This window comes from Peromyscus leucopus, chromosome 7 (genome assembly GCF_004664715.2).
Source record: "Peromyscus leucopus breed LL Stock chromosome 7, UCI_PerLeu_2.1, whole genome shotgun sequence".
Lineage (NCBI taxonomy): Eukaryota > Metazoa > Chordata > Mammalia > Rodentia > Cricetidae > Peromyscus > Peromyscus leucopus.
Genome location: NC_051069.1, coordinates 108,827,813 through 109,100,545, shown reverse-complemented (window position 1 = coordinate 109,100,545; position 272,733 = coordinate 108,827,813). Strand labels below are relative to the sequence as shown.

Genomic DNA, 272,733 nt, shown 5'->3' with positions numbered 1-272,733 from the left:
CTAAGAGCTTCTCATGGATGGTAGTGACCTCGTGCACTGAAGTGTAGTGCACTACTGAAGGGCACACTTATTACTGTGAAGTTTATTACCTATATCTAACTGCTTCAGGGAAGGCCTTCTGTAGCCTCCCACTAGGCCTCTCCACCCTTCCCAGCCTACACCCAGAAGTAGATAGCTGGATTGTATGGCCATTGCAGTTTTCATCAATAGGAACCTGGGTGCTGTTCTCGGAGCTCATCAACAGTTTGGGAGAGTTCCCTTTCTCCAGGGCCTTGCAGCACAGGCAATTCCAATTTTTCCACAGTTAATTTTTTTTCTAAAGAAAAGAGTATTTATGTGTGTGTGAGTGTGTGTGTGTGTGTGTGCCTGTGTGCCTGTGTGTGTGAGTGTGTGTGTGTATGTGTGTGTGTGAGTGTGTGTGTGTGCGCGTGCGTGTGTGCGTGTGTGTGTGTGTGTGTGTGTGTGTGTGTGTGTTTATGTGCACCACATGCATGCAGTACCTTATGAGGTTAGAAGGCATCAGATCTCCTGGAACTGGAGTACAGATAGTTGAGAGCCATCATGAGGGTGCTGGGAATTGAATCCCGGTTCTCTGCAAGAGCAGCCAGTGTTCGTAACCACAGAGCCATCCTCCAGTCCCTTCTCATTTATTTTTATGACAAACACAGAATGACATGACCACATTCAAATGAGGATGGTACAGTTTTTTTTTCATATCACATCTGTTTTTTTTTTAAGAAATCAAAATATAATTATTAAATGTATTTATTTGGTGTGTGTGTTTGTGTCATAGCATCTGCATGGGAATCAGAGGAAAACACGCAGGAGTCAGTATGTAGATCCTAGGAGGGAGCTCAGGTCATCAGTGCATTTACCTGCTGACCCCCTTTGTTATATCTTACTGACCACTTGCTATTACTGTTTGTCTTGATTAACATGGAATGTTCATCATTTAGCTATGTTTCTATTAGTTTTTTAATCTTATAAATACATTTTTGAAAAGATTGAAAATAAGTTGTATGTCCAGAGACTGTCCACCTACAGAGGTGTCCTTAGTAACTGTTCCAAGACGCCTGGCCCAGACCACACAGCTGTCACTCCATTTGGTCTTGGTGACTTTGGTGGGACTTTGTAGGGCTGCTGGATGCTCCCTGGGGGAGGCACACTGGGTTGATGATTTTGTACACTACCTGAATAGAACTTCTGTCACTGTGGAGAGTTGGAATGAAGTAGATCAAGGATCAAGATTATCTCCACTGTCTTTAGTTTCCCACCCCTGTGTCTGACTTAACATCCTGCTGACAATCAAATAAAGACGTTGGGATGCATGAACTTAGCAGACCACTAACTCTTGCACACAAAGACTACAGTGTCACTGGTTAGCATCAGAACCTGTAGCGGAGGCATCTCCACTTTACTGTAGCACACCTACCTAACGCTCCGACCCATGCATTTGATACATGCCTTGATTTATAACTTGCTTTTACTCGGTGACTATAAAAATATCAATCCAACTACTCCCCCAATGGATGTGCCATGCAGGACATCCTGAACCCATGTCCCAGGCCATGGTCATTACGTTTGGTTCAAAATCAATGACCACTTGTTCCCTTTGGAGCAAGAGTTTCGCTGTTGTTGTTGTTTTGGTTTTCATCAATGCAGGCCAGCAGGACCCCCGAGTGTCTGCCTGGGCTCAAGCACTGTGCTAGTTCCTAGAATGAGTGGCTCTCACCTGCAAGAAAACTCACAGGACATGATATCCCTTCACTAGGGCCCCCTTCAAGTGTCCCTTTACCCAAGATATCTGCCCTGGCAAGTGCTCCCTCAGGGGGACGAGGAAGAGGTTTGATCCAGCAGATGGACACAGCAGATGTGAGTGTAGACCTGCTTCTGTCCTAGCTCACCAGCAGGAGCAGCTCTGCTCCAGGGGCCGAAAGTGCACGCTAGAATATGACGGTTCGGCCGGAACCTCCAGCTCGTTCCTGCGAATGTCCCATTTCTCTCTCTCCAAACCCCGCCCTCTCAGAGAATCTCCAAAGGAGAAGAGCCTCCACTATGAAAAGCCCAGTTCCAAATTCTTAGCAACTGTGGAGGCTCCTCTCCTGAAGTTTCTAGCAGCCCAATCCTCACCTAAAGCATTATAATTGGGCACAATTATAATTGTCCTCCAGCTTATGGAGGACACATCATCACCCCTCACCTACAGAATATTCAAGCTCCCTCCTTTAGTTAGACCATGTTGATTTTTCTCTTGCCCCTTCTCCCACCTGGATCCTTCTGGGTTGGAGGACTCACCCAGGAGTGGCTTTGCCCAAATAAACCTGGTCTTTTACTTTTTTAATTTGGCTTTTTAATTTTTACTTTTTAATAAGGCTTCTTCTCCCTTACTGCGTTGGGGGAGAAACCTATTATCGAGGTACAGAAAAGCTATTAATGACCAGTAGTACACAGAGCAAACTGACGTCCTCTCAGTATAGATTCCTTCACACCTGTCACTACCACAGAGTAGGCCACTACTGTGGGGGATTGGTTGCTGCATCCAGATGTGGCCCATCCTGGTCCAGGGCCACCTTAAGGAGGATGGTCTGTCTGGGACACAGGCACCAGAACTGGGCCCTGGGAGCCTAGCCCCTTCCCTCACCCTTGCTCTCTCAGCCGAACTGTTTCTCTCCATTGTTTGGACCGCAGTGTATTCCAGAAGGCCTGACTCCTCGGCTCCCAGGCCCTCCGTGCCTATGCTGGGGCAGGGACTCAAGCAGGCACAAACATGTATGTCTGCCTGTGCACAGCTCTGTGACACCAAATAAGATGAGAAGTGTGTCTTAGACTCATGCTGTGCTTTGTTTAAAAAAAAAAAAACTTGGAAAAATCATGGAGAGCTGGTCAACCACACCTGTCCCCTAAGATGTGAAAAGGCCTTGATTTGGGGTCACCATGAAATAGATGTGATATTTTGCAGATAAAGCTGTGTCTGAAGGCCTGAGTGCATGCATTACAGACATATGCTGTGAAGGTTTCCTAGAAACAGCCTGGGTTCTTTCTGAGTGTCTGGCTTGAACCTCATCTGTTGCCCGGTAGTGACTTAATGACTCTATTCCAGCTGAATGGATTCTTCTTAAACATGAACCAAGAACTGAGGCTGAGAAGAGAAACACCAACATCTGTGGAGAAAATCAAGAGGGCTGGAAATAGAAGAGACGATAAAAAAAACATCAGCAATATCAAAAGTAAACAGAAAACCTTGGAGAGTGAAGAAGACGTGTACACAGGAGGAGGAACGCTCAAGATCGCAACCCCATCACCAGGCTCCTCGGACAGACTTGAAGCCACTGTGCGTGCTAAGTGAGAAGGGGGTGCGAGACAGAACCAATGAGAACACACAAAACACGTGTGCTGCGGCGGATAGTGGACTGCCCAGAGGATAAAGACCGAGTCTGTGGGGATGTGTTATAAAGAGGTACAAATGTGGACATGAGAGAAATGATAAGAAAATTGAGGAATAAACTACAGAAGAATAATGCCCATTAAAACACTCTGGAAATAGAGGTAAGAAAACAGAAGGAAGAAATTTTCAAAGAACACAAAGCAGAAAATTCTCAGAATCAGAGAAAAGGAATTTCAAGATTAAAAGTGATAAATTGAGCCAAGCAGTGGTGGCACATGCCTTTAATCCCAGTGCTCAGGAGGCAGAGGCAGGTGGATTCCTGTGAGTTCGAGGCCAGCCTGGTCTACAAAGTGAGTTCCAGGATAGCCAGAGCAGCACAAAGAAATCCTGTCTCAAAAAACAAAAACAAAACAAAACAAAACAAAAATAAGAAGGAAGGAAGTAATAAACTGGGCGGGAGATGTCTCAGTGGGTAATGCACTTGCTATGCAAGCCTGAGGACCTGAGTTGGGACCCCCAGACCCACACACAAATCTGGGCAGGGCCCCCAGACCCACACACAAATCTGGGCAGGGCCTCCAGACCCACACACAAATCTGGGCTGGGCAGCACACACCTGAAATCCCAGGGCTGGGGAGGTGGAGACAGGAAGATCCACAGAGGCCATTGGCCAGCTGGTCTAGATGAATCAGTAAACTCTGGGTTCAGTGAGAGACCCTGTCTCAAAACATAAGATGAAGGTTGATTAAACACTTTATAGATGTTCGCTGTTGCAACTCAATGCTCTAATAATCTAACGTGAATTTTTAGTAATGATTTATCTTCCAAATCTGCAGAAATCCCAGTTATCTTTTTGGCTCAACGCTTTAAAATGCTTTCCCTCAGTGCAGGACTGCCCTATTCAGTGCTTTTGGAGTCTGTGTATGCTGTTTCCCTGTAATCTCTGAAGACGAGGTTAGGATGCACTTCCTGCCACAGCTCTGGAGTAAGCGATCTTCATCTGTTCATTCAATTCATCTGGGATTGCTCTTGCAATAAGACATGGCAGAGGTCAGTCATGGTGCTACACACCTGTAATCCTAGCACTTCGGAGGTGGAGACAAGAGATCAGGAATTCAGGGTTATCCTTGGCTACATAGTGAGGTTGAGGCAAGCATGGGCTACATGAGACTCTTCTCAAAACAAAAACAAAAAAAAGGAAAAGGAGGAAGACAAAGAGAAGGAGCCATAGAAAACAAAACCAAACCCTGTCTCAGAGTTTACATTCTGACATGACAGAAATGGGCACAATTTAACAAACATGTATCATGTGTTGTACTGAAAAAAGTGAGTGCCAACAAAGGTAGCTCTGGGGCAGCAGTGAGTCACGCTGAGTGATCTAAGCAATTACCTTCGAAAGCCAGGGTCGGACAAAGCTGGAACACACTTGATGTGCTGGTGTGCCTGGAACAATCAGAAATGAAGCTGATGTATTGAGTCATTTGAAAAGGACCTTGGGAAGCTAGGCAAATAAAAGAGAGGAAAAGTACAGGAGGAAGTAAGAAAGCCGCAAGCACTGGGCACACCGGTGAGTAGCGCTCGTCACGGCCATGCAGACAGGAACGTCCAATGCAGTGGTGTTGCCAAGATGAAGACAGGGAGGGATGATGGGAGTCCCTGGGTGTGAAAGAGTGGAACTTCCTGATAGCATCATTGGGAATTAACAGTCTCACCCGGTGGTGGTGGTGGTGGCGGCGGCGCAACGCCTTTGATCACAGCACTTGGGAGGCAGATGCAGGTGGATCTCTGTGAATTCGAGGCTAGTCTGGTTTACAAAGCAAGTTCCAGGACAGCCAGGACAGTTAAACACAGAAACCCTGTCTCAGGGAAAACAAACAAACAAACAACCAAACCAAAAAAAAAAAAAGAAAGAAAGAAAGAAAGAAAAAGAAAGAAAAATAAGAAAAATCAGTTGCTAACGTTCATAACAGAAAGCACTGAATACACTCCCCTGAGAAATGAGAGGCCAAACCAAAGAGGTGGCCGAGAAGATCGAAAGTAGATGCTGCTGGAGATGAGGGGGAAGGGTGGGCAGGTCAGAGACCTGTAAACATGATTGGCTTTTAATCAGCTTCCTGTGCTACCTTATTATTCCAGTTTTTAATCACAGAAAGTCATGTTCTGTTTCCCGCCATCTCCCTCTTGGCTCCTCTCTCTGAAGAGGAGCTGTGCTGTTCTTTTTTTTTTATTATTTCTTTTTTTAAATTTTTTTTATATTTATTTTATTTTACAATACTATTCAGTTCTACATAACAGCCACAGATTCCCTTGTTCACCCCTTCCTGCCCCTCCCCTTCCCCCCAGCCCACCCCCATTTCCCCCACCTCCAGATCAAGGCCACCCCTGAGGACTGAGATCGATCTGATAGACTCAGTCCAGGCAGATCCAGTCCCCTCCTCCCAGATTGAGCCAAGCGTCCCTGTGTAAGTCCCAGGTTTCAAACAGCTATCTCATGCAGCGAGCCCAGGACCTGGTACCACTGCCTAGTTGCCTCCCAAACAGATCAAACCAATCAACTGTCTCACCTATTCAGAGGGCCTGATCCAGTTGGGGGCCCCTCAGCCTTTGGTTCATAGTTCATGTGTTTCCATTCGTTTGGCTATTTGTCCCTGTGTCCAACCTTGGTTTCAACAATTCTTGCTCATACAAACCCTCCTCTTTCTCATTAATTAGACTCCCAGCGCTCCACCCGGGGCCTAGCCGTGGATGTCTGCATCCAGATTCCTCAGTCCTTGGATGGGGTTTCTGGCACAACTATTAGGGTGTTTGGCCATCCCATCACCAGAGTAGGTCAGTCCCGGCTGTCTCTCAGTCATTGCCAGCAGTCTTTTGTGGGGGTATCTTTGTGGATTTCTGTGGGCCTTTCTAGCACTTTGTTTCTTCCTTTTCTCATGTGGTCTTCATTTATGCTCTGTTCTTTTGTGTGCCGTCCCAAGGATGATTTGCTTTGTTGTTTTTAGCAAGATAAATATTAGTTTCAAAGGAGCTGAAGCAGAAAGAACATCTGGGGCACACAGGTCTCCCTGGTCTAAGGTGGCTCTTGTAGAGAGTTTGTAGACTCTCATCATTTCGTGAGACTATACATAGTTTTCCCACAGCTGCTTCTGGAAAAACCTGCTATTCAGTTAAAAATCAAGAAACTTATGCTACCACTGAAGCATGATCCTAATTAGTCTTATCAATAAAAACCAAGAGTCAAAAATCGGGTTAATAACCTGAAAGATCAGAGAAGCAAAGGAGCAGCCACCAGTGACTTCTTACCTCTCCAGATCCTCTGGCCAAATGGGGCTGAGGTTATTCCTGTCTCCACCTGCTGAGTGTGCTAGGATCAAAGGCGTGAGCCTCCCAAGTGCTGGGATTAAAGGCATGACCCACCACCATCTGGGCTCTATGGTTAACTAGTGGCTAGCTCTGTCCTTTGATCTCCAGGCAAGCTTTATTTGTCAAAACACAAACAAAATGTCACACAACACTACTATAACTTCTATTTCTGTTTCAAAGGCATGGGTCCCAGATTGCAATTTGCTTGTATTTTAAAAGGTCAAGATACAGCCAAGTGAAATGTGACCTTAAGCTTGACCAAGGACCCTTGTTGCGCAGCTCGTGGTAACTGGCTGCTATTTACCCAAAGGTTAATTACGGGTAATGGCAAAGAGAAGGTGCAGTGTGGGGGCAGCCCGATCTGTTATTAATCACATGAGCTTGATCCAGTGCTGCTAACTCTCCCTTAGGACTCAGGATCCAAGTACATATGAACCGAGAAGACTGAGGAGGGGAGAAGCCAGTTCTTCAAAGCTGTCCTATTTCACTGCAGATGAGTCAAGAGGAGCCTCGACCTTCAAACTCCACATCCACAGTGAAGCAGTTCCAGGGTCTATTAAAATCTGCCATACACTCAAACACCAAACACCACGCCAGTGCTGGCCTACATCCAACAGCTGGGAAGAGCAAAGGCAGGCAGGATGTGATGGAAAGACACTGTGTCTTAATTCAGGGTTTTACTGTGTATCTTCAGGTGGCCTCAAACTTGAGATGTAGCCCAAGCTGGCCATGAACAAACTCTTCCTGCCTCTACCTCTCCACTGCTTGGGATCACAGGCAAGCACCACCATGCTCCACTTGGCAAGATAATATTTTTTTTGTGTGTGATGTCAGCTAATCTAAGAACTTGACTAAGTCATAAATTGTGGAGCCAGACACTCATTTATAGTTAATCTCTCCTGCTCAGGACTTGAGTTCTGATTCCCCAGAATCCACATACACCAGATGTGGTAATATTAGCATGTCTGTCATCTCTGTGCTCCCACATGAGATGGGAAGTGGAGACTGAGAATCCCTGGAAGCCTACAGGTCAGTGAGACTGACTCATGTAGCAGCGAAGACAAGGATGTCCCACAACCCAACTCCCTCTGCCCCCAGCTCATTTAGTCCAAATGCTGGCATGACCATCCCAACTTCCGTCTGTTGGGTATGGGTAGCCCCATCATAAGGTCTAGAATGCTTCTATCTCAAATGAAGACTCCTCTGTGAAATATGAAATAGTCTTCCTGAGGCTAAGGGCATTTGAGCAAAGCCTTTTTGTTTGTTTGTTTGTTTGTTTGTTTAGGTACTGAAAACTGAACCCACGGCCTTGTGCCTGCCAGCAAAAGTTACAGCATTAGGCCACACACACCTCATCCTTCTTCTTACTTTTTAGTTTGAGAAAGGGCCACACCCCATTTTTCAAGCCAGCCTTGAACTTACTGTGCAACCCACATAGGCCTCAGCCTCCACAGTAATGGTATGAGAGAGAGGTTCTTACTGTCAGGCCCTCCACAAGGCCAATTGTAGATGTAACCAACCGTCTTATTAAATAAGAAACACAGAAACAATGTAAAAGAGAAAGCCAAGAGGTCAGAGCTCAGAGCTAAAATCTCACCCTTCCTCCTCCTGTCCCAGCTTCTGGAAAGAGAGCTATCTCCTGTCTGTTCATTTTTTTTTTTTTATAGTATGTTGTTCTGCCTTCTCATTGGCTGTAAACCCAAACATGTGACTGCCTCGTCACTGTCTGAATGTACAGCCCCCTAGGTCTTAAAGGCATATGTCTCCATCCCTGAACACACAGAAATCTATGGGATTAAAGCGTGTGCACCACGCCACACTCTTGCTATGCTCTAATAGCTCTGACCCCCGGGCAACTTTATCTATTAACATACAATCAAAATCACATTTCAGTACAATTAGAATACCACCACAGCCAATGTTTGACTATAGGATCCCACTTTAACACCTGTGCACAGAACAGCACATTTAAAGGCTACTAACTTTAGTTTTGTCACAGGGAAAGTTTTGAAAGAATTTGCCTCTTAGCATAGCAGTAGCTGGCCAAGTTTATGCTATAGTTTAATAATGGCTTCAGACCAGGAAAACAAGAATGAGAAGGCTTCCTTTCCTATCTCTCTCTGTAGCCCATGCTGGCCTTGAACTCAGGATCCTCTCTCGCCTCCTCCCAGGGGCTGGGATTGCAGTCACACACACCATCCTGCAGGATTCTCTCTAGAGCAGAGCTTTGCTAGGGAACCAGGGTGGATGACCACTGCAGGATAAAACAACCCACATATCCATAAACTTGCTTGGGAATACATGAACTGGCTTAGGAAACATCACCCAGCAGCTCTAATATTGCTGTTTGTCTCTTGAGAGAGCAGCTCTATGGATGGATGGGGGACTAGGAGAAATGATTTTTGCTGATATCCTTTTTGGTTTAAAAAATGCTATTTATTATTTATTTTGACTTTTATATGTATTTTGACAGAGTCTCATGGTGTGGCCCTGAATGGCCTGGAAATAGCTGTGTAGATCAAGCTATCCTTGAACTCACAGAGATCCGCCTGCCTCTGCTTCCTGGAAATAGCTATGTAGATCAAGCTATCCTTGAACTCACAGAGATCCGCCTGCCTCTGTTTCCTGGAAATAGCTATGTAGATCAAGCTATCCTTGAACTCACAGAGATCCGCCTGCCTCTGTTTCCTGGGTGTTGGAAATAAAGGCATGTGCTACCACAGCTGGCTACATTAAAAAGATTTGTTTTTATTTTTATTCATGTGTGTGTAGGTATGTCTGTGTGTCTACCACATGTGTACAGGCACCAGGGAGTGAGAAAAGGACATCAGATCCCCTTGAGCTGGAGTTACAGATGATTGTGTGCAGTGATATTTTATTTGTGCATCCCAATAAAGTTTATCTGGTGATGGACGACAGTAGCACAAGCCTTTAATCCTAGCATTCGGGAGGCAGAGATTCATCCTGATTTCTGTGAGTTCAAGGTCACACTGGGAACAGAGCCAGGTGTGGTGGCACATGCCTTTAATCCCAGCACTAGTTAACCATAGAGGTTCGGAGGTCTGGGCAGACAGACCAGAAGTGATAGAGCTGGGCGCAAAGAGGAAGTGATGTAGCTGGGTGGAGAGAGGAAGCAAGATGGCAGGGCACAGAAAGGATATAGGTGTTGAGTACACAGGAAGTGGCTCTCTCTTGGGCTGAGGGTTTCCTAACGGTAAGAACATGGCTGGCTTCTTTCTGCTTCTCTGATCTTTCAGCTTTCACCCTAATATCTGGCTCCAGGTTTTTTATTAATAAGATCGTTTACAATTTGTGTTACAGTAGTGAGCTGCCTAACATGGGTGCTAGGAATTGAACTTGGGTCCTCTGCAAAAGCAGTACATTCTCAGGCTGGAGAGATAGCTCAGTGGTTAAGAGCACTGGCTGCTCTTCAGAGGTACTGAGTTCAATTCCCAGCACCCACATGGTGGCTCACAACCATCTGTAATGAGATCTGGCTCCCTCTTCTGGCCTGAAGGGATACATGCAAGCAGAACACTGTATACATAATAAATAAATCTTAAAAAAAAAAAAAGCAGTACATTCTCTTGACCACTGAGCCACCTCTCCAGCACCTCCTTTACGATGTTCTGAAATTTCAGTCATGAAACACTATCCACAGAAACATCAATTAAAATTTCAAAACGATGAGGCTGTGCTTCTCTGAGATCTACATCAGGGCTAACTTCTCCTCTTCCTTGAGACAGGCTCTCAATTTGTAGACCAGGCTGGCTTTGAACTCCTCTCAATTTGTAGACCAGGCTGGCTTTGAACTTGGAGACTGCCTGCTTCTGCCTCTGGAGTGCTGGGATCAAAGGCATGTGCCAACACCTGTAGCTCTAGAAGTCATTTATCATGAAGATAAGGGAGATTCCCTTAATTTCTCTTTTGCTAGATGCTTTTAACTTTGGGAAGGTGCTGACTTTTCAGCCCGTGCCTTTCCAGCAGATAGACATATTTCTTCTCTCTTTAATATCTTAATGCACTGAATTAGAGTAACAGATATCTTTATATTGAATTGTCTTCCCATTTCTGGAATAAACTCATAATGTATTATTCTTTTAATCCAGCACTAGATTCAATTTAATCTAGAGTTATGAAGGCATTTTTCCATCTATATCCCTAAGGAGAATCCACCAATCACTTTTTTCTCATTGATCACTTTGGGTATCAGGTTTATGCAGGCTCATAAAGGAGAAAGATGGGGCCCATTGTCTTGAGACCACAGGACAATGCACAGAACACATGGAGTCTCTGAGACCACAGGACAATACACGGAACTCATGGAGTCTCTGGTCCTCTTTAATCATTTATCCCCAAGTGCCTCCAGGAAACCTTGACCTGTCTTTCCTTCTCTGTAGTTTCTTTTGTCTACATTGCCCTCAGAAGTGATACAGTTCCTCCAGATTTTCAGATTTATTGTTACAGTTTCACACGACTGATCTATCTTTTAAAAATATCCCTATATCTGTAATTGTTTCCCCTACATGTCTAATATATAATTATTATTTTATTTTATATGAGGCCAGAAGAGGGTGTTAGATCCTCTGGAGCTGGGTTACAGATAGTTGTGAGCTGCCATGTGGGTGCTGGGAACTGAATGTTGATCCTATCTCCTCTGGAAGAGCAGCCAGCTCTGAACAGCTGAGCCATTGCTCCATTTTGTGGTGCGTGCGTGCGTGCGTGCGTGCGTGCGTGCGTGCGTGTGTGCGTGTGTGTGTGTGTGTGTGTGTGTGTGTGTGTGTGTGTTTCTCCTAACAAACAACTTTTAAGTTTTATTTTTTAATTTTTGGAGAATTGCTATAGTAACTCTCAAATTGGATAATTGATAATTAGACTCTTTTGACAAAGATGTGGGCAAAGGGCCAGGAAAATCCAAAAGGCTAATGAAAGGAGGTTGTACAAGTCACTTTTCTGTTACTATAACAAAATACCTAGGTAATTCATCTTAAAAGAGGAAAGGTTTATTTTGTCCTACATTTCGGAGGTTTCAGTCCATGATCAAGTTAGTCCTGATTGGGTGGGGTGGGAAGCTCATGGAAGGAGCAAACTGCTCACCTCATGTGGCCAGGAAAAGACAGAGAGAGAGAGAGAGAGAGAGAGAGAGAGAGAGAGAGAGAGAGAGAGAGAGAGAGAGCCCGAAGTTCCCTCTTCAAGAGACCTGACACCTCCCATTAGGCTGCACCCCCTGAAGGCCCTGCCACGCCCAATAGTGCCAAGCTGAGGCCCAAGCCGTTAATCCAGGAGCCTCTGGGACATTCCCAGAACGGACTTTACCAGGAGTATTACCACTAACAGGTAAAAACGAGAGAGGAAGAACAGTGGCCAGAATCTGGAAGCAGAGTCAGCAAAGACATCTCTCCACGAAGTCTCCAGTCTGACGAGGAGATGCCAGCAGATGCCAGATGTCCACCGGGAGGAAGCCATATTGCAGCCTGACCCTTCTCTCTTCCTCTGCTGGTTTTACTTTGGCTAAACTCAGCTGCAGGGTTTGGACAGAACTCCAAGAACTCAGTGTCCTGAAACTTTGACTACAATAGGAAAGGGGGAATTGAGTAGAGGCTAGATCCACATTGCCTCAGTCAGTTGAGGGAGCTGCAATTCCCCACAGTAATGCCGTCTTAAATAGAGCGAGCCATGAGATTATGACCAGCACCATTCGAGTACTGCTCAGCTGCCACGAATGTCCAGATAGATGCCAGTCAGATGCTGTTACCGAGAGAGCGGACCTGGACTTCTCAGCCTCTGCTTTATTCAGTTACATGCTTTCAGTTCCCCATGATTAACGGCTGTAATTGTCCTAATTTCATCAGACTGTGCTTCCATTTTTAGGAAGCAGTGATTTCCTGGTAGATGTAGCTCTCTCCAGCGGCCAAGCACCACTATAGTACCCAGGCTCATTCCCTGTATATTCTGATGAACTCTAGGCCCTGGTGAGAAAGTCTCAGCTGATCAAGTGGCTCAGATTTATAGCTAATAATTGGCCTGAAAAGATCTCCAAGGTCCTAAGGAAGACGTAACAGGAGCGCTCAGTGGGTAAGAGAACTTGCTGTACAAACATGAGGACCTGAGTTCAAATCCCTAGGACCCACATAAAAAGCCTGGCATGGTCACATGCTCCTGTAACCCAGCACCGTGGGAGGTGGAGACGAGAATCCACAGGGCCTTCCAGCTAGCAGCCTCACTCTGGGTTCAGTGAGAAACCCTGTCTCATGGGAATAAGGTGAAGAGTGATTGAATTGGACACCCAACGTCCTTCTCTGACCTTCGAATGCACAGGAACATACATGTGCACACCACACACACACACACACACACACACACACACACACACACACACCCTGATGCCTAGGAAATGGGGTTTTGAATTATTCACAGAATGCAATCATACATTGACATCCATTCCAATCGATGTCTCTCATGGAATCCGTGGTCCGGGGTTGATGAGATGACTTGTTCCTTTGTTTAGAGCACCTGGGGTCTCAGCTGGACGACTTCAAAGTTGTAGTTGTATGGAAGCTTGTTCGATCATGCTGGCAGACACTGTTCTTAGGGAAGTGCTGAAGTGGGTCTGTTGTTTAGAACATCTACGTGTGGCTTTCCTGTACAGCATGGACTTTCTCAGGTGATCATTTGGCTCCAAGGATGACGAGAGGAGACCCATGCTTATAAAGGCACAAGAGTTTCAGCATCTTGCAACCCTACCTTTATTTCAAAAGGTTACATGACCCCTGTGACTAACTTGTCATGACCACCCGTTGTGACTACCTTGTTTTGAGCGCCTGTAACCCCAACTATTTCCCTCCATTTGAAACCCCCAACCCTGAGCTCTATAAAAGCCTTGTTTTCTTCACATCCAGTGCTGACCACTTGAATCCTGCTCTAGGGGAAGATAGCTCATGTGCATGAATAAAAAAGCTTGCCTTAATTGATTGCATGCTTTAATTAATTTGGCCATGATGATTTGGGTCGGTGGTCTTCTCCTCCCATCTTTGGTATTAACAGAAACTCTTGCTCTATTCCCAATTCTTCTCTGCATAGGTCCTCCTTGCCACAGTAACTGTGTTAATTTTTTTTTTTTTTTTTTTTGGTTTTTCGAGACAGGGTTTCTCTGTGTAGCTTTGTGCCTTTCCTGGAGCTCACTTGGTAGCCCAGGCTGGCCTCGAACTCACAGCGATCCACCTGGCTCTGCCTCCCCAGTGCTGGGATTAAAGGCGTGCGCCACCAACGCCCGGCCTTCTGTGTTAATTTTGTAATTAGATAATAAAAATACAAAAGAAAATACTGAGTAAATGTAATCTCTTCTCACTCCCTACCCTGTTTGTTTGTTTACAGAGACCAGGTTTGGCTCTGTAAACCCAAGACAAGCTTGAACTCACAATCCTCCTGTCTCACATCCCTAAGCACTGGGTTACAGGCATGCAGCACCATGCCCAGCCTGGAATAAATGTTATCTTTTCACAGAAAAAAGCACATTTACTGAAGGGTGTCAAGTACCTCCCGCCTGTGCCAAAGGTCACCCTTACAGTGAACAGTCTACCCTCTCCTTCACTTGAGAAGCTTTGGGGGTGGGAACTGTGAATGAACGCTGATCAACACATGGGTTTATCTGTCTTCATAGTGTTTTAAATTGATTTCAAAAATAGAAAAGCCAGTTTTAGAGTTGTGGGACTTGAACCTCTCTAAATCGGAAGATCTAGAAACATTGGCCTTATCTTGCATTTAAGAACCTTCCCAGCATAGTGACAGCCGTACCCAGAGGGCACACAGCCTCTCTAGGACCTTTGGGCCCCACTTGGTTCTGACCTACATGTATTCCATATCTATAATGGAGGTTAATTATCCTGCCACTTGTTGGCTTTGGCCTCCAGCTATTTGAGATGACATCCTTGTGTCTAATAAGGTGAACTGTGAATGTCATTATCACTAAGGTTTAGATTAGACATGTCTTCATGTGGGTTCCTCCTAAAGTACATAATGAGTCTAGATTTGGGTGCGAGTAGTCATGGGAAAAGCCGTACCACAATCCTTTTATAGGAAGGGCAAAGTGAGTCAGAGAAGGTTAGTGGGAGACAAAGAGTGAATTACTAAAAGGAAGCAGTGAGCACTGATCTGGGCACCATGTAAGAGACAAAGAAAAACTAGGTGTTGAGGAAGCTAAGCTGTCTGTCCACCAGATGCCTGGAGCATCGTCTCCCTGACATTTCCAGTCACTCCCACCACACGTTCCTACAGTCAGAGGAAGGCCTTAGAGGCGAAGCCGAGTGTCATGCAGCTGCCAGGTCCACAGCAGGAGGGCTCCGGCAGTGTCTGCAGAAAGCTGTGTTCATCCGTCTCCCCCATGGCACCTGGCACAAGTCGACACTTTGTGAAGGGTTGGAAGCAGTCTAGTTTCTCATGCTCATCCTGGTGACTTTCCATGGGAAACGAGATGAGTTAAATGAGTCATTGCATAATCCTAATTTGTTCAAATCTCTCTGTGAATCACCAACGGCATGCATCCTGTGCCTGCAGGCAGGCTGTGGCTTCTCCAGGGAAAGCTTTGTTGCTTTCTGAGCAAAGCTGCAGCTTGAATAGTCAGGACAATCTTCCTCATACTGGTGATGCTCCTGGGTGTTTCCTGCCAGACTCTGTTGGGAAGGGGGCATGGAAGGTGGGAAGGCGGGTTGCTGTGGCACTGATTTCCAGCAGCATGTGGCCACAGGGACAGAGCATCAGTGAAGTAAAGTTTAATTAAAGATGAAGCTCCAGGAGGTGTCTCTGTGTTCTTAGTGTAAACAAGAATCTGGGAGAGCAACCCAAGGACCAGTGCCAAGATCAGACCTTCTTCCTGGGTGTATGTGTGATGGGCCCTTGAGTGGGTGCCTTATTTATTTTGTTTTTGAAACAGGGTCTCAATGTGTAGCTCTGACTGTCCTGGACTCTCTACGTAGACCAGGCTGCTCTCAAACTCACGAAGAGCCACCTGCCTCTTCCTCCCGAGTGCTGGGATTATTTTCCATTTTAAAACAGGGTTTCATGAAGCCCAGGCTGGCCTCCAACTTACCATGTAGTAGAAGATGGCCCTGAGCTTCTGATCCTCTTGTCTACATGCCCCACCACCTGAGTGCTAGGATTACAAGTCACCATGCCCAGTTTCTGTGACACTGGGGACTGAACCTCATGCATGCTAGAGAAGCACTCTACCAGCCCATCTTCACCCTCGACCTTCTTAGGCAGTTTTATGGAACACCTTTCTCTCTTGCAAAAAGAAATTCGATGTTGAGAAATATGATAGCAGGTATAAAAACAGCTGCCATGGGTGGACTAGGGTGGCCGGTATAGACTGGCTTTCTGGTGTCTTCTTAAATAGGATGCTATGATATGCTGGGCCTTTCAAGCAGCACTTTTTGACAGGCCCAGTGGGGAAGATGGCAGCCCTGGTTTTCACAGGTGGCTTCCCCACTGCAGATATGGACATGGAAGAGAGGCCTCAATTCCTTCAGTATCTGATGCTAAATGGAACATAAATCTCAAGATTTGGACCTCTGTGACCAGTTCGTCTAGAGCGGAATCATACTGAAGAGACTGGAAGTCTGGGTGTGGCGAGGAGTGGAAGCCAAAGTCCTCCTGACAAAAGATTTCTCCTCCTCTCCCCACCTCCTTTCCCTGTAAGACCTCAGTGAGAACTCCGTGGGGCTAAGCACGTTAGTTAGTACATGCCTTTAATTCCAGCACTCTGGAGGCAGTGTCATGTGGATCCCTATGAATTCAAGGCCAACCTAGTCTACAAAGTGAGTTCCAGGCCAGCCAGAGCTACAGAGTGAAGCCCTGTCTCAAAATAAAATAAATTCTTTGGAAGGCTATTTGTTCAGGAGAACTATTAGTTACTTTTCTTATCTCTGAGACCAACTACATGGCAAGAAGTAACTCAAGGGAGAGTGGGTTTATAAGAAGACAATTTTTCATGAGCGGGAACACATGGCAGGGAGCAGCTTTGTTGAATCAGGGACATGTGTTAACTGCTTGCCCACATCTCAGAGGACCAGAGAACAGAGATGAGATAGGAAGTAGGCTATAAATCTCAAGGCCCACCTGGCAGCAACCCACTTCTACCAAGGCCCTATCTTCCAGTGGTTCCCCAACCATCCAATACAGCTGAGGAAGAAGTATTTGAATGAGCCTATGGAGGACATTTTACAAAGCAAGGACAATCTCTTCACAGTCACATTGATCCCATAATCAATGAATTTGTACCCCATCCCCACACACCTCACCCCTATTTACTAAAATAATAATAATAATAATAATAATAATAATAATAATAATAATTGAAGCATAGAGGACTACCTAATACTTTTGTTTGTTTCCCTGTGTTTGTGTGGATGGAACTCAGGGCCTTGTGTATACCAGATTAGCATTCTACCACTGAGCTACAGACCCAGTATTATTGACAGAGGCTGATAAGCTGGATTTTTTAAAAAAACAATGCCAAGCTTACTTATTTTCTGTATATAGAGGAGTCACTGGAAGACCAGAAAAGCTACATTGTCTCATTTAAGGCAAATTGTGAGGTTGACCAGTTGTCTTTTTCCCTGTCTCTACACAAGGGGATTGACTAGTGATTCAATTTGGGAGCTCACAATTTTCAGTAGTATTGATAAAGACTGTCTTCCTTTCATTTTTTTTCCTTTTATACAATCTTATTCTCTATGCAGAGTAACCAAAGTAGAACTCACTATGTCGTCCAGGCTGGCCAAAGATTCACAGCAATTCTCCAACTCCAATCTCCTGAGTGTGGTGATTATAGGTGTAAGCCACCACACCTGCTTCTAATGATTTATCATAGCTGTGTGTAGACAGCTCTGTGGCCTGTTTGTTGTTTCTGTTCTCCTTGTGGCCTTGTGTAGATGGCTGCAGTGCATGCTAATTGCTTGATTATTTCCCCATTTCCTGGCCAAAATCTCCGAGAGCAAGAACATTGACCATTGCTGGGGAATTGCCTGATATGTATAATCTAGATCTAAAGACCTTTGGAAAAGGGATGTAAATGAGCCAGGTGGTAGTGGCACATGCCTTTAATCCCAGCACTTGGGAGGCACAGGCAGGCAGATCTCTGAGTTTGAGGCTAGCCTAGTCTACGGAGTGAGTTCCAGGACAGCCAAGGTTACAGAGAGAGAAACCCTGTCAAACAACAACAAAACAATAACAACAGCAACAATAGGGTGTAACTGAAATAAAAGGTGCAAAACTGGGTTCCAAAATTACAGGGACTTGAAAAGGAAAGACCCTGAAGGTTTAACCATGTTTGTGTGAGGGTGAGTCACCCCTTGCTGGACTCGAAGAGTAAGTTTTGCAGCTGTTGTTTGTGGCCCTGGAAATGGAATTGGAGCTTATGCCTTAAGGCAGGAGCTCTACCATTAGCTACAGCCCCACCACTTTAAAAATCATTTCTGAGTATAATTCACTCTAGCCTGGGAAATCTCTGAACTCATGATCTTCTTGCTTCAGCCTCCCAGGTAGCGAAGATTACTACCAAGCCTGGATACTAGTAAGTTCTTGTTTGACTGGTTGGGGTGGAGAGAGAACCTGCTACAGTACAAACCTGGCAGTTAAAGGGTAGTGCATTGGCGTGCCCCTCTCCCTCTCTCATAAAGGCAAACCCAGCCTTCCCATGGTGGAGTCAGACAGCTTAGGAACCCAGTCACCTCGCGCTCAGCTTAGGAACCCAGACAGCTCGCGCTCAGGTGGTCTAGTCCCAGAGCCCCTGCTCAGGAGATGGTGCCTCTCACATCAGGCAGGTCTTCCCACGCAACCCAGCACTCAAGCTAATTCTTTTCTCTAAGACCAATGCAAACAGGAGCAGATCAATAGGAGAAATGTAAGCACTGATCATAAACAGGCCAATAGCGCCACCCGTTAACCACTTGGAAGTATTACATCTTTTTTTAAAACCAAAGTATAAAATAGAACAAACCATGGTTCTGTGGCTCCATCAGGTAAAGTTGTTGTTCCTGACACACTTGAAACCAATATGAGCAGAAAGTAAAAAAGAAACACTATCTTCAGGGTGGTCGGTAAGCGTATGGTGTCTCAAGTACAGTTTTGAATTGAGTTTTTCCACAAGCTATGAAGATTAGATGATGATACAAGCCCTCCTTGAGTTTCCCATTATGGCTTATTCTAGAGCATGTCAAATCAATAATGAGTGCCAACCATTACTGGTGCCATCCTGCCTACCCTCTCTTTCCTTCTAGAGAATTACCCCAACTAAGGAATCCTCTTGGTGAGCTTCGGAAGAACAGTCGTCTGCATCCAGAGAGCAGGCAAATGCTGCTTTGAGGAGTGTCTCTGGAGATGGAGTCTAGGCCTCTTACGGGACAGGAAGCAGGGGCTCCTCCCCCACCCCGGGGTGCTTCTGGAAGAGATGTCCAGGAGGTAGATGTACTCTGGAAATATCAGAATTTCTTCAGAGCAAAGGCTTTAATTTTGTTCTTGAGTACATGGAGCATCTGAGAATGTATCGAGCATTATTATAACCTGTCCACAGCGCTGTCTCCTGGGTCTTCTAAGGCCAATGCAAATGAAAGAATGTTAATGCAGGAGATACAAGGGTCGACCATCAATGGGCCAATAGCATCACCTATTGGTCCCATGAGGTATTACCTCTCTTTCTCTGTCTCTCTCTGTCTCTAGTGGTTCAAACAGGCAAAGGTGTTCCTGATACACTTGACACCAATAGGGACAGAAAAGCGGGAAAGGAATGCTCCCTTCAGGGCAATCAGTAAACAAATGATGTCACAAGCACAATTTTTTAATTGAGATTGTCATAGCTCTGAGGATGAACCCGCCTGGAGAGAGCGTTGGGAAGAGTGCATATGTCCGGTGGAGTTAAGAGTGGACCACAGAGCCCACAGCCAGTGGAGAACACCTTATTTACCAGACGTCAGAAAAGAACACAAAGTGAATGGTAATAGAAGTGTGATGTGTCAAAATTCATGGCAGCTGGGCAGGGTGAGGCACACCTGTAAAGCGAGCACACGGGAAGCTGAGGCAGGAGGATAAGTTCAAGGCCAGCCTTGCTATGGGGCAAGCCCTGTCTTAAAATTAGCTAACAAAGGCCAGGTGTTGGTGGCGCACACCTTTAATCCCAGCACTTGGGAGTCAGAGGCAGGCAGATCTCTGTGAATTCAAGGCCACCCTGGTCAACAGAGTTCCAAGACAACCAAGGCTACACAGAAAAACCCTGTCTGGAAAACCAAAAACAAACAAACACCACAAAAAACAAAGCAAATAAACAATAAAAACAAGCTAACAAAACAAGCTGTGGAGGCTGCACCTGGGACACTGTCTAAATGCTTATGGTATCGGTGAAGGGAAGCTTGAGAAGGTACAAAACCAACAGAGCGAAGAGATGGGGAAAGAGACGATAAGAATATAATAGGGAGGGTTAAAAAAGGCCAAGCTGGGAGTGGTGGCACACGCCTTTGATCCCAGCACTCCAGAGAGGCCAGTGGATCTTCGTGAGTTCAAGACCATGGTCTACATGGTGAGTTCCAGGATAGCCAGGGCACATAATGAGACCTTCTCTCAAAATAATAGATTTTTTAAAAAGACAAAGAAATTGGCTTTTTGAAAAGATTGATAATTGATAGATCTTTGGAAACACTAACCAATAAGAAGAAAAAAACCTGAGCATGGTAGCATGGTGGCTGGTACCTGTAAGCGGCACACAGAAGCCCAAGAGTCAGGATCCAAGGCTAGCCTGGGCTGAGTAGTAAGACTGTCTTCGAAAGCAGCAACAGTGAGAAAACACACAGAAAAGAACAGGGAGGCCCCGAGCCCAAGCTGCCCACTGCCTGTTGCTCGCTGCCCTGCTGCATCTGTGCTGAATGCATCCCAAGGCCTAGTGAAGAGAAACAACTGAATCCCCTCATTGGCTCCAGCTCCCAAGCTTTCCTGTGATTTCCATATGGGTCTCCAGCCCACACTTTCTCCATTGATAACCTCAAAAGCTAATTTGAACCAAATGCTGAAGGTGACCAATCATCGATTGACAAAATCCATAGAAGAGTACATTGAGTCATGTGACGGTATGGAAACATCACCTCCCTCCATCAATACTTGTCACCAGGTGGAAGGTCTCCCTGAGTTCCCATCTCCCTGAGGAATTCAGCATTCAGTCCACTAGAAGTTCATTCTCCAGAGAAAGACTGGAGCAGCTGACCTAGGTTAGCAGCCGTTTGCCTCAGTGTGGTAGTCTTTTTAATTTTTTTTAGATTTATTTTATGTGTGTGTTTTGTCTGCATTTATGTAAGTGCACCACATGCATGCCTGATGCATTCAGAGGCCAGAAGAGGGCATCCAATCCTCTTCTCGGGGCATTTTGATCATGAGCCACCTCTGCCATGATGCAGCTGCAGTTCTCTTGGTTGCCTCATCTAACTCTCATCCTGGGTTCACACTGAGTCTCTCAGGGTGCCATCATCATTGTTTATGGATAAGGAAACGCAGGAGTGGGAGGCGACCTGCTACCCTACATAGCTGGAATCCATGGTACCAGGAATTTAGCAGGACTGAGCTGGGCCGGAAGCCTCTCCTGGCTGGAGAACCAGCTGTGCCACAGAGGAAAGCATCTCGTCATTGACTTTCTGACACAGGCAGTGTTGGTGTCATGAGGATTTTTGGCAAATGGCCTGGACCCTGCCTTGGCTTGCTGCAGGGCCAGTTGCTTAAAAGAGATTATTTTCCTCACTGCAAAGTAATTGCATCAGAAGTCTAAAGAATAGTAGTATTGGTGGCATGTGACAGTGGTGTGAAATTGATTTCTGTCCCATACATGAATTTTTGTTAAAACAGTCCTGCTCTGCTGTCTTTCGAGGCTGAGCTAAGCACACAGCCTTGGAAACTTTGATATTTACTGTTCATAGTTATGGGGGAAGTAGCTACCCAATGCCACCAAATAATTTAAAAATCTTGAGAATTTTTTCAAGAAAAACAGGCAAAAATATTTTCAAATAACTTGTCTGTCTAGTTTTGTCTGTGGTTGATATTGTGTTGCCCAAAATATTGTGCATCCTAATAAACTTATCTGGGGTCAGAGAACAGAACAGCCACAATATTAAACATAGAGGTTAGGCAGTGGTAGCACACGCCTTTAATCCTAGCATTCCAGAGGCAGAGATCCTCCTGGATCTCTGTGAGTTTAAAGCCACACTGGAAACAGCCAGGCATGGCAACAAGAGCCTTTAATCCCAGGAAGTGATGGCAGGAAGCAGAAAGGTATTTAAGGCCTGAGGATGAGGAACTAGAGGCTGGTTAAGCGTTCAGGCTTTCGAGAAGCAGTTCAACTGAAATCCATTTGGATAAGGACTCAGAGGTTTCCAGTCTAAGGAAACAGGATCAGCTGAGGAACTGGCAAAGTGAGGAAGCTGTGGCTTGTTCTGCTTCTCTGATCTTCCAGCACTCACCCCAATTACTGGGTGTTTGGAAGGGTCTACACTTGGCTGTGTGGTGTGCTTTGATCTAGCAAGGGGGAGGTCTTTTGTCCCACCCCTTGGCATTGTTATAAAAAGTCCCCTTGAAGAGGCAGAAGGGGCCATTGGGTATTGACCCAGGTGGTCCCGAAGCTATCCTGTGTTTCTTTATTTCTTCTCTTCACTATCTTTCTATCTAATATTTTCTTGTCCATCTTTCCTCCTCATAGGAACCCTGGGAAAAGTAGGAACTAGCTTCCCACAATGTAGGGAGTGGGAAAGTATTTGGGGAAGCATAAAGGGGAACAATGGGGCTTTCAGAATGATGACGTATAATTAAAGCTGTTCATGTAACCCTGGTGAGGAAAACTGTTTACGTATAAAGACAGCCTGAGCTATTCGGGGCCACCTGATGGTCAGAAGTTTTCCTTGTGCCGATGCCCCTTCCCCATCTCAGGACCTGAACCTGAGCCGAGGCTGGACCCCATAAGCAGGGAGAAGAGCACACACAGCGTCTGGAGTGGATCTGAGTGGGAAAGTGAGGTTCAAGTATCTCAGCAGGATGACTGTCTCTCTCAGGCACAACAGAGGGCAACAGCTGAAGGGAGAAGCCAACAGAGCTTGTCTCCAGTTGCCTTTAGCTCATCCAGACAAGTAGTGAGGTAGAACAGGGTCGACAGGGTCTTGTGTATGCCAGGCTGGCTTTGAACTCACAAAGTAGCAGAGGATAACATTGAACTTCTGGTCTTCCTGCCTTCTCCTGAGTGCTGGGATTACAGGTGTATTCCACCATACCCCGTTTATGTGGTATTGAGAATCAAACCAGGGCTCTGTGCATGCTAGGTACGGATACCGAGGGTGGAATGAGGGTCAGGGGAGAATAAATGTCTGCAAGGGTGTGACTGTGGGTCTCTGCTGGCCATGACATGTGTGAATGGTGGGAGCTGACACTCATGGGCAAGATAGCAGGTGAATGCTGAAATCTAATCAGCTACTTTCCTTCCAGGGCGGGCCAGTGCCTGCTGAAACTGTGTAGACGCCCCAAGGATGTGTTGTTAAGGTCACTACATCATTAAAATAACACTTCCTGGAGATTCTCCAGGGGCATTCCTGAACCAGGGTCACCTAGTGATGTCACTGGCTCCAGTGAAACCAACACCTCGAGTGTCATTTCCAGATGAGGAAGAGCCTGATTTGCACTGGGTTTCCAGATGAGTCTTCCTGTATTCACACACATATACATCCTTAACGTGTGTGTGTGTGTGTGTGTGTGTGCGTGTGCGTGTGTGCGTGTGTGCGTGTGTGTGTGTGTGTGTGTGTGTGTGTGTGTGTGTGTGTGTCATTTACTTATGGGGGCATGTGCAGAGGTCAGAGGACAATTTGGAGGATGATGCTATTGTGGGTTCCAGGGACTGAACTCAGGTTGTCAAGCTCAGCAGCAGGAGCCATCTTTCTGGTCCCTGATTTGTGTTAAATGGAAGGTAACATGTAATCTTGTCACTTTCCCAGACAAATCCTTCAGTAATACCTTAAGTGGGTGTGCTCAGATAGCCAAGACACATTAACCTGTGTTGGCCTGTAGCTAGAGTTTTCCTGCCTGGCCCAGGGTCAGGACAAATCTCTCTCACCCGCCAGTCCTGCAGCCACTCAGACCCAATCGAGTAAGCACACAGAGACTTATATTGCTCACAAACTGTATGGCTGTGGTAGGCTTCTTGCTAACTGTTCTTGTATCTTAAATCAACCCATTTCTATTAGTCTATAAGTTGCCATGTGGCTCGTGGCTTACTGGTATCTTACATCTCACTTGTCATGGCAGCAGCTGGCAGCGTCTCTCTGCCTCCAGCCTTCCACTTCCCAGAATTCTCTCTCCTTGTCCCACCTATACTGCCTGCCTGGCTACTGGCCAATCAGTGTTTTATTTATTAATCAATCAGAGAACACATTTAACATACAGAACATCCCACAGCGTTGGCCCGACAGGTTTAAATGGGGAGCACTGTTCAGGGTGTAAAAACTCAGGCTTAAGTTGAGGAGCCCTGTCAGGTGGAGAATGTCCAGGCTGTATCTACTTACTACCAACAATTCAGAAGCCTCAGTTTTGTTTGTTTTATTTTTCTGGCTTACTCGGTCACTAGAGGACAAAAACAAATGTCTCTGTTGATAAAGAATTAACTTCCTAATAGCATGTGTGGTGGCTATGTACATTCCCAGGGTAAGGCTGTGTAAACATCGTGTCGTTTCTTGAAACCACAGCAAGCTAAAATTGCTTTTTATGGATTGTAAACAAGGCCTGGCTGAGATCAGTGTAACAACCCACATAGCAGACAACAAAGTTCTGGTTTCTTGCATCTGCCAGGAGCCACAAGAGGGTGCTGACGGCTCACCTACTTGGCGTAAGCCGCCTCTTGAAGTACCCAACCTCTCCTTTTTAACACTCTTGGTCTACCAAGTGGGTTGCTAGGGACTCCACCAGCACTGGTTGTTGTAAGCTCCCTGATGTAAGCCCCCCGGTTTCCAACAAGCCAATGGCACGAACTCATTCAGACTGGATGCTGGTGACGGGGGATGGAGGGCCTTTTTCTGACTTTAAGGGATACTGTCTCCTTCCAGGTAAGTTCCCGTAACACTGGTCATAGCTAGCATGGACTAAGAATCTTATCTCCACTCCCCAGACTGCATGTCTTGCCCAGTGGGCTTCAAGGATGGCTTCCAGGTGAGAATGTGTAACAGCAAACTGGAGGTAGAAGCCAGCTTTCTTCTAGGATGCTGAAAACCTGGAGACACTTCGAATTCTCTCTAGGTTAAACCAGGCTGCCCCGAACAAAGTCTGTGATCATTTAGACACTCCGAGAACTTTTGAACTTTAGACCTTTTGCACCTCTCTGTAATTGCTTGCTGTCTGAGACAGGGTCTCCAGTAGCCCAGGTTGGCCTTTAACTCTTGATCCTATTTCTACCTCTCAAGTGCCAGAATTACAGGCATATGCCACCACACCCAGATCTGATTGCTTCTTGCACGAAGTTTGTAGGCTACTCACTATTGAGATGAAGACAGGAGACTCAGGCTCGTGCTGTTGGTGGCCAGGAGCGGAGCTATGAGCCACATCAATCAGCCTGTCAGTCAAACAGGTGAGCCACCGAATCACGCTGAGTGTACTCCACCATTTTTGATCCTCATAGCATGTCATGTAGCACCTGGGATTTAGAGCAGCTCCCCACACTGGTGCCAATCCCACCCCATGATGTTTCCCTAGCGAAATGTGCTGAACCTCTCAGGCGCGGCCTTTGCCCCACCCCATGCGTCCATTACCGTCAATGCTGGACAAGCAGGGCCCACCAGCCAGACCACACTTTCAATGTACTGCCACTGAAGCTGCCCTTCACTTACTAGGATGCCGCGTGGTATCTCGCTCGGTGAACAGATGTGTTGAGGGCGATCTAATGAGCTTCAAGTCTCCTGGGCTGCAAGCACTTACTCATTCCTTCAGCCTGTGGCCAGCTGGTAACACAGACGCTGCACCCCCAGTGTCTCAAATTCTGGGGAACCGCCATCATGGCTGGGATGAGCTGTTCCTTCTCCGTGCTGGACACCTCCCCCTCTCGTGAGAACAGCTTGCCACTAGAGTCCCTTAGTAGGTAGGGCAGGCTGCTCCCTAGGGACCTATCTACTCTAGACCGGGCCTCAACCTAAGCTCTTCTTTCATAATGGTTTTGCTAAGGTCTCTGTCAAGCCTCAAAGTCCAGGACAAATGTATTTGGCCCTTGCTGCTGTTTTGCACCCAGAAGTACGAACCACCAGAGAATGCAGCTCATAGTCTTCCAACTGGACTGGGATGGGGAACCCTCACTTTGTTTCTCATGTACAAGTCTGTCTGTCCTGTTTCTCATGTACTGACTGGGCTGTCTGTCCTGTGTCCTGTCTGTTTCTCATGTACAGGGCTGTCTGTCCTGTCTCTGTTTCTCACGTTCAGGGCTGTCTGTCCCGTCTTTTGAGCTGAGGCACTGAGGCCCAGGCTCTGGCTGTTTGGATGAGGCTGCTCACTACCTCTTCTGTGACTGGTTTCTGTAAACCTGCAGACACTATGCAAAAGACAAGTGAGGAGGGCACACAGCCAGTCCTTGTTCCAGCAGCCCCGTGGCTCTCAGGTGACAGAACAGGTGTCCTTTTCTTCCCACCTCCAAGGCCTGCCGTGTCTTAATACAGCCAGTCTTCTAGGCTCTCACTCAGCAAAAGTACGCACATAGGACTCTGCTGCAAGCTGAGCTTCTGCTTTAGTCCTCAGCCACAGGGAGCCCTGGACAAGTGAGGTAGAGCTGTGGACAGGGTTTCTCTGTGCAGCCCTGGCTGGCCTCAAACTCAGAGATCCACTCTGCCTCCCAAATGCTGGGATTAAAGGTGTGTCCCACCACTGCCTTCGAGACAATTCTTAAAATGGTGGAAAAAGCTGGGCATAGTGGTGCACGCCTTTAACCCCAGCATTTAGGAGGCAGAGGCAGGAGGATCTGAGTTTGGGTCCAGCAGCTCTACATACCAAATTCCAGACATCAAGGTTTCAAAATCAACAAGACAACCAAAAAGGCTGGAAAAGTCTCCCAAACCTCCTGACGTGTCCAAGTGTACTCATTTCAAGGGTGCAGAACTGGTCTTACATACTGGTACAGTCTTTCTAGGGCAAGCCTACGACTTAGCCCTCACAAGATGAGCACAGGGCTGGCCAGGTGCAGGGCACTGACACCGAGACATTGCCACCCCACCACATGAAGCAGGGCACACTACAAATGCTTTTTTTCTGCTTTGGCTCAATGGTTTCCTGGCATATTTTTCTGTCCAGCAAATCACTGTTTGACAAGACACCAGGGATACACGATAGAGTGTAGACACCTCACGATCACTGCCTATTATCACCCTGATACAGTCACCCCAGCTCCAGAGCAGAAGCATGGCTGCCACTCAACTCGGCCACTGTCCAGCACTCTAGGAGTACTAACCCAAAGCCCAATGCCCTCCACCCTGAAGACCGCAGCAGCACCACCCACACCTACAAGGCAGTGCCGGTGACTAACGCATTTTTGAGACAGGTGCTTCCTGGGGATGACAATCACCGTGGCAGCCGCAACAGAACTCTCTACCTGTTGACGTTCCGAAGCTGATCAACTCCTGATGGCCACTAGAGATTTCAGGAAAGAGTGACAGTTCACGTTCCTCCTTCTCAGCAATGAAAACACAAACGTGCATTACTGGCTCAGATCTGGGAGCATGAATGCTCACAAAAGTACTCAGACTCTCTTTTTATTGTTAAGCTGCAACATACACGGTTTAATACAACAACAACAAAAAACATGTAATAATCAAGTGAAAATAAACTGAACAATAAACACTCAAAACGAAATCTTTTCCATTGGAAACATGTTAGGACGAACTGGGGCTTCGTTCCCATCTCACCGCGATTTTCTTATGACTCAGGAGCCTACATACCCCGTGTTTTCTGTAGCCATGCAGGTGTGAGTGGGAGTCTGAATGATTAAATAAATGCAAAGTCCATCGTTTACTGTAGAGAATCATCTCCCCGAGGCAGCCAAACTAGGTTGAGAGAACAAAACCATTTAAGAAACTCGCCACATGTTTGGGTTCATCTTAGAATCCGTGAACCTTCAGCTGCTCTTCCTTGACGATGCCAACCTGTAAAGAAAAACTATGCTCAGCAGAATCACGACAGCAACCGGCAGTTTACACCCACACCACACGCAACCAACAGCTGGCAGCCCCCACCCCCACTTGCACACCTGTGCTGTTTCTACGGCAATCTCCAGGCCACCCAGCCACAGAGTGAGCTCTAGAGAGGCCTTGCCATCTTCAGTCGATACTGACCCTGTTCACCTCCATCACTTCATTTACTTCAGCCGGGTGGTTTTTACTAAGTAGGAAAGGACTCCTGTCTCTTTAAAGATGTTCTTAGAAGCAATCTCAAGGTCGCACAAAGAGCCCAGCCACTCACCTCCAAAAGAAACTGGCAAATGTTCTTTCTTTGGTCACCTTGAAGCTGAATAACCTCTCCGTACTCAGGATGTTCAATCACAGTACCATTACAGGCAAATTTCTACAACAAAGTCAAATGCAGAGGTTTTACTTTAATTACAACAAATTACTCCATCCGGCTTGACTACACTAAGGAGCAGTGTCCTCTAGAACTCCCAGCCCTCCAGACCTAAGTGACTTTGTAAATGAAGGAAATTATATCAGGGGAAGAAACAGCAAAAACTAATGGCTCACATTTCGATTTGAAAGCCAGGTAAACCTCAGTTTTAGCTGGAGAACAAAACAGCTTCCCTGGGCCTGCACACTGGTACCCATCCACCCGCTCCCAACCTCATCACCTTTTTGAAGGCTTTCACAAGTTTCTTTTTGTCATAATCGTCCGCAATGCCCTGCACAGTGGTCAGCGTCTTCCTGCCGTTCCGCTGCTGGATTCTTATATGAATGTAATCCTCAGTCCCTGCCGGGAGTAAGTCGTCACCCTTAGTTGCATCAGCAAAGGGGTCTGCAGAGGGACAGAAAAAAGCCACAGCAGAAGAAAAAAAATTAGGAATGATAGTATTACTGTCTAGGAATGTGGTCCACTACAGGTCTGGAGAGACTGCGGCCATGGTTCCCGGGTTCCTGCTTCATTGCTGCAGGAGAGGATGGGGCTCACTGTGATATCAAGTTTTCCAAAGGAGAAAAAGGCTAAGCAGGCTGTGTGTGCCAATATTCGGCTTAAAAATAGAGAATACCATTGTTGAAGCCACCCTCTAATGAGACAAAAGACATTTCCGAAAACCTGACTTCATATAGCCACAAGAAGGTGCGTCATCTCCAAGGTGACATCCTGACAACAGAAACATTCTATACCACCCACCCCAATCAGTTAATCAGCCTTGCAAAATAAAATAAACATATACATGCGATCTCAAGAGGTGTAATTTACAAATGGCTGCAAGCAGCGATAACAGGACTACTTCCATGCCAAATCAGAGGGGCCTGTATCTATGTGTCTTATCAGATGCCTCTGGGCGCTGCTCAAAACCAGCTGAGGCCAGCTCCGCCCCCAGCTCCTGCCAGTTGTCCGTGCCTCAGGCACCCCACCCCCAACCCCGAGCTCCAGGTCTGGCCCTTACCTTCCTTGCTGACTGAAGTCGCAGCTCCCCTAGACCTTGAGCATCCCTAGTCTTCCAGCAAGGACTGAGCTAACAGCACCGCCCCCCCCCCACTTGTGAGTCCTCTGAGAGTCACGGGTCCCCCAGTCGCCTGAAAGCTGTCAAGTTCCCAGCTTGAGCCCCACCCCTCCAGTCTCCTTGCAAAGCCCTGGCCAGCCCCGAGGCCCTAAGCGAGTCCCTAGAGTCCGAGGCTCCCTGCCCGTGTCAGAATCCGGACAAGCCCCCACCGAGCCCCTGTCTCTGCAACCCTGCGGTCCTCTAGCCCCCCTAAGTCTTCACCTGAAGCCCCGGGCCTCCCTGCCATGTCAGGTCCTCTCTGCAGCCCTAGCATGTCCCCAACCTTCCTGTGAGTCCCCGAGGCCCGCGTCCCCCGGCCCGGCCCCGGCCTCCCGGGGGCAGCAGACCCAGACAAGGCCGGGAGGGAGCGGTCCCCGCGGCCAGGGTCCCTGGGCGCCCCCGTCGCCATCTTCTGGGCGCCGAGACAAAGCCCAGCGGGACGCGGGCGGCGGCCGGTGGCCGGACCTTACCGAAAGATTGGAGGTTCTGGATAGTGGACATGCGACACTAGTGTGAGGCCGGTGAGGGGATAAAATTCCTGCGGGGCCCGCCCGGATCACCGTGTCAGGAGGCTGCAGCGGCGAGAAACGGAAATCAATGAAGCGGCGGAAGCCCGGTGCGCAGGAAGACGCAGAGGCGGCGGCGGCGGCGAGGCGCGAGCAGGGAGGCGGCGCTGCGGATTCTCGCACAAAATGGCCGGCGCCGCGTATTTAGCTACGCGCGCCGCCGCCACGTGACCGCGCGCGCCGCCCGCCCCGGAGCGCGGAGCCCACTGCGGGCAGCCGCGGTCCGTCCCACCCGAGGCGCCGGGTGGAGCGACTTCCGGATGCAACGGCGAGAAACGCTCCCCCGGGGGTCTCGACTTGCTACTCGCGGGGACCGCTCCACCGGTCCTCTGCCAGCCTCCCGTTGCCCTCCGTCACCTCTACCCGCCAGGGTTGACGGAGGGCGCCTCTCACTAGGACCCCCGAGTTTCTCTTGCGGAACATTTGTGGGTGCCACCTGGGAATCTGCAGTTCTAACAAGCCCCAAGTGATTCGGATGCTGCCATCTGGACCAAACTTGATCTCGTTTGTCCCTGGTGTCACGACCTGGCCTCTAGCAGAGTCAGGTGCGCGTGGAATGAACACGCTACAAAACCTGCTTGCCCTCTCCTGAGTGGTGCCTCCTAAGGTCCAAGGCAGGTTCTGAGCAGGGTAGGTGCCTGATATCTGATAGGTGAAGGTGAGTGCAGCAGATAAAGTAACTAAAGAGGAACCATGCACAAACACCAGCGGACCCTAGGGAGCCGGCTCATCTATGCATTACCTAGGCAGGCTTTCTAGACTAAAGAAACAGACTAAAATTTAGGATTATTAATCTTTCTGTGAGCCAGGCCTATCGACTTCGTGTTGGGATAATTTTGGGACCCTGATATAAGACATTAGAAGCCATAAATTGATAACACAGTATGTGACCGTTTAGCAAGCTACTCAATAAGATGTAGCAGTAGGTCCAATCACTAATATAATTCTTTTTTTCTTTTTAATTTTATGTGGCTTAGTGTGTGTAGTGCCCACAGAGGCCAGAAGAGGGCGTCGTATCCCCTGGAACTGGAATTACAGATGGTTATGAATCACCATGTGGGTCGTGGGAACTGAACCTAGGTCCTGTGCAAGAGCAGCAAGTGCTCTTAACTTCTGGGCAGTCTTTCCAGCCCCATTACTATAATTTAAGAAAGGCAATAAATAACTTAAGTTTACTGAGAATATTTGGTGACTTCTACTGGTACAAAGTGGCAGCTTCTAATACTTCAATGCATGGTTGCCTATTTCCACAAGGGAAGGAAGTGCTATATTTTGCTTAAAGGGTAGTAAAAAATACACATATAACCACCCCTACCACCACCACCACCACCACCACCACCACCACCACCACCACCACCACCACACACTAGTCAAATTTTAGGAACACTACTTCAGTTTTATTCTTATACCAGGATCTTAAAAACCCCAGGTTAAGAATTTCTGAATTAATAGTCTTTACCACCGTCTACCTTCTTGTGGGTCCTGGGATTGGAACTCAAAATTTCAGGCATGTCCAGCAAGCCTGAGCCATCTTACCAGCCCTTGAGTAATTTTTAATTATATATATAATGTTTACCCCAATATAGTAACACTCTAATTTCTAAGTAACTTAAAGTAGCCTATTAAGTAGTCCCTATAAGAAGTACAGAATACACAAAATGTATGTTTCCTTTTTTCTTATCAGATATATATTACCACTCTATATTGCATGTTTCTCAGATGGAGCCAAGGGTGGGTGGGCCAGAGAAGAAAAAGTAACACAGAAAAGCTTTTAAAATTCCATGAAATCTGGAGCTGGAGAGATGGTGCAGACTTGCTGTTTTTTCAGCGGACTACAGTTTGGTTTCCAGCACCCACAATGGACAGCTCTCAATTGCCTATAACTCTAGTTTCAGGGGTCTGATGCCCTCTTAGAGACTCTGTGGGCACTTGCACTCACATGCTTACACACACACACACACACACACACACACACACACACACACACACACACACCCCTTCCAGGTTTCACTATCATTATACTTGTTAGTAGAATGTATCCCTCATTTACAAGTAAGGCTTGTATCAGAAGTATCCAGGAGCTTCAAAATTTTTAGCCAAGCAAATATATAAAGACAGGTTAAAGATTCTTCTGACCTTGGCCTTCACGTAGCTTACATGTGTCCTTTGTGTATCTTACATGTAGCTTAAATCCCGTCTCCATGAGACAATGCTGTTTGAGATTCAGAGAATCTCAAGGTTTTATAAAACAAATAAACTGGAGTATTTAAAAATCTGGCTTTAAGTGGTAGCAGCTTAGGTTAAGGTGGTCATTTCTGGCTGTATTTCATAGATGGCTTATAGAGAACAGTAGTGTTGACTATGGATATCAGGAAGATAAAGGGTGATACTTGGAAAAGGAAAGTTCCTGAGGTTAGAGGTAGACTCCAAATCAGGGTCTTAGCATCCATGTAGTAACTATAGGATATCAGCCAGAAAACCCATGTGTCCACAGGGAGAGAACTTACCGGCTGTCCAGAAGAAATAGCTGTGCCTGGCTCTTGGCCACAGGAGCTGTTTCTCCTGGTTCCTCATAAAGGGGACACTGTGATGCAGCCAGCAGCTACCCTGGCAGTTAGCCTGAAACAGAGACAGTGATGGGATTCACTCAGTTATATCTTATGTCTAGTAGTCATGATATCTGGTTAGAGCCTTGGATCCTTGACCATCCAAAGACTTGTCTCCTGTACAGGGTTTGTAACCCCAACACTGGTGACTCAGATGTCTCTCTTCAGTGAGTTCAGTCTACATACATCCCTGGCTTCTGCACTCTGAATTCAACACTGTATCCTGCCAAAGCCAAGCTTTGCACTGGCTGTTCCCGGCCAGGAACTGAGAACACAGAGAAAAGATAAGAATGCAGACTGGTTACCGAGAAAGATGAGAGTTCCTTTCAGGGTCTCAGCACTCCCATTCAGCCTAGCTGAGTCTCCTTAAATTTGTGCAGAAGCCTGTGATTCTTACTCTATCCCTTCCCTTCCTCCTTCACAGGGCCACCACTTCCGGTTTCTTCTCCGCCTCACAGTGTCCCCCAGACCCCCAAATGATGTTGCATATCTTCCTCTGTCATGATATATCTTCTCAAGGTGGCTAACTGATGACCTGGCTCCAGATTGGTTGATAAGAACATAGAAAACTTCACTTTGAAAGAAGTATCTGATGTTTTTTAATTAAAATGATTTTTATTATTAATTAATTTTTTTTCAATACAAGGTCTGACTATGTAGCTCTGGCTGTCCTGGAACTCACTATGTAGACCTGACTGGCCTCAAACTCACAGAGATTCACCTGCCTCTGTTTCCCGAGTGCTGGGATTAAAGGTTTGCGCCACTATGCCTGGCTTATTGTTACTATTTTTAATCGTGTGTGTGTGTGTGTGTGTGTGTGTGTGTGTGTGTGTGTGTGTGTGTTCAGGTACCTGCAGAGACAGGAGGCACTGTCAGTGAAGTGCCAACAGGCCCAAGCATGCAAACGTGGTGGTGCCTGGCGGCGGGTCTTGCCCTCTCCCCTTCCCTTCCCTTCTAAACTGTTAGATTCCATTCCTACAGCAAGCCGCCAAGGTCTATTCCCTTGTTTGGCTGCTTCCTCATGCCTGATTAAGGTCCAGCAATCAAAATTCATTATCTGGCTACACTGACTAACATGTCCAACCAGGACTTACCAACTCACCCTAGCACAGACTCCCCTTTTCTCCTTAAAAACCCACTCCTGCAGAAACATCTGCTCCCGCCTCTGCCTGATCCAGAGGCAGCTTCTCCAGCCTCCCAAGTCTCTCTGGGGGTAATAAATCTCATTTGTGCTGAGTTTGGTGTCTGGGTGTGTTGTGTGCCGACTCCAAGGCTCCCCTTTAACCAGACCCTTCTGGAGTTATGCTTAACATGGCTGCTGGGAACAGTCTCTGGTCTTCTGGAAGAGCAATGCCTGTTCTTAACCACTGAGCCATCTCGCCAGCCCTAAGTCTCTGATTACTACTGCTAGACTTTCCCTTGAAGCCCTAATATCTTCCGTAACTATAATGAACTTGCAAGGGGCCAAGAGAACTTTTGTCTGGAGGCTTAAAGCTGTCTGAAACAAGCTAGGCAGCCTCTTCTTCTGGGCATGCACCCCACAATGAGCCCTTTGTGTATTTCCTTTCTAATGATAAGAAAATATGAAGCACTTAAGGGCAAAAGGAACATTTGCCTAGTAGCTAGGCATCTAGAACAGTCTCTTACCCACTTGAAATTGGAAAGACTCTGGGGTCTTTTTAAACCTGTACCAGGGAAATGGAATCAGCATTCCAAAGAGACAAAGCCATCAGCGCTGGTGCCTTTGGGAGAGCAGACACAGAAGTACACCAAAGGACTAGTGCTGTGCTTCTACTCTGATCATAACTGTAGTTTATGGTGGTATTTTATTTGTACTGAAATGTGATTTTTATTGTATACAATATAGCACCATCCCTGAAGTGGCCTTTGCAATTCGGAAAAGGTACAGTGCCCTTTTCTTCGAAGGCAGCTGAACAGGCAGTGGGCCGATAGCTTCTGTTGTGCAATGGAACGGCAGCTGAAACAGTTATTCTTGAAGAGTAACTAATCTCACGCCTCTCAATAGTAGACTGGCATTTAATAGAGGGATGTGGAGAAGAAGGGGATGCTGAGATGAAGCCATATATACACAGCCAAGAAGAATGGACAGCTGAATTAAAAAACCATTAACAATTTCCAGAATTTAAAATCCTGAATCATGACAGGACACTAGTGGAATTCAGGTACATGGACTGCTCTCACCCAATGTGAGGTTGAACTGTTGACCTTGTGTACATCCTACTTCACAAATGAGTCTGTCAGATACGCTAAGCCTATAGGCTGAAGATGATGCCCCAACATTGCGGAGAAACCTCAGGTAACTGTCCAGGCATCTGGCTGTTTCTGTCAACTCACAAATTTTTTGGAAGTTGCTTGCATGCACTTCCTGTTTTTAATTTTGTTAGCTAATATTATTTCCTTCTTGGGTCTCTGAGGGAGTTGAAGATTAGTTAGTTATAGTTGAAGATTAGTTAGTTATAATTGAAGATTAATTAGGATAGAAAGTGAATTAGATACATTTTGGACTTATCAAAATAGGATAGATAATGGAATTATTTTCTCTGATTTGTCAAATACAAATGGACTAGACATTGTTTAGGTATTTGTTACTTGTATATATTGTATATAGTTATTGTACTTTTGTATATAGTTTTTCTCATGTTATAATCTTTTGCTTTTTTTCTTTTTATTAAAATAGAAAAGGGGAATATGGTGGTATTTTATTTGTACTGAAATGTGATTTTAATTGTATGTTAATAAATAAAGTTGCCTGGGGGTCAGAGCTATTAGAGCCATAGCAAGAGTGTGGCGGTGGTGGCACACGCCTTTAATCCCAGTACTTGGTAGAAGAGCTAGGTAGATCTCTGTGTGTTCAGGGATACAGCCAGCATTGGAGACATACGCCTTTAAGACCTGGAGGGCTGTACATACAGGCAGTGATGAGGCAGTCATGTGTTTGGGTTTACAAGCAATGAGAAGGCAGAACAGAAAGACTATTTAAAGACAGACACACAGGAAGTAGGTCTCTTTTGGAGAGGTAGGAGCACCGCAGGAGGAAGGGTAAGACTTTAGCTCTGAGCTCTGACCTCTTGGCTTTCTCTTTTAAATTGGTTCTGTGTTTCTTATTTAATAAGACGGTTGGTTACATCTACAGTAGTTTCTTTTACATCTTGTTTTCAATGAGACTTAAACAGCTAAAGTTTAGAGTTAGGTTTTATAGGGGGCCTGTTGCCTAGTGGTTGACCACGTGTACTGAACAAATAGGTAACTAAATTGCCATCCATCTGTCCAAAGTACAGGGACCAGTGTTTCTGCAGGATCAGGAGACAGTCAGAACCTAGGTCAGTTTCTTTCAGGTGTTTGATACAGGTCTTGTTGTGTTCCTTGGTTGCCTGGAAACTTCAGGGCTCAAGGGATCCTCTGGCCTCCTTCTCCACAGTGTCTGGGACTGCAGGCGCATGCCTTGGAGTCCCACTCTGGGCCTATTTATTTTTCTTTTTTCTTTGAGATAAGTTCTCATTTAGCCCAGGCTGGCCTAGAACCTAGCTGAGGATGGCCTTGAACTCCCGGTCTTCCTCCATGTCCTCAATGCGGAGATTACAGGTATGCACCACCACACCATTTATGCGGTGCTGGGGGTGGAAGCCAGGGCTTCCTGTGTGCGAGTAAGCACTCCACCAACTGAGACCCCAGCCCATTTCCTCGGCTCGTATGCATTGTATGTGACCACTCTCTGGGGGGAGAGTAGGGAGAGATGAGTAGATGGGCTTTGTGTATGTGGGCATTGAATTTTAAAATACTGATAGTGGTGTACAGAAGACCCGAAACTGAGGAAATGAAGTTCAGCTAGTTGTCCCAGTTCTGTAGATTGGGAAATCCATGGTCATGGTGCTGGCAGTGTTGGCGATTTAGAACGTCAGATAACACCTTGAAGGGCATACATTCTTCAAGCAGGAGGAAATCTTCATCCTCACATGACTTCCTTCTCATGACAGAGTTAGTTCTTCCACAGGTCCCGGTCCACATGACCTGAACATTTCCCACCAGCCTCTACCCCAGCACTCCTGCAGTGGCAATGACGTTTCTGGCAGCTGAATCTTGGGTCTGCACCCTAACAGTGATGAACGTGGTGACTAGCGTATCCTCTGGGGGTATCAGCAGATCTCTGCTCTGTAGAGACAGTGTACTTGTGCTCAAAGAATCAATAAGTTTTCTTATTTTCAGTGACTTGTGTGGTGGTATTCTAATTGTACTGAAATGTGATTTTGATTGTATGTTAATAAATAAAGTTGCCTGGGGGTCAGAGCTATTAGAGCCATAGCAAGAGTGTGGTGATGGTGGTGGTGGTGGTGGCGGCGGCGGCGGCGGGGCGGCGGCGGCGGCGGGGCGGCGGCGCATGCCTTTAATCCCATAGATCTCTGTGTGTTCAGGGATACAGCCAGCATTGGAGACATATGCCTTTAAGACCTGGGGGGCTGTACATACAGACAGTGATGAGGCAGTCACATGTTTGGGTTTACAACCAATGAGAAGGCAGAATGACTATGAAAGGACTTACACACAGGGAAATAGCTCTCTTTCGGAGAGCTAGGATCACTGCAGGAGAAAGGGTGAGATTTTTCTGAGCTCTGACCTCCTGGCTTTCTCTTTTACATTGGTTCTGTGTTTCTTATTTAATAAGACGGTTGATTACATCTACAAGCTTGTGCATCTACAAGGAGAGTTTAAACCAAGACAACATGTAACCATGAAGAGAATTTACAGAATCTGGGAGCTTGAAAACATGATAGAGCTAACTCAAGAAATCTGTCGCAAGACCCCTAGGAAATAGCTCTGCTGAGCCCCATCTCAGTCAAGAGAACATGGATGGTGACCACGACACTCAACTTCCGGTCTTCAGGAAAAGGTGGGGCATAGTTAGGAGTCTTGCTCTTCATTCTACCTTCTGTCAGGAGCTGGGAAGGGTCTGAGATTTTCCCAAGTTGTCTTCCCCCAGGTTGATGAAAGTGTGACACTCCTGGGTTAGGACAAATACTCACGATCTGTGTCAAAAGCAGTAAGCTGTAATTCAGTGTCAACACAGTTTGCCTCTGACCAGCAAGTCCTATATGGAAACACGAGTGGGCCTGTGTAGACGTCTCCACATGCAGTGGGCTGCATCACAGGAGAAGAATGCTGCCTGTAGAATCTGTTGGTTTGGAATGAGCAGTAATGAGCATATCCAGTGGGACATGCACCTCATCTCTCAAGACTGCTCTATGTAAACAGGACCCTGAGAAAAGACCAAGGTCAAAAGAGGCCAGAGCCCAGCACTTTTGGCAAACTCAGCTAGAACCTTGTTTGCTCTCCCTCTCTCTCTCCCTGTCTTTCTTTCTCTCTCTAGGGAAAGTTGCTGATCTGATCTTGGAACACTAGATGGGTCATGTTGACCAGTAGACAAGGCCACTGTATGGTCACAGGTCATGTCAGTAAACATGTCTCACCTTTTACCGTCTGTGGTGGTTTGAATAGGAATGGCCCCCATAGACTCGTGTGTTTGAATGCTTGACCCATAGACAGTAGCACTGTTAGGAGGTGTGGCCTTGTTGGAGGAAGTTTGTCACTGTGGAGGCGGGCTTTGAGGTCATATGTGCTCAAGCTATGCCTAGTGATACAGACTCCTTCTGTTGCCTGCAGATCAAGATATAGAACTCTCAGCTTCTTCTCCAGCACTCTGTCTGCCTGCACACTGCCACGCTTCCCAACATGATGATAATGGGCTAAATGTCTGAAGCTGTAAGCCAGCCCAAATGGAATGTTTTCCTTTATAAGAGTTGCTGTGGTCATGGTGTCTTTTCTCAAACATTGTTCAGGAGGAGGGGGGGTAGACCTGAAGCTTCATTTGGGTCCTCTGCCTTTCTCATCTCCCATGGAGTCACGTGGGCTTGTGAGTTAGGCCAGGGCACAGCTCCAGAGGCCTCTCATCTTTGGTTTCCTGCCGCAGCTCAGTCAGCCTACAGGACTGACACGTTTCTTCTCACTGCCGCTGACCCATGAGAAGTCATCACTTTTATGGACCTTGGGGAAAGAGGTAGCTCAGTGACTATGGCTTGAATATACTTGGCCTTGATGCCTTGCTTGTGGGTAGGATTGTTTGTGACAAAGTCTCACAGTTTAGCCTGAGATTGCAGGCAGGTCCTCACCACTCAGGCTTATGGTGTGGAATTTAAGGTTTTAGGCTTATGAGTTAGACCAGGCTTCATGCCCATGGCCAGCCATTAGCACTGGTAATGACTTTTCCTCTCTACAAGCCTGTTTCCTGTGTAGAGAACACAGTACTTCCCACCACAGAGTGCTGTGACAACTGCGAATAGTGTTGTACCTGGAACAGAATCGTTATTTGTTTGAGTCTTTTCTGGAAACTGTATGAGGAGACTCCCAGGAAGTGATTCTGATTCAAGGCTGAGGAGGTTCATGGGGTACCAATATCTTCTACAGAATGTGTACACCATCTCTCTTTCATTCCTGTGAACCTGTGGCTCTCAGGAAATCTCTCTTTTTTTTTGGGGGGGTGGTAAATACTGAAAGATCAGAGAGACAAAGGAACAAGTCACTGCCAAGTCTCACCTCACCAACTCCAAGAGTCCTCTGAGTCCTCAGTCAAAAAGTGCTGAGTTCTCAGCTGAAAGAGCTTCAGCTGAAAAGCCTTTAGTCAAAAGGGCTTTTGTTTCTGTCTCCTCACACCTTATATACCTTTCTTTGCCCAGCCATATCACTTCCTTCCTAGTGCTGGATTAATGGCATGTGTGCTTCCCAAATACTGGTAGCAGAGGTATGAGAACTCAAGTGCTGGGATTAAAGGTGTGTGCCATCATTGCCTGACTCTGTTTCTCTCCTAGACTGAATCAATCTCATGTAGTCCAGGGTAACTTTGAACTCACAGAGATCCAAGTGCTAGGATTAAAGGCGTGTGCCACCACTGTCAGACCTGTGGTGGTATTGTATTCCCAAAATATTGTGTACCCTAATAAACTTATCTGGGGTCAGAGAACAGAAAAGCCACTAGATACTTAAGATAGGCAGTGGTAGCACACGCTTTTAATCCTAGCATTCCAGAGGCAGAAATCCATGTGTTCAAGGATACAGACAGGCATGGTGACTCATCACGCCTTTAATCCCAGAAAGCCAGCCTTTAATCCCAGGGAGTGGTGGTAGAAAGCAGAAAGGTATATAAGGCGTGAGGATCAGAAACTAGAAGCAACTGGCTGGTTAAGCATTTGGCTGGTTAAGCATCTGGCTGGTTAAGCTTTTAGATTTTGAGCAGCACAGTTCAGCTGAGAGCCATTCGGATATAAGGACACAGAGGCTTCCAGTCTGAGGAAACAAGACCAGCTGAGAAGTTGGCCAGGTGAGGTTAGCTGTGGCTTGTTCTGTCTCTCTGACCATCCAGCATTTCACCCCAATACCTGGCCCGGATTTGTTTTTATTAATAAGAACTTTTAAGATTCCTGTTACACTGGCCTCTATGTTTAATCTAGTGGCTTGCTCTGTCTTCTGATCTTCAGGCAGATTTTATTAGGGTATCACCACAGGCCCATCCATTTTCACTGGTGTTGGGTTCCCTTGTTCTGAAAATACATACACTTTTTAAAATAACATACATGTTTGTATTATTAATACAAGTATAGACTATGTGTTGTATACACATTAGCCAAAGATGATTTTTTTGTTTTATGTTTGAGCGGGTAAAACATATGTTACATGTTTTATAGTTTTTCTAGGTTTATTTCTTTATGTCTGTAGTTAGGATTTTCAGGGTTTTTTCTCTATCAAACCTGATCCATTATAGACAATCACTTTGGTTCATTCTAACAAAATTTTTCTTAGAATCATGACAGCTAATGGTGTACAACATAATTGTGTTGGAGGAATCCAGGAAAAGTAGACACTGATGAATAAGAGAAATAAAACCCCTTCACTGTCAGAAATCTGGAGAGCACAGGAAGCCGGGGTCAGTCGCCTGAGGCCGAGTCTGACCGATTGCCACTCTGACTTTTGCTCACTCAGCCATGTGCTCAGCTGGACACATTTCCCCAAAGGTTAAATCATGTCTGTTCTTCACTGATCTTGAGCCCTCCAGATCCATTTCTAGAAGCTGAAAAACCCCTAAACATCTAAAAATAGATGTTCATGGAATCATACTTCTTTACGTGGAAGTGTTTTAAATCTGTTTATTTTATTTATTTATTTATTTTTTTGAGACAGGCTTTCTCTGTGTAACAGCTCTAGTTGTCCTGGAACTTACTTTGTAGATCAGGCTGGCCTCAAACTCACAGAGATCTACCTGCCTCTGCCTCCCGAGTGTTGGAATTACAGGAGTGTGCCACCACCACCAGGCTTTTTTTTTTTTAAAAAAATCAAAAAATCTGATGAAATGTTACTAACTGTAGAGATTTACTTTGAACAAACCTCAAGACCATTGAGTGTCTTGTCTGTATGGTGTGTGTGTGTGTGTGTGTGTGTGTGTGTGTGTGTGTGTGTGTGTACACCTATGTATACAAGCTTCTGGAGGCCAGAGGTTGATGTGGGTGTCCTCAATCCCTCTTCACTTTATTTTGGAGACAGGGTCTCTCACTGAAGCTTCGGCTGGACTGGCTGGCCACCGAGTCCCAGGGACTCCTTCCTGTGTCCCCCCTAGTGTCAGTAATAAGCAGAAGCCATCACACTCAGGTGCATTCTGGGGATGAACTCAGGTCCTCACGCTTGTGCAGCAAGGCCCCGCCACTGCAGCCAGAAATGTAACCGAAGACCAATTCTGAATGCTGGGATAATCGATGCACGGTTAAGCATATTGTGACTGCAGGGAAAGTAAGATTCAGTGAGTAAGGACTGAGTTATTCTGCAGACACGAAAGGGAGAGATTCTCCTGAGCTCAGGTTGGGTAACCTCCAGACCTGAAGGCTTTAGCACATGAAAGCGACACTCTTCCAAACATGAATCCAGCGCCATCTCCAGGAATCTCCTTTTAGTCATTGAGGTTGGAGGGACTAGGGTCTTTTGGAGACCTGGTGACATCCAAGGAGACACTGAGATCCTACATGGGACCCTTGGTCAGCCAGGCCAGGCAGCTTCTCTAAAGCTCCATTTGCACTCATCTCATGCTCCTGGCAAGTCAGGTGGTCTCATTTTGTTAAGACTAAAGCTTTTCTAATGACAGATGTGAACATGGTCCTATCTGAGGAGACCACCTTGCATTCCCCAGTGGGCTGACCAGTGGTGCCAGCTCCAGTCCTCTAGTTACAGATGTGAACATGGTCTATCTGAGGAGACCACCTTGCATTCCCCAGTGGGCTGACCAGTGGTACCAGCTCCAGTCCTCTAGTTACAGATGTGAACATGGTCTATCTGAGGAGACCACCTTGCATTCCCCAGTGGGCTGACCAGTGGTGCCAGCTCTAGTCCTCTAGTTACAGATGTGAACATGGTCTATCTGAGGAGACCACCTTGCATTCCCCAGTGGGCTGACCAGTGGTACCAGCTCCAGTCCTCTAGTTACAGATGTGAACATGGTCTATCTGAGGAGACCACCTTGCATTCCCCAGTGGGCTGACCAGTGGTGCCAGCTCTAGTCCTCTAGTTACAGATGTGAACATGGTCCTATCTGAGGAGACCACCTTGCATTCCCCAGTGGCTGACCAGTGGTCAGCTCCAGTCCTCTAGTTACAGATGTGAACATGGTCTATCTGAGGAGACCACCTTGCATTCCCCAGTGGGCTGACCAGTGGTACCAGCTCCAGTCCTCTAGTTACAGATGTGAACATGGTCTATCTGAGGAGACCACCTTGCATTCCCCAGTGGGCTGACCAATGGTACCAGCTCCAGTCCTCTTGTCGGATGCAAAGCCATTTGATTCTCATTGGTCACTCAGTTTTAATGCTCCTTCCATTTCTTCTTCAATGAGGAAAGTTCCCGGGTCCCCACACAGTATAAACACTGCATGATATATGGTCTTGTATATGTCTGCAAGGGGGGCTGACCTCTTCCTTCAGGATGAAGCAGTGTGCTGGCTAGTTTTAACTTTCAACTTGCTACAGCATACAATCATTGCAATCATGAGGAAAGAGAGGATACCTAGATCAGCGTGGCCCATGGACATGTCTGTCTGGCACTGTCTTCACTGTTAACTAGTGTAGAAGACACACCCCAGATGTGGGCCACACCACTTTATGGGCTAGACCCTGAACTGTGGAAGAATGAGAAAACTACCTGAGCACAAGTGAGCACAAAGGAGCCATTGTCTCTCTCTGCTCTTGACTGTAGACATCATGTGACCTGCAAGGCCCTGACCTCCCTACAGGAACTGACTGTGACCTGGAATTGTAGGCCAAATACATCCTCTGCTCTCCAAGTTGCTTTTGGTCAGGGTTTCATCACAGCAACAGAAGGAATCTAGGACAAGCGGTGACCTCCCTGAGGCTTACATTTGTGCTGATATTCTCAACACCATAATAGCTTCCCGAATTCTTTTCTTAGCCTGTTTTAACAGAAGCTTTGCTATCGATTCTGAGACTTTTTAAAACCTGAGTCACCAATTAGTTTTTGACAATATACAATATACTCACATCAAGCTCTGTCCATCACAGTATGTATTCCCAGACTAATGGGGCCCTTCTGTCTCAAGAACACAAGACTTTGCCCACAGCCACAGTGAGAGGCAAGCTTGCAACCAGCCTGCGGGGCTGTGCCCTCAGGAACTCTGTTCGTGTAAGATTTTTTTATGTACCGTGGGGCTGTGCCCTCAGGAACCTCTGTTTAACCGACTCCATGTGCTTCTTGCTCTGTCAGTCTTAGGCTGCTGGGCCCACATTCCCACCGATTTTAACATAACCCTACTCACTGTTCAACAGATTCATAATGCTGGTGGGACAGCCTTACCCGAGATTCATGTTTTTCTTTAAAAAAATATTACATTTTTAGTGGAATATTTTTATTAATTCATTGGGAATTTCATATATTTTGATGATATTCTCCTGAACCTAGATGCAGGGATTGTGTTTCTGCTGCATCAGTTGGGGCTGGGCAGGCACCTGGCATCCAGTTGTTCTCTCATTTCCATGAGCTGTGACTTTCTCTAATGCTCTTCTTCAGCTACAAAAAGAAGTGTCTTGGATGAGGGGTGAGAGCTAAACTTCCCTGTGGATATAAGGATAAGTATTTAGAATGAAGTTAGAAATAATATTGGTTTAGGAACGTGCTGTGGGATGTTCTGTATGGCAAATGTGTTGCTCTGATTGGTCAATAAATAAAACACTGATTGGCCACTGGCTAGGCAGGAAGTATAGGCGGGACTAACAGAGAGGAGAAAAGAAAGAACAGGAAGGCAGAAGGAGACACTGCCAGCCGCCTCCAGGACAAGCAGCATGAGAAGATGCCGGTAAGCCACGAGCCACGTGGCAAGGTATAGACTTATGGAAATGGGTTGATTTAAGTTATAAGAACAGTTAGCAAGAAGCCTGCCACGGCCATACAGTTTGTAAGCAATATGAGTCTCTGTGTTTACTTGTTTGGGTCTGAGCGGCTATGGGACTGGCGGGTGACAGAGATTTGTTCTGACTGTGGGCCAGGCAGGAGAACTCTAGCTACAGGAACGTGACAGTAGTAGGTTCTTCTCTAGGTTCCCAGCCTAACTAACCATGGGCAGTTGACTGGGCTTACGGTACCAGGCATAAATTCCATCCCACTGATTGGGCCGTAAGTGAAATTAGACAGCTGCTGTCTGCTGCCACAGCGTGAATGCCACGCTGCACCTCTGAAGACATCTTGCTGTGACGGGCACTGTCATGTTTTGCAGGTGTCACAGCTAGGTAGGACTATTGGTTGCTTTTGTCCCTTGGCAGTTTTCACAGAACCTTCTGATATGATGAGTTTATTTTGGCTTACAGTTCCAGAGAGGGACTTCTTAATGATGAAGAAGGTGTGGTAGCAGGCTGCTGGAGCAGGAAGCAGGCAGACCACGCAACACCTAGGGCAAACTAGAAGTGAGGCAAGACTATACACTCTCAGAGGCCATCCCCCAGTGATGTACTTCCTCCAGCAAGGCTCCATGTCCTAAAGGTTCTACCGCCAGCACCCCCAACCAGTGACTAAGTGTTCAGGGACATGAACCTATGGGGGACATTCTCGTTCTCTGCATTCAGGCTGGACAGTGGTGGTACACACCTTTAATCCCAGCAGAAGCAGAGGCAGGCAGATTTCTGAGTTTGAGGCCAGCCTGGTCTACATAGTGACTTCCAGGACAGCCAGGGTGACACAGAGAAACCCTGTCTTGAAAAACAAACAAACAAAAAAACAAACAAAAGGTGGAGGACAGCTGAGGAAACAATGAAGTTGACACCTGCCCTCCACATACACAACACGCACCTTACACTCAAACATCATTAAGGAAGGGAAGCAAAGGCACCCAAAATGTAAATAAAGCTGCTTATCCTTGAAAAATGGGTAGGTTACAGAGAGTGAGGAAACAGGTTAAATGAAAGAACCCCCCCCCCACTTCAGTTCGGCTCAGACTGATCCCTTAGGACAACAGGCTTTGTAAATAGTAATGCCCCCTGAGCAGCATCAGGAGACTGCACAGAGCTGCCAGGAACAGCAGTGGGCTGCGGCGATGCCATGCTTCCTGGCCTGTGGTGCCAAAGTAAACGAGCCTCCAGGCAGTACTGCAGACATTAGCTTTTGAAGCATTTTTCTTGGTAACCATAGAAAGGGATTTCATCTGGCTTTTTCTTACAGATAATGACGAGTGAAGACCTTTGACTTCTTAGAAATCATGTGCATCTGTCAAAACTACGCAGCCACAAAAGCCAGATCTGGCTTTTCAAAGCAAGCACATTATTTTCTATGTAATTGCTGTAATTCTCTGTGGGAACATCACTGACCCATTCGCAGAAGAAACAGATGGAGGGAGCCTGTCTTCGTTCATGAGCGAGAATGCTGTAAACAAAGAAGTTATTTAGTGTAAGCTCAGTAAGCATTGTAGAGCTGGGTGTTAAGAAGCGAGCAAAGGCTGTAGGAAGTCCGTGGTCTTTAGTTACACAGAAGGACAATTTTAGAAGTCTTCACAGTATGTATTAAGAAGCACAGAGGATCTGGGGAGATGGTTCAGTAGTTAAGAGCACCTGCTGTTTTTCCAGAGGACCTGAGTTTAGTTTCCAGTTCCCATGTTCAGTGGCTTCAGTGGATCCAACATCCTATTCTGGCCTCCATGGGCACCTGTATGCATGTGTACACACACAGATACATACACGTACGCTAAATAAGAATAAAATAAATCTAAAAATAGTATAGAAGAGCTGAGAAGATGGCTCATTGGGTAAAGTACCTCTAAACTCATGCACACAGACATATGCGTACACACACACACACACACACACACACACACCTCCCTCATTCCTATACCCATGCAGTTAAGAACTTAAGATATGACCTACACTATCACAATCAAAGACAGTGCACAAGCTCTCCCACTGGGAAGAGAATCCGCAAACCTCAACTGGAAGGGAACAAAGACCACCATGAAGGAGGCAGGAGAGAACACAGAAGCCAACAGGACAACCCAGAGATGTGACTTTGAGCCATGGGACACAGATCTGTGACCCTTGAGCCTGTCTCTCGGCAATATGGCCACCAAGTGCTGACTGTGAGTCTCTCTCCTCAGAGCATGAAAACATTGCTTACTGGGTGGCTTGTCTCTTTTCCTGAAACTTTCCACATGTCTAGTGCCAGGAGTGTGCTTTGCGGTTCTAATCATATTGAATTCAGAGAATGAGCACCTGTTATAATACGTGGAGAGGTGCACCTCTCAGTCCCAGGATCACTTGCTGTGACCCTCTGTTGGTCTTTCTCCTTCCCTCCATTCCCTTCTCTCTTCCCCCAATGAACTTTCTAATGGATACCATGCCTACATGATAACTTTCCACTGTGTCACAGCCCACCGCCATCTGCATGGCATGTCTCCCTCTCCCACGGGGGTACCTTGGCCCAACCCACCACGGCCTCCCCGAGTGCTGTTCCATGACAACACCTCCCTTTTCTGCTGCCCAGGGCTCTGCGACCTTCCCCTCTTTGATGTCTTTGTGTCATGAAGTGTTGGCCTTTCCTGAGACTGCGGAGAGGAGTGGAAACCACTGCACATCGGTATAAGCCCACAGACTTCTGGGAAGGCCCAGGGCTCCAGAGGAAGCAGAACTTGTATTTCAACCATAGCAGATTTGGGTCTGGATTTTGAGTGGCTTGGCGCACTCATACCCAGTCATTGGCATTACTCATGGAGTCTCCCGAGCTAGGAAGGGTTTGGGGACCATTGCAGAGGAGGTGATATCTGTAAAAGATGAGGAGGAGCTGCCTGCCACCGTGGTGCACACCTTTAATCCCGGCCCTCGGGAAGCAGGGGCAGGCGGATCTCTGTGAGTTCAAGACCAGCCTGGTCTACAGAGCGAGATCCAGGACAGCCAGGGCTACGCAGAGAAACCCTGTCTCAAAAAAAGAAACAAAGAGATGAGTAGGGATTTTCAAGGTTACACCAAGTCATTTCAAGACAGTACCTTGAGAGGATGCAAAGTCGAGAAAGCCCCTCCCTTGGTTTGAGGCCCTCAGTGGGTGAAGGGAGTCCTACCAGAGGAAGTCACTTGAAAATGCTATGGTGCCACAGCCCCGCTTTCCCAGTGTTTGCAGTGCCTGCTCCAACCAAAGTTAGATGTGCATCTTCAGCATTAGCCAAAAAGTCCATTTACCCTGCCATCAAGGTCGGAGTGGAGGCCAGGAGACCAGAAGGGGGACTGACTCCCTCATCTTCAGACCGTTCGATAACGCATGGGCACCAAGCTGATGAATGCCCAGTGACATCGGCAGAAGGGACTATGTCCACACAATCAGCATCTCAACATCCAGGGAGAAGAGGAGAATCGCTATGGATGTGGGACATGCAGTGACAGCATCATTTAAAGAGAAAGAGCCTCTGTTCTTTACTGCTGTGATATCATCAGCCAGGAGGCCCCCACCACAGCCAAGCCATCCCCACCTCGTGAGCGTGTGCACACGGAGGCCAGAGGCTGACGTCTGGTTCTTCTTCAGTTGATCTCTGTCTTGCTTTTAAACACAGCATTTTTCTAAAAATTTAATTTTATGTGTGTGGTGTATATATGTGCACCATGTACATGCAGGTGCCTGTAGAGGTCAGAAGAGGACCAGGGATTCCCTGAAAGTGGAGTTTCATGTAATTGTGAACCTCTGAGGTGGGTGCTGGGAACGGAACCTGGGTCTTCTGCAAGAGCATCAAGTGTTCCTAACCACTGAGCCATCTCTCCAGCTCCTCCACCTTATTTTTTGGGATAGTCTCTTGCTGAACCTGAGCTTGCTGATTAGATAGACTGGCCAACAATCCCAGGGCCCTGCTGGTCTCTGCCTTCCCAGCACTGGGACTCGCCATTGTGTCTTTTGATATGGGTGCTGGGACCTGAACTCAGATCCTCACCCTTGTGTGGAAAGTACTTTACCCAAAGAGCTGTCTTCGTGTCTCAGGTATTTTGTTACAGCAACGGTAAGAGAAAAAGACCAGGAGAGTTGCTTGTCCTTAGTCCCAGAGAGCACACAGAAAGGGGCGATCCCTTGTTTGCCTAGTTGTCAGTCTAGTCACATGGCCAGAAGTAACCCCAGGCTAGAGCCAAAGCCACCACAGCCACCCCAGATTCCACTTTCTCTCCAGGGTCTGTGCAGGACAAATGGAACCCAGTCCCTCAAGATCTTGGGCCAGTGCAAGCTGTGTGAACACACACATGCATGCATCCTGGAAGCAATCTCAGGATTCCTCTCGGGGAGAGGGATGTAAGAGAGGAAAGAGACAAAACTCACAAAAGAACCACACAGAACAGATCATTTCCTGGTGGCCCCTGAAGAACTCTGTAGAACTCTGATGCTCAAAGTGTGGCCAGTAGCTCTGACACAGCCCAGAAGCAAGCTAGAAACAGTGTCAAATCAGAATGTTCATGCACAAGTTAGCCTTCAGTCTTTCATCTTTACCAGACAGGACAGCTCTGAGAGAAAACATATTTCTTTCCTTGTATTTAAAGACCTACGTCCCACGAAACTGGACCCTTTTGATCACCTCTTTGCTGTTTCCAAAGCGTGAAGTGGATAGTCATGTTTCCGACCCCCTGGAAAGAAAGTCAGTCCTGTTTACCTGTGCTGTATTATAACCCCAGTGCAGTTACTGAGACAGAAGGCTGACACAGCCAACTGCTCTGCAAAATGCAAATTTTGTACGGGAAACACTTCCCCTGGGAGAAAACAGAGCGGCTGTCAGGGAGAGCTATTTTTAAAGGGGCCAAATGCTCCAGCACGACAGTGATTTATCAAAAACCTCAATGACAAAGACTCTTTGTGAAAGATCAACACACACAGAGTGAAAAAGGAGAGGAACTGTGAAATATCGAAACCCAAGAGCTCTGTGGTCTTCTTCTACTTTATACTGATGTACGTACGTACGACCCTGTTGGTGACTTTTTTCACCACAGTGACAAAAGCAGGTGAGGGAAACGGGGTTATTCCAGCTCCTAGTTTGAGGGTCCAGTCCATGACAGCAGAGGAGGCCGATACAGGAATGAGCAGAGAGAGATGAATGCTCGTGCCCAGCTCACTGTCTCCTTTCTATTCACCCAGGACCCCAGCCCACGGGACGGTGGCACCATGATTCGGGTGTTCTTACTTCGGTTAACCATCTTAGAGACTCAGCTCTCAGACACACCCAGAGGTCGTCAGGACACTGATTCTCGACAGATTTTTCTGATTTGAAGAGGAAATGGGAAGGGTTTGGCATAAGCATTTGGTAGCTATGGTTACCAGGATCCTGCTAAAGTGTTTCTCGTGAATTATTTCCTGTAAGGTCCTGGCAGCATAAGGAAGCCACTTAGAATGTGACTTTACAGGTGAGCTGACCAACCACAGTACAGCAAAAGTCTGAGTAGCGACTAGATACTTCTGGAACCTTCTAGATGCCCTGAACTCTGGTTCACAGTTGTCATGGCAAATAGAGCACTTATTTTTCAGGAGAAAAATCTTTATGTTGTGTCTGAATAACCTAGGAAACAAGAAGAGCCATGTCTTTCTTAGGGATGCAAATGCTTGCCATTCTGTCTCCTGAGAGGGGTATCTCAGGTACATAGGTTGGTGTGTGTGTGTGTGTGTGTGTGTGTGTGTGTGTGTGTGTGTGTGTGTATGTGTGTGTTCCAACTTGACAAAATGGGTCAGGGAGTCCCAAACTGACATTCTAAAAACAGGATCTCCTAGTTAGCTTTCTGTTGTTGTGATAAACACCAGGACCAAAATCAGCTTTGGGAGGAGAGGGTTTATTTCCCCTTACAGCCTACAGTCCATCATGAAGGGAAGTCGGGGAGGAGCTCAAGGCGGGAACCCGGAGGCAGGAACTGAAGCAGAGGCCAGGGAGGAGTGCTGCTCGTTGGCTTGCTCCCCATGGGTTGCTCACTTTTCTTTCTTATAGAACCCAGGACCACCAACCCAGGTGGGCTGTGCCCTCCCATAGCAACCATTAACCTCCGTCCCGCAGGCATGCTTGAGGGCCATCTGATGGAAGCGTTTTCTCAATTGAGGCTTCTCCTTCCCAGGTGACCCTACTGTGTCAGGCAGACAGAGAACTAACTGGCACACGAGGGTTGGCAGAATGGACAAGACACACTCAAGAAGAGGGCTCAGAGGAGCCTCAGAAGGCTTGCTAGAGGAGGGTGTTCTTGTCAACGTTCCACACCGCTTCTCTTGTTCTTTCTTAAGTGTGTATGTGTGTGTTCACACGTGTGCACAGGGGAACAGGACAGTCACAGGTGTCACCCTTCGGAATGGCATCCACCTCTTCTGAGGACTCTCATTGGCCTAGTGCTCACCCATCAGGCTAGGCCAGCTGGCCAGTGAGCCCTGGGAATCTACCTGTTTCTAGCTTCCCAGAGTTGGATTACAGGTGTGTGCCTCCACGCCTGGCATTTTTATGTGGGCTCTGGGAACTGAACTCAAGTTCTGGTATTTGTAAGGTGCATTACCAACTGAGCCAGAGACATCCCCCTAGATCTATCACCGTGTTTTAACCACTTTCAACGTTTTTCTATATTCATATATACTAAGAAGCCAGGCATGGTGACACACACTTATAACCCCAGCACTCAGGAGGCAGAGGAAGGCAGATCTCTGAGAGTTTAAAGTTAGCCTGATCTCCCTAGTGAGTTCCAGGCCAGTCAGGGCTGCATAGTGAGACCCATGTCCCAGATATATGTAAAGGTGTCATTTCAGCCAGATGGGGATGACCCCGTGATCTGTTCCAGGAGCTGTTCCAGGCCCAGGAAGCACTGTGCTGTTCTCCTGCCTTGGGCTCTCCATTTTCCTCATACCAAATGGTGTTGCTATGACCCCCTCACTGTTGTAAGGATTCCCTGATGGTGGTACGAGGACTCAGCTGTAACATTTAGTGACATATCTCCCCTTTCCTCTGACTCCCTTCCCAGCTTTCCCTGGTCCTCTAGTTGGAACCTTAAACCCAGGACCCCAAAGTCCCTGGGGCTCGTGTTTGAGGGATGCCTGCATCATCCCACCTTTAGGTTTTCCACTGGCAAACTGTGTGCCGGTGTGCTTTCCATCACTGTAGGAAACACTGTGACCAAAAGCAACTTGGTTTGTTGGGCTTACATGGACATGGGTCATAGTCCATCCGTGAAGGAAGTCAGGGCGGGACTCAAGCAGGAGCAGGGACCATGGAGGAGGACTACTCACCAGCTTGCTCAGCCTGCTTCCTTCTACATCCCAGGACAGTCTGCCCCGGGGTGGCACCACCCACAGGAGGCTGGACCCTCACACATCATCGATGAAGGATGTGCCTCACAATTTTGCCTACAGGCCAATCTGATGGAGGCATTCTCCCAACTGAGGGCCACTCTCCCAGATGACCCTAGCTTGTGTCAAGATGGTGGTGTGATTGGGTGGGACCTGTTCTGTACCTCCACTCCAGCAGCATCTGCCGTGTGAGCTTTCAGAAGAGAATGCCCTTGACCCTACCTCATCAGTGTTTCCACCCACACCAGTTGGGAAAAGGCATCTAATTTAACCATGTGCTTCAAGACAGGCTCACGATGAGCTGAAGCACTCTGGTTAGTCTCAAAGGTGTATGAATAAAATGTTACCTGTGTCAATGAGAGGGCCTCAAAACTAAGTGTTTGGTTGGGTTGGTGGCCCATGAAGGATACGTCTTCTTTCCAATCTCTTTGCCTAGCAGTGCAATTAGGTATGGGGACGAAAGGGCTGTTTGCCCAAGTGTCACTGAAATCCCCGCTCCTCAGTTTTCTAGCTCTTCTGACCATCAGTTTCCATGTGTGAAAGGAGAATGGGGTGAGTAGCCCTCACCACAGGAAGTGGTTCATAGTCTCTCATTGTTTCCATCGAGCTGTTACGTCCCAGGTGCAGTAAAGCTTTTGAAGTCAGTTGGGTCCCTTCCTTTTCTTCCTCCATCAATGGCCTTAAAAGCATCATCCAGGGATTCACAGTATCAGCACCACACTGGGATGCTGTTGGAGGTGTAAATGAGAGACATTAGGGTGGGCCAGTTTGGACACCCCCCCCCAGGGGATGCTAAGCACATCTGAGGGTGTCTACTGCATGACTTTTCCTCAGATAGAGCGGTGACAGACCCACAGCACCAGCTTGGTGACTCCATGAGATTATTGGGGGCACTCGTTAGAACATGGGTGAGAGGTTACTTATAGAAGCATGATTGACTCAAAGCAGGTGCATCACCAAGAAGATCCACCCCATCCTGGTGACAGCTGAGAAAGCTGCATGTTTGGTACTCTATACTACCTGTAGGCAGCTCCACGGAAGAATCTCCTCTTTCCCAGCAACAGTTTATAGCTTATGTAACTAGAGGAGCCTTGTGAATCTTGCATGTTTCTCGACACATGAAGCTTTCTGCTCCTTCCAGAAAGGTCCACCCTTGAGGAAACAGCCATATTACAGCAGTGCTCTATGGACCTTGGGTTGACAAGGCTGTTGGCTTTTGTATTTCTATATACTTGTTTCTTCCAGATTAATAGAGGGTTTCTATTTCCATTTGTGGATGGCAGGAACCAATGTCTGGCTTGGGTGTTATGGGCATACCAGGATGTTGCAACCTCCTAAGCCTGAAAAAGGGTGGGTGTGACAGTTTGAATGTAATTGGCCCCCATAAGCTCATAGGGAGGGGCAGTATTAGGAGGTGTGGCTTTATTGCAATAGGTATGGCCTTGTTGGAGGAAGTGTGTCACTATAGGGGTGGGCTTTGAGGTCTCATATATGCTCAAGCCACACCCAGTGTCCCAGTAGGGAGTCCCTATTGCCTGCAAGTCAAGATGTAGGACACTGGGCTATCTCTCCAGCACCGTGTCTGCCTGCACACCACCATGTCGCACCATGATGATAGTGGACTAAACCTCTGAACTGTAAGCCACCCCAATGAAATGTTTTTCCTTTATAAGAGGTGCCGTGGTCATGGTGTCTCTTCACAGCAACAGAAACCCTAAGACAGTGGGGGAGTGACTATCCACAACGTCTACGAAGCAGGTAAGGAACTCCCTACTGACATCTGAGTCCAAGGTCTAACCAACTCAGGGTTCTTATCCTCAGCATTGTGGAAAGTCTGGGCTGGACTGCTCTTTGCTGTGGGTGTCACCCTGTACAGTGTATGGTGCTTGGGAGCACTCTGCTACAGGTAGCAGAATCTTCTGGTTGCCTTAGTGAAAGCGTCCACGTGGGCTGGGGAGGTGGCTGTGTCAGCAAAGTACTTGTTCAGGTGTGAAAATCTGAGTTCAGATTCCCCACGCCCAAGAAAAGCAAAAAGCCAATGTGCAGGTGCACCCCTGTAACGTGCAGGTGCACCCCTGTAACGTGCAGGTGTACTCCTGTAATCCCAGCCCTGGGAAACTGCCTTGTTTCAACTATGGAGAGAGAATCAACTTGGTCAGACGGCTGTGTGTAGTAAAACTCAAAGGCAAGCAGGGACACAGACTCCTAGACATTCTAACCAAAATAAGCAAATAAATAAAAATCACACACGCAGATGATTTTCATAAGTGACTTTTACTGCTCGGTCGTGGTCGTTTCTTTTGACAGTGATTCTTGGCCGAGTGTGTGAGACATGAAGGCATAACCCCGAGAGGCCATCAGAGATAGTATCCTTTCTGTCCTCATTTTCTTAAACCATCAAAATATTTCATTTATAAAAATTAATCTAAATATAAATATTGACACTAAAGATCAAAATCACTGGATGACAAAATAATTTTCTGGAACTATAGCATGTTTATGGTTTAAATAGTAAATTAAATCTTTGTACTTATTTGGCACAAGGAAACCTTTAAAAAAGTTCAGATGCCATAGAACAGGCTTTTTCTTCATTATTAGTATTATTTTTTGCAAGGCTTACAGAGTACACGCTTTTTTTTTTTTTTTTCAAAAGAAAACTGAGTATTTGAACACTGTTAGCACAAAGGCAGTCTCATGCCTCCTAAGAAAAACATCCTGTTTGGAAGTCAGATCTTTTTGTTGTGTTTTCATTTTGTTTTAGTGTGAACCACACCCACAGGATAAAATGCCAAAGGTTTACTATTTCCATGGAGTCCTTTCTCTGGGGAGATACATACAGCAGCAGGAGCATTATGGAAATACGAGGACCCCCATCAGCAGTAATGGCACACGCACAGTGCAGGGATGGCAGTTAAATCAAGCCTGGGGATGCACACAAGAACATGGGGGTGAAAACAGAGCTGGACTTTTGGGGGACAGGGGCATTCCAGTTAGAACCAGCTCACACATATGGCTTCAGCAAGTTCAGTGGTCTGACCCTGGGTTTGGATTCTGGAAAACCCATATGCCTACCAGAGAGGGACACTAGACAAAATTGAGAACATTGTCTTCTCCAGAGCCAGCACCTAATGGTCACTCATTGCCCTGCTCACCGCCTCACAATCCCTCCTTTGGCCCCCAACCCCACCATACTCCATGATTCAGAATATCCTGGAAGCCAACATTAAAAACAGGCTACAAGTACCCAGTGAGTGCAGCAGAGTGTTAAGTTCCACTACACTTCGGACCCTCATGCGTTTAGGCCAGCCTCTCCCCGGAACAGACCGTGAATGTGCGCCAGGATCACCTCTTGCTTCCCTCACAGTTCACACTACTTTTCTCTAAGGTGGTTTCCTAACCACCTCCACCATTGCTGTTGAACGTGAATCTCGCTGAACCCGGTGGGAAACGTATTTCGGAGAATAGAGCACTTTCCTTGTGTAGTTCTATTTTGCAATAGTTCATTTACCCAAATCTCATTTCAATGTCAGTCATGACCAAGCCACATCACACTGACGCTGAACAGTGTCCTGAAAGTTAGACTAATAATGACATTGCTTAGGCCCCTCTCCCCCTGAGTAAATCCATGCAAGAACCCCAAATACAAAATGAGACATGGTTTCAAAGAGACCTGGGTATGGCCCGGGGGGATCAGAGCTTTTCATTTTGTGACTGCCGATTGCTAAGCCATGAGAAGGACAGTGATGGGGGTGGGGGCTGGGAGCCTCGCTGGAGGTGGCTGAGCATTTCCCAATGGAATTGTTTCCAGTGCCCCCTGTTCTTAGCAGCTGTTAGGAGATGATAAACAAGAGTGAGCAAGGATAACAACCCCCTCCTTCCTCCTTCCCCGAAGCTCCTCCTCTCCAACAGTTTTCCACTGGATGAACTGTTGATGGAGATAAAAGAGATTAAAACACACAGAGATGGTGAAGACAAGACACAGGAGCAAATTAAACAGGCACAATGCATCTTTTGAACACAGAGCTCTGCTATTGGAAGCCAGCGTCTGGATATTCGGTCTCAGATTCCCCTGGGAGCCTAAGGCAGAGAGTGGGCGAGACCTCAGCGTTGCAGACTGAGATGGCCTTCTGGGTGAGGTATCAAGGCAGCCCTGTGCCGCAGTGCACTGGGGCCTCCCCAGGCCCTCGCCTCACTGGAAATCCACACAGTACTCGATGGCTGTTGGGTCAAGGCACTGTCGTGTACGGCCGGAGGCAGTGGGTCACTGGCTGTGGAGTTCCGAGGTTAGTACATCACAGCCGACTCCAGAACAGGCTCCTGAATGAAGCAAGATGGAAACACTGTCACCAGCTACCTCCAAACTGATCATGTCTGGGACATGGTTACAGGGATGACTGGACACTTTCTTTCTCCCGGGATTTACTGAGGTTTTCTATTTGCAAACTGATTCTTAGGAAGCAGATTTTCTGTTATGTACTTAAGTATTTTCTGTGATGGGTAGATGGATATTTAAGCATCTTAACCAACGCTCAATGTTCACATCACTCAGTTCTCTAATTGGCATTTATTTCTGGAAAGGCAATAAGGGAGCTGTTAACTCACCAACCATAACCCAGCAAACTGCTTTTCCACCACCAAGGCAGGCTCCGAACTCGCCTACGTCTACTTCAGGCAAATGGACATGCCCTTCTCCACTATCTCTGATCTCTCTCTCTCCCCTTTCTTCTTTCTTTCCTTTTTTTTTTTTTTTTTTTTTTTTTTTTTTTTTGTTTTTCAAGACAGAGTTTCTCTGTGTAGCCCTGGCTGTCTGGAACTCACTCTGTAGACCAGGCTGGCCTCAAACTCACAGAGATCCACTTGCCTCTGCCTCCCAAGGCTGGGATTAAAGGCATACACTACCACCTGGCTTAATTTTTTTTAAGGCTTTTTGAAGTTATGGCCAGTAGCAAGATGACTGAACTTTGAAAGGTCAGGGGTCACAGGTGACCAGTAAAGGAAAGGCAATGAGGACTGAGGTTCCTTGTGGCCATCAAGACAGTAATGTGTGGTTCAAAGGGTAGACCTCATATCATACTATCACCTGGTGCTTCTGTACTCAGAGTGGATCAGGAGGGGGATGATGAGGATGGGAGAGGCAGAGGGTGCCTAGACAGCAGCAGGTAGGTGTGTCCTATCCCTCTGGCCATTCCACACAGGATCTGCCATCAGCAAGGCACATACTCTGGACATGCCTGGGTCAGACATCTCTTCCAATGTACTGTACTGTTTTCTGAACTTCTGATGCACATATTGCTGTTAACTGTTTTGAGACTGTGTCTGGCAGATCTGGCGTTCACTGTGTAGCCAGGTTGGTGTTGAGTTTACAACGATCCTCTTATTTCATCTTCCCTCATGTTGAGATTGCATATGTAAGCCACCATAACCCAGCTGCAAATTGTGTTTTTATATTCATTGATGAATTGATTATTTAACTTAAAGATCACGCATACACACACACACACACACACACACACACACACACACACACACACACACACACAAATTCAAATGCTTACATAAGCCTGGGCTGTAGGCAAACCTGTAGGGTGTTTTCTTAATTAGCATTGATGGAGGAAGACCCACCTCATTTTCAGCGGTGCCATCCCGGGGCTGTCCTGGGTTCTATAGGAAAGCAGGCTGAGCAAGCCAATAAGCAGCACCCCTCCATGGCCTCTGCATCAGCTCCTGCCTCCAGGTTCCTGCCCAGTTTGAGTTCCTGCCTTTGTTTCCATCAGCAGACTGTGACTCAGGATATGTAAGCCACATAAAACCCTTTTCTCCCTGAGTTGCTTTGGACATGGAGTTTCATCACAGCAATAGTAACCCTAACTACAACCCTCCATGAGCCATGTTATCGGCCAGTGTCTGGCTGTGTAACTGAGGCTCGCCTGGACTTCATCATGAAGCCCTGTCTGGCCCCAAATTCACAGCAATGCTCCTGCCTTAGCCTCCCTAATGATGAGATTACAGACATAAGCCACCCCACCTAGCTGCAAATGTTTTCACACAAACACTCCGTTAGCCCTTCCTGTGTGACCCCCTAGAGTCTGTGACGTTTCCCTCTCTCCTGTCCTTTGTCATTTGGGGGCAGCTGCTGACTCTACTTAGGAAAAGCCATTCGCGACTAACAGAAATTTTCAAATGCACTCGGACCATTTTGGAGTAAAAGCCCTTACCCAGCTCCCAGGCCCGCACACTTGCATTTCCATCATATCGTAGCTGGTTCTTAGAATGAGCCAGGTAGAGGTGCATCTGAGACAACAGGCTCAGCTTAAGGAGCCAGCAGTGCCAGACCTGGTGGCACAGCTGAGGATGGAGGGACCGGTGTGACGGGCACAGGAAAGCAGGGGCCGTCATGTGGCACGACAGTACGAGATAGTATTTACCATCAAGTCCTTGGTACCACCTTCGCTTTCCGAGGGCCTGCTTGTGGAGAAGCCTTGTAGAAGGAAGTTACGGTTAAATGTTCTCACGGCGGCCACAGCGGATGCTTCCATTTTTTCAGCTAGAAAGGAAACAATAAGAATTAGGTGCGGGAGATGGCTCAGTCGAGGGGGGTTGGCTTCATTTCCCCAAGAATAACTCATTCATTAAAGCACTCTGACTTGGCCTGCACACTTTCCAGTCCTTTGTCTTCCCTCTACCCTCAGCACTTCCTGGAATCTCCTCACAAACATGCATCCATGTTCGAAGGTTCGCTTCTGGGGGACCCAAGTCAAGACAGGTAAGAACGGAGGGAGGAAGGCTTGCCGTGCCTGAGTCTGGATCCCAGCACCCACACAAAATACTTATAATCCAGGTGCTGTGTGTGTGTTGGGGGGGAGTATGGGGGACAGGATGGCAGAGGCCCCGGGGCACTGCTGGGGGTTACTGGTTACCAGCCTAGCTCCGCACACACTCATACACAAGTACATTCACACACTCATTTACATGAAAAGCTCACACATAAACAAAACACACCTCAAGTTCACATATGCTCACACACAAAATACACATGCACCCTCACATTCACACACAATCACTCATGCATACACACACTCAAACACAGACACACACACAGATACACACACAAACTTGAGCATACATTTAGACCTCCACTCATGAACACAGTCACATTCACAAACTTAGATTCATACACGCTCATAAACACACTCTCAAACAAATATATATACACACTCAACACTCAGAAGTGCATTCACATCGACATACTCACTTTCACAGCCTCATACTCAAACTGGCAGAAACTCCCACATTCACACACTCACATGGTACTCTTGTATACACAGACACACACCAACACATTCATACTTTCACATTCACACTTATGCACACACCCTCACTTATATACACACTGTGACACACCAAGTCCATCCCCACACTCAGACACATATGCACACACCTGCCACATACCCAGATACCTCCATACTTATGTGGCCAACACTTTTAAACACACAATCTCACCTAAACACAATTACTCACACACAGCTTTACAGATACACACAAAAAAATAAGCTCTCACACACTAATGCACTAATTCACCCCACACATGTTCAAACACATTCACAATGCACTCACTCATATGCCCACACACTCAAACACTCTCAGACTCACATGCACACCCATATCCCCAACAGACCACACTCACACTTCATATCCTCTCACACCCCTTACATACACACACTCATACAAAATCACACATACATTCACATGTTCAAATACCCGACACCCATGCATACCTTCACACATACGCTAAGATAATCACACACACACACACATACATACACGTACAATCACACACATTCTCATACTATCTCCATACTCACATTGCCACATGTTCATACTCTCATACAAAGACATACATGTACTCACACACTTCATATACTCTCCCATAGACACATCAATACATATACTCACTCATCTATAACCTCATTCATATACATACCCACACTCAGCTGCACATGAGCCCCCACACTCTCACATGTACATCCACATTCAGCCATACACCTTCACATTCATACACGCGCACACACAGACTCACACATCTCACCCTCATACACATACTCTCACAAATACACGCTCGCACCCTCATCCTCTCTGACCCCCACACTTTCACACACACACTTGCTCACACAGGCACACAGTGACACCATCTCTTTCACATCCATTCACACTCACTCAGACTCATCTATTCTCATGCACACCCTATCACACACCCACAAGGAAGACAGAGGGAGAACGATCCTTGGGGAGAGGGTACACTGGATCTGGTCCTCACACTTGCTCACACACAGGGCTCTGAGCGCTTTCCATGACTCAAGCTTGGTGCTTTAAGTGCAGCATACCTTTCACAGGAGGAGCAGGCAGTTTCCTCCTCTGCTGCCTCGATGTGTCTATCGTTTGTACCTACAAACAAACACAGCCTTCAGTAAAGCTCTGTAGACGCTGTACTTGCAATTTCCAGGTCCTGGAATCTTCTAATGTGGGAGGAAGGACAGACCTGACTCCTCTGCTTCTGATCCCGTCGTCTTGTGAGACGCACACAGGGTGCTATGTTCAAGCCAGCGATGGTCAGGGCTGAAATCCGGCTCTCGATGTCAGAAATCTTCAGGCAACAGGAGGGCAGGGTCAGTAAATACAGACAGGAAGGAAGAATCTTGGTCAAGGTGTTACGAACTTCCAAAGAACAAGCCTGCTTTGATGTATGCTCATTCAAACATTCAATTGTTTTTCTTTTTGAGACAAAGTCTCATGCATCCCAGACTCGCCTGGAACTTGCTATGTAGTTGAGGATGACTTGAACTCCTGATCCCCCTGCCTCCATGCCCTAAGTGCTAGGAATACAGACATGGGCCACAGCACCTGGCCCTTTCAGTCAACGTCTACCTATCTAGTGCTGTAAGGAAAAAACAAAACACAAGAAATGCATAAATTTAAGTTTCTAGTTTCACAGTTCTAGAACATGTCAACAGCCCTGTTAGAGTATGCACAGGGATAAATTGAAGGCCTGGAGCATGGCAATGTTGGCCCAGAGCCACCTAGGTCTGAGTGGCCAGGATGTCTTCTGTGGGTTAGAATAAGAGTTGAGTTTGTTCTGCAGAGTCCTGGACCTTGGTCCTCAGGGAGGTACTGCTGAGGTGATTTAAAAACTTCAAAAAGTGAGACCCACAGTTGTGCAGCCGTGCATGAACGTCATGGGAGTAACTACCTACCTTCTGGCTGGATGTAAGGCCTGCCCCACAGGTGGAACTCAACACCTTGTTCTGTAAGTCCGCCCAAACACCCGTGGCTGGGGAGGTCCCAGGCCCCAGGGGAGAACCTGCTTGCTAACTGGACGCAGGTGTCAACTGCCTTCTACACACCCATCTGCATCCATAGCTACTCCACCTTCCGTCTCTCATCAAAGAAGCTTCTGTGTGCTGTGGTCAGTGGCTAATGTAGAGTCATGGCTGGCCAAAGTGAAGAGCAGGTGACTCTGGAGTGCTCCACCCTAAATGGGATGTCTGTATCACACTGCCCACACCCCCACTCAGGGACACTGCAGAAGAGGGTGGGAAGAGTCTCTGGCCTGGCTGTTTATGAGACAGAATCTCTCACTGGCTTGGAGCCAGACAATTTACTCAGGCTGGCTGGCCAGCAAGCCTCAGGCTCTCTACCTCCTGGCCCTACCTCCCAGGTCTCTACCCAGGGTCTCAAGCCTGGCTCTGCCTCCTCAAGAGTGAGATTACAAGAATTTATCACCATGCCAGGCATTTTCTTTCATATTTTTAAACTGGGATCTGGGGACAGGAACCAGGGCCTCGTGTTTGCAAGACAAGTACTTCACCAATTGTGCTGTGCCATCTCCTCAGGCCTGGCCAGGACGCAGTGTTAAGGTATAAGAACAAAGCCGGGCAGTGGTGGCACATGCCTTAATCCCAGCACTCAGAAGGCAGAGGCAGGCAGATCTGTGAGTTCAAGGCCAGCCTGGTCTATAGAGTGAGTTCTAGGCCAGCCAGGGATACACAGAGAAACCCTGTCTTGAAAAACAAAACAAATAAAAAAAAGTAAAGACAGTACCGATATTAGGGATATGGATGAAACTCCTGCTGTTTCTCTCTTTTTAAATAATTTACTTACGTATTTATAAAGTGCATATGGGGCACACATGCTACAGCACATGTGTAAGTCAGAGAACAACTTTCCTGGATTGTTTCTCTGGTTCCTCCCTTCTATCTCTACACAGAGTTTCTGTGGGAGACGACTCAGGTTTCCAGGCCTGTGTGGTTAGTGCCCTTCTGTGCTGAGCCATACTGCTGCCCTGCCCCACCCCACCCCTAGGCCTAGAGAAACACATGGACCTCCCATCTTCTTCTTTACTAATGTATCTTGAGCCCACATCTCATGTAGCCCAAGCTAGCCCCGAATTTGCTCTGTAGACAAGGATGACTTTGAACTCTCAACCTGAATCCTCAATGCTGGAATTACAGACAAGCACCAGTTGTGGTAAGTTGTGTGTTAACTAAGACATGCCTAGTTGTGGGTCCTGTAGTAGTCTATGGGTAGTAGACCTATACCAAGTCCTTTATAAAGGAAATAAAATGGTGTGGCTTCCTGAGAGAATACCCACAGATCCCATTTGGAGTCAGTGGTTTAGCCTATGACTGGCTCTGATCCATGAGGGACAAGTGCACATTCACAAAAGTGGCAAAGAAGCATTTTCAGAATGTAGATGACGGTGTTCCATGGAGATGGCTGTATCCAAGCTCTGCTCCTCACCCATAGCCTGAGAAACTATGAGAAGTGCACACTATCTGTTCATTCCTTTATTTACCCCTTAAAAAGTTTTTTTTTTAAAGCCGGGTGACGGTGGCACATGCCTTTAATCCCAGCACTCAGGAGGCAGAGCCAGGAGAATCTCTGTGAGTTTGAGGCCAGCCTGGTCTACAGAGTGAGATCCAGGACAGGCACCAAAACTACACAGAAAAACTCTGTCTCGGAAAAAAAAAAAAAAAAAAGTGGTTTTTTTTTTTTTTTTTTTTTGTTCACATATATATTGCTGCCTTGAGGACCAGCCTCTAAGACAGCACTCAGGGTTCGAAGGGAAAATCTGCAGCGTTGGCATGTCCTGGGCTCGTCTATCTGAGGGGGGGTGGTAGGAAAAAGACTCACACATTCTCTTGATCATTTCCTTCTTTACTCAACAGTCTCTTCTGATGGACTTGCTGGACTGTATTGGCTGGGCTCTCACAGCCGTACAAAGATGTATTTATCAATTGTTACATAAAATACTTCCTCATTCAGAGGTCCCCAACCTTAATCTGCATGTCTTACTGAAGGGGAGCATCACATGCCTCCATGACTCTTGTCCTTCACAATACACAATAATACAAGAGCCCCAAGTGTGCCTGAAGTGTCCTGTGACCAAGGTCATGGGATGGCTGCCAGCCCCGCTCAGCAAAACAGTCGTTGTTTTCCACAAGAATTCTTAAAGGTCAAAGCACTTCTAAGAAACATCTGTTAATTCTAATCTCGATCCCATACAGAGATTGTGCTAAATTCCTACAGAGTACAGGTAACATGTTTTTTCATTTCCCTTATATGATTAAAAACAGTCACCCCAATATCCCATATACATTTATTTCTAAGTAACTTATTGCAGGTCACCAGAACATAAGTAGACAGAAAGTGTCTTTTCACAGATAACTCTCTTGCTGGCAGGGCGTATACCAGGCTGCCAAGAAAGAATCAGTCATTTTCCTGTCGTCTTGAAAGTTAATCTTACAAGGAATCCTAAAGGAATCACAAACCTAAACTTTTGTACATAAAAGACAATCAGACCTATAGGTCTTTAGGGTGTAAACCCGTCTGTCACTAGTTCTTGTGTCAGGAGAACTGAGGGCAGGAAGGGGGACAAGGACACCGAGACCCGTGTCTGTCTCATTTAAGGATTTAGAGAATTAGGGCCAGCCTGGCTGCTGGAGAAGTCAATGGTTCCCCTTTAATCTAAAGCAGCTTCTAAAGTGGAACTCAAAGGTCTTGACTGAAGAAAAAAAAAGCATATCTTTGTATATACTTTTATTTATCAAGGCTCTGTATAAGCTAACATTATTATCGGTTAGAAGGTACAGCTAGGGAGGAAGTCATCTTCATAATAATTTGTAGGTAAAATTGCCCAGAAGAACAGGATGATTCTAATGAGGTAAACACATTACCTTACAGGCAGTGGGGAATTTCCCCACACCCAACTCAACCATGCCAGCTATCAGAGAAAGAGCAGCAGCAAGAGACATTCTGGGGTCTGCGATCATGGGGGGCCTTGCCTGACCAATATTTATCCATCAGGGGGTTGACTCCTGATGGCTCAACACCCTGAACCTCAACTGACACCTGCTGCTCCTCTCATACGGCCTCAGGTACATATACATACACGTGTACTTTGCGTGGGTTTGTGCATGTGTGTGCAGGTGCCTATGGAGGCCAGAAGAGGGAACCGAATGCCCTGGAGCTAGAGTTCTGACCAGTTGTGAGCATCTGACATGGGAGCCGGGAGCAGAACCCAGGTCCTCTGCAAGGGCAGCTCATGCTCTTTGCTGCTGAAACATCTCTCCAGCTCCTACCCCATTTTTGTTAAGTGTCAGGAGTTGTTCCTTTAGGCCAGACAACGGTCCCTGGCTCTCGTGCAGCTTTGAGTCCCTGGTGGGGAAACATCAGGGAATAACCCACAGTATGAGAGTGTGGCCTTGTGATGAAATGGGAGGAGACCAGCATGAGTGTGCATGTGTGCACATGTGTGTGTGCAAGTTTGTGTATATACACATGTGAGTGCACATACATGTATGCACACGTATAGTGGATGTCAGGGGTTGATATCATGCACCTTCCTCAATCACTCTCTACCTTACATTTTCAGAGAGTATCTCTCACTGAACCTAGGGCTCATGGATCTGACTAGATTGGCTGGTCAATGGACCTCAGGGATGCTCACACCTCTGCTCCTCAGCACTGGGATTGCAGGTACCTGTCAGCTTGCCTGGTTTTCTGTGTGGGGGCTGGGATCTGAACATGGGCCCTCGGGTTTTAGTGGCACGCACTTTCTGGTCGAACCATCTCCTCCACCATCAGCGTAGGTCTTTTTTTTTTTTTTTTTTTTTTTTTTTTTTTTTTTTTTTTTTTTTTTTTTTTTTGGTTTTTCGAGACAGGGTTTCTCTGTGTAGCTTTGCGCCTTTTCCTGGAACTCACTTGGTAGCCCAGGCTGGCCTCGAACTCACAGAGATTCGCCTGCCTCTGCCTCCCGAGTGCTGGGATTAAAGGCGTGCGCCACCACAGCGTAGGTCTTAAAGGAAATCCTGACAGATAATATAAACTGGAGCTCTGCTATGGGAGGGGGAGACCTTTTCTGTTTCAGGAGAGGCTTGAGGGCTGCAGAGATGAGCACTGGTTAAGAGCACTTGTTGCTCTTGCATAGGACCTGGGCTTCGGCTCCCAGCGCCCACATGGAGGTTCACAGCCATCCATAACTCCAGTTCCAAGGGATCCAGTGACTTCCGACCAATCACACACATGGTGCACATACACACATGCAGGAAAAATACTCATATGTATTTTTTTTTTTAAATCTTAAAGAAAGAAAAGGTTTGCTAGAGTCTTTTGCTATAATTGGCCACCTCTATGCTAGCTTGCTAGAGCTGATGGGGCCTGGCAGGTACCCTGACTTTGAAATGTGTCTACGAAGTGGGAGCTTCCTGCTTCAACCCAGCAGAGAGGAGGGGCTCACCTGGAGCTCAGCATGGTGCACCTGTGCGGCAGCTGCAGCCACCTGGTCCTCCAGGTCTGCCAGCTCCGTCTCGCCTGTGCTGCTGTGGATGCTGCGGGCAGCGTCTTCCAGCTCGCTCAGCTGTCCCTCCAGCCCGTACACCGTGCCCGCCGCCAGATACACCTGCGGAGACAGCGCAGCTCTGAACCCAGTGGACAGGGACTGGCTAGGCTCTCTGAGGGGGCGCCAGTCATCAAGGGGCCAGAGAAAACTGGGCTCAACACTGGGGGGGATGGGAGCCCCTGCTTATCAACACTTCACACTTAAGTGAGGGCAGGAAGCCTTTGACATCTCTCCTCTCCTCCAAGCACAAGGAAAGTCTTTTAGGAAAGTGGACAGCGAGCCAATGCCAGCAATGTGAACCGTGAATCTGTCCAGGGGCTTATCACAGGGACTATCCTGTAGCTAGAGTTTTCCTGCCTTGCCCACAGTCAGGACAAATCTTTGTCACCCGCCAGTCCCACAGCCGCTCAGACCCAACCAAGTAAACACAGAGACTTATATTGCTTACAAACTGTATGGCCGTGGCAGGCTTCTTGCTAACTGTTCTTATAGCTTAAATTAATCCATTTCCACAAATCTATACCCTGTCACACGGCTGGTGGCTTACCGGCATCTTCACATGCTGCTTGTCAGGGTAGCGGCTGGCAGTGACTCCTTCTGCCTTCCTGTTCTTTCTTTTCTCCTCTCTGTTAGTCCCGCCTATACTTCCTGCCTAGCCACGGCCAATCAGGTTTTATTTACTGACCAATCAGAGCAACTTGACATACAGACCATCCTCCAGCACAGCCAAGTGCAGACCATCTCAGACACCTGCACTCAGGCCCGTGGTCCTAATCATCCTCTATGTGGACCTGCTGGGTAAAGCCATGAGGAACCCGAGAACGGGCTCCCACAGGACATACAGAACATCCCACAGCACTATCCAGTGGAAATAAACTCATGATGGGATTATTTTGGAATTATTTATGTGAAATGGCCTGTTTAAGCATAACCACAGGCAAAGATTAAACTGGGTGAAATTGGAAGTGATGGTGGCGCCGATGCCATGTCCAGGATCACTCATTTTACCAGGAACAAGAGGAATGCACATCTTCACCCCAGGGCTGGATCTACTCTAAACTGACCCCATTATCTGCTAATGTGTTTTTAAAAATTATTTTTATCACAGCCAAGACAAAGCAATAGGAACAGATCCGAGCCCTCAGCCTAGTTAAGTGGCCATGTTTTCACTTTGTGTTTTCTCAGTCTGCTCTCCTGGCACTGGGGGAGGGGACACAGAGGTCTGCACTGAGCTCAGTTCAAGTGAGGGCTTGGAGGGCTGGAGGAGGATCATGGTAATGGTGACATATTTATCGAGCCAAGAACTAAGGCAAGAGATTCGTAGGACTTATTTTTTAAAATTCCACTTATTTGTGTGTTTGTGTGTGTTCACATGCATGTGTCAGAGGATGTGTGTGTGTGTGTGTGTGTGTGTGTGTGTGTGTGTGTGTGTGTGTGTAGGTTAGAGGAGTATGTGTGTAGCTTGCAGGAGTCAGTTCTCTCCTCCACCACGTGAGTGCTAGGGATTGAACTCACATTGTCAGGCTTGGCGGCAAGCCTCTTCACCGGCTGATCCTCTTGGGGACCGTGATGTAACTCTTTGAATGTTCGGGTGACTCTAAAGATAGATCCAGTTGTAAGCACTGTGCTAAAGATGAGGATGTTCTATGCCTGCTCTGGCCTCACAGCTGGGGTGAGGTGGAACCTGGACGTGAGCTGGGAAGGGCTGGTGCAGGTCCTATGCCTTTAGCATCTCTACCCTGAGGTGCTGCCAGCCCCAGTCTCCGCTGGAATATTATCAAGTTCCACACTTCAGCCCTCGGATCGAGATGTCCTCCGGTCACACCTGGGCTGTGCAGTGGCTCTGTTCCAGGCTCGCCACAGCAGAAGTCAGCATGCCACTCCATAAAATGTTATTCTACCTTGCTAAAAACAGCCCTCTTGAAAGTCACTTAGGAATATTTGCTTAGTGAGGTCCATGTTGAGAGCAAACAGCGGTTACTTTGAGTTATCTGTGTCCTCTTCACACTGGTCACTGAAGCCTGTGATATGCCTCTCCCCGATGGGTTGCTATTCAGGGAGTCTTTGTCAGAATGGCTGGAGAGATGTTCATTATGGATGGGCTCTGTGGTCAAATTACCAGGAGAAAGAGCACTACAAAGATTTCTTTACTGCAAGATTCTAGGAATAGTGTGTGAGTGTGTGTGTGTGTGTGTGTGTGTGTGTGTGTGTGTGTGTGTCTGTGTGTACATGTGTGTCTCTGTGTGTATACATGTGGAGATCAGAGAACAATTTTGCTGTTATTCCTCAGGCTCTTCTCGTCTCATTTTTTGAGACAGCGACACTCATTGGCTAGACTGGCATGTTTGTTTCTGCCTCCCCAGTACTGGGGGTTGAACTCAGGTCTTGACATTCGTAAGGCAAGCACTTACGATGGACCAGCCCGACTACATGTAAGACTAGAAGCCATCTTGTCACCAGGCCAAAGTAAGTTCATTCCTGTTTTCTGGGTTTTGACCCATTTCCTGGAATTTGACTTGCTCTACACCCTATGGAATTTAACTCACTTCTGACCTCCACCCTGATAAGATGTTCTGCCAAATAATTTTGAGATGTTCAGCCAAGTTCCTACCTGACCAAAATTCCTCTGAAAATCCCCCAACCCTCAGAAGTCCCCTAGCCTTGCAGTTTGGGGCTATGAAACCCCATTTCTCCTATGTTTGGGGTTGACCTCTTAAATCCTGAATTTAGGGAGAGGCCGTCACCAGGTTGGCTAAAGCTTGATATAAATTTGTCTAATTTGGGTGGTGGTCTTTACTCTCATTCCGTGGGATTAACACTTACCCCACTGAGCTATCACCTGGCCTCACCATCACCCCACCATCACCCCGGCCTCACCATCACCCCACCATCACCCCACCATCACCCCGGCCATCACCCCACCATCACCCCACCATCACCCCACCATCACCCCGGCCCCACCATCACCCCAGCCCCACTTCCAGGAGTCTCCTATGTATGGATCTCAATTTTCACAGAATGAACAAACCACCCCAATTTATTGGTCCCCATAGCATCTTGTTGGACTTGGCTTCCATGAAATATACCTTAGAGGACCAGTAGATGGTAGTATTTTTTTCCTTGCTCATGAAGGGCAGATAGTTACCAAGTAACTGCAGTGGCTGCCATGAGTTTTGGGGCCACCTCCTCTTTAGAGCTTTGGGGCAGCAAGAGAATCTTGGAAAGGACCAATGTCCTCTGCTCTGTCCGCTTTCAGTGGCAGAGCTGGGCATTGCTACCATGTCTGCTGCCACGGTTGTGTAGATGGACAACAAGAACTGAAACTAAAAGGAAAGCGTGTGTGTGTGTGTGTTGTGTGTGTGTGTGTGTGTGTGTGTGTGTGTGTGTGTCTGTGGCAGGGGGTGGAATCAAGGTTAGTGAAAGTTGCCATTGTCTTAGAGCAAAGTAGATGAGCCAGGTCCTCAGATGGGAGTGGGAGGGGACAGAGCTGACTCCTCTGTTCCATTCACTCCCCTGAGGAAAATCTTGAGGTGGCTCACCCTATTGCTCACACTTCAGGTCTGAGAATGCTGTGCTGGCTGCTCTCTGCGGATCATTTCAGATCCATTTCTATTCTTCACTTCTCTGGTCTTCCTGTTTGGCTGACTTCACGTGATGGCTAGGTTTTTTTTGTTTTGTTTTGTAAGATTTATTTGTTTTTATTTTATGTGTATACAAGTTTTGCCTGCGTATACATTAAGTGCTCCATGTGTGCACAGTGTGGGGGATGGAAGAGGGAGTCAGATTCCTTAGAAGTGGGGTTATAGGCAGTTGTAAGCTGCCATGTGGGTGCTGGGAATAGAACCTAGGTCCTCTGGAAGAGCAGCCAATGCTCTACCTGCTGGGTCTGTCCTGGGCCCCGGCGGGTACTTTTAATTGTCAGCTTGATACAGTCTAGAATCACTAGGGAAGGGAATCTCAGTGAAGGGTTATCTTGATCAATGGGAAGACCTGCCCACTTGTGGGTGGCCCTGCTCCCTAGGCAAGGATCCTGGATTGGACAAGAGTTGAGAAAGTGAGCTGAATACCAGTATGGATGCATTCATTCACTGCTCTTTGCTCTTGACTGTGGATGTCAGGTGATGGGCTATTTCAATTCCTGCACCGTGACTTCCCCACAGTGATGGACTGTAACCTGGAATCGTGAGCAGAATAAGCTCTTTTTCCCTTAAGTTGCTCTTGCTGGGGTACTATCACACCAACAGGAAATGAGGTGAAGACACTGGTCTATATGACGCTCATGGCCATGTCTCCCTGGTCAACAAGAGACACCAACAAGAAGTTTCAGGCAAGGGAGCATTAAAATCGTGTTGGGAGCCCACTCTCTGGTTCTAGCTTCCACTGGTGGAGACACTCTTCCAGGCTTCAGCTCTCCTCAGCTCTGGTTGTACCACCTAGGGGTGGTACAGCTTCCTCCATTCCTATTCTTTCAGCCCTCTGGTACCTACCTCTCAACTTTGCCCACATCTCAGTTAACAGTCTCTTTTCAAATCTCCCCCCTCCCAGCTGGACGACTCTTCTTAGAAGTAGTTGTAAATCCCAGAGACCCAGGTTTTCTGCCCAAGGAATCAAGCTCCCACCATATGCAGCTAAGGAGGGTGAGGGGAGCCCCAGAGTGGTGTAGACTTTAGGGAGACAAGAGCAGAGTCCACAGAGCTAATGCAACAGAGACCACTGGACTCTAAATTTCCCTGTTCTCCTCTCATCGGATAAGTTAACAAGCCACTGAGCAGAAGAGGCGATTAGGCACTAAGAGTGGTGTTTCCGAGCTCTAGCTGCGTAGCCTCCACAGCCTTAGCAGCATTTCCAAGGGCGAATATTCAAAACAGAATGTTCTCGTTTATCAGAGAGTCCTGGGCACACAGGCAGAGAGGGGTGAGGGATGAAATGCACTTTTTGCAGTGCAGACCAACAAAAGCCATGATTTAATTAAACCAGCTGCAGCCGGCCCTGCCTTTCCCTGCTGTTCAGCTGAATTCCATCCTGGGGCTGGGGACCACAGGGCAGAGCGCCCACCCCCACCTGTGATCTGCTGGATTAGAGAGATGCAGGGGAAGAATCTTTCCTATTCTTACTCAACATCTTACAGAATTCAAAGGAGCATGGGTACCCTTCTCTTCTGAGGTGGAGGTGAACAGCTGGAAGGAGGGTGGAATAGGGGGAGGGGGAAGGGGAGGGAGGGGAGAGGAGGCAGGCAGTTCATTCTTGAGAACGGACAGAGCTGGAATTGGGATGAAGAAGGGAGCAGTTGGCGGCAGACCCAGCCTAGAAACCACATATCTATCCACACTGGGGCTTCTGACACCCTGCATCAGTGGATAAGTGGACACGTTTTGAACTGAAAATACTAGTGAGCCCTCCCCACCCCAACAAAATAACAACATAATCATTCTATGCCATGAAACTGCACACAGGCCATGTAGTTTCCAATATGGTTTTAGAAGAAAGGTGTGCTGTCCTTGTTCTAAATAAAGAGAAAAAAATGACTACTGTCAGTGTGTGCGCGTTTGCGTGTGCATGTGCGTGTGTGTGTGTGTGTGTGTGTGTGTGTGTGTGTGTGTGTACATGCACGTGCAAAAGGGCAGCCTGGGGTGTTACTTCTCAGTTACTATCCGTCTTGAATGCTGAGACTGGGTTTCTGACCAGGAACTTGCCCAGCTAGGCTTACTGACTAGCAAGCCCCAGGTGTCTACCTGTCTCCAGGATTACAACATGCCACCGTGTCTGGCTTTTCTATGTGAATCCAGCATACATAACTCAGGTCTTTATGCTGCACAGTAAACACTTCATGCACGGAGATATTCCCCAGCCCTGAACCGAGGTGTTTCTAGCAGCTACCCTCATCCGGCAGTGGAAGGACTCTATCTGGGCCACGCTTTTGTATGTGGTCGGTTTTCCACATACTCCCCTCAACAAAGATTCTTCGATGCCCACATTTTAGTGGAGGCTCAGAACCATCTCCCAGACTCACCTGTGAAGCTTTTAGATCAAAAACTATCTAAAGAATCCTGCCTAATCCTTTTGACCGGACCCCTATCCCTGACAGCGGATCACCCACATTTCATTAGGTTTCTGTCTTCCTCTTGTCCCCAAATGATGCCTGCACCACCCTGGCCTGTCTTCAGCAGGAATCTGGTTGGGTTTGCTTGATCATTCCTTAAGGTCTCTTTGGGCATTTTCTATCTCCGCAGCCCATTGCAGAACATTTGTTTAACTATGCAAAGGTGTGTTGCATTTGTTTAATTATGTAAAGATGTGTTGCTGTTTTTACCTTGCCTACCTAGGCACCCAGTTGGTCTAATAAAAAGCCGAATGGTCAACAGTAAGGGAGGAGGTGGGACTTCTAGGCAGGGTGAATAAGCAGGAGGAGGAATTTAGGCTGGGGGTTAGGGGAGGAGTGAGGAAGAAAAAGAGATGCCAGGGGCCAGACAGACAGACACAGAGGAAGCAGGAAAGTAGGACATACAGAAGGAAAAAAGGTTAAAAGCCCCAGGCAAAATGCAGATGAAGAGAAACAGGTTAAATGAAGTTAAAAGAGTTAGTAGTACAAGTCTAAGCTAAGGCCAAGCATTCATAATAAGTCTCCGTGTTTTTATTTGGGAGCTCGTTGGCAACCCAAAGAAAATTCCAACTACTCACCCCCTCCCTGATCCTCAACTATCAATTCCTCCTACTCACCCAGGTCTTATCAGGGGCTCAACCCCCCCCAGGTCTCTCTGCCTACCTGTCACAACGTCCTGAAGAAAGCCTCGCTCTACTTTAGCACACACCACAGAATATTCTTTTCTTTCTCCATTTCTGTGTCTATGTGTGTGCACATGTTTTGCATGTGTGTGTGAATACACACGTATGTGGGAGCCCAAGGTTGACATCAGCAATCATTCCTCCATCGTGCTTCTACCTTATTCACTGAGGCAGGGTCTCTCAACCAAACCCAGAACTTGTCATGATAGCTAGTTTTGCCAGCCAGCTTACTTGGGGACCCCTGTCTCTGCCTTCTGAATTACAGGCTGGAATTATGTGTAGGCCACTACATCTACCTGGCATTTTGTGGATTTCTGGGGATCTAAACTCCTCACACTTGTGTGACAAGCACTGTAGCCACTGGGCCAGCTCCCCGGCCTCTAACTTTTTCCTCAGCACCCTCCCTATCCCCAAAGCCTCACTAGGCACTGACTCCCTACATCTCAATTCCCCCCAGAGGACCACCTTGGAAGACTTTCAACCTGCATGCAGAAGGACGGAAGCATTGGCTGGCTGTGGAGAAGTCCAGGTCCAAGATGCAGCTCTCCCCTGGGAGTTCTCTGCAGCATCAGGCTGAAGCTGCTCTGGCTTCTCGACTCTTCCCTTCCCTACACCATCTTCCCTAAGGAGGGGAAGTGACCAGGCCAAGGTCTATAACACACAGAGCTAGAGTCTCGCCAGGTCTAATTCCTCATACAGAAGGCACCCTTGGGACCACACTGCAGACGCCATTTCCCAGCTAACGTAATTGATAATGAGCACAAAGCACAGAGGGGTTCCTCTTAAGCTTTGCTCCCCATCCCTCTTTCTTTTTTTTTTTTTTTCTTCGAACAGTTTCTCTGTAGCTTGCGCTTCCTAACTCATTGGTAACCAGCTGCTCAACTCACAGAGATCCGCTGCTCTCCCCGATCTGATAAAGCGTGCCCACTACCCCCATCCCTCTTTCTCATAGTCACTTGTTGACTCCTGATTTCATCCTTGCTTCTGGGAAGCCCTGCCTCAGCCTTTCCCCAAGGACACACTAGCCACAGTGGTGGTTCACGTCCTTGCACGATTTGGGAGCAGCTAGTATTCTCTCTCCTTCACACATGCTCACCCTCACTCGCACATTCACACCCTCTTACGTTTTCTTCCAAGGAAGTCAGCTGCTTGTCCAGTCTCACTTGGTCTGTCCCAAGAGGAAACATCCCCATGTCTCTGTCAGTTGGTACTGGGGGGATCTCCCAGGGCCCTGCAGACTCTGCAATCAGCTCCTCGGTAGCATTGATGACCTTCAGGACTTCTGTGGAGATGTTGCAGAGAGAAACAGCAGAACACTTCTGTTTGGTCCAATAACAGAAGGGGACAGAAGACAAGAACAGCACATTAACAAAGACACAGAAATTCTACATTATCCTGGCACCCATCATGAGGTCAAGTCTGTAATAACATACATACTTTCTCTTTCTCTTCTCTCTCTCTCTCTCTCTCTCTCTCTCTCTCTCTCTCTCTCTCTCTCTCTCTCACACACACACACACACACACACACACACACACACACACATACACCCTACTGAAAGGGTAGGATGTTAAAGAAATCTGAAGAGATAGCTTAGTGGTTAAGAGTACTGGCTGCTCTGAACAGGACCAGGGTTCAACATCCAGCACCTACATGGTAGCTCACAATCATCCGCAAAGTTTCAGGGAATTCAATGCCCTCTTCTGACTTCTCTGGGCACAGGCAAAACATTCATACACACTAAACAGAATAAATCTAGAAAATAAAAGAATTAACATAGCACCAGGGAACCTAGAGGACGGGCTGGTGTGACTCGGCTTTGATTTGGTGACTTACAGTGAATAACCCCAGGGTCACAGGGATGGAGGGAGTAGGCAGAGTTTGAGGGGAAGCTATCTGTGCTTTGTCTTTACTATAAATTACTTTATTTCCTATATGATATCTTATTTTCTCAATATAACTTTATTCACAACCTGTGAAATAGCATCTACAGTGTGGTCCTGAGGGTGGCTTTCTGTATGTGGAGTTAGAGGAGACCTGGCCAGATGCTAGCTTTGTCTATTATGGGACCTTAGCCAGGCCACTCCTCAGTTCTAGAACTTATTGTAGTCATCATAAATGGAGTACGAAAAAACTCTTGAGGTCGTGGGTGCTGTGTGCTAGCTCACACATCAAGCTCAAGCCGGCCTTCCTTGTAGCAGGAATCTTAAAAGGTCTTATTAATAAAATCAAACCCGAGGCCAGTTATCGGGTCAATGCTGGTAGATCAGAGAGACAGAACAAACCACAGCTATCTCACTTGCGGATCCTCAGCTGGTCTTGTCTCTCAGACTGAGCTCTGAGTCCTCATCCGAATGGTCTCAGCTGAATTACTGCTCAAAGCCTGAATGCTAACCAGCCAAAATCTTCTAGTTCTGGTCTACGCTTATATTCTTTCTGTTTACCATTGGATAAAGCTGCTTTCTGGATTAAGGCTGTGTCACATGCTTGGCTATTTCATGTGGCTGAACTCAGAGATCAGAGGATTCTATCTCTGAATGCTAGGATTAAAGGTGAGCGCACATTTCTAGCTTTGTATTAGTGCTGTCTGTTCTGACCCAGATAAATTTATTAGAGTACACAATATTTTGGGGAACACAATACCACCACACTCCCTTGTTCTCCTCTCTCGGGGTAAACAGGAAGCAGTATTTCCTAGCTTCCCTTGCAGCTATGGCTGATCCTGTGACAGATCACTGAGTCTAAAGAGGAGGCCAACTACTTTTTAGAAAAGTCCCCCACATATGTTGTGCATGTCTGTGGGTGCACATGTGCAGGTGTGCAGAGGCCCAAGGTTGACACTGGGAATCTTCCTTGACTACATGCTCGCCACCTTATCTACTGAGGCAGGGTCTCCCAGTTGAACCCTGAGCTTTCTGACACTACCAGTTTCTCTACTCTGCTTATTCTGGGGATCCCTTGTGTCCAGCTTCTGGAGGCTGGAGTTACAGGAAGGTCACTCTGTCCACTTCTGGGCATTCAGACCCCAGTCCTCACATCTGCTGTGTGTGTGGCAGACACTTTAACCACTGAGCAATCCCCCAGCCGCAAGCTTGATTTTGGGAAAAGCTGCTCCTTGGAATGGATTCTGCTTCTGGTTCTGCCTCATTAGAGGAGGCTTTGGGCAACACTCCCCTTCAACAAAAGCAACAGAGTTCAGAGGCGAGAGCATTGAGTGAAGGGGTGAGGCAGTGAAGGAAACGGAGCGAGTCCTTGCCCTCCTGGCCTGCCTTGACCCCACCCTTACTGCCTGTCACACTAACTCACTGTCCTGGCCCTCCAGGGTGGACTTACTTGCCATGCAGTTTGAGGTGGGTTTTCTCTGTTGGGGGAGGGGGCCTCACATTTCATTTGCCAGGTCAAGGGTTTAAAGACCTGGACCACATCAGAAGGAAGTAGACTCCAACTGAGGAAAATGACCTAAATCAAACCAAAACCAAAAGAAATTCTGTTGTTTGGAGTTCCAGTTGATGCCCACTGGGAAGTGCAAGCTGGAATCTATGACCTGGAAGTGGCCGGTTTCCTTGGACCTGGGGTGGGGGTGGGGGTAGGGGTGGGGAAGTTGAGCTAATGAGAGGAGCAGGATACCTGACCCAGTCTCTGGCCACTCACTGACTTAGCCTGAGTCATCAGGGGACTTCCACAGCTAACTCTGCTCCTTGTGCAAACGTCCTGTCCCTGCCTGGTGTAGAGTGACCAATCAAGATGACTTTCCAGAAGTTTGCCATGAAAGTTATTCTTAGCACTGGATTGGGTTTTGATGAAGAGAGGTAGATGTTCAGGAGTGGCTGGCAGGGAGCCTTGTCTTTAGCAGGAATAAAAAGCTAAGGCTTCTTTAGCATCTGTTACACAACTCTGGAGAACAGGCTGAGTGTAACAAACAAAGCAGGATTTGAGAGCCCAGAAAGGGTGCATCATTATAGCCACCTACATCCCTCCAGGTATTAATTATAAGATGGATCAAACTCAACTGTCTTGCCATCAGACAAGGAAGAGGCAAACACGTGCAGGTGGTCAGCTCATGAACAGGGGGCTCCTCAGACCAGGGAGGCTGGCCCCACAGACACTGTGGTCACCGGAACAACAGCTGGGATAAAAATAGCACACAAATGTGTACCCAAACCCAACCTTTTAGCAATCAAAGAAGTAGACTGGGACAGAAGTGGAACAATGAATGTATTGTGGGCCCAGTACATACCCATGATTCCCCTGAGGAATGCAAATGGAATCCCAGCATGCCTTAGCTTAGGTGAGGCTGGTGATTTAAGTTGCTGATTCACCATGAGATGTGTCTGCTGGGAGGCACACTCTCAGAGCCCCCAGGACCGATGTCACCTCTGAGAGCCCAAGTGTTTGCTCCTAGCATTCAGACTATGCTGCAGCCCCACAGAAACATCAAAATCCACCATGTGTGCCACATAAACAATGTGGCAGAAGCTCACACACAGGATGCAGAGGTGACCTGCAGGGAGAGCCCTCAGCGGAACCACAGTGGCACAGGGGCAGGATGGCTGGACACTCTGAGGCCTCTCAGCCTCGTCATTCATTAATAAAGCAGTAAAAAGTCTGTGGAGAGCTGCGTCCTGACTCACCCGCAGATGACGGCGAGGCTGAGGCTGACCTGTGAGAGTCACATAGTAGAGCCTCAGGAGATGGATCAGGTAACAAATACTTGCCCTACAAGTGTAAAAACCCAAGTTCGAGCCTAAGAAATCACTTAGGAAAAGTCAGGTGTGTAACCCCTACTGGGGGGTGGGGGGGTGGAGACAGGCAGATCCCTGGGGCTTAATGGGCAAGCCCCAGGTCAAGGAGATACTCTGTTTAAAAAAAAAATCAGGGTAGATAGGACCTGAAGAAACACACACACACACACACACACACACACACACACACACACACACACACAAGAGAGAGAGAGAGAGAGAGAGAGAGAGAGAGAGAGAGAGAGAGAAGAGAGAAGAGACAGAGACAAAGAGAGAGAGATACAGAGAGAGATGCAGACACACATACAAGAGACAGACACAGAGACAGAGACAAAGATACAGAGACAGAGAGATGCACACACACACACACACACACACACACACACACACACACGGGGAGGGGGGTTCATTCTTGGCACCAGATATTTCTTATATTTTTGGTTGTGAGCCCAGCCTTTAACGGCTGAGCCATCTCTCCAGCCCGGCACCAGATATTTCTATGTATCAGCAATCCTTGCAAATAGTGACTTTGCTAATATCGTTTCATAAAGAAAGAGGAAAGAGCAATTTGGTTTCCAAAAAGGAAGCGCATGAGACAGAATTCAGAATAGTCTAGTAGACATGTTCAGCCTTCAGCCTTCACCCTACGAGGCGGATATTTTCATCCCATCTTTAAAGATGAAGGCACAGAGGAGGAATGTGAGCCTAGAAATCCTGGTCCCCAAAGTCTGTGTCCTTCCCACCATCCTGCCACTCCACTATCCGTGGGTAGAGGTCCCTGGACCCAGTGTTCACAGAAAGTGACGCAGGGCTGGAGAGGCAGCTGTCACAGTTAAGAACTCTCCCTGCTGAGTGGCAGCACCTAACCGGTGGTTTATCACTGCCTGCAACACCAGTCCCGTCAGATCTAACACCTCTTCTGGCCTCCACGGGCACCCAGCACATATATGGTGCACTTATGTACCTGTAGCTACTCACACACATAAAATAAAAACTAATTTAAAAAAATCTGAGGGGCAGTCAGGTCAGTGAGCAAAAGATGAACCAAAGAAGGGTCAAGGGGAGGGAACCCCATCTTTCTACAGCCTCCACCAAGGCCAGGATGAGACCAAGCCACACAACAGAGCTCAGAGCTATCCAGAGATGCACTCCTGGCCTGAGCCCACCAGTGCTGAGCGGCACACACTCACCACAGTTTCAGAATGTACGCCACAGCAGAACCCAGACCCAGAGTCTGCCCACCACTTTCTGTCTCAAATTACAGGTGCTGTCTGTGAAATGCTTTCAACTGGCACAGCAACAAGGAAACTTGTCCCCAAATGCCTGCATTTCACAGGCTTGTCTCCTTTTCTCCACATGTCCCCACAAAGAGCTGAGAGAATGTGTGTTTCAGTTCTCATGAACATAAGGGCCTTGGCAGTACCTCCAAAAACCCATGAAAATGCGCTCCCCGACAGACCCATGCCTCTGAAGAGACTTCATGAAAGACGGAAGTACAGAACTGTGTGATGAAGTTGGGACACGATCTTAATAAATTAGCACATGTAATAAGCAGATACAACCACACATATCAGAGATCAGAGGAGAGCTGACCTCTAGGAAGAACTGAGGGGTGTGTGCAGGTGTGCATGTGTGTATGGGTGCACATGCGTCTCTGTGAGTGGTGTGAGTGTGTGTGTGTGTGTGTGTGTGTGTGTGTGTATGGGTGCACATGCATCTCTGTGAGTGTGAGTGTGTGTGTGTGTGTGTGTGTGTGTGTGTGTGTGTGTGTGTGCCAGAGGACAACCTTAGCTGGAGTTCTTTAGGCATTATCCAGCTTGTTCTTTTTTAAAAATTAAGAAAGTTCTATTTTTAATTATGTATGTGTGTGTGTCCATGTGTGAGTATGTGCACATGAGTGCAGGTGCTGTGGAACCCACAAGGGGGAATCAGAACCCTCGGAGCTTGAATTACAGGCAGTTGTGGGCCACCAAATAAATGTGTGTGCCGGGAACCAAACTCAGGTCCTTGGCAGGAGCAGTACACATGCATTCTCAACCACTGGGCCAGTGCTGGGGCTGCTATCCTTGACCCGGCCTCTCAGGCAGGTGAAGAGCAGGCAGGAATTTCTTCCCTGGCCCAGTAGGTGACCGTGGCCATGGAAATGTCTTGCTTGTGTGACAGCTGCTCTGTCACCCATGATTGAAACTGATTGTTAAGGTTTCTGTATCACTCACTGCGGCCATACCACCACCAAGGTATGTGCAGAAACCCAGGGTGGCTGAAAAGTCACCCTCTATATTCAGTGGGTAAGTAGGTGGCCCGAGCAACCTGGGTGACCTTGTTACTTCCCAGACTGACCCTTCCTGGGTATCTTTGCCTGACCCTTGTTCTGTTCCTTCCCGGGCTCAGTTCAACCCACTTGGCCAGAGGTTCTTGCTGTCCAGCACCCATCCTCCAGATTTCCTGCCTAAACTTCCTCATCTCAATTCTATAGCTTCTTCATGAAAACATACCCATGCCTGCCTGGTTATCAGGGTGAGTTCAACAACCAGGAAGCAGTCCCCTTTTACCCACAATGCATTACAGCTCTTAGAACATCCTAGTGAGTATTCGCTGAACAAATGTACATGAGTGGGGATTGAACCTCCAGCTTTGGGTCCCCACTCCTCGTGGAAGGAGTTAGCCACCTCCATTTTGTTGCTGCCTCTGCTTGCTGCTGGGGTCTGCAAAGTGGGGTACACATTCATTCTCTTATCAGAGTCTGAGTGCGTTCTCCTCCCATGTCCCCCCCACCCTTCCTAAACAAGTGAATAGTGGTTTCCATTACCAATCACCTGAAAACAAACAACAACAACAACCCCAAAACACAACAAAAACCCCCAAACACAACAACCCCAAAACACAACAAAAACTCCCAAACACAACAAAAACCCCCAAACACAACAACCCCAAAACACAACGAAAGCCCCCAAACACAACAAAAACCCCCAAACACAACAAAAACCCCCAAACACAACAAAAACCCACTGTGGCTCTCAATTCAGCGAGATGGCTCAGCAGGTAAAGAGGCTGCTGTTAAACCTGAAGACCTGAGCTGTTCCTTGGGACTCACACAGAGAGAGCTGACTTCTGCAAGTCTATCTCCACACGTGTGCCATGGTGTGTGTGTGGGGGGGCGGCACCGCAGTGCCCCCCCACTGCATGTTAAAAAGCCTCACAGCATCTTTTTCCCAGTTAAGGGTGGGGAATGAGTAGGAATCATGAAATAAAATGATTTACATTTAATATATTTTAGGCTCTACTTGTGGATTATTCCCTAATACCTCATGAATTTAGCTACTGTGGCCTTAAAGCTTATACACAATGTCTTGCTAGGCGATCCTCTCCAGCCCTCCCTTAACTTTTCCAAACATTTCTACACTATTTTTGACTTTCTTCCATCAAATGATCTTGATGTTGGGAGTCTTCTGGGGATGTTAACATCTGGTTTGATTTCCTGTTCTGAATTACATTGAACTTCTAACCTAATTTTGGAAGAAGTCATCTCTAAGCTGCCTCTCCTTCCAGCACATGGCTCCATTTCTCAGAGATCTGCAGTTTTCTTGCTAAGTTTTAACTTCACATTTTTTTCTTTGCTCTTATTATGGTTGGAATTAGCCCCCTTTTCTTCCCTCCATCCTCCCAGTCCTCTTTGAGATTCATATGCAATCTTTAGCTCACAGAAAAATTCATGGCTTCATTAGAAACTCTTGAAATGGGGGTTCAATGTAAACCCCTATTGGAACACATTGCTAGCTGGCTAGAAGACGCAGTTTGCCATATCCTGGCAGCTTTCTCCAAGCTTGGTAATATGGAACTCCTTTCCTCCCTAGCAAGCCTTCCTCCACTCTCTCTGCCCTTATCTAGAAGCTATCTCTAAACCAGATGCCTGATTCATCTTTAGCTTGACCCTTGGCACAGATCCCTGCTAAGGAGACTTGTGCTAGGGGCTCTGCTGTAGGACCCCACTGCCACATACTAAGCCTTATGACAGGAGCGTGGCACTTAATGCAAATTAGGGTTTGTCCCCAAGCTCCCCAATCCTATATATTCCTTATACTCTGAAATAAAGTTGAGTTGATTCACTGAAATCTCTCCCAGAGGGCTGTCTCTATTCATGCCCTTGGGCCACCAAAGCTTTCTGTCACCCTTTCTGCCTCTTTCCCCTCCTGGACTGGTGGCCAGCAGGCCAAAAGGGGAAAGAGGACTCCCACAAACCCCAGAGCTACTTGGGCCTGACTGGGTAATTACATAAAGGGTAGGGTGTGGTTTGTGAACAGACTGCCATGAACAGATCTCTCCTTTGCACAGGAAGGATTTACAGACTGCCATGACAGGAAGGATTTGCCATTCTGTATTCATATGAGTTCAGGGTTGCTGTGTTCTCACACATGCACTTCATATGAAGGTTCCCATCCGCTCCACCCAGGAGCCCAGCTGCCCCAGGGACCCTCCTGTTTCTTCCAGTTGTTCCCATAATCCTTTCTACGAGCCTGAAACTCTAACTCCTCTACCCTCTCACTTTCAGAAGACAAGATAGTCTTCCAGTTGATGTGGGGTGGGGTATGTGTGACAGGAGAAGGCGAGAAGCAATAGAGAAAAGGATGAGGAAGAGGAAAAGATGGAAGAGGAGGAAAAGAGGAGAGTGAAGAAGGGGAGATGGAGGAGGGAACGAAAGGCATGGGGTACACCACAAAACCTCAACTTGCCAGGATCACACTCATCACCTTGATCCAGCTCTAGCGGCGCTGTCCATCTGCCTTCTGGACCTCAACTTCCATGTCCCTAAGGCCCCCTGCTGGTGGATACTTAGGTTGCTTCCAACATATGCACAATGCCTGATGAACTACCCTAGAATTCATCCTGGGTCAGTGCCCCATTCTTCGTAAGATAAATGACTGAAGAACAGTTCCTGAGTCCTTGGCCATGTGCACTTAGATTGCTCTGGGTACCAAGTCACCACACTGCTAATAAATGCTGACACCATTTTGTGTGTGTCATGCTGCTCGCTTTCCTGAACTCTCACCAACATCACTTACTGTTATTTTTAATCATCCAGTGTGTCAGTCAAAAGGGGCCTAACTCTACTGTAACTTGCATTTAAAATTTATTTTGAAATATGTTTTGTTTTATTATTATTGCTGTGTGTGTGTGTGTGTGTGTGTGTGTGTGTGTGTGTGTGTGTGTGTGTGTGAATATGGATGCACTTGTGGAAGTCAGATGACAATTTGCTTGCTTTGTGTTTTCGTAACTGAGAAAAGATTTCTGGCTAGCTTTGTCCAAGGTGCTCCTTCCTTCCTGTCCCTCTGATGTCCCATCATCCTACCTCCTCAGGGCATCTTGTTTTGGGGCTTCTGTGGAACAAGCGTTCCAAGCCAGGGATCTGAGGTTTAGCTCTTTCTGTTTACAAGCTCTGAGAGCATGTCTGGTTCTCTCTTCAAATCCTCCCTGTCTGTGCCTCCTCCTCCTGCTGCTGTGCTGGGGTGACAGCTTCTCCAACGATCCCTGTGCTTCAGAGGGTGAAGGCCTGCGCCTGCACTGGAGGTCTGGAAAAGGTTTTTTTTCTCATCCTCAGTCCACGTTTGCCTCACGGGAAAACTGCTCTGACGCCCCTATAATGGGGGACAGTGCCAGCTCTGCCTATCTGCCCGGGGGCAGTCCCTCTGCGTGCCCCGCAGGACACACTGGGCATGGGTGATGCTGAGTGAAGGGAAACCTCACCTGCTCAAGCACTATGGGTAAGAGCTGGATGGCTAGAGTCTGTTTCCCCAAAGTGGAAGTTTTACAGAATTAGAAATGAGGCATGTTAATTCCTTGATAGGCAGAGTAGTATCTATCTACCCTCTAATACTCTGTCACCCCTATGTCAAGCTAAAGACATGCCTCTGACATAAAATGCCACCTGGTGTCTTCAGGTGATGGGGACCCACTTCACAAAGGCGAAGCACACTTGGATAGTGATACTTGAGATCAACGGCAGCGCGTCAACAAAAACTTCATCACCAGCACCTTACATCTGAGAACCCCAGAGACAATGGTCAATAGAGCTCTGTCTCCAGCACTAACTGGGATTCTAGGTCCATGTGGAACCGGTGGGCCATTTGTTCCTCCTTCAATAAAATGTTTTATGTGTGTGAGTGTTTTATCTGTACCCATGTTGAGTACCACATGCCTGCCTGATGCTCACAGAGACCGGAAGAAGGTATCAGGTACCCTGGAATTGGAGTTACAGACATTGTTAGCCACCATGTGAGTACTGAGAATTGAACTTGGATCCTTTGGGAGATCCAGTGCTCTTAACTGTGAAGCTATCTTTCAAGTCCTGACATCAGTTTCTTATTAACTTAGTCAAATCTCTATGCCCACTACATATGTGGGAGAGGTCTGCTGGGCTAAGACTCTCTTTAAAAGTAAAACACAACTCAGCTACTTGTGATAATAAACTAAGATGCCTTCAGTTAAGATGTCCCAGGACAATAGATATGCAAATTGGTCTCTAATGCAAGAGTCTGCTAACTTGGGTCTTCAAAAAGCAGTATAGGAAATGATATTCCCATCAGGAAATGATAGGTGATACCACTGTCCATGGTAACATGTGTCCCGACACATATGGAACCACTGAATTCTGGAGCCAGGAGGGATCCAGAAGGAAGCTACTGTAGACTTGGGTACAGAAGGGCATGTGGGGGATTTGGCTACTGAAATGTGGCCTTTAGACTCAGGCCAGTCCCTGGCTTTTCTTCGAAGTCCTTTTTCAGGAGTGTCACACCCTAGAGGTAAGTAGTTAAGTAAGAACCACCCGGCCAGATGTTCTCTCAGAAGCACTGGGATGGCCCCTGCCCGGAGCTGGGAAAGCTGGTGCTCATTCCCAGGCTCCAAGCACCACAGTTTGGAAGGCTGATCAATGGGGTCTGAGGGACCAGAGCAGCCACTTAAAAAAGCAGCACGACCCTTTTGTACAACTAATTGCCACACAGTTTTGAGACTGACCCCGGGATCTACAAGCTCATTCTTCAGCAGTTTCTCAGTCAGCACTGGTCCACTTACACCCAGCCAAAATGAAACCATTCAGGCCAGCTTGGGGGTAAATTTACCTACTGCTGGGGTCTGACTCCAAGCATGGCAATAAACCATGCTTTTAAAGGGGTTCTGCTGCTGTTGGGCGGGACCCAGAAACCCTAAGGTCTACAGAAAAAGTTGCATTAAAGCCACCAAACTGGCACTAGTGTCACAAGCAGGGACAGATGCAACAGGGGGAGGTCCCTGTGAGGTCTAAGGCACGCGCGTGCGTGCGTGCGTGCGTGCGTGCGTGTGTGTGTGTGTGTGTGTGTGTGTGTGTGTGTGTGTGTTGTAGAGACTGGTAGTGACTGGATCATGGGAGATGTCAGCTACATTGACCTTAAAAATGGGGATTTGGGGTTCAGCCCCCACTGACATTCTGCACAGCTCGAAGGGCACCAGCTGTGGACACAGATCCCCGTCTGTGTGCTGCGAGGCGTTGGGCTCACCATTCTCAGCCCCAGCAGATGGACAGTATTTTGTGAAGTTGATTTTCCTGAAGCTTGTTACAGGGGATATGCTAATTAACATTTGCTGAGCTCCTGCTGTTCGCGAAGCTTACGCTGCATAATTCAAGCCTCGAAACTCTGAAAGGCGGTATGATTATCCCTGTCCTACAAACGAGGACAAGATGTGTTTATCCAATCAACAATAAAAACCTGGGCTGGATCCTAGGAATCAAGTTAAAAATAAGACAGTCAGACAGACAGACAGACGAGTCTTGCTGAGAACAAGTACTGTGATAGCAGGGTAGTTGGCTGCTGAGTGGGGAAAGGATTGGAGGGTCTGGGAAGGGTCAGGAACCATAGGAGACCAACAAAGATGTGAGGTGGACAGGCAAGAAAGGACAACGGGGGCCTGAAAGCAGTAATGAACCAAGACGTCAGCCTAAGTCAAGAGTTTGCAAAACAACAAAACAAAACACTCTAAGCCTAGAGCCTATCTCTGCATAGCACATCTCTATCCTTAGATAATATTTGGTCTGTAAATCTGTATTTTTGCTCTCCAGTTGTCCTGCCTGCTGGGGGAAATGTATTCTTTTTTGTTGTTTTTAGGTATTGATTTTCATATACTTAAAATGATAACTGGTTGAATCTTCATGAACTTTTGGCGAACTGGGGGACAGACTTGAACTCTGAGGAGCCTATACACTTGGGTGTCTAACTGAAGCTGAGCAGTGGGGGGCGGGGGGAGGCCTGTTACTCCCCCAGTGGCCCTTCCTTTCCTGCACATTATTCCTGGGAGTGCATGCGGCAGACAAGTGGGTATGCTTAGAGGAGGTGATCCCAGTTGACTGGTGAAGGTGGCAGCTTGCACCTCATCTCAGCATGCCTTGCCACTGGTCCAGCACAAGTTTTCCTTGGAGTTTGGGACCACTAGGCTGAAAAGCCAACAGACTATGGAGCCACTGTTAGACAGGCATCACGTGACAATCTCTGCTCCCCCAGGGCCTGTGCTGACCATCTGTCATCATAGCGATCCTGTCTCCTCTACAGCAGTGGTTCAGCTGGTTCAGCTGCCTAGCAGAGTAGGGAGCTCCCTCACACATGCATGAGGAGCAGCAGGAACCTGTGAGCTTCCATGGTGGACCCTTAGAATAGGGAAAAGACCTGAGCAACGGGTCTCTACTAGAACCACCTCTCGAATGTGGAACACAGGAGCCCTAGGTGCTGGGGGATGAAATCCTATGGGAGCTAACAAAGAGGTGGCCTGATACAAAGAGGGGAGCTCAAGATTTGAGGTCAAGGTTTGTGACGCATCCTCAGCCCTGACCCTAGACGCAGGCCTTGATAACCCAGGCTCAGTTTCCCCATCTGCAAAATCAGCTGCAACTATATCAAAGGGTTATTTAATGAGCTTGTCTGTTATCTAATAATCTAATCTATCAAGCAAGCATCTATTTATTGTATCTATCATCTACCAATCTATCATTATTATCAATCTATTATCTGTAGAGGGCACAAGGTCCTTGTGCTCACAGCCAAGCACGAGGGAGAGCAGGAGTGTGAAACATGCAGTGCTGTTTCTTCAACAGGAGAGACAGATAATCTGCTTTCCACCTGGGAGGAATGGGTGGAGTTAGCAGCCTGGTGACCACACCTGACTCCCACAGACGATTGCTTGTCCCCCACTCTCCCTCCCTAGACTTTCATCTTGAGCATTGTTTCTCAGTCAATAGAACCCACTCTTATGGGAAATGTCACATGTACTGTACAACAGCCTCTGTGACCTCTGTGCTGTCTGCAGGGCCAGGCCACACCTGACTCCCACAGACTTCTATGTTTACCCCAGTCCTTCTCCCTAGACCCTTACCTTGACCATTGTTTCTCAGTCAACAGAACCATCTTTATGGAAGAGATAATGTGTACCTTGTAAAGAGTTTCAATGTAAACATGTCTAAAGTTTTGTTGTACACACAGGATTGAGTTAATTATCATCAGAAAACTTTTTTTTCCAAAAGTGTGCTGTGCTTAAATATAGCTACAACAAACTGCCCAGTGTCAGACGCTAGAAGCTTGAACCAACACTGACTACTGAGTGGTGTTGAACTGGATTTCCTTCTTGGCTCACATAGATCATTACTCTGCTGGCCGTGGAGTTTGCAGAGACTCCCCATAATCAATCTGTCTGTCTGTTTGTCTGTCTGTCTATCTATCATTACCAATCTATCATCTACCTATCACCTATCATTCATCTACCATCTGTCTATCCATCATCAATCACTCTGTCTACCTACTTCTCATCTATATATCTATCTACAGCATATCAAGGGGGCATTCCACATGTCACTCTCTTCCCTTCGCTGGTGGCAGACAGGGATATTCAGCATCAACATGACTTGAGAAGCTTTAGAGGGAAAGCCGGCACAGAGGGCAGAGGCAGAGTGGAATGGGGGCCATCTGTGACCCCTTTCTGCTGGGGGTTGGCTTATCGTCCATGCTTCTCAAACCACGTACCTAGGAGTTCAGGTTTGCTTGTAAGGAAGAGAAGGAGTCTGGGGCTGAAGACCCAGTGATCGGGTTTTGAGATCCTGAGAACAGGGTTAACCTGTTTAAAATTGGTTTGAAAAGGAATCGGGCTGAAATAAACAGACTGGGGTCTAAAAATGGCACAGCCAGAGTCCGGATAGCCACTTTCAACACAAAGCTCCTGTACCGTGGATAGAAGCCTCTTCGCTGCTGTAAAGAGAGGACAGTGCATAATCCCAAACCATGAGCAAAAAGAGAGGAAGAGGAAGGCATGCTTTTGCTCAGTGGGAACAGGGAAGGTCATGGGCTGGAAGACTCAAAGATGAAGGACAGCGGGAGACATGGTCTAGATGACTTCCTTGATTGTTCCTTGTTCCTGGCAAGGAGTGAGACAGTTCTCTTTTTCTCTCTTGAGTAAATGGGCTGAATACTGTAGAGGAAGCTTTCTGAGGCGAACATCTCTATATAAACACACACACACACACACACACACACACACACACACACACACACACACACGCATGTACACACACACACACACGCACACATACATGCATGTACACACACACACGCACGCGCACACACACGCATGTACACACACCACCCCACCCCCCCCCCCCCCCCCCCCCCCCCCCCCCCCCCCCCCCCCCCCCCCCCCCCCCCCCCCCCCCCCCACACATGCATGTACACACACGCATGTACACACACACACACGCATGCACGCACACAACAAAAAAAAAAAAAAAAAAAAAAAAAAAACAACACACACACACACACACACACTGCAGCTGCAGCGCTGTCTGCACGCGTCTCCCGCACTTACCTTCTTTAGCTCCTCTTGGACACCCTGATGTTCTCCTCACAAGAGAGGCTTTCCTTCGGGTTCTTGGGTTCAGTCTTGGGCTCGGACTCCTGGTCCTCCCCAGAAGAAGTCTCCTTTTCGCTCATTTTCATGGCTAATTCGTACAATCTGTTTCTCAGCTTCTCCTCTGCCGAGTCTGTGCTGGTCCGGGAATTCTGAGCCTCGGTGCTGACGTCTGTCTCTGACACGTTGTCTGACACCTGTGTGGAACCAGAGCAGGAGATAAAGGTTCCTCTGAGGAGTGGGTTGTGGCTGCCCACAACAACCCCCAAGTGGAGGAAGCCCAGGGCAGGGACAACTTTCCCTGCTTGATTTCCACTTTGCTTAGGCTTTCTTTAACATATTCAGTGCTTGGGTAAAGAGTTTAGGTAGATGAGTATCACACTTGGAATAGTGTTTGAATCCATGATTTGTGTATGTGGGTGGGTTGTATATGAACCATGGAGACCAGAGAACAACCTTAGCTATTGCTCCTTAGTGTCTTAGTCACTGTTCTGTTGTTGTGAAGAGAGTCATGACCAAAGCAACTCTTATAAAAGAAGGCAGTTAATTGGGTTTGGCTTACAGTTTCAGAGGCTTAATCTGTTATCATCATGGTAGGAAGCATGGCAGTGTGCAGGCAGGTGCAGAAGTAGGTGAGGGCTGCATCCCCATCAGCAAGCAGAGAGAGTGTGTGAGAGCCTGGGCCTTGAATAGGCTTGAGTATTTGAAACCTCAAAGTCTACTCTCAGTGACACACATCCTCTAACAAGGCTCTGGATCCTTCTAATCACTTCAAATATGGCCACTCCCTGGTGACTAAGCATTCAAGTATGTTAGCCCACAGGGGCCGTTCCTACTCAAACCACACTTAGTTACAGCTTACCCTGTTTGTATTTGAGACAGGACCTCTCTCATGTGCCCGGAGCTCCACAGGTCTCTACTTTATTCCCTTCCCTGAGACTTCTATTCTGAGGTTTGGAATTCCCTGCCTGTGCACCTCTGCTGCCCTGGGTTGGCTCTGACTACCTCCCTGGGTCCAATTCTCACTTGCCTGGAGCTCACCAAATAGGCAAGCTCCCGGGACCCAACTGTCTGGCCCCAGAACACCAGAACTGCAGGCAGGCACCCATACCTGGCTCCTTCCTTCCTTCCTTCCTTCCTTCCTTCCTTCCTTCCTTCCTTCCTTCCTTCCTTCCCCTTTTTTTTTTTTTTTAAATCCTGGGGTTGAACTCAGATCCTCTACCTACTGTAAGGCAAGCGCTGTATCAGCTGAGCCATCTCCCCAGTCCCAAATTCATTCTTTTTCATTCTCAGGTCTCTTGTGCTCCCAAACTGGCAGCAGCCAGGCTGGGCAAGCTTGCCTGGTTCTTCCACCAGCCACCTCCTGGCAGAGGAGACCAAAACCTTCCTCATGGATTCAAGGTGCCTTTAGGTGCAGAGAGGACGGTAAACGGGGAGCAGTGAAGGGACCCTGCAGTGGGCAGTGTGTGGGACCTGCATGTCTCATAAATAGACAGGAAGGTTTCCCTGCAGAAGCAATGCTTGGGACTTCAAGTGCTGTCATCACCCAGCTCAGAAGAAAAAAGGCAAGATGAGTATTCCAGAACTGATGGGACAGGGTCCATGCGCATGTGTGGGCCACACTGTGCCATACCCCAATAACCATACCCCATCAGTTAAAAACCACACCTCCTGGTCCTGCTTTCGATTTGGTGATTATATGCTGAACTCCTTCTAAGAATGTGACTCTTACAGGTGGGGATGGGGTGAGGTGGGGTAGGGGGTGAGGACCCCAGGAGGCCATGAAGATTGTGACTCTTACTGTATTCTTGGGTTTTGGTTGTGCAGATGTGTACTGAAATGTCCATTCTCTCTAAATGGGGCATTTATGTCACCCTCTCCCCCAAAAGCTTAGGGGATATGATGGAAGAGGGGGGAGAAGAATGTAAGCCTGGATGAGGAGGCAAGATGTGGAACCCCATCTTCTGGACGTGGCATGACCACTGCACTCGTGAGCCTGTGACCACTGCACCCGTGAGTCTGTGACCACTGCACTCGTGATCCTGTGACCACTGCACCTGTGAGCCTGTGACCACTGCACCTGTGAGCCTGTGACCACTGCACTCGTGATCCTGTGACCACTGCACCCGTGAGTCTGTGACCACTGCACCCGTGAGTCTGTGACCACTGCACTCGTGAGTCTGTGACCACTGCACCCGTGAGTCTGTGACCACTGCACTCGTGAGTCTGTGACCACTGCACTCGTGAGTCTGTGACCACTGCACTCGTGAGCCTGTGACCACTGCACTCGTGAGTCTGTGACCACTGCACCGTGAGTCTGTGACCACTGCACTCGTGAGTCTGTGACCACTGCACCCGTGAGTCTGTGACCACTGCACTCGTGAGCCTGTGACCACTGCACTCGTGAGTCTGTGACCACTGCACTCGTGAGTCTGTGACCACTGCACTCGTGAGTCTGTGACCACTGCACTCGTGAGCCTGTGACCACTGCACTCGTGAGTCCTGTGACCACTGCACTCGTGATCCTGTGACCACTGCACTCGTGATCCTGTGACCACTGCACTCGTGATCCTGTGACCACTGCACTCGTGAGCCCGTGACCACTGCACTCGTGAACCCGTGACCACTGCACTCGTGACCTGTGACCACTGCACTCGTGAGCCTGTGACCACTGCACTCGTGACCTGTGACCACTGCACTCGTGAGCCGTGACCACTGCACTCTGTGAACTGCCCGTGACCTGACCACTGCACTCGTGAGTCTGTGACCACTGCACTCGTGAGTCTGTGACCACTGCACTTGTGAGCCCATGACCACTGCACTCGTGATCCCGTGACCACTGCACTCGTGAGCCCGTGACCGCTGCACCCGTGAGCCTGTGACCACTGCACTCATGCACCCGTGGAACGCCATCTCCTGGGCATGGCCTGACCACTGCACTCAGGAACCCACTGCAGCTGTGGTTATCTGCACAAAAGCAAGTCAGCAAGACCAGCCCGCACTGCAGCAGGAAGCACTAATGGAACTCTGGATTAAAATGGGGTAGAGGGGAGGGGAATGTGCAGGGAGGTACCCAGGAGAGTGGGAGGGAGGAGTTGGGGTGGTTAGGGTTGAGATACATTGTACGCATGTATGAGATTGTCAAAGAATAATACAGATATTCTGGAGGGTTGAAATGTCCCTGTATGGTAACATAGCATGCCATCCGGGTCTCATGGGCGCATTTTAGTCTTTGGACGTTCCTTGGGGAGTCATTCTATCTATTTTTAGGGCTTGGTATTTCACAGCTCTCATTCTCTCTAAAGAACAAAGGGAAAATTTACTTATTTTTCAAATGGAATCAAACTCACTCTATTTTGTAATCACAACGCAGTCATTGGGCATTTTACAAACCTAAGGTCTGCGACAGGATCTTTGTAATCTTTTTCTTATCTTGAAACATGTTCTATTCACTATCCACCACAGTTATCCACCATCGCTTTTTACCCGTTATTTCTGATGGAGCAAAAATAGGCTAAAATAGTAAACTGAAGGAGAATGGAGTCGCCCAGCAGGGTGATTCACTCATGAGTCATCCTGTTCTGCCTTTTGATGCATACAGCCGGGAATTCAATTTTTTCCCATCAAAGCAAAGAGAAGAACACTGGTGGGGAGAGAAGAAGATCTCTTCACAGTTGTCAGAGAGCTCAGAAGAGGGACCTGGAGTGGAGGGAGCCTGGCAACGGTGAGGGAGTGGAGAGTCAACGGACCCTGGCAACGGTGAGGGAGTGGAGAGTCAACGGACCCTGGAAACGGTGATGGGGTGGAGAGTCAACGGAGCCTGGCAACAGTGAGGGAGTGGAGAGTCAGCGGACCCTGATAACAGAGGCAGAACAGTACGGCTAAGGAAGACCTGTGGTTTTCCTCAGTCAGTTTTCTTAGGAGGACTTTCTCAGACTCAAGCACTGATGAGTGAACATCACCAACAATATTAATAAAGCTCAAAAAGTAGATATTGCATTTCTTTCTCAGTCTCCTAACAGGAAGGGCCTCGCCCCTCAACACGGTGGTGTGGACCAGACTACTGGCTCTTGTTTGTGACGCGCATGCCTGGCAGACTGCTCTAGCCTCTGCAGTGTCTGTGCCTCAGTTCTACTTGGTACAGCCTGTAACTAGATAATCTAAGGCAGATGTCCACATGAGGATGTTTACAACCGAATCCACGAAACAGAAATTCTGAAACACTGACTCAAAAGAAAAGAGGAACCATTAAGACGCCCATTTGTTTCATAGTCCTGAGTAAGAATCAGCCCCGAGGACCTCGTGAGATGACCGATGCTCTGTGGGCACTAGGTAAGGAAGAGTTCCTTTGCCTGGGATGTGGGAACACCTGGGAGGAATGGGCGCTGAGCAGGCTTAGGAAGGATGAGAACATTTCCATACGTAAGTATGGGGTCAGACACTCCTCAGGAGGAAGCAGAAAGACTCAGAAGATCTGAGGGCAGAGAATGGCTTGATGTCGTTAGAAGACTAAGGCTCAGAATGAGAGAAGAGAGCTTGGAGCAAAGGAGAAAATATGTCTGAGCCAGAATGCAGAGTTAAACAGCAGTTGAAGGCATGGCGCTCTGCCCAGCCAAACATTCTTCTGCTGCTTACACCAGGAAGCACTCCTTCACAGGGCTGAAAAAATTACCACAGTTGATGTCTGCTTCTCACATGAAAATACAAGAATTAGTTAATGATGATTTGGGCCCACATTCAGCAAAGATGGATTGAGTACCTACTGTGTGCTGAATCCTGTACTGGCCATTGGGGCATAAAGGTAAAGAATGCCACCATCCCTGCCCCGGGGAGTTTACAATGTGTGCCACTCAGGCGAGGGTTTGATGGGACTCAGGACAGCCCTGGCCTGACTGGTGGATATGGACGGATGATGTCAGCAGAAGGAAGCTTAAAGAACGCAGTCCAAGGGTCTGGGGAGACCACTCGGTCTGCAAAGTGCTTGCTGCACAAATATGAAGACCTGAATTTGATCCCAGAGCCATGTAAAGCCAGGCTGTGCATGCCTGAGCTCCTGGTGCTGGAGAGGTGGAGACAGGCAGAGCCCTGAGGTCCTGTGGCTATGAAGACTGTTCTCCACTCAGTCAAGGGGGAGATGGCTTCTAGAGAATTCATGGGTTCTCAAAAGGGTCCACCATCACCCCCGCCCCACTTTCTGCCTAAGATCAACCCTAGTGTCAAGACGGCCCACACACAACAAGGATTAAGAAGGGGGTGATTCAATGGGATCTCACTTCTAGACTTGTTCTTGCCATCATCTTGTTCCAAAAGGTAAGTATGGAAAATCCTATGCCCAAGGTTTTTGTGGTGGTGGTGGCTTGGCAAATACAGAGTTCCATCCATCCTCTGTGGAAGGTCACACCAGCTTTACCAGGACCCCCTTATCCATTTTCTGAACTACCCCATCTCACCCCCCATTTCCCTTTTCTTATTATTGGATTTTCTGTGTTTTCTATGAACAACATAGTAAATACAGGAATATTTATCTGTTATTAGATATACGAAGATTACTAGCTGCTCATATGGAAAGATTCTTTTGCATTTATTTATTACTTTATTTATTGTGTGTATATGTAGGCATGTGGGCACTCATATGTCTCAGCACACATGTGAGATCCGAGGACCCTGTGGGAGTCAGTTTCCCCCTTCACATCTAGGTTCTGGGGATCCAACTCAGGTCATCAGGCTTGGCGGCAAGCACCTTTACCTGCTGAGCTATTTCGTAGATCCAAGATTCTTAACACATTTTTGGAGAATAATTAGGACCTAGAATGCTGGATAGAACCAAATCTGTCCCAAGAAAACAGCTCCACAAATGAGTACAACCAAAAATAAGTCATTGCAGGAAGCTAAAATAGCAGCCACCAGTGACCCTCGAGTTCCCATCAGTGAAATTCACCAGTTAAAATGGTGTTTGGCAAACAGCCTTACACAACCTTGCCAAATCATCTTCCAAAACTGTGGGCAGACCCACAAAAGGATGGCACTCTACCGTGCCAAAAAGCAACAGAAATCAGCTTGTTTTCAGTAAAAGAAGGAGAATTAATTAAATTAAATACAAACCCCATAAGAATGGGCAGGAAAATAGGCAGGTAGATCCAGCTGTTCTCTTCCTTGTAAGTAGAATCATTTTGTTTTCTTCTCTTTGGTACTCCACCAACCTCAACTCTTGGTTCAGAAATGGCAGTTTAATGCATGCCACAAAACAAATAAACAGCAATCAAACATAGCTGAGCCTTGTGCTTTGTCACCCGAGAATAAGCCTTACTTTCAATTCCTTCATGTGCTACATAGAAATAAAATTAATCATGTGCCTATGTGTGGGTATGTGCATGTGAGTGCAGTGCCTGTGGTGGCCAGAAGAGGGCATTAGATTCTGTGGAGCTGGAGTTACAGGCATTTGAGAGCCACTATGTGGGTGCTGGGAACTGAACCTGGGTGCTGTGCAAGAGCAATAAACACTCCTAATTGCTGAGCCTTGTCTCCAGGCTCGTGGCCAACCATTCTTAGAAGCCAACAGTGAACTCAACAAGTTAGCATACGAATGGGATTCAGTTCTTTCAGACAGGAGTCATGATCTAGGGAATCATATATAACAAATGCTAAGTCAACTCAAAATTAAGACATATATTAATGTGATTAACAACATGAATAGATTATAGAAAAAAACTGGCCAGGCATGGGGCCTCACACTTAGAGTCACAGCACTTGGGAGCTAAGGCTGAAGGACTGCCCTGAGTTAAGGTCAGCCTGGGCCACAGTGGGTTCCAGGCCACCTGGGCTCCATGGTGAGAAGACCCTGTCTTACAAACACAAACCAAAGCCCATTCCTGATTACATTATTTAGGGCTCTAGGAAAGGCTTCTTCGTTTTGATAAGAGCTGCTCAATTGGAAGCAAGCGGTTGACCCACTGTGAACCCCTGGGGCGTCAGACCCCACTGCGAACCCCTGGGGCGGCAGACCCCACTGTGAACCCCTGGGGCGGCAGACCCCATTGTGAATCCCTGGAGCATCAGACCCCACTGTGAACCCCTGGGGCGGCAGACCCCACTGAGAACCCCTGGAGCGTCAGACCCCACTGTGAACCCCTGGGGCGGCAGACCCCACTGTGAACCCCTGGGGCGGCAGACCCCACTGAGAACCCCTGGAGCATCAGACCCCACTGTGAACCCCTGGGGCGGCAGACCCCACTGTGCAGACCCCTGTGAACCCTGGGGCGGCAGACCCCACTGTGAACCCCTGGGGCGGCAGACCCCACTGAGAACCCCTGGAGCATCAGACCCCACTGTGAACTCCTGGAGCGTCAGACCCCACTGTGAACCCCTGGGGCGGCAGACGCCACTGTGAACCCCTGGAGCAGCAGACCCCACTGTGAACCCCTGGGGCGGCAGACCCCACTGTGAACCCCTGGGGTGGCAGACCCCATTGTGAACCCCTGGGGCGGCAGACCCCACTGTGAACCCCTGGGGCGGCAGACCCCACTGCGAACCCCTGGGGCGGCAGACCCCACTGTGAACCCCTGGGGCGGCAGACCCCACTGTGAACCCCTGGGGCGGCAGACCCCACTGTGAACCCCTGGGGCGGCAGACCCCACTGCGAACCCCTGGGGCGGGTCACCAAGGACAGGAAGATCCCAGATCCTGTGACTTCACAGTGAGCACAGACTGTCACCACTGTAACAAGACAGGAGAAAGGAATGAGTGTAAAGATGGAAAGGAAAAGACCGAAGTGTGGCTGGGCTGAGCGGAGTGGTCTACAATCCCAGCTACTTAGGAGACTGAAGGCAGGGAGTGAGTTCAAGGCCCACTTGAGCAACTTAATGAGGGTCTGTCTCAAAATGGAGGAGTTCCCAGGAGAAAGAGAAGGAGAGGGAAGAGAAGGAGGGGAGATAGCTCTGTGGTGGAGCACTTGCTGGTATGAATGAGTTCATTATTGTAGATAATTAGAATAGCTAAGAACTCCACATGAAAAACTAGCAGAATTAACAAAAGATCCATTAGAGTACTAGGTTATAAGGCATAAAGTCAGTACCGTTCTACAATAGGAGCTAATCTGAACATGTAACAGATAAAGAAATTCTCACTTACAGTATCATTAAAATGTAAATTAGACATTACTTAACAAGAAAAGTATGAGGGCTTTGAACAAAAGTATAAAAACTTTACAAGTGCCACACAATCCTGGATGGAAAAGCTCAATATTACAGAGACATAAATTATTCCTAAGTGTACGCATATATTTGGCGCAATCTAAGAAAACTTTTTTTTTTTTTTTTTTTTGCAAATTGAACAGATTTTAAGAAACCAATTATATGAGTAAAGAGTTGAGAGATGCCAAGAGAGTTTTAGAAAATGATGTAAGTATCAACTAAAACAAGACAGGGTGGGAAGGGACTGAGACACACGCACACACGCACACACGTGCACACACATAACTATCCACCAGACAGCAACATGTACTGTAAGGAATTTATAATGAAACAGTAGGATTTGTACAGATGAATGGTAATAACATAACTCCATGCCTGTTGAAGAAGGCATCTGATACCAGCAGACACATGCCGGATGACGTAATAATCATTTGGAAACAAAGGAGTAATATGAGAATAAACAGGGCTCTTACTTCACACTTAGAAAAGTGAAGTCTACCTGAGCCAAACAGATCAATGCAAAAATACAAACCTGTACAGCATCATGAAAAAGGTAAAAAAAAAATGTATAAGCTTGAGAATTTATGTCATTAAATAGTAAAACAATAAAGAAGACAACTAGCAGGGTCTCATGTAGCCCAGGCTGGCCTTGAACTCAACTTACTATGTAGTTGAGATGACCTCGCACCCGATTATCAACTGCTGGGATCGCAGGCATGTGTCAGCATGCCTCTTTAGTGTGGTGCTGGGGACAGAACCCAGTTCCTTAAGCAAGCTACGCTAGTACTCTGTCAAGTGAGCTACACGCCCAGCCCCAACCACACTGTTATTGAGACAAAAACCAACTTCTTTGTAAAATGTACTTAAGCCGGGTGTGGTGGCGCACACCTTTAATCTCAGCATTTGGGAGGCGGAAGCAGGAGGATCTCTATGGATTTGAAGCCAACCTGGTCTATACAGTGAGTTCCAGACCAGCCAACACCATATATTGAGACCCTGTCTCAAAACACCAAAATAAAAGATAAATAGCTGAGTAAGATGACAGATAAAACATATAAATGCATTTTTCACATTAAAAAAATGTGAACAGTTTTAAAATCTGGGAAGAAACATCTCAGTGAAAACTATGCAAATGTTAACTAAAAAGATTTTTTTCTCACATAGAATTGGCAGAAACTGAACAGACTAACAATGACATTGTTGATGACATGTGCAAAACATACCCGCCCATACACTGTCATGGCTATGTAAACATCTAGGAGGTCTGAGAGCTTAATTTGACAAGTCTTTAAATTTGCATGGCGACATTCCGTGTGGCTGTCTGGAGCCCAGAAGCATGGACCAAATCTTTAAATGTCCATCGCTTTGGGAAAGGATGAACCAGTGGCATCCTGAGTGGGGTTTGGAAGCCACTTGGCTCCTCGGAAAAAGTTTGTTATCAGTGGCATTGCTTAGAATCGCCCATGAACGGCAGCAGGTGCCCACACTAAGCCGGATCTGAGGACTGGAGAGGTAGTTCAGGGACTAAGAGCACTTATTGCTCTTGAAGAGGACGAGAATCTGGTTCCCAACACCCATGTCTGGCCACTGCATTCACAATTAATTACAAACCTAAACTCAGACACACAAATATACACACACACACACCTAATTAAAAATGACCATTAAAATCTTCCCCAAAGACTGACTTTTAATGTGTTTATTGCTGTTTTTAATTTTTGTGTGACAGGGTCTCCCACTGGCCTGGGGCTACTATGTAGGCGAGGCTGCTTCCAGCAAGCCTCAAAGACATGAAGTTTCTGTCCCCACCCAGCACAGGGCTTACAAGTCTGCACCACCAGGCCTGGGTTTTTACATGTGTTCTGGGGATGAGATTTGGGCCCTTGTGCTTGCCAACTACCCATCGCCCCACTCCTGGTTTTTAATTTTCTACAGTGTATTCCTTCTTGCCTGCATTCTGGGAGGCTGATCCTCTGCTCTTTACACTATCTTGCTGAAATCTTTTGCACACAGAATGCCCAGACCATTGTGTGCCAACCCCTCTGTACCACTTACGGTTGGGAATTAGGGAGTTACGGAAGAAGACAGACAACATGATGCCAAGCACAGACAGACTTGCTGAGTTAGATTTAAGTGCACTGTATGCATATGAACACACAAAAATGGCTGTGCTGGATGGTTTGATGTCAACTTGACACAAGCCAAAGTCATCTGAGAGAAGGAAACCCCAACTAAGAAAATGTCTCCATAAGATCAGGCTGTAGGCAAGTCTGTAAGGCATTTTCTTAATTAGTGATTGATGGGGAGGGCCCAGCCCATGGTAGGTGGAGCCATCCCTAGGCTGGTGGTCCTGGGTTCTATAAGAAAGCAGGCTGAGCAAGTCAGTAAACAGCGCCCCTCCATGGTCTCTGCATCAGCTCCTTTCTTCAGGTTCCTGCCCCTCTGAGTTCCTGTCCTGACTTCCTTCCATGATGAACAGTGATGTGGAAGTGGAAGGTAAATAAACCCTTTCCTCCCCAAGTTGCTTTGATCATGGTGTTTCCTCACAGCTACAGAAAACCTAAAAAAATGACCTCACACAAAATACACCCATGGTCATTTTGGGGGTATACCATTGAGCTAGATTTTATTTTTATTTTATTTTTAATTTATGTGTATGCGTGTGACTATCTGTCTGTATGTGCACCATTTGTGTGCAGGGGCCCTTGGTGCTCAGAAAGAGGACGTCAGATCCCTGGAACTGCAGTTATAGGCACCTGTGAGCTGCCATGTGGGTGGTGGAACCGAATCCAGGTCCTCTTCAAGAGCAGCGAGTGCTCTGAACTGTCAAGCCATCTCTTCACCCTGTTTGTTTTCTGAAATGGGGGAGGGGTCTCATTATCTAGCCCAGGCTAGACTGGAACTCAATATGTAGCGCAGGCTAGTCTCTAATACATGATTCTCCTGCCATGCCTTTGGAGTACTGGAATTATAGGCATGTGCCACCATGCCTGGCAGGAAACGCCATTAGTACGGTTTAATATTTGTATATTATAGTACATTAATTTGCTTCATCTTATATTATTTATAGATGTCTAAAGTAACAGTTTAAATATGTAATTTTTATTTTATTTCATTCCCGGGGCAGGGGTGGGGGTGGAATGAGAGCTGTCCTGTGAAGGACACTAAAGGTTTGGACCCCTCTGGCAGTGTAGCAGCATCCCCACCTAGTGGGGATGAGAGGGTACTGCTACTTGCTCAAGGTCCCTCCCAGGGGAGGATAGACGAAGTGTACCAGCATCTTCTGGATGGCTTCTCCCTACTTGGTGCTGGCCTACTTGGTTTTATTTTGTCAACTTGACACAGGCTAGAGTCATCTGGGAAGAGGGAATTTCAGCTGAGAAAAGCCTCCCTAGCTTGGCCTGCGGGCAAGGCTGTGGTGCATTTTTTTTTAATTGATGATGATGTGGGGGGCCCAGCTCACTGTACCACCCTGGGGCCAGTGGTCCTGGGTTGTATAAGAAAGCAGGCTGAGCAAGCCATGAGGAGCCAGCCAGTAAGCAGCTCCCCTCCATGGCCTCTGCTTGCTCCATCTGAGTTCCTGCCCTGGCTTTCCTCAGGGATGAAGTGTGACCTGAGAGCTGTGAGCTAACACCTCCTACCCCAAGTTGCTTTGGTCATGGTGTTTCATCACAGCAATAGAAACCCCAATGAGGGCAGGTGCCTTTCAAAGACTGATGCTTGGACGTGGGTAGTAAAGAGGAAGCCTCAGGCACCCTGGTTTGAATCATGCAATGATTAGGAACGCTCCTTGGATATATATGTTGCCTTGGTTTTTCCTTATTTTTTAAAAAGATAATAATTAACTAGTTTGTGTGTTTATGTGTGTAAGAACACGTAGAGGCCAGAGATTAACCTCAGATGTCCTTCCTCAGGAACCATCCACCTTGTTTTTGAGGCAGTGTTCCTCACTGGTAGAGGCTCACCACGAAGGCCAGGCTGGCCGGGTGGTGACTGCGAGGGTTCTCCTGTCTCTGGCTCCCCAGCACCGAGATGGCAAGTGTGCCGTCATGCTTGGCTTTTTACGTAGGTGGGGACTGAACTCAGGTCTTCAAGCTTACACTGCAAGTCCATGACCCATGGAGCCGTCTCCCGAGCCCTGCTTTGCCCCCCGCCCCTCTCTTGTGCTCACTTTCTCGTCTTCCTGTCTACTATGAACTGAAGAAGCCCCTCTACCACCCACCTCTGCCATTCAACGCGATCTGTCAAATGCAGGGGACACACTCACGACGGAAGCCTCCAGAACTTTGAGCCCAAATGAAAACTCCCTCGGGATTGTTTGCCAGGCATTTGTTCACAGTGACAAAAAAGTCTAGGACAAGGACACAGAGGGTTGACGTGACTTGACTCGGGGTCACTCGGCTGCCTGGCAGCAAGGTCAATAGGGTCTTAGATAGTAGATCCCAAACCCAGGCTCTCTAGGCCACCACATGTGGAGAAGGGTCATCCTACTTCCAAAGTGTGTGTGTGTGTGTGTGTGTGTGTCTGCAGGTGAACGTGCCTTACCTGAGGTGTGTGCAGACCCTGCGGATGGGCACCAGGTGAAGACAGCCCTCTGTTTGGCTCCTCTGGGTCCCCTCGGGCCCTTCTCCACCGCCTGGCCCTGCGTTCTGCAGTGTGGAGGGCCTCTTCCGGATCACTGCTGTCAGAGGTCTCTCCACTGGCTGTCTGGGGGTTGAAATTTACATCCAGCTCTCCCTGGAGGCGTATCTTCTCCGCTGTGGGGTTCTTGGGGACCTTCCTCTGCAGCCAGGACAGCCTAGCCCGGCGTCCAGCTTCCCGAGATGAGCCAGTGGAGGAAGTCTCTGAATCGGAGCCCATGGCTTCAGGGTTGGAGGGAGTGGTGGCTAAGGGACCTTGGCCAGGACACTGAGGCTGTGCAGGCTGAGGCTGGGATTGCTTGGGCCTGCTCTGGGACAGTGGGCGCAGCTTACTCAAGACCTCACTATAGTCAAAGTCTTCCTCGCTGTCAGAACCTATCTCATCATAGGCAGATGTCACACTGGACGCCACCTCCAGGGCCTGAAAGGTCCTACTCTTCGGTTTGGCCAGCAGGCGGTTTGGGGGCCGTATACCATCGTCCTTCAAGGCCATCCAGTTCCCATCAGGACTCTGCAAAACGGGGGCCAGATCTGTAGGTGAGAGGAGAGAGAGACCAGAGGAGGTCCATTATCGCTGTAGGAACAATCTGGGCAGCATGTCCTCTCCCATGACTGGTCCCTGTGCGTTTGTGGAACAATTGCCTTTAGGATGAGCAGGAGTATACACCCAACTCACAGGAGGTTGAGTGCTCAACCATAGATGGGCATCATCAATATCAACTTCTCCCACCCAAGGCTCAGGGAACATCATGGAAGTGTGGTCGGAAAGACTGTGAGACGGAGAACTGGGAGGAGAGCTGAGGAATGCCGACGTACAGACGTGGCGTGGCTGTGGCACACAGCGACTCACAGCTGTGGTTACCTGCGTGAGACCCGCACAGTATCAAGTCAGTCATCGTCCCAGTGCGGGTGGGGGAGGGGCTCACAGGGCCCCACCCATAACACAGGAGCTATGGGCAGTTGATGGCTGCAGAGGGAGGCAGGGCCGTTTGTCTTTGGAGATGTGGACCCTGGTAGGTTGCTGATGCCCCATGACTGATTGACCTCAGGATGATGATGATATGGCATAAAATTGGAGGAAAATGGGTTGAGAGGTCCTGGGGGTGGTTGGAAGGAGGTACTGAGGGTGGATATAATCAAAATACATCTATACATACACAAAAAATTTAAAGGGTAGAAATATTATTAAAACAAAAAGAGTTCTCAGGGATCCCTGGGGGCCTCACAGATGGAGTGAGACTTAGAGGCATGGTCCCTTTTCAGGCCTCCTGAGAGCTGCCCCACACTGGCCTAAGGCTGGCAGAAGGGAGGGAGAGAACCACAGCAGCCTGCCTAAGTTCTTGTTCCCTGACATCGGCCATGGGTTTCTCTCTTAGGTCCTCAGCTTCCCCTCGCTGATGAGGGATAATTCTACATCCTGCCCCGAGGATTTTCACAGCTGTCACCCCTACAGCCTCACTGGACGGGCACGGAAGTCTATGAGTTCCTTACCCCAGGGTTTTGGAGAGGACTTGAGGCTGAATGTGATTGGTGTTTCCTGTTTCAGAGGCTGGAATGAAAACGAGGCGGCAGAGAGGCAGCTCTCCCCTTGCCTCCTTTCTCAACTCCAAGGCAGCCCTGGGACCACTGTAAGGCAAAGTCCGAGGGAGGCTGGAGCCCTCCTGAGCTACGGACCCGAGTCACCTGGGGTGACTGAGGGCTGGGCCTCCAGGCTTCACCCACGTGCAAGGAGCATCAGGAGAATGTTTGCTGCCCCTGTGTCCAGAAGCTCCTTTGGGAGCTACTAGTTCCTCAGGCACAGCAGTTGCTGGGAGACGCTGCTTTCCCCCAATGGTGGGCAAAGCAGGCTAAGAGCTTTGTTCTTAGGGACTGTTCTTCAGCTTGTACTTGGATGTTAGCTTCTGGGCCAGGGCTACAGATTTGTCCAAGACCTCGAGACAAGGGCCCGATTTCGAACTACATAAATGATACAGGCTTCCTGATCATGTTGCTGCTCCATGGAAGAGCGGTCTCCACAGAGCGTTGCCGTTGCCTGGCCACTGCAGAACTCTAGCCCGGAGGAAAGCAGAGGTTGGTGGAATGTGTGTTTTCAATCCAGTGACCCAGTTTCACACCAACTGTCTACTGCAACTCACCCTGGCAGAACACTGGATCCTCTTTCCTCTGAAAAACTAGGGCTTTCTCACACCATGAGGACACTGGACCCCGACCACAGGGAGAGGTGACCTGGGGGCCTCTCGCCACTCCCTGTTCTACTGTTCATCCCTGCCATGCCCTGAGGCCACCTCCAGGCCCTCTAGTCCCAGATCTGTTCTCAAGGCCCTGGCCTTCCATCCTCTGCCTTGTGTTCTGACTGATCACGCACATGGCTCACTCGGCAGCTTCCTGGTGACAAGGCCTGAGGCAGGACCTGGATCCCAGCCACCTTCTTGTCCAAGAAGTAAATTAGCCTGCTCTGCCCTGGGGACAGGGTTCACAGTGGAAAGAACAGAGGTCTCCAAGCCAGAGCACAAAGATCAAAGCCAGGCAGCAGCTGTAGGGTCTCAGACTCCCCACTTCTCTCACTGATGGAAAAGGACAGTTAACAGCTCCCTGAGTTGTCATGAGGAACAGCAGGAAATCTTATATCATGCTTGCTCAGAGCAAATTCATGTGTGTGCATGCACATGTGTGTGTGTGTGCATGCATGTGCATGTTCATCGCATGCATGTGGGTGTACATGCATGTGGAGCCCTGCAGGTGGTCTTCCAATTAAGTGGCTCTTCCTCCTTTTTCTTTAAGGCGGGGTCCCCCTGTCAAACCAGAGCTCACTGGTATGCTCCTCTGTCGAGCCGGCTTTGTCTGGGGACTCCATCTCTGCCTTCTGGAGCTGGAATTACAGGTGGCTGTCACGCCCACCAGGCATTTACAAGGGTTCTGGGGATCTGAACTCCCCTCTTCACGTTGGTGTGGCTGGTGCTTTAACCAAGCCACCTCCCAGCCTTCCACCTCAGTTTCCAAGACAGGACCTCCTGCTGAAGCTGCATCTCACTGATCCACCTCAACTGGCTGGTCAGAAACCCCAGGGATGCCTGTCTCCTTCAAAGAATTATTTAATCTTTACTTACGCATATGTGTGCATGCCTGCTAAGTTTACACCAAGTATGTAGGTGCCCGTGGGGCCAGAGGGCAATCTGATCTACTGGAACTGGAGTTACGAGCAGTTTTGAGTCACCTGATATGTGTGCTGGGAACAAAAGCCAGGCACTCGGTAAGAACAGTCAGCACTGAGCCGTCTCTCCAGCCCATGCCTGATTTTTTTTTTTTTTTTTTAAATGTAGGATCTGGGGAATTGAACTCTGGACCTCATGCTTGCACAGCAAACATTTTACCACCAGAGCTACCCCCCAGCCCAAGATGCATTCTCCGTAGCTCCTTTTCTCACACCCATGTGTAAACAGGGATGCTGTAGTGAATGGTAAATCCAAGGGCTTGGAGCTGGAGAGATGGCTCAGTGGTTAAGAGCGCAGGCTGCTCTTCTAGAGAACCCACGTTCAATTCCTAGTACTCACACCGTGGCTCACAATAGTTTGTTATACCAGTTTCAGGGAATCTGATGCCCTCTTTGTAAGTATATGCGCCCTCGACATATACATACAAAACATCAAACATAATAAATAAATAGCGTTAGAGAAGAGAATTTGGAAAGAACCTGGGGTTCAGGCTGAACCCTGGATGCAACATTACCAGCAGAAGGCTCAGGTCAGAGAGTACCCCAGGCTGTTTCCTGGCTTGTCAGCGGGGTTAGCGGGACCCCCCCCCCATTGCTGTCTGTGGGACATCGTGACATGGGCTATGAAGCCCATAGAGCCGGATATACTGAGCACACTCAGCCTTTCTCATCTATCGAGTTGATCACAGAAGTGGACTTTAGCACCAGATCATGGACCCACACCCACCCACTCCACAGTTATGCATTTAGAAAGCAGGTGTGCATGCTGTTGTCATTATTCAGTGTTGCCTGTCCCCTCTGTGAAGCAAAGAGGTCTCTGTCAGTGCTGGGAGTGCAGGCTGAGTGGCCAGGGGAGCCAGGGTGCTCAGCCACTCCACAAAGCTCCTCAGAGCCAGCCAAGGGCAGCACTGACTTCCCCACAGCAGACCCCATGCTCTCCATGCACAGCTGTAGCTGGCACCCTGGCAGAGCGCTCCAGCGGAACTTCTGGCTGCCAGCATTCCAATTCTGAAGATGAATCATAACCTAGGTTCAAGACCCATGTTACGTGTCCTGGGCTAGGGCTTGGATGCCTGGGAATTGCCCCCTGCTGGGAGATCATAACTGGGGGGCTTATGGGCTAAGTACCCACCTTCCTTGCCCGATTGGCAGGTAACTCTTTTATGTGAGCTTAAGGGCTTCCCTGGGAGTAGCTCCAGCCACCCCAGTGATAAGCACCTGGATCATAAGTCATCTGCTGCCTTTCCTTCCTCATCTCATGTCCGTCTGTCCTCGTGCATTTTCTGGGCTCAAGTCCCAAATGAATCATAAGCCCCAGGTCCCCACATTAGACTCTGCCTCTGGTGGAAGTCAAAGTCGCTCAGAAGATGCAAAGTGCAGCAGGACCCATGAGAGTGGGTACCAGAGGGAGGAAAGCTAAGCCAAGTCCACATTCCGGGTAGGGGGTTGGGACTGTGAAGCGTCCCCTAGCCCAAGACAGGACAGCAGAGGAGGAACCTTCCCACACAAACCTCCCACTGCCCAGTTCCGGGGACGGTCAGGTCAGAATGTGGTACTTGTGCTCTAATATACAATATACGGTGGGATGAGAGTCAGTCTGCTGATGGCTACGGTGACAGAGAGCAGAGGGAGCTGGAGAGAAGATAAAAGGGGAAGTGGGGAGACAGAGAAGAGAGAGAGAAGAAGGAGACAGAATGAGGAGAGAAAGGAGAGAGAGAAGGGACCGGAGAAAGAAAGAGGTGGGAGAGAGAGGAAAGGGGGAGAGAAGCAGGGGACATGAGCATGCTGGGTATCTGAATGGTGTGTCTAGGGATGAAAAGTAGTTAAAAACCCAAACCATAAAACCACACAGATAAAGAAAGCGCTGGGCTACCATCTCTGAGTGTTGTGGCTGCGCAGTCTCCACCCATCAGCTACTCCATCCATCAGCTACTCCATCTATCAGCTCAGCTACTCACATCAGCACATCAGCTACTCTACCCTCATACCCATCAGCTACTCTACCCATCAGCTATCCACCGAGCACTAGACGGTTAACAGGATCTCTCACAGGATATCTTCAGACTAACATATTAAGCATTTCTGAGTCTTTGTAGGCTATTAGTTAGTTATAGAGGGGAAATGGCAGCTAAAAGTCTTTAAAAGTTTACTTCTAGGGTGGCCACTTTGCTGTTAAGTATCTTTGCTATTCAGGGAAGGGATCTGGGTCTGAGCTACAACACAGGTTGAGGATACCACTAACAGCTGCTTCATGGGACAACATGTGGGCCCATCTTCTGCTGCGTGTTTACTACATGAGGAGCAGACCTGTGCTGGAAGGCACGAGATCCCCAAGTGGGGGCTTCGTGGCCCCTGGCTTCTATTTACATGGCCATAAACATTGCGTGAGAGCTTAGGAAAGTAACTGAGCCTAAGAAAGACTTAACAGATTTATCTAAAGGACCATGCGTTACAGATGTCGATGTGAGTTACATCCCCTAAGGGAGAGGCAGAACATTCTAGAAGTAAGCAGTAAGAACAACAGGACAAGCAAATCAAAGTGCCATCCCTTAGGACAGGCGAGCTATCTGCCTCTCAGGGACCCTTTTACGGAAAGACAGACAGACACACGCACGCACACATGCACACACACACACACTAATACACAGAAGAGCCGAAAGACCATTCAACAGCTGATAAGACTGCACTTGTGAAACCCACGTGGAGCCAGGGAGTGGTGGCTCCCATCTGTAATCTCAGCAATGAGAAGCGGAGGCAGAAGGATCAGATGTTCAAGGCCATTTTTGGCTATTGGGAGTTTGGGGCCAGCCTGGGCTCCGTGAGGTCTGAGAGCCTCAACGAAACAAGACAAACAACAAAAACCCCATTACTTGTTCCGTCCAGTTCGTCCAAGCTCTTCCAGCTGGGCAGAGCAGACTCCTCCCGCAGACGCTGGCCACGGTCCCTGGGCCGCCTTGGTGCAGCCTCTGCTGAGCAGGTCTTCAGAGCATCTTCTGTAGTGAAGGAGAATGCAGACTGGGAACGCTGTGGAAAGAGGGATATGTGAGCTTCAGGCACAGCCCCAGGATGAGGACCTTCAGCTCAAGGGTGAAAAACCACAGTGAGGCTGTTTTCCTCCACAAGAATTAGGAGCTGCAGACCAGCAAAGGAGGTGTTTGTTTTGAACACAGTAGGCTTAGGAGAGAGGACATTTCAACCACCAAAAGCATCCATGAGGACAGGGGACTTGGGATCCTGGAGCCCTCCCGGCTGGTTGTGGTGACACCCCCACACCCTCCTATCCCAGTGACAAATGCTCTTTTTGCCCCTCCCACCGCAGGAGAGACCAAAGGAGACGCAGAGTGGCTCCCTCAGAGATGTGTGAGCAGGGTGTGAAGAGCTCCCTCAGAGATGTGTGAGCAGGGTGTGGAGTGCTCCCCCAGAGAGGTGTGAACAGGGTGTGAAGAGCTCCCTCAGAGATGTGTGAGCAAGGTGTGGAGTGCTCCCCCAGAGATGTCTGAGCAGGGTGTGGAGTGCTCCCCCAGAGATGTGTGAGCAGGGTGTGGAGTGCTCCCTCACAGATGTGTGAGCAGGGTGTGGAGTGCTCCCCCAGAGATGTGTGAGCAGGGTGTGGAGTGCTCCCCCAGAGATGTGTGAGCAGGGTGTGGAGTGCTCCCCCAGAGATGTGTGAGCAGGGTGTGGAGTGCTCCCCCAGAGATGTGTGAGCAGGGTGCGGCAGATCTGGAGCTGAACTCGGGAGTCACCGTCCCTGTTGGAACATGTCATTTCTGCCACAGCCTTGGCCAACAATCTGGAAACCCCCACTTCCTCTGTGCTCACTGTGCACTTCAGGGCAAGTGACAGCTTCACAAACGGGCTAGGGAGACGGCTCCGTCAGAGAGGCGCTTGCTCTGAAGCATGAAAACCCACGCTCACTGAACAGCCAGGGATGGCCAAGGGTGGTGTACACCCTTGTTAATTCCAGCACTGGGAGGTGGAGATAGCCAGGTCCCTGGGACCTGCTGGCCAGCAAGTCAGGCCACCTGGTGAGAACCAGGCTAGCAAAGGACCCTGTATCAAAAAACAACATGGACAACTTCTGAGGAATGACACCCAGGGCAGTCCTCTGCACACATACCTGCACACAGTCATGTACACACACACACACACACCTACCTCTGTTTGGAACAGATAGAAAAGCCCATGGCTAGGTTTGGGGAAGGGGTGGCGTTATTGGTGACCTTAGCCCCAAAGGACTCTGACTCAGTTTGAGAAAAGGCTCCATGCACAGCCTGCTCAGGAGCTCTCAGATCTGGGGCCCATGGCTTACTGCTGGGGATATGGTACAAGCCAATGTGGGCTTAGGGTCACACGAGAAAAATCTCTAATCCTCCCCAAGAAGACCTAGAGGGCCATGTAAGAAGGGCTTGGAAGTGGGAGATGGGAAACAGGAAGAGACACATCCATCCTGGGCAGCAAGGCCACATGTCACATGGTATGCAGTCACACTTCATCCCAGGATGTAGGAGGTACATCCCTGTCACTAGATCTGGAACGATTCTGATGGGGTGGTCCAGGAGTTATCTGTGATTTTGCCAAATCCTTGACAGGAGTCCTGAGTCACTGCAATGAAAATCTGTTCCAGCAGGTGGCAGCACTTGCATGCCTACCAGGAAGTGGGGGGATTATCTGAGTAGCTGGCTTTCTCATTACTGACTCTTTCCCTCCTGTGGCCTCTGCTCTTCTTCCCTTACCCACACAAGGATCTGTGGAAGAAGCGATGGTGGGTAGAACTGGAGGAAACCGCTTGGAGAGAGCTGGGAGGGCCTGAGGAGGCCCTGGGCCCACGGCTCATGAATGTTCACGTTAGTGAGACCGAGGAGATGGAGAGATCGGAGCCTTCAGACAACCACGGCCTCTTCACTCTGTAGGCAGTAGCCAATGAGTGGCCAAAGTCATCTCCTCCTGCCCCTGGGATGTTGGGGGCGTTTAACTATTCAAAGGCTCTTTTCCCTCAATGTAGGGTCTCAATCCTGCACGGTGTAAGCAAGGAGGTCCTCCATGAGCTGGCAGGATGGCTCTGTTGGTAAGGGCTTGCCTTGCAAGTACAAAGACCTGAGTTTGATTCCCAGAACTCGCATTTAAAAGCTGGGCACAGTAGGGCACACTTAAAATCCCAGCATTGGGAAGGCGGAGACAGAAGGGTCCCTCTGGGGCTGGCAGCTGGCTTAGCTGAATTGGTGAATTCCAGACCAGAGGCAGGCCCCATCTCAAAAGATCAAGGTGGACTGTGTGGGGAATGATACCTGAGGGTGACCTCTGACCGCCACACACACAGGTGCACACACACTTGCAGCCTATGGTCATCTTTATTTTCCCTAGTTTGGCCTCCAGGTAAAAACTCGCCAGCAGCCTGCCCTCCCTCAGTTTCTGGCTCTCCCCTGCGCCCCACCTGCTCCCCCTCCACACTCCCTGCTCTCCACTAGGACCTAGAAAGCACACTCAAATGCAGATGGCAAAATGTGCCTCCCCCTTTTCTGTGGGAGAATGGCTCTGACCCACAGGTGTGTAGAATGTGTGTGGGGTAGCAGTGCTGGGCCCACTCACCCAGAGGGTGGCGCGTGCTCGGTGTTGTCCTGGAGGGGCCGTGGTCTCCTCACCCTCGGCCTTCGCACCGCCACTCTGGGGCCGTGGCCACTCTGGCCCCTCTTCCTCTGCTTGTGGCTCAGCTTTGCTCTTCTGCTTCCTTATAATCTGGGGAAACAGGGACACGTCACTGAAGAGGCTTCTGGAGGCTAAGTGCCGGGCGGGGGTCATCTGTGGGATGCTTTCCCAGCCACCCAGGAACTCAGCTCCAACAGCTCGTTTCAGATCTACCTTGGGTTGAAAGGGCACGTACAGCCACGATGACCTTCAGCTCCCATTGCTGACAAGTGCTACCACCCTTCTCCATCTGCAGGGGAGCGGTCCTGGGAATCAGCCTCCCTCACAGATACCCCACACCACTGATGGGGCTGGGGGAAAGTGCCTGCCATGCAAGAATTACAATCCGAGTTTGCTCCCCAGACCCTTGTAAAATGCCAGTGAGTGGGTGGTGGTTCACAGCTGTAATTCTAGCACCAGGGAGGCAGAAACAGGAGGACCCCTGAGGCTCACTGGCCAGCGGACTTGCCTAATCTATGGGCCCAGGTCCCAGCAAGAGACCACATATCAAAAGTCAAGACGGATGGAGCTTGAGGAATGATGCCTGGGGGGGGGGGCATAACATGGTGTAGTGTTTGCTTAGAGGAACTGCACACCTCCCCGTATACAGAAGGTTATCTTCAAATCACTTACAGTACCTGACATGATATATGTGTAATCAAAATAGTCGCTGGGTGTATTATTTGGGGAACAGTAATGAGAAAAAAGTCTACATGCTAAGTAAAGATGTCGCCACCATGGGTGAACTGTGGTACCAGGCGGTGACTCTCAAATGACAAGTGTGGGGAGGTACTAAGGCTTCGGAGACCGCGGGAGTCCACATGGTTAAGCTCACGTGCCTTTTGTCCATGTGGACTCAGCTTACTGCCTGGTACAGCAAGTTCAAGCTGTCCTTTTTGGAACCTCCTGGAATTGCTTTTCCCACACATGGATCCTTGGTTGACTGAACCTTTAGATAAGGAGCCCATGGCCATCGACGGCTGATTACGATGGTTTTTGGATTTTCACAGCTTCTCTGTGTAAGTGACCGTCACTCCACATTAGACTCCGTGCTGAGGACTACAGGGTAATTAATTCTGAGAGAGGCACAGGGCGCTTCTCCCCCTTTGACGGGTGAGAACGCAGGTCCAGAGCGATTCGTGTATCACCTAAAGCTGCACAGCACACAGGACCCGGTGCCTTTGGCCGTGGGTCTTGTCTTGGGGAGGCATTTGGAGGCTCAAGGAGTGGCAGATGCCCAGGTCCCTCTTTGCCCTCTGCTGTGCTGGCACAGTCATGTGCATTTGGTGGCCCATTGGTGCAGATTCCGCTGGGCCCCAGCTTCTAGAGATGGGACAGCTGAGAAGGTGACCGAGCCGCCGAGATGGAATTCTTCAGTGGGTATTTATGTGTTTGTGTGTGCACATGTGTGTGGAGGTCAGAAGTCAACCTTGGGTGGCCTCCTCAGTCTCTCTCCTTTTTTTTTTCCCAGACAGGGTCTCATATTGAACCTGGATTTTGCCTCCTGGGCTAGGTTGGCTGAGCAGTGAACCCCAGGGATCCACACGCATTCCCGTGGGATGAAACACACAGCCACTCAGTGTGTGCAGAGAGCATTTTACCACAGCCAGTGGTCTCCCGGCCCTCAGCGGCCTTTCAGACTGCACAGCAATAAGGAGGAGGGCAACGGTGAATGAAGGGGCCTACTGAGGCACAAACGTGGGCAACCAAGTCACTACTCCCATTTCCAGGGCAAGACAAGCTGTGTTTGCTTACTGGCTTTCAGGATTGCTGCAGGAGGACAGTGATGACCTGGACTCTCCCCCATCCCCCTGCAGGAGGACAGTGATGGCCTGGACTCTCCTCCATGCCCCCTGCAGGAGGACAGTGATGCCTGGACTCTCCTCCATCCCCCTGCAGGAGGACAGTGATGGCCTGGACTCTCCCCCATCCCCCTGCAGGAGGACAGTGATGGCCTGGACTCTCCCCCATCCCCCTGCAGGAGGACAGTGATGGCCTGGACTCTCCCCATCCCCTGCAGGAGGACAGTGATGGCCTGGACTCTCCCCCATCCCCCTGCAGGAGGACAGTGATGGCCTGGACTCTCCCCCATCCCCTGCAGGAGGACAGTGATGGCCTGGACTCTCCTCCATCCCCCTGCAGGAGGACAGTGATGGCCTGGACTCTCCCCCATCCCCCTGCAGGAGGACAGTGATGGCCTGGACTCTCCCCCATGCCCCTGCAGGAGGACAGTGATGGCCTGGACTCTCCCCATCCCCCCTGGCCACCCCCCCTCCCCCCTGCAGGAGGACAGTGATGGCCTGGACTCTCCCCCATCCCCCTGCAGGAGGACAGTGATGGCCTGGACTCTCCCCCATCCCCCTGCAGGAGGACAGTGATGGCCTGGACTCTCCTCCATGCCCCTGCAGGAGGACAGTGATGGCCTGGACTCTCCCCCATCCCCCTGCAGGAGGACAGTGATGGCCTGGACTCTCCTCCATGCCCCTGCAGGAGGACAGTGATGGCCTGGACTCTCCTCCATGCCCCTGCAGGAGGACAGTGATGGCCTGGACTCTCCCCCATCCCCCTGCAGGAGGACAGTGATGGCCTGGACTCTCCTCCATGCCCCCTGCAGGGTGGCCTGTGCTATTTCCTGTCTTTTAACACTGTACATTGGGCTCAAGGGGAGATCATTTGTTTGCTTAGCTCATGAGTCTCCAGCTGAAAAAGTGCTGCATGTGGACCTATCACTCTCCTTTGACCCATGACTGGATGAGACCTCTGGGCATCCTCAGGAGTGAGGTGTGTCCTTGCTGTGTGAATGGGGCTTGGGTCTCTGTGATTAAAAACGAAGGCTGAAGTTTTTCAAGATACCTTACCGACAGCCCCTTTCAAGTGTCTCTGTGTCTTCCCGTGCATGGAAATACACCCTCCCCCAGCCTCTGGCCTTGAGTTCTTCCAAGGGACTTGCTTCTTTGGAAGTACATGTGAGTAGGACAAGGACAGCAGCCAGGGGGGCCCACAGCTTGCTTCCTTCTGCTTTCTTAACTCTGGGCATGGCATTAGCAAATGTGTCCATTTCATGAGTTTGCTCTCCAGCTCTCCAGCCCTACCCTCTGCAGGATGGTGGTAGCCAGTTCCTCAGTCAGCTCTTCCTTGTGGTCCCGCAGGTAGCTGGCCTCATTCTGTTTGTCCTGTGGAAGGAAGGGAACGGAGGGAACGTGGGGTCACTGTCTGGCAACAGTAAGAGGGAAGCCACACAGCTTACTCAAGGCTACAGTGACGTGGAGCCCTGGCCATCGGCACTCGCTCTTGACAGCCAGGGTGCTTGCTCTCACTTGCTACCCCCACCACAGGAAGGAGGTCCTACCAGGCTGTCCCCGTGGGATTCTGCTTTGGAAATAGCTTCCTCAATGGCTTCTTCTGCCACTCGTAGGGCGACAGCCAAGGTGTCCATCATGCTGTGTCCTAGGAAGGGACAGAACACAGAACAGGTCACAACTGCCCCATGGGTTACTTTTCTGCTTACAGTCCTGGGGTTCTAGGACACACTTGAGCTGCTCAGGACAGAACCCGAGCCCGCTGTCCTCCTCATCCACCTCACCATTGCCTCTACCATCACCCATATCCCGTGCCACACGGTTCTTTGAGTCCCCCTCTCTTTTCTCTGCCTTCTGTATGCTGCTGGGTAACCAAGATGGTTCTGGGGGCCTGTCAGAAAATACTGTTTCCTTGTCCACATTCTCTGACAGCACACCTTCTCATCCCCGTTTTGTACACCCGAGTGGTGACATGGACAGATATCATTAAATGTCCCAGGACACTGGGTTGTGAACATGGCTTGAAGCAAACACTGGGCCATAGGCCAGTGTCAATAACAAGACGGAATAGAGCACATGCTGGGACCCCGCTGAGAGGTTCACATCTGTAATCGCTCTGGTAATTCAGTGAGGTGCCCTGTGGTCACACTGCACAGATGGATCTGTGACGCTCACACTGCCTAGGTAATTTGCACAAGGTTACACAGGGAGACAGCAGAGGGTCACTATTGGCATCCAATACTTCAGTGTGTGTGTGTGTGTGTGTGTGTGTGTGTGTGTGTGCGCGCGCGCGCGCGCGCAAAGAGGTCAGAGGCTGACTTCCAGAACTGTCCTCTATACACACTTTTTTTTTTTTTTTTGAGACAGAGCCTCTCACTACATCTGAACTCACTGATTCAACTGGGACAGATAGCTAGTGAGGACCAGCATCCACCTGCCTCTATAGCTAGTGAGGACCAGCATCCATCCACCTGCCTCCATAGCTAGTGAGGACCAGCATCCACCTGCCTCCATAGCTGGTGAGGACCAGCATCCACCTGCCTCCATAGCTGGTGAGGACCAGCATCCACCTGTCTCCACAGCTGGTGAGGACCAGCATCCACCTGCCTCCACTTCTCCGGAAGTGGGATAGCAAGTGCACGCTGCTCTCCTCAGCTTTTCACGTGGGTGATGGAGACTGAACTCAGAAATTCACACTGTGTGGAGAGCACTTTACCAACCGAGCCTGCGACAGTCATTTAGTGGACATGTTATTATCTGTGGGAACAGTCTCTTCCTCCCACCCTCACTTCTCTGGAGTCTCGCTGTATTGGCCATGCTGGCCTTGAACTCATAATCCTCCTGCCTCAGCCTCTGGAGCAGCTGGGGTTACAGACCTGTATGGCACCATCACTGACTGCCTCAGCCAAACTACGTCTCTAATTTTATTCTCCTGATGCCATTTATAATCCAGTCCTGTATTATTATAGATGCCAATCTCCTGTGAGCTGCTGCAAATTATTGTGAAATGAGACAAAGTGTGAACATATCTACTCATTCATCCATCACTCACCCAAGCTCTTTATACTCCCAAAGGCACTAATGTGGCCAGAACGTTGCATTCAGAAAATATAATTCTCTAAAACAAACCCAGCCAAGGTCAAGGTGACTCAGGTAGAGGAGGTGTGCTACAAGTCCACTCTGACGGTCACGACAGACAGACCGACTGCACACCACGGTCTGGCTGACTGAGTGCACTTCCCTGTAGGTTTCAGTGAGAACCCACGAGGGGAACCTGCAAACTTGTCACCACACCCAGGGCTCCCTGGGGATGGGCGCGCTATCTCCCACCTGGCCTTTCCAGGATACTCATCCTGGAAAAAGGACTAACGTTATTTTTTTTTTTTTTTTGATTTTTCGAGACAGGGTTTCTCTGTGTAGTTTTGCGCCTTTCCTGGAACTCGCTTTGGAGACCAGGCTGGCCTCAAACTCACAGAGATCCACCTGCCTCTGCCTCCCGAGTCTAATGTTATTTTTAAAACATTGAAAAGTATTACATTTAAAACTGTAGTGTATGCCTGTGTGTCCTCTCTCTCTCCCCCCTCCATCTCTTTCCGTGTCTGTATCTCTCTATGTGCCCTAGTGTATGTGTGTATGTGTAGCAGTCAAAGGACAATTTGTGGGAGTCAGTTTCTTCTACCATGTGGTCCCAGGATTGAACTCAGGTCATCAGGCTTGGCTGCGGGCATCATTACCCGGTGCCGAGACATCTCACCAGCCCTGATGTATTGTTTATATTGTTTATGTAGTATATATTAATAGTACAAAATACTAGGTTTGTTGTGGCACGTATACAAGGTACTTTAGTCATATTTTACCCTCCACTGCATGTTCACAGAACAGGTCTACACATTCTCAGCAAACATGCCTGAGTAACCCCACTGCACTAGGTTCCGGGCTGGTTTTCAGTGATGCCCTGGTAGACAGACTGAGTCCATGAACTCAGGTATTTTTTTCAAGATCGTGGACAGACTAGGCATTCAACTGGGGATGTGTGTGATGGAGATGGTTACCAAGTCCCAGGAAGGCTTCAGATGCCATGCTATCACTCTTGGATGAGGGTGCTGGTATAAAATACAGACATTAGTAAATTACAGGAATAGTCTCACACAGGAAGCATATGTTCCTGGCTTGATTATTATCTTCCAGTTCCAGAGCTCTCGCTGTTCAGTCACAACACGGCTATGATCACTAGTCGATCCAACAGCTTTCCAGAACTCCACCTTCCCAGCAGCTGTCAGTCAAGCAACCGTACCTTCCAACTGCCTGTAGAACGCGGAGTCACTGCCTGAGATGCTCCCTTCATTCTCCACGTTTGCTTCAAACAATCCTCCTCCTAGAGGAGAGAAGAACACAGCCATGAAAGGTCTCTGATGAACAAGGATGCGCTTGAACCATGGAGCTAGTGCATTGCCTGTGTAGATGAAGCCTGTCTTGCAAGTGGGTTTGATGGGATCACTAAATGCTACAATGATCCAGTTGAACTGATGTTTCTCTCTCTGCACAATGGTTTTTAGTGCAACTTTACCATAACTTCCTTCCAGTATCTTTGGCTATGGCTTGAATATATTTTCTTTCCAAACTCACAATGAACTTTGACCCTCAACCTGATGGTACTGGAAGAACCCACCCCCGTATCAGTGAGTTAATGTTTGTTATCTTGGAAGTGCAGTTATTCAAGAGTGGGCTTATTGTGAGTGACTCCTCTTCCTTTCTTGGTCTTTCACGTGTGGCCTGACTTTTTTTTACCTTCCACCCTCGATAACACAGCAAGAAGTTTTTTGCCAAGGGGCTGGAGAGATGGCTCCATGACTAAGAAAGGTTTACTGCTCTCCCAGAGGACCCAAGTTCAGTTCCCAGCACACACATCGAGAGGTTCACAATCACCTGTAACTCTAGCTCCAAGGGATCCAGTGCCTTCTCCTGGACTCTGTAGGCACTACACTCGTGCATGCACTTGTACACACACACACACACACACACACACACACACACACACACACACGGTAAGGAGGGAGGGAGGGAGGGAGGGAGAGAGAGGCTTTTCCAGCCTCTCCAACTTCCAGCTAAAGAGGCTTCTACAGTTCCTAAGTTGCCCAGTCTTGTGTACTCTGATACTGCAGTCTCTGCTAGACTAAGACTCCTCTGAGCTAGTGCTGGGGAAAGGCAGAGCAAGCGGGATAAAGACGGGAATGCGAGGCCAGTCTGTGGACCTGCACATTACCTGTGACATCACCTTCAGCAGGTCACAAGCCCCTTTGGCCCTTGACCTCCCTACCAGAAAAACAGGCACACGGAGGGTGCCCTGCTGTGAGAAGTGGCCCCTCACTCCTCTTTAGAGGGAGGCCATAGCAGCCATCGGAGCAGTTGCCCCGAACTGATGGTTTAACTGTCACCCTCGGGTGCTGTTGAAGCATCCGCGTAACGCGAGCTGAGAAAAAGCGAGGTAAGCCGCTGTGGTTGGTCTTGTACAGCGGCCGCTGCTTCTCAGTGAACCACAGCTTCCTGCAAAGCTTGGAAGGGTCTAACTGGGACCACAAAAGGCCCTGACAGCTCTCAAGTGTAACATCTCCATCCTGCCTCCCCGTTATCTAGGTGGCAGGCATATTTTTAGATAAGACACGACCAAAGACTTCATTGAGAACACGACAAGGTGAAATAATGATGTTAAAAAGCTGCAAATGAGATGAAGGTTTTTTTCTTTCCCTGATTCTCATGGATAAAAAGCATTTATCCGTGTCAGCAGTGGTGAACAGAGCTACTCCAGCAGAAACACACAGCTTCCTTATGGAGGCATGCTGTTCACATGCTTGACAACTGCGCTATCCTCCTGGCCATCTTCAGAGGACCAAAGAGTGGGATTTCTCATCCCCAGTAACTTGGTTGTCCTGTCTAAACACATGAAGGTGATGTTTGCCCTTTGGAATTCCCAGGAGGACACCAATACTCTCGTGTCTTTTCTAGGACGCCGGATTCTGAGTCTGGTAAACAGAACCCAGAATATGAAGAGTGGCTGTGCACACTCTCGGGGTATAGACCTGGCATCATCTCCGTGTGGAAACGACTTTCTGATGTTTTGTCATCAGGGGATGATGGTTAAGAATGATTTCTAGGGCCTGGGGAGGTGGCTCAGTGGTCAGAGCACTGCTGCATAGCATGAGAACCCGAGTTCAAATCCCCAGGGTCAGTGTAGAAGCTGGGTGTGGTCTTGCATGCTTGTGACTCCAGTGCTGTGGGAAATGGAGACAGGAGAACTACGGGGCTGGCTGGCCACCAGACTAGTTCCAGGTCAGTGAGAGATCCTGTATCAAGGGAGTAAGAGAGGGATAGAGCAGGGAACGTGATGTCTTCCTCTGGCCTTGCACATCTATGTGCACAGGTGCTTGCACACACACAAATGATTTATAAGATTCCGTAATTCAAACACCTACAGTTTGCTGAAATAGATTGGTCTTCTAAGCTTTCAACATGTCTAGTCCTGTAGGGATGTTCAAAGCCCATGAGCTGGGGCTGGAGAGATGACCTGGTAAAGGTTTTGCTGAGGACTTGAGTTCCATTTCTAGCAGGAAAAGCTGAGCACAGTGGCATGTGCCTTTAATCCCAACACTAGGGGCTGGGGAGAGGGGAGTGAGGTGGAAGCAAGTGGGTCTCTGGGTCTCCCTGGCCAGCCAGCCAGGCCTACATGGTGAGTTCCTGACCTGTGAAAGACCCTGTCTCAAAAAACAAGGTAGATGACTCTTAAGGAATGGTATTAGAAGCCTGGCCTTCACATGCATGTGCACACATGTGCTTGCACACCCATACACATATGCCTTCACATAGACATGGACACATACAAACGAAACCCCGAGTTAAAACTTGACACTCCCTGCAACCTGCCCTCTTCCCAGAACCCACTATTTAAACAAGTTTCTCTGTCCCTACAGAGACTCTGCACCCCCAAGCACAGGGTCTCCAAGCTCAGCCTTCTCCTCTCATTCCCAGAGCAGCAGGCAGCGGGTACCTAGGATGTCAAAGCAGGCGCCGCTCTCCAGACGGTGCTTCCTGTACAGGTTCTTCAGGACCTTGGCGCTGCCGAAACGCTTGAAGCGGCTCTTCACGTTGCTGTAGAACCATTCCAGAGACTGCGTCCTCAGAAGCCTGTTAGATGAGCAAGAGGTAGAGCTGCAGAACAGCTACAACACTTGGCAGCCCCTCTGCAGAGAGGTCGTATTTGTGCCTCAAACCTCTAGAAACTGGCCCGGCCGGGCCACTGCCTCTGGCTGTGGAGAGCAGTAGAGTGAGGCCGAGCCCTGGGCTTGCAGGCTCCTCACTGGATGCTCTGGGGACCCTGCTACCTGTCACCAAGGTTTGGACCCAAGCTGGCCTTCTCTATGACGGAGACCTTTGGTGGGCCAAGCCCCAGAGAGGTGAGTGAGGTTATCAGCCACCAGTTGGCCAGAGATGCCCAGGGGCTCCTGGTTGAGAAGCCAGACCCATCTGAGTCTACCCAGTGAGCCAGCACGTGATTGCTGTTTTAACTCACTAAACTCTGTGCGGTTCATTACTACAGAAGAGCTAACTCACAGAAACATCTGCTCAACAGTGGACTTTATAGTTGATACTCTTACCACATTATCAGCACTTTTAATCCAGCTTAGAGAAATAAAAAGAACCAATGAGCTGGCAAAAGGCTCAAGATGCTTTCTCAACCAGCGTGAAGCACCATGGGAAGCTATTTTCTGGTGAGCAAGGCAGCTGTGGTGGTGCAGACAGTGACTGACGGGAGACTCCCTCATGTCTGGTAGGAGCTGATTCTAAAGCCCTTCTGTTGGAGGAATAGCTTTTGATAATTTTCTTATTATGAATGTAAAAATACACATTCCCTTTGGAAAGTTCAAAAGAAAAAAAAACATATAAAGATTTCCAAATTAAAAGAAAAAAATCCAAATTCAACCAAGGAATGAACAAACGAACAAACTCATAGTCTGTGTGTAGACAGCAGCATCCTTGGGTTGGTGCCTCATCAGCAGAAGCCCCAGTGTTCTTATTGCATTAGGCCTTTTGCTGAATTCAAAGCTGAAGCAACAGGAAGCCCCACGAAGCAAAGAATCAGAAGGAAAGCTAAGATAACCCACGAAGCAAAGAATCAGAAGGAAAGCTAAGATAACCACATTGTTTCCCTTTAAAAACCCACCACTGAGCAGCACACAGCAATTGTTAAGCTCTTCAGTGAGCTGGTTGTGAGAGCACTTTTCTAATTTCTGTTTACAGGCATGGCTCAGCTGGTAAACATCGTGTGTTTTCACTCCAAGATGGACTAGACTCCTAACTCAAGCTGAAGAACAATACTGAAATAATTAGAATCTCGTTATAGCCTCACCTAGGAATGCCAGACTGGCAGAGGGGATTTAAACGGCACACTTGCGGGGAGGTGGAAGCTGCCCGCACACAATTCTGCTCAGGTCCTAGCTGTTAGTGAGGAAGCCGGGCAGCCCCAGATCCCCACTCCAAGGAGACTGGGCACCTTGCATAAGGAAGCCCCAGGTTTCCCTGCTCCGGGTGGGGCTGGTCTTGGGGCCCTCAGCACTTCCTCCACCCAGAGGTCTGGCAAAGAAGTGTGATCCAGAAAGGCGGGGCTTCCTTCAAGTCCAGTCCTGCAGATCTCTCTGCTTCCCAGATGAGCTGGTGGCCACTAGCATGGGTGTTCCCTAGAAGTTCGGTGTGGACTCACAACCTTGTCATGTACTATCCTGTCAGCCTTGCTGGGTTAAAATTTATGTTTTAGCAAAGTTCTCAGCAGGACATCACAGCCTGGTGACCAAGTACCTAGCAAAATTTACTGGATGTTTTAAAAAGTGGAATGATTATCTTGTTTTAAACGTTGACCACAAGAGGCAGAGCTAATAACTCCTCTCATTCCATCTCATTTTTCTAAGGAAAATGAACCAGAATGGGTAACACATAGTTATAAAGATGAACAAAATAATTAAAACCGAACTCTCAAATGCAGGTGCAATAGTTATAAGAAAAGGACATATCAAAATACTATGGCCACACATTCCTTCTTTACACTCAGCCATGTTCACCAAATGACCCCATGATGGTGGCGTTATATTGACATTGCTTCTCTGGGAAAACTAAAGAATGCCACACTTAAGACCAATGTCCAAACTCAAGGTTGCCTTCATCACACACCACTAAAAAGGCAGTTTTAAATAAGTGGAACTGAATAGAGACTGAAGTCTGCTGGCGTGTGAAGGATTTGCCCCCCAGGAAAGAAAGGAAACATCTCTAGGGATCTCTTTGCACTGTTGAAGAAGAGCTACTGTTCCCCTAGAATGTGACTAGTCATTGGGCTGCATTTTGTCCTTTGCTGTCCATGTGACCAAGAGTCAGTGATTTCTCAGGGTCTCCTCTCCCTTACTTAGTGGAGACAAGGTAAATATGGAGCTGAATTTATGAGGCACATGGACTGAACGAATATGCTGATAAACCAACTACAGACTTTGAATACAATAAGAACCAAGAAATGGTAAGGTTTTTTTCTTCTACAGAATTAGAGGTAAAGATAGGTGTGGCGGAAAAGAAAAAGGAAAAGAAAAAAGAAAAAAAGTTGCTCTTCTCCTATGTGGACACCGTTAAGAGCTAGTTAGAAGGCCTTTGGCCTATTCATTGAGCCCCAGGATTGACATCAGTTCCGGATGCTGGTGTGTGGCCACAGTTTCCCCTCCAAGCCACTGTGCCTGCTCCTTCTGCCAGCAGAGGCCTGAGGAGCCCAGAACTCCCTAGCTGGGCTGTTATCTGTGGACAGTAGGTCACACAATTGCCTCAGTATTGAGGAGAAGCCCCAGAGACGGCCCTGCTACCACACCCACTCAACCCTATTCTGGAATGATTATTTCTCAACAGTTCCCTGGATACAGTGTCCTTGCAAGAAACTCAAAGGCTTAATGACACGGTTCCCAGAACACAAATCAAAACCTAAACAACAACAAAATCTTCTCTTGAGCCCTGTCTTCTTACAGAAGAAAGCATTTAATTTCAGGGCTTGCTTAGAGTTTTAGAGAGTTAGTCCATGATCATCACGGCAGAGAGCAGACAGGCATAGTGCTGGAGCAGTAGCTAAGAGCTTTATATACTGATCCACAGGCAACAGGCAGTGGCGGGGGGGGGCAGACAGACAGACAGACACTGCGCCTGGCATGGGCTTTTGAAACTGCAAAGCCCACTCCAGTGACACACCTCCTCCAGCAAGGCCACACCTCCTAAACATTCTGTTTATCAACTGGGAACTATATATGAGCCTATGTGGGCCACTTCTATTCAAACCACCACAAGCCCTTACAATGAAAATAATAAATATGCATCAGGTTTATAACGATGATGTGACATAGTTCTGGGTGTCAGCTGGCACAGTACCCCATCCTAGGTGACTCTTCAGAATCTGTTATTTATTATCAGCATCCAAACTGTTATATCCAAAGCCGCTTCTCACTCTTTGAAAGGATGTGGATATAATCATTAAATAAATGCTAAAAACAGACTCAACAGGAAAATAACATTCAAATCTTACATCGTCCTTCACTTTTTTTTTCCAAAACACGATCTTACTATGTAGCCCAGGCTAACCTGGAACTTGAGATTCTCCTGCCTCCACCTCCTGAGTTCTATCTAGGTTTACAAACATGCACTAGCACAGTCAGGCTTCTTACATTTCATCCTAACTAAAGAGTTAGTCTTCTTGATTAATGTGTTTCTTGGCATTTGGTAGTTCTAAAAGGCGATCCACTCTGCTACCCCAAGACTGACTGACTTCCACTTGCTGGGCCCCTCCCTAACGTCCTTGCTCAGTAAGTCTGAGTGAGGCTTTTGAGTATCACTTTGGCCTTCAACACTTCCCAGATGAGATGGGGCTGCTGGTCCATGGATAGCACTTTGAGGTTTGCTGAGCTATAAGATAGTTTGACAGACCCTGAAGAGCCCAGAAGATGACAACATGACTGATTTAGAGGGAAATGTCTGCAGGCAACCAGCAGCCTGTCACTTGGGTGTTTCTGTCACTCCTGTATTTGCAAAGGAAGATTCCCACAGCCCCGACAACGAGAGAGCTCTCAAGCACCATGTCAGAGCACTCAGGTTCTGCAAAGTTAAAAGATGAACAGACTCTAAATGGAAAGGAATAGCTGTGTGCTGGGAGCCCTGGGTGTGTCACTGAGAATGTGCACACATACGTGTCTAGGAGGCCTGGCGTGTCATGCTCGGTTGATAGGTGACAATTACTATTAATGTGAAGCAGCTTGCTAAGGTGAAGAAGTGGGAACCAACAAAGAGCAAGAGGGAAGGAAAGTCAGGGCTAGAAGCAAGGATGCCTGTGGCTGACCCATGGCCTCTCCTCTACAAGCCCCCGACCTGCTGTTTCTCATCATCAGCACCGCACTGTTATATCCAGAGCCTGACAAAAACAAACTCCTCTAGCTGCTGTGACAACATTCTTGGGAAGGCTGACTTAGGAAGGAAGGGTTATTTTGGCTCACAATTCAAGGGTACAGACCATGATGGCAGGGAAGGTGTGGTCACAGGCACTTAAGGCAGCTGGACACACTGTATCCCCAGTCACAGGCACTTAAGGCAGCTGGACACACTGTATCCATAGTCACAGGTGCTTATGGAGCTGGATACACTGTATACATAGTCATAGGTACTTAAGGCAGCTGGACACACTGTATCCATAGTCACAGGCACTTAAGGCAGCTGGACACACTGTATCCATAGTCACAGGCACTTAAAGCAGCTGGATACACTGTATCCATAGTCATAGGTACTTAAGGCAGCTGGACACACTGTATCCATAGTCACAGGCACTTAAAGCAGCTGGACACACTGTATCTAAGTCACAGGCACTTAAAGCAGCTGAACACTGTATCCATAGTCATAGGTGCTTAAGGCAGCTGGACACACTGTATCCATAGTCACAGGCACTTAAGGCAGCTGGACACACTGTATCTATAGTCACAGGCACTTAAAGCAGCTGGATACACTGTATCTACAGTCACAGGCACTTAAAGCAGCTGGACACACTGTATCCATAGTCACAGCACTTAAGCAGCTGACACACTGTATCCCAGTCACAGGCACTTAAGGCAGCTGGACACACTGTATCCATAGTCACAGGCACTTAAGGCAGCTGGACACACTGTATCCCCAGTCACAGGCACTTAAGGCAGCTGGATACACTGTATCTACAGTCACAGGCACTTAAAGCAGCTGGATACACTGTATCCATAGTCATAGGTGCTTAAGGCAGCTGGACACACTGAATCCCCAGTCACAGGCACTTATGGCAGCTGGACACACTGTATCCATAGTCACAGGTGCTTAAGGCAGCTGGACACACTGTATCCACAGTCACAGGTGCTTAAGGCAGCTGGACACACTGTACCCACAGTCAGAAAGCAGAGAGAGATGAATGCAGGAGCTCAATTTACTTGTTCGTTTTTATTTGGTCTAGGATCCCAGACCATGGAATAGTACTACCCACAGTTAGGAGTTAGGATGGGCCTCGACCAGATCTAAAACCTTGCTCACAGACATGCCCAGAAGGTAATGATTATGGAATCCTGTCAAGGTGACAATCAATATTCACTATTGTGGGTAATTGTGTAAGAAACTAAGGCTGAAGGTGAGGCAGCTGGTGAGTGGAAGCCTGAGCTGTGAGTATTGCCACAACTGGCCCCCAGTCCCAGGTCTCCCTGAGAGCCTGAGCTGTGAGTACTGCCACATCTCCAGAGCCTGTGTCCTCAGCCCCTGCACTGACTTGACTGTATATGGAACTGAAAGGAGAAGAGCAGTTAGCCAGGCAGAGATGTGTGGCTCATCCAAAGTCCACAAGGACACAACAAAGCACCTACCGACCAATGCTAGCCAGTGAGCGATTACCCTCGGAGGGTACAGGTACTTACTGCCAAGCCTGATGCCCTGATTCACTCTCCAGAACCCACATGCTAGAGGGAGAGGAAAGACTCATACATGTCCTATGACCTCAGATGTGCACCAGGGCATGAGTGCAGGGACTCATATGCATCCCCACATGCACACAAAATATGATATACTTTTCAAAAGTAACAAATGCATCCTGATATATGGAGGAACTGCCTGGAACTCCTGGTGTGGTCCCCTGAAGAAGCAGGATGGTACTCAGAACTCCAGCCAGTTATAAGCTTTGGGAAAGGCCTCTTCTCAGGGCCCCTCAGCTATGAGACAGTTAAGAGAGACACTGATAGTACAAAGCAATCATACCCCAATGAGATGGCTAAAACCCATAATTCAAGGCAATAGAACATAACAGAGAAACCAGAATTGGACCCGCCTGTTCCCTGCAGCCAACCACCTCTAACAAAGGCATCAGAAACACACCAGAGAAAGGGCAGTGCTGGGCGTCCATGCTGGGCGTCCATGCTGGGGCATCCATGCATGCAAGACTGGAATGAAGCCCTTATCTTTCAGTCCATGAAACATGATCAAATGCCAAAGGAAATAACCCAAAACGATGAATACTCTAAAAAACAGAGGAGTCATCTCAAGACACTGTGACAAAGGCAACAATTTTTAAAATAAGATCCCCAAACACACACACACACACACACACACACAACACACACACGGCAAAAATAGGTCAATGGAATTAAACTTCTGCATACCAAGGCAATAACTGGCAAAGCGGGAAGACTTGAGGGGAGGAAATGGCTAAAAACAATTCACACAATGAGCCTTTAAGACCCAGAGTGTATGAAAACTAAAAAAGAAAAAGAAAACTTAAGCAAAAATGGACACATTTATTTGATTTGTCAGAAAATTTTATAAAAACACCTGACAAGTATATGAGAAAGCACCCAACAGTAACCCTTATGGGCAAAGGAATGCAAATCAAAATCACAGTTAGAAATACTTGCACCAGGTTAGAATGGCTGTAAAAAAAAAAAAAAAAAAAAAAAAAAAAAGCTGGCCTGGTAGGATGGCTCAGTGGACAGAGGTGCTTGCTGTCAGGCATGAAGACCTGAAGTCAATCTGCAGCACCCACATAGTGGGGTGCGGGGAGAACCAGCTTCATGAAGTTGTTCTCTGACCTCCATGTGATGCTGTAACATGCATCCATCCACCCACAATAATAAAAAATTAAAGTAAATGGAAAGATAAAAATGCTGAGGAGAATGCAGAGAAATGGGGGCTCTTTTTTTTTTTTTCTTGTTTTTTCGAGACAGGGTTTCTCTGTGTACCTTTGGAGCCTGTCCTGGAACTCACTCTGTAGACCAGGCTGGCCTCGAACTCACAGAGATCTGCCTGCCTTTGCCTCCCAAGTGCTGGATTAAAGGCGTGTGCCACCACGCCCAGCGAAAAGGGGATTCTTATAGACTCGTGACAAGAATGTAAATTAATACAGATGCTATAGGGCAGTGTATGAAAGTCCCTCAAAAATCTCAAATAGAACCACCATGTGGTGCAGAAGTCCCATGATGTTATTCTAAAGGATATAATCAGCAAATCAAAAGATGCCCAAATGCCCATGTTTACTGCAGCATGATCGATCACAGTCAAGATTTGGAATCAAATGAGATGTCAATCAATGGATGAATAGATAAAGAAAATCAAGAATTTGCACAAAATTGAATATTATTCAATCATAATATATACAGCAGACCAGCACTTACTCTTTATCTGCCAGAAGGAACCCAAAGTAACCAGATTTAGTCACGTAGATCTGGAAATCGGATGCTCTTGGTTTAGCTGCAGCAATTTTGAGCCAAGGTGGCTCATGCAGGAGAGCGTGCAGCCTCCTGCTAATGAGTGTGATCCTCAGAGGTTACTAGCAAAACCAGGCAGCGCACACCCTCCCCTTTATCTTCAGAGTACATTCCCATCCCATCTCCAGGGACACAGAAGAGTGGTACTGGCAATGGCTCCCCGTGGTCCTAAGACGCTGACGTGTGCCTGATTAAAAGTGAGCTTCCTTCCTCCATCCACACCTAACTAGCAACAGCAGGAAGCCCTGGCTGACGACTGGAAGAAGCTGGCTTGGTTACCACTCTTACTGGTCAGTTCTCTACTGCACCACCGTGCAAACGAGAAAGCAGGGGCGGCCCAGCAAACAAGCAGTAGCAGCCATCACGAAGACGTCACTGTGCATCCACAGTAGAATGCTTAGATCGGGGGTGCTGGGGCTGTGCTGAGTTACTATCTGCCACTCACCAACTGTCCGTCACCTGCCTGCCACTGAGGAAGTTCCTTTTAGTCCAAACAAAAACATAAAACAGAGACAGGAATTGTTTTATAAAAACAATGGTTACCACTGGTCATTGGGGAAAGTCAGCTCTCTTTTTGTCTGGCAATTTTAATAAATAAATAAATAAATAAATAAATAAATAAATAAACAAACAAATAAATAAGGTGTGTGTGTATATGTGTGTGTATGTATGTATATGTGTGTGCATGTATGTATGTGGGTAGGTGTGTATGTATATGTGTGTGTATGTATGTATATGTGTGTGCATGTATGTATGTGGGTGGGTATGTATGTATATGTGTGTGTGTATATATGTGTGTATGTATGTATATGTGTGTATGTGTGTGTGTATGTATGTGTATGTGTGTGTGTGTATGTATGTGTGTGTGTGTGTGTAGGCCAGAGGTCAATTCTGGGTGCCTTCCTCACTTGCTCCCCACATTTTTTGAGACAGGGTACCTCACTGAACCTGAGCTCTCCATTCAGCTGGAGTGCTGGCCAGCAAGAGCCGGGCATCTGCCTGTCTCTACCTCCCCAATGCTGGGGCTACAGGCACGCTCTGCACCCAGGTTTTATGTGGGTGCTTGGGCACTGAAACTCAAGCCTTCACGCTTGCACGGCACCAGCTCTGTCAGCTGAACCATCTCTCCGACCCCTCAAGAAATTACTAACAGACCACAGGATTAAAATTGTAACTCTCCACTCACTCGTGGTTCCCATTCCTTTGATCTCCGTCTGAGGGGAGTGGTGAGAATGCCCTCACAGGCTCATAGGTTCAAATGTTTGGGGGGAGTGGTGGTCCAAATGAGAATGGCCTCAGAGGCTCATAGGTTCGAATGTTTGCTCCTCAGTGGAACTGTTTAAGGAAGGGTTATAAGGTATTGTTGTGGAATAATCTTTTTGTACACTGTGAAGATCTGTCACTTGGATTGGTTTAATAAAAAGCTGAATGGCCAATAGTTAGGCAGCATTTTCAGGGCAGAGAGGATGCTGGGAAGAAGACGGGATGGCCATCAGACAGAGATGGAGGAAGCAGCAAAGCAGCATGGGCAGTGCAGAGTAAAGGGGATAAAGTCACGAGGCAGAAAGTGAGTTAATAGAAATGGCTTAATTTAAGTTATAAGAGCTAGCTAGAAACAAGCCTAAGCTATCGCCCAAGGTTTGATAATTAATAATAAGTCTCTCTGTCTTTTTGTGATCTGGTGGCCCCCAAAACAATCCACCTACAAGGTGTGGCCCTGTTGGAGGAGATGCGTCACTGGGGGTGGGCTTTGTGGTTTCAAATGCCCACAATTTCACTCTCCATCTCTGTTTCACCTTTCAGACAAGATGCAAGTTCTCAGTGACTGCTCCAACACCATGCCTGCCTGCTGCCATGCTTCCCATCATGATGACCATGGACTAACCTTCTGAAACTGTAGGCAAGTCCCCAAAAACATTCACCTCAGTCATGGTATCCTCACAGCAATAGATAGTGAGCGATGTGACAAGTCTCCTTTATGTACACATGAGACACTTGCTCTGCAGAAATGACCATCCTGCATTGAGACTCTCACAGGAGCCCACCCTAGACACCACAGCAAGCATGCTTCTTGCTCCTTTGTAGGGGTTCATAAACTTATCACTTGATGGCCATTCTGTAACTTATTTAACCTGTGCCCTATTTACTGGTTGGTAGTCTAGACTGTTCTAATTTGCTATTAGATCAGTGCTTCAAGAATGGGTTTTCACCCGATCCACTGGATGTAAGTGAATGTATCCACAGGATAAATTCCTAGGCACAGAGACCTGGGTCTGGAAGGTCTGCCTACCATTCTGCAGGGGATGGGAATTCATTCCATGTGTGTTATCCCCACTTATGGTCTGCTAGCCACTTGTCAGCACCTCTGCTGTAAATGTATCTAATTTCGAACACCAGTCCAGCACTGTAATTTTGTGTTTATCATAAGAGAGGCAAAGGCCATTTAATCTGCAGAAGAGATATTTGAGGGGCTGGAGAGACAGCTCCTCTGTTAAAAGTGCTCGCCGTCTTGCAAGGAACCCGAGTTTTGGTTCCTAGAACCCATATCAGGCAGCTCACAACCACCTGTAACTCCAGCTCAAGGAGACCTGGTGGCTTCTTCTGTCTTCCACGTGTGCCAAACATACATGTGATGCACATACATACATTCAGGCAAATACTCATACACATAAATAAAAACACATATATCTTAAAAAAGAGAACCGAATATAATTATAGATGTATGGAAATGTTATAAAGAAACTTGTTGCTTTGTATGAGAGTGAGGTGCATTAAAAAAAATAAAATATAAGCAAAAATATCCTCTTCAGAACCTGAGAATCCCACAGTCCCTGCTGGATGAGGGATGTACCATTCCAGTGTGGCTGATCACAAGCTCAAAATGCCCTGGAACATACGTGTCTTAGCAGTCGCTGTTCAAGAGCATATGTGTAGGGTTAGTTTGGATTAAGTCAACATCCTTGAACACACAAATGACACTCTGTCTCCCAGGTGCAGCCTCAGAGGTAGGACAACCGCAGAGGAAGTAGTCATCATCCCGTTTGCTTTATCGACAGAAGCAAGGCATAGCACCCAACTTATTTCCATAAAGCCGTCAACAAGGAGAAGTGACATTTCCAGGTCTCTGGAATGGAGACAATAGTTCAAAATCTTTCATAGTTCAGTTCTCAACCTACACACAGACACACAAAACACAGACTGAAAACTCATACACAAGATGAGACAAAGATGACCCATTTTGACTGAAAAACACCCATAATAACCAACAGGTGGCCTCTAGAAAAGGATTATAGAGTAAATAACTGATCACATTAAATTGTTAAATTTAATGGTTAAGGTTACCAGAACCAGCGATGGTCTTTCTGCCAAGTTCTTGGACCCAGATGAAACCTGAGTGTCTTGCAAAGAACCAAATGGCAGGTGGCAGGTGATGGAGACCCCAAATATCCCCTCTGTGTGCTCCTGACTAGAAGGGCCCCAAGAAAGAAGGTGACCACGGTGTTCTTTTAGAGGAGACGCAGGGCTTTGTGCAGAGAGTGCTGCAGCGTGAAGGATTGGTGCACAGCGCTGCCGGTTTCTATTACTGCGTCGGGAGGGAGATGTTGCGGAGCTGTGAGATCTCAGACAAGCCGGCCAAGAAAAGCCCGTCACCACATGTGCAGTGGGGAGCGAGCCGCCGAAGCCCACTTAAAGCCTCCAGGTTTGGTAGAACTCGCCGAAGCCCACTTAAAGCCTCCAGGTTTGGTAGAACTCGGTAGAGAAAACTGATGTGGACTTTAACATTTTTTTCATCTTTCTCTCTTTGCAAATTTAAGACACACAGGTTTGGAACAGTCCCCAATGTGGTCCTATCATGTGCTTCCTCAGCCCACCACAGGATCAGCCTTGGTCAGGGTTACAGACAAACGCACATCTGAAGGCAGGAAGAAGGCGGGTCTGGAGGAGAGCTGCAGGGAATCTTTTCTGTGCACACACTCCAGGTAAAGAAAAGCTCAAGTGTGCCCAGGCTTGACTCAAACAAACAGTGATGGATCCACATGTAGGTACTGCCCCACAGGTCACTCAGCCTGTAAATTAGTCCTGTACTCCAGGGGGCAATGGTGTACCATGGTTCTCAACCCTCATGGGTTGAATTCCTCCAAGTCCCTGAATTCTCTGTCTACCTGTCACCCAGGCATCAATGGAAGAATTCAAATGCCCTGCTGGTATCCAGGTGGTGCCTGCAGAGCCAGGCTCCACTATGCTCCCGAGTGTCTCTAGATGCTGCCCACAGAGACTCCTGTGGGTCTTAGGACTGTGGCCACCCAGCAGGATGCTTGCTTCGGGATGGAAGGTGTGCATGTTGGCTTCCAAATACTACCTCCAGAGTGAACTTGGTCACAGACATGCATGTAGGGGTGCGTGCCGAGAAAGACACTTCTTATTTTCTTTTAGCATTCTCTATGAGGCAGGACTTCGGTACTTTTAAGAGAAAATCCAGCTCCATCTGCACATAACCAAAAATACCTCACAAGAGAAGTCTGAGTAGACTATTTGGAGAGATGACGGTCTGCATGTTTTCTCACCATTGACCAGGGCTGATCCAGCACCTGTCCCTTCTAACAGCTGCAGACTTTTTGAGTTCCTTGATGATAATGATGAGTGTGGGTGCGTGATGAGTGTGTGTGTGTGTGTGCGCGCGCGCGCGCACATGTGCATGTGTATGCATAGGTCAAAGGACAGCTTTGTGCAGTTGATTCTCTCCTTCTGCCTTTATGAGGGTTCCAGGGCTTGAACTCAGATCCTCAGGCTTGGTGGCAGGTGCTTTTTCCTGCTGAGCCATCTTGCCAGCTTGTCAGCCCTTTTTGAGCTATTTGGAAAATAAATTCTCAAAAGAAAACCACCACTGAGCATAGAGCCAGCAGGCTTGGGTAGAGGTCCTAACTCTCCTGCTTTGGAGTGGTAAGGCACCTAGACCAGGCACCCGACTGACCTCTTCCCCGTCTCCCAATCTGTAAAAGGGTGACGTATCCACTCACTTGGAACAGTACTCAGTACAGAGTTAGCTCTCAGTAACGTCAGTGTTAACATAGTAAAGTGTGTGTTCCCATGAACACCCTTTTTCTTCTTTGAGGGGGTGGAGGGTTTCATTACAAAGTCAATAGTTCAAGGCCCAGGCCCTGAAAAGGCTGGGGCCTCCATGGCAACAGATGAGCCTTTTTTCTGGGTTCTTGGCAGAGCAATGGATACTAAAAACGAGCTGATCAAGAAGGTAAGGGGTGGGAGGCAGGACGGGTGGGGTGTTTTGCTTCATCCAAACAGTAAATGGGGCTTCGCCAAGCAGCAGGAGTCCTGCCAAACTGCAGCTCAGAATGCCCAGAGTTTTCCTTATAGCTGTCATTTTAAAGAAAAGTTCATGTTTTTCAAAATGTGTCTGCCTTTGCCCAGTGCCACATTCCTGCCTGTCTTTTCTCTGCAGAATGGAGATGGAGGGTGGGGAGGCTCCGTGGTGGATCCTCATGACCCCAGCTGCCCTCAGAGAAGCTCACCAAGAGGGTAAGTGAGGGACTGGTCTGGGCATCCCACTGTGCAGACCTCTGTGCCAGACCACTTGGAATTCTGGACTGTGCCCGCCACTCCCCTATCCAGAGCTGTCAGAGACCTGTACAAATAATCTCCATTTTTCCTGTCATTCAGATGAAGGTTTTCAAGGCATGGGCCCCAAGTTATATGCCTAGCTCCTAGTGACCTATAGTCAGAGCCCTGGGGACAGTCCCAGAGTCCTCTGATCGCCACTAGCATCCAAGGGAAGACCCCCAAGAGTCAAGGACTCTGTGTAAGATCTTCAAGCTCAAAATAAGAAAAGAAAAAACCCAACCCCAAATATGTTGCTTTTTCTTGATGAGATTTTCTAAGCATCTTGGTTTCCCAGCATTCAGCAATAACATAAGGTATACTTACTAATTCATGCTACAGGGACTCTCCAAAACAAAATGATGGAGAGAAATGCTTGTGTGATATTCCTGGAGGTGCACACCGTGAAGGCATGGCTATTTTCAAACGTTTCAAGTTGAAATAGATTGACAGGTCTCACATATTCACATAAACCTTGACCTAAAGATCCTGTCTATAATTCTGAAGAAAATAGGAATCTAAAGACAATTATTTCGAGTAACACAAAAGAATTCTTCACACACAGTCTGTTGCTAGGGCTATTATGCAGCAGCTGCACCTGGCAAGAAGCCTCTTCCATTGGTACTAATATGCAGCAGCATTAAGATGACGAACCCATTCCTGGAAAACATCAGAAAAGCACTCCTGAAGCCTCATCCCTTGTTCAGCTTGTTTCTGGAGACTGTTGACTTCTTGGGCCACTTGACGACGCTAATGGTCACCTACACTGTGAGGCTCTCGTGTGCCTGTAACTGCAGATGCAAGGCCTCCAATGTACTCTCTGGGACATCACAGGCACTGAATTCAAGCGTATGTCCCCTTGCCCTTCCACACAGAACATATGCACATAACTTAAGAAACCTTAAAGTGATTAAGTTCCTATGGGGTCTACATGTCTACCTCTGGGTACTCTGAGGACATCCCTTCTTAGGGGCTGAAGTGAAGGCCCTTCTCCAGCTTGTGCACAGCACCTGGGGGCACAGGGCCCTGGAGATGCAGGTGTTCGTGTGTGGTTTCACTTGAATGAAGCCAGGCTCTGGATGCTGGGGAAATGGTGGTCCCTGGAACAGTCCTTTAGAATAAATTAAGTCCTCTTAATTTCCTCACACCCTCTGATGTGTAACAGTTTCCTACAAGATTAACCTCTTCCATCTTGTATCAAAATAAGCTCTTTAGTACACAGGAGTTACAGGGAGGTGGAAGAACAGATGTTCTAGGGGAGGTGAAACACTCTATCCTCCAGGGAAGATCCTTAGGCAGGAAGTAAACAACACAAATTAGCTTCAGGAAGTTCCTGAAACTGACCAGATTACCTATGCCCCTCCTTCTCCAAGAGTAAGCAGTAAAGACCCTAGGAGGCTGAGATAAGCCCAGTCCTGTGAAGAAGCAGAGAGAGCTTCCTGGAAGAGGTTTCGACCAACTGAGCCACTGGGAAAGGACACTCTCCAACCTGCCAGCTGCCTGCAGGCTGCTCTGTGAGCTCCAGGGTCCCAGCTTCTGTGGGCTGTCACCTGTGCTGGGGTGGGATTTGGTGATGCAGCTGTCTGTGAGTCATTCCTGCTCCTGTAAGTGACCCCTCACCAACATTCCTAACAAGTAACCTCAAAAACCTCATGGCTTCAACAAGCCCGACTTTGGTGGTATCTGTACCTGGGTCTTGTCGGTTCTCTATCTGGGGTGAGTGGACATTTGTTCCCCTCTCCCCAAGGATAGTGTCACACAATACTCTCATGTCTCCTGTTGTCAAACAGCCATTTTAGCCCTTTGGTACCCACCAAGCACAGCCTTGCTCTTCCCCTACCCACAGATTCCTAAGTGCCCCCCCCAGTCCCTAAATTACCACAGGAAAGGATTCTTTGTCATTTTTAAGGTCATTCTGAGGGCAGTTCACACCCCAGGCAGGCCTGCTGGGCATCCTATGGCAGCATAGCGTTCACTGTGTAGAAGTAGCCCACTTACAGGGCTTTCATTCCTCTTCCCAGAAGGGAAACAGAGAAACTTAAAAGCATTCTTTTCTGTGTTTGGTGTTGATCCTGAGAGCTTTGTGTAGTCCAGAATGGAATCAGAATCACCTTCTATATGTGCTCCTGTTGAACTCAACAGGCCTCACGCTGGGCCTTGCCTCCTGCAAATTAGGTCATGTTTCTCCAGGACCTAAGAGCTAGCCCCACCACTTCCTTTGCTGTGCAGAAGCCCCGAGGATTTACATGGTCAAAGGCTGCCCTCCAAACATGAGGCAGGTGAGACACTCCTAGTCCCCTCTTATGCCTGGGAAGCAAACCTTGGTTCCCATGATCTTAAAAAAATGATTTAATGTGTATGCGCACGTGCCTGAGTGCACATTAAGCACATCGTGTGTATGCAGAAACCCTCAGGGGTCAGAAGAGGGTGCCAGATCCCCTGGAGCTGGAGTCACAGGCAATTATGAGCCATCCTACATGAGTGCTGGGAATCAAACTCAGGTTCTTTAGAAGGGCGGTAAGTGCACTTATGACTATGGACCCATTTCTCTGGTCCCGAGTTCTTTTTTCTTTTATGTTTATTTTATTTTTATTTATACGTATGCCTGTGTATCTGTGTGTGTGTATATGCTCCTGTGAGTGCAGTTCCTACAGAGGCCAGAAGAGGGTGCTGGGAACTGAACTCAGGCCCTCTGTAAGAGTGGTACATGCTCTTAATCACAGAACCATCTCTCTAGTCCCAATGCCCTGTTTTAAATTAAGGTTCTATGAGCCCTTTTGAGAGAAACTTGAATTTTTAGTCTATGTCCTCCTTTTCTCAGCTTTATTGATGTATAAACAGTAAATAAAACTGTATATATTTAAAATGTACAAATATATACATTTTATGACCCTTATATACATTAGAAATCAATAATTCTATATCTTACATAGTTACCTTTCTTTCCTTTTTAAATTTTTTGGAGGTTTTTTTTGTGATAATACTTATGATATACCCTCTAAGCAACATCTGAGCACAAAATATCATAGTATTGATAGTCTCACCAAACTGCATTTCAGATTACATAATTTACCTTATAACTGAAAGTTTATACCCTTTGATCGAAATCTCCCCATTGTCGCAGCCTGATAAGCCCATTCTTTCCTCTCCATTCCTATATACTTGTTCTTTTTCTCATAGAGTTTGTGTATGTGTGATACGTGTATATGGAGTGTGAGCACATGTATGTGTAGGTGCACCGCGTGCATGCTGGGATGGCGGAGAAGATCGGTGAGTGTCCTGCTGTAACTCTGCCTCATTCCCTGGAGACAGGTTCTCTCCCCGAACCTGGAGCGAGGCTGCCAGCCAGCAGGTCCAACAGCTCCCGTGGCTGCAGCACATCGGACCCGGGGTTACAGGCAGGCACGGCCCACCCAGCTTTTACATGGGCGCTGCGGATTTAAACTCAAACCCTCACACTTGGGCAGCAAGTGCTCTGAGCCACGGAGCCATCCTCCACCCCACATCCCTTTTCTCACTTAAAAAAAGTATCTGCGTGTACATGATACCTACACCAAGCAGCTCATCTCTGGGTGCTCCGACTATCCCTGCATACCCTCTGTGCACCCAGGAGCCTTGAGTTCAGGGTTCCAGTCAGTTCCTCATCTGATCTTATTGAGATGTATGCCCTCCCCACATTGATCTGCAGATTCATCTCCCAACTGGCTGCTTTTGTAGAAAGTGATAAGCTAAAATTTGCCTGGAAATTGGAAATGCCTCGGAACTGGTCAAGGCAGTTTTGAAGGAGATGAGCAGAGGCAGAGAACACAGGTTGCTCTCTCGACACCTGAATGTGCCTCATCTAGATGTGATGCTGTCACAAAGCTCAACAAACAGATCTGGGAGAGAACAGGGGACACAGAAGAGACCCACACTTCCATGCCACTCAAACAGGAAATGAATGTCCGTGACACAAAGGAGTTGGAACAACCTGTTCTCCACACTAAATACAGCTGATGTTCTAGGAAGGGAACTTCCAGGCCAGGGGCAGTGCAGCTCCTGGGGAAGCCTTAACATTCTGTGGCCCAGAATCCTGCCTCATGTGTTGGTGCCAACGTAATTAAAGGAATTGTTTTTACAGTCAAAAGTGTCCTAGAAGGCTTGAGTGAGAGCAGTGTGATCTCTATGCAGCCAAATGCCTCACAGAACATTTCAAATCCACTCGTCTCTCTGGAGGAACACCAACTGAAAGAGTTCAAGCAGTTCTGCTCTTCTGGGTTAAAGACTCACTCACTGTTAGATTGAGAGGTCTTGCCCCCTCCCCTCCTAAAAGTGGCTTACATTGCTTGACTTCCACTCCAGGCTTGGAGATCCACGGGACATAAAAATGACACAGAGCATGGAGAACTGAGCCAAGGTCCAGAGGGGAGGTTTTGAGGGCTGTGAGTATGTTTCACCTTCCTGGGGGAATACCGGATCACAGCATGATGGGTAGAAGTCTCAACCCTGGCATGTCTCCCTCAGAACAGCCTGGGTATCTCTTAGAGCCAGGCTCTGCTCTCCAGGGCACAAGGCAGGCCTGGGCAGGATGACCTGCCTGCTGCAGTGTGGGCAGCTGCTTCACAAGCATTAACGTGGGAGTTGTGGGGTCCACAGCAGCCGAGGACTGACGGAGGCCTGTCCGTCTGAGACAGAGGGTCTAAAATCCTGCTGTGCTTTGGATGTCATGTCCAATCAGCACATGGGTTCGTTTCACCCTCTACTAGAGAAAGCTTGCAACCAGGACAGGGAATAGAAGGAGGCAGACAGAAATAGCACAATCACCTGGTGCCCGCCGTGCTGGGGCCCTGGTTAGCTGACGAGCTACCATCTCCATGTGTGATGGCCCATGCTGTGATGGCTGCCATCACCTTCAGGTTTACTAGAATCACCCTGGAAACCACCTCTGGGGGTGTGTGAATGAGAGTTACAGACTGCGCCAACTCAAATGGAAAGACTGGTCCTGCAGTCCCGCTGGCTGGGATATTGCACTGAGTAGAAGGAGAAGGCAAGCTCGACGCCAGCCTTCCTCTCTCTGCATCCCGACTCCGGATGCCTGTGACCAGCTGTCTCGTGGCTTCTGTCGCCGAGCTCTCCCTGCCATTATGGACTGTCCTCCCACACTGGGAACCGAAGAGAAGCCTGGCTCCTTTCGGTGGCCTTCGTCAGTCAGCAACGGAAAAGTAAGATGCCTGCCCCAGCTGACTGTCACCGTCCACCGCCACCTTGAAGCGAGTACTTCCTGCTAATGCAGTTCCATCCCTATAAACTGAGCACTGCTCTATAATAAAGATAAGCATTTTTAAATTTTATTTTATGGATTAGATTCAGAATGGCGGAACCAAGAGCACAGCAGTGCAGGAGTCTGCAGAGCTCACAGTATTTCTGGAACAACTGAGAAAGAGTCAGGTCTTACAGGAAGAAGTTTTTTAAAAAGTGATCTCATAAAACTGGAAGGAAAGATGGAGGAACAGAGTTGCGCGGCGGAGAGTGGACAGCTTGGGAGTGTGGATGTGGTGGATTGCATGCATGTCTGTGCACCATGTGCATGCAGTACCCACAGAGGCCAGAAGAGGGTGACATATCCCCTGGAACTGGGGTTACAGGTGGTTGTGAGCCACTATGTGGGTGCTGGGAACCAGACCCAGGTCCTCTGCAAGAGCAGTCAGGGCTTTTAACCTCTGAGCAGTCTCTCCAGCCCCTTATAAGGCAAAACTAAACACACACACACACACACACACACACACACACACCTATATATTTCCTCATTTATAGTTTTAAAATAACATTAGGATTTCTGAACAGCACCGAGGAAATTAGCATAATTCTACCATGTAGGTAATCCTTGTTACTGTAATTATTTTTGGAGGGAGGGAGGCTGCTTTCACATGCCTTGTCATGGAACCAGCTTGCTCACATCCCAAACTCCCCTTCTTAGCTGAAGAGTTCAGCCCTGTGGCCGCTGTCCCCGTCTTAAGCAGAGTGTGGGTGCGTGCTCATGACCTTGACTAGGAACTAAGAACACAAGTGTGTATGTCTGTGGGCTTCCTCCCACAGGAGTCTGAGGATATACACAGCCATCAGTCATGAGGTGACAAGGTCCAGGACCCCTGGCTGTACGGCATCTCCTGGAGCAATTTCTGATACCTTGACCCACCTCAGTGGTTCCCTACCTGGTGTGCAGTTGGGCTGGGCAATGTGATTAGAGCCCATGACAGGATTCTTGCATGCAGCCATTTTGCGAGCCAGTGACCCTAGGGAAGGGCAAGGGGTCCTGCATGGAGCTGAACTGCTGGCCAACTGGGACACTTGGAGCTGATGGCTCCTGGGAGAGAGGAACACTGGCTGTCTTTTAGCCAGTCCACTCTGGAGAATTCTTTGCTATCTCAGGTTAGCCAGCATTCCCAATGACACAGCAATTTGAGGTGTATATGAAATCTCTTCTCTGTACTTTCGGTAGTGGACACGCTCGTATCTCTTATTTGTCTTAACCCTGCTCTGCCCCCTTGAGCAGTTCTGCTTAAGGTCTTATTTGTCCACCTGTCTGTCTCTGTCCCTCCTTCTCCCCTTCCACACAAGGCTGTGCTCGTTTATGCTCTCACCTAAGCACTCAAGGCTTCCCTTTTATATAATCATACTGTTCATATTGGAGTGAGTTGGTATGTTTTTCTGTATCTATCTTAGTAATGTGCTTCTTATAAAACTGTAAATTACTTTAAACATAAATGGGCTTTAAAAAAAGCATGATTCCATGTCTGTAAGGTACTTAAATCGTCAGAATTCACACAGAGAGAGCAGAATGGTGGCTGCCGGTGCCTGGGGAAAGACGGGGACGAGCAGTGACAGTCTAACCTGGGCAGAGTGAGGCCTAGGGTGATGGCATACTTCTGCAGATGGAGGGTGACACCCGATCTGTGCTGTGAATGTACGTGCCACCACTGAACTGTATGCTTAATAAAGGCTAAAAAGGTAAGTTCTGCTTTATGCACATGCACCACTGTTTTAGGGAGTATATAAAAATGTATTTAGCAGGTTTGGCTGAGAAGAGACACACCATGTACATCCCTAAAACATGCAATGGCTTTTGCTTCCTCCCACCTACTTCTCAGACTACAACTGTCGGCTCTCATGAGTATATTCGTTGTTTTAGAAAGAGAAGACTATACTGTGACGTATTCGGACAGACAGGACGAGGCTGCTATGGAGGAGCATTGTGTTGTGATTTGTGTTTTAAAATAGTCGGTGGGTGAAGACAGGGCTCTACATGGGTTTGGCAGACAATGATAGCAGTGTTTTTAACACCAGCAGCCACAAGGCACAGTGCATATGCAGCCTTCCAGACGGCACACAGTAGACACAAACACCCTGTCCTGCTATTGTTAATACAAGCTTGGCGGTGCCCTCCATGGGATCTTTTACACACCACAGGCTAAAGCATTAATGAAGAACCAGCAGTGGTCTAGAATAACAACCAGTGTGTAGGCTTCTCAGTGAATCATCACTCGAGGGGGCCAAGAAGGGGAAAGCTTTCTTCTCCTGCTTACCGGTGAGTGTTTGATTCCATCGTGTGTCCCCCTAAGGTGGTGGGTGGATGAAGGATAGGAACACAGTATTTCGCACAGAGTTTCTATCTGGCTTTCAAGGCTAAACAATCTTCACTGGGAGAACACTGTATACAATGTGTCCTCAACAATAATTCTAGTCTCGCTTTCACAAACCATATGTCCAGTGATTTCAAAGGGCTTATAAGAACTTTTAAGGAAACCAGAGGAAGATATCTAAACCTCTCAAAATATTTAACTATCCTAAAACAAAATACTCCTTTCCTGTGTGTGCGTTGGGGGTGGAGGGCAGAGGTTGACATGGCTGACTTCCTCAATTGCTGTCCATTTTGTATTTTGTGACAGAGTTTCCCGGACCTAATGTTTGCACAGAAGGCCCGGTTGACTGGTCAGTGAGTCCCAGGTGTCCTCTGTCTCTGTCGCTCCGGTACTGGAATTATGAGTGTGTGTCACAATGCTGACTTCTTGCTTTTAACATAGGCTCTAGCAATCTAGACCAAGTCGAGACCGAGCCATCTTCAGGCTCCACAACACTTCCTTCTGTGCCTTAAAAACCATGTAAGAAGGTTTCACACAAGAGGACTGGACACTGGTCAGAGGGTTTGGAAGATGATGTTCATAACTGGGGCAGAATAAGTATATGTGGTTCTACAAGAAAATGTAATTTTACCTAAAAGACAAAAATATGGAGAGGCTCAAGTTGAAGTTTTAATCCTAGAGTCCTTCAGTGAATAGTCAGAGACCAAAGGGCACCTGCATGAGATGATGCATGGAGTAGGGTCTGCAGGTGCATGGAGCAGTGTCTGCAGATGCATGGAGCAGTGTCTGCAGGTGCATGGAGCAGTGTCTGCAGGTGCATGGAGCAGTGTCTGCAGGTGCATGGAGCAGTGTCTGCAGGTGCATGGAGCAGCATCTGCAGATGCATGGAGCAGTGTCTACAGGTGCATGGAGCAGCATCTGCAGATGCAAACAAAATGAGAAAAGAAACAGATGTTTGAAATCATGAAGTGGGTTAACAATTACGATGCAGTATTATGGCAGACTTCACAGGTGCTACAAAACCATGGATATTATAGAGGCACAGGCATAAGAGTTGATAATCTTAAGCAAATGTGATAAAAAGCAAATGCAGCCATGTTGATCCCCATTGAGGACTCTGATCTGCTGAACCTGGAGTTCATCTGCAGGACTGGCTGCCCAGCAAGCCCCAGGGGTCCATTTGTTTCCTCTCCTAAACCCCTTCACCCTAAGCCCTAGGGTTATCGACCCACACCATTATGCCTGGATTGTTTTGTTTTGGTTTGTTTTTGGTTTTTTGAGACAGGGTTTCTCTGTGTAGCTTTGCGCCTTTCCTGGAACTCACTTGGTAGACCAGGCTGGCCTCGAACTCACAGAGATCCGCCTGGCTCTGCCTCCCGAGTGCTGGGATTAAAGGCGGGCGCCACCACCACCCGGCTGTTTTTTGTTTTTTTTAATATGGATGCTGGGGATCTGAACTCAGACCTGCAGGCTTGTACAGCAAACATTTACCTGCTGAGTCAGCTCTTAGCCCCTCTCTCTCGTTGTCAACACCAGAATTTTGAGGAGTTAAAACAATTTACTCTACAGTGTGCCTCAGCATGTTTGACATTTCCTCAAGATTACACTTCCTGTGAAATTTGGGTAGGGAGACTGTCCACATGGTGCATGGCCATCACGTCAATTCCCCTAAGACTGTTTCACCTCCAATACTTCAGTCTACCTGGAGCTCCAGTACTCGGAAGCTTTTCTGTCTTACCCACAATCCTGTGCAAGGAGACTGTTGAGCACAGGAACCTTTTTCCACTTGCTGTATCATGATGGATAAAGATGTCACAAGAGCTAATTAGCCAAGGAGAGTTAAATGGGAAGGACACACAGCCCTACGCAGAACTCAACGGTCAGTCAGCCCCTTTCACACAAAGCCATGCCTATAGGGAACAGGCAGCTATAATGACAGCTTATTTCCCTCTGGTGTCTGGCAAGCATGCTATATATTGTTTTTATGAGACATCTCAATGACAGGACCTTACAATGTAAAACACATCGGAATTTTATTAAAATCACGTTGATATGATTTGATAGTCAAGATTCTGATGCCCAAGGTATTCTGTATTGGTCTCCTAAACATCACACATTCTCTAGACTTTATATTTGTTTTAAAATAAAATGTAGCTGATATTTTAATATTGTTCTCATCATTTCATTAAAAAAAGTTTTTAGAAATGTATACTATAGGGGCTGTGGATCTGGCTCAGTCAGCCAAGTGCCTGGTGTGCAAGCACGAGGCTCTGCACACCGTGAAAAGCCACACGATGAGTGACATCTGCAGTCCCTGAAGCTCGCTGGCCAGCCTAGCTTAGGTGAGCTCCAGTTTCAGCGAAGAGACCCTCTTCTACCCCTAGACACCATTAGGAGGACACAGTCCACTCCCTCTGCTCCCTGGGCACTTGGACCACCATGAAGCTTCCATTCTTGGAATGGATGGCTGTGACCGTCAATCTCTGCGTCCAGCTAGTTTTGAACAGGAGTTAGTCTAGCCTTCACAGGGCAACCATGAGACACCTGGGCTAGACCAAGGAGAAGAAAGTGAATGCGGACTGTGAACGTTTATTGGTGGCCCCTCTCAGAGCATGCGTTCCCAAGGAAGGGAATATGAACAAGGCAACACAGAGGGAGCCACACCTTAGAAGCTCACAGTCATTACTATACATAAAAAGGAAAGGACAGGTCATAGCTGGGGGCTGATGTCAGTCATCTAAAGAGAACTCTACTTGTCATTAAAAAAAAGAATGAGTGAAGTTTATAAATACACGATTGATCAAGAAAAAATATACATGCCTGAGAAGTATATATAGATCATATATATACACATATATATAATAATATATAAATCTATATATAAAACAAAAAATGCAAATTTAACTTGTGTTTTGTAAGTTAAATAAACTAGAAGCCTTATATCTATCAGAGTCACAAAAATTAAAAATATATTTTAAGGCTGGGGCTCAGGTAAAGCACTTGCTGTGTAAGTGTGTAGACCAGAGCGTGGCTCATCAGAAACTACATAAAAACTGTGTGGGTGATGCAAGCACCTGAGAGGTGGGGATGAGATCCCCAGAGTGAGCTGCTTAGCTGGAGTAGCAGAGTCCGTGTGAGAGATCCTGCACTGGTGTGTTAGGCGGAGAATGAGAGGGGGCACCAGGTGCCAATCGCGGGTTTTCATACACACACACATACGTGTGTGCCCCACGTGCATCTGAACACACGCACACACAGCACACACATCCACCGGCCAAAATACACTTTAAACCAATTATTAGCAAGAATGTGGCACAGTGACTCTTGTACAGAGTGTGAGGACTGGACCAGTCTCCTGTTGGAGCACACTTGGTCCATGTTCAGCAGGATAGGGTGTGTGTATACTCCAAGGGGAAAGCCAAGCTTGGCTGTGTGTCCTGGAAAGGACAGGCCACAGAAGTGTACAAGAGAAAAGGGCAAGATTCCATCAGTGCTGTTCTGTAGCACCAAAGCCAAGAAACACAAATACGCAAACGATAAAGTGATGCAAGTGTCCCTCTCAGTCAGGGTAGATACGCATTCCTCTTAACTTCCAACACCCATTTGCCTAAAAACCACAAGGGATACTTTTCTCATCTTACATATTTAATGTCAGCTGCCAGAAGGCTCCTCTCCACAAAAATCACTTTGAAATTCCAGCTAATGCTGACTTCACCGTCTTCCAGATGCACAGTCTAAACAAAAGACTCCTCACATCCCCATAAGAAAGCCAAGTCGTCTTGGCTAACTGCCTCAGCTTTAGCACCCACAGCCTGTGTGATCAGAGTCTGCTGCCCCAAACTGATCATACGGTGCCAATCTGCCTGCAAAGGAGGATGAGCACACAGTGAACGTGGGGAACATGGGCGAGCACTGTGCACAGCATAAAGGAACTGCCAGCGTCAACACAGATTAAACATGGCAAACTGGAACAGATTCACGTGGGAAAATGACAGTGGTGTGTGTGTGTGTGTGTGTGTGTGTGTGTGTGTGTGTGTGTAGATAGATAGATAGATAGATAGATAGATAGATAGATAGATAGATAGATAGATAGATAGATAGATAGATACAGACAGACAGACAGACAGACAGACAGACAGACAGACAGAGCATGATACAAGTTTTACAAAGAGGTTACTGTTGGGTGTATTGCTTAAGGATTTTGTAAATCAAAACATGATTTCAGTTACACTAACAGCATGAAGGAATAAATTAATACCAGCACATTTCCAAATGGTTGATCCTTGGGGAAAGGGGAGCACTCAGGGGCTTCCACAGGATTGTGACAGTTTAGTTTATCATTTGGGTAAGAGGTCACAAACTCTTACCGTGTTGTTTTGTTTTGCTTTGTTTTGTTTTGTTTTTAAAGAGACAGGGTCTAATCGAGTCCAGGCCAGCCTGATCTAGACGTCACTGTGTAGCCAAGGATGGCCTTCTGTGTGCATGTGTGTTTAAGTGTTTATATGTATATGTGTAGGTGCATCTGTGCACACATGTGTGCATTCATGTGGAGGATAGAAGCTGACAATGAGTGTCTTCCTCTAGCTTTCTTTACTTCATTCATTCATTCATTCATTCACTTACTGAGACAGGGTCTCTTAACAAATCTGAAGCTCACCAACTTGGCCATATTGGTTACCCAGAACCCCCTGTGGTCAAGTATAAGATATTAGCCACATGGCACTAACTTAGCTGGACGATTCTGCTATATTATAGGAGCAGGAAGATGCAATGCACAATGTGATATAGCACAAATAATTCCACCAGCTCTTTGCTGGGAGACTGTTGTCTCCTGCACACATTGCTCAGCCCCCTGGGGATGCTGAAATGTAAAGCAAGGCACTTTTAAAGATATATTTCAAATAAAAGATAGAATTTGGAGTGAACCTATCAATCCAACGCCTGATATAGACCCAAGAGGACAAAGATCCTCCAGCCAGTGACCATCTGACACCTGACTCATGTGTGATCATCTTACACTGCAAACCCGAGAACGGTCACAGTGACATGGGAAATGAACTGATTTTATAAAAACAAAACTATGTTTATAGTGCTAAATAAAGAAATACCACAAATGGAGGAAATGACTTCTGCTCAGAGGCGATCACACTAACTTAATATTTTATTAGGAAAATACATACTTGAGGACCTTAGAAAGACAGCAACAGAGGAACAGTGGTAAGTAATCACAGCCAAGACAGAGCTAAGTGGTTTACATCCCCCCTTTTCTGTTACAGCTTCTGAGTGGGTATTGTTTTCTCCAAATTCTAACATTGAATAACTTGCCAAGAATCACATAATACATGAGTAGTTACTCAGGGCTCAACTGCAAATCTGTCTCACGTAAAGCAAGTAGACTTACCTTATAGAAAAGAACCTCAAGGGTCTTCCAAACCTGTCCTTTCCTCCTGGAGCTGCTTTCAACAGAGGACAACACTGGGTTTCTCATTAGAATGAGTTTCCAGAGCAGAGTGTCACATTCAGTGTGTGTGGAGCACCACCCCCAGTGCAGGGATGGAGGACCACCCCCATTGTAGGGCACCAACCTCAGGGTGATGGAGGACCATCACTGGTGTAGGGCACCAACCTGCTGTGGGATGTCTTTCTGTATGCTGTGAATATGTGTTGTTCCCATTGGCTAATAAATAAATCAGCTTTGGCCTATGGCAAGGCAGCTCAGAGGCAGGTGGAAAATCCAAGGAGAGAGACAGGGAGAAAGGCAGAGTTGAGGAGACACTAGCCTGCCATCCAAGAAGCAACATGTAATAAGACAGGTAAAGCCACAGAACACGTGGCGATACATAGATGAATAGAAATGGGCTGAGTTAAGTTATAAGAGCTAGTTAGCAAGAAGCTTGAGCCGTAGGCCACACATTTTGTAATTAATTAATATAAGTCTCTGAGTGATTATTTTATAAGCAGCTGTGGGACCATGGGTGGAAGAGATTCATCTGGACTGTGGGGCCAGGTGGGACTGGAGAAACTTCTGGCTACACCAACCTCAGAGTGGAGGGCCATTCCAGTGCACAGCACCGACCTCAGGGTGGAAGACCATTTCCAGTGTGTGCTGAGCACCACCCACTGGGAACTAAAGCTAGGTCCTTTGGGTCCAGTTAGTCAGTGCTCTAACTGCTGAGCCATCCTCCACCCCAGTATGCACCTTCCTTATCTCAATGCCTGGCCTTGTGCTCACTAAGAATTGTAAGACTGGGCCAGTCCCACCATCCTTCCCAAGCACAGCTGCTGAGACCAGGCTGTTCCTGCTCTAAGATACTCTGTGTTGTGTTGTGTGTTTCAGCCTGTGCCTTGCTCTGGGAGACTCCTGTTGTGGAATATTATTTTAAGATGTGTTACAGTTGTTTATGCTGTGGAACATTTGCTTTAATGATGCAAAGATATGTTGCATTTGTTTAATAACTCAGTGAAGCTGTGTTACTTTGCCTGCCTAAACCACATGGTCTGTCTAATACAGAGGTGGGGCTGGCAGGCAGAGAGGATAAATAGAAGAAGAAAAGGGAGCAAGAGGAAGCAAGAGAGATCAAGAAGCAAGAAAAGAAGGGGCCAGACACCCAGCCACACAGCCAGTCATGGAGTAAGAGTAAAAGTAAGATTACAGAAGTCAGAAAAGGAAAAAGCCCAGAGGCAAAAGGTAGATGAGGTAATTTAAAGTAAGGAAAGCTGGCTAGAAACAAGCCAAGCTAAGGCCAAGCATTTATAAATAATAATAAGCCTCTGTGTGTGATTTATTTGGGAGCTGAGTGGCATGCCCCCAAAGAACCAAAAGAGTAATAAAACAACCAACTACAGACTCCATTTTACAAGCAGCATCGATGCTATTTAAGGATGGAGGATGGTCTCACTCCTGGGTGACAGGGTCACCCATCTAGCACCGACTGGTAAGTCATTGCCTTGGAACAGGAAGTGGGCCACAGGAGCACATGGGTGTATTACAGCCATATCCAGAAAGCCAGATCCAAGAACAATGGACTCATTTAAAGAAAGGGTCTCACCCCTCACCTGGACCTGCAAGGCAGTGGAACCCAACAGTGAGATGGAGGCACCCCTGCTGCCTGTCACCTGACCACTTAGTGTGTGCAAGAGGACGACAGGCAGAGAACTCACCGCTGTTCTGGGCTTCGGCTCAGCTCTGCCCCTTTTGTTGTGGCAGCATACTCCAGCTGCCGTCTGCCTGTCCTCTTGCTCACCTGTCTGGACCTGTCGTCCATCTGTCCGTCTGTTCATTCATTAGGCCCTGATCCTGTCTTTTGCTTCACCTCAAGCCTCCAGCTGAGCTATGACCCTTGAGCCTATAGCAGCAGCCAAAACATCTCCAGAGACCTCCGTACGCTTGGTTCCCTCGCCTCCCTCCAGGGACCTCTGGATGCTTGGTCCCCTTGCCTCCCTCCAGGGACTTCTAGATGCTTGGTCCTCTCGCCTCCCTCCAGAGACCTCCATATGCTTGGTCCTCTCGCCTCCCTGAGACTCTCTTGGACTCCTAATAGTTTCCCAGATCTCTTTGATACTTCTTGCCTCTTTAATCCTTTGAGGCATCTGTAAGCTACACACACACACACACACACACACACACACACACACACACACACACATATGGTAGGTAGGTAAGTAGGTAGGTAGGTAGATAGATAGATAGATAGATAGATACATACATACATACATACATACATACATACATACATACATACATAGACAGACAGTGTGGTGTGTGATCTGAGAGTTAATATGAGTAATTAAGATTGGAATAAAAGAAACCATTTTCCCCTCAGCTGAGGTCATCAAGCAAAACACAGTTATTTGATAAATCGTTGTTGCTGAAACTACCACACCCTCTGAATTTGTTAACCCATCCTGACATTGTGGAAAGACACAAACATGTTTGTCTATGACACAGCTCGTCATGCTCACAACAGTCAGCTACCATGGGTCTTTCTTTTGTCCTAGACTTCTCCGGGTCTACTGAGCCTCCGTGTGGAAATGAGACAGGGTCAAGCTGTTCAAAGCACAGGGCCGGGGGCACCCAAGCGTGGACATGGGATAATGAACAAACCACCTTTCCAGTGTGGCTGGCATCTCTGAGCTGTTTGGTTCTTTTCAGTGCAGCGGAGCCTGCTTCCTTGGAGAGGCCACTCACCCACTCAGCTGCTATCCCCATGAACTAGCTCTCCAGGAAAATGCTAGGACCGTGTGTTAAAGAATCTAAGCAAGACAGCGGGGAGAGGAGACGGGGACGAGGAAAGGCAAGACAGCAAGGCCGGCTCTCTGTGTGCTCGGGCACAGCCAGCCTGTTTTGGTCATGCGCACAGAGCTAATGACAGTGAACTGCACAGACACGAGAATCCGCAGATCTAGAAAGCAGCTAACAAGCCCATCAGATGCGGGTACTTGCGCATCACAGGGAGACTGTGAATCACAGCCTTGTCATTCCACTCACGCAGTGGCAGCATCCCATCCAGCCTTGCACATATTGACTGTGTTTTACCCTTGACAATCCTGCTTTCATTTCTTGGCCCCTGTGAGGCTTTCTCCAAACCCTACTGCGAGCTAGCCTACGCTTAGTGTTCCCACAGTCAATGGAAAAGTTGACCAGGACCTCCTGTGGTAACATATGTGGAGGCTGGTACTTGTGTGTCCCTTCATGGCATGCATCTGAGTTATTAGGACCCCACCCAGTTCACTCATGTTTCCAGTGTACAGTGCAATTTCATTGAACCCACGACACTTAGGAAAGAATGAAAGGAGGACTTGGGGAGGAACTTTAAAAGGGTGGGCAGAGCATGGCAGAAGCTGTATCTTTCATTCTAACAGCCTCCTTCATGTTCTCCCGTGGCCCCTTTCATCCCTCTCTGATGGTTCTTGGCTGGCATTAGTGATCTGGGCACACCTGTCTATCAACGCTGGTCCTACCCAGCGGGAGGAAGTGGTGATGCCAACAGCCCAGCCCTCCCAGTACGCAGCCACTCACCTGGCTTGCTGGCAGACGCAGCAAACCCATAGTTTCTCGAGCTTCTGGTAGGAGCAACAGCTCTTGCAGACGCTGAATTTGCACTCCCACAGCGGCGCCTGGCGTTGACCAGGAAGGTGAAGGGCGAGCAGCATCGCATACAGCAGCGCTCCACGAATTTCTGGTGTTTCGAGAGGATGCTGCATTTGCTGTTCTCCTCGGCCAGCCTCTGCTTCATCTCACTGCAAACCAGAAAGGGGAGAAAGTGAGGCAGAAAAAAACATCAGGTGGGGCTGTCAGCCCAGAACACCTGGCCCCAGCCCCTGCGTGTGCCCAGCCCTTGTAGAATCTTCTTTTAGAGCAGCGGTTCTCAACCTTCCTAATGCTGCGACCCTTTAATACAGTTCCTCATGCTGTGGTGATCCCAACCATAACATTATTTCATTGCTACTTCCTAACTGTAATTTTACTACTGTTATGAGTCATAATGTCAATATTTGAAATGTGATCTCAAAGGGGTGTGTGGGAGGGGTCTTCTTGAGTGTCTTCTCTCCCTAAGGCTCAGAGACAGTCATGGAAGAGGTGGAAGGAGGATTTTAAGAACCAGAGATCAGGAGGACCAGAGACAGAGTCTCTGGACATGACAGGACCATTGCTCTCAGGAACTCAGAGCAGCTGTGGTGGCCTGCATTCGATCAAGGCCGTCAGCGCCCCAGCATGGAGTGGGAAGGGGTTCATGAGTCCCTAACCTAACTGAAGAGCTATGAACAGCTGATGGGTTCTGTGGAAGGAGGGTGTGTCCCCTGTCAGGTCAGCCACACCCCAGTGGATGGCCCCATGCCCAGAAGTAGATAGGCAGCACAGGTGGAGTTGGTGAATTATTAATTTTTTTTTTAAAGGCATATGAAATTGGAGGTAGGGTTAGGGATGTTGTTGTGGATCTGGGAGGAGTTAAAAGGAGCAGTTGGGATAAATATGATCAAAATATATTACATAAATTTATCAAATATTAATAAAATGTTTTTAAAAAACACATTGGTGTCTTACTCCATTGCTTCTCTCCACTGTATTTTTTGAGACAGGGTCTCTTACTGGGCCTTACAGGAACTCACTGACTGGCTAAACTGGCTGGCCAATGAGCTCTGGGTATCCTCCTGTCTCCACCTTCCCAGCACTGGGATTACAGACGCTCACCACCACATCCAAATTTAATGCTGGTTCTGGAGATCTGAACTCATGTCCTCATTCTTGTAAGGCAGACCCCTTCCCCACTGACCCATCTGACCTGCCCCTAGAGGGACCAATCTGTGGTGACACAGTGTGTACCCTAATAAACTGGCCTGGGGATCAAAGGACAGAGCCAGCCACTAGATTAGATATAGAGGTCAGGCAGTGGTGGCACACACCTTTAATCCCCAGTGCTGGGAAGCACACACGCCTTTAATCCCAAAAAGTAATTTCTGGGCAGAGAAGTGCATATAAGGTGTAAGGAAACAGGAATTCACTCTCTTTAGGCTGAGGATTTTGTAGAGGTAAGAACTAGTGGCTGGCTGTTCTGCTTCTCTGATCTTTCAGCTTGCACACTGATGTCTGGCTGTGGGTTTTTTGTTTGTTTGTTTTATTAAAAGACCACCTAAGATTCAAACAACACCAATCCTTGACCTTATGTCCACAGAGGAACTCTGAATGGTGGGTTAATTTGGAGTACCCCTGGGCATCATGAAAACCCAAGCACATCTACTTCAGACACTACTATATGGAGGTATAAATCACAACTAAAATTAAGCAATCTTGCAGAATAAAACCTTTCACTTCATTAATGTCTTTTTAGAGGGGCAGAAGATTGCTTCTGCTAAAACATTAATCCTCACAACAGCCCTGCTGAGAATCTAATGCAGCCCTGGCTCCACTTCACACCCCTGGAGACCAGCGCAGCCAGAGGTTTGAAAAGCTTTCAAATCAACAGGAGTCAGTAAGGATCCTCTGGCAGATCTGAGATGTAACTCCAATCTGGATGAAAGACCATTCTTCTCTCATCAAAAAGCTCCTGGTCACCTGGGCATGCAGCCAGCTACAGTGAGGTAAAATCTTATAGCTCGTGCACCCCTGTGAGGTCAGCAAAAGGGATAGATAGGAGGAGCCCTAAGAAGGAGGAGTGGCCCCAAACATCCTTGGAGCCACATCCTTGACAAGGGTAGGAACTGACAGTAGCCCCATGACTCTGAACTGGCTAGTAGGGTTCTTTCCCTGCTACAAAACTGGGGTCTCCTAAGCAGGGATAGAAGCTTTTTTTTCAACTACTATTATGATTACATGATCCTGCTACTACATCATGTGATGTGTCTCAAGTCAACAGAGCTATGAGATAACCAGGCTGTGAAAATTTCTCAGCGTCATGACAACCAATCACATCGCTGTGGCCCATTGCTGATCAAAGTATGTAGTACATTACTGTATTAAGTTTTCTTTGGTATTAAACTTTATTTTTAGTAGATCTTATTTATTACTTTATTTATTTGTTTTTGTTTTTTGTTTTCTGAGACAGGGTTTCTCTGTATAGCCTTGGCTGCTCTGGAACTCATTTTGTAGACTAAGCTGGCCTTTAACTCACAGAAACCCACCTGCCTCTGCCTTCTAAGTGCTGAGATTAAAGGTGTGTGCCACCACTGCCTGGCCTTATGTATTTATTTTTATTTTTGAAAAGTTTATATATGTATGCAATGTATCTCGATCATATCCAGGCCCTATACCTTCCAGCTCCCCCAACAACTTATCTACTAACCAACTTCACGTCCCTCTCTCTCTCTTCTATAACTCACTAAGTTCAGTTAGCGTTGCCATATGTAATGGTTGTGGGACCACCCTCTGGGCATGGGCAACCCACCAAAGGGCAGCTCTCTCTCAACAACCATCAGTTGTCATTGGCTCCTTTGGGCTGTGTGTGGGTGGGTGTGTAGAGGCCCTCCCTGCTCCATGCTGGGATTTTTAACTCTCTTGATCTTGTGGGGATCTGGTGTGGACAACCACAGCAGGTGTGAGTTAACGTGTGTATCAGCTGTGCCATGTCCAGAGGCCAGCAGTCGAGGCTCTCCTCCCCACACTCCTGCTCTTACTCTTCTTCTGCCTCCTCTTCCGCAATGTCCCCTGAGCCTTTGTGCTACTGAACAACACCTCATGTCTGCATGTGCCATATTTTATTTATCTGTCGTTAGATGGCTGGCATCAAATTATGTCTACTTTTGGCTATTATGGTTAATCCTGGCATGAACATTTATATTCAAGTTCTGTGTGGCCACATCTCAGTTACAGGAATGGAACAGTTGAGCCGTATGACTGGTAACTGTACTTGGAAAACTACTAGACATGTTTTCTAAACACCCCTGTCTTTCCCATGGTCTGCTGGGAAGACTTGAGTATCTCCACACGCTCACTATGACTGTCCCCTTTTCCTAATGGTCGTCATCTTAGAGGATGTGAGCTCTGAAAATGATGGACGTAATGATACTGAGCACGTTTTCGTGGCCTATCAGTCACCCACACCTCAGTTTCCCAATGGGAGAGAGTATTTGTCTTGTTTGCTGTTTTGTAGGCTATCTTGATGTGTTCTGGACACAAGTTCCTTATCAGACATGTAGATTGGAAATGTTTCCCCTTCCTTCCCCTAAACATTACACCCTACTAGTATTTTTAGTGGTGAGGGGAGACTGCCTATCATTCTACAAGGGAGAAAGGAACATGTGCACACAGTAGGGACAGCACAGAGTGAGCCTCTCATCAAAGATGCCGCTTCGATCCTGAGAAGTGGAGCAGGCGGTCAGCTCAGTCACCGAAAGCTACACGGTTAGTAATAGGGTAAGAGCCTCCAGTCGGCTAGCGTATACCAGATTTCAGAAACACTACATTAAGTGCGCTGAAGCATCCTGGAAAGCAAGCCTGAAGGGTCAAAACAGCTCGATGAATAATCTACAAGTCAGTTGAGCTTGAGGAGTTTGGATTCTTGATACACAGGACTGCAGATTCCAGTAGGTTTTCTGGAGGCTTCTCTCAGCAGGGAGCGTGTAAGGCAAAACAGGGAAGGGGCAGGGGCTAGACCAGAAGGGCAGACTCGACCTTACCCGTTATCAGCGGCTGCCAGGGGAAGCCTGGCTCACAGTGGGCTCTGCCTGGAAGGGAGGCTCAATCACATAGATGCGGTCGGCTCGGGTAGGCACTGGAAGCCAAGGTCAGGGGCACTGCAGTTATGGAGGGAAGGGGGGTACGCACTGGAAGCCAAGGTCGGGGGCGCTGCAGTTATGGAGGGAAGTGGGGTACACACTGGAAGCAAAGGTCGGGGGCGCTGCAGTTATGGAGGAAGGGGGTACGCACTGGAAGCCAAGGTCGGGGGCGCTGCAGTTATGGAGGAAGTGGGGTACGCACTGGAAGCCAAGGTCAGGGGCGCTGCAGTTATGGAGGGAAGGTGGCTAAGGCTGGCTCTAAAACCCCCATCTGAAAACTCTCACTTTTTAAATGGCCTCCTGTGCCGTTTCCATGTCACACACATCCCTTCTCTTTATATTTATTTCTGCAGAAGAGATAGGCACACATCCGAATTTTTCAAGGACTTTATTTCTCACTCACCCACTAACACACACAGACAACAGGTTCTTCTGTGAAGCCTGACTGGGCACAAGGCATACCCCCCCACACACCCCCACCCCCACCCCGCCCCAGGCTGGTCCAAACGTGTATCATGTGGCAGCTGTAGAAATAGATGTTTTTCCCTAGAGGACTGTCCCCCTGTTGTGGGATTATTGACGTAGCTCTGACCTTGAGCAAAAACAACAAAACCTTCCATCTCCCAGGAGGAACCGAGCTGTCCATCACTCTGCAGATGATGGTAAACAAAACAGAAATGTCTAAAGCTCCATTCTCTCCCTCTCTGAGGGCACAGGGTTCCAGCTCTGAGCATGGCACCTCCTGACATCTGGGGCATCCTTCACTGCCACTGAACGTGAATTCCCACTTAATCACAGTCATATCTGATTCGTCCATGGAAGGAGGTGCCTGTCAGCGATGGCAGACTGACCGGGGAGGGCCGCTTAGGAGTAGCCCTGTGTGGTCCATCCTCCATAGCCCTGTTCATTGCAGATTCCGTCTCAAAATCTAAGTTCACAGAGGGAGCCGTCGAGAAATCTACAGAACAGTTTGTTATTTCACCTACATTTTATGTGTGTGCATCGCACACACATACCAGGAATCAGAAACACCAGAGACCCGAAGCAGGACGATGTGCCTTACCTTTCAAGCTCTTTGAGTCACTCGTAACTTTTTGTGGCTACCTCTACCACCTCCCCATGTCTGCAACTGACTCCATGTGCCCCCAGAGTCTGAACTCAGGGAAACCATGACTTCCTAACGGGACTCTCCTCATGAAGACAATGATGTTGCCAAGCTGTGGGGATTTCTTGGCTCCATTTTAATTGATGGGCTGTACATGTGGCCTGTCACTGACTGAAATGTTATTATGTGGTGCTTGACTGTAAACAATGAGGCACAGACTGTCTTTAGAAATAAATTCCAATGAGTAATTTAAATAGTTTCAGCTAAATGTTGAGTAATAATATAAGCATAAATTGGTGTTAAACACACTGATTCAAATATAAAAACAGAAGAAAGCAATCTTAAAAGATGCCAACTCAATGTGCACACCACATCTTCTTTGCCTTGGAAGATGCTAATGGCTGTGTTAACTCGAGTTCACAAAGTTTTTCTTACCAAAAATGTGCATTTTTAATTCATCTGAATCACTACAGTTCCGGTAAATTGCTCATTTCACATGCTAACAAAAGAGAAAGATCAAATTGGTTCCTTTATTGTTGAACCCTTCACTCGCTTGCTCCCTCACTCACTTGCTCACTCGCTTGCTCGCTCACTCTTTTAACTTCTAATATGTTTTCCTGCCAGGTGTTGGGACAGAAAGAAAACCACAAGCCCGAGCTGCAGAGCAAAGGGTGGAGGTGCTACAGACAGATGTGTAAAGTGTCAGGCAGCAGGAGGGGGGTCTGGGTGGTGGACATGTACAGAAGCAGCTGTGCCTGCCCATGGCTTTGGAAGGATGCACTGGAGTTACCAACGTGTGTGGGAAGACACTAGATGGAGAAGACACCTCTTGTAACAGTTCAGACACATTGTGGGACATGTTTGAGAAGGGATTAAGCTGGGGGGTGGGGGTGGGAGGCTGGTGTTGATTCTAAAGAGCCTTCATGCCATGCTAGAGAGAAGTGTTCAGAGGTGAATGAGAAAAGCGCTGTGGCCATGTTCACTGGGTGATGGTGGACATGGAGGCCCTCAGAACTGTGTCAGAAGAAATCCCCTGACAGAATGAAGAGGAAGCTGGACCACTGGAGAGACCCTGGCTAAGTCCTTCTGTGCCATTTACAGAGACTGAGGCCACCAAGACCAGGGTGATGGAGATAAAAATGGAGAAAGTATTTTTGAAAAATGTATTTTTGTTTTAATTATGTGTGTCTATATCTGTGTGCATGTATATGTACATGTGTGAGGTACCAACAGAGGCCAGAAAAGAGTGTTGAATGCAATCTACATTATATCAGTTGAATTTAGAAATGGTGGCTTGGTTTCCTGTATCAAAACAATGATGGGACTCAAAGAAAGTGAGGGTTTGGAGGAGGAAGACAGAGACAATTCCTGGTCAAAGCTGGACCAGTGACGTAGCAGAAGAAATGATTGAGATGGGCCTGAGTGATATGTTGACAGAAACAGTTGAGAGCGCACAGGGGTCAGAAACAGAAGGTCGAGAGACTGCTGGCATCTTCCACTGGACTCATTTGCAAAAGGGATTGTCCTGCTGACTAAAGCCAGAGCAAGCACCAGTGAACACAGGGTGAGATGGAGAGTGACCAAGAAGACACCCAACGTTGATCTCTGGCCTTCACATGTACAGGTATGCACACACATATGGGGGATGTTTAGTTTGGAGTTTCCCCACATGTATGAGCAGCTCATCCCAGCCTTGTTCTTTTTATCTCTGTTCCACAGCTAATGGAAGGCTCTGGAACTAACCTGAACCAAAGGGGCACACGTTAGCAAAAGACAAACGAACAATTACTCCTGTTAAATAGAAAAGAGTGAGAGAGATTTCATATCAAACATCTACATTTCAGACTACATTTATAAAATACAAATTGGCTGTTTCTCTGAGAGCTCACAAGATACGGCAGCATCAGGCATTTGGGCACAACAGGGATTCCTGGAGGGAGCCAGCTGCTTGTCAAACATTTAACTAACATTCAGCAAAGAAAAATAAAGTGAATCCTTATTTCTCTTAAATTCTTGCTTCCCCCTCCCCCCTAGGAAATCTACCTGATTCGATGGATTTTGGAAATTGTACAAAGTTCTTTAAGCTCCTTTGTCAGTAAAAGTTTTACTGGTATCAAGTCTCAAAAGTGAAAAAGGAAAAGAGGTATAAATATGTGTACAGGACAAACAGACAATCCAACAGTATACAGCCTCCTGAACACAGTGTTCATGTGGGTAACTTTGGAGTCTCACAGTAACTGTCAATGTTCTGATCTCCTCTTCCCTGGTGGCCACAGAGGGATGGCAGCATGCCCTCCTCTCCAGGTCGCCTTCCCCTGCTTGCCCAGAGAGGAAGTGGGACCACAGTGAGGATGCACATCCTGGCTCAGGCAGAGAACATGGTCTGCTGTATAACACAAAAGACCATTTGGAAATGAAAAAAAAAAAAACTTGAAGGGCTATAATTAGGTTTTTTTTTAAATATGATAAAAAGTATATTCTGAATACAAAACTAAATTTATACATTATGTTAACATTCACATTGAGTAAAGAGATTCATAGCTTGTTAAATGTGCTTATAAATGGGTACTACATAATTTATGTGGCTCTTTATTAAATAAACATCTATGAGCTGCTGCCTCAAGCCATGTGGTATCCTAAGCATGGAGTAGTTCAGAGGCAGAAAAGATGGGGCCATGAGAGGCAAGCATGATAGAGCATGAAGACCCTGCCCCAGGCTCTTCCCTGCTGGGATGATGATGGAAGCTGAGGAATATTGGGTACATCTAAAAATGCAGCCCCAGATAACCTAGGGTAATTTTGTGCGTCTGTTTGGCAAAAGTTAAACATTTGGTTAGATCAGTCTAGATACAGCTGTCCAGGTATTTTAAAGATTAGGTTAATATCCAGAGGGCTAGAGAGACCGCTCAGTGGTTAGGAGTGTGTGCCACTCCTCCAGAGCCTGGGCTCTGATTCCAAGCCCCCACATCAGGCAGCTCACCTGTGACTACAGATCCTGGGGATCCAATGCCTCTGGCCCCCAAGGGCACCCACAAAAATGAGGCATACACAGACACACACACATACAGACACACACACACACACACACACACACACACATGTGCGCACACACAGATTTTTTTAACGTTTCTTTAAATTGGTAGATTTTGACTTAAACCAACTCCTCCCCCATAATGTCTCCCCCACACTCACTGAAGAAACAGAAGCAAGGCCAGCAGACCCGACCACCTCTGGACTTGAGCAACTCTCTCTGGATCTCGAACCTCCATTCACCCTGAAGCCTGATCGGCCAGTTGGCACCTTCACCGAAGCCCACCCCTTACGACAATCAATGTCACTCACAGCCACACGGCCCACCAGTTCTGCTCTCCGGCATGCACACACTGACTGCTTTGGTTTCCATGGTAGACACCGTGAGTACCGCCAACACTCAGAAGTGTGCAAATATGTGCACACGAATGGCTGCCGAGGTCAGAGAGTGACCACAGAGTGTGTGACTTGTCCCTGGAGAACACCTGTGGGTGACTGAGAGTGACATGTGGGAGACCAGTCTTGACAGTTTGCCATGTGGCTGCAAGATTTTATTCTCTTGGCTAGCTCAGCAGGTAAAGTGCTTGTTGCACATATGTGAGGACCGGAGCGCAGCTCTCCAGGCACCACGTAAAGCCAGACGTGGCGGCATGCATCTGCAACCCCAGTGCTCCTGCAGAGATGGGAGGTAGGGACGGGAAACCCCTGGAGCCCGTGAACTAGCCTGGCACAAGCCCTGGGGAGAGACCCCCAGATCAAGGGAGGGGACAAACTCATGAGTTTGTCCCGTGACTTCTACATGCACGCCATGACGTGTGTACATGTCCACACACACTGCACACACACACACACACTCACACACACACACACACACACACACACACACACACACACGAGCATGTGCACAGGAACGTGCAAACATGATTTTTAAAAACATTTTTCAATTGACATTTGCTCCGAGACCACTAGAGGGCAGCCCTGCACTTGGGAACTGGAAAGTGTCTTGGCAACGGGAATGCACTACTTTGGGCCATGATGACCAGAACAATCAGACTAAGATACACGGAAACCTTTCAGTAAAATTTCCATTTTCTGCCATCTCCTCAGTCATGGATTCTTCCCAACACCACAACAATAACTAATTCTCCTAGCCCTTGGACACCTGTGTTCAAAGCCTTCCTTCCACACTCGACAGATATTATTAACCTCAGAATAATCCTCTATATCACGAGCTACCTGCACTTGACAGGTGGGATATCAGAGGCCCAAAGAGTGGACCTTGGGCAGGAATTCCTGTGCATGTGGCTCATTCTGAGTGAGCTCAAAAGAAGGGGGCACACAAGGCCCCACCCCGGGTGTGGAGCGACTAGCAGTTGGTGGTTACTGAGGGAGGGAGGAAAAGTCAGTTTTCTTTGGTGAGGAAGCCTTCTTGTCACGTTAGGGGAAGAATCCAGGGCAGGGGCTTGGACAAATGAGCATGAGGAGGACGGTGGGAAGGCAAGGTGTATCAAGGAGGACTGTTCCTAGCGACAGCAGCCATGCTCCTCTATACAGCGAGAGAGCAGAACAGTTCTGGGTTGCAATTCAGTTCTCCATGTTCCCTGCAGGACCGCTGGGAGGCTGCTCCAGTGGATGATCCCACCCATGTGTGTGGGGGGGCACATACCCATGGGTATGGGGGGCACACACCATGTGTGTGTGTGTGTGTGTGTGTGTGTGTGTGTGTGTGTGTATGACACTCCCTAGTGCGTGTGTGGGGCATACACCTGTGCATGTGGGGGGCACACACCTGTGCGTGTGTGGGTGGCATTTACCCGTGCATGTGTGGGAGGCACACACCGTGTGTATGGAGGACACACACCGTGTGTATGGGTGGCACTCACCGTGTGTGTGGGTGGCACTCACCGTGTGTATGGGTGGCACTCACTGGACTCAGTGGGTTATAAAAACTATACAAAGAGAGGGAAGAGGATGTGAAGTTGGGGATGAGAAGGTTGTCGGAGGTTCTGAGAGAGGTTGGAGAGGGCAGTAGGGGTGGGTGTTATTTAATAGATTGTATACCTGTATGGACTCATCCAAAAACAGAGACTGAAGATCAAGGGGGGGATGTAAAGGAAGAGAGAGCAAAGGGAGCAAGCACGGATGCAGTCTCAGGAGGAGGCTTCACGCCGGCCTCATGAGGAGCCCAGCACTGGACCTACAGGAAGAAGCAAGGACAGGGACTTGGGATGCATCTCAGGTGACAGAGGGCTTGCCTGGCTTGAATAAAGGCCTGGGTTTGGTCCCCAGCCCCGAATAAACCAGATACAGTGGCATGGCCCTGGGTCCTAGCACTCTGGAAGGAGAGGCAGGAGAATCAAGTTCTAGGTCAACTTCAGCTAGATACTGAACTTGAGGCCATCCTAGGATATAGTAAATCCTGCCTCAAAGCAGAAAAATTAAAAAATAATAATGAGGACAGTCTTGTGTGCCAGTATTTACCAGTCATGTCAATGGAAGCTATCCCAAAGGGTGCTGTCATCTCTACCATGGGAATTTTTGCCAGAGGTAAAATCAGTCATACTTCACCACTAGCCAATGACAGCCACCGGACATGGGTACCCTGGTCGGCAGGGGAAATGGGTGTGTCACAGAGCATCAACTAAGATCCAGGGAGGATGCTGACGTGTATTAGATCAGACTGAGGACCTGGGTCCTTTTCACCTCTAGTGTTCTCAGGGGAAGGAGATGAGGAGTGTGTGGGGGAGCAGTTATTGGTAATGTTCTCAGGGGAAGGAGATGAGGAGTGTGTGTGGTGTGTGGGGGGGAGCAGTTATTGGTAATGTTCTCAGGGGAAGGAGATGAGGAGGGGGGGGAGCAGTTATTGGTGATGTTCTCAGGGGAAGGAGATGAGGAGGGGGGGGAGCAGTTATTGGTAATGTTCTCAGGGGAAGGAGATGAGGAGGGCGGGGAGCAGTTATTGGTAATGTTCTCATATATAAATGGAAGAGTGAAAAATAAGGAAAGGACACAACTAGAAAAATCCAGAATAAGGTCCCTATGTAGGGATGGGACACTTTCGGGTTGGCAGCACCCACAGAGGGATGGGGCACTTTCAGTGGCCCCAGCTCTCAGAAGCATCTTAAACCTAGTTTCCACCCTGTGTCAGCAAGGACTGTGGACTGCTGGGAGCTGGGTGCAGTGCTGTTTGTTACGAGGCACACCGAGCAACTGCCTGTCTAAAACTTTCCTTCAGACAAACACACCTGCTGTGGCCCAAACGGCCAGTCTTTGGTCTGTCTAGGATGGTTCTGGTCTGTCCTAGAGCCAGCCTATTCTACAGCCCAGTGTAGTGCTGAAGGTATTTGTTGAAGAGATACGCTAACCAGAGGAGGTGTGTGTGTGTGTGTGTGTGTGTGTGTGTGTGTGTGTGTGTGTGTGTGTGTCTGTGTGTCTGTGTCTGTGTGTCTGTGTGTGTGTGCATGCAGAGGGAGACCAGGGGACAAGCACAGTCATCATTCTTCAGATGCCATCCTCCCAACTTCGCTTTGTTTCTGAGGCAGAGTCTCTCTCCATGACACAGAACTCACCGGGTAGGCTAGGCTGGCCAGCCATGAGCCCCCAGGATCTGCTTCCCCAGCACCAGCATTATAGACACGCATCACCACGTGGGGATTGAACACACGACCTCTTGCTGGCAAGGCGATCACTGAACACTCTTCCAAGTGAACCACCTTCTCGGGCCCTACCTCCCTCAAGGAGGGACCTCTCAAGAATTTGACTGACATCAATGTTTCTTCAAATTTTTAGCAGTGAGAAAAAAAAATATAGAAAAAAAGAAAAGATGGGCACAGCAATATAAGTATAATTCTCAAGGAAGTCCCTAGTTCCTCACAGAACTCTGCTTCCTGAGATTGGATCCTAGGTTAAATTTCTCACGCAGGCATTGATAGCAGGGAATTGAGTGATATAAAGGTCAACGTCTCTCTGGGTCTTAGCGAGAATGTGATTCTCCCTGATGCCCACCTTAGCTCTGCTTCCTTCCTTCCTGGTCCTCCTCATATCTACAATGATTGATGTTCTGTAACTGTTCTTTGTGCCTTTATAAGTTGTCTCCTTCCTGTAATCAAGTCAGCGAGGGCCAAGGTCACTGCATCCCAAGTGTCCTCATTGCATTTCTGTTGCCGTGATAAAATACCCTGACAAAAAGCAAGGGAGAGGAGAATGGGTTCATCTTTGCTCAGTTTTTGGTTTCAGTCGATGGGGCAGGGAGGTCCAGGAGACAGTAAAGAAAATCAGCTGGTCACACCACAGCCAGGGGCAGAGAGCGGGAAGGTATGCACACTTAGCACTTAGCCAGATTTCTCTACACTCACCCACAGTGGGTGAGGCCTTCCCATATTAACTAATGTAATCAAGACGACCCTTCCCAGGCATGTCCACAGCCCACCCAGATCTAGACAATCCTCACTCAGACTCTCTTTTCAGGTGATTTGAGGTTATATTAGGTTGACAATAAAATTAACCATCACACAGACCCTTCCAGTGGTACAAAGGGAGGCACTTGGCTACCTGTTCAATAAGTAGGCCATTGGGATAGCCCAAGAGCCAGTGCTATGCTGAGACAATCTAGGTTCCACAATCAGCAGGGGTAAAATATCAACAGAACAATCAAGATCTAGTCATTTGTGATGAAGAGTGCCTGTAACCAAGCTACAAGATTAACCAAGTTCCATGATGACAGCCAAGAGTGCTATATACAGACGCATGCACCCGATGTCCCAGGGAGAGCTTTGGGCAAGCAAGGAACATTGCATCCATTTTGTCTTGGGCTTCCTTTTCTTTTGTCCCCAGTTCTCTCCCTCACTTCCTAGACCTGATGTTTAAGTTAGCGCCCTCTATCCTGTATAGGAGCTGGCAGCGGTGAGGGAACTGAATCACACGGAACTAGAATGCAATCTGGGTTCAGCATGTCAAATATGAGAAGCCTGTATTTCAGGTTTATGTTTGAATGTGGTATTTGGTTATGGTTTAAGCCTCGTTGGAAGTATAATTTTTAAAGGATTTCTGCAGAAATATGTTTCTACGAGTGCTCTAGATTTGAAGTACTTCTGATCTTCGCTTAAAACATGTACCCATTTTGCATTACAGTGAGTGCTTTTCTTTCTTGGTTATATCAAGAGCAATATAAATCTAGATGGCAGAGGCTTTGGGAAATGCGATGGCTGGATCTGTGAGTTAACATTAGTGCATAAGCCCAGGAAGAGGAGTTTCTGCCTGTGTATTATGGGATATCATCTCCTCAGAACCCTGAAAATGCTTCCAAGATTCCATTTTCAGGGCTGGAGAGTCGTCTCAGTGGTTAAGAGCACTGGCTGCTCTTGTGGAAAACCAAGGCTGGATTCCCAACACCACACGGTGGCCTGCAGCTCTCTGTAACTCCAGTTCCAGGGGGTCCAACACCCTCTTGTGGGCTCTGCAAGCACTGCCCACATGTGGTGTATGTACATACATCCAGGCAAAGCACTCCCACACAAAATAAAAATAAGCCTTTTAAAAAGATTCCATTTACAGGGAAAATGAGGATTCCATTATGATTAAAGCAACAATAACAGAAATGGCATATAGAATAGATACATTAAAAGGCAATTCTTGGTCTAGCAAAATCGCCAGGTAGGTAAAGACACTTGCTGCACAGCCTGGAGACCTGGGATTGACCCCCAGAATCCACACAATGGTAGAAAGGAAGAACTGACTCCACAACGTTGTCTTGTGACCTCCACACATGTGCTATGGCACGGCTGCACCCACATCATACATGTACACACAACAATAGATGAAACATTGAAAACCCATTTCTCCCTTTTCAAAATATTTTAAAGATCAACAATGTTTCTGGTTAGTTTTTCCTCCTCGATACTTTTTGATGTCGGAATTACTAGGTTTGTCATGATGATAGTTTATACAGCTCCCGAGAGATTGGCAGGTCCTCTGCTACCACGGCACAATGACCCCAGTGACAGTGACTTAACACTGTCAAGGCCGTGGTATCTGTAAAGAAGCTCCACAGTAGCTTGTGAGTGCTTCATTTAGAAATTTGCTTTGCTAATGAAAGTAGCAATTCCATTAACAAAAATGTCAATGGTACCAGGGGAGCCACCTACATACAGGGGCCAGACCCAACTCCTGGCACATGTGGCTGCCAACACACATGGGTACTGCTGTAGACAAAGACTGAAGAGAATCGGGGGGCCCAGAGTTGCAGAGCTCTTGGGTACCATGCTGCCAACCTCCCTCGGAGACCTTAACCACCCATCCTCTCTCCAGAGCCAAGTCCTCCCTTCGTGCTCTGTGTGTGCTCCACAAGCTGGAGTCAAGCCATGCCCACTCTGCCCTGCTGCCCAGCCCCTGACCTGCATCTGTTCATTTGATATTCCTAGAATCAATAAGATAAGCATGTTGCTTGCTCATGGATGGAGAAACTGAGGCACATTACAGTTTATACCACACAATGTGAAGTTCAGGTTCTTGCAGACTGTTTGTTTTTTCTTTGCACTCTTTTGATTTGCTGTTAGTGGGCTTGTCTCCTCAGCTTCCTGTGTGTGCCAGAGGCCGCCTTCATGGCCAGCACACAGTGGGTCCTCCACAAACACAGCTGCCATGTGCTAACTCCAATGCTACGCCAGCCCCCAGCTGTGTGTCTTGCAAGTGAAGTACACTCCCACAACTGGGAGAAAATTTGCACATTTGTCAGACGGTCTCTGTGGGAGCTTGGCAATGTCTCTGATTCAGTGGGCTGGATGATGGTGCAAATACTTCAAAATATCTCCAAAGAAGGAGTGGTGTCCTCAGCAGAGGGCCCTCTGCTCCAAGCCCTGGCCACATTAGTAACGGGCAATGGTTTCTACAGTGCCACAGTGGCTAAGAACCAGAGTTCAGTGGCCTCCCCGACTCAGGGCTGAAAATTCAGCAGAACTCAGATGGTGAGTAATGAAAAGAGGAGAAAAACTTAAGAGATGTCAAGTAGCAAGACAGGTGTAAGCTCTGAAAATAAATCCAAAAAGAGCACAGACAGCTATGGTGATATTTTATTTGTACTGAAATGTGATTTTATTTGTATGTTAATAAATAAAGTTGCCTGGGGGCCAGAGCTAATAGTAAGCCATAGCGGAGCTGGGTGTTCGTGGTACATGCCTTTAATCCCAGCTCTTGGGAGGCAGAGCTAGGTGGATCTCTGTGTGGTCAAGGATACAGCCAGCATGGAGACACACACCTTTAATCTCAATACAACCATAGAAGACCTGGAGGTCTGTATAGATGGGCAGTGGCAAGGAGGTCATGTGGTTGGGTTTACAATCAATGAGAAGGCAGAACAGAAAGTCTATATAAAGACAAACACACAGGAAGTAGCTCTCTTAGCTGAAGAGGATCGCTGCAGCAGTGAAGGGTTAGGTTTTTAGCTCTTAGCTCTGACCTCTTGGGCTTTCATCTCTGCATTGGTTCTGTGTTTCTTATTTAACAAGACGGTTACATCTACAGACAGCAGATGTCCAGAGGACAGACCCTAACTGTAGGAAAAATGGACAAGGATTTGGCTTCCACTTCTACATCATAGTCCATCACTGAGGGAAGTCAGGGCAGGAACTCAGACAGTGCAGGAACCTGGAGACAGGAGCTGATCCAGAGGACATGGAGGGGTGCTGCTTACTGCTTGCTCCCCATGGCTTGCTCAGCCTGATTTCTTACAGAACCCAGGACCACCAGCCCAGGGATGGCACCACCCACCATGGGCTGGACCCCCTCATATCAATTGATAATTAAGAAAATGCCCTCCAGACTTGCCTTCAGCCTGATCCTATGGAGGCATTTTCTCAATTGAGAGTCTCTCCTCTCAGGTGACCATAGCTTATGTCAAGATGACATAAAACTATCTAGATCTATGGTTCTCAACCTCCCTAATGCTGTGACCCTTAACACAGTCCATCACGTTGTGACGACCCCAACCATAAAATTATGTTATTGCTACTTCATAACTATAATTTTGCTACTATTATGAATTGTAATGTAAATATCTGATATGCAGGATATTTAATATCTGATCCCCAAAGGGGTTGTGGCCCACATGTTGAGAACCACTGATCTGGCACAATGATTTTTAAAATTTTAATAAGAGATTTATTTATTTTTATTTCATGCTTCTGGGTGTTTCGCCTGAATGAGTTTATGCACTGTGTGCCTAAAGCACCCACAGAAGTCAGGAGAGGGAGCCAGGGCCAATGGGACTATCACCACAAACAATCCGTCACCACCGCCCGGCTGGTGCTGAGAATCAAATCTGGGTCCTCTAAAAACAGCCAGTGCTCTTAACCACTGAATCATCCTCTACAGCCCAAATTGTCTTTAAAATGAGTTTATTTATTCGTATGTTTGTGTACATGCATGCAGGTGCCCACAAAGGCTAGAAGAGGGCACCAGATCTCCTGGACCTAGAGCTACAGCAGCTGAGTCCCCCACCATGGTGCTGGGAATCAAACCCAGGTCCCCTAAAGGAACAGCAAGCACTCCAGCCCCAAGATGATTAAAAAGCAACTGGTTAAATGCACATACCATTTACCATCTTAGCAGTTCTAAACGCCTGGCTCAGGGGTATTAAAAACATCCACAGTGAACAACCATCAAGTGAAACCCAGAACTCTTCATCTAATGAAACTCACGGTCTGCATCCAGCAAGCAGTACTTCCCCTCCCGCGACCCCTGGCTCAGACAACCTCTGCTCTGCGTACCACTGCCAATTCTGACCGTCCCAGGGAATTACGGTTAAACTAAGTCTTCTGATCGAACCCTTGAGACCACAAAACCGAGCCGCCCATAGACTGACCGACACAGTGAGAGGTCTGAGCTCCACTGTGGCCAAGGGGTGGGGGGATGGGAGCAGAGGGGAGGGGGACAGTGGCTGAGGGGTGGGGATGGTGGCTGAGGGGTAGGGGATGGGAGCAGAGGGGTGGGGGATGGTGGCTGAGGGGTGGGGGATGGGAGCAGAGGGGTGGGGGTGTGGCTGAGGGGTGGGGATGGTGGCTGAGGGGTGGGGGGACAGTAGCTGAGGGGTGGGGGATGGTGGCCGAGGGGTGGGGGATGGTGGCGGAGGGGTGGGGGGACAGTAGCTGAGGGGTGGGCGATAGCTTAGTCAGATATTTGCTTGCAAACACTCGGATCTGAATTCACCCCCCACCTCCCACCCCCGCAAGAACCCACATTTTTTTATAAAGGCAGAGTGGAAGATGATTATAATCCTGCACCAGGAAGGCAGAGGCTGGTGGATCCCTGGCACTCACAGGGCAGCCAGCTTGACAAGCTCCTTTGTCCAAAGTCTATAGTGCCAGGTGTGGCAACACATGTGTAATTCCAGTGTTCCTACAGCATGATGGAGATGCAGAAGCTGGTAGGTAGCTAGCCTGGTGCTCTCAGCTGCAAGAAAACAACAGAGATCCTGTCTGGGATGCAGTGGGAGGCAAAGATTGACACATGAAGTTACCAACGAGAGACTGTATCTCAGAAACCAGGATGGCAGCTGGAAATGGACACACCTGAGGTTATCCTCTGGATTCTACCTACACACACACACACACACACACACACACACACACACACACACACACACACACACACAGTGGATGAGCCATGAGAGGAAGTATCTGTGACTGAGATCAGAGTGGACTCCAGCTCCCCGGGGCTTGGTCAGCCTTTTCAGGCTCATGGCTCTTATTCTGAACATGGAAGTCTACCAGAGGTTTTTGGACAGGGAAGAACACTGTACCCCATGTTCTCTTGGCATCTGTAGTAGTCACTGGATAGCAACCAGATGTACCCATCCCCTTTTGCTGGCCCCTTCCCTGGAAAGTTGCCCTTGCTGTGGCTGGATCCCATTGCCCAGAGGCCATGACGAGCCACCCATGCCACCCCAGGCCCCACAAAGCACAGTTAATTTCTGATTGGCCTGGGGAAGGAGGGTTTAGCTACAGATGGAAACCGCTCCCTAAGGCAGGGTGAGGCACGCTCTAGGGATTAGAGGAAGGTTCCCTGTGCCTGAGAGTACACCCTCTCCAAGCTGGGTTCTCCAAGCCAGATGCAGACACTTTCCCTGGAGAGCTTTCCTACAGTAAACTGTGTGCCTGGATCCTTGCCTCAGACTCTGCTTATAGGAAATTCAAGCTAAGCAGCATCTGGAACCTTTGCTAACCTTCTGTAATCTTTGTCACATTTGCTGCCGTTGTAATTTCACCTTATTTCCGTGATTCTTTCATTTGTTTGTTTGTTGGTTTGTTTGTTGGTTTTCCAAGACAGGGTTTCTCTATGTAACACTGGCTGTCCTGGAACTCGCTCTGTAGACGAGGCTGACCTCAAACTCACAGAGATCCACCTGCCTCTGCCTCCTGAGTGCTGGGATTAGAGGTATGTGCCACCACCACTGGGCTGATTCTTTCTATTTTAATGTTTGTTTTTTCTTTTATTTTATGGGGTTGAGTGTTTGCCTGCATATATGTGTGTGCAGAGCCTGAGGAGACCAGAAGAGGGAGTTGGATTTGGATGCCCTGGGACTGGCATTATGGACAGTTGTGAGTTGGCATGTGGGTGCTGGGAATCAAACCCAGGTCCTCTTAAAGAGCAGCCAGTGCTCTTAACCGCTGAGTCATCTCTCCAGCCTCATTTCTGTGATTATTTGACTAATTTCTGCCTTCCCACTGGGGTGAATGCTCACTGCATGCTCAGCACCAGCCACAGCATCTGGAATCTCCTGAAGGCTTTAAATGGATTTGTAAACACACACACACACACACACACACACACACCTCCCACTGCTGACTGCATTTTTCCATTATTAAAGTGTCATATTGATGCTGATGAAAGGTGACAAAGTGTGTGTGTGGTGACTGTTTATCTGAAATACAACCACTCACCGATTCATTTGCCATTTAGAAATTACTTAGGAAATGCCATGAAATCAAACTACGCCTACATTTCCCCAGCAGAAAGCAGGACACAGGCTGTCTGTCTGTCTGTCTGTCTGTCTGACCATAAATGGCTAAGCCAAGTGCTGAGTTTTTTAACTAGCAAACACTGCGAATCCTTGGAGAAATAAGCTCATTAACAAACAAACAACCTACGTGGAGCACTTCACAAAGTTTTGCTTATATATGAATAACTCGAGGGGGCCAGCGAGATGGCTCATTGGGTAAAGAAGCGTGTTGCCAAGATGGATGGCCAGAGTTTGATCTCTAGGACTCCCATAGTAGAAGGAGAGAACCAACTCCTGCAGGTTGTTCACTGAACTCCACAAGTACACACACACACACACACACACACACACACACATCACACAGAATAAATCATTAAATATAATAAAAATTTTAAAATAACTTGAGCTCAGCATCACACAGCTACTGCATTTGCTGTTGTCATTCCTAAATCAACACTAAGTACAAGGAGCCCTCCAGAGGCCCCTGCTCTCACCCTGAACCTTGCCCTCCTATTTCCCACCATTTCTAAAATGCCAGGTTGTGAAAACCTCCATCCTCAAATGTTCTGCTGAGAGCAGAAACAAGCTACGACACAGAGGGACACAAGAGGGACACCCGGGAAGACGGGCAGCTCTGATAATGTTAAAAACATACAGTGCTGAAGGGAACACACAGATACATTGTAGAAGGACTTTCCTTTAAATAGGCATCTTTTTAAAAAATCCCCCCTCTGCCTTCCTCTATGTCCCCTGTATCTGCTTGTGTATGTTCTCATGTGCGGGTGGGAGGTGCTTGTATATGTTCTCATGTGCGGGTGTGGGGGTGCTTGTGCATGTTCTCATGTGTGAGTGTGGGGGGTGCTTGTGTATGTTCTCATGTGCGGGTGGGGGGTGCTTGTGCATGTTCTCATGTGTGGGCGTGGGGGGTGCTTGTGTATGTTCTCATGTGCGGGTGTGGGGGTGCTTGTGTATGTTCTCATGTGCGGGTGTGGGGGTGCTTGTGTATGTTCTCATGTGCGGGTGGGGGGGTGCTTGTGTGTGTTCTCATGTGCGGGTGGGGGGTGCTTGTGCATGTTCTCATGTGCGGGTGGGGGGTGCTTGTGCATGTTCTCATGTGCGGGTGGGGGGTGCTTGTGCTGTGGCATGCATGTGTAGGTCAGATAGCCTCAGGTACCCATCCACATCTCCCACCTTGTCTGAGACAGGGATGGGTGTTTACTGCTGTGTACATCAGGCTAGCTGGTCCTCAGGATTCTGAGGACCCTCCAGTTTCAACCTCCCAGCTCTCTTAGGATGCTAGGGTCACAGGTGCAGGGTGAATCACGTTAGAATTTTATGTGGGCTCTGAAGATTTGGACTTGGGTTTTCATGATTTTGTGACACATGGTTCATCTGCTGAGTCAGCTCCCCTACATAAATGTCTTTAATGGGATTATGGGGGTCCCCACCTAGAGATTAGCATACTATGCTCTAATTCAATGTTGTGGTCGAGGCTGGAATCTAAACTAATCTCCTTCCTTCATTGTTTTCCAGAGCTGGACTGAACCCAGAGTCTCGCACAGGCTGGCACTGTCACGGAATGTATCACCAGCCCTCTTTTGACCATTTATTTCAAGACAGGGTCTCACTGAGTTACCCAGAATGGCCTTGAACTTGTGACCATCCTACCTCAGCCTCCTAAGGAGCTGGTATGACAGGTCTGCACCACCATGTCCAGCTTTAATCAATGTCTCCATGACCTCTCTGTCCCCAGAGGTCCCGCCTAACCTCTTCCTGCCTAGCTATTGGCCATTCGGCTCTTTACTAAGCCAGTCACAGTGACACATGTTCACACAGTGTAAGGGGATATTCCACAACATTTACCCTTAGGGTGCTCGGCCACAGTATCGCTCTTTTATGAAGAAGAAAGGCGGTGTTGCCAGCCGGATGCAAAGGAAGCAGGACATGGAGGAGAAGTAAAAGCTGCGAGGCACACGGCAGCACATAGATGAAGAGAAACGGGACAAGCCGAAACTACAGGCCAAGCTTCCATAATTAAGAACAGATCCCTGTGTCATCTGTTGTGAGCTGGTGGCCCAAAGAAAAATGGATCTACAGTTAAATTATTTTGCCTCATTGCTCCTCTCGATGACACCCATCTGCTGGTGTGATGGGGAGATGGCGGAGTGGATAAAGTGCTGGCTGTTCAGACACAGGGAGGTGTGAGATCACCAGCACCCACGCAGGAAGCCCGGGTCAGCAACGTGTCTGCAACCCCAGCACGGAAAGGCAGAGACAGGAGGACCCCTGCGGTCCATCGGTCAGCGACACTAGCCAGCTGGCAAGCTCCAAGTTTACCAAGAGACTGTCTCAGAATATCAGAGGGCAGCTTAGGAGAGCATGTCCACATGTGTATGCATGCATAGGCATACATATTCCATACATGTATACATCTATACACATGCATACACGTGCATACACACACACACACACACACACACACACACACACACACACCAAGTTAAGCCAATAATTGTGTGCTGGGAAGGATGGTGCTGCTAACAATAGCCACCTCTTCAGGACACCGTGAACAGGAACTAAACTGACAAGAACTGAAAGGCTCAGAGAAGAAGCTGGAGTTGTTGATAATTATTGCTAGTGAAAGAGAAAATTCCGGGGTGCATATCTGTATTGATTCCAAATTGTCTTTGTGAGTTGTTAATTCCTACTCCTCTGAATAAGGGATAGTATGAAAAATAATTGCAGCCTAGCACGTTGCCCACAGTTTAGGGAAGCGTCATAGAAAGGCAGACATCAGATACTGTGTTTTAGAGCTATTCATGTTTAGGAAGAGCAAAGGCTCAGGGCTGTCAGTCATCTCTTCTCCAGCATCTTCTTGCTCAGGAAGGATGTAAGTGTGTCAATGCTGTTACCCGGGGAGGTGGGATCATGCATTTGTTAAGTGCCCTCGTGAATTTACGGTCAAGAGAAGGCATATGTATTCTTCACAGGGAGAAAATGATAAACTGCCGAAGACCTTCATTCTGGTTTGATTTGCAGCCGAGTTCCCACTCCTGCAGGAGAAAGTCGGGATTACGCTCAAAGTCATCGTGCTACTGACTGTGCCTTTGGGAGGACAATGGGGGAACACATTTCTTACGTGCAAAGGTCACTTTTGAGGGTCTGGAGATGGAGCTCAGATAGACAGAGTGTTTGCCTCATGTACAGAAGACCTTGGATTCAAACCCCAGTTTGGCAGAAACCAGTATTGGTACTGGACACCCACAACCTCAGCCCTTGGGAGGGTCAGTCTTCAGCTACATAAAGAGCCTGAGGTCAGCCTGGGCTAAATTATGTCCATCATATCCTCTCCACTGACCAGCCATGGGTCATGCCTATGTTTCAGGAGTTCTTAATGCCCTGCAGGATAACGTCAGTCCATCGGCATGTCTGGTCCTCCAAAGTTGTCGAGGTCTCGATTTACTAACTTCTACCCAGGAGAGCACCTCCCTGGTTCTGGAGATAAGTGTCTCATTTATACAAATCTGTCAGGCAGCATTGGGAGCTTGGTAAAAAGAAGAGACAAGGCTGCCGATGAGAGATGGAGGGAGAGGAGAGAGAGAGGGAGGGGGAGGGGAGGGGGGAGAGAGAGACAGAGAAGGAGGGAGGAAGGGAGAGGGAAGAGAGGGGAACAGAGGGGAGGAGGGATGAAAGGAGGGAGAGAGGGTGAGAAGGGGAGAGAGAGAGACAGACAGAGAGAGAGACAGAAAGATGGGGAGAGAGAGAGAGAGAGAGAGAGAGAGAGAGAGAGAGGAGAGAGAGAGAGAGAGAGAGTGATTGATTCTCATAGCTGACTTGAGAACAAGCTTGGAGACACAGCCGTCCTATTTACTTCCTTTCCTGGGGCCACACATAGCCATCTGCCTGCTCTTTGTACAGTCCCTGTATTTTTAACCCACTTGTCAAGTTTCTTTTTCTTTCTAGAACTCAAGAGTTTCATCTTCAGATTGCCTCAATAAAAATCCAATACCTACCATCCAGAGTCCCTGGACCAGGACACTGATCTTCCACCCAAAAGGCATTAAGTCTGGTTCTCTTTGCATGGCACTTCACACAGCTCCTGTTGGAGTCACGAGTGAAGAGAATCATCTACGCCTGGCTCAAAGAAGCTGCAGAACAAAAGAAACTTCCAACCCCTCCCCCCCCACTCCTGACTTTACTGAGCTGGTAGGAAGTGGGACATGGTGAGAAGGACATAGTTTAGAAACCAGAAGAGTTCTAGGTGATGCCACACAGGAAGACCACAGAGCTTTGCTGGTCAAATCATAGAATGAGGGGGGCTACTGAGCAAATTAATCATGAGGTGGTTCCACAGAACTGCTGTTGTAAACCCAGCCTCTACCCCCCCACCCCACTGGATAACATGGACCAATCAGAAACGCTTCATTAGCATAGTGGGATGGCAGGATGGCAAGGGCTGCAGCCATCTTGCAGCAGGCAGGGTCACCTTTGACCAGCTACATCTGTCTTCACGCCCATCGTGCTTGACTGGATCTGTCACTGTCCACCAGTCCTCCCTCAGGGACTGATGGCCAGAGGAGAGTCACGCCTCCCTCCCCACTGGTTGCTCAGGACGTGCTGATGCTGGAGCATGGTGTGTGTGTGTATGTGTGTGTGTGCGCCTTTCCCGGTTGTCTATCCAATTATTTGTACACAACAGTTGCATGACTTTCCCTGGGATGCAAGGACCCGAAGAGATGAGCCCACCCACGTTCAGCCTGCTTGAGTTACTGTCCACTGCGACTAGACACACAACAGAAACAACTTAAGGCAGAAAGGGGTGACCTTGGCTCACAGTTTGAGGGTCTGTGACGGTGGGGAAGCCATGAGGACAGGAACATGAGGCAGCTGGTCACATGACATCCGCAGGAAACAGGGATGAATGCTGGTCTCCACTCATCGGGCCTCTCTGAGCTTCACAGACACGCCCAGAGGTCTGTCTCCTAGGTGACTTAGAGCCTGTCAGGTTGACGATCATATTTACCAGCACAGCCTCTGAGCCAGGGAGCTGAATGACTCACAGGCAAGGGGATCACCAAAAATCCCACCCCACTCACAAAACCCACCTCCCTGGATCTCCCAGCACAGCCCACAAGTCACTGCATCAGGACCCCCTCCCCGTCAACACTGTCTACGGCTTATGCAGCCTCAGAGCGGGGTCTTTGGATTCCCCAAGCTTCCAGGCTCCCTCAGTTTCCTGAGCCTCCCCCCTCCCTCCAGGAGGGAGTGTTTCAATTCAGAGGAAAGAATTTTACTAATTCATATCTTCCCCATCTTATGCATATGGTCTCTTACAATACCAAGACATAACTTTAAATAATATTAAACTGAATTTTTAAAAATCAACCATCCACAGTTCTACCACTTTAACACAAACTATATGCCTATCAATTTCTGGCTTCTGTACTGAGTGTCTTGGCCAACAAAATGAGCTGGCAGGTTCTCTCTCATCCTCCTACGTGGTGATTCTAAGTCACAGCTCACACCCACACCCACACCCACACCCAGCAGCTTGGGACTCTACCACAGGAGGCTCCAGCTCCCTGAGATCCACAGACACTATGGCTCCTGTGTTCAAGAACTGGCAAGTCCTGGTGTGGGAGTCCCGGAGCGTGCCTTCTGTGAAGTAGCCACGCCAGAGCATCCCCTTCCTTTTACAAAGCAGCCAGGGCCCTCCTCGGAAGAGGGATGCATCTCTGAGAAGCAGAAGTCTCACTTGGAGCTGTAAGGAGTTTCTCCACAAGCTTGGGTTCCACAGAGCCTCAGCCCTCATTGACTGTGAGAAAGCTGTAGCCCAAGAAACATGGTGCTCCTGGCTCCTTCCTCACCTCCAAATCACCTTCCAGCAAGTCGACGGCAATCTTATTCCTTTTGCATAGACATCTAGATTTTTTTTATATAAAAAATACAACAATGCAGAGTTATATTACAATAGCAGCAAGCCCAGGGGTCTGGACACAACAGCCAGCAACATCACTATGGGCAGCTGATGCCAAGTTGTATGTGTATAATCTTCTGTAAGCCGCATCACGATTCTATTATATGTGGACCACATCACACACAAGCAAGCTGAGGCTCTGAGGAGTTAAGTCACTTGTCCAAGGTCACACAGATAAATTGCAGAAGACGTGGTCAGAATCTAGATGAAGTACGGGTGTGGGTATGAAGGAGAAACATATATAAGCTACACTGCCACTTCTAACTGGCCCTGTGGAATCTTTCACTTCCATCCATTCCCTGCTCACGAAGCAGCACTATATAGCCGTAATTGTATTTTTAAAGATTTGTGTGTTGGGGTGTGTACCATGCGCAGTACCTACAGAGGTCAGAAGAGGGCAACATATCCTCTGAAGCTGGAGTTACAGGTGGTTGGGAGTCATCCAAGGTGGGTTCTGGGGACTGAACTGGGGTCCTCGGAAGAAGCACCCCGGCTGTGACTGCTGAGATGCTCTCCAGCCCCTCCAAGGTAACAGCAAGGCTGCCCAAAGCTGTTTCCTCTGGGCGCACCGGAAATGTCTGCCTTGAATTCCTCTTAGCGCTCTGCCCTTTCCCTGCCTGGCTCTCCTCAAGGTCAGCAGCAACTGCTACAGGGCAACGCTACCTCACGACAAAGGAGGAAATGCACTTCAGCTGAGAAAACTAGGTCCAGAACTAGACATTCTATGTGGCTCTTCCTGGGGAGACAGAACAAAGAGCTGATTCCAGCTAAGCTCATCTTGGTCGAGCAGGTATTTACTGGGGTAACTTCAGGGGCATGGGTGAGTGCATCACTGGAGTCCCTACCCACCAGCCTCCCACTTCACATCCTCTCTAGCATCCCCCAAGGTAACTCAAGCAAGGGTCTTGTGACCCTCTCTCTCTCTTCTAGTTGTGACCAGAAGTCCCTCCCCTGAAAAGTCCTACCTTCACACTAACCCTGCGAGGCTGACAGACTGATCAGAACTTCAGTGGTTGTGGAGGAGTTGGAATGTTGCAAATCTAGAGACAAATTATCTTGGACCATCTTTAGCCTTCTTAATTACCATTTATTGTCTTCCTCGGAGCCTTGCCTAGCAGCTTTGTGGCCATTAGGGTAAACCTTTGCAATCACAGCTCTAGTTTTCCTTTGGAATGTGTGATCTTGGCAGACCCCTAGCTTCCGCCAAGCCAGAAGCTAAGCGTGCCATCCGATGGCATGCGAAGCTTCAGCTGAGATCTCACCACCAGGCTGTAAGCTGCCTCTCTGATGTCTTCGAACATGTCTTGATTTATGACGGTCTTTGCTCTGTTTCTGTAAAAATTTCATGAAACTGCCTACAGTTGGAACAGGGAACTTGGGGTGAGCTGAATCTGTATTCCAGGGTCACGGTCGCTCAGACTTGGCTCCAGAATAAACTATATTTTATCATGTAGTTTATATTTTATTTTATATCTCACCCTTTGAGGTGAGAGCTGTGTTTTTGTGTCAACAAAGGAGAAAAACATCAGCAGCCTCATTGCTATTACCACAGAACTGGGGATCGTGTGTGTGTGTGTGTGTGTGTGTGTGTGTGTGTGTGTGTGTGTGTGTGTCCTCACACCCAGCACTGCATACCCAGGTCCTCACACCCAGCACTGCATACCCAGGTCCTCACACCCAGGTCCTCATACCCAGCTCTGCATACCCAGGTCCTCACACCCAGGTCCTCACACCCAGGTCCTCACACCCAGGTCCTCACACCCAGCTCTGCATACCCAGGTCCTCACACCCAGGTCCTCACACCCAGGTCCTCAACCCAGCTCTGCATACCCAGGTCCTCAACCCAGCTCTGCATACCCAGGTCCTCACACCCAGGTCCTCAACCCAGCTCTGCATACCCAGGTCCTCAACCCAGCTCTGCATACCCAGGTCCTCAACCCAGCTCTGCATACCCAGCTCTGCATACCCAGGTCCTCACACCCAGGCCCTCTCCTTGTTTTGTAGTTGTTCCTTGAAGCCAAGCTATACCAAGCCATGCTCATTCATATTTGGACCAATAATAAGCAATTTCTCATTCCCTTCACAGTGAGAGCTGTGTCTGTGTAGATGGAGTTGGATGTCCAGAGTGTGGAGGCCATGCTGTGCTGGTTCACGGTCCTGCATCCCTGAAGAAACAGTTCCACCACAAGGCATGACAGAATCGAGCTTGTAGATGCATTTCTCCTGGCCACCTAACACTGGAGAGTGGAAGTAGGGACAGACAAGCAGATCCACAGTCTACAACTAGGGTGCTTCCCAGAGCGAGGCTAGGAGATGGGGACAATGTGCTGACCTTGCCTTTCAAAGTCAGTCCTTTGTGCCTGCTCGGTCCTTGGCTACCCAGACTCAACTCCTTCAGTCCTTGCTTGACTTCTAAATACCTGTGAACCCCTCAAACGTCACCTGAGGGGAGCACTGTGGAACTCTTGCTCCTTGGCTCTCTCTACCCTGTTTTAGCTGAACAGGTTACACAGTAAGCCACTCCTAAAGCCTTCCGAACTGAGACTGAAGTTTACATGCACAAAGTAATTCAGGCCATGGGACTGTGTGGGAGCCTTTTTATGCCTCCCCCACACCCCAACCCCGATCTACAAGCACCAGTCTAGCTACTGCTCTTTGTTGGGCTTTCCTTGGATCCTTGGCTGTCCTCGAACTTGCCATGTAGCTGAGGATGATGAAGATATGAGCCTCCTGTGTGCTAGGATTAGAGGCATGGTCACCACATCCCATTTTATGCAACCCTGGGGATTGGGCTCGGGTTGTGCTTGCTAGTTTAGTACCCTAACAGCTGGGCTGCACCCCCAGCCCCCAACCTAGCTTCTTTAGAAGAAGAAAAAGTGAAAGAGAGAAAAGAGAAGACTGCCTGGGAGACACGCTTGGGAAATGTGGCCTGTGATTTCAACCTGGACTTGGTGTTCTGAAATGTTTTGTAAGACTGTGTTCCCTTCCAGACTTCCACTTGCCAGATAAACATTTGGGATTCAAACCTAGTTAAGGAAGTGTGTAAATGCCCTGCTCTAATGAGGAGAGGAAACTGCTGGTGCTGAGAGATTGTGGAGTCCCTTTCCTCTCAGCCCGACAAGGGCCAAGGACAACCCAAGCTGCAGACCTCATCTGAGGTCACTGCCTCGCCTCATGCCCTTTGTCACCAGCAAAGGGCATTCGTTCTCACAAGGAAGACCTAGTGTGCACCTCACCTCCTCAGAAAGCAATCCAGAGAACCAGCCCCATCCAAAGGGACTTATGTAAGCTCACATGCAAGGCAACATCGGGCCCAGACCTGGTTCCCTCAGTAGACGTCTGTTATTGCTCGGCCACCACAGGGGGATCCAGGATATTCCATTCTCTTACACTGTAACTTTGCCAAAAGAAACACATAACACATGGAGTGGGCCAGCAGCCATGCTCTGATTTATGAGCTAGTCCTCAGGCTTAACTGGGAACAGAGGTGCCTTTGTGCAGGGCTGTTCCTCTGCGAGGCTCCGTGGCCTTTCTGCATTCTGTCGACAGTCCATTTGTAAGTGACAAAGGTTACAGAGAGACACAAAATGGTAAAGGAGTCTCAGAGTCAACAGAAAAGCCTGCTGCCTCTCAACAACATCCAACCATTGGTTTATCAGCCGGCTCACATTTCTTTATTTACGTATTACACACACACATGTGTGCCTATGCATGCACACAGAGTTCAGAGTGTCACTTGTCTTCTATCACTCTCTACCTTGTCCTATGAGACAGGGTCTCTCTCGGAATCTGGGACTCATACTCTCTTTGTTAGGCTGGAAGCCAGCAGTCCCCTGCAGTCCCCGGCAGTCCCCTGCAGTCCCCTGCAGTCCCCGGCAGTCCCCGGTGGTCCCCTGCAGTCCCCAGCAGCCCCCCTCTACTCCTTTTGAAGCTGAAGCAATGGAACACACTTGCTGCGTAGGTGCTAGGACCCCAACTCTGGCCCTCATGACTGAACAGCCAGCTCTCTTAACCTCAAGTCCCTGGGCTCAAGCCTTCTGCAGGAAGGGCTTGGGGACAAACAAATGCTCAATGAAAAGGGCTTAGGAATAAATAGATGCTCAATGAGAAAGACTTGGAAACAAATAAATGCTCAATGGGAAGGGCCTGGAGTGGTCTTAAAGAGATATGGCGAAGAAGAGCATGGCCAGAAGGAGCTGTGATGGGCGGTGGGTGTGGCTTTGCTCCTCACATTCTCAGACTCCAGTATGATGGGTCCTGGGAGGGTCCTGGACAGTGCTGAGGAGCAGAGCATCAAGGGAGTGATCAGTGTCTACTCCTGGTCTACAGAGCTGATGTCGGAACCACTGCAACAACCTGTCCTGAATGAGAATGAGAGATCCTTTCAGCCAGTTCTTTCTCCATACACTTCTTATGGTGTATGTGAGGGTGTGTGTGTGTGTGTGTGTGTGTGTGTGTGTGTGTGTGTGTGTGTAGACCAGATGTCAACCTTGAATGTCATTCCTTAGGAGCTGTCCATCTTATTTTTTGAGACAGGGACATTCACTGGGACCTGAACCTCACTGAGTAGCACTAAGCTGGCTGGTGAGTAAGTCCCAGGGATTACCCTATCTCCACACTCCTCCCCCCATGCTGAGATTACAAGTGAGTGTAACTACACTTGAATTTTTCATGTGGGTTCTGAGGGTTGAACTCGGGTCCTCAGGCTTGTGTGGCAAACGCCTTACCGCCTCAACCATCTCACATCCCTTCTTATCTTCTGTGGTACTAGCCAGCACAGGCATCCAGTTCATGCTGTTAGTGCTCTCAGGGTTTTAGTTAACAAAGACACATGGGCTGTGGATGGATCACTGCCATTCACAAGGAGAACTGCCTTTCACGGGAAGACACTAACTCATACTTATGCGTTATGTAATAAACTTAACTGTTCAGTTCCTAAGCTTATCAGTCTTCAACACAAATCACATTGCTGTTATAGTGGCCCTTTTGACTATCACAAACTAAAACCTATTAAGCTTTCTGAAGCCAACAATCCTGATACATGTTTTATTGATTGATAGTCACAGGGGGGAAAATTGGTTTCCATAAGCTGTTGAGAACAGAAGCATTAATTAACTCAAAAGCTTATAGTGCATGGCACTCCTGGATGCTAAGCTGGAAACACGGTCAAAAACAAGTATTTGGGATTTGGGGAGAAGAAGCAAAGATGCATAACAAATCTAGAAACATTTATTCAATCAAATAAAAATACCAGAGCTCCATGGAGTCCAGCAGTTTAGCTAAGGGCTGTTCTTACCATCCTGTGAACCTCACTCCACTTCGCCCACCAGCTGGGGATTCTAGCTGGGAAGCCAGGGAGCAAAAGCACTACAGACAGATAGGAAAGGAAAACACCATGCTTTGGAGCAGAGCTCAGCAAAAGCTTGTGGGTCTGAGTTGTTAGCACGAGTCCCACAGGCAAAGGAGCAGGAGAAACACTGAGGCTGTGATCCAGCTTGAATAGCTAGGCTACAGCCAAGCCCGACGGTCCACGGTGTGGATGAAGGGACAGCACCGTGAGCCCTGACACAAGCCCTGACAACCCTGGTGTCTGGAAAGCTGTGCCCAGTTCTGGCAATAAAAGCACCTCAATGAAAAGAATCTTAGAGGTCTAGGGGCTAATTTAGTGCACACTTCCGGAACACTGTCCATCACTGCAGGGAAGTCAAGGTAACTTGAAGCAGGTCACACACATCCACAATCAAGAGCAGAGAGAATGGATGCATGCATTCTTAGTGGTCAGCTAGCTTTCTCTATCTTACACAGTCCAGGAGCCAGGCCGGGGAATGGTGCCGGCCACGTTCAGGCCTGCTCTTCTCACATCAATTAAGGCAATCAAGACAGTCCACCCACAGACATAGCCACAGCCCAAGCTGATCTAGACCACCTCTCAGTTGAGATGCTCCTCCCAGGTGACCCTAGATGGTGTTGAGTTAACAATGAGAATAACCACCACACCAGTACTGGTGGCTTTCTCTTTTTTCCTGTGTTATGCAGTTGGAGACCCCAGCCCATGGGATGGTAGGATGGAGCAGCTCACATGCAAGGTGCATCCCCCTCCTCAGTTCTATTCTAGGAAATTCTCTCACATCCACACCCGAAAAGTGCCGGCTAAGTGTCCTGCGTAATCAGGCCCACAGTGAAAACTAACCATCACACTGAGTACATTCCCAAGAACCGTCCATGTCAGGCTGCCGGTATTTCAGAGTTCTGCATCACGTGGCCCAACAAAGGCACCCACTTTGGGGACACAGCAAAAGCAGCCGGGAATAGCATTTTTAGAGATGAAACTTGGCCTCCAATTCTCTGCAGCTCTTGAAGTGGAGTCTAAAAACTGACCAGGGCCCAGGCAAAATAGCCCCTGCAGTGTGGGCACAAGCTGAGATGCCAAGGCCAGGTGAAGCTGAGGATAAAAGAGTCCTCCCTGCTGAGATCAGGTGTCAAAAGTAAAAGTTCACTGGGACTCCATGGTGATGGAACCTCTGAGAGAAGTGAAGATCTCATCTTGAAATGTGTGGCGGCTCAGAGGTGAAAAGCTGGGCATTATGGGAGATATTGATTATCGTCAATCAGCTTTTCTAAAATCTATAAAAAAAACATCACTGCACTGCCAAACTGTGAAATTCCTGGTGCAACTTGGTGTAAACAGGAACAGGCCCTCTGTGCTGTTGCATCCCGGCTGTCAACTAGACAGGGTCCAGAACCACCTGGGAGACACACCTCTGGGCATGTCTGCGAGGAGTGTCTAGACTGTTAGCCGAGGCGGGAAGGGACACCCTGAAAGTGGGTTGCGCCATTCTATGGGCTGCTGTCCAGGACTGAGCACAAAGAAGAGCTGAGAACCAGCGTCCATCTCTTTGCTTCCTGACCGTGAATGTAACATGGCCCTCACACACCTGCTGATGTCCCCACCCTGGTGGACTTTACCTTCAAACTGTGACCCCAAATAAAGTCTCTCTTCCTTAACCTGCCATGGCTAGGTATTCTTTCATAGTAAATTAACTAGTAATTAACTGTAAACATGAAAAGTAATTGATAATGTGACACACACCTGTGACCCCAGCACTCAGGTGGGAGAGGTCAGAAGATCATGAGTTCAAAGCCAGTCTTTGCTCCACAGTGAGTTCCAGGTGAATGGACTTGATAAGTATCAAAGGGGAGATATGTGACATCACCAATAGCGCTGCGTGGGAAATCCCCATTCACTTGTTCATTCATATAAATGGAACACTTGTAGTATGTGAAATATCAAGTTCTACTGAGGCCACATATTTAAATACCACAAACTAAAGATTGGAGAATTCATACTTTCAAAATCTATCTGCTAAGAATAAAGGGAGGTTAAGGATTAAATGCAGGGGTCTATAGCAAAGCTCAGATTCATTTAGACACTCAAACTTAATGGTGTCTAAATCATGTTTCACTCCTGGATGCTGTGGATATCACTCTATATAAATAAAACACTGATGGCCAGTGACCAGGCAGGAAGTATAGGCGGGACAAAGAGAGAGGAGAATTGGGTAAACAGGAAGAAGGGGGGAGAGACACTGCAGCCACCGCCAGGACAAGCAGCATGTAAAGATGCCGGTAAGCCACCAGCCACGTGGCAAGGTATAGATTTATAAAAATGGGTTAATTTAAGATATAAGAACAGTTAACAAGAAGCCTGCCACGGCCATACAGTTTATAAGTGATATAAGTGTCTGAATGATTATTTTATAAGTGGATTGTGGGACTGCGGGGACTTGGGGAACCTGGAGAGAAGTCCTCCAGCAACACCTGGAGACGGATGGTGTAAAGTTAGCCAATAAGAAAGACAGGAGAGATGGGCCAGAGTCTGGTTCCCAGAATTCACACTGGGTGGCTTGCAACTCCAGCTCCATAGGATCTGACACTTCTGGACTCTGTCAGCACCTGCATTCACACATGCACACCTATGTAGGCACATACTCACACATGCACATAATTAAAATAAAGTAAAACATGTAAGCCCAGCCCTACCTGACAACTCTTTTCAAGCCTCTTCTCTATGAAGGAGACTTTTCATGTAAGAAATTATAACCAAAGACCAAGGACAAACTAAGGTGAAACAGATGTTTCTCACTCCCAGCGCCAGCCGAGTGGAATCTCCTCTCAGGGATCCAAAGAACTTGCATAAATTATTATAAAATCATATTGCTGAGAACAGGTGCCCAGAAAGCTGGGTCAGACCAGCACCACTCATTTTTTAAATTTTTTTTTTATTCATTTTACATACCAACCACAGATCTCCCTCTCATCCCTCCTCCCGATCCCCCCCCCCCTCAACCCCCCCCCCCCCGCATCCCCTCCTCCAGCAGGGTAAGTTCTCCCTTGGCAGACAGCTAAGCCTGGTACATTCGGTTGAGGCTGGACCAAGCTCCTCCCAGCTGCATCAAGGGCGAGCAAGGTGTCCCATCATAGGTAATGGGATCCAGAAAGCCATGCACTAGGGATAGATCCTGATCACACTGCCAGGGGCCCCTCAAACAGACCCTGCTACACAACTGTCTCCCATATGCAGAGGGTCTAGTCTGGGCCCATGCAGGTTCCACAGCTGTCAGTCTAAAGTTCATGTATGGTGATATTTTATTTGTGCTGAAATGTGATTTTATTTGTATGTTAATTAATAAAATTGCCTGGGGGTCAGAGCTAATAGCAAGCCATAGCAGAAGCCGGGCAGTAATGGTGCACACCTTTAATCCTGATCACATGACAGGCAGATCTCTGTGTGTTCAAGGATACAGCCAGCATGGAGACACACGCCTTTAATCTCAGTACCTACCATAGAGACCTAGCGGTCTGTACAGACAGGCAGTAACGAGGAAGTCATGTGGTTGGAAGGCAGAACAGAAAGTCAATAAAAAGACAGATACACAGGAAGTAGGTCTCTTTCTGAGAGGAAAGACGCAGTGTCAGTGAAGGGTAAGAAAGGGTTTTTAATATCAGCTCTCAGCTACTGCTCAGACCTCTTGGGCTTTTAACTCTGCATTTGGCTCTGTGTTTCTTATTTAATAAGACGGTTACATCTACATTCATGAGTTCCTTTGAGCTCAGTTCAGTTGTCTCTAGATTTCCGCATGGCTTGCCAGATTGTATAGTGGTTAGCACTCTGCGTTGTGGCCGCAGCAACCTCAGTTCAAATCTGAGTCACAGCACTATCGTCCCTCTGCCTGGCGACGTTTTACTACAAGCTCATCTGCCACTGGTGAGCCTGGGGAACTCAAAACACCCACTTTTCCAAAGAGAGAGAAAGAAGTGGGTTCTGCTCACCTGGAAGCAGGGCCTTATGGGTGTTTTAAAAGGGCAGTGAACAAAGTAGGTGGGTAATGCACACTTGTGTGACACAGACTTTGAGGAGTTAGGATTCACAGATGATGGCACGTGGCGCAGTACACAGCAGAGATTCTTAGATGTAAAATCTACTGCGTTCCTCACAACGGCTTGGTGAGATATCCATGGTTACCATCATGTACATAGAGGCTGAGGTCTTAAACACAGAACATGCTGAGTCAATGACTGAGCTGCAACCCAGAGTCAATTCACAGCACACTAACTCCATTTCTCTGACTGAGTTCCTTGTTAGACATCCTAGGACAAGAGAAGAGCTGTGAGCCACAAGGCAGGATGTCATTTGGCTGTTTCCTCACTGACCAAAGGGTAACGCATGTACCTCTCCCTCAAATCAACTTTTAGTATTTTCTTTTCTTTCTTTCTTTTTTTTTTTAAAGATTTATTTATTTATGTATACAGCATATGTGACTGCAGGCCAGAAGAGGGCACCAGATCTCATTACAGGTGGTTGTGAGCCACCATGTGGTTGCTGGGAATTGAACTCAGGACCTCTGGAAGAGCAGTCAGTGCTCTTAACCTCTGAGCCATCTCTCCAGCCCCCGTATTTTCTTTTCTTAAAAAAAAAAAAATCACAGTGATGGTATCCTGTGCACGCCAGAAACCTGACTGATATTATTGAATGCTCTTCCACAAGCCCACACTAAACCATCACCAATGCCCACCAACTCTCCCCTAAAATGTCTCTCAGCATATTTGAGATACTAACTTCCCTACTAGCTAAGATCAAAAGGATCCCCTGTTAGACTGAATATTTTTTCTCTCGATGTTTTTAAAAAGAGACGTATTTTGCTTATCGTTTTAGTGGGGATTTGCGGTCTGCACAAGTGTTCAGGTACCTGTGGGGGCCAACAGAGGGCATCGGATTCCCTGGAGCTGACATCACAGGTGGTTGTGAGCAGCCATGGGAGGCTGGAGACAAAGCTCTGATGTCTGCAAGAGCTGCTGAGCCGACTCTCCAGCCCCCCACCCCCTTTCCACTCCGTCCCCCCATACTCCCCCCCCTCCGCTTTTAAAACCTGGCTTGCCTTTGGTGTCCCTCTGTTTCACAAAGAGTAATCTAGAGGAAGACTATTTTTATTATCATGCTTGGGAATTAATAGACTTCATAAAATTCTTGATTCTAGACATTAACCAACTGTTGGAAATGCTCAAAGCTCCCCGGCCGAGGCTCTAGCTCTTTCCTTCTCTGCCAGCCTGTGGGGTACTCTCCTTCCCTGCTCCTCCACAGACTCTAACATTTCTTTCAGATGATCATGCTTCTACTTCGCCCCAGGTTTAAAAATGTCCATCTTATCATGTACCAATACTTGCAGTACGAGGCTGCCATCTCAAAACAGCAGCAAAAACACAATAAAAAAGTTTTTTTCTTTTTTGGTTTTTCAAAACAGGGTTTCTCTGTGTAACTTTGCGCCTCTCCTGGAGCTCACTTGGTAGCCCATGCTGGCCTCGAACTCACCGAGATCCGCCTGCCTCTGCCTCCCAAGTGCTAGGATTAAAGGCGTGCGCCACCAACGCCCGGCAAAAGTTTTTTTCTTTGGTCTCCTTGCTATTTCTTTGGTTATTTACAAGTAGAATGAGTCTTTCAATTTTTTTTAGTAATAGTTGTATTTTCAAACCATTTAGTCCAGTTTATTACTATAAAGAATATGAAGGTATTAAAGATCTACCTGACAATTTCCCCCTTCTCTTCCCTCCCGCCAAACAAAAGGGTCACAGCCCCTCCACACAGGCAATTGGTGCATTTTTAGACTCGTAGGGATTAATTTTGACGTTTTAAACTATATAATCGTAAGAACAATTACTTACAATATTTGACATGAATTCAAATTTTAAAGGTTTCATTACTCATAATTTATACCCTAGATCATTTCCCTTTAATCTAAGGTCCCTTTTCAATTAACTTTTTAGTTGACTAAATAGCTTTAAGTCACTCAGCTCCTGAACATCGGCGCAGGTCTCGGGGCTGAGCACAGGAAGGTCCTGTTCTGGCTTGGTGACTGCCTGACTAGTATTTCAGAGGCGTCTGGAGTAAGGAAGGTGCCAAGGCTTGGACAGAACTGTACTCTATTGAGCCAGAGAGATTACATTAAATATCCAAATAAGCCGCAAACCAGCCATGCCTCCAGCCAGACACACCGTTCTTCCCAAGAGTCCCCAGGTGTGCCCCAGTCATGAGCTCACCCTTGGGAGACGGTTAACCCGCCACACAAGCAAGGAGCTAACAGGAACTAGCAATGGAGTCTATGTGCCTGTGTCTACAGTTCAGTCACGTGGCAGCAGACAGAAACCCTAAACACAAGTATTTCTCCGTGTCCTGCTCAGAGGGAAGAGTGGATCCCAGTCACAACCCACCCCCCCACCCCTACCCACCCACCCACCCCCACACACCCCCACCCCACCCCACCCCCACCCCACCCCCACCCCCCCCCCCCCCCCACCCCACCCCCACCCCTTGCCTAGGCATCTGTAGAGGTTCTTTAAAGTCTGGGGAGAAGGGAAAAAATTTTGACAAGTTCTTAGCATTTGCCTAACAAAGACACATAAGAGAAGAGTGAGCCTTCCTTCTAAACGCTCTAAAGTGACATGTTTCAAAACCTAGAAAGCAGAAAAAGTTTCCAGTAAAAAGTCTCCCCAAACCACGTGAGGCCGGCACGTCCATCTCCTTGACGAAGGGGTAAATGCTGTCTGGATTCCCGGGGAATCCTTTCCTCACCGTGGAGGGGGCCCCTGCTTCTGTGGCTGACGAGTCAAGGAGCAGCCTGCGCCCGGTATCCGCCCTTGGCCTTGGGGACGCCTGGGGCCTTGGCTCCGAATCACGTTTATTTTTCTGCCTCCGCTGCAGACATGGGAAACAAGGCTTTCAACCCTGTTAGTCCTTCCTCTCCGTTAGGCTGTCTTGTTGAAGCTTTAAAACCTCTCAGTTTAATGCCTTACGTAAAGATTTCTAAGCTAACTTGTTTATGTTCAAAAAAGTGGCCAAAATATGCTTTAAAAAATAACAAAGAGCCGCCGAGCGGCTCCTTAGATCCCGATATTTCACGGGAGCTATCCAATCACTGTTGGCGTTCAGGCAAATGGAAAGAGTTGCTTTCTTCTTTCTCAATGCTAAACTGTCTCTTCTCGTTTCCTTCTCTCCTGCTCATATGATGTTAGCTATGCCTAAACCGGAGGATTCTCTGACTCCGGACTCTCTAACTTTAGACCCTGCTAATGAACCTCTACCTATCTGACCTCCGGCTCCAACTCCTAGAACAACCGTTCCTTCCGCTCCAGACTCTTCCTCTTCTAAAGCTGTTTCTTCCTCTGCAGCAGCTGCTTCCAAAGGCCCTGCCCTGGCTCCAAACTTCACTCCCCCTACCACCCGCTCTCGAGCTGCTAAATCGGCTGATTCCAGCCATCCAGAACCTTCCACTGTTCTCCCTTTGCGAGAGGTGCCGGGTGTGGATGGACTGGTTAAAGTTCATGTTCCATTCTCTCTAGCAGAACTCTCTCAGATAGAAAGTAAGCTGGGTTCTTATACGTCTAATTCTGCTTCCTTTATTAAACAATTTCAATACATAACTCAATTTTATAGTCTCACCTTTCATGATATATATATATGTCATATATATATATATATATATATATATATATATATGATACTTTCTAATAATTTACTCCCAGAGGAGCGCAGGCGGGTATGGGAGCAGGCTAGGACTCATGCAGACGAAATTCATCAAACTAACCTTTCACACCCCCAGGAGCCGAGGCGGTTCCTGACCGGGAGCCACACTGGGACTCCAACACCCAGAGTGGCTGACTAGCCAGAGATAGGTTTATTACCTGTCTCCTGACAGGCCTCCGTAAGGCTGCCCTAAAACCAGTAAATAATTCAGGATAAGGACGAAAATCTGTCTCTTGTTCCCCAGACCTACCTGACTAAAACTTAAGCATCTGGAGAGCAAGGCTCCTGACCCCACAGGCAAAAGAGTCATCTGTGGCACTTAAGGTGTGCCAGGGAAGAGATAAAAGCCCGAAAACAAAATTGCCAAGTGCTGTCACTCGCTGACTTCCAAAAGCTGTTGGGTCCCTGTTTTAAATGAGGAAAAGGCCACGGGCTACCGAATGCCCTGCCAGGCCATCAACAGCCTTGTTAAAAGTGCCACCTAGAAAGACAGAGTCAGCTGACTGCCCCCAGGCACCAAGATGCATGGGTACATCAAGCTAAGACCTCCAACAGACCTAGGCTTGGCTACAGACATGACAGGGAACCCAGAACACAGCAGGGAAGCGATCCGTTTCTTTCCTTCTGGACACCAGAGCCATTGACTCAGTCCTGGGAGTTTTGGGATGCCACTTCTCCTTTATTGTCGGGTACAGGGGACAGCCTTATCTACCTCAGCAGACACCGCCATTTAATTGTATTTTCAGAGGCATCCCTCTCACACATACATTCTTAGTGGTGCCAAGTTGCCCTGTACCTTTAATGGGGAGGGATCTCCTAGCTAAGGTAGGAGCGTCCATTCCTTTTCGCTCCACACATTCGCCTCATCCCAGACATGCCAGCAGCTCTCCTACTTCTCCTAGCCACTAACTCTACAGACTCCAAATATGCTTTTCATATCCTCCTGTCCCACGCTGCTATTTGGAGGGAGCGTGGACTTCTCACATCAAAAGGGGGATCCGTATCTAACTCAGGCCATATAATGACCATGCTGGAGGCTTCCCACCTCCCCAGGGCTACAGCTCAATTTTACCCATATGTCCACCATCAGGAAAAGTTAAATATCTCCTCAGACCAGTTCTAACACCAGGTCTTTTTTCCAAGCCTCCAACTGTTCCAGATAGCCTGTTAACTCCTCTTTTATGTCACCTAAGGTCTATTCTATGGAGCTATGCGGACTGTTCACTGCCTCAGCCATGTGACAATCCTTGCCCATCTCCAATACACACTGGAGATCAGGTTCTTCTCTCTCCTCCAGGTCATTTCCCTAAGTGGCAGGGACCCTTCAAAGTAATTCTTGTAACCCTTACTGCTGCTAAACTCGAGGGCTTTCCTCACTGGGTCCACCTGTCTCACCTAAAACCTTTTATCTCATCTCCATCCCAGAAAAATCTCTCTTCATATACAGTGAAACAAACAGGGCCTCTCACTCTCAAGCTCCAGAGGACATCAGGATCCACTGCTTTGTCACCAATTCCAGAGGAATAAGGTACCACCCCTTCCTTTTCCAACCAGGGCCACACAGGGCCAGAGGCAAAAGGACCATCAAAAATATCCAGGTGGTAAGGAATAATGTAATACAACAATTTATCATTGTTCAATACTCAGCAACTGATCACCTGTGTTTCCCAAGTGCTAACCTAATAAGGGAAACAGGTGCCTTAAATAAACTGCCTCCAGCAAGGCTTGCCTAAGGAAAACAGGTGCCTTAAATAAACTACCTCTAATGAGGCTTGTCTCAGATAGAAATTAAGCAGAGTACTAAGACCAGATCTACCTCAGGTAAATGTCACATGCCTCTATCTGGACAAGCCAAATCTACCTCAGACAAATGCCAACTCCAAAATGAAATAATAATGATTCTTTCTCTCTAAGCTCTCTCTATGTCAACAGTATCTTGTTAAATGGGAGGTCCCCAGCAGCAGCACGGATGGACAGCCACAGAACCAGGAGACGGCAGAACGTCGTTCCAGGATGTCCACCATCATCCCCGGACTTCACAAGATACCCCTCACACACCCCCAAGAGCCAACCAACGCCCACTATTCAGCTGGAAGCAGTCTTGAAAGAAACGTCGCCCCCGTACCCAGTCAACCACAATTTTTTCTTTTTTTAAAAAATAAGAGTCGGGAATGAAGGGTTCACAACACGCCCCCCACGGTCCCATTTACCAGGCGGACACTTCCGCCTAGCCATTTCCGGGTCAAAGCGTCTCTCGTAGCCAGGATACCCGGCGGACCCGGACATCTCCGCCTAGCAAGTTCCGGCCAAGGCATCTCGCGTGACCAGAATCCGTGACGTTACATGGCTACGTAAGCGCGCAATGTGACCATGTGATCTACGCACACGCATGGAGTAGTGACGTGACCTGGCCACGCCCCCAGCCGGTTTTTAAAGCGGAGCGCCATATTCCCGGTTCTCTCTTCTCTTCTCTCCTCTCCCTCTTCTCCACGCGCGTGTCTCTCCCACAGGCCTGCACTCTGTCCCTTTAACTCTAATAAACTCTTATAAGCGGAAAAAAAAAAAAGTCTCCCCATTAATACTATTCTGAGTTTGTTTGTTTGTTTGTTTGTTTAGTGTGTGTGTGTGTGTGTGTGTGTGTGTGTGTGTGTGTGTGTGTGTGTTCGTGTTACAGCATGCACGTGGGAGTCAGAGGACAACCTTTGGGCATCAGTTCCCTCCTTCCACCATGCAGGTGTGTGTGTGTGTGTGTGTGTGTGTGTGTGTGTGTGTGTGTGTGTGTCTACAGCCTGTGTATTAATGTGATGTATTCACAAGTTTGTGTGTGTGCATGTGCACACGCATGTGTGGAGGCCGGAGGTCAATGTTAGAGTCTTCCTTCATCACTTTCCCCCTTATTTTTTGAGACAGCGCCTCTCACTGAACCTGGCACCCACTCATTCAGCAAGACTGGCTGGCTGGTGAGCTTCAAGGGCCACTTGTCTCCTGCCTCACTCCCCAGCGCTGGGCTTACACACACACACTACCATGCCCTTGGTAACACAGCATCTGGGGATTGAACCCAGGTCCTCACGCTTGCACAGCAGGCCCTTTCCTTCTCTACCTGCGTAACTTGTAGCTGCTACAAAGCATACTTGGTGACACTCTGAGTTTCTGCCTTTAATTTCTGATGTGTCTGGTATGGTGGGGCAGTGAGCAGTCCAATGGACTCTGCTTTGTGCCCAAACTGTCATGGTCCCTCACTCCACATGGAAAGGATGCATCATGGCTACACAGCTTCTGCACCCAGGATCTACTGAAACTATCCAGGTCTGAAGTCCATTAAGCTTTAGTGTTCACGTATCCACATGCAAACAGCCCAGCAGAGGCAGGCAGCTGCTGAGCGCTCCCCCTCGGGCTTGCCGAGTGAGAATTGACTTAAGAGAGCTCCAGGGGACCTCACTTTATTGCTAATAAAAGAAATCTCATCCAGCCCTACACCGCCTGGACATCGAAAAGCCTTTTGATGATAAAGAATCGGCAGAAACATTCATTAAGCGGTAATTCCGGGGGTGGTGCAGGTCTTATGGGGCACGGATAAATGAGACGAAACAGACAACGTAGGTGGGAAGCAGTCAACAAAACTTGAGCAACGGCAAAAATGCCACCACCACACAGTCATGGGTGCCCAGCCTGCCCTGGATCACCCGACACCAGCTCGGAGCTGTCCGAAAGTGAGGGTGCTTTTATCCGTGTCACCCCGAGCACAGCTGTGTCAAACAGCAGTGAGGTGTCTCCCATGCCTTTCCCCATTGGATAAGCCCGCTATAAAACTTTATTGCAGTTAAACAGAAGGGCAGAGCTTGGGAAAAACACAAGACCAGGTGCTCCGGAGGCAGCCTAGTCTATGAAGTGCCTGCCAGACAAGCATGAATACCGAATTCAAATTGTCACCAACCACATAAAGGCCAGTGCGGCGGTATATACACAGCTGTAATCCCAGGAGTGAGAAGGCAGGGACAGGTGGGTGCCTGGAACTGCTGGACATTCAGTCCAGTCTACTCACAAAGCTCTAGATGGGCAAGAGCCTATCTCAAAACAAATGAGGTAGACGGGCTGGAGAGAAAGCTCAGAGGAGAAAGTGTTTGCTGGGTGAGTGAGGACCCGATTCAGATCCCCAGAACCCAGTAAATGCTGGGTGGGCGTGGGAATCCGCCTGTGATTCCAGCCTGGGAAAGTGGGGAGGGGAGCCCCAGAGCAAGCTGAATATTATCAGTAAAACTAAGGGTTTGGGCAGGGCTGTTCCACAACAGCTCTGTTTCAGTACAAGGACTCAAGAGTTGGGTTTCTTGGAAGGTTAGTGGGGTCCTTCCTGCTGCCTGTCCCTTACACACAATCAGAAGGAAGGAAATTCTGGTGGCAAGGCCTTTGTTATTCTGACCTGCACTTGACACTCATTTCCCATTCTGAACACACAGAAAGGTGCTGAGTCCAGAGGCTGCTAACCCTATTATGGCTTACACGGGACTCAGCGCTATCTGTTTGCTTAATCAATAACAAACAGAGCATGCTGGGCAAACAGCATTGCTATAAAGAACTCAGCTCAACCCAGGGTGTGTTCACTTGGACTATGTCCATGCAGCTTTGTACATGCAAGTTTCAGACTGACCAAATGTGAAATGTGCCCAAGTGCACACGCTAGTGGGCAGTCACCAGGACTCTCTGCGAACCAACCGGGTAGGGCCACCATAACCCTGAAAGGTTTTGTATCACACATTTTAAGCTGGTTATTCTAATTTAGGAATGAATTTTAATCAGAAAATATTGAAAAGGATGACAGGTTCTCATAGTATGTGAGGGCATTTGCTGTGGTGTTATATTATAAAAATCAAATACCCAGTAAGGAATGGTCCAATTAAGATTAAGATACATATTTTACAGCATGATGGAATGCGCTGTGTGGTGAGAAATGATGGCATTATTCAGTACAATGTAATACCACCATAGCTAATAAAATAGAGTCCTGCTTGATACTAAGTGGAGGACAATGCATAAAATACCAACATGGGGTAGAGTGCTGTGAACTACTGTCCCCTGGAAATCTTGTGGCTATTGGACACATGAACTCATAGCAACCATTGTTACCTCTACAAAACCTACACAAGATCCAATCAGTAAAAAAATTCAGTACAGGAGCTGGAGAGATGACTCTGTGTTTAGGAGCACTTGTTGCCCATGCAGGGGACCCAGCTTCAGTTCCTAACCCACACATAAATACCTGTGACTCCAGTTCCAAGGCATACAAGTGCCCTTTTCTGGTCTCCTTGGGCACCAAGCATGCACACGGTGCACAGTTATACATGTAATACATGCAAGCAAAACACCTATGCCCGTGAAATAAAAACAAATGCATCTCTAACAACTTTCATCATGGAGTATGAGTCAGACTCCCAAGCTGGGGAGCCACTGGCAGTTGATGGCTGCCACAGGACAGGGAGTCATTTTTCTTTGAGGGGTGGCCACTGGAAGATTGCCCATGCCCTAATGGATGGCAGCACCGACTGGACTCAATGGACTAAATGATATGTGCATATAAAATGTATTCTTTAGCGTATATTTTAGTGTAACAAATATCCACCAATCTACTATTTTAAAGGATTGTTTTTACATTGGGGGGGGGTGCACATGAGTACAGTGATGTCAGAGGCCAGAAAAGGGAATCGGATCCTCTGAAGCTGGAGTTACAGGGGGTTGTGAACTGCCTGATGTGGGTTCTAGGAACCCAATTCAGGTCCTCTGCAAGGCAGCAGGCATTCTTAACTGCAGAGCCATCTCTCCAGCCCCCACCTACCATTTTGGTTGACTAGGAAGGACTTATTTAGGCCCATGGTTCACTATCTATCTATCATTAAGTAGAACTATAGGGCCAGGGAGGCGGCTCGGCCAGCAAGGCGCTTGCCTTGCAAGCCTATGGGCCTAAGTTTGACGCCCCAGAAGTGACATGTTTAAAAAGCTGGATGTGGTGACCTCACTGGCAATCCCAGCACGGGGGATGTAGAGATGGGTAGAGCTCTGGGATTTGCTGGCCAGCCAGCACAGCCTACTTGGTGAATTTCAGGCCAGTGAGAGACCCTGCCTCAGGAAAACAAGGTGGACAGGGCCTGATGAACGACAGCTGAGGTTGTCCTCTGGCCTCCACAGACATGCCCACCATGGGTACCTGCACAGAGACACATGTATACACACAAAAATGCACACTGTGTTATTTCTTTAGTACCCAATTCATCTAGGGGGGGGGGTTAATAAAATGTAGGATCTAGTGATAAAAAGCACATACAAATGTGTAGATAGACACATACTTTATGCCCACGCACACTATATATAGCCAGAGATTACACACGCCTGAATCCTCCTCCAGCACAGCTCCTAATTTTATGAGTGCAGATCCATTTCCTCATGAGAACACTGGTTGCTCTGTCTGTTTTACATTATCTTTTTAGTTTGCCATTAATCACAACAGTATGACTTTTGAAAAATAACAAAACCCAGAGCTTCAAAAAATTTACAATTCCATCATCTTCTAAAATATAGGCAGAAACATATGAAAGGAAAATACCTATCTTTTTAGAAATTATAATTTTTTTTTCTGTATGAGTACAAGTGTGTGCACGTTCATATGTGTGTGGAGGCCAGAGGTGACATTAGCTATCTTCCTCAAATGTTCTCAGCAGCATTATTATTATTATTTTTTAGAGACAGGACTGCCAATATTCTGCAAATACAGGAGACTCCAAATGCCCCACAAGCCTCCCCACTATGACAGTCACCAGCAGCCTCTGCTTTGGCTGTCCCACTGGACACGGGCAGGGACGTGTGCTTTACTACACATACTCCCCGCGATCATATTTGTTATTTTCTGCTTTGCATCATTCTAAAAATTTACTGTATTTTAATTAGGGTGTGTGTGTGTGTGTGTGTGTGTGTGTGTGTGTGTGTATGTGTGTGTATCTGTGTGTAGTTGTGTGCACATGAGTGTAGGTAACCACAGACACCAGAGGAGGGTGTCATTCCCCTGGAGCTGGAGTTACAGGTAGCTGTGACTTGCTCAGTGTGGGTGTTGGAACTGGGTCCTCTGGAAGGGCAGTCCTTGCCCTTAATGACTAAGTCCTCTCTTTAGCTTCGTGCTTTGTATCTTTACCCATGGCCTGGTTTTCCATGTAGCTGGAAAGGCTCAGATGCATCCTTCCCAAGGCACAGAGAAAAGCAGCTCAGGCTAGCTCAGGCTAGCACATTGCCCCTCTGGCTGCTTGCCTTCTGGAAGGTTCTGCTATGGGCTGGCAGGGCTTTTTCCTGTCCTTGGATGGGGCTGTTCAGCCTCTTCCATCAGACACTAGCTGAAGAAGACAGAGAAAACAAGAGGGGATTCTGAGGCTCAGTAGGAAACTCTACAGTGGCATTAAATCTGAATTCAAGATGAGAGTTGGGGGCAGCTTGGAGTTTTCTAGGGTCCAAAAATGACATTTTCCAAATGACATTCAGGGCTGAGTAAAGAGACTGCTGCACAGGTCTGAGGACCTGAATCTAGAGCTCCAGCATCCACTTCAGAAATCAGGTGTTACAGTGTGAAACTATAGTCCCAGTCCTGGGGAGGTGGAGACAGGCGGGTCCTTGGGGGTTGCTGGCTAACCAGGCTAGGCCAAGAGGTGAGTTCAGGTTCAGTGAGAGACCGTGTCTCAAAGGATGAGGTGGAGATCTACAAAAGCAGACCCCTGACAGTGAGCTCGGCCTCCACACACAATTGCATGTACACCTGCATGCACATGTGCAAACATATGAACACACACATACAAATGAACATGATGGCTGATATCTGGGATGTTATTAAATTACCTGACAGGAAGGCCCACAGAAGTGGAACGGGGTATCAGTGATAGGATCCTGGCCAGGGCCAGCCAATGAGGTCAGCACTCAGGAAGGGAGGCACCTCCCATGGCAATGGCCCAGATGCACAGGGCTCTGCAGCCTACCTTGAGAACGTACACTATAGTTCTTCACTTGTAAGATGAGGGTGTTTAGCACCTCACGCCTCAGCACCCTTATCTGCTACATGAGCAGCTACAGACCACCAGAACAGCTAATGCAAAATAGCACGCTTTGGTGAGGGCATGAAGAACTGGCAATCTCACTCATGCAAGGTCAAGTGTAGAAGAGTGGAATTCGGCGGCATCTGCTCTAACTCATACCCAGGTACCCTGGGATCAGCAAGTCCATGCCTGGTTCCGTACAAAGCAGAAATACATCAGCAAGGCCACCAGAAGTCAGCAGAAGAAACTGCAACAGCTGGAACTAGACACCTCCTTAACTCCTAGACAGCAAAATGGGTCAGAAATACACTGAATACTACAGGGCAGTGCAATGGACAGTCCACACTACATGCAGCATGTTGATCAATCTCAGAAACAAAACAAGAAACTGATTCCAAGGCCGGAGAGAGGGCTCAGCGGTTGAGGGCACTTACTATTTTGCAGATGACTGGAGCTCAGTTCCCATCACTCACATCAGTTGGCTCAAAACCACCTGTAACTCCAGCTCCAGGGGATCTGATGCCCTCTTCTGGCCTCTGAGGATACTGCACTCATGTGTACATACCCACACAGACACAAAGATATAAACATAATTAAAAATGAAAATACATTATTTTTAAAAACAAGAAAGAGAAAGAACCAGATTCCAAAGAGGCCCCACTGTGTGGCTCCATTTACAGGTTCAGGAATGGGGAAAGCACACTTGTTCCACTGGAAGTCAGGGGCAGCAGAATCCCTGGAAAGGGGCGACCTAAAGAGGAGCAGAGCCCCTTTGGGGCTCTGGCCATCTTCTTCCCTCGGCCTGGTGCTGCTTACACAGGTGTGCCTGTCTCTGCTTCGTGGGTAGCACCAGCTTCCTGCTTCCTCCTGGCATGGAGACCTCAGCTCAGCGACAGCTGGCTGGAAGCGACAGGCTTCTCCTCGCTCTCTTGAATTTTCCTCTCTTGCTTTCAGAGCTCTACCTGTGACTTAATTCACTTTAGCAATGAAGTCACCCTTTCCTCCACAAAAGCACATGTCTATCCTAAGACAAAAAATGAAGCCAGCCCTCCCCCACTGGATTCCGAGTAATGAAAGGCTCTGTTAGTGCCACCAAACAAAATTTGCTTTGGGGATAGTTACGGTTAATGGTGGCCATTATTTAACAGTCTGCCTATCAGTAATTACTTTCTATTTTTCCTTCCTTTCTCCCTCCATCCCTTTTTAGTTCTCCCTCCCTCTCCCCATTCCCCCCATTCATTTCTGCTATTGGGGGTTGAACCCCAGGCCCATGCATGCTAAGCAAATTCACTAGCTCTGCTACATCAGTTTCCTCTCCCAGCCCCTTTATTTATGTATTTACTTTATTATGTATTCATTTGGAGACAGGGTTTTGCTAAGTTACCCAGGTTGGCTTTGAAATTCATAGCCTAGACAGGCTCCTCCAGCCTCAGCTCACAGGCAGCTAGGGTGACAGGCCTGTGTTACCAGGCTGGGCTTGCGTTTTCTTATTACTCTGGATCTCTGAGGGCCTCCAGCCATCCTGGAGCTTTCTCCAACTTCACAGGCTCTCTTCTTACATTGGCTCATACATGAAGGGCAAAACCAAAGAAAGGCCACATTGTATGTCACTGGACCAATTCCAGGTCTGCTGATGACAGGCCTCAAATGTACAAGCACCATGTGACCCTGGCCACAGCGACAGCCCCAGCCACAGGTACAGGATAGTGCTGTGTCTGACCCTTGACCAGATGGACCCAGCTCAGAGATTCTGTAGAGTCCTGGCCTGGAGAAGACATCTTGGGATTGCTCACACCTGTCCCTTGTCAAAGCAGTAGAGAGGACGACCCAGGGATGGGACAGGATGGACACAGATGATGGAACACATACTGCCTTAGTCAAGATAAAGCACGGAGACCCCAACTTATAAAAAAAATGAGACGATTTCTCCGTGAGAATTATTGGCCTGTGAGAAGCAGCACCTTGCTGTTGTCTAGGACACAAGCAACTTGTCCCCATATGTCCTTGAGTCATCTCAGTCTCAGGAAGCAGCAGCCAGACTTCTATCAGAAAGGAGGTAACCAGACTCAGGTGCCTGCTCTGAATCACCCTAACCGCAAAAGGAATCATGATCCATTATGGTATACCATGCCAAGAGAGACAGACAAAGAATGGTGGGAACAAAGACAGGACTAGTCTCTAACAGCTTTTGGCAAAGTATTTATTGATCCCTTAAGCCAAACTGCCTGTTCTGTTCTTGATGATCAAAGCCAAAAAAAAAAAAAAAAAAAAAAAGGCAATGTGTCTTGACAGAACAAACTTCAGGGTTCTCTTTTCCAAGGTTCTCTTGACATGCCCTGAGTGAGGCAGAGCACCACACTGGCTTCTCTGACGTGGAAACGAGAGTCCCTTGCCAACAGGAAATGTGCCAAGTCAGATCTCCCAAAGGTCCTTCCAGCTCTAACATCCAAGACTCAGTGACCATAAGCACTAAGGAGTTAGCATGGCTGGAGGTTGCCAGTCAAGGGCAGGCAGGTCTGAACTTAGTCACCATGAAGGGCCAAGCTGGGTGACTTTGGGTGCATGACATCTCTGCATCCAATCTTTGTGGTGTGGGCATACTGATACCCACCTCATTGCATCCAATGAATGCTGGGCTCAGCCAGATCACAAGTGCAGGTGAGTTTTAGGGCTGAGGCCTTGACGTGGCTCAGTTAGTTCACTGCAGTGGAAAAATCAAATAGAAATCACCAGGGTTGGAGAGAGGGGGCTAGTGCTATGGATATTGCTCTGTATGCTGTGAATGTGCTGCCCTGATTGGTTGATAAATAAAACGCTGACTGGCCAGTAGCCAGGAGGAGGTACAGGTGGGATAAACAGACAAAGAGAATTCTGGGAAGAGGAAGGCTGAGTGAGGAGACACCAGCCTGCCATCCAGGGAGCAGCATGTAATGGCACACAGGTAAAGTCACAGAACATGTAACAACATATAGATTAACAGAAATGGGCTGAGTTTAAGTGTAAGAACTAGTTAGTGGTAGGCCTGGGCTAATGGCAGAGCAATTTTAATAATATAAGCCTCTGTGTGTTTACTTGGGGGACTGGAGTGGGAGAGATCTGTCCCGACCACAGGCAGGCCAGGACACAGGAAATCTTCCCGACTACAGGTTAGAGCTACAGAAGAACCTCTGGGCAGAAGGAAGGGAGGCTATGATGCACTCTGCCAACCTCTGGTCCCATGCTGTTTTCTGGAGCCTCAGCTCACTGCACCTGTACACACAGCGTGGGCCAGTATGAACATATCCAAGCAGAGACCATCAACTAGGAGCTGGCAACCCTCCCTACCCCCTCTTCCTGGAGCCATCAGGTTATAGGCACACTCTCAGGCCATGGGTTCAACCTTCAAGAGTCCCCCTCCCATCTCTATCTTCTGCAACAACATGGAAATCCACCCCTTTACCTCACCACTTCACCCCACCCCATCACCCCACCCCACCCCACCCCACCCCACCCCTGTTAGCCTGTTCCAGCTATAGTCCCCTTTGGGAACAGAAAGAAATCTGAATTCCCAGGAATTAGGGGGGGATCCTATAATCATCGCTCCTTCCTTCTTCCCCCCCTCCATCTCTTCCTTCCTTCCTTCGACAGATTCTTTAGCCCAGGGTAGACTCTGAACTTCTCACCCTCCTGCCTCAGCTTGCTGAACTTGTTGACATTGCAGGCATGTCCCACCACAGTTCATTTGTACAGTGCTGAGGATCAAACCCAGGACTCTGAGCATGCTAGGAAATTGCTCCCCAACTGAGCTACACCTCCAGCTCCCCTAACCAACTCCCTGTCCTCTTCATGATTACAGCTAACGCTGCATTTAACCAAAGGAAACAGTCAGTGATGCGGACTAAGGATAATGTCTCCTGGTAGCAGCATTTGATCCCTGGAAGATGGCAACCGATAAACACGTCTGACAGCAGCCAGATGGTGCGGTATTCGAACCTCTTTGCAAAGCTGACAGCGCTGCACAGGTCTGGGTGCTGATGCTGCCAGGTGAAGGACTTGGTTTCCCTACATTTTTTGTGTCTCAGAACATCGGTCATGAGATTTGCATGGAGTATATTTTGCCTATAAACTTCTAATATTTATTCTGTCTACACCACTGACTGCACCACGGACACCCGTTAGCAGCTGAGTCACGACTTTCTCTACTTCTGTCCAGGAATGCCAACCTTCACCTTCACCGGGACAGCACCTCTACATCTCCATTCATGAGTCCTGAATCAGCAGCATCTCTACACTTGCCGGGAAACTTCATAATACTTTTTCTTTCTTTTACTTACTTTTCTTGGGTTTAGAGAATTCTTGGAAGGATTTGCATCTCAGTCCAGCCTCCAGCATCCCCTGCTGAGTCCTGAAGAATCCTTTCTCCAGCTTCCTGCCTGATCCAGTTTTCCTTGAAGCAACAGGGTCCCTGACCTCACCCTTCCACAGAAAGGGGCTTTATTCTGCACATTCAACTGTCCCTGAAACCTGACTATCTGTGATCACAAAGACTTGCCCCATGTCCCAGTGTTTCTATGACCTGGACAATGGTGATGGTTGATTCTGTCAACATGACACAATCTAGATTCATCAATGGAGAGAGTCTCAGTGAAGGATGGTCTAGATCAGCGACTCTTAGCCTGTGGGTCAAGACTCCTTTGGGGATCAAACAACCCTTTCACAGGGGTCACACATCAGATATCCTGCATAGCAGATATTTACATTATGATTCATAACAGTAGAAAATTACCATTAAGAAATAGCAATGAAATAATTTTATGATTATGGGTCACCACAACATGAGGAACTGTATTAAAGGGTCACAGCATTAGGAACGTTGAAAACTGCTGGTCTAGATCATGCCTGTATGCATATCTGTGAGGGGCTGCCTTGGTTGTGGAATATTATTTTAAGGTAGGTTATGGTTGTTTATGTTGCTTGTGTTTAACTCTGTGGAGCTGTGTTACTTTGCCTGTCTAAAACACCTGATGGTCTAATAAAGAGCTGAAAGGTCAATAGTGAGGCAGGAGAGAGAAATAGGCAGGGCTGGCAGGCAGAGAGAATAAATAGAAGGAAAAATCTGGGAGGAAAAGAAGAGTAAGTGTAGCTAGAGTTTTCTCTCCAGGTCCCGCCAAGCCCCAGCAGTCCAACAGCCCACTTATAAAATAAACACACAGGGCTGGAGAGATGGCTCAGCCATTAAAGGCTAGACTCACAACCAAAAATAAAATAAACACACAGATGCTTATATTATTTACAAACTGTATGGCCATGGCAGGCTTCTTGCTAACTGTTCTTATATCTTAAATTAACCCATTTCTATTAATCTATAAGTTGCCATGTGGCTCGTGGCTTACCGCTACCTTACATCTCGCTTGTCATGGCGGTGGCTAGCAGTGTCTCCCCACCTTAGCCTTCCACTTCCCAGGATTCTCTTCTCTGCTTGTCCCACCTATACTTCCTGCCTGGCTACTGGCCAATCAGTGTTTTATTTATTAACCAATCAGAGCAACACATCTGACATACAGACCATCCCACAGCAAGTAAGAGAAAAGAAGGAAGGAGATACCAGGGCCAGCCACCCAGCTATACAGCCAGCCACGGAGTAAGAGTAAAAGTAAGATTACAGAAGGAAGAACAGGAAAAGCCCAGAGGCAAAAAGTAGACAGGATAATTTAAAGTTAAGAAAAGCTTGCTAGAAACAAGCCAAGCTAAGGCCAGGCCTTTATAATTAAGAATAGGCCTCCATGTGTGATTTATTTGGGAGCTGGGTGGCAAGCCCCCCAAAAGACCAAAGAGCAAAAACAAACAACAACAACATGTCTTGGTTGTATTAACTGTACAAGAAGGAACCCTCCCCACTCCCCACCCCCGTCCACATGTGGGCAGCACCATTCCTTAGTTTGGGGCCCTGGACTGCATGATGGAGGCAGCTAGCTGAACACCGGCAGATATCATTCATTTCTCTGCTGCTCACTGTGGCTGTGATGTGACAGCTGCAAGTTCCTGCCTTGATTTTCCCTCTACAACAGACTGAAACCTGGAATTATAAGTCTGGTAGACCCCAAGGTGTGTGTGTGTGTGTGTGTGTGTGTGTGTGTGTGTGTGTGTGTGTGTGCATGTGCACACAAACACCTGCATATATAGGAACAGAAGAAAGAGAGAGAGAAAGGAGGAAGGGAAGGAAGAGAAGGAAGGAAGGAAGGAAGGAAGGAAGGAAGGAAGGAAGGAGGGAGGGAGGGAGGAAAGGAAGGAAGGAAGGAAGGAAGGAAGGAAGGAAGGAAGGAAGGAAGGAAGGAAGGAAGGAAGGAAGGAAGGAAGGAAGGAAGACTGGCCAGCCAGGACATGAGCTCTGGTGTCAGGCACTGAGACACAGGGAGGCAGGCAGCTGCTGGCCCCACATCCAGGGCCCACTTCCGGGAGTCAGGATGTCCACAGGAATAAGGATGACTTCAGTGTATCAGCTGCACAGAGCAGAGGGAGAGCCTGGATTACTGTGGCAGAAGAAAGCTACATTTATAAATGGCTCTAGGGAAGCTTCTCTCCACCACCCTTGGAGGCCAGTTCTCTGCATATTCAGTGCCAGAGGGCTGGGTGCTAAAGGTCAGCCTAGAATGAAAGCCACGTAAGGTTTATCAGGGCTCAGCAGCTGAGCCCTGACATTTGCAATGAGAAAGTAAACAGAGTCCAGGAACTCGGATCCACAGAGCAGGCTGTTAGAAAACTGTTCCTAATGGTTGCAGGAAGAACCATCCAGAACCTCCCAGTCAGCCACTGTATTCAGAAATTAAACAGCAGAGCACGGCACTGGTGTGACGGATGCCTCTGTGTGTAGAACACCCCTTTGAGTCCCGTAAACATGCCCCAGGGGAAAGCGTGTGTCCAAGGTGTGGTATACATTATGAAGGAGGCCATTCAAAAGCCATGTGTTGGACTGGGAATGCAGCTTGGTGGCAGAGCACTTACCTAACATGCACATGGCCCTGTATTCTAATCCAGGCTCACCAAGAGCAGAGTCATGTGTCATTTCAAAGGTCAGAGTGGGTTTGGTCTACCTTTGCCATCAGAGAAACAGGGAAGGCTACCTTCTGTCCAGTGATGTGCACAGATCACTTGGGAATGTGGTGAGCATGTGGCACACTTTCCTTTTAAAGTGCATTGCCGTCAAGACCACTCTCTCCTCACAGAGATGACTCAACAGTTGGGCTGGACTTACAGGTAACTAAGACTGGCACATAGAAAGGACTGGATGCTCCAGGGCTGGGGAGGCGGCTCCGTGGCTAGAGTGCTTGCCTAGCTTTCCTGCACTGCATAAACTGGGTGTGATGCCACAGGCCTGTAGTCCTAGCAACCAGAAGGTGAAGGCAGAAGGTTCAGAAGTTCGAGGCCACCCATCATCCTCAGCTAGAGAGCAGATTCGAGGCCAGTAGGGTACCGGAAATGATGTCTTAAAAGAGAAAGCAGGAGGGCAGCTAGAGGGCTCAGTGGGTAAGGGCTTGCTGCCAAGCTGGACAGCCTGAATTTGACCCCAGAACTCCCACGGCAGAAGTGAGCTGTCCTCTGACCTCCAGATGGTCAATATGACCTACGTGCACACACAGACAACAGACACACACACAAACAAACAAACAAACAAATAGATAAAAATGTAATACTTTAAAAAGGACTTGCTCCACACCAATTGAGAGGGAAAGCTTCCCTTTAGATTTTACAAGTCCTAAACTGCTTAGCCAGGCATCTAGGGACACACTAAAATATCAGCAAAGCTCTACATATTATGCCATTTAAAACACCCAGGTGTCCACTATCTTAGGGTTTCTATTGCTGTGAAGAGACACCATGACCACGGCACTCTTATAAAGCAAAACATTTAAGTGGGGTGGCTCACTCACAGTTTCAGAGGTTCAGTCCATTATCATCATGGTGGGACATGTGTGTGCAGGCAGACATGGTACTGGAGAAGTAGCTGAGATTCCTACATCTTGCAGGCAACAGGAGGTCAACTGAGATACTGGGCAGTATCCTGAGCATAGGAAACTTCAAAGTTCATCCCCACAGTGACACCTGTCCTCCAACAAGGCCATACCCACTTCAACAAAGCCACACTTCCTAATAGTGCCACTCTCAATGAGATTATGGGGGCCAGTTACATTCAGACGACCACATTCCACTCCCTGGCCCTCATAAGCTTGTGCAAAATGCATTTAGTCCAACTTCAAAAGTCCCCATAGTCTATCACAGTCTCAACAATGTTTTAAAGTCCAAAGTTGAAAGTCTCTTCTGAGATTCATGCAATCTAACTGTAATCCCCTATAAAATCAAATCAAAAAGCAAATCACATACTTCAACATATAATGGCACAGGATATATATACATTGCTGTTCCAAAATGAAGGGAAGGGAGGGAGCATAGTGAGGAAATACTGGACCAAAGCAAAACCAAAAACCATCTGGGCAAACTCCAAACTCTACATCTCCATGTCTGATGTTGAAATGCTCTTCAGCACTCCAACCCTGTTTAGCTTTGTTGACTGCAACACACTTCTTTCTTTTGGGCTGGTTCCACTTCCTGTTAGCAGTTCTCCTCAGCAGGTATCCCATGACTCTGGCATCTCTAACCTCTTGGGTTCTCCTAGGCAATCCAGGTTTCAAATTCACAGCTTCACACAATTGCCTCTCTACTAGGCCTCCGCCTAGGGACACCCCTGACACATGCCTGGCCTTGTAGTAGGTAGCTGTTCTAGCTATGACCTTGAAGCACTGCCCCAGTAAGGTATCAGGTAATTGTTACACCTGCCTATGACCTTGAAGTACATGCTCCTGGGGCGTGGCTGCTGTGGGGGGAGAACTGTTAAGGTGTTCTTCACTCCCTTGTGGCTTTGGATGCTGGAGACAGACCAGGCGGAAGAACAGCGTGGGACTCTGCCTCAGTGCTGTGGGATGATGCTCTTTTACACTGGCTTAATAGAACACTGATTGGCCAGTAGCCAGGCAGGAAGTATAGGCGGGGCAAACAGGCTAAGGATGATGGGAAGAAGAAGGGCAGAGTCAGGAGTCACCAGCTAGCCAGACACAGAGGAAGCAAGATGTGAAGGCAGAACTGAGAAAAGGTACCAAGCCATGTGGCTAAACAGAGATAAGAATTATGGGTTCATTTAAGTGTAAGAGCTAGTCAGAATTAAGCCTGAGCTAATGGCCAAGCAGTTATAATTAATATAAGCTTCTAAGTGATTATTTTATAAGCGGCTGCAGGACCATGGGTAGTGTGGGACCTGAGAAAACCTGGGGCTACACCTCAGCCTTCCAGGACCCTGCAATAATCCCTCCATTCTGTAGAGTGAGTTTTCTTTCTCTAATAAATTCCTTTGCTCTTTAAGCAGGCTCTGTGAACTAACTGCTAGCAATATCTTTACCCATTATGGCCTCAGCAGTTTTATTCCATAGTTCCTTTCTTCTAGCCTTAACTCCAAACCTAGAACCATATGGTTGAAGTTGCCAAGTTCTGCTGCTTGTTGGAGCTGGAACATGGCCCCCTTGTTCAATGATATCTTCACCATATTTATCTTTCACTGCCTAAGCTTGGCTGTCCTGAAACTCGCTCTGTAGACCAGGCTGGCCTCAAACTCAGAGATCCACCAGCCCCTTCCCAGTGCAGGGATTAAAGGTGTGCCCCAACACACCCGGCTCTAAGCTTTTCTTTAGTTTCTTTCCTCACCCTCCTGAATGCTTAAGGGAAGTTCCTTGTATGTGTATCCTGTATAATGGATGTTAACAGCTTAGATGCATAATTGTAAAACATCTGTAGCGAACTTCTGTCCTCCAGGGTTCTCCCACTGTGCTGTAAGCCTGTATTTAAGACCTCCTCCCTCCTTTAATAAACGGCATTCAACATTTAATAAAGAAAGGAAGGAAGAAAGGGAGGGAGGAGGGAGGGAGGGAGGGAGGGAGGAGAGAGAGAGAGGGGGAGGGAGGGAGGGAGGGAGGAAGAAAGAAAGAAAGGAAGGAAGGAAGGGAGAGAGAGAGAGAGAGAGAGAGAGAGAGAGAGAGAGAGAGAGAGAGAGAAAGAAAGAAAGAAAGAAAGAAAGAAAGAAAGAAAGAAAGAAAGAAAGAAAGAAAGAAAGAAAGAAAGAAAGAAAAAGAAACTTAGCTGGGTGGGATCTTGCCCTGAGGTCACCACTCCCTTTATCCCGTTTCTCAATCCATTTATCTCCTTGAACACAGGACTCAGCTCCACTCCACCCCACTTCCTCTTTTTCTTCTCAAAATCTACTTTTTGCAGTTCACCCTGTTCACCTTGCTCCTTTTCAGTATAAATCCCCATTAGAGTTACCACTAATACATCCACACTAATACATCCACACTAATACATCCACACTAATACATCCACACTAATACATCCACACTAATACATCCACACTAATACAGCCACACTAATACAGCCACACTAATATATCCACACTAATACATCCACACTAATACATCCACACTAATACATCCACACTAATACAGCCACACTAATACAGCCACACTAATACAGCCACACTAATATAGCCACACTAATATAGCCACACTAATAGATCCACACTAATAGATCCACACTAATAGATCCACACTAATATAGCCACACTAATATAGCCACACTAATATATACAACAGAGTCTGTACTAGGCTGTTTTGAGATTTCTTCTGCCAATGGAATTAATCCAAACTCTTCACTTTAGCTCAGGCAGACTCTTCGGACAAGGACAAAAGGCAGCCACCTTCTTTATCAAAATATCAAGAGAATGATCTCTAGGCAGCATACTAAAATTCTCCTCTGAAACCTCTTGAGTAAGCCTGACAGTTCAAATAACTCTTACCACCTCTGTCTTCCATGCTCGTTACTAGTATGGCCCATTAGCAGTTCTTAAAGCATTCCGCTGCTCACATAACCCCAAGTATCAAACTCCAAATTTCTCCAAAAAAAAAAAAAAAAAAAAAACACATGATCAGGCTTATCACAACAATACCCCACTTCTGTTACCAACTTCTTAGTTAGGGTTTCTATTGCTGTGAAGACACACCACGACCACAGTAGCTCTTATAAAGAAAACATTTAACTGAGGTGGCTCATTTATAATTTCAGAGATTCAGTCCATTATCATCATGATGTGGAGCATGGCAGCATGCAGGCAGATGTGATATTGGAGCAGCTGAGAGTCCTACATCTTGCAGGAAGTCAACTGAGACACTGGGCGGTGTCCTGAGCATAGAAAACTTCAAAGCCCAGCCCCACAGTGACACACTTCCTCCAACAAGGCCACACCCACTCCAACAACGTCACACCTTCTAATAATACCACTCCCTATGAGATTATGGGGGCCAATTACATTCAAACTACCACATTCACGGTCTGTAAAAGTGGCATTATCGTAGTAAGGCACTTCATTTAAAATATAATTTTAGGAACATTTCAAGGTACAATCAATTAAAAACCACCAGGACATTCTGCATTCTGTTTTCATGTTTGATCCCTTGCGATTCTGGGTGTGTTTTCTAGAGTGCTTTCCTAGCAGAGGAAAGGCAGAGGGCATGCACGGTCAATGGCTATGGTGTCATCCACCATCCATGGATGCAAGCCCTGTAACTCCTCCATTCCGGAGCACACAGTGGGCACTAGCAGCACAGCACTGGGTTTGAGCACGGCCCTTGTTTCACTCATTCTGCTCCGGGGTCCCAGGTGCCCTTGCTTTTCACACCAAGAGCAGTGGCTATCCTCCTCTCTTCATGTAACTCTAGGTAGGCGTGAATCCACCTCTCGTTGTGAGAACCTGAGAGTGTCTTTGGAGCTTCAGTCTCTCTAATTTGTAAACAAGTAAGAATTAGGCTTCTCCAGGGTTGTGGGGGGAGGAGGTGAGACTCGAAGTATCATGTCAGCCGCCATTAGAACCTTGAAAGCAGAATTAGCACAAAGGAGCTCCCTTACCACCAGGGGCCAGTCCTGATTTGGTGTGGGAGACACACACCCCCTTCCATCTTTATCACTTACCCAGGATGCTCCCTGCTGCCTGACCTGTGTCTAAATCTGCTTGGAAATTCCTAAGGCTCAGATGAAAGGGTCCTCTGCTTTAGGAAGTCCACCTGGCCTCTCTCACCGTATACAGATCACAAATATTCCTGCAAGACTCCGCTCAGCCTCTGCAATCTTTCTCCAGGGCGAAGGCCTTTACTCCATTATGAATCCCTCCGTCCTCCTCCCCTGGGGCTCACTTCTCATTTCCCCAGGAGGCTCCTGACATTCAAAATCGAGATTCTGAAGCAAATGAATGAATACCCAACAGCTTTGCTGTGATATATGTGGCCTTTCCATTATTAACAGAATGTCAGCAATAAAGAGGAGAGCTAAGAACCCAAATCTCACGAGGCCCCTTCTGGCTGTGAGTCTGAGTCCCTGTCCACTCCACCCCTTCCTCCCTCTGAGTCTCCTGCCTCCTACAAGGCCCTGAGTTCTTCACAGGTGCCCCCCCCCACTGGCTGGGCTTTCTCCCATCATATGGACACTCTCAGACTGAGCAGGGTCAGGCCTCTCCACTCCAGCATAGAATACACTGGCTCTGCCCTCAGAGTTACCATTCTGTGTGTGTGTGTGTGTGTGTGTGTGTGTGTGTGTGTGTGTGTGTGTGTGCTCGCGCTTGTGTATGTGGGCATATGTATGTGCTTATATATGTGTGTGCACTTGTATGTGTGCACACATGCATGTGCTTGTGTGTGGGGGGGCACATGTGTGCATGCATGTACTATGTGTGTGCTTAGCTGTGTGTGCACATGGGTGGGTTTGTGTATATGTGTGCATATGTGTGGGGAAGCCACAGTGTCAACTGCAGGTGTTTCTCAAGAGCTGTCCATGTCATTTATTGAGACAGGGTCTCTCACTGACCTAGAACTCACTAATGGGTCATGCTGCTGGCCAGTGAGCCCCAGAGATCTACCTATCTCCATCTCCGCATGCTGGGAGGTACAAGCCTCCATGTCTAGCATTTTTTAAAATTTGGGTTCCAGGGTTTGAACTCAGGTCCTTACACTTACATGGCAAACACTTCATTGTCTGAGCTGTTTCCCACAGACTGATCTTTCACAGCAGGTGACTGGCTGGCACCCCCTTCAGAAGTGACAGGCTCATTAACCAGCAGTCAATGCCACAGTTGACACAGACTCTCAGGAGCGAGGACAGCCAGGGAGGAAGTGTGGGCCAGCAGATGCACTAGGAACACAGTTACACAGGCAGAAACCACAGGCAGTCATGTTTTAACTGGGTACAGACAAGATGACCTCATCCCTAGCTGCAAAAGCCGACGTAACCAGGGGTGTTGGCTAATTCATCACACCAACTGCAGCACCCCAAACAGTGGGCAGTGAGAACAAAGGAGTTTTACTTCTAGCAATAGAAACTTTTTAAAAACTTCATTTTACATCACAAAAACAAACATTTCATTTGTTTAAAATGAAAATGATTCTTTGATAGGAAAGATACTAATTCCTTTCATTAAAATGTTGTGCTCTTTCCACTTTAGAAAATGGTGGTTGAGGGGCCTGCAGGATGACCTCACAGGTGTTTGCTGCCAAGCCTGAAGATCAGAGTTCAATCCCCGGGACCCACATGGTGGCATGAGAACCAATTTCCACAAGCTGTCTGATGACTTCCTCATGCATGTGCTTTCTCTCTCTCTCTCTCTCTCTCTCTCTCTCTCTCTCTCTCTCTCTCTCTCTCTCTTTCATACCCATGTGTGTGAGCGGGAGTGCACGTGGGTGTGCGCAAGCATGTACACACACACACACAAAACAAACAAACAAACAAACAAAAACCTGATTCTATTCCAAGTAATGCAACAGGCCCCCAGGTGTGAGCACTTTACCTCTGTATTAGTTTTCCCGTTGTTGCTGACTTAGAGGTAACTAAGGGAAAAGAATTTATTTGGGCTCACAGCTTGAGAGGCTAAGGTCCATCAACTGGGAAGGCATGGTGTCTGGAAAGTGTGTGGCAGCAGGCAGGTGTGGCAGCTGCTAGCTCACTTCTCAGTGGCCCAGGAAGTGGACACAGGAGAGGAAGTGAGGCCAGGCTAGCAAAGCCCAGTCTTTCCCTAGCAACACCCTTCCTCTAGCTGGGCGCCAGCTCTTCAAGGTATTGACAGCCTATCAAAACAGTGCCCCCAGCTGGGGACTGTCTTGCCACAAGAGCTCACGAACTTTTACTCAGAGAGAAAGACAAGCCCCAAGTCACTCTTCTCACCGCTGGGATAAATCGCCCCGGCAGAGGCAACTGAAGAAAGGGTCTATTTTGGCTCGCGGTCTGAGGGAACTCCATCATGGAGGGGAACACATTGTGGCAGAACTTGAGCAGCTCACATCCTGTCCACGTCAGGAACCAGACAGCAGTACGTGCTTATGCTCAGTTTATTTTCTCCTTTTTGTGCAGTCCAGGATTCCAGCGGAAGGAATGGGGCCACCCACAGTGGGCAGGTCTTCCATCTCAACTAACCTAATCTTAAGTCCCCCACAGGCATGCCTACTGGCCCTGCCAGGTGAGTCTAGATCTCATCCAGTTGACAACTGAGTTTAACCATTAGAGTCAGAACCCAGTGAACTCACACCAAGTCCTCTGAGGGTCACCAGAGCTTTTCTCCATGCAGTGACCTAGGGACCCGGCTCCATCTCCACTGTAAGGCCATACCTCAACAGACCCCAGCAGTCACCATGGTGGGCAAGTGGAAAGATGAGGAGCCATACCACCTCCTCAGTGCTCAGCCCAGAAGTGACACAGGCCCTGCTCCTCACATTGGTTTGCCAGACCTCAATGGCCTCCGTGAACTGTAGAATCAGCTGGAAAACACTGGGTGGGTGCTGCTGGATTCTGCCAGTTCGCTCATGATGATAATTTCATCTATCTAAGTGACAGCGTCCCAGCTGAACCTCATGACACTCTGTACGGTGGAAAGTGAAGAAAGGAAGTCTGGAAATTAACACTGCCAAATCAAGCAGGGTGGAGGAGGGGGTTTGAGGTGAACACCAGACCAGACGTCTGAGCCCCAAGCCAGCCCATCCATGGGGTCTGTCAAAACAGGAATATGTACAGGTTGAGCCACAGCAGGCAGCCCTCCCCCCCCCCGCCACTGCACCCCACACCTCTGCATCTGAGGGGTGCAGAAGCCTAGGCCTTGGTGATCTGATTCAGGAGGGACTCTATAAAAATCAATAATGGGGCTTGGGAGACAGGAAAGTACTTATCAAGCTCAACCCCCAGTAACCACATAAAAGTCAGGCATGGCGGCATGTGCCTGGAGCTCGCTGGCCAGCCAGCCCAGCTGACAAGTGAACCTGAGACCTCAGTGAGGGATCCTATCTCAGAAAACAGGCTGATGGTTCCTGAGGAGTGACACCGAGCTTGACCTCTGGTGTCCACATGCATGCTCACACATGTGCACACGCACACACGCACCCCCACCACACCCCCAACCTTCATTATTTTTGGGTACCCGCATTGTTCCAGGAGCCCAGCGGAGAGGAAAGTGTGATGGAACCACTCCCACCCCTAACCTCCCCCTCACTGTGAGGCCCTGGGTGTTTGAACCTGTCACATTGCTGCCTCTAGTCAGGGCATCCTGTCTCTCTAGGACTGCTTCCCACCAAAACCACGCTGGGCCAAAAGCTGTGGGGGCGGGGGTACCTGGCACAAATACTACACTGACCCCTCCCCTTGCCCCCCAATCAAATTATAGAAGAAATGCGGTAGACAGTTGTGATTTCTAACCATGGACTTAAACATGGCTATTGTACACTACCTGAAGGTCTTTCCAGATCTAATTGAGAGGAGGAAGGGAGGAGACACTTCCCGAGATGTGGATGACAAACCCACTGCTGGGAAAATGCAAGCCATTGCAGACAGAGCTGGAGATGCGGTGTCTTAGCGCTAATTAATTTATTATTCTCACTGCATCCTGTTTAGACACTCAATATATTTAGCAGAGCCGGGCCCAGCAGCCCTTCAAGGCACGGTCTGCTTGGTGTTCGTCGTCTTAAAGGGACCAACACTAAGAGAAATCAGTGCAGCTAATCAAAGGAAAAGGAATAAATCTGAGGATTCCTGAATAGATGTGGAGTTCTGGAAGCTGAAGGCCAAGCCATAGCAGAGAGGAGGCAGCCCACTACAGGGCTGCCTCCCTCCAAGGGTCCCATTAGTTGTGAGAACCTGGAAGTCTGCAGGGTTTCCAGAAACACTGGCCAAGCTGCAAGGGCAGGTGATGAGCAACAGTCGCCTCTCCGTTCCTAGAACCCTTTTGACTTTGGGGGTCAAAAGGCTGTAATCAGTGGAAGAGAGTTTCCTGTGTCACTGTATCTGGCCCCAAAGCACGCTGTACACCACCACCCAGAGTGCCTCCCACCTCTGCGTGGTCCCCGGGAACCCGACAGTCCAGACAGGCAGGCAAGTTACTGTGTTGTCTGGCTTCCAGATGACAGGAAGCTACCACTTAGTCTCCTCCCTTCCCTCCCAAGACTCCTTTAAAATAACAACAAAAAAATAAAAATAAACTAATTCATAACAGCAATGAGGAGAACCATCAGCCACATACAGAGTCCAACAGAGTTCTGTGGCGGTGGGGGTGGGGTGGGCACGGAGAGCATTTCCAGACACGACTGAGTAAGTGCTACCTGCTGGCTTCCAAACACTCAAAAGCAAGCCCCAGACAAAACAGAGAGACGCCAAGAGGTTTGCAGGGCAGCATGGGAGGGCCCTCAGCACTGGGTGTAAACGGTTCTGAGAAAGACAGGAGACACAGAACAGAGCGGTTACAGAGGACGGGCTGGGCCCAGCAGATGGACACTGCTCTGGACACTGCTCTGTCAGAACTGAGAGAGGATGGCCAAGTTCACGGAACAGGAGGGTTTCGTGTTAAATTTTAAAAACAATTGTCCTAGTTAGCTTCATCTGTCAACTTGACAAAGCCTGGAGTCATTGGAGAAGGTAAAGTCTCACTAGAGGGACTACCCAGATCATACTGGCCTCTGGGAATGACTGTGGGAATATCCTGATTGTCTCAACGTGGGAGAACCCAGCCCACTGTGGGTGGCACCATGCCCTGGGCAGGTGGTGCTGGGCTGTATAAGAAAGTTAGCTCAGTGTGAGCCTGAGAGGGAGCCAGCAGCGGCAGCGTCCCCCACGGCTTCAGTTTGCCTGCTTGTCCTGCCCTCCCTCCATCATGGGCTGCGAGCTGAAAGGAACCCTCTCCCTCCCTAAGCTGCTTTTGGTCAAATGTTGTGTCACAGCAACACACAGAAACTAGAACAATGGTGAATAGAAAAACCAAGCCAAACACAAGAGAATAATCCTCAAGAAGCTAAGGATGAAGCCCTGAGAACAAGCTAGCCAAGTCTCCATCATCCAAAGGCAGGTCACCGGGATAAAGCAATGGAAACATGTGTTCAGATTTATGAAGGTCACCAGGAGACCACAGGGTGACCCTCAACGTGAAGGCCATGCCAGGAGACCCCAGGGTGACCCTCAACGTGGAGCAGAGGACTTGTGTTTTGCGTTGGAAAATCTTTGCCATTTCCTTTTCACGGCCTGCATGACATCTGTGAGAGTTAAGTGTCCACCTGACTAGATCACCTAGTGGACACACCTCGAGGCGTGTCTGTGAGGGTGCTTCCAGAGAGGTGATGGAGCAGGGAGGACCCACCTGACTGTGGACTGATGCCCAGGATGAATGGAAAGAAATGCAGGAGCAGGAAAGGCTAGTGAATGGGGCTCACATCTCGATCTGCTTGCGAACTGTGGGTGCAGCGTGACCCCCTGCTCCACGCTCCTGTCACCATGCCCTCCCTGCCACGATGGACTGCATCCTCAAACTGTGAGTCCAGGTGAAACTTCTCCCTTCAAGCTGCTTCAAAATCCACCGGCACCTCTGTGTAAACTGGGGATCACAATGGCAGAACTGCTGGGCAGGTCTGGGAGGCGAATTCTGCATGCGTGGGGCAGGAACAGCTGGACGGCTGCTTTTTCCTCTGTTCTCTTCCTGGGACTTCTTCACCTCACTCTACATCTCCACACTATGACCCCAAAACTCAATTCCTACTCCCACAACTGTGTCCTTCACTTTCTGCCAGCATGGAAGAAGTCATCGTCGTCGTCCCAGGGTAAACACCACACCTGAGACCTGACCTCCCGAACCCACAGAAACACAGCTAGTTGGGAGGAACAAGAAAGAATTCAGCCCAAGGCTGTGGAAGAAAATGTTGCACTGTGAGTTTTACGTTCCCTAAAGGACCTGCAGAAGATGAAATAATATTCCCTATGACATCATTTCCTCTGTTCATTGCTTCCAAACCTCTCCCGGGCATCTTAAACGAAAGCCATATGGAGGAGACAAACACAGATGCCTGAGGGTTTAAGGTGATATTTTAAGCTCCTTTGGCTCAGTAGCCAGACTCTTGCTAAGGTGCTACCTTTGGACACACGTCACTGGTTGTGGGAAGCTCTTCAACAAACGGCAGGTGGCCCTTCCATACACCCAAGTGTGTGATTGTGACAGTGACTAAGTCCTGCTGTTCCCACGTGGTCAGGCGAGAAAGCCTCCTCACCTTAGCCGTTCCTCCTCCTTTTTCGAAGATTGAAGTCTCTCTGTACCACTTGGAGAACGTGTTCCGTCTCATCATCTGTCAGACCGGACAGGTCCAGCTTCCTCCCCATGATCAGAGTCAAACACGGACGACAGAACTAGATCTGGAGAGTAAAAGGAGAGATCACAGACTGAGGATGGGATCAAGCTCAGAGCGGATGGAATCCACCCTCCTGCTGACTCAGCACTAAACACAGCATTTCTGTGCGGATGTACAAAGGCAGTGAGTTCCTCTGAACTCACACTCACTGCTTCTAAATGGCCCCGGCCAGACTGCCGCAAAGAGGGCAACTGAGCATCTGCCAGGTGACAAAGACATCTGCATGTCAGGCACGGTGTCACACACCTGCGACTCCAGCAACCGGAAGCAGGAGGGGTGATAAGGAGTTTAAGGTCATCCTGGGTTACATAGTGAGCTCCAGGCCAGCCTGGGCTACCATAGGATGAAAGGGAGGGAGGGAGGGAGGGAGGGAGGGAGGGAGGGAGGGAGGGAGGGAGGAAGCCAGCAACAACAGAAAATCTATCCTTTTTCATCAAAATAAAACACAGATTTCTACAAAGCACTAAAAAGCAATAATCAAGAATTCTTAATTTCTGTAATTTGACAGGTTATTTATAGGTATTCTTTTAAATCACAAAATGAATTATAATATTTCCCTTAAATAAAGAACTATCATACATATATTATACCCCTTAAAGTTTTCTTCAGGCCTGTGCAATAAACCCTAGATATTTATGCAGTGAATCCCAAGATGATGCACACAGCCAGAGGGAGGGGCCGAAACTGTGTGCTCTGTGAGTTCATAGGATAAGGCGAGCAGCTGGGATTTGGCTCGTGGCTCGGTTGGGAGAGCGCTTGCCTGGCATGCACCAATCCCCAACACTGCATCAAGTTGGGTGTGGTAGTGTCCTACACCATAATTTCAACACTCCAGAGGTGGAGGCAGGAGGGTCAGAAGTTCAAGGTCATTGAACGTCCTTTAAAAACTATTTCCTAGTTTTTACCTATTCTGTTTTTCCTTTGGCTTTTGGTCTCAGCTATACAGAGTTCAAGGCCAGCCTAATTTGCATGAAACCCCATCTCAAAACTTAATGGATGAATGAATAAATGAAGTAACATAAACCTCAAACTAGACAAAAAATAGTCTACAAGTATCGTAATGAGCTATCTGAAACTGTTCAAGAAAACACACTGGGACTGTAATAAAAAATGGCACTGGGATTATAATAAACAAACGTCCTTAATAAAGTTTCCATTAAATGACTGAACTGCTGCTGTATGTCACAAGCTTGAGTTTCTTATACACACATATTAAACAATTCTCACGCCCACTACATCTAATACCCACTCACAACTCACAGAGAAGAAAACAAGGCGTTGCACTCACCCCTCTGCTATTCCCCAGGAGTGGCACCTGTGACCTGGCTGTCGCCCCGCCTCCTCGGCCCTGGTCCTGCACACTGGCATCTTATAACAGAGGGCAATGTGGACCTCGGGCTTTGACAGGGAAGCTTCTGGGTCCTGTGTCCCTCTTTCAATGTGTACTATCTAAGAACACTACTAGGAACAGCAGATTCCAGAGTGTGTGTGTGTGTGGTGTGTGTGTGTCTGTGTGTGTTGTGTGTGTGTGTCTGTGTGTCTGTGTGTGTGGTGTGTGTGTGTGTCTGTGTGTCTGTGTGTCTGTGTGTGTGGTGTGTGTGTGTTTGCGCGCGTCTGTGTGTGTGTGCTGTGTGTGTCTGTGTCTGTGTGTGTGTGGTGTCTGTGTGTGTGGTGTCTGTGTGTTTGTGTGTATGTCTGTGTGTGTCTGTGTCTGTGTGTGTCTGTGTCTGTGTGTGTGTATGTCTGTGTGTGTGTCTGTGTGTGTGGTGTGTGTGTGTTTGTGTGTGTCTGTGTGTGTGTGTATGTTTCTCTGTGTGTGTGTGTGTCTGTGTTTGTGTGGTGTGTTCCATGTTGGTGCAGGGGCTTTCAGAGGTCAGAAGCGGGTATTTGTTGGGGGGCGTTGGCTCTCCTGGAACTGGAATTGCAGGTGTCTGTGAGCTGTCTGCCATGTGGGTGCTGGGAACTGAGCTCAGGTCCTCTGGAAGAGCAGCAAGTGCTCTAACCACTAAGCCATCCCTCCTGCCTCCTTGGTTGTTGGTATTTGTCTGCTTCCTTTTGTTTTTTTTAAAGCAAGGTCTTGCTATGTAGCTCTGGTTTATCTTCAACTCACTATGTAGCCCAGACTGGTCCTGAGTTCACAGTAATCCTCCTGCCTCAGACTCCTTATTGCTGGAATTATAGTCACACACCACCACTCCATTACCTGGTTGGTATTTTTTTTTTTTTTTTTAGTTATGTGTTCTTCTCATTTCCAAATAACAGCAACGAATGGATCAAATGGAGTGACTTCATCCTTAAGCCTCTTGTGAAATGATTTAAAACCATGTGATGGCGTGATACTAACTAATCTCTAGATTTCACCACAAATCATGGCAGGAATTTTAAGCATTTAAAAACTTTTCACTCCAGTAATACAACTTGATGAAAACAAATCGTCCCTGTTTTAGTCAAATGCCCCTGGGGTGGGGGGGTGACCTTGAGACCTGCAGGGCAGCGGAAGTCAAAGTGGTGCCCAAGTCCTGCCCAGAGGGAACAGTCAGCCCCCTCAGTCCACCCACAAGCAAGTAGGGTCCTACAGCGGGTGCAGCAGAGATGTGGGTGCATGTCTTTCTGTGAACACCGCATTAAGAGCTGGAGACGGCTCAGCGGGTAGAGCACTGGCTGGTCAAGGTCGAAGACCGGAGTTCAAATCCACAGAAGTCACATAAAAAGCCAGGCCAGTGCTAGAGAGCTGTCTCATTGGTTAAGAGCACTGGCTGCTCTAGCAGAGAACCCAGGTTCAGTTCCCAGCACCCAGATGGCAGCTCACAATCATATGTAACTTCAGCTCTGACAGACTGGATGCCCTCTTCTGGCCTCGGTGGGAACCTGGCACACACATGGTACACAGACATACGTGTAGGCAAAATACTCACATAAAGTATAAATAGATCTCAAAAAAAAAAAGGAAAAGCTGGGCATGGCCACACATGCGGCTTTAACCTTGCACTATGGGTGCAGAGACAGGAGGATTCCTAGGGGTGCTGACTTCCAACCTTGCTCTGGGTTTACCGAAAAACAATGTGGAAAATGACACAGCAGGACACTCAATGTCTCCTTCTGGCTTTCACACATGTGTGCACAGGCATACATACTTGCACATGGATTGTCAGACATCACACACATACACAACACCCACCACACATACTATATATACCACACATACACACACACCATACACATATACCATATATGCACATATACCCCCTACACACACACACACACACCACTCTGTTAGGGCCCTGTCTGTGGTGGACCTTTCCTGAGGACGACATTACCAGTGATGGTAAATGAGGTTCTAAGATGCCCCACTGGCTAGAAATGGCAATGGGGATCAGATCCCATCTGAAAAGGAGTGATGGAGACTCAAGAGGGCTAGGTGGCTGCTGTGCAGAAATAGATCACGTGACTCCAAATGGCCCAGAGAGCGAGCGCTTTCTGAGAAATGGTACGGGCTCTTCCCTTTTGACAATAAACACAATTAGATGCCATGTGCAATGAATCAGACGGTGCCGCCGCCGCTGAGCTGAGGAAAGATGCCTCTGTGAGGGCACTCAGGCTGCACCCTATCTCCGAGGATGAGAAAGGACACCCCAGGAGAAGAGGTGTATGTCCACACATGGCAGGTGCAGGCATTCCTGGCCCCACTGGGGCTGCCTCAACCTGCTTCCTCTGGCTGACACCCAACCTAGATGCAATGGAGGGAATATACCCTAAAATTTAGTAATGAGAAAATTAATACCACCTCAGCATTTAATTATAGTGCCACCTCCCAAAAGTGTTTGCTGAGTTATTGTTTCCACGAGCAGCTTGTGGCAGAGGAGCTCCTTCGTAATAAATCTGAGCCAAGTGTCACGCTCTGCCATCCTCGTGGGGCTACACAAGGCTTATGAGATAATCAGCTGAGAGTCTGTGAACATGTGAGTGCAGGGCAGTTTCCTGAACAGCACCCACCTTCTGGGGGCTAACTGGGAAACCGCACAAACTCAAACCATTGCTGATGCGCTCTGGTCACTTCTACAGGGTCCCTGAGCGGATGTGTGGTCTTTTGAATGTAAGTACCAGAAGTCAGGTGCTCTTCAGCCGGGCTTTGACAGGACTGGAGAGAGGCTTGGTGGTTACAACCATACTGCTCTTGCACAGGGCCCACGTGTTCCCAGCACCCACATCAGGAACTCACAACTGCCTATAACTGTAGATCCCCTGCCTATAGCCTCTGAGGCTATCTACAGACACAAAAGCATCACCATCATAATCAGCAGCAGCAGCTTAGCATCACCACCATCACCATTACCACCATTACCATCACCACCACCACCACCATTACCATCACCACCACCACCACCATTACCATCACACCACCACCACCATCATCATCACCATTACATCACAAGCTAAAGACTTAAAAATTAAAGCCAGTGTGTGCTGGAGATGGAGTCCAATTGATAGAGCCCTGGGTTTGAAACCTAGCACAATATAATCCAGCCCTAGTGGCCCACAGCTTTAATGGTAAACACAAGACCAAAACAAAGGCGGTACTTCTGTAGCAGTGGATTTCAACCTTCCTAATGCCATGACCCTTTAATTCAGTTCCTCATGTTGTGATAACCCCATCCATAAAATTATTTCCACTGCTACTTCATAACTCTAATTTTGCTACTATTATGAGTAGTAATGTGTTTCCAAATGGTCTTAGGCTACCCCTGTGAAAGGGTCACAGCTCACAGGTTGAGAACCACTTTATTTTGGAAACTGGTGAACAGAACCCTTGCAATGAAAAGAACCTCAGACACTGAGGGAACACTGAAAACACCTGGACAGGACGTTCACCGGGAAAGGCCAGTGTTTGCAGGAGTGACATCCTGGGCAGGACCCAGAACAGAACCGGGCACAGACACCTGAGTGGTATCTTTACCAACCCAAAGTTTTGTGGGGTTCGTGCTTTACTCCCCCTTTCTCTCATCTCTCTCTCTCTCTCTCTCTCTCTCTCTCTCTCTCTCTCTCTCTCTCTCTCTCTCTCTCTCTCTCTCTCTCTGTGTATGTGTGCCTGTGTGTACATGTCTCTGTCTGTGTGTGTTTGTGTGTCTATGTTGCATAGATAAAAAGACAAGATGACTAAGTTGGAAAACCCAATGTCCTCTAAGTGATAAGAGGTAAATACTCTGTTACTCTTCTCATTGGCTAAAAAGGAAGCAAAAGATCTTATTCCCACAGAGGAAGTGAGATGCTAGAACTTTCCCATTAAAGTTGCTTTTGAGAGAGAGGGAAGAGGAAGGGAGGGAGGGAGGGAGGGAAGGAGGGAAGGAGGGAAGGAAGGAGGAAGGGAGAGCATTGCTGGGAAAGAAAAGCTCACATGGGTAGAGATTGTCTTTTCCCTGTGGCTATTTAGTGCCTAGATTGATGGATCTCTGAACTTCGCCCCATCCCCTCCCTGACACTGACTGGCTCTTCCTCTAAAATGTATCCATGTATCCATGCTCAGCAGCCAAACACTGTCAGTTGTGGACTAGGGCTGTGCCTCTTCCAAGCTTAATGCAGGAGCCTTGGCAGGGACTCTGACGTGGCCATAGTGGGGTGTGAGAGGCGAGTGGCCTGCTGCGCTCCTGCCGGAGAGGCTGGCCCTCTAATAACTGTTTCTTTTGACCACTTCCACCTGTTCAAACTTCTAACAAATTGCCCTTAGAATCACACAAGGGGGAGAAATGAATGACTCCAAGTGAATTCCAGGTACAGCAGTGTAGTCTGCGTCAGGTCATGTGGGTCAGCTGCGCAGTATCAACTGGATTCTCTAACTCGGATGCCTTATGCACATGACAGCTACAGGACAGACAGATTGGATGACTGATACATAGTAGACTGGTTCATAGACAATTGGTAGATGGTGGAAAAATAATGGACAGTAGATACATGACAGATGAATGGTACACAAATAAACATAAATAGGTTAGAGGTAGGTGGATGGATGGATAGATGGATGGATAGTATAGACAGTGTAGACAGACAGATAGACAGGTATAGGTTACAGATGATAGATAGATAGGTGATAGATAGATAGATAGATAGATAGATAGATAGATAGATAGATGTAGGCAGGCATGCAGGCTGGTCATAACATAGACAAGCAGACAGACAGGCACACACACAGACACATACATGGGTCCTTCTCAGGTCTTCTTCCTGGTGTGTACTCAGATGAGCACTCATGCCAACAGCACACTTTAAGCATGGTTTTTAAGTCATCTACAGAGGAATGACAACCGAGGTTGACCTCTGGTCTCCATACATAAATACCCATGGACATATGCACCTCCCCACAGATAGACCCTTGTACAAAAAAAAAAAAAAATAGGGCTACTTAAACCTTCTCTGTGCTGTTCCCTTTACTGTCACAGAGTGGGGAGCACACACACCATTAGTGTGACCGCTTTGCAGGTGACTCCCTGAGACAGACACATCAAGTAACTGGTGAAGTGACACACCTGTGAGGCAGATCAGGAGACTTAGCATAAATGTTGCTTTTGCTGACACGGGAGTCCACAAGAGATACATGAACATCTAGTGGTACTTTCGTTCTGTTGCTGGGACAAACATGACCAAAAGCAACTCAGCCTCCAGGTCACAGTCCACCACTGAGGGCGTCAGGAACTCAAGCAGGCTCTGGAAGCAGAAGCCACGGGGAATGCTGTTTGCTGGCTTGCCCACAGGTGCCTGCTTAGCCACCTGTCGTATCCATACAGCACAGGCCCACCTGCCCATGAAATGGCACCGCCCACAGTGGGCTGGATCCTCCTGCGTCAATTAATAATCAAGACAATCCCCTGCAGGCAGGCATGCCCGTGGGGCAATCTGGTCACCTGACTCCATTCTCAGACAACTCTACGCTGTGTCAGATTGACACCATACATGCACCAGGACACCACAGTAGGACATAGCTGTAGTCTGAGGCCAGTCTGGCGATACAGTGAGACCCTCCCCCCACCAATATCAACAACAACAGCCGCAAAAGCAGCAGTTCTGCAATCGCTTACACCGCCAATCAAGTCTCAGAGAGAAGAGGTCAGTAACCAGGCCAAATACAAACCCAGGCATTCAACAGAACTGGCCTCACTGCAGTCAAGTTCTTGCTACCACAGAGACTGTCTTAAAAGCATGATTTATTGCAATCTACACAAAGGTCAAATATCATTTAGCCCGTATAGGAGACTCCTCATTCATTAATGAGGTTATTTAAGGTGCCCAAGACCAACAAACGGATCCCACCCTCCTCTGCCCCTTATCCTGCTGTGTCTGGTGAGCCTCTGGTACTAAGATGGTTCCTTCAAAGAGGGGGTCTGGGGCAATCAACTGCTCCACAAGACCAAGGCCACAGAAGGAGCCACACTGAGAGTGAGTCCTGCTCAACCTGGCGAGGTCAGAAGACTGTACAAGGCGGGTCCTCAGGACAAACCATAGCGGCAACAAAAGCAGTGAGCAGAGCTGTCGCTGAGATTAAAGACAAAAAGAACTGCTTTTTAAATCATTTACAAGGGAAAACAAGAGGAGGAGATATGTCCACGGGGACTTTGAAAGGACTAACATGTCCCTGAAAGTCTTCAAAGTCACATGTATAGTCCACTCAAGCTTTGAAAAGAGCCAAAAGGCCCTAGGTTCTCACTTCTGGATGAACTTTTGACCCTGCACAGACAGGAAGAAGTGAGGGTGAAGACAATAGTGGAGGTCCTGACCAGTGAAGGACTTCCCAGTACAAATGCAGAGACCCTTGAGCACAGAGACTCACCAAGTCCGGGCATTAGGAAAGTCTCTGTGAGCCCGACTGGCCACAAGGCGAACCCAGGTGCACTTCAGGGGCCGTACATGACAGAAAATACATGTTTTATAGAATTAATCCAGAGAAGTCCCCAACCACACAAATAGAAACAACAAACCCAAAGCGAGGAGGCAGACATCTGATTTCCCAGGCCTGCCATACTGTATCATATAAAATACTCAGTTTTCTCCGGGCGGTGGTGGCGCACACCTTTAATCCCAGCACTCGGGAGGCAGAGGCAGGCGGATCTCTGTGAGTTCGAGACCAGCCTGGGCTACCAAGTGAGCTCCAGGAAAGGCGCAAAACTACGCAGAGAAACCCTGTCTCGAAAAACCAAAAAAAAAAAAAACAACTCAGTTTTCAGGTAATCGTGAGACAAATAATGATGGAAGAGAAACCATTAACATGAGCTATTCATATGACAAAGTCTACCATCAGCTATTATAAAAACAGCTAAAGGAGATCCTATGCAAAGAGCTGAAGGAAAGCATGACGTCATCAGAGGACATCAAAAGGGAGACAGAGCCATAACAAAGTACCAAATGTAAAGGACAGCCTTGAAATGGGGGGGGGGGAATCACTGGAAGGACTCAATGCTGTCTAAACTGTCAGGGGAAAGAAGATTTGGATAACTTGAAACAAACCAATTGAGATTACCTGAGATGGAGGACAGGGAGGCAGCTTCTGAGATCTGTGGCATACCAGGACATTTTTCTGATTTGTTATCTCAGTAAATAAGGAGTGATAGAAAGAGACAGAAGAAAAAGTGAATAAATAATAATGAAAAAAAATCTCAAACTAGAAGGCAAGTACAATCTCCATATCCAAAGGCTCAGCGAATCCCAAGGAAGATAAAATCACAGAAACCCAAACAACACATCACAGCAAACTGTCAAAAAAACCAAAGATAAAAACAGATTTTTGAAAGTTACAAAAGAAAACTGACTCATCAAATACAAGCATCCTCAGTCGGGTCACTAAGAGACCTGACAAGGCCCGGGGAGGAAGGGAAGGATGCAGGAGAAGAGAAGGGAGGAATCCATTCTTACAAATGTGGTCAAAGAACTAACCTTCCACAAAAGCATTCCTTCATCTTGATGAACTAGAAAAAGAAACTCCATCTTCCTACTAAGCAGAAAACGGAAGTTAACAAAGCTGGGGTGGAAATAAATGAAATTGTGGTGATTTGAATGAGAAAGGACATCCATAAGTCAGGCATTGGAATGCTTAGTCCCCAGCTCAAGCACGGTTTGGGAAGGTTTAGGAAGTGTGGCCTTGCTGGAGGAAGTTTGTCACTGGGGGTGGGCTTAGAAAGTATGGAGGCTCGGGACACTTCAGTTCAGGATCTCTGCTCGGTGTTTGGGTTGGCAGGTGCTCTCTCAGCTCCCTGCCCCCGCCAGCATGCCTGCTCTCCATGTGCATGCGCTCTCCCTTTAAGCCAAAATAAACTCTTTCTTCTATTAAAGTTGCTTTTGGTCATGGCATTTTATCATACACAGCAATGGGAAAGTGACTAATCCAGAAAGCAGAGAAAACTCCACAAAACCTAAAGTTCATTCTTTGAAAACATAATCAAAATGGTCACACCTTTAGTGATACCAACCATGAAAGAATGTTCAAATCATTAAGGGATAAAAACGAGACATCAATAGACCTTAAAGAAACAAAAAGGATTAAAAAGAAACACTATGAACCACTAAATGCCAACAAATTAGATGACCTAGTTAAAATAAAGCATTCCTAGGAGGACCTCACCAAAACTGACTTGAGGAAAAATTAGAAGTCTGAGTTGACAAATAACTAGTACGGACACTGAATCTGTCACAACAACAAAATGTTTCCATGAAGGAAGAAAGCACAGGCTTGGGAAACCTCACTGATGAAGTATATCACACACAGAGAAAGAGTGGGGCTTCCATGAACAGAACCTAGAAGACATTTCTCAACTTGTTTAAAGGGGCCAGGTGTCACCAGATACCAAAATTCAACAAAGACAGAGTAACAAATTAACACAACAAACCCAACACCCTTACAAACATTCCTGGCCAATATCAAATCCAGCAACATGAGAAGAGTTTATGCTAGAATGCAAGGCTAACATTGCCTCAGGTGCTTTTCCTGCTGTTGGGATGAAATCCTCTGATGAAAACATTTGAAGGAAGGCAGGGAGGAAAGGAGAGAGGGAAGAAGGAAGAGAAGGAGGGAGGGAGAGATGGTGAAGGAAAGGATCAAGGGAGGGAGGGGGAAAAGGAGGCAGGGAGGGAGGGCTTATTTTGGCTCACAGTTCTAAGGTACAGTCCATCATGGTGGGGTGTGCGTGGTTACAGTAGCTTGTAACTGCTGTAATGTTGTATCCACAGCCAGAGAGCTGAGAGGCGAAGGTGTTCCACTCCATTCTCCCTTTTATTCAACCAGGACTCAGCCCAGGAACTGGTACTAACTACATTTAAGATGGGCCTTCCTATCTCAACATAACCAAGAAAATCCCCACACAGGCATGCCTACAGGCCAACCTAATCCAGCTAATTCTTCACAGGCATACCCAGGGGCTCCTTTTCTAGGTGATTCTAGGTCCTGTCAAGTTGACAGGCAATATACACCATCACACATGAAAGATTAACTGTAATGAACAAAGACTATCATTTCTTAAGAAATGATACAGAAAAGATATACAGATACAGAAAAGCATTTGACACAACCATTGAATTTTTATGGTAAAAACACTTTTGTGTTGAACACACTCAGCAAAGTAGATATAAAAGGGAGCTTTCTCAACTTGATATAGCTAGCTATAAACACACACACAGGGCTGGAGGAGGGCTCAGCAGCTAAGAGCACTGACTGCCCTTCCAGAGGACCTGAGTTCAGTTCCCAGCACCCATGCTGGGTGGGTCACAACCACCTGCCACTCTAGCTCTAGTGGATCTGACACCCTCTTCTGGCCTCTATTGGCACTGCACCCATGTGTACATACACACAGAAATTAACACACATATAAATAAAAAATATTTTTAAAGTATATACTATTTTATGCTTAAAACAACTTAAATTTGGTAATATCCATAAAAGCTGCTACCTATTCTCCCCCTGCAATTTATACTGCTCTTTGCTACATATCAATAAGAGTATTAGAACTAGTTATTGTTCATATACTTGTATTTTAACTTTTAGATCAGGGCTGGAAATGGATCACACAGCATTGGAAACTTCTGGGGGCTTTTTTCATTTTGTCTCCTCCTCTAACCAGATAATTTGGATGTTTGTTTGTTTTTTATCAAGTCTGCTGTTGACACCTCCTATTGAATTTTTAGTTCTATAACTGTGCCCTTCAGCTCTGAGATGGGACGGTTTATCGCTTTGATTTGTTAAACTTTTTGTCTTGTTTATATATTATTTTCCTAATTTTATTTCACTCTCTGGGTTTTCTTGTCATTTGATTATTCTGGATTCTTTGCAAGTTAATTCCTCCATGTCTCTTTTCTTAAAAAAAAAAAAAAAACTCTCTCTGTGTGTGTGTAGTGGTGTATGGTGTGTGAGTGGGAGGGTATGATGGGGGGGTATAGTGTGTGTGTGTGTCAGGGGTATGGTGGGGGTAATGGTGTGGGGGGTATGGTGTGGAGGGGTATGTGTGTGGGTGGGGGTATGATGTGGGGGGTGGGGGATATGGTATGGGTGGGTGGGAATGGTAAGGTGGGGGTACAGTGTGTGGGGGTATGGTATGGAGGGGTATGGTGTGTGTGTGTCAGGATGGGGTATGGTGTGTGTGTCAGGGCGGGGTATGGTGTGTGTGTGTGTGTCTAAGCGGGCAGGAGAGGGAAGCATGTGCCAATGTGTGGAGGTCAGGAGATACCTTGGGGGATGGTCCTTGCCTGCCAGCTTGTTCGAAACTGGGTGTCTCTGATGCTTTCTGCTGCTGCATACAAGACTAGCTGGCCCGAAAGCTCCCAGAGAGTCCCCTGTCTCTACTCCCCTCTCACTGCAGGAGCAGAGGGAGCCCTAGGGCTAGAGACGTGTGCTGCTGCACCAGGGTTTTATGAGGTTCCCAGGGTTCACACTTGGGTCCTTGTGCTTAAGAAGCAAATGCTCTGCCCTCCGAGCCACCGTCTCCCCGCAGCTGCTTCAGCTCTCTCCACTTTCAACTCCTGTTCAAGTGGGAAACTTCTACATGACTCTGGGTGTGTCGGTATATAAAACGGGTCTACAGGTCACTCACACACTTACAGACACAAACATGCGTCACACATTACGGACAAAAAATGGCCTGGTTTATAATAAATCTTGATGTCATTTTTCTGGCTTTACCGGTAATGACTGCTCTGAGAGAGAAAACAAAAAGCCAGGTGTCCATTTGAGAGCGCCGTCTGTCTTCATGCTACTTGACAATAGAGAAATGTCCGCAGTACCCCCATCCCTGTATCCCGTCTGTTTTCATGCTACTTGACAATAGAGAAATGTCCGCAGTACCCCCATCCCTGTATCCCGACTCTTTGGATATTGTGGAGGCCTGTGGAGCCTCCTCCATCTTTACCCCATCTGCTTCCTGTCCTTGAGGTGCCTTCAAGGCCCTGCACAGAAAGCCACCGATGAACACTTGACAAAAATACACAAATGTTCCTTTCAGTTTCAACTGATAATTAATGAAGGCCTTTACTCCCTCTACGATAAACATGCCTAGCCCATTGCTTCTGTCTGTAATAAAATATGTATTCATATAAGAGCTTGTACCTAGCTATATTTAGAATGAGACCACATAATTAATTAGGCTAGAGAGCAAAACATCATTTAAAAAACACAGTAAAACCTCACTAATTCAGACATCTCCAATTCTGAATTTGCCATCAAACAATCAGCTAAAATTCACAATCCCATTTGTTCCCTAAACAGAAGAATTAAGATGGCTAATAGCAGACAAGAAAAGAGTATGTACTTTCAAGAAGGAACAAAAGACTAACTTAGAGGCATCCATTCATATGTAAAGACCTCAATTACAGGCCAACAACAGCTTGCAGAACTTGGATTTTTGAAAAGATTTATTTATTTTTATTTTATGTGTATGAGTGTTTTGCCTGTGTGGAAGTATGTGCACCACATGTGTGCAGTGCCTGGTGAGGATGTTGGATCCCCAGGACGAGAGTTATGGTCTATTCTATTGCTGTGAAGAGACACCATGACCACAGCAACTCTTGTAAGAGAAAGCATTTGAGTGGGGCTGGCTTACAGTTTCAGAGGTTTAGTCCATAATCATCATAGCCGGGAGCATGGTGGCAGGCAGGTGCTGAAAAAGTAGCTGAGAGCTACATCCTGATCTATAGGCAGAGAGAGAAACCGGGCCTGGCTTGGGCTTTTGAAACTACAAAGCCAACCCCTAGTGACACACTTTCTCCAACAAGGCCACACCTCCTAATTCTTATAATCCTTTCAAACAGTTCCACTCCCTGGTGACTAAGCGTTCAAATATCTGAGCCTATGGGGGCCATTTTTATTCAAACCACCACAGTTACAAACGGTTGTCAGTGCTGGGAACCAGACCTGGGTCCTCTGGAAGAATAGCTAGTGCTCTTAAATGCTGAGCCATCTCTATGGCCCCAAGAGAGCTTGGGTTCCTATCATGGGAACTCCATGGGGTTTTTGTAGTCGCAGAGTTTAGAACTCAGGCCCAGTATCCCATGAGTCCTGTCCTTGTTGAACCCTCACTTTTAAAGCGAGTCCAGGAGGACTAATAAAGAACCATTAGACACCCCCAAAAAATGGACTGTTGTCATAAGGACACACAAGCTGGCACACTCGTGCACAGGAGGAGGCAGTGGCCAGGGCGGCTCAGCACACAAGGTTCCCTGGCCTAGGACCATGACTCCTGTGCCACATGTGGCTCCACACAGGGCTTCTAGGGAAGGCCAGTGCCTTCCCTGGACCAGCATTGTGCTGACTGTAGTCAAGGCTCTTAGTCCTCTTCCCTCTTATCCCTTTATTGCACAACATAAAATATGTTTTAGGGTCTGGAAAGAGCTCAGTGGTTAAGAGAACTCACTGCCCTTGAAGAGGGCCTGAGTTTAGTTCCCAGCACCCACATGGTGGCTATATCTCCAGTTCTAGGGGATCCAATGCCTTCTTCTGGCCTTTGAGGCCACCAGACACGTGCACGGTGCGTATACATACATACATACATACATACATACATATACATACATACATGCAGGTAAAACATTCAAATACATAAAAATTGAAATAAATAAATCTTAAATGTATTAATTTTATAGCAGGGTATTTAAGCATAGGACTTTGTATCATTTTCTGCAGGAAGAGTAGTTCCCAGCTGTCTGAAAGGTTGTGCTTTGTAATGTTGGGTATAAGAATGACCTCGGTTTCTTCTTTATTTGGAGATTGACAGGGTTTAAAGATGTATGTATGAATCAGTGATGGACCTAATTGTATCTGTTAACTAACCCGTGGCTTTGGATGAGAGTAACACTTGACTGGCTGGACTCAGGAAAGCATCCTTCCCTCTATTCAACAGTCTACTGTGTGTGGTCTCCTGCTGGTGACCAGCCAGCATGGCACCTACAGGGGACGGGAGGAGGGCAGGGCCGAGGAAGAAGAGTAGACATGAGGAAGGAGTTCAAGAGGTGAAAGTGTCCAGGGAGACTCAGCTTCCTATAGAGTCTACTGTGCTGGAACTAAGGGACAATGAGATTGGTCCTGAGGGAGTCAAGACAGACAGTTTGTGAACTAGGATTGCAGGATGGGAGAGGAGGATGAAGCTTTGCCCAGAGCAATAGAGCCAAGATCAACCCTTAACTCCTACTGATCCTTGTGACCCGTGCTGTTTTAGACATCTCAAAATAAGCATTTTCAGAATATCCACACCCTCTTGTTTTCTTGCACATTCTTTCACATTCTTTAGAAGTCACAGAATTGCTTATTTTGACCTGTATGTTGCAGAATCATTCTGTGACTTTGGGAAGGTTTCCCATATTGCATGAAATTAAATAATTTAAATTAAATAAATCATTTAAATGTAGCACAAATTTGCTCTAGGGGATTTTTAATCTGTTCTTTCTGGAACAGTGACTACCAAAAGTATGTTCTGTGTGGTGGGGTTCTGTGTAACGGACCTAGTGTCTCAGGGCATCAGTTCTCAGAACTAACTGATGGAATTGGCCAGACAAGAGAGTCAGAGCTGAGAAGAAAGTCATGTGACAGGCCCCCAGCCCAGGATCCTCCAGCCTGGAGACCATTCCCCAGCCCAGGAGTCCTCCCAGCCTGGAGACCATTCCCCCAGCCCAGGAGTCCTCCCAGCCTGGAGACCATTCCCCCATCCCAGGAGTCCTCCCAGCCTGGAGACCATTCCCCCATCCCAGGAGTCCCTCCAGCCTGGAGACCATTCCCCCAGCCCAGGAGTCCCTCCAGCCTGGAGACCATTCCCCCAACCCAGGAGTCCTCCAGCCTGGAGACCATTCCCCCAGCCCAGGAGTCCTCCCAGCCTGGAGATCATTCCCCTAGCCCAGGAGTCCTCCCAGCCTGGAGACCATTCCCCCAGCCCAGGAGTCCTCCCAGCCTGGAGACCATTCCCCCAGCCCAGGAGTCCCTCCAGCCTGGAGACCATTCCCCCAGCCAGGAGTCCTCCAGCCTGGAGACCATTCCCCAGTCCAGGAGTCCTCCCAGCCTGGAGACCATTCCCCCAGCCCAGGAGTCCCTCCAGCCTGGAGACCATTCCCCCAGCCCAGGAGTCCTCCCAGCCTGGAGACCATTCCCCTAGCCCAGGAGTCCTCCCAGCCTGGACACCATTCCCCCAGCCCAGGAGTCCTCCCAGCCTGGAGACCATTCCCCAGCTCAGGAGTTCCTCCAGCCTGGAGACCATTCCCCCAGCCCAGGAGTCCCTCCCAGCCTTGGCCTTCACTCAGTCGCTTCTGTTATGATGGCATTTGTGTGTGGACTGATCGATTTGAGAGCAGTCTATTAAAAATAACTCATGCAAAAGGTCACCAAGTCCTGCCTGAGTACTGTGAGGAAGACAATGCCAACTCTTCCATGCTACGTCAGATCGATTGAAATTGAAGTGCCTCAAAAGTCCCTAAAACTCAATATAAAACCTTGAAGGTGAGACACATTATTGATACATAAACAGGAAGGAAAATGGCTCCAACTATGTTCTTCAATAAGGACAAAGAAAAGTAGATCATTGTGGTGAGGAGGTGACATGAAATGGGCGACCTCCATATTTTCAAAGTATGATTTTTTTTTAAGTTAAAATTCTAAACCAGCTTCCAGGTGCTTCAGCTAAGTGCCTCGGGGACTAGAAGCCACACTTATAGAAAGTGTCCACTTCAAACTAGGCTCGTAGCAGCTTACCTGGACATCCTCAGTCACACCACACGAGCTAGTCAAGAGCAGACAGGGCGGATCTCAAGGCCAACAGTGACATGAACTGGGAACACACCCAGGAGAATGGCCCTCCATACATCTAAGGGTAGCAGTCAGTCACAGGGGAAGAACAGGATTGGAATGGCAAAACTGGGAGATGCTGGGAAGGGGAACCAAGGCAGGCCTTTTGAAATGTGTGCAACATGACAATCTTTGAATGCCTGCATGGCACTTCAAACACTTCCTCTGTAGATCAGTCTTCCAAATGCACAAGAAAAAAACATGGAGGGTGGCCTCTTCTCTGATATTGCAGTGACCCTTCTATATAATGAGCATGCAGTACCGAGGGATCAAGACTCAGGCCACAGAGCCCAGCACGGCAGTGTAAGGGACCCCCCTCGTCAGTCCAACACAAGCCCTGAGGACCTATATTTCCAGTGGCTACAGAAGAGGAGGGAGAGACAGTTAGCCACATTGTGAGAGGTTATACATGACATCCCCCATCACAGGAAGGGCAATGATTCCTCCCTGGAAGAGAACAGAGAAGGAAACACACACAGAGCTGCTCTTTGCCTGCATTTGCTGGACTCATTGTCAGTTTCCCTCTGCCATACTGCTATTAAGGTACTGTGTGTGTGCGCATGTGCGTGCGTGTGTGTGTGTGTGTGTGTGTGTGTGTGTGTGTGTGTGTGTGTGTGTATGCGTGTGCATGCATGTGTATGGGTGTGTATGCGTGTGTATATGCATGTGTGGATACGTGTGTGTATATGCGTGTGTACATGTGTATGCATGTGTATGTGTGCACATCTTGTCTGTCTGCCTGCCTGCCTGTGTCTGTGTGAATAGCGTATAGGTGCCCACAGAAGCCGGAAGCCAGCGTCAAATCCCCGGAACTAGAGTTACTGGCAGTTATGAGCCACCTGCCCTGGGTGTTGGGGACTGAGCTCAGGTCCTCTGCAAAGCACTTAGCGACTGAATCATCTCCCCAGCTCCAGTACACGCTCATTTTACAGCAAAAGGAAGTCTGGTCATGGAGTCTGAACCCTGGAATTCTGTCCTTTCCCCAAGGAACCACATCACCCAGTCAATTGGTAGCATAATCTATCATTGAGTTTTGGTTCACCCATTATAAAACTCATAAATCTCTGTGACCCCATCTCTTTTTGGCTGTGGTGTCTCTGGTGGCCATAAGGCTTGAATTAAAAATAAAACAAAACCACCTTTATTTTTCTCCTTTTTTTTTCTTTGTTTGAATCCTTAATATACTAGAAGTCTAGACAAGTGTTTGAATTGGACCAGTTTTCATTAAAGAAAACGAAAGATTTCCAACAATAAAGCGTGCACTCAGGTAGACCCTTTAGACTGTGTCGTATTCAAATATATATAATAAGACCATGAAGAGACTTGAGCCCAGATAATGGCTTATTAGGTAGATAAGAAAGAGGGGTGCAGACCTGCTCCAGGCAACAGATGAAGAAATCTCAACTCAGGAGCACAAAGGAGGGATATTGTTTAGTGACCTTTAACCTGACCCCTGACCTGCTGGTGGCTTCACACTCGCAGCCATACAGTGGAGATGTATCTTCTTTCGGCAGGGGTGGAGACACACGATTTAATTAAAACTTGCCCCTTCAAGGGTAATTAAAGTGTGTTGCAGAATCCTATTGACAGTATTACAGGGCCTTGGCATCACCTAACCAGAGCAGCTGCCCTGTAAGAGGGCTGTGGCGGCTGTTTATATTGAGGAACATCTACTGGTGTTTATTTCAATTTTTCTTCACTTTTTTTTTTTTTTTTTTTTTTTTTGGAAATTCAAAGGCCAGACTGTATAGTGTAATACAAGTAAACTGGCCCTCAGAATCAGCCACAGTCTGATGATTTCAAACTCCCCACACACTGCTGGATAACAAGTCGTGCCCAGGCCTGTGCCAGACTAAAGGAAACCAGGAGTTAAGCACAGACAGAGGTAGGAGGCCACCCTCACAGTGCCCACCTCCATCAGGCAAGCGAGGCCACCTTTCGTAGCCCATCTTTCTCCTGCAGCCACAATGACAGACCTAGTTGTCAAAAGGGGCAATCACCCTCTCCAGGGAGCCACCGAAGCCACCTACAGCTCTGCCTCTGGCCTCCTTCTGAGTTTGCTCCTCTCTGAATTTGTTCTTGTAGCTTTATGAGGCTCTTTGTAACCCCCGGAAAAAAAAAAAAAAAAAAAAAAAAAAAAAAAAAAAAAAAAAACCCTGTAGGAAGAACTGGAAGATGTTTCATGCTGTCCAGGAAAAGTAACCACTGGATGCCATAGAGCGTTGAATCTGCTTCCTCCTGCTCTTTGTAGCTGGTGGTGTCTGCTGCACCATTTCTGAAGGATCAGTCCACATAGGCAGGCCCACTGGGAAGCATCTCTGCTGTGGGATGGTCTGTATGGTAAATTGCTCTGATTGGCCAATAAATAAAACACTGATTGGCCAGTGGCCAGGCAGGAAGTATAGGCAGGACTAACAGAGAGGAGAACTGAGGGAACAGGAAGGCAGAGGTAGTCACTGCCAGCCGCCACCATGACCAGCAGCATGTGAAGATGCCGGTAAGCCACAAGCCACGTGGCAAGGTATAGATTTATGGAAATGGATTAATTTAATATATAAGAACAGTTAGCAAGAAGCCTGCCACGGCCATACAGTTTGTATGCAATATAAGTCTCTGTGTTTACTTGGTTGGGTCTGAGCGGCTGTGGGACTGGCAGGTGAGAGAGATTTGTCCTGACTGTGGGCCAGGCAGGAAAACTCTAGCTACACATCTCCCACCTGCTGGGTCACTCCTTATCTAGTGCAAGTCTCTGTGCCCCCCCTCCCCCAGGGCTGTGAATTTGGGTTGATTCCAACTTTTTGCTATTTTACAGATAGTGCTGGGATCAAGCTGAGCCTAAAGTTTCACATTCAGGTCTTAATTTCCCTTTGGCTAGAAGTAAAATAACTGGGTCAAAGGTCAAGAAAAGGGATTCCTGAGCCCTTTTCAGGGGCCTGTCTGCAGGGAAACAGGTAAGGGGCGGATCCACCTGACGGGTCAAAACAGACTAGCAGCCATGTTCCCAGAGCTAAGTCATCTTGCACGTGTTACAGGTTCGTTCAGGACATGGATTTACACCAAAATTAGTTACCTGCCTCAGCACTGAATCCCAAACTATCTTATGAATTTTTACAAAATAAAACTTGAATTGCTGCTGACTAGTTCTTTTGTTAGCTTCTGCTTGAGAAATGAGTGTTCTGAGCTCTGATCCCCAGGCTGTACGGTATGTCGGTGGGATTTTCTTCACGTTCCCCTGACTGTTCATCTGATGTAGGTCTTAAACATCAAATGTCTGTCCTCCCAAGACCCAAACCTTAGTTTTGAAAGCACTTGGAACAGCTTATCACAAAGGTAAAGTGGCCATGGCCCTGCCTCTGGGTCTGAATGGCAATCAAGTGAGCTGCTCTGGCTTTACCAGAGAATGAAAGCTCTGATATCTGTTGATAATTCCCTGAACAATCCCTGCATAAAGGTAGAGATGAGTCAAGGGAAGAGAAGCAAATGTCTGCTGGCTTCAGCTGTGTTGGGGTGGCTACTCAGGGCTCCTTCCCCTAGAGAAGAAACTGCAATGCCTCCAGAAGGATAAATAAACAAAGCCAGGCGTCCACAAGGGAGAGGGAAAAGGGAGGGGTGGGCACACAGACCCACCTGGGTTAGGGGTGGCCACACAGCCCCCCCCCACCCCCACCCCCACCCCACCCCCATCAGGGGTGGGCATATAGACCTGCGCAGGTCAGGGGTGGGTACACAGGCCTGCCTGGGTTGTTTTCTATTCCATAATTTCCCAACTTTAAAATGTACAGAAACAGTGTCTAAAGAAATACTTTTCTTCTTCTGATCAATAGACCACGGAAAGCTTTGCAAATCAATTCAAACATCTTCCTTTAACTCAGTTGCAGATAATTAATCTTGGATTATCATTTCTTCGCATATAAAAGAGACTCAAAACCTGACCAATATATTCCTATAGGAACAGTCCCATCAGTGACTAATATGACTGTCACCAGCCACAGGTGGTCATGTGTGAAAGTAGTTAACACTACTGAACTGGACTTTCATTAGATTATAATTAACTTAAGTATTAAATAACACCTCAATTCAACTGTTAGAAAACTCTGTGCTGGGCTCTGCTGACTCCCTGTGGGAGACCTTGATTTGGGGGATGTGGGGATGTGGGGTGGCTTGGGAGGGAGGTCTGGGAGGTGGGAGGAAGGAGAAGATAAGATATGTGGGTGGTATGTAGAGTGAGTAGAAAATGTCTTAATAAAAAAATGAAAAAGAAAAGAAAACTCTTTGGGATGTGTGTGTGATATGTATGTGTGTGTGTGTGTGTGTGTGTGTGTGTGTGTGTGTGTGTGTGTGTGTGTGATGTGGGGGGGGGACTCTGGTCTACAGCTGTACTTTCTCTACTGTGTATTTCACGAAGTCTGGAAACAAACCAAGTAATTCTGATGACAATTTATGTTTGGAAAATACATACTAGATTACAAATATTAGTTTCCAACAAGGAAGGGAAATGTGGTATCATTGCTTGTGCTTCTGAAGTTCCAGAGAATAAATGAGTATATTATGTTATGGAGAAAATATTTTTTATCTCCACTGAGACAGAAGAAACAAGCAGAACAGGTTTTAGGAGAAAAATCAGAAATCAAGAGCTTGGCTTTCAAAAGTTGTGCAGCCAGAGGAGACATTGGGTAAGGATCTCAAAAGAGCCAAGACAGAAACCTGACCTAGAAATACAGGTTTGGGGCCAGGAAGATGGCTCAGTGGGGAGATGTGCTTGGCCACAACCCTGGTGAGCCGAGTTTGATCCTTAGGACCCAGATCATGGAAGGAGGCAGACTCCCACAATGTGTCATTTGAATTCATGCATGCACACATGCACACACAAAGATAAATGATTAAAGAAAGAAAGAAGAAAGACTATAATATAAACCAGTAATGGTATCACACACCTGTAATCCATCCACAGGTAGCCTGGGCTACATGGAATCCTACCTCAAAAAATAAAAATAGAAATACAGGCTTAGAGTTCACTGACATGCGTGGGTTAACTACGGACATCGTGAGGTCTACAGGAGAAAAACAAAAGGGCCAATACATGTAACACGAAACAAGGAAGCAAATTGTGAGAGGGAGGTTAAAGGTCATAGGTGACAGGAAGAAGTTCCTAGACGTATCAGTAGATAAGAAAGAATGGAGAAACAAAGCTGAGAGGCTTCTAGACCAGTGATCAGCCATCAACTCGAACATAACAGATGCTCAGAGAATCCTGGGTGGCGGTAATAAAAAGCAAAGCCATTATCGAATGTGCCCTACTGAGACTCGGAACATCAAAGACACAAAGAAGTCACTAAGTCAGCTAGAAGAGACAAATCACAACAAAGAGAAATGGCTGGGGCGGTGAAGTACCTGCAAGCACAAGGTCCTGAGTGGGGCCCCGAACGCACGTAAAAACGCCAAGCTTGGTAGTGTGTGCTTATAATCCCAGTGTGGGGAAGCAGAGACAGCGGATCCCCAGGGCTCACTGCCAGCCAGCCTTCCTGACGGGTGAGCGCCAGGCCAGTGAGGGACCCTGTGTAAGAGAAATCGGACAGTGCAGTTGGAAGAATAATGTTATCAATAAATTATACACCGTGGAAAAGATTGAAAGTCTTACACACATGGAGGATTTGTTTGACCTAAAATAGAACACACTGATGTACAAATTGACTAGGAGGCCAACCACGGCTAAAGTCCTTGAAGTGCTGAAGATAGAAAGGAGTATGGTTGGGTTTGGATGCTTCAAGGCTAGTATGCATGCTGAAGTCTCTGGGTGACAACGCCAGGGGCTAGAAAGGGGTATAAAGCTTTTGAGCAAGGAAAGGAGCCATAGGACCTGGATAGGAAGGTAAATCAATACAAAAAGCAGCTGGAGAGCATGGCTCCTCTTGCCTGAGGCTGTACTGTCCACGACTGCAGTTACCTGTGGTCAGCCACAGTTGGAAAGTATTCAATGGAAAGTTCCAGAAATAAACAACTCATAACTTTAAACTGCATGCCATTCTAAGTGGCATGATGAAGTCTCACAGCGTCCCACTCCATCCCACCTGAGGCATGAATCATTCCTTTGTCCAGAGTCTCCACAATCCCGTGAGTCACTCCTTAGCTGTCTCAGTTCTCAGATCAGCTGCTGCAGATCCCCGGTGCCTGTGCTCACGTGACCCTCACAGCGTGACCCTCATAGTGCTCTAAAGTACAGGAGTGATGAGGAGCCCCATGGAACTGGACCAGGCCCTCTGGGTAAGCGAGACAGTTGATGAGCTTGAACTGTCTAGGGGGCCCCCAGGCAGTGGGATGAGCTGGTGCATGAGCTGGCTTTCTGGAACCTGGGGCCTATGCTGGGACACTTTGCTCAGCCTTGGTGCAGGGAGGAGGGGACTGGACCTGCCTCAACTGAATCTACCAGGCTGGGCTGACTCCCCAGGGGAGACCTTGCCTTGGAGGAGGTGGGAATGGGGGGTGGATTGGGGAAAAGGCTGGGGGGTGGGAGGAGGGAGGACAGGGGAATCCATGGCTGATATGTAAAATTAAATTAATTATAAAATAAAAATATTTTTAAAAAAGGGTCTAAGGACAGACTGCCCCAACTGTGCGGCAGCACTGCCGGGAGCTGGGGAACGAGCGTGCACACGTATATTAGTTCTTCTCACTGCTATGATGAAGACGGCTGACTTAAAAAAGGGTCAGTTCATTTTGGCTCATAGGCTGAGGACGTACAGTCTACCAGGCAGGGAGGTCAGGGCAAGTGCGGCATGAGGTGGCTGGCCACGTTGTACCCATAGTCAGGAAGTAGACAGAGATGAACGCTGGTGCTCAGCTCACTTTCTCCTTTTTATTCAGTCCAGGACCCCAGTCCACGGCATGGTGCTGCCCACATTCATGGTGGGTCTTCCTGCCTCAGTCGGACCTTTCCGTAAATAGTCTCACAGACACACCCACTCTCAGACATGTCCACTACAGACACGCCCACTCTCACAGACACGCCCAAAGGTATATTTAGATCATCTAGAATCCAGTCAAACTGCCAATGAAGGTTAAACCATCACAAACTGACACCCAAACACATCACTGTGAATCCTAACATTCCTTTCCTGATCCTCAAAGACTTCTGGCTATCTCACAACACAAACTCATTTAGTTCACCTGTAAGAGTCCCCAAGTCTTAACAGTTCCAACATTGCTTCAAAGTCCAAAGTCCCTTCTGAAACTCAAGAAGAACTCTACACCATGATGCCTAGAAAGTCAAAGCACAAATTAAAGACTTCTGCTATACAATGGCACAGAGCAAACACACCCATTCAAAAGGGGGTAAAGAGAAAACAGCAGGAGAAGACCAACACCAAGCCAGAAGCCCAGCAGGGCAAACACTACATCCTGCGGCCCCACCTCTGGCATCTGGAGCTTTGGGGCTACAGAACTGGAAGGTGGGGGCTGCCCAAGGCTGTCAGAGCCTAGTTGATACAGTGTGGGTCTCAGCGTTGATCACTCTCTGCTTCCAGACAGCAGGTACAATGTAACCAGAAGCCTCCGGCTCCTGTGTGTCCACCAGGTTACTCTGTATCCTCAAACCATGAGCCAAAATAAACCAAATACACCTTTCCTTCCTTAAGCTGTCTTTGGTTAGCTGTCTTGTTACAGCAGTGAGAAAAATAACCCAACAGCTAGTTGGTGATGGCACATGCCTTTAGAGGCAGGCGGAGCTCTGTGAGTTCGAGGCCACTCTGGTCTACAGAGTGAGTTCCAGGACAGCCAGAGCTACACAACAAACTCTGTCTCGAAAAACAAAAACAAAAAAAAAAGTAACACAACAAGGTTCAGTGCTGTCTAAGGCTTCAAGTGCAGTGGCAGGTCCCAAGATACAGCTTCACAAATGGGGGCAGGGATTTACTGCATGTAGGAAATGGAGCAAAATAAGAAGATGGTGAGATAAAAATCAAATATATTAGTAAGTAGACACAGCTCACACTTAAACATGTAGGTTAGGGGTAAGCAAAACAACTTGATGCTTTATTGATACTTCCAAATGGCTTCATAAAAAATACTCAGAGCTCTGGATGGTAAAAGTAAGAGAAAAAAAAATAAGTCAAGAAAACGCTAAGGCAAGAAAAACTCTGCCTCATTAAACACAGACTTTGAAACAAACACATTATTAGAGATTAAGAGGGCTATATGCAAATTAAACTAAAGCTCACTTAACATGCCTCCTCCCAAGGGCACTGAGGAGGAGAGGCAGAGGGACTGTTAGAGGCAACGGTGGTAGATCACTGGACGGGAGCGGTGTTTTCTGGTCACACTGGGGCAGCAGCACTATGAACTCATGGTGGTTTGGCAGCGCAAGACCTGTGCAAGCGCCAGTCAGACAAAATCCCAACAAGGAGAGGGGATGTGGGCATGAAGGGCCACCACTCAGCAACTGACAGATGCTGAGAGGGTCGATTTGCTTTAAGGGTGTGGCCCCTGGTGGGTTCACCATGCTCCAGTGGAAGGCCACACATCCAAGAGTATGAGGGTAGCCCAACTGGACTTGATGGTTTTAAAAATCATATATAAAATACTTAAAAAGAGGACACAACGTTGGACAGCTAGGGAGAGGAAAGTGGATCTGGGAGGAGCTGGGGAGGGGTGAATACAGCCAAAATACATTGCATGAAATCCTCAAAGAACAACTAAAAAATCAGAAAGAACATAAAGTGAAGTTGAGAAATTGGTCTCTACAGATTTCTCTATGACTGACTAATTAAACTGCAAAATAACCGTAAGAAATGGGGTATCTGAGTGGCTGGGGTATCTGAGTGACTGGGTATCTGAGTGGCTGGGGTATCTGAGTGACTGGGTATCTGAGTGGCTGGGGTATCTGAGTGACTGGGTATCTGAGTGACTGGGTATCTGAGTGACTGGGTATCTGAGTGACTGGGGTATCTGAGTGACACAGGGGACTAGTGTGAGCTGGCAAACAAGTGGGGATCTCCACAACCAATGACTACCTTTTCAGGACAACACGAACTCTTATTTAAAAATGGCCATAGCCTGGCGGTGGCGGCGCACGCCTTTAATCCAGCACTCAGGAGGCAGAGGCAGGCGGATCTCTGTGAGTTCAAGGCCAGCCTGGTCTACAGAGTGAGATCCAGGACAGGCTCCAAAACTACACAGAGAAACCCTGTCTCAAAACACCAAATAAATAAATAAATAAAATGGCCATAAAACAAATGTCAGCCCATTCTAAGAACCTGGAATCACGTAGACTCATTCTCTGTGCATTAAAATAAAAAACAAAAATGAAAATTCTCTATTAAACAAATTCTAAGTCATAAGTCAAAGAAGAAATTACGATGAAATTTTTAAATTTCATGTGTGAACAGTAACAGAAGGTATCCCGGGCCAGAACATGTGGATGGAAACTGTGCCAAAGGACCAGTGAGAAACATAGTTCACGATACCCACACAAGAGAAAGGAGGCCGTAAAAGCCAACGCTCTTGTCATCTGATGAGATTTTAAAAAGCCAGCTGAGCATGGCGGTGCACACTAATAAAGTCAGTCCTGAGGAGGGGGGATTATCATGAACTCACATCCAGCCTGGACGACACAGAAAGACTAACGCGAGGGAACGGGGAGGAGACAGCACAGTGAGGCCAGAGATTCATAAACGAAAGATACAGTAGATAAGACAAAGGCAGAATTTCATTCTTGGGCAAATAAAAAGGATCTATGCCTTTGGGGAGAGCCATGTAGAGCAGAGGAAGGGCCCCTGGCTAGGAATGGGAGGAGGCAGGGGCAGAGCCCCCAGTGGCATGGGAAGAGGTCCCTACTTCTGAAATCCTCTCTGCTGACAGTGGAGGGGTTGGATGTTGCACTCCATCAGTGTCCTGAGCAGAGAGGAACCCACACAAACAGCAGCCAGTACGGGACCATGTAGTTAGGAGGGCCACTCTGATTGTTCTAAAAGCTGTAAGAGAGGAAGATAAACCACTGAGGCTGTGTTGTACATCAGTCCAGTAATCAAAATTCCTCATGATCAGTGGGGTGATTTGAATGAGAATGTTTCCCACAGGGTTATGTAATCGAACACTAGGTCTTTAGCTGGTGGCACTGTTTGGCGGAAGTTTAGGAGGTATGGCCTTGTTGGAGGACACGTGTCACCAAAGGGAAGCTTTGAGGGCTGAAGGACACATGCCATTCCCAGTTCACGCTCTGCTTCACGCTTGTGGTTCAGGATGTGAGCTCTCAGCTTGCTGCTCCAGCCACGAGACCTGCCTGTGGCGATGCCTCATCCAGGATGGTGATGAATTCTTATCCCTCTGGAACCACAGCCCAAATAAACCCTTGGGCAAAGTGTTCGTCACAGCAATAGAAAAGTAGCTAATACAATTAATAACTTGTTTTACAAAGGAAACAAGACAATGGGCCCCCACTTAGGTAACAAGCATCCCAACAGCACCAGCCTCATTTCCAGAGCCTGGAGGGAGATAGTGAAATGCAGCTGGACTCAGTGGTTCAAGACACTTAGATGTTTGCACAGATCAAGCTATGTCATCTCAGCTAACCTACCAGGAGGAAGCTAAGGAAGGGTTTCTTTGGCTCACAGTTTAAAGGAACACAATCATGGTGGCAGAAGTGGAAGCTGCAGGTCCCATGGCATCTGCAATCCACAGGCCGGAAGTGATGAACACTGGTGCTCAGCTCACTTTCCTTTTAGATCAGTCTAGGGCCTCAGGCCATGGGATGGTGCCACCTGCATTTAAAGTGTGTCTTTCCACCTCAGTTAACATGATCTAGAAACTCCCTCACAGACATGCTCAAAGGTTTGTTTCCATGGCTATTCTAAATTCCATCCAGTTGACAACGGAGAAGAACCACCACAGGCTATGTTCAAAAAGAAACAATAAAGAGGCTTTGATTATTATTTTTTCCCTAGCTTCCCCCCACAGAACCCCAGCTTTCAGCTTTCCCAGCCTAGAAAATAGCCCTGAATTATCAACAAAAAGAGGAAGCCAAGAGCAGTGCACAGTCATCTGAGCTGCCAGGACCCAGTCCTGAGCACCAAGGACCTTGACAAACAGCCGAGGAGATCCCAAGGCCAAGGGCACCTCTGCCCTCTGGGTACCCGTCCTTCTCAGAGCCTGCACACTCAGCATTGTTTCTCAAGGGTCTGCTCAATGAGACCAGAGTATCAGACCACAGCATGGCTGTGCTCGTCACAGCTGGAAAGCGCACCATCTGTCTCCTCAATGGCAGAACATGGAAATCAGAGCCACAAAATGACATTCCATAAGGTTTTTCTTATCTCTGTGGATGACATATGAATATGTACAGAAACTCCAACTCATGATCATGTAGGAAGGATAACAATTAAAACACAGAAACAGGGGCTAAGAGATGGCCCAGCCAGCAGAATACTTGCCACATAAACATACAGACTTGACTTCAGATCCCCAGCACCCATGTCAAAAAGGCCACATGACCGCATGTACATAACCCAGTGCTGGGGAAGTGAGGACAGACAGATCCCTGAGTTCAGTGAACAGCCAGCCTAGCAGAGGTGGAGAGAGATGAGGAAGACACCCAACACTGCCCCCTCCACACATATGTATCCACACTCACTCTTCACACACACACACACATATCCACACTCACTCTTCATACATGCACATGTGCCCACACTCACTCTTCACACATGCACATGTGCCCACACTCACTCTTCACACATGCACATGTGCCCACACTCACTCTTCACACATGCACATGTACCCACACTCACTCTTCACACATGCACATGTACCCACACTCACTCTTCACACACACACATATATCCACACTCATTCTTCACACATGCACATGTATCCACACTCACTCTTCACACACACACATGTATCCACACTCACTCTTCACACATGCACATGTGCCCACACTCACTCTTCACACACACACACATGTGCCCACACTCACTCTTCACACATGCACATGTGCCCACACTCACTCTTCACACATGCACATGTGCCCACACTCACTCTTAGGTACAAAGCAGGTAAAGAGTCTCCTCATGAAGGACCTGGGCACCTCCACACCATCTCCCTCCCCACCCTGTCTTCCTAGCCTTGGAGCTGTATCGTGCTGTTCTGGTCTCCCTGCTGCTGACAGCTGGGCACAGCCCCCTTCCACATAACAGCATTAATGGCACGGTTGTATTGGTGTTAGCCCAGCTGGGGTCCTCTGAATGCTAAGAGAAGAGATGAGGGAAAAACCAATTAATGATGGACTCCACACCCTGGGTCAGGTGAGGAGGGTGGAGCCTGGGAGAGCTGCTTTCCTGGGTGCCCCTCAGTGCTACCCCCTCCTCTCACAGCAGATGCCCCTCCCCCACGTTCTGCTGAGCACCTGGCCACTTATCAAACTGTTACCTCCTCCCAAGCCAGGCAAATATTCATGGGATGTTTAACCAATAAAAATGATACTTAGGCAGGCAAACACCTGCTACTGTTAAAACATGAGAATGAGGGACTAGTATGTAAGTGGACAACTCATTAATGAATGTTTCCATGAGATAACACCTCTTAGAGTGGGAATGCTCACAGCCAGTAGGACTTGAAAAGTGAAGATTTTTCAAGCCTGTATCCATCTGGACAAAAACAAAAGACCACTGGACAAAGCATGCAGCATTTTTAGAACAACCACCGAGTGGTTTTAATTTCCTCCCATCTCTGCTCACCTATAAGGCTATAACTCACGTGTCTTATCTTAACCAATTGGACCATATTAGTTTCAAATGCCAGATCAAATCCCACATTTCCCATATGCTATCCTATCTGGACAGTCCTGCCTCCAGAGAAGCCTGCTCTCCAGGACTCCTGACCAATCAATGCTCTTTGAAGTGGGCGGGGCACTGCTTGGGGTTCTATGCATTTATCAACTCCTGAAAAATTACCTACCAATCCAATCCCATCCTTCCTGAAGATCTTAATTCCACAGAAGAGTCAATTCGATGGGAACGGGATGGAAAAGAACTTTCTGAAAGTGGAGGCCATGCTCTGGGTGGGGTACCCAAAAAAGAACGTGCAATAGTAAATACATAATTTTACACTTGAAAAAGTATTTGATTTCTCATACTGTAATCTTTGGATATAATATCAAAATGAATTAATATTAAGTCTAATTCAAATTTTAGGAGATTAAGAAAGATATAAGAAAGGAACCTGATAAAATTAAACAAAAATATAATTTTATAAACAAAGTCAAATGCTACTGGAAGCATAAAATTTCTTAGCATGGTAAGGCTCCGCTCTGAAGCATTCTCCTCAATCTTTGTAGCTCTCCAAACACATCTTCGTGGATCAAAGACAGGACTGTAAACTTGGAGGTGGGCTATCAACACTGTTGTTCCATTATGCTGGAGGTCCAAAATGCTATAAATAACTATAAATAAAAAAGAAACAGTATCAACATTATTTGTGGTGTGTTTGGCTTTCTACAAAAGTATCCAGAAAAATCTATAAGCCAACAAAGATGCTAGAGAAAAAAAATAATATACAAGCCCAGCATTGACTGTGAACTTGACAGAGTTTAGCAGCACCAAGAACGCATGTGTCTGGGGAGTCTGTGAAGAAGCGTCCTGACTGTGTTAACTGAGATGGGGAGAGCCAGTCTGAATGTGGGGGGCCCCATTCCATGAATGTGGGGGGCCCCATCCCATGTGGAGCCCAGAGTGATTAGAAAGCACAGGGAGCTGGCAGCCGCGGTCAGCTCCTCTGCATCCTGACTGCACACGCCCTGTGACCAGCCACTTCAGCTCCAGTCACAGAACAGACTGGACCCCCAAACCATGACCCGGAGTATCACTCTCCTTTCTTAAGCCTCTTTTGTCAGGCCTTTTTGTCGCCGCACAAGAAAGATAACTAATTCACGAACCGATTGCTATAACCATCCGTGACAATAACCAATTAATGAATGTAATTAGCTGCATAAAGATCCCCCTGGAAAGAACAATAAAACCTGTGAGACTGGGGAAGAGCTGAGGAAATGTGGTGTGCACACAGGACAGAGCACACCACACAACGGAAGGAAACAACGATTCTGCAACACAGAAAACCTTCAAAACAAACTGAAAGAAGCCAGAAGCAAGATACCATTCATTGTATTGTCAGACACTCCCAAGTATACGAGATGCCGAGGATGGGCAAATGTACAGAGACTGGAATTGGGCTGGGTTTCCTATTATCTGGTGCACTGCACATAGTGAGGGAAGGGAGATGGGGATGGCTATTAATGGGCACATGATTTCTTCTGACACTAACAAGGATCTTCTAGTGGTATTAAACTACGCTGTTTATTGCACACCCTGAGTGCAATAAATAACTTAGAACTTTGAATTATAATTACATATAAGTGTGTTGTGTAGCATGTGAATTACACCTCCATAAGGATGTTAATTTGAAAATGATATAAACAACTCTATAGCATCCAATACAAGTCCCCAGAGCTTCATGGAGAATATTACAAAGCTTTCTTACCATCTACAAGGGGTGCCTCTTGAGACCCATCCATCCATGAGTAAGGCATGACAACTGAAAAGTCTCCTCTCTGTAAACTACAGATTCAATGTCAACCATGCAGGGCTTCTCAGGGGACCTGAAGATCCTAAAATTTACATTCAAGTCTAAAGGGTCTGGAGTGGATATGAAAGTTTTGAAGAAAAAGTCTAAGACGGAATAATTTATTCCAAGGTTTTGGTAATTAAGTAAAATGATATTAACCCAGGAATCACAAGGCGAATGGGACAGAACAGAGTCAAGAGACAGATCCAAAAGAAAATCGAACCAAAATCAGTATCTGGCTGAGAGAGCAACAGATAAATGAGAAAATAACAAATTACTTATTCCGTGATAACAAGATAGATGGTTTTCATTACAGAAAGCCATCAGACCTCTGTTTAGGATGACACAGAAATATAAATGTCAGATGAGTCTAAACACAGAAAATAAAATCTTCCTGAGACAGAAGTCTCAGCAGAATAGGGCCTTTCCTGTGAGACTAATAGATTCCTAAAAAGGCTGAGTCTTATAGCAGAAAGCGTTCGAGCCCGTTCTGGTACAGTCGGCCGCATAGGGTCAATCAGCTGGGGAGAGATCTTTATATGAGGACTGGTAGTGTCTCTAAAGTCCTTTGATGGACAAAACATCCCATTATCATCACCATCTCCAGTGCTGTTATTATTAAATTACCATCATTAGTCTGAGCAGGGCCCAAAAGAAGAGTCCTAGAGCGAGTGAACCAGGATGTATGATTCAGAGGTGAAAGGCCCAGCAGAGATGAGTGACAGAGACAGGAAAGCTGAGACAATCTTCCAGGGGACCATGAAGTGTCAGAGTGGTGAGGGCAGTTGCTCTGTGCTGATCAGATTAATCAAATCTACAAGAGCCACAGTTGAAGATAGGAGAAGAGGAGTTCCCAACACGATGTAGTGGAAAGTTAGTTAAGTGGCATGAAGGACAGAGACAATAATCTAGAAATCCCACTGGCTATAACATCAGAGAGAGAGGCTGGTCAAGAACACCCACTATCCGGTCTGGGAATGCAGATGCTGGACACCCATAAGTGACCACAGATTTATCAAGGACATTTACTGCAAGTGGTAGAAATCTCTTATTGTCTCATCAATGGGTAATATTTAAACCCAGACCGATCAAAGAAGGCTGAATGAAAAATGAATCATGAGGACCTAAGTTCAGATCCGTAGAACCACACAGAAAGGCACAGCGGTGAACATCTGTAACTCCCCGCTGTCCTACAGTGAGACACGTACGTGGTGGGGATGAGAGTGACGCAGAGCAGTGGCTCTCAGCCTTCCTAACACCGCAACCCTTTGCTCCAGCTCCTCGTGTTGTGTGACCCAAACCATAACATTATCCTCGTTGCTACTTCATAACTGCAATTTTGCTGCTGTTATGAATTGTAATGTAAAATCTGTGTTTTCAGATGGTTTTAGGTGACCCCTGTGAAAGGGTCATTTGACCCCAAAGGTGACACAACCCCACAGGTTGAGAAGCGTTGACCTAGAAGGTTACACGCCATCTAGCCTGGTGAGTGAGGCTACAAACAGCAAAGACTTTTCTTCAACCAAGGTGAAATGTGAGGACCAACACCAAAGGCTGTCCTCTGAGTCCATACACACATGCTTGGTATGAGCCGGCAAGCACCACACACACACACACAGAGAGAGAGGGGAGGGAGGAGGGAGGGAGGGAGGGAGGGAGGGAGGGAGGGAAGGAGGGGGGAGAGGGAGAGGAGAGGGAGAGGGGAGAGGGAGAGAGAGAGAGGGAGGAAGGGAGAGGTTTCTCCTTTTGTGTGTGGGGGGGGGCATTGAGACAGGGTTTCTCTGTGTACTGGAACTTGCTCTGTAGACCAGGCTGGCCTCGAGCTCACAGAGATCCGCCTGCCTCCTGAGTGCTGGGATTAAAGGTGTGTGCCACCACCTCCAGGCTAAAAAGATTTTTTCATTTTTATTTTATGTGCATTGGTGTTTTGCCTGCATGTGTGCCTGTGCTTGTTGTTGTTGTTGTTGTTGTTGTTTTAAGAATCAACAAAACCACTGTGAATGGTAAATGTTGCTGCAGGTTCCTGTGTTTGAACACTTGGTCCCCAGTTGGTGATGCCAGTTTGGGAAGGATGTGGACCTTTAGGGCATGGAACCTCGCTGGAGGAAGTAGGTCACTAGGGGCGGGCTTTGGAGGTTGATAGCCTGGTCCTACTTCCTTTTCACTCTCTTGGCTTCCTGTGTGATGAAAAGTGATAATTTCCTGCTCCAGCTACATGCTGCCACGCCTCCCCCAACATTATGGACTCCCTCCCTGGAACCTTAAGCCAAAATAAACTTTTTTCCCATATTGCTTTTGGCATGGTGTTTTATTGCAGCATTAAAGCTAATAAATCTCCAAGGGCCAATAAACATCAACACATCATTAGAGGGGGAAAAAAAAAAACCAAAACAAAACCAGGTAAGACCGACTTCTATGACAGTCAACTTTAAACACCAAGGGGGAGAAGCTACCGGCCACACACTTGGTCCTAACATGGCAGATGCACAAATCCAACGCTAAGTTCTCGCACTTCCCTGTCTGAACTTCGCACTCGCTCAGGAGACCTTTCACTTTCCAATCCTGTATTTGGAGTTAAGTGGCTCCTACACGTTAAGTTGAGGCCAGACACCAAAGAGGACACAGAACAACTCAAAGCTCTTGTCACCCTGTAGAAGGGCACAATTCATCTGGGAAAACTGTCTTGGACAGTCAGCTCTAGACCCTCATTCTGACTCATATAACGTGTAAACTTGGACAGAGTGCTGACCTTTTGAGGCTCAGACTCATGTAAACTGGAGAGGCCATCCCCCCACCTGGCAAGATGAAGGAGCTGCACAGTCCCCAGAGCATGCCCACACTGCCCACTCAGAGATGACGAGTATCACTGTGTGGCATTGTCATACTCTTCACTGTCAACACGGCCTCATTTGGAACCACAGGGGACAAACCTCTGAGCCTGTCGGTGACAGTGTTTGCAGAGAGGTTGAACTGAGGTGAGAAGACCCAACCTGGATGTGGCATCACTGTCCCATGGACTGGGGTCCCAGGAGGAAAGAAGACAAACGGTGAGCACCAGCATTCACCTCTCTCTACTTCCTGGCTGTGGATGCAAATGTGAGATCAGCTACCTCTACTTCATGGTCCTGCAGCCATCTCTACTCAGTCATGACAGACTGTATCCTCAGACTGTGAGCAAAAATAAATCCTTCCTTCCTTAAATTGCTTTCATCGGGAATTTTATCACAGCAGTGAGGACTAATATAGCCACCAAAAGAACAGCTCCAAGTAGCATCTTGGGAATGTGACAATGAACACCGATGTGGGCAAGGACACAGGGCAGTCCCACTTAGCCCTCTCTGTGCCAGACACAGCCTCCTCACCTCCTCCTGGCTTGAACCCTCCCTGTGAGAGGCTGAGGTCGTTTATCCAGCAAACCGTCCATTCTTTAAAACTCGCCCTAGTTAAAGGATCTCTGTGAAAGGAGCCACTGGCTTCAGGAAAGAGAACTTTCAACCCTTTGGGGGATTCTGGGGTGATATAACACACACACTGAAACAAGACTTCTTTAACGCCCCAAGGGTGTGCCTCCATAGCCCCACGTGGCTGAGGAAAAGGCTACATTATCTCAGAGCTCATCTGGTTCCAACTCACAAATGAGCGCTGAACCCCGGGATGGATTCTCTCCATGAATTTGGCAGTAGGGGGCAGAGGGGCCTTCCAACCAGAGAGCAAAAAGCAGTACTTAGAAGAACTTTCTGGAGATGCTGGGATTCAGGCTGTATTCCTGGATTCTTTTCTGAGGGCTCATCATGTTGAGTGCCTGTGTTCTCCAGCCAACACGGTGCTACCATGTGGCAACAGCCCTATAAACCAGTTGAAATTTGCTGATTCCATCCAACTTTTAACTTTGAGGAATTAAAAATAAACTCATTCATATTTTTTCACTCATATCACACAAATTAATATGTGCACCTTTCAAATTTACTCAATGGAGAAGCAATTCAGGGGAGTAAATTGAAATCCACTTATCAATGTCTGCTCTATCTGGGGACTAGCTGTCACCCCATTAAAGAACTGATCATCCCTGGATGGTGGGGCTGGCAACTTAATCTCCACCCAGATCCTAAGATGAAACTTTTCCTGCTAATTTTCTGCTGTAGATAAATGACTCTTAGTTTGAACCTGTTAAAGAGGTTTAAAAAAATTAAGCCAGACATGGCTCACACCATTAATCCCAGCACTCCAGAGGCTGAGACAGGAGGATAACCACATGTTTGTGTTCAGCCTGGACTATATAGAGAGTTGCATGAACCCTGAGCTATAGCTAAGACACTGTCTTAAAAAGGAAGAATCAAAAAAAAAAAAAATCCTCAAAGTCTCATTTTAGCTTGATAGCCAAAAAATGTAACAAAAATGAAATGAACTTTGCCTGGCCAACTTAAATGTTAGCTTTGGGGGCTACTGACTTGTGTGAGTTATAGGGAGACTATGAACGTTTTTTGTTCTTTATCTGGGCACTAGAGACACAAGTAAGGTGAGTCTATGAAGATCCATCAAATATACACTTTAAGTATTTACTTATTTTATATGCATGCATGTATGCATGCCTGGGTGAATATATGTATACCATGTGTGTGCTATGCCTGCAGAGGTCAAAATAGGGTGTTGACTCCCCAAACTGGAGTTATAACTGGTTATGAGCCAACACACAGGTGCTGAGAACCGAACCTTGGTCCTCTGAAAGAGCACTGTTCATTCATCTCTCAAATATACAAATATTGAGAGCCCTAAATGTACACTTTAGAACTATACAACTCTTTGTAATTATACTTTAATAAAATGTTAAAAACAAATTGACCAGGGGCTGATCAACAATCGTTCTTTACCTGAACTCAGATACGACCATGTGGAACACAATGAAAGCTAAGCAGGCAAACTGAGAAAGGAGGAAGAGGAGGAGGGGAGAGAAGGGGGATGGGGGGGATGGGGGGAAGAGTGGGAGGAGGGGAAGGAGAAGAACACAGTTTTACATGAGGCGCTTTTTGGCAAGAGAGAATCCAATTGATCTGAACATCAAAGCCACAGACATTTTCTTACCCCACTCCCCCATCTTACCCCCACCCCACCTCACTCCAGGATAGGATCTACAAGACCACTAGTTTAAATTACCAGATGTGGCTAGCAGTTCATTTTCTCAAAACTGAACGAATTCCACCCTTCCCTCTCCCACACAGAAAGATAAAATCCAGATCAGAGAACCCTGCCACACAGAGACACACTTGACTATACACACATGTGCCCACAGAGAGAGAGAGAGAGAGAGAGAGAGAGAGAGAGAGACAGAGAGACAGAGAGACAGAGAGAGACAGACAGACAGACAGAGACCGAGAGAGACCTTCTTATACCCCCAAAGGCCCCAGATCCAGAGACACAGAGTCCCCCCCTCCCCATAGGTGGAGGAGGAATTAGGAGACACAGAGCCCACATCCAGGCCATGGGCTCCAACATGAAGATGGAAGGCAGTCTTCAAAGCTTTACGAAAACTAGACGTCTCTAGAAAAAGATATTTTGATCTGCAGACAGGGTCCTGCTGCTGTCGAATCCTTGAAATCACCTCATTTCCACACCTCTCCTCCCAAAAAGATCCCTTGCAGTATCCCCCTTCCACGTGGTTCCTCTACCTCAGTGCATTTTCACAGGATTCCCAAAAGCCTTGGGAAGACTGAAAACAGGGTTGCTCCATCTTATAAATGAAGACTATGAGACCCAAAGACGCCTGTCAATCATCTCATGACTATCAGCTGCGGTGTCATCACTGAGTGCCAGAGTTGTGGCTGGAGGTCACGTGGGAACAGGGTAATGGCAGGGCAGAGCAACCCTCTCCCCAGCCCCAAACGGGAGAACAGCCTCTCCAAGCTCTGAATCGGACTGACAACACCTGGGACCGGCCTCCATCTCTTCCCTGGGAAAGTCTCAAGAAAATAAACAAAATGCATATTATGGGGCTGGAGGTGGGGCCGACAGAAACGAAGTCCATTTCAAGAAATTTTCTAGGAGTAGATGGGAGAGACCCTTAGAGAGAGACGCCTTTCAGTATGCCAGCTCCCTCTCTAGGCCTTCCCTGGTGTGTCTTGAAAGAGTGGCTGGGGATACAGGTCCTGTGGACAGGGTTTATTTGGGAGACCGGAAGCCAAACACAGCCTTTGTAAACGCCAGCGCTTAGCAGAGTCCCCGACTCCGCATTCTGCAGAAACATCAGTCAATTAAGTGACCAGAAGAGGATGGTGTCTCAGATGCGGCACTTGAGAGGGTTCCCACCACACAAACGCTCCACGACACTCTCACAAGGAAGGTATCCAGAGGTTACCTCAAAACCTCTGTCGAGACCCTGTGGGTGGGCTCGTGATCTCTCCAAGTCTGGTGTCTTTGTAGATAGATGGAATGAGAAAGAGACCAGGATGAAAAGCGACACCGCGCCCAGTACCTTCACCAGGGCACCTCTCCTCTACTGGCAGCCGGGGACTGAGCCCAGACGCAAGTCCGCCTTGGGGGTTAACGCTGCGCACCGGCCGTGACCTTCGGCGAGTCCCTAATTAGCCCCATTTTACAAACATTAGGAGTCTAAAAAGAGTCATGTGGCCCGTGCTGGCCAGCTGCCGGGTGCGCACCGGGTGGTTTGATGCGCCCGCCAGTGCGCGAGTCCCTTAGCAAGGTGCGCGGTACACCGCAGCCCGAGCGCTACGTGGCCAGCGCGGAAACGCAGGGGCCAGCTCCCGCCCCAGCAGCCACGGAAAGGGGCGGACCTGACTCCGTCCGGGCCAAGTTCAAGTCCCCACCAGCCCCTTCGCAGAGGCAGGCTGGCTTGCCCCGCAGCCCTGGTCCGAGACGCGCACCAGATGCTGGGGACCGCGCCACATCTTCAGACACCCACCCCAAAAGTTGCCGCAACGTGACAGGGGAGCATGGCATCGAGCTGCGGGCGCGGAGGGGAGGGCTCGAGGACTCACCCGAGGTGGCCGGCCTGGAGCAGGTCCGCGACGAGGCTCATGGATGGCGGCCAGACTCAGGGCCACCGCGCCCCGAGTGGCCCCGGGTCACCTGCCGCAGCCCCCAGCGCGCGATCGCGAGGCTGCAGATCCCTGGTGCGCCCGAGCTGGGGCCGCAGCCACAGCGGGAGCCCGGCAGCGCGGGCAAGACGAGGGCGCTCGGCGGCGAGGGAGGCGCCCGCTCCAGGCAGCCAGCCAGAGCCAGCCCAAGCCGCTGCGGCCGCCGCCACCTGCCGGCCCCGCTGACTGCCAATCACAGGCGCCCGGGGCGGCGGCGCGTGCGGAGGCGGGGCGGGGGCGCGTGCGGGGCGGCTGGCGGGAGCGGCGGCGACACCAGCGCGCCTGCGCCGGGACACCGGCCGCCTACCCCGCGGGTTCCTTGCGAGCTCCCCGGGTGCGCGGGTGGCACGCGCCGGGAGGGGCGGGGCGCATGGGAAAGAGGCGGGGTTGGGGCTGCGCGCACCCGGGGCGCTGCAGGCTGCGGCGCAGTGCGGTGCGGGGGTCGCGATCGTGAGCATCTTCCCCCCCGCCACACACACACACACCAGACCTAACTTCGAGTCATCCCTAGAGCTGTAGGCAGGCTTTGCAGCCTTGGAGACTTGCCCGCTGAGGAATGGGTCACCGCAACCTGGGCCTGCCTAGTCCTAGAACAGTGCGATCTGCTGCCTCCAGCCTCACCAAAGACAGCGTGGTTCTCCTCCATCAACGCCTTCTCTCACTTCATTGCCCCCAGGGTATTTTTAATTCACCATTGTGACCCCGGTCTGTATTCCGTTATTTTCCTGGTAATTTAGTATGCTAGCCACGCTCATTCGTTCAACACACACTACTTCGCGTTTGGCTCATGGGGTTGTTCTAATCCCGCGCAGGCCCCCGCCGCACCTCTGAGGTAGTAAGCCTATGACTACTTCAAGTGAAGAGTGCATTGCGGGCACGTGCCCGCAGTCCGTGGTCACTAATGAATGACCAGGAGTCGAGATTGCCCTGCAATCTACAGCTGCACTGCGCGTTTACATCCAGCAAGCCCGGGACCCCGGGATACAGACTGCCTCAGCCTCAGATGGGAAGACACCTGGGCAGTGTCCACTAGTGGATCAGCGACTCCGTGAGAATAACGCTTCCGCAGCGCCACACCGGTGATTTCAAACCCCCAGGTCTAAATCTCACAGGTCAACGCGCTGAGGTCGTGTCCTATGTAAATGCATGCAGTGTAAATGGAAAAATGCCTTGCAGAGCCGCGAGGGTGGAAAATTAAATAAGAACGTATAAGGCATCGTATTGGTTTCTTCTCTAAAGAACCAGTTTCCTCCCTCGAGGGATTTTTAAACTGCTAAAATGAATGAAAGCTTATTTTGTGTGCATTTTATTATTTACCCATTCCAAATGTATTTATCTGCCAGACCCAGTTAGTATCCACACAGTACAACATTTAAGAGTTCAGCCTGGTCTACCAAGTGAGTTCCAGGAAAGGCGCAAAACTGCACAGAGAAACCCTGTCTCGAAAAACCAAAAAAAAAAAAAAAAAAAGAGTTCGCAAGACTCCCTCCCACCTTGTCTCCACGTGTCTCAGCTCCTGCTACTGAACACAACCAGTATGTGCTCTTACTAGGGAAAATCTGTGTAATACGTGATTGTGATGACTAATCTCATGTCAACTTGGAGCTCCAGAACCACCTGTGAGGATTATTCCAAGCCAGGATTATCTTGATTTTGCTAACTGATGGGGAAGACCCATCAGCTATGAGTGGTGCCATTTTCTGGGCTGGGATTACAAGCTTCCAGGAATGAGGTCAGTCTTCTGTGTGCAAATTACATCACCCAACAAAACCCCCATGCACTGGACTGGAGAGATGGCTCACAGGTTAATAGCATTGTCTGCTCTTTCAGAGGACCAGAGTGTGATTCCCATCACCCACATATCATTTCACAAGCTTCTGTCACTCCAGTTCCAGCGGATCTGAAGCCCTCTTCTGACCTCCGCAAGAACCAGGTATGCAAATGGCATACAGACCTACATGCAGGCAAAACACTCATACACATAAAATAAAAATAAAATCCCTATGTCTTTCTTCAAAGAACACAGTCTGTGAGCACTGTAAAGACTGGAGTGTTTTTTAAATATTTATTTTATGTGTTCATGGGCATTCAAATTCCAAGGCATGCAGGTGGGTGTGGTGGTTGGAATGAAAATGGCCCCCTTAAGCTCATACAGAGTGGTACTATTAGGAGGTGTGGCCTTCTTGGAATAGGTGTGGTCTTGTTGGAGGAATTATGTCACTGGGGGTGGGCTTTGAGGTTTCAACTGCTCAAGCCAGGCCCAGTGGCTCACACTCTCTTCTTGCTGCCTGCTGATCCAAATGTAGAACTCTCAGCTCCTTCTCCAGTTCCTGTCTGCCTGCTCACCACCACCCTTCCTGCCATGATGATAATGGGCTAAGCTTCTGAACCTGTAAACCAGCCGTAATTGATTGTTTTCCTTTATAAACATTTCTGGGGTCATTGTGTCTCTTCACAGTAATAGGAACCCTAATACAGGGGTTACTGGACAACATTTGAGAGTTGAGTTTACACCATGTGAGTCCTGGGGGTAAACATTAGGTCATCAGGGACCCTTACCCACTGAGCCATCTTAAGTACCCCGAAACTGGGGCATTCCTACCGGGAATAAGCCAAGAAGAGGAGATGATCAAAGTGGTGGACAACCAACTAAATTTACCTCTTACACCTGCTCTCTGGCTGGCCAATAGCCACATTACCTCTCATGTGCCCTTTGCTAATTTCCTGACCTCTATGAACACTCACTCCCCCATAGACAGACAGACAGACAGACACACACACACACACACACACACACACACACACACAAAATAAGACTATAAGCTGGGACCCACATATGAGAGATAATACTCAGCATTTCTCTTTCTGGGCCTGGGTTAACCTCATTTAATATAATATACTCCAGTTCCATCCATTTTCTACAAATTTCATAATTCCATTTTTCTTGGCTGATGAATAAAACCCCATGGTGTTTATATACCACACCTTCATTGTCCATGCATGTGTTGATGGACAGGTAGGCCACTTCCATTTCCTTGCTATTGTGAACAGAGCACAAGGAGCGTGGATGCCACTGGGGTAGAATATAGAACCTGTGGGCATGCCCAGAAGTGGTAGAGAGAGAGATTCACTTTCCCTAGACCTTGTGACGATCTCAGTTTCTGAAGCTGAATCCTGCTGTGGGACGGTCTGTATGTCAAATTGCTCTGATTGGTCAACAAATAAAACACTGGTTGGCCAGTGGCCAGGCAGGAAGTAGGTGGACAAGGAGAAAGGAGAATTCTGGAAGCAGAAGGCTGATGCGGAGAGACACTGCAGCTGCCGCCATGACAAGCACATGTGAAGACACGTAAGCACCAGCCAGTGCAAGGTATAGATTTATGAAATGACTAATTTAAGCTATAAGAACAGTTAGCAAGAAGCCTGCCACGGTCATACAGTTTGTATGCAATATAAGTCTCTGTGTTTACTTGTTGGGTCTGAGTGCTGTGGAACTGGGGTGACAAAGATTGTCCTGACTGTGGCAAGCAGGAAAACTCTAGCTACAAATGCGCCAACGTGGGCAAGAGTTTCCACTAAAACTGAAAAAGATTCTAAAACAGAGCTAAAAACAGCTTCTAATTGTCTCTCTCAAATGAGCAGCAGCTGCCGTTTGAGTTACTGGCGGGTTCCTGCGTGTGCTCGATCTGCAGTATGGCGGAATGAGGCTCTGCAAGTGCATATTAAGCTGCATGCTAGTACAAAACAAAAAAGGTTTCCGGCTACACGCTGCTTTGATAAAAACATAGACCATATTTCTGAGAGTTGATGCTCCCAGAGCGGCGGAAAACGTACACTGCCATGTTGGAAGCTGAAGTGGTGGACCAGCAGCCACAGTGCTAAGAAGTGCAGTTAAAGCAATAGCTCAAGGTAATATAAAAAATAAGCCACATAAAGATGGCTACACACAGAGAATTGGATTATGTTCTCTTTGATATTCGTAACTGAAGAAAAACATTTGATTGCAAAAGCTGTTGAGTTATGCAAAATGTATATTTAAAGGTACCTTGACTTCAAAATTTGGATTAAGGATATGTTGCTTTGAAAAGAGCTCTGCTTTGTTTCTAAGAAAGCCAGAGCTATGGATTGTTCAGATTAAGATACATCAGTTTGACCAGCAAGACACCTGAAAGGTTCCGATACCATCCAGATGATGATCAAATCGTTTCAAGACTGCTCAGACATACAGCCTCATGACTACTCATGATCCTAAATTTCTTGTGTCCCTAAGATACAGCGCCCCTCCAGCAGAAGTAGTAAGAGAAGCTACGCCAAATTCCAATATACAAGTGACTTGGAGATGTGTAAAAGTTAAAACTTCTTTTAAAAAAAAGAAAAATGCTGTGGACGTCTGTATGTCAAATTGCTCTATTGTCAACAAATAAAAACTGGTGCAGTGCACAGAAGTAGGTGGACAAGAGAAAGGAGAATTCTGGAAGCAGAAGCAGAGCAGAGAGACACTGCAGCCGCCATGACCAGCAGATGTGAAGACGCCGGTAACCACCAGCACGTGCAAGTATAGATTTATGGAAATGGACTAATTAAGCTACAAGAACAGTTAGCAAAAGCTGCACGCATACAGTTTGTATCAATATAAGTCTCTTGTTTACTTGTTGGGTCTGAGTGGCTGTGGGACTGGCGGTGACAAAGATTTGTCCTGACTGTGGCAAGGCAGGAAAACTCTAGCTACAGAATCCTAACCCCAAAAGGTAGATTTATGAGTGTAGACTGTCAAAGGTCTTTTCTCACAGACCCAGTAGGGCTGCTTCCTAGGAGTAGGGGCTGGGCTCAAAGGTGATTTGACAGTCTTTGCAAAGCTACCTTGGTGTGTAACTGTCTCGTGCAGACTCTCAGACTCTCAGTCCTAACATCTCACCTAAGGATTTTGAAAGAAGGGAAGAATCGTTAAAGGATTTGAGCAAGATCCCAAATAAGAGGAAGAGTGTACAATGGAAGCCTGTAGCAGGATTTCTTTTGGGCCACCAACCAGCTCCCAAATCATGACTCGGAGACTTATTAATTATAAATGCTTGGCCTTAGCTCCAGTTTGTCCCACTAGCTCTTATAACTTAATTTAACCTTTTTCTCTTCATCTATGTTTTGCCTCGGGGCTTTTTACCTTTCTTTCCTTCTGTATGTTCTACTTTCCTGCTTCATCTGTGACTGACTGGCATCTGGCTGGCCAGCCCTAGGTGTCTCCCTCTCTTTCTTCCTCATTCTCTCCTCATTCTCTATCTATCCATCATCTATCTATCTTGAGCCTAGATTCCTCCTCCTACTTATTCTCTCTGCCTGCCGGTCCCACCCACCCCTCTCCTACCTAGCTATTGATCATTCAGCTTTTTATCAGACTAATCAGGTGCCATAGGCAGGCAAGGTGAAACAGCAACACATCTTTACATAAATGAATAAATGCAGCATCAGCAACACACCTTTACATAGTCAAGTAATATTCCACAACAGAAACCCATAAAGTAGAAGGAGCCCCACCCCCTCACAATCCTTCAGTTTGGAAAGGGCCTGCTTTGATTCCTCACCAAAGATAATATTGATTTTTCTATGTGTCATCTGAAAGGTGATTTGGATGTCCAGGATCATGGCAAAAAATGTCCCAAACTGTGACCTCCATGCTCACTCCATCCTGAGCTATTATCCAGGAAAATGCTGCCGAGCTCCAGTAAGATCCATCCCCCAGGGACTGAAGAGATGGTTCGGTGGTTAAGAGCACCACTGATCTTGCAGAAGACCTGAATTTTGTTTCCAGCAACTACATCTGGTGGCCCACAACCACCTCTAAGTCCACCTCCTAAGGATCTGGCACCCTCTTCTGTCTTCCGTGGGTACCTGCATACATGTGACATACATAAAAACAAGCACCCAAATAAAAAATTCTAAACATTAATTTTTAAAAAAGAAAGCTGTATCCCCTCTTTTGTCTGCTATGACTCAGAGAAGAATTTGTTTTTTCCATTTTCAGTATGCTTTTGACCACTGGATGGGTTTTAATGGACTCTTCCTCTACAAAGACAAGCTGTTTGACATTTGAGCACACAAGGAACTGTAGTCCATCTTCTTTTAAAACAGAACTCAGTCTGTTTCTTAGAAGATTGATGAGTCTGTACTGGCTGGAAAAGGATGTGTCTCTAGAGGATGCTGGGTAGAGTTAAAAGAGCTTTAATCACAAGACCAGAGTGCTGGTCTGAGCTCATCTCCTCCTGGGTGTGAACTGGGACATGCCCCTTAACCTAGCCAAGTCCTAGGCTCACCAAATACTAAACACTGTAACCTTCTCTACTGCCCTGGAATGTTTTAAATTAATTGATACAATGCATATGAAATTGTCTTGTGCATAACAAAATCTAGCATATATTAGCTATAAAAATTATCATTTGTAGCCTGGAGGAAGTAGACTTATAAATAATGTTACTTTGCTATTTTGGGCACTTCTTGGCACAGAGATGGCAAATTAGAACCGTCACCTACTACCTCTCCATCAGCCAAAAACATAGCTCTGCGCCTTGCACCCCACTTAGCCCCTGCTACATGGCATTAACTGTTTAAGCATTCTCTGGGATCCTCACTGACTGAAGTAACACTGAAGTCAGAGCCATGTCAAATCTTTGGTTACTATGGGGTGTCTGCAGCGTTCTCTGGCTAAGTTGTACATAGTCAATAAGTATTTGTTGGATGAAGCTAGAGAGAATAAGACAATGAAGAAACTGGGTCTCGTGGTAATTTAAAACACTGTTCTGTGAATAATACTACTAAAGATGAACAGAAAAAAATGACAAGCTAGAAGAAAACATCTTCAAATCACATATGCAACCAAGAACTTATCTAGAATCCATACAGAACTTTTAACATTCGACAGTAATCCAATTTTAAAATGGACCAAAACCAAAAAACAAACAAGCAAAAAAAAAACAAAAAACAAAAAACATGAAGCAATATATCACCAAAGAATATACCCAACTAACAAACAGGCACCCAAAGATGCTCAGTACCTTTAGCCTCTAGAAAAATGCACATTGGGACTGCATTGAGATATTGACACACAGCTATCAAAAGGTGGGAGGAAAAATGGTGACCACACCAAATGGCGGCAAGAAGGCAGAGAAACGGCGTCACTTACACGTTGGTAGGAATTCAATTGGCACAAATCATCTTGGACAGAGATGTCAAGTCTCTTTCAGAACTCAAATCAGACTTAACTTACATTGTGGCAGTCACCACCTCGGCATTCATCCCAGTGATGTGAAAATTCCTCGTGTGCTAGGGAGATGGTCCAGTCAGTAAAGTGTTTGCCTCACAAACATGAGGACCTGCATTTGACCCCAGAACCCATGTTCAAAGGCCAGGAGGTTATCGTCTCAGTGATGAGAAGGCAGAGTCGGGAGGATGCCTGGGACTCCCTGGCCATCACCTAGCCTACTTGGCCAGTAAGAGACCCTTCTCAGAAAGAAAATAGATGACACTCAGGAACAACAGCTAAGACTGTCCTCTGACTGCCACACACATGCCCACACAGAACGTGTGTTGTGAGCAAAAATACCCAATTATGATATAGTATTATTATCTTATACTATTTTACATTAACTATATATGACAGATGTAAAGCAGTTAAGATTGGGGGCTGGAGAGGTGGATCCATGGTTAAGAGAATTGGCTGTTCAAGTAGAGGACTTGTGTCCATTCCTGGCACCCATACGGAAGCTCACAACCTCATCTGTAATTCCAGTCCTGTGGGAAATGATGCCCTCTTCTGGTCTCCATGAGCACCAGGCACACATATGTACACAGACATACATGCAGGTAAAACACCCACACACATACATACATGCATAATACATTCATACAATCTTTTTTAAAATTGTAAAGAATGGGTTTGAGATATATGAATTCTTTTTGTCCCTTAGACACAGGAAAATCTGGAGTTTGGAATGGCATCAGGCATGGCTCCTGATGTCCTCCTGGCAGGCTGCCCTCCTGACTGCTGAAGAAGTCCTGGTTCAATCTCTGAGGTGGCCCGCTTGTCCTCTCTCTGCCATGCTGCGGGTCTTGGTGCAAGATCGGGCCTTACATAACCTCTACGTGACATTTTTTCACACATAAATCTATTTCTATTTTTTTTAATGAGTCTAGGTCATTAAGTTGGTTCTCACTGAAACTACATTATACAAGTATTATACTATCACTTTGTGGGGGGAGGGGAACTGCACAAGGAACTCTTTTAGACTTACTCTAAAATGTAGCATGCCCTGTTTTCTGTGCAGAAATGGAGCTGTGGAGCCTTCTGCACACAGAGGCACCTCCTGAAGTTCCTGTCAGATGTTGAACCCAGCTTATGCCTTTCCACACACGGCCTGTTTGAGGTGAGGCCCCTCGGGTGGAAAGCCTGGGATAGGAATCTAGGGCCGAGTGATTTATTAATGAGATGCTCCAAGAGAAAGGGGAGGAGAGAGGCATTAAGAAAAGAAGTGGTCCAGGACTGAGTCCAGCTCCTCCTCCTCGTCCCATGGGGACCTGGGAAGCTTGAGCTGATTGCACTAAAGCTGTCCCACCTTATGAATGGGCTACTCATCATAGCCCTCCACCCATCAGTGGTGGGCTGCCCTGGCCCTGCTGGGGGCATATCCTCCCGTGTGTGGTGAGCCAGTACGAATTCACACTCAGCAACAGGGCAGAAAACACAAACCCAGGAAAGGCAGCATGGAAGAGCACACAATACTCTACTTCTGAGGAGTAGTGCGGTTACACATCTGTCACTGATTAAAAACTCTTTTTCCAAAGCAGGTTCGACATGAACACACATGCATCTGCAGAATTGAAAAATAAATAAGCATCTAGATATTTGCGATTGGAACAGGAAGTGACCTAACACCAGGAGGATGGAAAGCCTCTAGAAGCCAGCTTCTCTGGATCCATGATTGAGCGCAGAAGGGTAAACAATTTGCCCTTCTGCAGGGGGATCCACTATGGTGTGCACTAGCGAAGGCTTCCAGTTAGCAAGAGATACTGACAAAGCACACAAGGCCTTCCTGTCAATAGCCCCACCTAGAGGCAGCAGGTGGAAATGCACAGTCCAAGTCAGGCTGCTGTAGGAAAGACACCAGAGCCTCATGCTTGGATGTAAACTGTCTGCAAAGACTCCAGTGAGGAAGTCTTGGACCCCAGGGCAGTGGTGTTAAGAGGTGGAGCTGTTAGAGAGTGACCGATTGGATTCTGAGAACTCTGACGTCATCCGAGAGTTACCTGCCTGTGGCTTTGGGTCTTTGGCTGTGTGTCCTTAGGCAACATCATGCCTTATTCTTGCCCCTCAGCAGTCACCTCCACCACACGGCTCTGCAGCCGCGAGATCCTACTTCCTACCTTGCCTGGGACACGAGCAGCAGAGCCAGCCACGCACGGACTGAAGCCACACGCCAGTGTTGCCTTTGCTCCTCGTTACTTGTTCCTACGGAGCATTTTGTCGCAGCAATGGAAAGCTGATGGACAGACGTAGGCATGGTGGCACACACCTACAATTGCCATCCTAGACAGCTGCCAACAGGAGGATTGGGAGTTCAAGGCCAGGCTTAACTGTAGAGGAGTGTGAGGTCATATGAAACTGCGTCTCACAGCAACAAACAAGTAAGCAGCTTGTGTGTCTTGAGGCGATGAAGCAAATGGACCAAACAGATATAGAAATGTGGAGAATGTAATTATTGTTTCTGGTAAGTATAGGGCTTTTCTGCATGGTGGTTTTAGAACATTGAATATTTTATCATGTAGCTATTTGTTTCCTACTACATCGCGGCTTTTAAAAGCGCTGCTCCTTTCCTAAGCAGCATCGATTCCACCCTGCGACAGTGAAGCAGAAACAGTCACAGAGGCCTGTCAGTGGCTGAGCGTGGTGTCCAGTCCTGGGTCCTGCTGCGGCTGCTGCTGCTGCTGCCGCCGCCGCCGCCGCTGCTGCCGGGAGACCCAGCAAGGAGAACAGCGCAATCTCAGAGATGATCCTCGACGGGATGTTGATTTATGATTCTTATGATCTTTCCTGCTGTAACAAACTGGCTGCCTGTAATAAAAACCCAGACTTGGTTTGTGACCTTCATAAGCAAATCATATTACAATGCTTCTCTGAACTCAGAGCTGAGTCAGCCACATCTGTGCTCAGGGCTAAAAGTTAACAATATTCCCAGAAATGTAGCCAGGGCTGTGCATGAATATGTGTGAGCACGTGTGTATGTGGTTGTGTGTGTGTATGCATGGGTGTGTGTGTCTGCATGTATGTGAGTGTGTGTATGTGTGTGAGCATGTGTGTATGTGAGCATGTGTGTGTGTGTGTACACGTTTGTGTGTGGTGTTTCCTTCCTGACCTCCCTCCAACTCTGGTCTATAACTTGGTTGCTGTGGTTTTATTCGCTGAGATTCAACAGCAAGCTTGCAATCACATGGCAAAATGAGGTATCACCAAAGGCAGGGAGACAGATGAACTTGCGCTCTGTCTCTCTGTCCCTCTGTCCTGACAACCTCTAGGTTGCTTTGTGTTCTTCTTACTCCATGCCACTTGCCATCTTGTAACACGCTGTCATTTTCTTACTCTGTGCTGCTCAGAGTTGACAAGTCTTCCTGTAGCCCAGGCTATCCCCAGCACTATAGCATCAGAGCTGACCTTGAACTCCTGACCCTCCAAGGACTGGGGTCACAGGCATGGGCCACCTCGTATGGGTATGTCTCCTCGTTAATCATTCCTAGGATGAAGGCCAGGGAGTCACATCATTCACTGGTGTTTCTGAGCACTCTAGACAACGCCTTCACAACAGGAAGTACTCGGTGAATAGCTATGACTGATGAAAATGCTCTCCCACCAACACGACAATTCAAGGTGCTCAGTTGCCTTTGTGTACACCAAATGTTCACACTGAGTTTTTAAATGTCGGGTGACCTCAATTTTCATGTATTTTAAAGTTCCTTGGGGAGTAAAATGTCTCTTTGCAGGTTGAGATGATGGTGCCAGCTCATTGAGGTTAAGCAAGCTTGAGGAATGGAGTTGGGGTCCCTAGGACCCATGTAAGGTGGGTGGGTGGGGCCAGTATGGCACCAGCCTGCAATTCAGGTCTCCGGAGGTGGAGATGGGGAATTCCCCACAGCAACCTGGCTAGCTGGACCAGCCACCTCAGTGTGCTCTAGGCTCACCAGAGACCCCACCTCAAAGAATAAAGTGGAAGACAGATGGGAGAAGATTCTCAACATCAATTTGGGGCCTTCACATGAGCACACACACAGGTGTACACACATGCCTGAACACATATGCAAAAGCATGCACACACACACTTGCTTACCACATGCATGCACATGAAAGATGGAGAGAGAAACATAAAATAGCACTTCTCATGGATGCTTTTTCTCAAAGCTCTTCATAACTTCTGTGATTACCTCTAGGAGAGGACCGGAAAGCCCTGGTTTCTGTAAACATGAAGCAAACAAGAAACAAACAAACAAAAGCATTTTCCACCTGGAACACAGGTGCGGGGGGGGGGGGGGAGGGGGGGGGGGACGGAGGACCTGCTATTGTGTAGGAAGGAAACAGAGAGGTCTCTGTTCTCCCAAGAGGCTATGAAAATAATTTGGAGAGTAGATGAAGAGGAAAAAGACATTGAGTGCTTCCAGAATCCAAGACTGAGTCTTGACTGGTCTCTGGGGACTCAGAACGGGGGAAGGGAGGAGAGGGTGGGAGGTGAAATGACAGCTTTAGAGGCGGACGCTGACGGCAGAGAGGCTGCAGCATTACATCCCTGTGAGTGAACTCTGAGTGGACGATGGCCAGACCACATAAAACCAAGACATTTCTCAGCCTCTGTAGCGATGACACCAGTGTGTCAGAATTTGGCCAACGATTGCATATGTCCTCTAACCTCCACACATGTGTCATTACACACACACACACACACACACACACACACACACACACACACACATGCATCATGGCACACACACACACAAGCACACAATCATTAAAATTAAACCTAGTGGGGCTGCTGAGAATAAAGCTGGGAGCAGTCAGAAGCCCTAGTTTAGCAGAATTGATATTTATTGACCCTTGCGTCTGCCAGGCTCTGTTTATGCTCTGAAGATACAAGCGAGACAACGTTCCTGGCTTGGGAATCGTGAGGGTCCCCTAGTTGGCATTTCACGTTGCTCTGTTGGGTTGATGTGACCTACTGCTGGGAAGCCTGTCTCTAAGGAGACCTGGGCAGTGCTGGGGTCCAGGGACGGGCACCTGAACATGCTCCAGGACCTTGTTCACATGGCACACCCCACTAGACAGGGCGGGCGAAGAGGCCAGAAAGGGAAGGAATCTGCATTTGTAAACAATAATAACTGAAAACTAGACCAATCTGTCCTTCGTGGGAATTAAGCATATTGGGAGGCTGTCCTTTCCAAATGGTTCTGTCACTGTGGTCTGGAAAGTCTTTGTTTCTTGTCTCTCCTGTTTAAATATCTAATTAATTATCTCACCTCCAGCACAAGAGAAAGCAAAGGCCATTGTCAGGAGCAAACGTCTTCTTTCCCAGTCATCATGAACTGAGACTCCTATTCATTTGTATCAACAGAATAATTACGCTGCAAGTTTATTTGTGACCCACTTTTCATCCAGTGCTGCATTATGGTGACCACATTCAAAAGCTGAAACAAATGAATTCCAACTTGGTACAGGAAGGTCTATAAGGACAGTCTTGGGGAAGCTAATGAATCTTTACAGGAATCTTTGAATTTCTATTCCTAGGCACAGATTTCATGTTTAGTAGATAATTTTATAAAACCAAACTTCAGTTCCAAGAAAAAGTTTAACACTTTTTATGACATTGTATGTATTTATTTATGCCTTGTGTGGGTGCACATATACCATGGTGTACCTGTGAAGGTCAGAGGATTACTCACAGAATGGGTTCTGTCCTTCCACCATGATTTCCCAGGGACCAAAATCAAGTCACCAGATGCTTTTACCCCCCAAGCCATTTCACAGGCCAAAAATATTATTTATAAAAGTAACATTTCAGTTAATTCACTTGGCAATCCTTTAAGCATGTTGGCTAACTATTAGAAAAAAGCAAAACAGAGTCTTAAGATTTAAAAACCATTTTGCTCCCTGCTCACCAGGAAGGTTCAGAAGGTTGACCTGCGATGTGCTGATGTAACCCAAAGCAAAGGCACAGAACACTGTGTGCAGTAACACACCTTTCCATTAATCTGTCTCCAGGAACACAAGAGTTTGTAGTAAGATGTCACGCGATCAGAGATATGCTTTTTTTTTTTTTTTTTTTTTTTTGGTTTTTTGAGACAGGGTTTCTCTGTGTAGTTTTGGTGCCTGTCCTGGATCTCGCTCTGTAGATTAGGCTGTCCTCGAACTCACAGAGATCTGCCTGCCTCTGCCTGCCTCCCAAGGGATTAAAGGCGTGTGCCACCACTGCCTGCCATGAGACATGCTTTTCTATTTAAAATTCTTCCTGACTCACTTGTGAGCCAAGATACTATAGGTTGATCATTTAACAGGTGTGTTTATTATTTAAAGGGAACTTGTGGGAGTTTTTGTGCAGAGCAAGGTTTCTGTAGAATAGATGTTCTTTACCACAGTGCACATATATGCCAATTTCCTGTGTGTGCACACACTTGGCAATACAGAGCTCTCTAGTCTCTCTGTATGTACATCCAGATAATCACATCAATCAGTAGATGTGCACACATGCATACTTAGTATGTGTTATGTATATCTACATATGCATACATATATGCTGTAATGTTTAGTTTTATGTTGTCAGTTTGACCTAAACCATAAGGAACCAAAGGATTCGGTCAAACATTATTCTGGATGTTTCTGTGAGGGCTTGTGGGTGAGATTGATTCAGTGACTGAGTAAAGCCTGATCTCGCCTCTCAGTATGAACGGGCCTCATCCGATCAGCTGAAAAGCTAAAGAGAATAGAAGGCTAGCCCTCCCCTGGGTAAGAGACAATCTTCCCAGCCTGATGGCCCATAAGCTGAGACATTGGCCTTTTCCTGCCTTCAGCTTGGAGATGGAATTTGTCACCCTCGGCAGCCAAATCTCTCTCTCTCTCTCTCTCTCTCTCTCTCTCTCTCTCTCTCTCTCTCTCTTGGTAAGTTTGTGTGTGTGTGTGTGTGTGTGTGTGTGTGTGTGTGTGTGTGTGTAGCTAGAGTCTTCCTGCCTTGCCCACAGTCAGGACAAATCTTTGTCACCCGCCAGTCCCACAGCCACTCAGACCCAATCAAGTAAACACAGAGACTTATATTGCTTACAAACTGTATGGCCGTGGCAGGCTTCTTGCTAACTGTTCTTATAGCTTAAATTAATCCATTTCCATAAATCTATAGCTTGCCACGTGGTTGGTGGCTTACCGGTGTCTTCACATGCTGCTAGTCATGGCGGTGGCTGGCAGTGTCTCTCTGCCTCAGCCTTCCGCTTCCCAGAATTCTCCTCTCTCCTTATCCCACCTACTTCCTGCCTGGCCACTGGCCAATCAGTGTTTTATTTATTGACCAATCAGAGCAATTTGATATACAGACCATCCCACAGCGTGTTGTGTGTGTGTGTGTGTGTGTGTGTGTGTGTGTGTGTGTGTGTGTGTTTGTACAGGTGCACATGTATGTGGAAATTTAAGGTTGGCCTTGGGTATCTTTCTTCGAATTCTATCCGCCTTGGTTTTTGAGGACTTGAGTTTGCTCTCTAGCACTCATGTAGAAAAACCCTGGCTCGACTGGAATCCCAGCACTGACTGGACAAGCCCAGGTCTGCTGGTCAGTCTGTCTGACTGAATCAGAAAGTTGCAGACTCAATGAGAAACCATGTTTCAAATGATAAAATGGAGCCAGGCACAGTGACACTGACCTTTAATCCCAGTACTCAGGAGCCAGAGGCAGGAGGATCTCTCTGAGTCTGAAGCCAATCTGGTTTACATAGTGAGTTCCAGGACAGCCAGGACGACAAAGAAACCCTGTCTCCAAACAAACAAACAAAAAACTCAAGAGATCAGACGGGAGTGGTAGAGTTGCCTAATGTTAATGCTTGGCCTCCATGTGCAAGTGCACACACTTGTATGTGCGCACATGCACACACACACACACACACACACACACACACACTATGATAAGTGCAGGAGGATGATGTGCCACCTACACTGAAACAGAAATGGCCACTCTGGGCTACAGCCACCCAGGAGATAGTCTTAAAGAAACATCTGTGTCACCGAGACCCAAAGAACCAGTGGGTAAGAGGAGGCAGAAGAGGTGTCTGTTGGCTTTGGAAGAAAATCCTATCTCCAATGGAGGATATATAGACTCTGAGGTGACAGAGGAAAGCTTGAATTCAACAGAAATTTACTCAAGTTGATCCTTTAGGTAGCTTGAGATGCACACCAATGGAGGTCAGACCCTGGTACACCCCTCTGACAATGTAACCCCAACACTAGTTAAGACATTGAATCCTAAGTGCATAACCAGAGACTAATTAAAGCTGGGCAGAAACCCCAAGACGGCTGAGAGGTGTGGAAATTTATATTCATTGTCCGCTTAGTTGGATCTGGAATCACCTAGAAGATGCCCGTGTGTGTGTGTGTGTGTGTGTGTGTGTGTGTGTGTGTGTGTGTGTGTGTGTGTGTGTGTGTTGTGTGTGTGTGTGTGTGTGTGTGTATTTCAGGGATCCTTAACTGAGGAGGAGACATGCCTGGAATGTCCCTTGAGCTGGGGTCCGGGACCACATGAAAGGGAACTGAGAAAGCCCTGATAAGCAGGTGTTCACACCTCTGCTTCCTGCACTGTTGAGATGTGGGGAGTGCTGCTCGCCTGCTGACACCCCCACGGCGGTGGACCTCCTGCGGCCCTGCATTCCCAGGGGATGACTCCTCTTGATTGCCAACTTGGTGGGATTTAGAATTACCATAGTAACAAACCCCAGGTGTGTCTATGAGGGAGTTCTAGATTCAGCCAACGGAGGTGGGAAGACCCAGCTTGAATGTGGGTGACAGGATCCCATGGGCGAGTCGGGAGTGGATGAAAAAAGAGCACGTGAGCTGAGCACGGACAAGCCTCTCTCTGCTTCCTGACTGAGGATGCAGTGTGCAGCTCCCTCCTGATCCTGCCGCCACGCCTCTTCCCTCCACCACAATGGACTGGACCCTCACACTGTGGCCAAAACAAACTCCTCCTCATGTTGCTTCTACAGCATAGTTTGTCACAGTGACAGAGACACTCAGCCTGTGAGGGCCCCGCCTCCACCTCCCACCTTACTGCAGGCCACTGAAGTTACAGGTGTGCACCACATGCCCAGCTTACAGAGGTCCTCACACTTGCGTGGCAAGTGTCTTGCTTACTGACCCACACTCCTACTCCCGCCCAGCGCTAAGTGTGGGTTTTAATTGTGTGAGTCTGTGCAGTGGCCTGAGCATTGCTGTGTCTAGCAAGCTTCTGGGGAATGTCACAATTGCTCAGCTTGGGGACCACAGGTGGTGAGGACCAAGGGGGATCAGACCAAAATGGCTGCAAAGAAAATAACCAAAAACAGCCTCATATATTGTGTGTATGTGTCTGTGCACACGTGCATTCAAGTGTGAACATGCACATGTGTAGGTGTGAGAAAGTGCCACAGTGTGTGTGGAGGTGACAGGACTTCACCCTCACCTTCTACCACTTAGGTCCTGTGCTGTGGATATCGCTCTATATAAATAAAATGCTGATTGGCCAGTAGCCAGACAGGAAGTATAGGTGGGACAAGCAGAGAAGAGAATTCTGGGAACAGGAAGGCAGAGAGATGTTGCCAGCCACCGCCATGAGAAGATGTTAAGATACCGGTAAGCCACGAGCCACGTGGCAACGTTTAGATTAATAGAAATGGGTTAATTTAAGATAGAAGAACTAGATAACAAGCCTGCCATGGCCATACAGTTTGTAAGCAATATAAGTCTCTGTGTTTACTTGGTTAGGTCTGAGCAGCTGTGGGACTGGCAGGTGAGAGAGATTTGTCCTGACCATGGGCCAGGCAGGACTGGAGAAAACTCTAGCTACAGTCCTGGGAATCGAACTCAGGTTGTCAGGTGTGGTGGCAAGCCCCTTTACCTGATGAGCCATCTTGCTGGCTCCAGTTTCCTGAGTCTTAAACTCTATTGATATTGAGGACAGAATTGCTGGTCACTCAAGGGACCTCTGGTAGGGAGCGTCATGTGCAGGGTCATCCTCTTCCATGTCAAGGCAAGGGGGGCTCCCAAGAGAATAAAAAACATTATGAACAATTGAGAACACTAAGCAGATTGGGGTCTGACTGAACAGGAAGAGTGAAAGGCAGGCTAGCCGCTTCTAAGAGGTTGGAATGGCTATTCACTAATCAGGTATTCACCTGTCTGTAGGGCAAAGGGGATCAAATGAGCCAGCAAACAGGGTAGAGAGGAAGAAAGATGGTAGAGACTCTAACTACAAAAGCAGTGAATAGGGCTGGAGAGGTGGCTCAGTGGTTAAGAGCACTGGCTGCCCTTCTAGAGGACAATGGCTTTGGTTCCCAGTGCCCACACAATGGCTCACATCCACCTGGAACTCTGGTTCCAGAAGATCCGATGCCCTCTTCTGCCTCTACAGACACTACATACAGGAAATGCCCAAGACATGCAAGCAGACAGACACTCATAAATGTAAAATTAAAAATCAATAATAAATTTCAAAGGCAGTAAGTAAATTTGAAGTCTAGATTATCATATGGGACTATAATCATTTAAATTTAGAGTCTATGCTTTATTTTTTAAATTATCATAAGTAGGACCTTTTACTACCCACAAATGACCAGAAAGGAAATTATAGAGGAAGTTTTCATCTGAAGGCAGAGAAAGAATCCTTCCCACTGAGCAAAATTTGAAGAGTGAAAACCAAAGCAGAAGTGATTCTCCTGTGCCAGGAGCTAGCTCATTTCACACCCTGGTGCTAAACGGATTCCAAAGAGAGCAATGCGGATCAGCTACAATGTGTGCTTTAATAATCTTCCCACCAGACACTTTTGTCTGACACCACGAGACATAATGAGATTATCTTCCACACGCTAATCCTCTCAGAAATCCAACAAGCTATGACTGCTAATACCATCCTATAGATCCCCTAACACCGTTCTATGGATCCCCTAACACCATCCTATGGATCCCCTAACACCATCCTATGGATCCCCTAACACCGTCCTATGGGTCCCCTAACACCATCCTATGGATCCCTAACACCGTCCTATGGGTCCCCTAACACCATCCTATGGATCCCCTAACACCGTCCTATGGGTCCCCTAACACCATCCTATGGATCCCCTAACACCATCCTATGGGTCCCCAACACCGTCCTATGGGTCCCCTAACACCATCCTATGGATCCCCTAACACCGTCCTATGGGTCCCCTAACACCGTCCTATGGGTCCCCTAACACCATCCTATGGGTCCCCTAACACCGTCCTATGGGTCCCCTAACAATCCTATGGATCCTAACACCGTCCTATGGGTCCCTAACACCGCCTTCCCCTAACACATCCTGGTCCCTAACACCGTCCTATGGGTCCCTAACACCGTCCTATGGGTCCCTACACCGTCTATGGTCCCCTAACACCGTCCTATGGGTCCCCTAACACCGTCCTATGGGTCCCCTAACACCGTCCTACGGGTCCCCTAACACCATCCTATGGGTCCACCATGTTGTCTGCACTCACACTGTGCCTCAGCTTAGGGAAGAGACCGGCAGGCTTGTTTCCCTTGAGGACTCAGAAGCAGCCCCTGACCCACATTTCTGTCCACGCTGGTTCAGTGACTGCTCTCTCGGCCGTGGTTTAGCTTATGGTTTGGTTTGCCCTCGTGCATCCTTACACACAACTGAGCAGCTGTGTTGTTTTATTTCATTGAGAGTTTTATTTCATTTCTCTTACAAAAGGCAGCACCCTGTGGAGGTTCATCATCACTGCCGACTTGACTGGATTTGGAATCACCTGGGAGACCATGTTTCGGAGACGGTTAACAGAGGAGACTGATCCTGAATGAGAGTGGATAAAATGGAGAAAGGACCATCAGCATCCCCTGCTGCTGCTCTCTAGTCTGCCCTGGCGTGTGCATCCCAGCACCATGTTCCTGCCACCATGAACTCTGCCAAGCCTTCCCCACCCTGGTGGACTTCATTCTCTAAGCAGTGAGCCAAAAGGAATCCTTCAGCAAACTGCCTTTTTAAAAACAGATTGCTTAGGTGTATGAGTTCACAGAAGAGATCGCTGGATTCCCAGAACGGGAGTTATTGATGATTATAAGCCTCTGTGTTGGTGGTGGGAATTGAACCCAGGTCCTCTGGAGGAGCAGGTAGTGCTCTAATCACTGAACCAGCCCCAGGTACTTTGTCACAGCAACAAATTCATTTATTCACTTTTATATCAGTTCATCTTCATCAATACTTTCACTTTGAAATTCCAAAGCATTTCTTAGAAAGGTCAAGTCATTTCCCGACTCACCCAGCCAAGCTGAGGTAACAGAAACACAGGCTTCCACCCCAGCACCTTACTCTTTCAGCCAAACTTTGCTGTTTTGTTCATAATTTAAGTTGGTAACTCTCAAATAGGAGTTAACAGGCAAAAAAAAATATGGCATTGATATTTTTATGTTCTGAAGATACTTCTGCCTTGGGACACTCCCCCAGCCCTGTTTGGGGGACTCAGGGACTTCCTGTTGCGGCAAGGCTGACATCCTGGAGGTTATTTTTGAGAGCTGAACACACTTTGAAAGGTTGTCTGCTTCCTTGCCCTCCCACACTCCTTCTGTTTAGTCCTGCTTTAGGCTCCCCAGCTGAGATGCATATTCCTGCAGAATCTTTACAATGTGATGTATTCAACGATTAACATCACTGTCAACATCATAGCAAATGAAGCTCCTTACGGGGTTTTCTCTCCTCATTCTAGAGCCAGCCCAAGATTTTATACTTAATTTCTTTGTGATTTTATTTTTATTTTATATGTGGGTATTTTTCTTGTAAGTGCACCCCACGTGTGTCTGGTGCCCGTGGAGGCCAGGAGAGGGTGTTGGATTCTCTGGAACTGTAGTTACAGATGGTTGTGACCATCGTGTAGTTGTTGGGAACCAAACCTGGGCCCTATGGAAAAGCAGTCAGTGCTCTTAACCACTGAGCCATCTCTCCAGTTCTATGTACTTAAAATTTAAGGTTTACTTAATATGTTAACAATGTTTCCACTTACTTGTTTATGTATCCATGTGTACAGTGGGGGGGTGGAGGGAGAATCTGTTCTCTCCTCTCACTGTGTGGGTCCACCAATCCAACTCGGATCATCAGGCTTGGCAGTAAGCACCTTTACCCACTGAACCATCTCCTTGGCCCCAGCTTTTGCTTAATATTTTTGTTTGTTTGTTTGTTTGTTTGTTTGTTTTAAGACAGGGTTTCTCTGTAGCTCTGGCTGTCCTGGAACTCACTCTGTGGCCCAGGCTGGCCTCAAACTCACAAATGGGCCTGCCTCTGCCTCCCAGGTGTTTGGACTAAAGGCCTGTCCCACTGTTCCTGGATTTGCTTAATCTTAACCCTTGTAAATTACATCTTTAAATGATGTAACTTTGAAAACCACAGAGTCATATGTACAGCCATTGGGAAACATGAGAGTATGATTCTTCACTTGGGATACTTACATATCTATCTCAGGTATATTCTTTGCTTTTCCTGTGTCTTTGTCTCTGCCTACAGTTAAATCTAAAGCATGAACCATCTTTTTATCTCTGTTTAACAAACTCACTAATTTTGCTTTATTATGACTGGTCCTGAGGTTTTTTTTTTTAATATAGCATTGTCTCTTGGCATAAAGATATACCATTAAGCATACGATCATCACAGATATTGGAAGCCAATGCAGAACTTAGGTCTCATGTTTATTCCATTAGAGGTAAAGGGAGAGGAATACATCAGTTCCCACCAACTGGTCATGAGCTGAAGGCTGCTTATAGGATTTTCAGTCCCCAGAGCTTCGGACTCACCTTGTGTGCACTAGAAAAGGAGACCCTGGAGACCA

At 47.7% G+C, this 272,733-nt stretch overlaps 2 protein-coding genes across 2 annotated transcripts; both read right to left on the bottom strand.

Annotated features, from left to right (window-relative positions):
• Window positions 1-27,476: 27,476 nt before the first annotated feature.
• Window positions 27,477-30,209, bottom strand: Eif1b (eukaryotic translation initiation factor 1B). The gene is made up of 4 exons (XM_028854726.2): window positions 29,963-30,209; window positions 28,617-28,780; window positions 28,238-28,339; window positions 27,477-27,921 (listed from the first exon to the last, which is right to left on the bottom strand). Exons 1-4 carry the CDS (start codon window positions 29,991-29,993, stop codon window positions 27,877-27,879), a joined length of 342 nt encoding a protein of 113 aa, XP_028710559.1. The 5' UTR covers window positions 29,994-30,209; the 3' UTR covers window positions 27,477-27,876.
• Window positions 30,210-53,783: 23,574 nt separating this feature from the next.
• Window positions 53,784-251,879, bottom strand: LOC114681281 (myosin VIIA and Rab interacting protein). The gene is given in 20 exon segments (XM_028854725.2): window positions 53,784-55,845; window positions 57,954-58,072; window positions 59,910-59,970; window positions 60,065-60,169; window positions 65,321-65,482; window positions 73,330-73,524; window positions 87,818-87,846; window positions 87,849-88,056; window positions 100,594-101,219; window positions 106,770-106,923; window positions 109,486-109,632; window positions 112,674-112,754; window positions 112,931-113,028; window positions 115,675-115,755; window positions 118,423-118,559; window positions 148,451-148,535; window positions 148,538-148,671; window positions 213,513-213,537; window positions 213,540-213,654; window positions 251,535-251,879. Coding segments are annotated over 19 exon segments (2,562 nt in total). The 5' UTR covers window positions 213,622-213,654; window positions 251,535-251,879; the 3' UTR covers window positions 53,784-55,812.
• Window positions 251,880-272,733: the final 20,854 nt, after the last annotated feature.

Coding starts and splice junctions, on each gene's coding strand:
- Eif1b (XM_028854726.2), bottom strand. CDS start 29,993: ATGTCCACTATCCAGAACCTCCAATCTTTCG. Junction 28,781..29,962: donor CCAGAACCTCCAATCTTTCG/GTAAGGTCCGGC, acceptor GTCCCTCTGCAG/ACCCCTTTGCTGATGCAACT. Junction 28,340..28,616: donor TTGTGAAAGCCTTCAAAAAG/GTGATGAGGTTG, acceptor ACTTTGTTGTAG/AAATTTGCCTGTAATGGTAC.